The sequence below is a fragment of the Crassostrea angulata genome, chromosome 3, assembly GCF_025612915.1.
Source record: "Crassostrea angulata isolate pt1a10 chromosome 3, ASM2561291v2, whole genome shotgun sequence".
NCBI lineage: Eukaryota > Metazoa > Mollusca > Bivalvia > Ostreida > Ostreidae > Magallana > Magallana angulata.
In genome coordinates, this window is record NC_069113.1 from 21,753,432 (window position 1) to 21,962,496 (window position 209,065).

The 209,065-nt window shown below is 31.9% G+C and overlaps 9 protein-coding genes, 1 long non-coding RNA gene and 1 pseudogene across 18 annotated transcripts; 6 read left to right on the plus strand and 5 right to left on the minus strand.

The window, feature by feature from the left end:
• Window positions 1-824: 824 nt before the first annotated feature.
• Window positions 825-50,520, plus strand: LOC128175830 (uncharacterized). Its single transcript, XM_052841674.1, has 44 exons — window positions 825-987; window positions 1,419-1,463; window positions 1,925-1,969; window positions 2,146-2,190; window positions 2,599-2,643; window positions 3,113-3,157; window positions 3,467-3,511; window positions 4,508-4,552; window positions 5,550-5,594; window positions 6,427-6,471; window positions 10,328-10,372; window positions 11,360-11,404; window positions 12,257-12,301; window positions 15,151-15,195; window positions 22,628-22,669; window positions 24,359-24,403; window positions 24,908-24,952; window positions 25,059-25,103; window positions 26,647-26,691; window positions 27,312-27,688; window positions 29,803-32,267; window positions 32,427-32,585; window positions 32,719-32,882; window positions 33,140-33,325; window positions 34,193-34,324; window positions 34,452-34,576; window positions 34,679-34,852; window positions 35,092-35,184; window positions 35,604-35,756; window positions 35,849-35,966; window positions 37,287-37,534; window positions 38,375-38,593; window positions 38,864-39,320; window positions 39,481-39,665; window positions 43,314-43,535; window positions 44,412-44,582; window positions 44,732-44,892; window positions 45,006-45,690; window positions 46,141-46,273; window positions 46,416-46,663; window positions 46,760-46,937; window positions 47,384-48,646; window positions 48,753-48,853; window positions 49,832-50,520. The coding sequence occupies exons 1-44, from the start codon at window positions 912-914 to the stop codon at window positions 49,994-49,996; spliced, it is 9,465 nt and encodes a 3,154-aa protein (XP_052697634.1). The 5' UTR covers window positions 825-911; the 3' UTR covers window positions 49,997-50,520.
• A 2,654-nt stretch (window positions 50,521-53,174) lies between these two features.
• On the minus strand, window positions 53,175-59,607 carry LOC128175831 (uncharacterized). The gene is made up of 3 exons (XM_052841675.1): window positions 59,327-59,607; window positions 58,873-59,022; window positions 53,175-53,630 (listed from the first exon to the last, which is right to left on the minus strand). Exons 1-3 carry the CDS (start codon window positions 59,496-59,498, stop codon window positions 53,377-53,379), a joined length of 576 nt encoding a protein of 191 aa, XP_052697635.1. The 5' UTR covers window positions 59,499-59,607; the 3' UTR covers window positions 53,175-53,376.
• Window positions 59,608-60,634: 1,027 nt separating this feature from the next.
• Window positions 60,635-62,444, plus strand: LOC128175820 (sex peptide receptor-related protein 2-like). Its single transcript, XM_052841662.1, has 2 exons — window positions 60,635-60,720; window positions 61,307-62,444. The coding sequence occupies exons 1-2, from the start codon at window positions 60,689-60,691 to the stop codon at window positions 62,442-62,444; spliced, it is 1,170 nt and encodes a 389-aa protein (XP_052697622.1). The 5' UTR covers window positions 60,635-60,688.
• A 10,968-nt stretch (window positions 62,445-73,412) lies between these two features.
• Window positions 73,413-110,915, plus strand: LOC128175829 (uncharacterized). The gene is made up of 27 exons (XM_052841673.1): window positions 73,413-73,549; window positions 75,946-75,990; window positions 81,599-81,951; window positions 82,274-84,717; window positions 85,053-85,205; window positions 87,095-87,258; window positions 87,504-87,686; window positions 87,853-87,993; window positions 88,114-88,238; window positions 88,319-88,492; window positions 88,696-88,788; window positions 91,790-91,942; window positions 92,049-92,166; window positions 92,750-92,997; window positions 93,797-94,027; window positions 95,066-95,516; window positions 95,642-95,832; window positions 96,879-97,100; window positions 99,782-99,952; window positions 100,027-100,187; window positions 100,315-101,002; window positions 101,190-101,322; window positions 101,451-101,698; window positions 101,806-101,983; window positions 107,332-108,591; window positions 108,713-108,813; window positions 109,438-110,915. The coding sequence occupies exons 1-27, from the start codon at window positions 73,480-73,482 to the stop codon at window positions 109,597-109,599; spliced, it is 8,661 nt and encodes a 2,886-aa protein (XP_052697633.1). The 5' UTR covers window positions 73,413-73,479; the 3' UTR covers window positions 109,600-110,915.
• Window positions 110,916-121,848: 10,933 nt separating this feature from the next.
• LOC128175821 (sex peptide receptor-related protein 2-like) lies at window positions 121,849-123,298 on the minus strand. Its single transcript, XM_052841663.1, has 2 exons — window positions 123,276-123,298; window positions 121,849-123,053 (listed from the first exon to the last, which is right to left on the minus strand). The coding sequence occupies exons 1-2, from the start codon at window positions 123,296-123,298 to the stop codon at window positions 121,946-121,948; spliced, it is 1,131 nt and encodes a 376-aa protein (XP_052697623.1). The 3' UTR covers window positions 121,849-121,945.
• Window positions 123,299-150,887: 27,589 nt separating this feature from the next.
• On the minus strand, window positions 150,888-166,205 carry LOC128176443 (tyrosine-protein kinase CSK-like). Of its 7 annotated transcripts, none has more exons than XM_052842793.1 (12): window positions 166,104-166,205; window positions 163,834-163,901; window positions 163,396-163,515; window positions 162,750-162,850; window positions 162,143-162,368; window positions 157,596-157,764; window positions 155,498-155,600; window positions 154,936-155,094; window positions 154,201-154,300; window positions 153,358-153,453; window positions 152,983-153,069; window positions 150,888-152,735 (listed from the first exon to the last, which is right to left on the minus strand). In XM_052842793.1, exons 2-12 carry the CDS (start codon window positions 163,861-163,863, stop codon window positions 152,559-152,561), a joined length of 1,368 nt encoding a protein of 455 aa, XP_052698753.1. In that variant the 5' UTR covers window positions 163,864-163,901; window positions 166,104-166,205; the 3' UTR covers window positions 150,888-152,558. The 7 variants fall into 7 exon arrangements, with proteins under 7 accessions (XP_052698753.1, XP_052698756.1, XP_052698749.1 ...); XM_052842796.1 differs by lacking the exon at window positions 162,143-162,368 and adding an exon at window positions 159,215-159,434 and having other exon boundaries at window positions 163,396-163,518; XM_052842789.1 differs by having other exon boundaries at window positions 163,396-163,518.
• A 506-nt stretch (window positions 166,206-166,711) lies between these two features.
• Window positions 166,712-171,199, minus strand: LOC128176763 (uncharacterized). The gene is made up of 2 exons (XM_052843293.1): window positions 170,410-171,199; window positions 166,712-167,574 (listed from the first exon to the last, which is right to left on the minus strand). Exons 1-2 carry the CDS (start codon window positions 171,085-171,087, stop codon window positions 167,497-167,499), a joined length of 756 nt encoding a protein of 251 aa, XP_052699253.1. The 5' UTR covers window positions 171,088-171,199; the 3' UTR covers window positions 166,712-167,496.
• Window positions 171,200-171,409: 210 nt separating this feature from the next.
• LOC128178191 (transmembrane 6 superfamily member 2-like) lies at window positions 171,410-176,333 on the plus strand. Its single transcript, XM_052845238.1, has 8 exons — window positions 171,410-171,689; window positions 171,819-172,020; window positions 172,929-173,011; window positions 173,223-173,323; window positions 173,504-173,602; window positions 174,023-174,115; window positions 174,693-174,815; window positions 175,126-176,333. The coding sequence occupies exons 1-8, from the start codon at window positions 171,485-171,487 to the stop codon at window positions 175,423-175,425; spliced, it is 1,206 nt and encodes a 401-aa protein (XP_052701198.1). The 5' UTR covers window positions 171,410-171,484; the 3' UTR covers window positions 175,426-176,333.
• A 141-nt stretch (window positions 176,334-176,474) lies between these two features.
• Window positions 176,475-183,154, minus strand: LOC128178190 (photoreceptor-specific nuclear receptor-like). Of its 2 annotated transcripts, none has more exons than XM_052845236.1 (8): window positions 183,012-183,154; window positions 178,970-179,243; window positions 178,660-178,763; window positions 178,237-178,437; window positions 177,877-178,073; window positions 177,399-177,645; window positions 177,165-177,270; window positions 176,475-176,951 (listed from the first exon to the last, which is right to left on the minus strand). In XM_052845236.1, the coding sequence occupies exons 1-8, from the start codon at window positions 183,055-183,057 to the stop codon at window positions 176,819-176,821; spliced, it is 1,308 nt and encodes a 435-aa protein (XP_052701196.1). In that variant the 5' UTR covers window positions 183,058-183,154; the 3' UTR covers window positions 176,475-176,818. The 2 variants fall into 2 exon arrangements, with proteins under 2 accessions (XP_052701196.1, XP_052701195.1); XM_052845235.1 differs by having other exon boundaries at window positions 178,231-178,437.
• On the plus strand, window positions 180,214-183,212 carry LOC128178192 (uncharacterized). 2 transcript variants are annotated; one of them, XR_008242910.1, is made up of 4 exons: window positions 180,214-180,465; window positions 180,588-180,792; window positions 181,326-181,418; window positions 183,076-183,212. It is a non-coding gene; the product is annotated as an uncharacterized LOC128178192 (long non-coding RNA). The 2 variants fall into 2 exon arrangements; XR_008242909.1 differs by lacking the exon at window positions 180,214-180,465 and having other exon boundaries at window positions 180,539-180,792.
• Window positions 183,213-201,707: 18,495 nt separating this feature from the next.
• LOC128175826 (uncharacterized) lies at window positions 201,708-202,836 on the plus strand (annotated as a pseudogene).
• The last annotated feature ends 6,229 nt before the right edge of the window (window positions 202,837-209,065 follow it).

Below are 209,065 nucleotides of genomic sequence, written 5' to 3' on the forward strand. Positions count from 1 at the left end.
CATTATGTATAGAAATACATGAAAGGAAACAAAATTAACTCAAAACATATTTTTAAAAATCACGTTTCCACAAGAAATCAAAATGAGAAATGTTCATCGTCCTATGCTAGCTACCCCCTCAGTCGAAATATATATATAAAAATATAGCTCATTCTACGATTGAAATTTTTTCACCGATGAATATTGCTTATATCATTACAAAAATTATATCACTTCCATGATTATTGTTTTTTAGTTATCAAGTCTATTTTAATTATTTATTGTGTAAGAGTGGGCGTTTTTTTTCTTTTCTTTTGATAACGGAGTGATTATGTATTTCTGACTCCACTCGTGTGAACCGTGTGTGTAAAGTTTGCAAGTACTGCAAGACTGGTGTCGTATTTGCTACGGACATGACTAAGTACATGCATCAAATTCTTAACAAGTCCAGTGAGATATGCTAAGCACATTGAAATTTCAAGTAATTTAAAAGTAGAATATCTTGGATATGGGGTAACCCATATTTGTTCTTGTTATCTTAGAAGATTTATATTCATTAATTGATAAAAAAAAAAAACCGATCTCTCTTATCAATTTACCAAGAAACAAAATTCGAACTAAGCGTTGGTTTCTAATTTTAAGTATCTAGATGAACATTTCAGATTAAATCAATGAAATTATCTCAGCAGTCAAAAACTGGTCACACAAAACTATAAAATGTTGGAATTGTAATCTATATTATGCAAATTTCAGATGAATTAATCATTACTTCATGCTGAAATTTAAAGCGCATATAATTTCATCCTTTCAGCTACATACATTATAACCAAACTTGAGAAGTCGGTTGTCAGAGGTTGCATAATCGCTGAGGTACTGCAAACATGATTCATGATTCCATCAAGGCTACTATTCTAAGGAACACATGAAAACTCATGAAAACTAAGATGTTTTATTCACGTTTTAAGGAAATTCTCTTCATATGGAGTTTTTTAGTTTTGACAATTAAAGGTATAGTATAACTAAAGTGATAAAATAATATTCTGCAAGTCTTCACAAGTCTAAGTTTTGATAGCTCTTGCTGGTACGGGGACTTGTCCGTTACCAAGGTGCAAACTGAGACTTTAGCAGACATATATTTAATGCTCGGCAACACAATTAAAAGGCGTGGCATAATCTATTTTCCTCGCCAAATTATAAGTGAAATTTCTCGAAAACTTTGTACACCCGATGTCTTATTACAAAATTAAAAGATTAAACTCTTGATCCTAACTTGTTGTAGCTGAATCGGTATTCATGTAACCATGTTAGATATATACTTTGATCTAAAAATAATATGGTTTATGAGTTTAAAAAGGTTTTGTTTTGAAGAAATCGGATAAACACATTTATCACCTAGAAGTCATAAAAATGAGGATCTTTTTTCTGTTTTTTAATTTTAGGTGAAACTTCCACTGAAAGCCCATTGGATGGCGAGGTCACGACAGGTATGTTGAATTAAATTAGTGCCTTCCCTATCAAACCACAAACATATGGTTCTCTTATTAGTGTCTCTGATTTCGAACCGACGATATAAGTTCTTGTTTGTAACCTCAGGAGCCACCAGGGTTAAGAGTTTTGAATACATCTAATTGAATGATATTATTAAATTTGTGAAATTAATTTAAACCCTTATTTGATTTTCTTTATAACAGATATGTTTATTCCAAAATCGAAATATAAAACTCTTGATTCCTTAACTTGGTGTCGCTGAATCGGTACTTATGAGGCCTTATTTGATATATACATTGACTGCTGAAAATAACATGGTTTACGAGTTAAAAATTTTTTTCGAATAAAAGGGTAACATGTATACACTTTACATTTCAAGAAATTTGATAAACACATCTATAACCCAAAGTTTATAAAAAATAGGATGTGAATTATTTCTTTTGTTTTTGAAATTAAGATAAAACTTCCACTGAAAGACGAGCAGAAGACAACATTACAGCAGGTACATTTAATTTAAGAAATGCTGTCCCCAAAACACTTCGAAATATATCTTGTTAATAGTAAGACCCACTTGGTTGTCTTATTGGTGTCTCTGATGTTTGACCATTAAAGTTCTTGTCCAATTCATTAATGAAATATGTGATGTGAGTTACACTTTTTTTTGTTTTTGAATTAAAGATGAAACTTCCACTAAAAGACCAACAGTAGGCGACGTCACAACAGGTACATTCAATTTAATAAGTGCCGTCCCTAATAGATATCACAAAATATATTGTAAATGTTACCGGATACTTGTCCGGCGACCATTGTCGCTCTGATTTTAGACAGACGATCAAAGTTCTTGTCCGATTTTAAACTGACAATAAAAGTTCTTTTTTGTAACAGATAATCTTTAAGTTAACAGTGAACGATAGAACTCTGATTTTCTTTACTTGTTGTGGTTGTATCTGTATTCATGTAACACTATTAGATATCAACCTTAATTTAACTGCTGAAAATATGGTTTACGAATAAAAATAATTTTAAGAAAGAATAAGGTATAAATTTCAGTTTTTGCGTTTTTGCATATCTATAACGAAAAATTCATAAAAATGAGGATAAGATTTATTCTAATTGGTTTTTGAATTAAAGATGAAACTTCCTCTGCAAGCCTAACAAATGGTGACGTCACAACAGGTACGTTTACTTTTATAATTGCCGTCTAACAATTTTCAAAAAATATATTGTTTCTTGCATCAGGCATTGGTGGACTTATTTACTGTCCCTGATTTTAGATTGACAATAAAAGTTCATGACCGTTGCATAAAAAGCTACTAGAACTAAGACGTTTGATATGTTTTTAATTGAGACTGCAAATCCTAAGTAATATAACTTGGATTTAAAAAAAAAGAAATATTACATTTAGAAATTAAAAAATTAAACTCTTAATATTCTTACATGTTGTAGGTAAATCCTTATTCATGTAGCACTATTAAATATCAACGGTCACTTGCCTTTTAAAAATAATATTGTTTACAAGTTAAAGGGATTTTATATAAATATATTAATGTATAAATTGTACTTCTTTCTCTGAAAATAAAATAAGCAAATACATTACCCAAAATATTTGATGAATGCGGATTTAAGTTTTTTTTTTAAATTAAAGGTGAAACGTTCACTGAAAGCATAACAGATGGCGACGTCACAACAGGTACATTTATTTCTATCTCATAATATTCAAAGAATGATTCCTTATTACTTATATTTATATAATTTTAGGCCATCGTACGATTAAATATTTAAATATAAATAAACAAACCCCGCTGGAGCCTCCATTTGGCGTCATTTGTATTTTGGGTTATATAGTACAAAATCGATACGTAATGTTATCACAGGCAAAGACACTGGATAATGTAAATATATAGGATTAATGTATAGATTTCGCGTTCTTTGTTTTAAAGAAATTTGATTAAGACATGTTTTACCCAAAACATCATTTTTTTGGTTTTTTTAATTGAAGATGAAACTTTCACAGAGAGCCCAACAGATGGAGACGTCACAACAGGTACATTGAATTTAACAAGTGCCGTCCATAACACATGTTCTCTTATTTGTCTCTGATTTTGAAATCATAATAAAATTGTTTGTACGCTACCTAAGCCGCCATTAGGACGAAGACTTTTAAATACATAACGTTAAAATTCTTCAATATCAATTAATGGCGCTTTTAAAAAATGTAATTTGGGCACTAGATCCTTAGAGAAATATCCAAATATGTAAAAAAAAAAACCCCTCATCTTTTATTGTATTCATGTAACACCATAGATATCAACTTTAACTTAAATTTTGAAAATTATATATTTTACAAGTTAAGATAAATTTGTGTAAAAAAGATTAATGTATACATGTCAGGTTTTTTCTGGAAGAAATTTGATATACACATATATTACCAAAAAATTTATGATAAATGTGGATAAAATATATCCTTAATTGTTTTTACATTGAAGGTGTAATTTCAACCGAAAGCCCAAAAATGGCGACGTCACAACAGATACATTCAATTTAACTAGTGCCGTCCCTTACAAATAAAAAACTATTATTGTAAATGGTATTAAGCAATTGACTCTCTAATTTGTGTTACTGATTTTGAAGCGACAACAAAAGTACATATCCGCTATTAGAACTAAGAATTTTGAATTCATAAGAAAAAAATTCTTCGACACAGTTTCATGGCGTGATATCTGTTAAATTTAAAACATCAAATCTTAAGTGAAATATCTTGGAAAATTTTTAACAAATATTTTTTCTTAACACTTGAATGTTAAATCTCTTAATATTCTTACATGTTGCAGGTGAATCAATACTAATGTAACACTGTTAGATATTAACCTTAAGATGACGTCTGAAAATAATATGGTTTAATAATTAAAATAAATATTCGTTAAAAGATTAATGTTTGCATTTCTCTTTTTTGTCTGGAAGAATTTTGATAAACGCACGTATTACCCCTTCTTTATAAAAAGTGAAGATATTATTAATCCTTTATTCATTTAAATTCAAGGTGAAACTTCCACCTCAAACCCAACAGATGGCGAAGTCACAACAGGTAAATTTGATAAAATAATTGTTTACCCTAAGAACCCAAAGGAACAAAATTCTCTTAAGGTATCCGATCCATATTAGGACCTAATTTTTCTTGAGAATCCATCATGTATTTAATATTTTGTTATTAATTTAAAGCATTTTGGAGTAGAAAAAGATTTGCCGAGAGAAATTTTTAAAAACATTATTAACTAAGCAGTAATTAATAAATGAAGATTGCATTATGGTCTATGGGGAGAAGCACATTTTTAAAAATAAAAATAAATAAATAATAGGAATATTAATAAATGCCTGGGTGGAAAGGTCTTTTTTGTTCTTAGGAATACAAAAACTATTAAAAATAAATTTTATACCGCATAGAACGTTTTTAAAATTAATTCTTATAGAATTAAAGCAAAGTTGGACAACTCTTCGAAAGGAATATTTCATTAATAAGGACAGATTCCACTCTTACAGATTGATACTTAAACATGACAATAATGTCCAAATATATTGAGTATTAACCCCATAAACATCTTTACACATCTAGTATGCACCCAGATTCCTTGAATCTCAGGCTATTATGGAATTAGGCACTTGATTCTCATCTTCATGTCTTTGATTTTGAACCGACAATAAATTTTCTTGTCCGTTACGTAAGAAGCAACCAGGACTAAGAATTTTGAATCTATATATTTAGTATTCTTTAACATAATTTAATGGAATGATATTATTTAATTTGCGACAAAAAATTTTATTTAAAAAAATCTTGAAAACATTTTATAATACATATTTTTATTATAACTCGAATGTTGTTGTTACTAATTTGGTATTCATGTAATTATTAGATATATAATTTTTATCTATGAAAATATTATGGTTAACGAGTTTAAATATTTTAACGTAAAAAGACTTATGTATACATCATACCTTTTTTTTGAAGAAATTTATTTAAACACATGTATTACACAAAATTGATAAAGAATGCAGACATAAGTTATTTTTTGTTTTTGTTCTTTAAGGTGAAACTTCCTCTGAAGGCCCGACAGATGGCGACGTCACAACTGGTACATTTAATTTAACAAGTGTCGTCTCTTACAAATTCAAAACTATTATTGTTAATGGTATAAGGCACTTGGTTCTTTTGCTCGTGTCTCTGATATTGAACTTAAAATAATCGCTCTGTCTTCTACTTAAGAAGCCATTATGACGAAGACTTTTGAATAAATAAAGTTAAATTCATCAACACATTTTAAGGGTGTAATATTATTTAATTTGGGAGAATTGAAATATTTTGGAATATTCTTTAATTTTTTTTTTAGAAATTAAATGATAAAACTCTTGAAGTTTTTAGATGTTGTAGGCAAAACCATATTCATGTAACGCTAATAGATACCAACTTTAACTTGACCTCTGAAAATAATATTGTTTACAAATAAAAAATCAATATTTTCGTAAAAAGATTAATATATATATATTTCACTTTTTTGTCTTGAAAAAATTTTATAACCACATTTATCCTGCAACTACCCCTTGTATTGACCGAATAAAGGTAATTCAATAAACCAGGGCTATATTCGTTCAATGCCCAAATATAGCCTAGTGTATTTAACCGACGTTCAAATGCATTGTGTCGTCATCTTTCTTGCTTCGACTACGCCATGGCGTCATGGTTTCAACTGCATATATGCAGCGTTTGTTGAATAAAGCTCGTGCGAGGTGGAAAATGTGGTATTTGAGGATAAACGAAATAAATAATAACTCTCTTGAAATATAAGCTTTATTTCGGCACAGGTCGAAAACGTTTTCTTACCTTTGCTCAAATAAAGTCATGTATTATTATATGTATTACCAAAAATTTTATAAAATATTATTAATCCCTTTTTTTTAAAATTAAAGATGAAATTTCCACAGAAGGCCCAACAGATGGCGACGTCACAACAGGTATATTTAAGGTGTAATGGGACACCTCCATATTCTGACGTACTATGTATCGAAATAAAAGCAAGCGTTATTTCATAAATACTATCTTTCCAAATGCTGTCATCTCAAAGTGCGGTGCAGTGGGTTTGAGGTTTCTCTCATCTGTATGTCACTATTTCGAATCTTGCTAAGGATTTTAAATTTTTTACCTTTCCAAATTTTTTTAAAACGTATCTTTTGGATAAATATTATGAAATTTAAAAATTCTAAACCAGTGAAAGTATTTCAGATATAATGTACTTTAATCCACTAATATTGACATATGTTCTATACCACCTTAATACAATTAGTGTTTCCCTAACAAACCATGAAAACTCATGAAAACTAAGATGTTTTATTCACGTTTTAAGGAAATTCTCTTCATATGGAGTTTTTTAGTTTTGGCAATTAAAGGTATAGTATAACTAAAGTGATAAAATAATATTCTGCAAGTCTTCACAAGTCTAAGTTTTGATAGCTCTTGCTGGTACGGGGACTTGTCTGTTACCAAGGTGCAAACTAAGACTTTAGCATACATACATGTATATTTAATGCTCGGCAACGCAATTAAAAGGCGTGGCATTATCTATTTTCGTCGCCAAAGTCTAAGTGAAATTTCTCGAAAACTTTGTACAGCCGATGTCTTATTACAAATTAAAAGATTAAACTATAGATCCTAACTTGTTGTAGCTGAATCGGTATTCATGTAACCATGTTAGATATAAACTTTGATCTAAAAATAATATGGTTTATGAGTTTAAAAAGGTTTTGTCTTGGAGAAATCGGATAAACACATTTATCATCTAAAAAATATAAAAATGAGGATCTTTTCTCGTTTTTTTTAATTTAAGGTGAAACTTCCACTGAAAGCCCATTGGATGGCGAGGTCACGACAGGTATGTTGAATTAAATTAGTGCCTTCCCTATCAAACCACAAAAATATGGTTCTCTTATTAGTGTCTCTGATTTCGAACAGACGATAAAAGTTCTTGTTTGTTACATCAGGAGCCACCAGGATTAAGAGTTTTGAATACATCTAATTGCGTGATATTATTTGATTTGTGAAATTAATTTAAACCCTTATTTGATTTTCTTTATAACAGATATGTTTATTCCAAAATCGAAATATAAAACTCTTTGTTCCTTAACTTGGTGTCGCTGAATCGGTACTTATGAGGCCTTATTTCATATATACATTGACTGCTGAAAATAACATGGTTTACGAGTTATTTCTTTTGTTTTTTAAATTAAGATAAAACTTCCACTGAAAGACGAGCAGAAGACAACATTACAGCAGGTACATTTAATTTAATAAATGCTGTCCCTAAAAAAAAAACCTCAAAATGTATCTTGTTATTAGTAAGACGCACTTGGTTGTCTTATTGGTGTCTCTGATGTTTGACCGTTAAAGTTTTTGTCCAATTCATTAATGAAATATGTGATGTGAGTTACACTTTTTTTTGTTTTTGAATTAAAGATGAAACTTCCACTAAAAGACCAACAGTAGGCGACGTCACAACAGGTACATTCAATTTAATAAGTGCCGTCCCTAATAGATATCACAAAATATATTGTAAATGTTACCGGACACTTGTCTGGCGACCATTGTCGCTCTGATTTTAGACAGACGATCAAAGTTCTTATCCGATTTTAAACTGACAATAAAAGTTTTTTGTAACAGATATTTTTTAAGTAAACAGTGAACGATAGAACTCTATTTTTCTTTACTTGTTCTGGCTGTATCTGTATTCAAGTAACACTATTAGATATCAACCTTAATTTAACTGCTGAAAATATGGTTTACGAATAAAAATAATGTTGGGAAAGAATAATGTATAAATTTCAGTTTTTGCGTTTTTGCATATCTATAATGAAAAATTCATAAAAATGAGGATAAGATTTATTCTAATTGGTTTTTGAATTAAAGATGAAACTTCCTCTGCAAGCCTAACAAATGGTGACGTCACAACAGGTACGTTTAATTTTATAATTGCCGTCTAACAATTTTCAAAAAATATATTGTTTCTTGCATCAGGCATTGGTGGACTTATTTACTGTCCCTGATTTTAGATTGACAATAAAAGTTCATGACCGTTGCATAAAAAGCTACTAGAACTAAGACGTTTGATATGTTTTTAATTGAGACTGCAAATCCTAAGTAATATAACTTTAAAAAAAAAGAAATATTACATTTAGAAATTAAAATATTAAACTCTTAATATTCTTACATGTTGTAGGTAAATCCTTATTCATGTAGCACTATTAAATATCAACGGTCACTTGCCTTTTAAAAATAATATTGTTTACAAGTTAGAGGGATTTTATATAAATAAATTAATGTATAAATTTTACTTTTTTCTCTGAAAATAAAATAAGCAAATGCATTACCCAAAATATTTGATGAATGCGGATTTAAGTTGTTTTATTTTTAAATTAAAGGTGAAACGTTCACTGAAAGCATAACAGATGGCGACGTCACAACAGTTACATTTATTTTCATCTCATAATATTCAAAGAATGATTCCTTATTACTTATATTTATATAATTTTAGGCCATCGTACGATTAAATATTTCAATATAAATATAAATAAACAAACCCCGCTGGAGCCTCCATTTGGCGTCATTTGTATTTTGGGTTATATAGTACAAAATCGATACGTAATGTTATCACAGGCAAAGACACTGGATAATGTAAATATATAGGATTAATGTATAAATTTCGCGTTCTTTGTTTTAAAGAAATTTGATTAAGACATGTTTTACCCAAAAAATCATTTTTTTGTTTTTTTTTAATTGAAGATGAAACTTTCACAGAAAGCCCAACAGATGGAGACGTCACAACAGGTACATTGAATTTAACAAGTGCCGTCCATAACACATGTTCTCTTATTTGTGTCTCTGATTTTGAACTCATAATAAAATTGTTTGTACGCTACCTAAGCCGCCATTAGGACGAAGACTTTTAAATACATAACGTTAAAATTCTTCAATATAAATTAATGGCGCTTTTTAAAAATGTAATTTGGGCACAAGATCCATAGAGAAATATCCAAATATGTAAAAAAAAACCCCACATCTTTTATTGTATTCATGTAACACCATAGATATCAAATTTAACTTAAATTTTGAAAATTATATCTTTTACAAGTTAAGATAAATTTGTGTAAAAAAGATTAATGTATACATGTCAGGTTTTTTCTGGAAGAAATTTGATATACACATATATTACCAAAAAGTTATGATAAATGTGGATATAATATATCCTTAATTGTTTTTACATTGAAGGTGTAATTTCCACCGAAAGCCCAAAAATGGCGACGTCACAACAGATGCATTTAATTTCATTAGTGCCGTCCCTTACAAATAAAAAACTATTATTGTAAATGGTATTAAGCAATTGGCTCTCTAATTTGTGTTACTGATTTTGAAGCGACAACAAAAGTACATATCTGCTACACAATACGCCATTAGAACTAAGAATTTTGAATTCATAAGAAAAAAATTCTTCGACACAGTTTCATGGCGTGATATCTGTTAAATTTAAAACATCAAATCTTAAGTGAAATATCTTGGAAAATTTTTAACAAATATTTTTTCTTAACACTTGAATGATAAAACTCTTAATATTCTTACATGTTGCAGGTGAATCAATACTAATGTAACACTGTTAGATATTAACCTTAAGATGACGTCTGAAAATAATATGGTTTAATAATTAAAATAAATTTTCGTTAAAAGATTAATGTTTGCATTTCTCTTTTTTGTCTGGAAGAATTTTGATAAACGCAGGTATTACCCCTACTTTATGAAAAGTGAAGATATTCATTTAAATTGAAGGTGAAACTTCCACCTCAAACCCAACAGATGGCGAAGTCACAACAGGTAAATTTGATAAAATAATTGTTTACCCTAAGAACTCAAAGGAACACAATTCTCTTAAGGTATCCAATCCATATTAGGACCTAATTTTTCTTGAGAATCCATCATGTATTTAATATTTTGTTATTAATTTAAAGCATTTTGGAGTAGAAAAAGATTTGCCGAGAGAAATTTTTAAAAACATTATTAACTAAGCAGTAATTAATAAATGAAGATTGCATTATGGTCTATGGGGACAAGCACATTTTTCAAAATAAGAAAAAATAAATAATAGGAATATTAATAAATGCCTTGGTGGAAAGGTCTTTCTTTTCTTAGGAACACAAAAACTATTAAAAATAAATTTTATACCGCATAGACTTTTTTTTTAAATTAATTTTTATAGAATTAAAGTAAAGATGGAAAATTTCATTAATAAGGACAGATTCCACTCATACAGATTGATACTTAAACATGACAATAATGTCCAAATATATTGAGTATTAACCCCATACACATCTAGTATGCACCCAGATTCATTGAATCTCGGGCTATAATGGATCGGATACCTTAATGGAATTAGGCACTTGATTCTCATCTTCATGTCTTTGATTTTGAACCGACAATAAATATTCTTGTCCGTTACGTACGAAGCAACCAGGACTAAGAATTTTGAATCCATATATTTAGAATTCTTTAACATAATTTAATGGAGTGATATTATTTAATTTGTGACTAAAACTTTTATTTAAAAAATCTTGAAAACATTTTATAATACATATTTTTATTATAACTCGAATGTTGTTGTTACTAATTTGGTATTCATGTAATTATTAGATATATAATTTTTATCTATGAAAATATTATGGTTAACGAGTTTAAATATTTTAACGTAAAAAGACTTATGTATACATCATACCTTTTTTTTGAAGAAATTTATTTAAACACATGTATTACACAAAATTGATAAAGAATGCAGACATAAGTTATTTTTTGTTTTTGTTCTTTAAGGTGAAACTTCCTCTGAAGGCCCGACAGATGGCGACGTCACAACAGGTATATTTAATTTAACAAGTGTCGTCTCTTACAAATTCAAAACTATTATTGTTAATGGTATTAGGCAGTTGGTTCTTTTGCTCGTGTCTCTGATATTGAACTTAAAATAATTGCTCTGTCTTCTACTTAAGAAGCCATTATGACGAAGACTTTTGAATAAATAAAGTTAAATTCATCAACACATTTTAGGGGTGTAATATTATTTAATTTGGGAGAATTAAAATATTTTGGAATATTCTTTAATTTTTTTTTTTAGAAATTAAATGATAAAACTCTTGAAGTTTTTAGATGTTGTAGGCAAAACCATATTCATGTAACGCTAATAGATACCAACTTTAACTTGACCTCTGAAAATAATATTGTTTACAAATAAAAAATCAATATTTTCGTAAAAAGATTAATATATATATATTTCACTTTTTTGTCTTGAAAAATTTTTATAACCACATTTATCCTGCAACTACCCCTTGTATTGACCGAATAAAGGTAATTCAATAAACCAGGGCTATATTCGTTCAATGCCCAAATATAGCCTCGTGTATTTAACCGACGTTCAAATGCATTGTGACGTCATCTTTCTTGCTTCGTCTACGCCATGGCGTCATGGTTTCAACTGCATATATGCTATGTAGCGTTTGTTGAATAAAGCTCGTGCGAGGTGCAAAATGTGATATTTGAGGATATAAGAAATAAATAATAACTGTCTTGAAATATAAGCTTTATTTGGGCACGGGTCGAAAAAGTTTTCTTACCCTTGCTCAAATAAAGTCATGTATTATGATATGTATTACCAAAAATTTTATAAATGAAAAAAACCGAAAATTTGATTAATCCTTTTTTTTTAAATTAAAGATGAAATTTCCACAGAAGGCCCAACAGATGGCGACGTCACAACAGGTACATTTAAGGTGTAATGGGACACCTCCATATTCTGACGTACTATGTATCGAAATAAAAGCAAGCGTTATTTCATAAATACTATCTTTCCAAATGCTGTCATCTCAAAGTGCGGTGCAGTGGGTTTGAGGTTTCTCTCATCTGTATGTCACTATTTCGAATCTTGCTAAGGATTTTAAAATTTTTACCTTTCCAAATTTTTTTAAAACGTATCTTTTGGATAAATATTATGAAATTTAAAAATTCTAAACCAGTGAAAGTATTTCACATATAATGTACTTTAATCCACTAATATTGACATATGTTCTATACCACATTAATACAATTAGTGTTTCCCTAACAAACCAAAATGATATGCTGTTAATGGTTTGAGGCACTTGGTTCTCTTATTCATGTCTCTGATTGTGAATCTACAATCAAATCGTTTCGTTACGTACTGAGCAACCAGGACTAGAAATTTTGTAGTCTTTAACACAATTTAATGGCGGGATATTATCATACCCGCACTTTCTAAAGAAAGTTCGGGTATATTGTTGTTACCCTGTTCCGTCCGTCCGTCCGTCCGTCCGTCCATCCATCTGTCACGTTTTACTTTCTCAAACTGCTCTTACATCTTATAAACCAGCAAACTGAACTCTTAGAGTTTGATTAGGGGTGTCATGTTGTTTTGTAAAAAGGTTTAAAAAATTCTCTGGTAGTCCTGGGGGTCAAATAATTGGTAAAAAATGACGTTTTTTCACAAAAAACCTTCTTCCTCGAACTCCTCCTACATTATCAACAGTAGACAAATCATCTCTTGGAATATGTTTTAGGGTATCCTATAGATGCCTAATAAGGTTTCGGAATTTTTAATTTAGTTCTAGGGGTCATTTAATGGTTGAAAATGATTTTTTTTAACAAAAGAACTGGTTTCAAAAACTTCATTTTTTTTGGAAGTAGCCAAATGATCTTCTAGAATATGATTGGGGTGTCATATTGAAGTGTGATCAGGTTCCAGAATTTTTTTTTATTAAGGGGATCAGTGGGCAACAAAAAATGACGTTTTTCTTGCAAAAAAGTATGGTTCCAAGAACTCCTCTTACAACTTTTGGAGTAGCTACGTCATCTCTAGGGATTTAATTGGGGCTGTCCTGTAGATGTACAATAAGGTCTTAAAAATTTAAATTTCATCCAGGGAGTCAAATAGTAGCAGAAAATTGACGTTTATCATAAAAAAACCCCACAGATCCTAGAACTTCTCTTATGATTTAATGGATAGACACATCATATCCCAAGATATGATAGGGACTGTTCTAGAGATGTGCATTACGGTTTTGAAAAATTTAATTTAACCCAAGGCCCATTACCTTCATACCGTTTGATGCCATATACGGATCAAGAATATATATGGTTAAGGGGTGGGGATCTCAACCGTTTTCGAGATATTCGTGCACTTCCTGTTCGAGGGGGTCACGACCACCTCCAAGGCCCATGACCTACATACCGTGTAATGCCCCTTGACACAAGGAACAAGAATATATATGGTTTAAGGATGGGGATCTCAACTGTTTTGAAGATATATTAAGGGACTTGCTGTTCGGGGGGGGGGGGGGGGTCAGGACCACCCACAGGGCCCATAATCTATATAACATTTGATGCCCCTTGATATAAGGAACAAGAATATATATGGTTTAGGAGTCATGATTATAACAGTTTCTGAGATATATAGTAATTTCCAATTTCTGGGGGTGGGGATGACCCCAGGGGTCAGATCTAATAAACCCTATATATTGCCAGTAACAGTCAATATATGATTATGAAAACCCTATATGATTATCTTTGTCCGTTTTCAAGCTACCATTTACAATAGAGTCTACGATTCTTCCCATATGGTTCAATGTTAGACCCAACACCCTTTTGACCCACCCCCCTCCCAGAAAAGTGGTTGTCTAACACCAAATGAGAAAAATCAAACTAGAGTGCATAACTAGATATGCAGGCCTATTGAATCTTAGAGTTTTGTACAATTCTGTTCAGCCATCTCTGAGAAATAAGTTCAGAGCGGGAAAGAAGAAAAAGAAGTCTTAGAATAATAATACATGTAATAAGAACCGTATAAAAACAATGAGTCTCAAAATTTCATTTGGGAGACTTAATAATAAAGATTAAATAGAGATAGGATCATCAAACATCAATAATTTAAAGATAATTGACAATTTCTGATTCTAAGGGGGTCAATATGACCCCTTAGGGTCATAACTTACATACCATAATGATCTGATGCACCATGACCAAAGAAGGAATAATATCTATGGATTAAGGTGGGAATCTCTACGGTTTTAATGATATTTGATAATTTCAGGAAGAGCACTTGGGATCATGACCTGCATACCACCTGAAATGCCTTGAACAAAGAAACAATATAAATATTTGTACATGATATATGATTCAATTTAAGAACCCAGATATAGATCTATCATCTATGTTTTGTAATACTTCCTATGTACAAGTGTATATATATATATATATATATATATATATATATTAGTTTGTGTTATGTTCTATACTATGACTGTAGTATGGCTTAGTCTTATTTTAAATTACATCAAAAAAATGGTCAAATATATGACTGGGAACCCCCATTCCCAAACAAACTCATATATAAACAGCCCCCCCCTTCCCCCTGGAAAATTTCCAGGATAACATGACGTCTGAAAATAATATGGTTTAATAATTAGAATAAATTTTCGTTGAAAGATTAATGTTTGCATTTCTCTTTTTTGTCTGGAAGAATTTTGATAAACGCACGTATTACCCCTACTTTTTAAAAAGTGAAGATATTATTAATCCTTTATTCATTTAAATTCAAGGTGAAACGTCCACCTCAAACCCAACAGATGACGAAGTCACAACAGGTAAATTTGATAGATTAGTGTTTACCCTGAGAAACCAAAGAAAAAAAATTCTCTTAAGGCAGCCGATCCATATTAGGACCTAATTTTTCTTGAAAATCCATCATGTATTTTATATTTTGATATTAATTTAAAGCATTTTGGAGTAGAAAAAGATTTACCGAGAGAAATGTTTAAAAACATTATTAACTAAGCAGTAATTAATAAATGAAGATTGCATTATGATCTATAGGGACAAGCACATTTTTTAAAATAAAAATAAAAAAATTATAGGAATATTAATAAATGCCTTAGTGGAAAGGTCTTTTTTGTTTTTAGGAATACAAAAACTATTAAAAATGAATTTTATACCGCATAGATTTTTTTAAAATTAATTTTTATAGAATTAAAGCAAAGTTGGACAAATCTTCAAAAGAAAAATTTCATTAATGAGGACAGATTCCACTCTACCATATTGATACTTAAACATGACAATAATGTCCAAATATATTGAGTATTAACCCCATACACATCTGGTATGCACCAGATTCAATGAATCTCGGGCTATAATGGATCGGATACCTTAATGGAATTAGGCACTTGATTCTCATCTTCATGTCTTTGATTTTGAACCGACAATAAATATTCTTGTCCGTTACGTACGAAGCAACCAGGACTAAGAATTTTGAATCCATATATTTAGTATTCTTTAACATAATTTAATGGAGTGATATTATTTAATTTGTGACTAAAACTTTTATTTAAAAAATCTTGAAAACATTTTATAATACATATTTTTATTATAACTCGAATGTTATAATCTTGATTTCCTTACTTGTTGTTACTAATTTGGTATTCATGTAATTATTAGATATATAATTTTTATCTATGAAAATATTATGGTTTACGAGTTTAAATATTTTAACGTAAAAATACTAATGTATACATTACACCTTTTTTTCTTGAAGAAATTTATTTAAACACATGTATTACACAAAATTGATAAAGAATGCAGACATTAGTTATTTTTTTGTTTTTTAAGGTGAAACTTCCTCTGAAGGCCCGACAGATGGCGACGTCACAACAGGTATATTTAATTTAACAAGTGTCGTCTCTTACAAATTCAAAACTATTATTGTTAATGGTATTAGGCAGTTGGTTCTTTTGCTCGTCTCTGATAATGAACTTAAAATAATCGTTCTGTCTTCTACTTAAGAAGCCATTATGACGAAGACTTTTGAATAAATAAAGTTAAATTCATCAACACATTTTAAGGGTGTAATATTATTTAATTTGGGAGAATTGAAATATTTTGGAATATTCTTTAATTTTTTTTTTTTTAGAAATTAAATGATAAAACTCTTGAAGTTTTTAGATGTTGTAGGCAAAACCATATTCATGTAACGCTAATAGATACCAACATTAATTTGACCTCTGAAAATAATATTGTTTACAAATAAAAAATCAATATTTTCGTAAAAAGATAAATATATATATATTTCACTTTTTTGTCTTGAAAAAATTTTATAACCACATTTATCCTGCAACTACCCCTTGTATTGACCGAATAAAGGTAATTCAATAAACCAGGGCTATATTCGTTCAATGCCCAAATATAGCCTCGTGTATTTAACCGACGTTAAAATGCATTGTGACGTCATCTTTCTTGCTTCGTCTACGCCATGGCGTCATGGTTTCAACTGCATATATGCTATGTAGTGTTTGTTGAATAAAGCTCGTGCGAGGTGGAAAATGTGATATACGAGGATATACGAACTAAATAATAACTGTCTTGAAATATAAGCTTTATTTGGGCACGGGTCGAAAAAGTTTTCTTACCCTTGCTCAAATAAAGTCATGTATTATGATATGTATTACCAAAAATTTTATAAATGAAAAAAAACGAAAATTTGATTAATCCTTTTTTTTAAATTAAAGATGAAATTTCCACAGAAGGCCCAACAGATGGCGACGTCACAGCAGGTACATTTAAGGTGTAATGGGACACCTCCATATTCTGACGTACTATGTATCGAAATAAAAGCAAGCGTTATTTCATAAATACTATCTTTCCAAATGCTGTCATCTCAAAGAGCGGTGCAGTGGGTTTGAGGTTTCTCTCATCTGTATGTCACTATTTCGAATCTTGCTAAGGATTTTAAAATTTTTACCTTTCCAATTTTTTTTTAAACGTATCTTTTGGATAAATATTATGAAATTTAAAAATTCTAAACCAGTGAAAGTATTTCACATATAATGTACTTTAATCCACTAATATTGACATATGTTCTATACCACATTAATACAATTAGTGTTTCCCTAACAAACCAAAATGATATGCTGTTAATGGTTTGAGGCACTTGGTTCTCTTATTCATGTCTCTGATTGTGAATCTACAATCAAATCGTTTCGTTACGTACTGAGCAACCAGGACTAGAAATTTTGTAGTCTTTAACACAATTTAATGGCGGGATATTATCATACCCGCACTTTCTAAAGAAAGTTCGGGTATATTGTTGTTACCCTGTTCCGTCCGTCCGTCTGTCCGTCCGTCCATCCATCTGTCACGTTTTACTTTCTCAAACTGCTCTTACATCTTATAAACCAGCAAACTGAACTTTTGGAGTTTGATTAGGGGTGTCATGTTGTTTTGTAAAAAGGTTTAAACAATTCTCTGGTAGTCCTGGGGGTCAAATAATTGGTAAAAAATGACGTTTTTTCACAAAAAACCTTCTTCCTCGAACTCCTCCTACATTATCAACAGTAGACAAATCATCTCTTGGAATATGTTTTAGGGTATCCTATAGATGCCTAATAAGGTTTCGGAATTTTTAATTTAGTCCTAGGGGTCATTTAATGGTTGAAAATGATTTTTTTTTTTAACAAAAGAACTGGTTTCAAAAACTTCATTTTTTTTGGAAGTAGCCAAATGATCTTCTAGAATATGATTGGGGTGTCATATTGAAGTGTGATCAGGTTCCAGAATTTTTTTTTATTAAGGGGATCAGTGGGCAACAAAAAATGACGTTTTTTTTGCAAAAAAGTATGGTTCCAAGAACTCCTCTTACAACTTTTGGAGTAGCTACGTCATCTCTAGGGATTTAATTGGGGCTGTCCTGTAGATGTACAATAAGGTCTTAAAAATTTAAATTTCATACAGGGAGTCAAATAGTAGCAGAAAATTGACGTTTATCATTAAAAAAAACCCACATATCCTAGAACTTCTCTTATGATTTAATGGATAGACACATCATATCCCAAGATATGATAGGGACTGTTCTAGTGATGTGCATTACTGTTTTGAAAAATTTAATTTAACCCAAGGCCCATTACCTTCATACCGTTTGATGCCCTAAAAGGATCAAGAATATATATGGTTAAGGGGTGGGGATCTCAACCGTTTTCGAGATATTCGTGCACTTCCTGTTCGAGGGGGGTCACGACCACCCCCAAGGCCCATGACCTACATACCGTGTGATGCCCCTTGACACAAGGAACAAGAATATATATGGTTTAAGGGTGGGGATCTCAACTGTTTTGAAGATATATTAAGGGACTTGCTGTTCGGGGGGGGGGGGGGGGTCAGGACCACCCACAGGGCCCATAATCTATATAACATTTGATACCCCTTGATATAAGGAACAAGAATATATATGGTTTAGGAATCATGATTATAACAGTTTCTGAGATATATAGTAATTTCCAATTCCTGGGGGTGGGGATGACCCCAGGGGTCAGATCTAATAAACCCTATATATTGCCAGTAACAGTCTATGATTATGAAAACCCTATATGATTATCTTTGTCCGTTTTCAAGCTACCATTTACAATAGAGTCTACGATTCTTCCCATATGGTTCAATGTTAGACCCCACACCCTTTTGACCCCCCCTCCCTCCCAAAAAAGTGGTAGTCTAACACCAAATGAGAAAAATCAAACTAGAGTGCATAACTAGATATGCAGGCCTATTGTATCCTAGAGTTTTGTACAATTCTGTTCAGCCATCTCTGAGAAACAAGTTCAGAGCGGGAAAGAAGAAAAAGAAGTCTTAGAATAATAATGCATGTAATAAGAACCGTATAAAAACAATGAGTCTCAAAATTTCATTTGGGAGACTTAATAATAAAGATTAAATAGAGATAGGATCATCAAACATCAATAATTTAAAGATAATTGACAATTTCTGATTCTAAGGGGGTCAATATGACCCCTTAGGGTCATGACTTACATACCATAATTATCTGATGCACCATGACTAAAGAAGGAATAATATCTATGGATTAAGGTGGGAATCTCTACGGTTTTAATGATATTTGATAATTTCAGGAAGAGCACTTGGGATCATGACCTGCATACCATCTAAAATGCCTTGAACAAAGAAACAATATAAATATTTGTACATGATATATGATTCAATTTAAGCACTCAGATATAGATCTGTCATCTATGTTTTGTAATACTTCCTATGTACAAGTATATATATATGTATTAGTTTGTGTTATGTTCTATACTATTCATGTTCATGACTGTAGTATGGCTTAGTCTTATTTTAAATTACATTCAAAAAAATTGTCAAATATATGACCTGGAACCACCATTCCCAAAACAAACTCATATATAAACTGTCCTCCCCCTTCCCCCTGGAAAATTTCCTAGATCCATGTATTCCACTTCAAACTATAGATAAAATGAAATTTAAAAACTTGCATTTATTTATGCTTAAAATGAAAATTACCTTACATTTACACTTTTAAGGTGGGTTGCGTGTTTACACCATAAAAATCTCACGAGAAAACATACCCTGAAAATTTGTAAAATCGTTCTGTAGTACTTACAGTTCATTAAATAAAATATTCATCAAATTTGTCTACGCCATTTTTATGCAATACTGCCTTGAACTTGGTATTGTTGATGGTGCTGTTTTGACGCTTTTCTAATGATTACATAGGAAAATGAGCATTTTTTGAGATTGAGTTATTTTTAACAATGGCAAGTAACTTTTAAACAATTTAGACAAATTTATCAACTGTTTCTGTGCGTAAAGAAAAAGTGATTTAAAATAAATTAATGTAAAAAAAAATTATATCTGTTCTCGCTAGATTTTTTGCTATTTTATCGTTATTTTTGATAATTTTACCGAAAATAGCCGTATTTTCCGTATTTGACGTCCTGAGTACGACGTCATTTATTTTTAACCCGTTCCGCTTATTTAGTGATATAACAATCACTTAAAAATCAAATTTAGACTTCTAAAGCTAAAACTAGTAGTTTTATTTCTGAAAAAGCAATTTTGGAGAGTATGAAAATAAAACAATGATTAAAAAAAAACATATCTTTACTATGAATTCGAAGTTATAAGGCCTCCCGTGTACCCCCGGTTAGCATTGGCCTGTAAAAAACAATATTTCTCTATTTTGCTTTTGTATTATAAAGACATTCCTTTGTTTTAAATTATAAAGATTAGTTTAGTAATAAAGGTATTAATTAAAAGCCCACTTTTGCCCTCTTATTCTAAATCGGAGAATGCAGAGCATAATATTTTTATATCTAAAATTTAGAGAAAAGGGTGGTACAAATTTTTTAGTGAGTTCCCCATTTCCACTTTCTTTTGTCGAATGTCATATATGCAAATTTTATAGTCTTAAATCTAAAAAACAGATGATATTCTCAAGATAGGGACTTTAATTTTGGTTTTCAAAATCATCACAACTTATTTAGAAAATTTAATTCCCCGGCATTGCTCCTCCCTTTTTTCGGTCAAAATAGTTACGGTAAACTTACTGTTAATGCTTGTAAATTTTATTACCGACACAAACTAGTTTACAGACCTCTCTCTCTCTCTCTCTCTGTCTCTCAAACGTTCGAGACTACATGACTGTCATTACTTAGCTTTTATATACAGTTTCACATAGAGTTAAAAAGTAAAGCTCCAATTCTTGATAATAATCTACATAAATATGATGTATTGCTTCCAATCTGGATTTCTAACTTACGATTCTTAGTTGAAAACTAAGACTTGGTATGAATTACTTCGATAGTATATACACTAGAGACCTAAATCGAATTACTATATTATTACTAAGAGCATTTGACGTTAGAAAATGTGAAGCGGGAAACTTTGAGATGTCCTTGTTATGATGTCATAAACAAATGTGCACAAAACAGCCTCTCAAGTTGTCTAAATTGAGTACAAAATTTGATGACGAAAGCAAACCCGCGACCCACCTTAACATGACGTCTGAAAATAATATGGTTTGATAATTAAAACAAATTTTCGTTAAAAGATTAATGTTTGCATTTCTCTTTTTTGTCTGGAAGAATTTTGATAAACGCAGGTATTACCCCTACTTTATGAAAATTGAAGATATTCATTTAAACTCAAGGTGAAACTTAAACATCAAACCCAATAGATTGCGAAGTCACAACAGGTAAATTTGATAGGTTAAGTGTTTACCCTGAGAAGCCAAAGGAACAAAATTCTCTTAAGGTATCCGTTCCATATTAGGACCTAATATTTTTCTTGAGAATCCATCATGTATTTAATATTTTGTTATTAATTTAAAGCATTTTGAAGTAGAAAAAGATTTACCAAGAGAATTTTTTTTAAAACATTATTAACTAAGCAGTAATTAATAAATGAAGATTGCATTATGGTTTATGGGGACAAGCACATTTTTAAAAATGAAAATAAATAAATAATAGGAATATTAATAAATGCCTGGGTGGAAAGGTCTTTTTTGTTCTTAGGAATACAAAAACTATTAAAAATAAATTTTATACCGCATAGAATTTTTTTAAAATTAATTTTTATAGAATTAAAGCAAAGTTGGACAACTCTTCAAAAGGAAAAGGTCATTAATAAGGACAGATTCTACTCTTACATATTGATACTTAAACATGACAATTATGTCCAAATGTATTGAGTATTAACCCCATACACATCTAGTATGCACCCAGATTCATTGAATCTCGGGCTATTATGGATCGGATACCTTAATGGAATTAGACACTTGATTCTCATCTTCATGTCTTTGATTTTGAACCGACAATAAATATTCGTGTCCGTTACGTAAGAAGCAACCAGGACTAAGAATTTTGAATCCATATATTTAGTATTCTTAAACATAATTTAATGGATTGATATCTAATTTGTGACTAAAAATTTTATTTAAAAAAATCTTGAAAACATTTTATAATACATATTTTTATTATAACTCGAATGTTATAATCTTGATTTCCTTACTTGTTGTTACTAATTTGGTATTCATGTAATTATTAGATGTTTAATTTTTATCTATGAAAATAATATGGTTTACGAGTTTAAATATTTTAACGTAAAAATACTAATGTATACATTACACCTTTTTTTCTTGAAGAAATTTATTTAAACACATGTATTGCACAAAATTGATAAAGAATGCAGACATAAGTTATTTTTTTGTTTTTCTTTTTTAAGGTGAAACTTCTGAAGGCCCGACAGATGGCGACGTCACAACAGGTACATTTAATTTAACAAGTGTCGTCTCTTACAAATTAAAAACTATTATTGTTAATGGTATTAGGCAGTTGGTTCTTTTGCTCGTGTCTCTGATATTGAACTTAAAATAATCGCTCTGTCTTCTACTTAAGAAGCCATTATGACGAAGACTTTTGAATAAATATAGTTAAATTCTTCAACACATTTTAAGGGTGTAATATTAATAAAACAATTTGGGAGAATTGAAATATTTTGGAATATTCTTTAATTTTTTTTTTAGAATGTTGTAGGCAAAACCGTATTCATGTAACGCTTATAGATACCAACTTTAACTTGACCTCTGAAAATAATATTGTTAACAAATAAAAAATCAATATTTTCGTAAAACGATTAATATATATACAGTCAAGTATTTAACTTTTTTGTCTTGAAAAAAAATTTATAACCACATTTATCCTGGAACTACCCCTTGTATTGACCGAATAAAGGTAATTCAATAAACCAGAGCTATACTTGGTCAATACCCAAATATAGCCTCGTGTATGTAACCGACGTTAAAATGCATTGTGACGTCATCTTTCTTGCTTCGTCTACGCCATGGCGTCATGGTTTCAACTGCATATATGCTATGTAGCGTTTGTTGAATAAAGCTCGTGCGAGGTGCAAAATGTGATATTTGAGGATAAACGAAATAACTAATAACTGTCTTGAAGCTTTATTTGGGCACGGGTTGAAAAGTTTTCTTACCCTTACTCAAATAAAGTCATGTATTATGATATGTATTACCAAAAATTTTATGGAAAAACGAAAATTTGATTAATCCTTTTTTTAAAATTAAAGATGAAATTTTCACAGAAGGCCTAATAGATGGCGACGTCAGAACAGGTACATTTAAGGTGTAATGGGACACCTCCACATTCTGACGTACTATGTATCGAAATAAAAGCAAGCGTTATTTCATAAATTGTATCTTTCCAAATGCTGTCACCTCAAGGCGTGGCGCAGTGGGTATGAGGTTTCTCTCATCTGTATGTCACTATTTCGAATCTTGCTAAGGATTTTAAAATTTTTACCTTTCCACATTTTTAAAACGTATCTTTTGGATAAATATTATGGAATTTAAAAATTCTAAACCAATGAAAGTATTTCAGATATAATGTACTTTAATCCACTAATATTGACATAAGTTCTATACCACCTTAATACAATTAGTGTTTCCCTAACAAACCAAAATGATATGCTGTTAATGGTTTTAGGCACTTAGTTCTCTTATTCATGTCTCTGATTGTGAATCTACAATCAAATCGTTTCGTTACGTACTGAGCAACCAGGACTAGGAATTTTATATTCTTTAACATAATTTAATGGTGTGATATTATTTTTAAAATGTGTGACTTAAAATCCAATGTAAGGGATACTGAAAATCTTTTATAACAGAAGTGACATAACAGATCGAAAGTTAAAACACTCGATTTTCTTACTTTTTTACTTGTTGATGCTGAATCGGTATTCATGTAACCCTATAAGATATATATTTTTGATCTCTAAAAAGATGGCTTACTATCGAGTTCACATAATTTTAAATGAAAAAGACAAATATTTACATCTCGCATTTGTCTTGAAGAAATTTGATAAACACATCAATACCGATATCTCTCAAGTCATGAAAAATGTTGATATAATTTATCCTTAATTGTTTTTACACTGAAGGTGAAACTTACACAGAAAGCCCAACATATGGCGACGTCACAACAGGTATAGTTAATTAAACAAGTGTCATCCTTTACAAATCAAAAACTATTATGGTATTAGGCAATTCGTTCTGTATTCGTGTCTCTAATTTTGAACTCACAATAAACGTACTTGCCCGCTACCTAAGAACCCATTAGGACTACGACTTATGAATAAATAAAGTAAAAATTTCAACACACATTAAAGGCGTGATATTATTTGAATTGAGACACCAAATATGCGAAATAAGTGAAATATCTTGAATTTCTTTAAGCAAAGATTTTTATTCGAAATTGAAAGATAAAAAAATTGATATTCATACTTGTTTTAAATGTGTATTCATATAACACTATCAGATGTCAACCTTGACTTGAGTTCTAAAAATATCGTGATTAACGAAAACAAATAATTTTATGTAAAAAAGTATTAATGTATGTATTTCACTTTTTTGTCTTTAAAAAAATCATAAGCATAACTTTAAACCAAAATTTATGATGAATGTGGATTTAATTTTTTTTTAAAATAAAGATGAAACTTTCACAGAAAACCCAACAGATGGAAACGTCACAACAGGTACACTTAATTTACAAGTGTCGTTCATAACAAATCAAAAACTATAACTGTTATTGGCATAATACATGTATTACCCAAAATATCCTTTTTTGTTTTTTAATTTAAGGTGAAACATCTACAGAAAGCCCAACCAATAGTGACGTCACAACAGGTACAGTTAATTTAACAAGTGCAGTCCATAACAAATAAAAAACTATAGTTTTTAATTGTATTTATAATTTCGTTCTCAATTCTTGTCTCTGATTTTGAATTCTCCGCTATCTTAGAAGCCATAAGGGCTAAGAATTTCGGATAAATAAAGTTAAAATGCTTCAACACAATTTTACGGCGTGATATTATCTAATTTTGGAAACCCAATCCTAAGTGGAATGTCGGACATTTTTTAAGCAAATATTTTTATAAGTTTATTGATTTTCTTTCTTGCTGTAGCTGAATCCGTATTCATGTAACACTATAAGATACCAAACTTAACTTGAATTCTGAAAATAATTTTGTACACAAGTTAAAATGTGTACGTGAAAAATAATGTATACATTTCATTTTTTATCTAGGAGAAGTTTCATAAACACATGTATTACCCAAACTTTATGAAAAATGAGGATCTGATTATTCCTTTATTGTTTTTAAATTAAAGGTGACACTTTTACTGAAAACCTAACAGATGGCAACGTCAAAACTGGTACATTTAATACAATTAGTGCCTTCCCTAACATCCCACAAAAATGTACTTTTAATTTATTAGGCACGTTGTTCTTTTTTTTATGTCGTTGATTCTTATCGTGAATAAAAATTCTTATTCATTATGTAATGAGCAACCAAGACGAAAAATTTTAAAAACGTATATCTAGAATTCTTCAACAAAATTTCATGGAGTGGTGTTAATTAGTTTGTAACTTTAAATCTAAAGTAAGAGATCTTGAAAACTTTTTATAGCAGATTTAAAGTTTAAACTCTTGATTTTATTTTATAAACTTGTTGCTGCTGAATCGGTATTCATGTAACCCTACAATATATAATTGTTGATTTCTAAGAGTAATATGGTATACGAGTTTTACGTAAAAAGAGATTAATATATACATTTAACAATTTTGCCTCGATGAAATTTGATAAAAACCCGTAAAACCCAAAATTTATGAAAATAAGCATTTGAGTTATTTTTTGTTTGCTTATAAACTGAAGGTGAAGTTTCTACCCAAAGCCCAACAGACTGTGACGTTACAACAGGTACATTTAATTAAACAAGTGCCGTCCCTTACAGCTCAGAAAATATTTATGTTTGTGTCTTTTTTTTTTAACCGATAATAAAAATTCTTGCCCGTTACAGCCTCAGACGCCAAGATGGTTAAGGCTCTTGAATACATATTCAGTATTATTCAACACAATTTAACAGCGTGATATAATTAAATTTGCGACCCCATATTCTAATTGAAATATCTTGAAACTCTTTATAACAGATATTTTTATTACAAATTGAAAGATAAACCTCTCTATTCTTACATTTTATAACTGAATCCGTATTCATCTAACGTAATTAGAGAATAACCTTGACCTCTAAAAATAATAAGAATTGTACGTATAATGTTTAATGTATACAATCCTCAAAGTTTTTCCTTTATGAAATTTGATTATGAAATGAATATCCTTTAATTCATGAAAAATAAAATGGTGTATTTTTTTGTGTTTAAAAATTACAGGTGAAACTTCCACTGCAAGCCCAACAGATGCCGACGTCACGACAGGTACATTTAATTTAACAAATGTTGTCCGTAACAGTTTAGAAAATATTATTGTCAATGGTATCATGCACTTGGATCTATCATTTGTGCTTTGGATTAAGAAGTGACAATAAACGTTCTCTCTAAAACGATAGAGCAATTTTGTTAGTGGAAAGATGTTTAAATTTTTTATATTTTATTTTCTAAATTGAGAGTAAAAGACTTTGTAATCATTTCCATCCAGAATTGATTTATTATTGAAGCTCAAGTAAAATTGTTTATTTGGTTAACAATTTACACTGTATATACTTTTAAATGTAAACATATTTTACAAGTTAAAGTTCATACTTTATTTTGAGAAAATCGTAATTTTTGCCATTTCCAATAATATTTTCTCTCCGTTATTATATCCGTTATAAACGTTTCCATTTTCTGGCTAGGCAATATAAGGTATTGATTTAAATTTTCTGTGTGTAGCACATCGATGAAATCAACAAAGAACGTTTCTTTATTTAGTTTGATTCAAACAGACCCTAATGCTATAGAAACGATTTATCATTTTGCTTCTAATGAATATATGTACGTATTTGGGTTTTATTAATCAGCTAAGTATTTCATAAATGATGTATGTTGCATGTTTTCAGGCTATATTAATTCGTTTTTTATAACGAAGGAAGAAAATAAGCATATCAAACTGGTTAACAAGTCTGACGTCTCAGTCAATCTGACACTAGAAATACTTGGAAAAATTGGAAACGAATCGACATCCTTTGACATTTTGCTTAGAAACACCAACCCCAACAATGCATCGGCGACATTGTTTCAAAAACAATACATCGTTGAAGAAAAAGACATGTCAAAAGATGGTGTGATAACTGTACAGTTTCCTATCAAAGGAGACTATTTTGCAGTCTTTGGATTCTACAAAGTTTTCTTAGAAGCGGGCTTGCAAAACTCAAGCTCATTCAATGAATCGATACCTTTGTTTATATCTTATGACGAGGAAATTGGCCAGGTTTATGTAAGTATTTCTTTTTATATTTTATTATAGTATTTTTAATTCAATTTATATTTGTTTTTTTTTTTTGTTTTTAAGAATGCTAAAGATTATTTAAATCAGTTCTAAGATAAAAATTTCGTTTTGTAATTAGATTTCTTAAGCTTATACATGTAGTTCAAGTTATGGTGAACCTTTCTGATCTCCGTTTTTTCAAGCGTGTGTCTGTTTATCATTTGTCTGTAAACTGTTGACTTTTCCAACATCTTAAAAATCACTTGACTACATGATATACTGCTATACATGTATTACATTTAAGATTTTAAAAAACAATTTTTCGTTTATACGCTCTCTTGAACTTAAATGTCTAGTCATTCGAGATCTTTTCTGACCTCAATTTTCAAGCGTCTGTCTATTGTCTATAAACTGATTACATGTGAACATTTCTCAAAAATCGCCCGGTCAAATGATATACCGGTATATTATATATAAGATTAATCAAATTATTGCACAGGTTTTTAAATAAACAAGAGAAGGGACTTCTTAACCTTCAAAGCTTATCATAAAGAAAAAAAAAGTAAAAAAGGACCTTTTATATAGAAGAAAATTAATGCTATGATTTCTGAAATATATGTATAACAAAACTTGACATGAAGCAAAACCATTACGTTAGATTTGTTAGGTTTGAAGAATGTTACGTAAAAAGAATGGAATAAAACTTATTGATATCAAAATAGAAAAAAAAATCGTTCTTGACGGTTTTTGCAATTGCTTGTAATGTTAGGTTTTTTAAAGCATTAAAAGTTTATTTTTGGATGTGGTCGGTCTGATTGCACCCCAAGGCTGTGCAGACAAACTGCATCCTCTGTGTTAATATTGATAATTTACCTGTATAAAGTGTGTATGTATCGCCGCTTTAAAACCATTATATACGCATTTAGTCAGAGATTTGAAACGTACATGGAACAACCATATTGCCATGCAATTTAGTTCGCTTGCACGACTATAAATATTGTGTCAGAAACGTTGTCGACAAAAATAATTCTTATTACAAAGGATGGGATAATGGTAATTTTAAAATGAACTTTGGTGTATTTAATGTGAAAATGACCAAATTTGAAATTATTACATATAATTGTAATTTTATCAACTTCCAAATAGAATAGGGCCAATTAAATTCTATACTACTACTACTACTACTAATTATCAATGTGTCACATATTTATATATTTGTAAGGGACCAAATTATTATAACGGTACACTTCATCTCGTTTCCCTAAATTAATAATTTTATTTGAATAATTAATGTTTCTTACAATGATTGGGTTTGATAAAAATTCTTCGTTTCTTAAGTATGAATAAAATCAAAGTTATCTGAATTGTATAAAATATTAGGTCATACTTTTTAAAAGACTGTTTTACCTTGAGCGACAATGGCTTCAATTAGGTTTGAAAGTTTTTGTTGCCAGATCTGTACCAATGTGGATTCTTGAATTGACCAATAGACATAAAGTGTGAATTGTGATCTGATAACAATAATATATAGCAGTATATCATGTAGTCAAGAAGTGGCTTTTTTGGAAAAGTCAACAGTTTACAGACAACCTGTTGCGATATGGAATGATATTGATCATGATTCTGTTCACGATTGAGAAAGAAGATATCACGATTCAAGTTACGATTGAACCTTGACGCACGCACGCTCGCACACCCACCCACCCACACACACACACACACACACACACATATATATATATAATTAGCCCGACTGACAATATTAAAACATCGGATCTGAACGCGGTCGAGCTTTGTGTTTATACCCGGATCAACACAAAAAGGGAGGGAAAATGCAACACGTTCCGCTTAATAACGATGCAATGCGATCTGCTACGATGATTACTTATGATTACGATTGAAAATCAATCGTGTTGATTGTAGAAAAGTTTGCTAGTAAAGTGATTGCAGCGTCAAACCACAAGATCTAGTAGATTTGATACGATTGATAGAATTAATCCAATTACAAAAAAATTATTTATATGTTACCCCTTCTTCCCCCTTTTTAGAAATGAAAGATTATACCCCTGAGAAAATTCATTTACTTTAAAACATAAAAATCGATTTTCATTCATTTCTAATAGATCAATGGTCCACAACATATAAGGATCGGGAGTTTTGCAAACTTTACAGCAAATGTTGTTCAAGGACACAGTGTAGGCCTCACTTGGAATTGGGTCATAGATGATATCCATATCAACAAAACCATACAAACAAAAAACATAACTTCACAGAGCACACAGCTATTTAACATTTCGAAAGCAGGCAAAATTGAAATATTTGTCACTGTTAAAAATGGGATTTCAAGCTCCTCAAATTCATGCAGTATTTTATCATTATACCCAATAAACGGATTTGAACTATATTCAAGAAAAAATGTGTATAGCACAACGGAAGATGCATTGTTTGGAATTAATAACACTACAACAAATTATCCTGTAGGATTGGTAAATGTTTATTTCCCCTTGTTTCTTATGAATGCTCTTAGCATTCACGATTCAAATGTAAGCAAGTTTGAATTCACACATAAATTTGAAAAACAAGGTAAATATGAAGTGTTGATAGAATTAAGATCAGAGATTGATGCTACAAACATATCGATGCCTATTGACATTTGGGATAAATTGGCTGATCTGCAAATTAAGCCTTCCAAGATGTATGCAAGCGTTGGAGAAAAAATAAGTATTGATTTGGAAAACCCCCCGCCGTCAAATTTTCATTATAACCTATCGCTTGGAGATGGAAGCGAAGAAAACAAGATTTCAGGAACCCTAAATAAATCCTTCATATGGTCTAAGCATGAACAAATCTACAATGAATCTGGATTGTACATAATCACCATCTTTGCTTGGAATGGAAAATATGAGAAAAAACATTCTGTGACAGTTTCTATACAATATCCAATAGAACGTTTAAGCATCACCCCTGACACATATAATGTTCCTCTTCCCGATGGACTTGTCGATTTCGACATCAGACATGAAGGACAACAACTTCCAACTAATGTATCTTGTACGGTTCATTACGGGGACAGAATCGAATTGGAAACGAAAAATAACGTTTTCAAAAATACGAAAGTTTATTCGTTTAGACTTCAATTTTCAAACCATGGTCAATACAAACTTAATGTGTCTTGTAAAAATGATGTAAGTTCTTTTCATTTGGAGCCACATGTGAATGTCACAAAAATCAACACGAGTGACATTTCACTCGTCTACCAGAATCCCTCACCAATGAACATGTCAAGAAATGCAGCTTTTCCATATAATCCAACCCCAGTGCCTACAAATGTAACATTTAAGATTGTTCTGTTTAACTGTTCAAGATTACCATTTGATATGAATGAAACATGGAAAATTGTCAATTATGGTGAGACGAAATTTAATAACAAAACAGAATTTACTCGGACACTTTCATTTAAAGAAAGGAATACTTTCGATATACATGTAGAGTTTAAGTTGAAAGGCGACATTCGTACTCTAAAGAGAAGCATTACTTTAGGAAAAATGAAATTGAAGTGCAGTAAAACTATGATCAATTTCAAGGAGGAAACATTCAACGTAAACTTAATGGTACTAAATGAATTTGAACCTAACAAAAAAAGAAATGATGTAGGATTTACTTTGCAATCTGATTATGAAGTTCAAATAATTGAAGATAAACCAGCGCAATCATTCAATTTAAGCAAAAACTCACTTCTCAATGAAAAATTTTTTGAATTAAGATATGATAAATATGGCTTTTATATGCCTAAGTTTGCTGGATATGGAAATGATTTTATAGAAGAAATATACTTAGATGGTCCGTTGATTGCCGAATTTAATCTCGAAAACAAGCTCGAACTGCATACAACTGCAGAAAAAAATAATGATACAGTAAATCTTCCTCCCGGAGACATCAACTTTACAATTAGTTCAGATTTCGACGAAACATTGCCGTGGGTAAATTGTAGCCTTACATCTGGAGATGAAGTAAAACGATTCGAATACAACGTTAGTCATAACATCACACGTGACAGCCATATAGTAGTAAACCATACGTATGGCGATCTTGGAAACCAAACAATAAAAGTGACATGCATTAATTTTATATCATCAGTGAGTTTTACGGGAAAAGTAGACGTTATTAATTCTTGCTTTGGAGACGAAGGAATATTTGATCGCAAGTTTTCCATGCCGGAAGTCAGAATGAAGATAACTGATACCAGTGAAGTGTACATAGCAAACAGAATGAGTGTTTTCTGTTATAAAGATGATATCAATTTTGTTTGGAAAAGATGCAAGTCAATACCATTGAGAAAAGGAGTGTGTTTATTTAATGAAGCAAAAACACTGACAGCAAACAATTACAATGTTACATTGAATGTTTCAATTCCGCAATGGAAAACCTACATATTTGAACCAATGTTTATCGAAATAATCCCGTCTGTTCTTGTTGCTTACATATATGGCGGTGATTCAAGAATAGCGTTTGTAAATGACATTATAAACTTCAAGGCGCTGATTTTAAGGAATAATAAAGAAGTCCGTTTAAAATGGGATATAGACAGGTAAAGTAACATGTTCTGTGATTCAAAAATGGAAATGTACTTATCTTTTCAATTAGCAGAGCGTTAATATTTTAGACAAAATTTGATTTCCATACAAATATAGATTCTACAACCTATGGTTTTAGATTGATTTTGTCTTTTGAATATATTGATATATAGGGGCAGTGTACCTGAAACTAACTTTAGGCCAACATTTTCATACAAGTTCAACACCAGTGGTGACTTTAACGTTTCTCTAAGAGTAAATGGAACTGTCACATTTACCCAGAAAGTCAGCGTCTTGAACAGGACTGTCAACTATACTGTCACACATTTGAAGTACGATGAACATTAAGTTGAAAAAACCAGATTAATTGTTATCATCTTTGTGTATTTCTTGTACATAAACTTGACATAAGCTGAGGTAGACTCATTCAGATACTTTCTTTTTAATGAAAAATTATAATTTCAGATGTGTATTGAATTGTATCATGAACGCCATATCGCCACAAATGAAACTGGCAATTTCAAGTGAATGTACCAATTGTCTAGCTATAGATAATACATCAAACGTAGACTACAAATGGTCAGTGATCGGAGGAAATATTACTGATATAAACTACAAAACTCTAACTGGTACGATATTTGTGATGGAAAAGTGTAATTTTTATCAAATAAAAGAGAGAAAAAAGTGAAAAGGAAATATTACCAATTGGATCCTTTAGATATACCTAAAATTTTCACATCTAATGACAAATTGTACAATATTCAATATTCATTCCTGATTCAAAACTCTTACAAAATATCCCAAGTTTTAATTTAATTTCAGGGAAAATATGTACTTTAATGAATTTGTACGAAATGGTATACAGAATTGAATATTATTTTCATAGGTATATACGGAAAAGACATTTCTCTTAATGGGAATACTTTGATGCCAGACACAAACTACAAGATTGTATTGACTGTTGATATTACTAACAGTAGTATCGAACCATATAATTTAACAATGAATTTCAAAACCAGCTTGGGTGGAAAAGACATTATAAATATTGTGTGCGACGCTACTTTTATACCCGGTAAGAGATTCTATTCTATATTATATTCTATGTTCTATTTTATTAATAATTGGTTTATTAAATATTAAAGCAAAACTATTATTTATACCCCCATTGCAGGCAAAGTTATCTTTACCCAGTACAGCAAAAATAGAGTCTTATTTTTTAACAATTCATCAGATATAGACAAGGAAATATCCAGCCATCTTGTAGGCATATGAACCAAAAATGTAGACAGGTCTTGAACTGACTTGCTTATGTTAAAAAACCCCAACTAAAATTGTTGTTTAAAGTAAAGATAAAAAGCAATGAACATGAGGGTTTATGTGCTGTTTTGTATGCAAATTGCGTTCACAAGTGCAGAACACTGCAGAACAGAAACATACATGAAACAGAAGATTACAAAACTTTACAAAATAAACAAGGAGGTCATTGGTGTCCATTTTACGACCTCTTGTTGGGAAAATGTCTGAACCTTGCACATTTGAATTGTGGATTTACCTCAAAATAGAGTACTTAAAACGAGACATAGAACTCGCATATATTTTTTTTTAGTGTAAACAAGACCCATGCCATGTTTTACAAACGTTTATTCATATTTCCGGTAAAAATAACTCAGAACAAATTAATATGAGAAAAACACTTCTAATTGTCAAGTTGTTTTGCATATAATAGTAGACGTGTAAAAAGACAGACATGTGAATCAGATGTTTTGTTTTTAGCAATGCACAGTCTATCAAACCTATTAAAGTACCATATTAAAGCACAGTAACTTATACAATTGGAAAATCAAATATTAATAATTCGAATTCAAATCGTTACTAAGTCCTCTTAAAAAACAGCTAACATGATTTCAGTCTTCTGGTATATGCCATTAATATTTTACAGAAAAGACTGCAGTTAGTGCTATATGCAAAGGATCTTCAAGTATAGTTGTGAGCTATCTTTTTGAAACTATCACAAGAAGATTGAATGCTTATAACGAAACCGAAGACATCGTAAACTATCTATACCGGGGATGTAAGGATTTTATATACTATGATGTAAATTGTCTCTTGAAAGAAAAGACATCAATTCATGTTTCTAAGGTCAATATTTCATTATTGATGTGCACTATTCAATATTTAATATTTTGTTATTATCACAGATGAAGGCTCAATTAGAGAGATACCAATTCATACAGGAGACGACAGATTTCAAAGCAACGTCACATTGCGCATCAGAATATTTAATGAAAACGGAGATTATCGGACATTCAATACGACTTTTCAAGTAAATTTGAAACTAATGTAGTTCAAGTGTGGCAACTACTAAATACTTCTGATACATAAAATGTATATTAATGGAATAAAACTTTCACCCTTTTTTTTAAAGAATGTCACAACCCCTAAGCAATATTTTCCTCTTGGAGAAGATGATGAAAAGAAGCTTGGAAATCTTTTACGGGATTTTAATAAAACCGTCAGCTACATTCGAGCAGGAGGTGATACGATGAGAACTTTCCGATACGTAGGATCAGTAGCATCTATGTTTGCAAGACACAAAAGGGTACATTTCATGTCTTTTTACGTGTATATACTTGAATCATGATTATTTTATTGCATTAATATGTCTCTCAGAAATATTTCTAATGATTTTGTATATATTTTATACATTGATATCACATTCCTTAATAAAAACCAAATTATTGTTCTTATAAAAAAGTTGATAGCTTTTTTATAAGGTATACAAATAGTTACATAATGATTACATGGTCTTCTTTTCACCGAGTTTTACCAAATAACCAGAATGTTACTGTTACAACGGAGGAAGATATCCTCAGAGGAGAAACTGATGTTAAATTTTACGAGGACTCTCCAATAGAAAAGAAATATAAAGAAGTAAGAGTATAAGTACGAAGCAATATTTGAAGTCTATCCTTTAGAGTAAATTCTACGAGTGAATGATTATTTCGCGACTACAAGTAATCAATGCAATTAAGATAGTTACAGAAAACTTGATTTCATTGTTAAATGTCTCATTTAAAAAATCTTTTTTGATAATGCCAAAATTATGAAAACGGTTATTTTTTGTGTGTGTGGATAATATCGAAATAATGAAAATATAAATTCGGGGGTAAAATGTATATAACATATAATCCACATGTATATTTTCCTAAAAATGCAGCAGTATAGTGTCAATAGCGTCATTTTCTATGAAATTGTTGATTGCGTGTTTATATATATATATATATATATATATATATATATATATATATATATATATATATATATATATATATACATGCTGCTTCTTGCAGATAATTTACAAAATGATTGATGTCCTATCTGAGGAAGGAAAAAGCTGTACAGAGACAGACTACAGAAGATTTAGTTTGACTGATATACAACTCATTTTTAGTACAATATATGCTATGGTGAGAGAGCCATGTTATATATCTATAGATATGTTGGTAAGTATTCCACTCTTCCAAGAAGTAATAAGCAACATTAGTATCCGCATTAGAAGTGTTGTGCATTTTTTTTTGATTTTTGAAAATTGTAGGAAAATAAATTAATTGAAATATTGGAAAATGTGACCAAATGTTTTACAATTCGAATGGGTAAAACCATGGAGCCATTACCAAACGACTACATCGAGCTCATTGAAGAAATTATGAAACGTTAGTATGCATACGTTGATTTGAAAAAAGAAAACGAATAAATTCCGAATTTTCAAATGTTTGAAGAGATTGCATTGTTTGCATGTGTTAAAATTTTTGGTACAATTAACTAAAATTTTTGTCGTAACGTTGCAAATACATAGTAGTCGAAATGATTCGCTTTCTATTATTTATAAAAGTTCTTATCCTATATCAATGCTATTCTTTTAAGTCCCCTGAGACGCTCAGACTATTGCTATCGGTCTCCGTCCGTCGTCGTGCGTCATGCGTCGTTACTTCTTTTAACTTCTTATTGAAGACTAAAAGGCCAAATGTTACCATATTTTGTTAAAAGCATGTTTATGATAAGAGGAAATTTAAAATTTATGACCTTACCATCCTCAGGGCAGGACAAACTATGCAAAAAAGATAAATTTTGTAATATCTCATTCTCTACCCCAAACAAATGGAAAACAAATAACAACATACTTATGATGTCAATAAAGCACTCAAAGTTGTGAACTTCATGGACCTGGGTCAGGGCTTCAGGACCTAGAGGGCCAATAATGCTATTTAGTGAAAATGTATTAAATCTTACATAATCTTATTCTCTATTCCCATTTGTATCCATTTATAACAATGGGTCGGGGATTAAGGTGGGGCCAAAATGGGCATAAAGTGAAACTGTATCAAATCATCTTAAAAAAGTTTCTTTACATCCACAGCAGGGAGAGATAAAATGAATGCATAGTTATACTAAACATATCATAAAACCCTCTTCTTAAATTTTAAAATTCATGACAGCTTGATAAGGGATTCAGGCTGTTAAGTGGGCGGACATATATTGCCACTTAGTGTAAATGTATCAAATATTATCATATTTCCCCTGCACTTAAACAGTTGTAAGAGGTAAACTAAATGCATTGTTATTATGTCCATAATGTCCATAATGTCATCTTTTATGATAGATGTTCTATTTTAGGAAATCTTTAATTTCCTGTGCAATGAATACTTGTGTGCGTTATGAATGTTTCCCTTTACCACAGGTTAACAATTTGTGCTTCCATGAGCTATGCTTTAGATAATCCTAGATTCTTTACAATCTTACCCAACGGCACCCTTTATGAGTTGTTGTTTGAGTTGATGCAAACATCAAATAATAAAGGGGAAACATCAGAAGAGTCTTGGATTAGGGTTAAGACTAAAAAAAAAGCTTTAAATTGCAAAAATACAAACTTGAGACTCCATGAGAGGTTCATTTATGAGGTATGGTACTCAGGTGACTGTCAAGTTATGTGGGCCTCTTGTTTTTATATATCACTGCATTTGTTTTATGTGCAGAAATAGTGCGTATTGTAAGTGTCATTATTGATGTGATGCTACCAAGACAACTAAATGACTACAGTGACTTAAGTTTTGAGAGAATACAGGCTGACCTAACGATTAAACAACTTCGCAACGATCAACAAATAAAACTGATACACAGGAACTTAACAAACGAGGAACTTAGCGAAATCAAGAGAAAAAGTGTGCTCCTTTTGAACTTACATGAGCATGAAAAGTCAATTCAAGACAAACAAAAAGAAATAGTAAGTAGATATCTAAGACAGAGGTAGCTGTGGTAGTACTAAATTCAAGGTACACCGCCCAGTATTGGGGGACTAAATTGCAAAATTGGTCTGCATAAAAAAGGATGAACTTTTAAAAAGCGTTTGATTTTGCTGGGCAAAATTGCACGCAATAGCTCAGTTCAAAAAAGAAAAAAAAAGGATAGTTCTTAAAATCATGAAAATTCTAATCCTTCAGTTCCTTAGCAGTTCAGTGGTTTCTTTATTTTCACTTCCATTTATTACATGCTCCCAATCCCAAGGTTGGTTGGGGGTGGGCAACTCCATTTTTGTTGTATAATATGATAAGCAATTTTTTTAAAGCGCAAATTAAAAAAAATTTAAAGATTAATTTTTCTTAAAAGTGGAGGAGGCAACTCCATAATAAGTCGAATAATCGGATTTTCTTTGTGTAAATCAAAAATAAACAATTTTTTTAACATGGGGGGGGGGTGTTATGATAAGTCAATTTTTTGTATGTAAGCTCGAGAAAAATGTCTACTGCAAAAAAGGGGGATGAACTGACGTACGTTACAATCACTTAGAGTGCAATGAACATTTATATTTAAATCTTTATTATTCAACAACATTGTATCTGAGATTGAACTTTTGTTCTACTTATAAATAAATAAAAAAAAACAAATCTCATAAACAGTGAATAATGTAAATTTACTGAAAAAAATGGAATGTTTTATTTTATTTTGCAATCAAATTTATTTACGTTGTTATTTTATTTTTATTGATTTATCATAATTCATTGTTTGATCACATGCTGCGCTCGCCTCAACGGTCGCACCGTAAAAGATATTCATTCTTTTACAGGCAGAAAAATTCTTCGATCGACTACGAAAATTGATATTTGACGTTCAATCGATTGTGTTATCCACAATGGTATTAGGAGAACAAATGGAGTTTCAACAACGATTTCTTAATGTTTTAATGATGAAAACTACCATTAAGGATTTTAATACAGAGAAGTCAAAAAAATTTAATTTACAAAAGATTAATGGAACTTCACCTAATGCTAATATCGACGTTAAGGTATGCATTACCTAACAAATCGTGATTGATGTAGCAACCATGTACTGTAAACAAACTTTTATTGTGATTATACCTATACGGCAAGTGCATGTTTTTCGTTGAGAACATAACGAAAATTTCTTACACGCAAATAAAAGTTGGTTTACAATACTTTATTATTATTACTTTATTAGATGTTAAAAAAAAACGATTTATATTTTCTAAGACAATTAATTGACATAGTATTTATTTTTGCTTAATGTACACAAACTGTGGATATTCATATTTTAGATCTGTGTGTTTGGGAAAAATCCGTTCATATATGGTAACAATGCCAGTAGTCTGACCTCTGACGTATTTGTGTCTGATTTTGGAAACGAAACTATCGTAGATGTGACACTTAAAAACAAAGGAACAAGAATTCCTTACAAATTCAGTCCTTTATACAGCCAGTATGTTGACGAGAAGATAACACACTTTTATTTTGACGTCACAAACGATGATGATGCAATTTTGATTTATTTAAAACCTGAGGGTTTTGACGTGAACAGTATTGAAAACAGAACTATGTATTGGGTGTACGTATCGCCGAAACCTTTTCCAACAACATCTACTTCAGAAAATAGAGTTTATAAGAAGTTGGAAACCGCAATCAGAAACTGGGATTCTGAACTCGGATACAAGATGTTTGCTCCAGCTAATGTGTGCCCAAAAGGAATATGTTACCTAGGCATTAAGCCTATCGAATGTAAAAAAAAATAACCACATTTGTAAATTGATGAAATTGAAATTTTATATGATTTAATGCTAGTAACAGTATGAAAATGTTTACTAGTAATTTTAGACAATTTAGAACTCAATTTGCATTTTTAAAACGAAATAACAAAAAGTCCTACTGACTTTCATAGATTTGACGGACAGTACAGCAGGATCACCGCGAATGAAAAGAGATGTAGCAAGTATAGGTCAACTTAATGGCAGAAACAGCTCATATTTCAATCCAGCAGAGGCTAATTTCACATTGCAGATCGTAACGACCGCATGCAGAACATGGAAGAGGGAATCAAAAACATGGGAGTCGGACAATTGCCAAGTATGTTTTGAGTCGTTCTCGAAAACCCATTGTTTGGTTTTAAAAAAAATATGTGCTGGCCTTCCTTAATTTTAATACTTTCGATATTTTAAGAACTAGATACAATTTCAGACATATAATGCCTTGTTTTAGAGTAAATTTTAAAAATATCACAAAACATTGAAATGTAACGTTTATTTACACAAAAATACTCATAAATTAAGAATATATATATATAGTTACGTGATTTGACTTTCAAAAGGTTAATCGTGGCGTCATAAACAGTGCATTTTCCTGTAATTTTCATGAAGCTGAGCAGAAGACACAAGTTTTTTAGTATTTTTTCAAATAGAAAAATATGTCCGCAGCCGTTCCCTAAGATAAAACTCATAACTTTATCATGTGATATCACATAAAATATATCAATTTCGTTGTGGGCGACGGCTGCTGACACATTTTCTTCTTCAAAAAACTATGAGAAAATGTGCCATTTATTATCATTTTTGAATAAATCTTAGAAATATGGCAAAATGTCTAAGTCATTATTAGTTTTTTGAAACAAGATAAAAGTTTTAAACCTGGTACTTTATATACACACATGTTCAAGATGATATGTGTGTATTTTTAAGAGATTTAAGCAACTGTTGAATTTTAAGGCAAATATTGAAAAAAACTGTACCTTCTTCTTCCATAATACGCCGGGATGTATAACACCAGCATAAATTTTAGTGTAGCATATCGAGAGGTCCAGTTTTCTAAGGTTTGAATATACAAAAATACTTTATATAATTTTTCTTTCTAAAATGATGATTATGAGCTAATTATTTAACGGCAATATATAAATGTACAAACACGCCTTCTCCCTTATCTAGGGGAGGGTGGATTACAATTGTTTGTTGGCCTGAATTTCAACACACAATGTTCCGGGATGGACACTAGTTTACGCCTTATTTAAGCAGGCAGAATTCAATTTGCGGTATGCCCTGCCTTCACATTTAGATGGTCTGTCTTCAGCAGATTTAGCCACTGTCTAAATGCTTTATTCAGGGTTGACAGTTGACTACCTCTTCTAAAGACGTATACCTTTCCTAAAAGAGGGACAACTTCTACAAAACTCGACAATGTAATCGGCATACAAAACTAGGTTGGCTACAACTTTCAATGTGTTATATTTTCCCTCACTACGTTCGTCCAAATATATACCAATAAAGTGCTAAATAAATAAAACCATCTGTCAGCCCAAAATCAGCGCATTTTATATCATCTGCCATTTTACCTTACTTAAATCCCAACTAGCAAGCGAGCATAGAGTGCCACGCCACCGCATGGTCCTACTATTTATATTACCTAATCACGTGACCGAAACCTATTCGAGTACGTATGAAAACTCATATAATTATATAAACACACATAATTTTAATTTATTTCTCCCCCAATTCGTTCGACCGAATATAAAACAATGAAGTGCTAAATGAATAAAACCAACAAGTACTACATAGGTACGCTGTTCACTAGCGTTTAGAGATTCAATCATAACGTTTGGCTGACAGATATACAAACAATACAATTTTATAACCCAGTAAACAACAATGTACATGTATAAACATTGTTTTTTGTAACGTTTAATTGCTTTGAAACAGTATCATTTACATAATTGTCCCTTGAAAAATCCGATATTCATCGACAATGAATTTCGGCTTGCTAAGAATTCCCTTTCCTCCTTCCATAGCCACATGTAAAAGCTTACAATCACACGGACTATTGACACATACATTAAGATCATGATACCACTTGATACTGTAGAAATATGCTGATAACACTGATTCAGACACTAAATCCTGCACTAAAATTTCATTCGAGTTGTCACTCTTTCTTCTGATGAAAAAACGAATGTTCGAGGCTGCTGATGAATTTCCAAATCCTGATTTTCCGTCCAAATATTGCGTACCTACTATGTAATTTTTTTTAAAAAATCAATTTCAATTCAAAACCATATAAAACGATCAACAGAAATGTTTAAATTTCTTTCGTTTTGTTCATGGTGCTTTTTTAAAAACAGATGGTGTCACTATTGTGTAACTTTCGCACATGGTGCCTATATCCAACATTACAAAATACACATGGTGCTTAATTAAAATTTTTCATTTGTTCATGCAGTTTTTCAATCAATTTCAACACCTATAAAATCACTTTTAAAACCAACACGTTACTGTTAAATCTGTCTGTAGCAAAAATGCCTTTAATATCTGAACCAGTCAAAAAAACCTTTTTGATTTTTAAAACTATACTAGACTCTGACCCGTGCGTGCACGGGTTGACATTGCATATGGTATCGGGCATTTACGAAATAGATACATCAACACATCGTGGCCGTATTGTTGACATTTACGTAACAAAGCTTTATGCCTACAATAATGCAATTTATTTCACTACACTCTGCTTAGTTAGAATAATCTAACTGTGTCTCAGGACAGGCCATCGCCACAGTCAAAATGCCTCCCATATACTCGTAATGTAGCAAAAAATTAATGAAGCTGCATTGAAAATAACAGTTAAATTAATCATAACAAACCATTTTGAGGCTGTACATATCTTTCATCTAAAAAATTAATTCATATCAATAAAGAATTCAACACTTTTTTACCAACTTTTTTACTCGCTTCGAATTAACACAACATGTTGACATTCGAAACTCTCATAGTAAATGATTACGTATTAAACCCCATAACGCACATAATTTGAAACGATACAAAACAATCCACCTGCAAAACCATAAGAACAGCTTGACAAGCCATTATTGCACAGCAAAACATAGATCAGCAATCCATGCGCTTTATGTTTTTTTGAATTTTCCTTTTCAACCTCTGTTAGGAAAGAATTTGAACTTCGGAACTTCAATGCGCTCATATATGTACCCTTTTGTGGCACATGACGATTGAGGAGGAAAATGATGATTAAGATGATGATTATAGATAACATACAGAGTTCTAGAGACTCTTACACTGTGTTGCATTGTTCAAAAAGTGTTTCGCTTGACGTATAAACATGCATTGTTTTGCTAAGAATTTGATTCAAAAATTATCGCAAAAGGTATTCTTAAATCCTTGATAAAGAAATACGTGTTGAATTTATTTGCTGCCTAAACCTCTATGACTTTAACAGGGATTTTATCAGGGATTTAAAAAGACATATACACAACTGTCAAAAATATTTTCAAATAAGATATAAAATAGGTTTAAAGAATGATTTTAGTTAAAACTGTTTTCGACGTTTAACTACAGAATTAGCAATTCACAGTTCACTTATTGTCAAAAAATTTAATGTTTACGTTTAATTAACAGAAGATAAATCAGTTTTAAGATTAAATAATGCAACAAAGTTAACATCATCTAAAATGTTTGTGACATATGCATTTGGTTTTTTTGGTTTGAATTTCTGGGAAGAATTTTAGTATTGTTATAAGTCTAGAGAGGTAGAACTTTATCAGCAATACTATAAAAGATATTTTATCTAGGCACCTTGATTTGCTGGTTTTTATATACATTTTAAACCAGCCGGTTAACCTCTGCGTAGTTGGAATAATGAACAAGTTTCAGACAAATGCCGTTTTTGTTTAAATGCACACACAATGATTTTTTTTAACCAGACTAATGTGGATCTGTGTTTTAGGTTCTGCCAGACACTACAGTAGACGAGACAGTTTGTCGTTGCATAGGACATATTTTCTCAACAACATTTCACATCCCTCCAAATTTAATAGATTTATATAACGTCTGGGGAAAGTTTGATGTGAATAATGCCTCCGTTTATGGAACCATCATTGCGTTATTCGTTATTTACATTGTGTTAGCCGTGATCTTGCGCCGAGAAGATAGGAAAGATATCGACAGGGTAAAAACATAATTGCTAAAACAAAAGATGTAAACTTTCATTATTTACTGTAATACTAAAGAAACATATTTATATCGATATTTTCAGGGTACGTATTTTGAAAATCACTTTGAAAAAGATTATCCTTAACATTTTGATTTATCAAAATGAAAAAAATAAAGATGTTGCAGGTTTTTTTATTTTTCCTTTCAATTATATTTAAAACAAACTTCTTCGAAAATTCTCTTTAAAAAGGTATTTTTTGTTCATGCTAGTTTGTTATTCATTAATTTTATGAGAAAAATAAACCTCCACTATCTCTATTTACAGTTATAAAGTTTGATATAATCATGTACCTAGTGGGTTAACTCTTTAGCTCAGTCGGTAGAGCGTTGGTTTTATAGCTGAATGGTCCCAATTTCGAGCCAAGTTGTTCATTCCTCCTGTTCTATTACATTGGCCCCCAACAAAATACCAACGTGGATTAGTTTAGTGTCTCATGCGAGATTTCTTAGGGATAGAAATCTCAAAAGAAAAGGGGAAGAGTTTAATACTGTGTATATAAGGCTCAGTACTGACAGGCTTCTACTTGCCAAGGCCGTAACTAGACCTATATTTTTAGCGAGGTGAGGGGTCTGGGGACCGCCTAGGTCCGGGCCACAGCGGGTCCAGGGCAGCGTCCTGGTGGGGGGACCAAGGGAGCGAAGCCCCCCCCCCCCTATTGATAATTGATAATTCTTTTTAACTGTTTATAATGGATAATGGAGAAGTTTTCTCTTGAATTTTTTTTATATAAACCGTAATAAACACATCAAAAACAGAGAAAATAATTAAATGAGCTGTAGTTCGTCTTGAACAGATTTGTATCTTGTAAAATTTGCTATAATTATTTTGTAGTGGTCAATAGCTTTTCTGTGTGATCATGATCCAGATGACAGTTACTTTTATAAAATGACTGTTTTCACTGGGCTTAGACGAAATGCAGGAACAACTTCTAACATTTATTTTGTGCTGAATGGTTCAGACGATGATTCTAAAACACGCTCTTTGTATGGAGGAGCTCGAGAGGTAGGGCAAAACAAATGTTTAAAAAAGAATCAACAAATCCACAGTTAATTTTATTATATGAAAAAAAAGAGAATATATCTTGTGCAGTGTAGAGTATAAATTGAACTTCATGTTGTCCAATTCTACTAATTTGATGAATTTAACTCCAGGGCTTCCCGTCAGGCAGTGTTGTAGCGTTTGTGTTTGGTACAAAACATAGTCTAGGTGACCTTGAATACATTAGAATATGGCATGACAGTTCAGGAGAAAAATCACTACAAGACTGGTATCTCAATAAAATAGAAATTACTGACCTCCAATCAAACGAACGGTATGATGTTTATTAAACTGGGTTAGAACTATGCACGGTATTGAGATTTAAATGATGGCTTTTGTGCTGAAAGATATTATTATCTAATTGTACATTACATCGCATTTTTTCAGGATAGTTTTCCTGTGTGACAATTGGCTATCCCTTACCAAGGAAGATGGACAGACAGAACGCTTGATTCCTGTATCGACCGTTGAATCATTAACAACATTTAAAACTCGACTTGCCAGTCAAGCACAGATAAATGTCACCGAACATCATCTTTGGTTGTCTCTTTTCTTACGACCCCGGAAAAGTAGATTCTCGAGGGTACATCGATTGTCTTGCTTGATGGCCTTGCTCTTTTTAAGTATGATTTCCAATGCCATGTACTACAGATCCACAGAAGAGTCTGTTAATAATTTCGTACAAATTGGAGTGTTTAAACTTTCTCCTTCGGCATTGTTTATTTCTTTAGTCGGGATCGTCTTAACCACTGTTCCAGTGTCATGCATAACATTTCTATTTCGAAACAGAAAATTAAAGAAAGGTGGAAGTTTTAATAGCCAGTGTGATGAGAAAGTAAGAAATGATCAGGAACTATTTGTTATTCCAGAAACATTAATAAGGGAACATGAAGGTTTACTACCGTATTGGATTGTTTACGTGGCATGGATAATGTTAACGATAATGGTTGCTGTCTCTGCATTTTTCCTCTTGCTCTACAGCATGGAATGGGGGAGTACCAAGTCTGAAGAGTGGCTTGCCTCCTTTATTTTATCGTTTTTAGAGTCAGTTACACTTGTTGATCCAGTAAAGGTAGGATTTAAAGTATCAACTATTTATAAATTTTGATGTATTTTTTTTATTACAAAATGAGGAGTAATAAAGTTTTATTGTCTGTTATCACGTTACATTTGACAAGTCGATATCAAACTTTGTGAAGTATACATGTAATATAGGTTTTAAATAATTGAAAATGTGGATACTCGCACACTTTATATTATTGTCTACATATGGTATCCATCATTTTCTACCCCAACGCTATAAAGTTTGTAAGCCCCTTAAATCATATACAAATCATGTTAATAAAAGTAAATTATTTTAATTTACTCTTCAAAAGTGCCGTTTAATATACAAATATAAGAAGCTCAGAGACAACGTATTTTTTTTAGTTTTTGTTAGTGATCTTTTACGACTACTAGTAATATGTTTCACATGTTGTTCATTTAGACAATTTATAAAACAATTTATTACAAACATTGACAGGTTTTGTTCGTAGCAGTTCTGTATGCAACCGTGTTCAAATCCATTATTTTTGAAAAGACCGCTGAAATAGATGTGGAAGAGATAAAAGAATTTTCGCAGAAATTAAATCAGTCATCAAGAAAACAATTTGAAGGTATATACTTTTCTGATAAATATGTAAACAAAATTCAATCAAAATTTTAATTGCACATATTTATTGTTTTGCTATCTTTATGAATATAAAAAAATATTCACCTCTTATGAACGATTTGGTACATAAAGATATTTCATTACAGCATTTGCGAGCAGTATTCTTCGAAACCCCATTCAACTGACCCAGGAGGAAATAGAAAGAATGAGAGCAAAGAGGCAAGAGGAACACAAGGCAAAGAAGGCACTTACAAGATTAATAATATATGCTATATATCTCTCTACTCTTTTCATTATCAGCTATTTGGAGAGGGATGTCAATTCGTTCAACTATAAATCAAATATCGAGAACTATATGTATTCAGGTGGTAACGGAAAACAGGGATTTTCATCGGTATGTGCGTTTCAAATATAATATTTAATATTGAAATTAATAATAAGACTCTGATGGTGTAATATTTTGATTTGTTTTGAATTATTTTCATTTAAGATCAATAGAACTGAGGATTTTATTAATTGGCTGAACACGACCTTTATTTCTACAATGTATCCGGTAAAAAATTACGCAAACAAAAACCTAAAGGTTCAAGAAAAGCGCATGTTCAGAGACGATGCAAGTGTCAGAGTTGGACCAGCCCAACTTCGACAACTACGAACTGTTCCTGCAGGTGTGATTGCATAACGATTTTAACATTATCAACTCGAATTGAAGTTTGAGGGAAAAATAAGTCACATCCCTACTTATTTGATTCTTTTCAAAGATTTTATTATGTACATAGAAAACTCATGCAAAAGTGCTTCTCTATATAATGATACATATCATGCAACTACTTCTTACATTAACTAAATTTCTTGTAACAAATCCTTTAATTTAAAAGCGTTATCTTCTAAAATTAAAGAGCGCAACATAGTGAAGCCATATGAATTATGGAACTATTTATATATTCTTTCATCATGCTTAACTTTTCTGAAAATACCTCGTGTTTGTATTTAGTTGCAAAAAATGCATTGTACTCTATTACGTTTTTTAAACCCTTGCAATTTGATTATCTTACAAGACAATAACCATGAATCTTACTTTTTTAAAATTTTAAGTAAAAACATTTCTTTGTAGCCTATTGTTCTGTAAAGAAAATAACATGGCCATACCCATGCGTGCATGGATATGAAAAAGAATTTGCAGACGCAGCTGAATATTGTGCTAGTTGGAAACCCTTAGATTTAAACTGTGCAGCCTATACAAACCAGAAGAGCCGCTTTACTGCAGGTGCATGGAAATACACAGACGCAGAGAGCATATGGGGAACTCCGAAAACAGGAGAATATGGAACATATGATGGAGGAGGATACATTTTACGCTTCACAAAAGATAAAGACAAAGGACAACTACTTATCAAGGATATGATTGAACAAAATTGGATCGATCGCCAAACTCGTGCCATTTTTCTAGAATTCACTTTGTATAACGCGAACAGCAACCTTTTTGTTCATGCAATTTTTTTGACGGAGTTTTTGGAAACTGGTGGTTTGACAAAATGGACTGAGATACAGGCATTTCGACCAATTCTTATTTCAGACTCAATTGGAAATCTCAAGGCTTTCTGTTATATAACTTTCATAATTTACATACTTATAGCAACAACAAAAGTCGTTTTCAAAATAAAGATCAATGGCTGTTCTTTCTTAACGCATCCATGGAATTTGGTAACGATCTTTAGTATTTTTCTCGGTTACACGTCTGTTTCTGTGTATATCGTCCGAACAATATTTGCAAAGAAAGCAATGAAGTTGTTTTATGACAAATTATTGACCCAAGAGGACAAGTTTATCAATTTTAACCATATAATCATATGGGACAATATTTTCAATGCCGTGTTTGCAACTCTTGTTTTTCTCTCAACACTTCAACTTCTGAACATCCTGGGATATAATAAAAGATTCACCCAGATTATATCGGTCGTGGTCAATGCAGGAAGCGACATAGGCGGATTTGGGTTCATTTTTCTCATTATCTATGTAATGTTTGTAATACTTGGAACGCTTCTATTTGGAGTTCAACTTCGGGACTATCGAGATTTTTTCAGTACATGTGGAACATTGGCAAACAGTTTCATAGGAAAGAACAACCTTAAGTCGATGGTATCTGCAGTTCCTACTTTTGCCGAATTCTTTTATTTCATGTACATGTTTTGTGTGATCATGACATTAATAACAATATTTGCAGCCATATTAAATCAGAGCATTTCTAACGTCAATGCATCTCTAAATATTGAATACAATAAGCTTGGTATGAAATTTTATATCAGTAAAACGATAAAAGACATCTTGGGAATGGTGTTCAAGACTGGGACGGATCACAAACCAAATGTTACGAAAGGTAATACTGTGGTATAATTATGAAGTGTTTATGATGGTTTCCTTTTCACATTTATCTACTAATACGGGGCGTTTGTTACAAAATTGTTATTACTCTTTTTCTGCAGGGAACCTGTACAGAAATAATGCGTCTGCTGATAGTGAAACCTTTGATGTTTTACATCTCTTGAGTAGATCTTTACACCAAACCATTGATAGGACAGATGAGGTAAGGCATTTTCTGGCCTGATATTCAATTTCAATATTCAATGGCCTAAACATTGAAAATTAATGAGATAATTTGACACTTTGCAAAAATGTTAATTATAGTCAGTTTCTAATCGCCTAGTATTAAACACCTATCTTGGAGTTTTAAAGGGATGATAAGCTAGCCAACTTAGAAACTATTTCCTACGTGTCTCAATAAAAGATCACACTTGCAAATGCCATCAAAACCTGTAAATGGGTTTAATCATTTATTTCCTATGTAGCTTGTAAAACGAGATTTGATTGGCTAAGTATTCGGATGGACAAGGGAAACAGATTTATTTGTTTTACATAGGAAATAACTTCGTTATCCAGGTCAAATCAAGGGTGTTCGGGATTTACCCCGGTTTGCATGGGGAAGACCCTGGTATCTAAGTGTTTTCAAATACAGAAAACAAAGTATTTGATATATATATTTGAACACTTAACAGTATCTTGTTAAGTTAACAATTAAATTCTTCTTTGTTTCATATTGTAATACATTAAAATCTGTTTAAATAATTGAAAGAAGTCCGATTTTCCTCTTTAAAATGATTTTTTGTTTCATATTTTAGTACATTAAAATCTGTTACTAATTGAAAGAAGTCCGATTTTATTCTTTAAAAAATGATTTAACCGCCGCTGTTGTTAAAAGAAGTTTAAAGTTATAAACTTTTTGAAACTTATGTTAAATTAACAATCTTTTTCATTTTTTGCTTGTTAAAATCGGCTCAATAAATAAAATAAAATCCAGTTTGTAAAGGAGGGCTGTAGAACTTGATAGCAATAGCAAACTCTTGCAATACAAGAGACAATATCTCATCTTTTTGAGCAAACGCTATGCTTTACCACAATCGCCTTTTGGTCTGGTCGAAGAAAATAAAACATTGAGTATTTCACCAAGCCTTATTGTGCAGCATTCTAAAATTATTGAAAATGTTAATTTGTGTTATATTTTTAGAAAACTTATGAAAAATACATTGAATCGGGGAAACGAGAGTCCAATGGAGATGTTTTTGAAAGTTCAAAGGACGATTCAGAGAGGATGGCCACAGACACAGAAAGAAATGTGTATAAACACGACAAACGTGTCCATTTTGATGACATAATGTTTAATTTTTTATAAAGGTTTTTTTTTTCAAGTTTGATATATTCATTTAGTTTGAAATATTGATTACTACGTGTAGTATCTTTTTCAAGTGAAAACAACATATGATAACTATAATAATCTAATTTATCTATTTGAATGTGACATAAACCTAATGTGTAGAAAGGAATATTTATTATTGTTCAATTTGTTATTTTCAAAAACTTAACGGTTATAAAATATACCAAACGCATCTTATCAAGGTACATTATTTTGAGCAGATTTTAAAAGAAAACTGCAAACTCTGACTGTGAGTATTTTAATTTATAATTTAAATAATTTTCAGTAATTAGCAAGAAAATAGTCTAAACCTTTACATTATTATGAATGAAACTTCAAGTGTACGGAAATATAGCTCTATTGTATATTGACCCGAAGTTTTGGTAAAACTACAGTTTTTCGTTTGCAGATACATGTATGCTATTTATACATTTCTTGTAAACTATACTATTGTGTAATTTCATAAATAATAAAAAGACAACGATTTCTTAATAAATGCATACTAAAAAAAATGTGTGTACAATTTAATTTTCAAAGTAAGGTATTAATCTTTAAAAGAAAAAAATAATATCCCACAACTTAAAGGGAAGTGGTCACAATTTGAGCTGATAATTTTGAAATTTTAATTTTCCATTTTTAGCTCACCTGAGCTGAAAGCTCAAGTGAGCTTTTCTGATCACTTTTTGCCAGACGCCTGTCTGTCTGTCCGTCCGTCTGTAAACTTTTTACATTTGCGACTTCTTCTCCAGAACCACTGGGCCAATTTCAATTAAACTTGGCACAAAGCATCCTTAGAGGAAGGGGATTCAATTTTGTTAAATGAAAGGCCACGCCCTCTTTCAAAGGGAGATAATTAAGAGTTATTAAAAAATTGATGGTTTCTTTAAAAAATCTACTCTCAAAAACCAGAATGCTATAAAAGCTGTAACTTATGTAGAAGCATCTTCAGGTAGTGTAGATTCAAGTTTGTTTAAATCATGAAACGGTCGGGTTTTTTATAGGAGTATATAGAGAAAAATATTTTAAAATCTTTTTCTCAAGAACAAATGGGCCAGAAAAGCTGTAACTTGTTTGGAAGCATCCTCAGGCAGTGTAAATTTTAATTGTTTAAATCATAATCCCCAGGGGTACAGTGGTGCCACAATTGGAAGGGGAGGGGGTGATTTTAATATAGGAATAAATGTATATAGAGATAAAGCTTTAAAGATTTTCTTCTCTTGAACCAATTGGCCAGAAAAGCTGTAACTTGTATGGAAGCACCCTCAGGGTGTATATTCTAGTTTGTTCAAGTCATGATCTACGGTGGTTGGGTGGGCTTACCATGGGGGGATTTTTACTGAGGAATATATAGAGAGAAATATCTTCTTTTTGAAAATCAATTAAGCAGAAAAGCTGTTACTTGAATGGAAACATCTCCTAGTAGTGTAATATATATACAAAAAAGCCTTTAAAATCAAATTAAAGAGAATGAGACTATAATGGGAGGGGCTAGTTGATTTTTTACATGTGAAATTATTATTATATTGACATTTGTTGATTCTCAGATGTTTGGACTATGGACCTGAATAATTCTTGGGCCACAAAAGGGGTTCAAAATTCCATGTAGGTTTATATTTAAATGAACAGTTTTTAAAGAAAGGAAATGGTCAATATTATAGCTATGAAATCATCTAGTTACTAAGGGTGCCCAACATAAAAACATCTTTTTTTTAAATTTTTAAAAATATTTTAAAACATGACCAATTCTATCATTCTTTGTCCCAATATTTTGGATATGACTTCATAAAGCAAATTTTATTATGTCTAGTGTTGCTCAGGTGAGTGATATGGCCCATGGACCTCTTATTGGTGTTAAGGATACTTCGTTGATGTTGTTTTTAATATACAACTAAAACATGTGTCATTCGTCAAATTAAAGGCAACTGCATACGAAGCTCACAACTCTTTATCAAGAAAACATACTAAACAGGCATTTTTTTTGCTGGAATACTGAACACTTACCAGCAAATACAAGCTTTCAAATCTTTTTAATGTGATAAACACTAGATGCTGTGGATTAAAAAAAAACTAGTAAGAAGGAAAATATGTTTGGAACAGAATTTCACTATCATATTTATTAAACGTAATCAAAAACATGGCACGAGCCTTGTTTACATAACAAAAAATAGTTAACGCTGTTTTATATAAATGAACAACTTAAATTTAATGTTTGACTGTCTATCACCATCATACAACATATTAAACATTAGAAATAGAAAAACGATCTTCAGTTTAAATTGTGACCATGCCCTCAGTTTACAGCAATTTTACATGTAACGTATATCATATTTAATCGCAACTTCTCTGGTCAAATAGAGGGCAGAGCTCAGAAAAAAACCCACCTACTTAAAAAACATATTTATGTGAAAATATTGCAAGATATTAAAATAGGGTGCTGTCATAGACGACTGCGTAATTCAAGTGGTTCTATTTTGCTTGTCGGAAAAGAGTTGCAATTGCTTTCTACAAAGAAGGATAATTATTATGTGTGACTATTCTGCTTTTTGAACTCATATAAAATTAAAATTAACCAATATGAGCAATCATTCCGTCCGTTTTAGTGATAATTATTTTCTATTAATTATAATAAACTTCTTTATTGATGATATGATAACTATGTCAAATATGCGTTTTAATTTGTTTAGTTTATTTTTTAAGCTCTTTTTAAAAGCAGATTTTTTTTTCAAAAATCAAAAAGGCAAGGAAGTACTTAATAAAAAAAAGATGGGGAAAAACTTAAACTTGGAAGATCACACGCATAAATTGATTAAATTTCAAGCACATAAATAATGTAAGATTCCTCAAAAAGCAGGAAGTTAACTTTATACCAATTTACTCAAAAAACGTTCCTGTAATGTCGGAATTTTCATTTATAATTTCTTTTCTTCTGATTTTTATTTTGATACCATTAAATGTTAAGTATGGCTATTATGAAACAAGGAAATTGAGTCTCAATAAACTCAATTTTCGATATATAATGATAGGAATCATAGAAATTCTATATATTCAAATACTTAAAATTTAACTTTTAATGCGACGTTTTAAAGGAAATTAAACAGATGATTCGAAAAAACCGTAGACAATATATTCAGTTAGAAAAAAGCAATTTGAATTTATCGCAAAACATTTTATTATCATCAGCTGTGATTACAGAAAAAAATATAAAATTATAATACAGTTTGAGTCATGAAAAGAATTTCTTTTTTTAAATTGAAATCAAACAAACAAAGTATGAACGATGTGCAAACATTTTAAGTTAAAATTAATCAACTGTTAAATAAACTTTCGGTTTGTAAAATTAAAGGTACATGTAGATATTATTAAGTTGCATCGACTGATTTTTCGGTGTATAATGGTTCTCCTTGTTTTGAAACATCCATCATTTGAAACAAGATAATACCTGCTAACACTGTGAACTGTGCTCCAAAAACAGCTATAAAAAAGCTGTACGATATATCAGCCCTGTCAGTCTTTATAGCAGGTAACCCCATATATATGAGATCTTCATTAAACATGGCGTCGGATGACCGTCGTATCCATGACAACACAAACACAACGTAACCTGATATTTTCCCTCATTGAGCCTCCAGGCTTTACTCTGGTTTAAATGGAATATCGTGTGACACTAGTCCACGTGTACCTTGTTTAAAGAAATCAAAATAAAAGCTATTTATATCACTATTGAATACTGTTCACCCAGGGTATATAAGGCCTTACCTGGCCACACTTCGAGTCTTTCGTGTAAAAGGCCACGTGTACGTGGGTCATTCACGCAGTGTATGACAAAATTCTTTACTGCGCTGCAGTACCATTTCTTATACTGAGAGTTGGAGAAAATTCGGGTGTTCGTGAAAACTCCCTTTCATACCTGGTAAAATGCCAAATTTATCTGACTCCAGCTCTGAAAATGAAAATGTCGATAAGGACATTGTTCAGTTATTTGCGTCGGATTCGGAGGTTGATACGAACATACAAAATGAAAATGCCGACCGACCAAACACAAGAAGCGTGGCTTCTACTTCAACAACCGGGAAGGGTAAAGGAATAAGTTCCAACAAAAGGGGAAAGGCCCCAGCAAAAAAGGTAAACAATAAAAGAAAAAACGAAGAAAAAACAACAAAAAATAAAAAACAACAAGACTTTAATCCTTCCCAATTATTTTCGTTATTGAATGAATTTCTTAAGAGAACAGAACACGTCGATAATAACAACAATCCATGCACTTCCGGGACTACCGGCGAGAACCCAGAAGGGGTGATAGAATGTTTTCCGGATTCGGATTTTGATCATGTTCAAAATAACGAAACAGATATGTTCTCTATTGATAATGACCCAGAGGTGGTCTTTGATGATGATAATTCTGAAATTTCAATGCCAAAGATATTTGAGGATGAAACAAAATTTTCAGAGTCGATTTCGGAAAATATGGCTAAGTTTATTAAAATGGGTTGTACCCAAAAGGCTGATGTTTCAAAATATTTAGATGAAGTCAAAATTCCAGAAAACTGTAAAAATCTTGTGCCACCATTAATAAATTCTGAAATTTGGAATAATCTTTTTCCTAATGTCCAACAAAGAGACAAAACATTGCAAGATGCGCAAAGAATTCTCGGTCTATCTATAGTTCCCATGATTTCACTTGCTGAAATGTTCAAGACAAATAAATTTGAAATGAAAAAAGCCAAAAAATGTGTTTCGGATGCAATTACTCTGGCATGCAATGCGATGTACGAGTTGAATGTAAGACGCCGCTTTATTCTGAGGCCATTTGTACATAAGAGATTTCAACAATTGTGTGCTGCAACAACTCCAATTGAGGAGAAAACTCTTTTCCCCTCTGACATTACAAAACGTATGAAAGAAATTTCTGATGCGTCAAAAATAAACAAGCAATTAACACCTGGTTTTCCTCGTAATATTCAATCAAAAAACTTCAGAGGGAAAATGAACTTCCGAGGAAGGACAAGTCAGTACAATCCATACTCTCGAGGAGGCGGCAGGTCAAGCCGGTCAAGAGGCTCGGGTTACAACCGAGGACAAGGCAGAGCAGGGTACAACAGATACCAGCAGAATTACTAGATGTGAGTAACTTAAATTTTGTTGCTGGGGGTTTAGCAAACAATATAAGAGAATGGGAGAAGATAACTTCAGATTCATGGATCCTTGATACAATTTTAGGTTACAAAATTGAGTTTGATGAAATTCCTTTTCAAAACAAAATTCCTGTTCCTATTAAATTTAATGTAAAACAAACGGATATAATAGATCAAGAGGTTATAGACCTCCTGAATAAAAATGCAATCAGTGTAAGCAAGTTTGAAGCAAATCAATTTATTTCTAATATTTTTATAGTGGAAAAGAAAAATGGCAAATTTAGACCGGTGATAAATTTGATGAAATTGAATGAATTTATTACTTATCACCATTTTAAGATGGAAACTTTAGATGTGGTTTTATCTTCTATAAAAAGAAACTCATTTTTTGTCAGTATTGATTTGAAGGATGCTTATTTGTCAGTACCCATTTATAAAAATGACAGAAAGTATTTGAAATTTTTTTGGAAAGGAGTCCTTTATCAATGCAATGCACTAATGTTTGGTTTGGCATCAGCTCCGAGAGTTTTTACTAAATTAATGAAACCCATTTTTGCTTTTATACGACAGCAAGGAATATCTTCATTTTATTATATTGATGACTCATTAATTCAGGCTAATCATTTTGCTAAATGTGAACGGGATGCAAAATTTTTAGTTAATTTGTTAGAAAGCTTGGGATTTGTTGTTAACAGAGAAAAATCGGTTTTAATACCATCTCAAGAAATACATTATTTGGGTCATATTATAGACTCTGTCAAATTCAAGGTATATCTACCAGATGAAAAAGTTGAAAAAATTATTTCTTATTGTAACTTGATTTCAACCAAAAAAGTATGTTTTATTAGGGAGGTTGCAAGATTAATAGGATTATTTACTTCCTCCCTTCATGCCATAAATCTAGGAGCTCTATTTTGTAGATACTTAGACAGAGATAAAGTTCAAGCTTTGGCTAAAGAGAATAACGATTATGATGCACAAATGTTGTTGAGTGATATGTCTATTAACGAAATAGTTTGGTGGAAAGAAAATATAACACTTAGGAATGGGAAATGGATACGGGACCCAAAAGTAGATATTTATTTGGAAACAGATGCTTCAAAAGCTGGATGGGGTGCAAATTTAAATGGTAAAATCACTGGTGGCAGATGGTCAAAAACAGAATCAGTTTTGCATATAAATATTTTAGAAATTATGGCTATCAAATTTGCATTACAGAGTTTATGTCAGAATATGAAAAATATACATATTTGTATTAGATCAGACAATAGCGCTGCTGTCTCATACATTAATAATCAAGGTGGATCAGTATTATCATTATTTGAAGAGGCTAAAAATATTTGGCTTTGGTGTGATAATAAGAATATACTAATTTCTGCTGTTCATATTGCGGGAAAAAACAATGTTATTGCTGATTATATGTCTAGATCCTTCAGTGATTCAACAGAATGGAAATTGAATGAAAAGGTCTTTGATGAATTATGTAGAATATTTTTTTATCCAGACATGGATCTCTTTGCATCTAGACTAAATAGACAATTAGAAAATTATATTTCCTGGTTTCCTGATCCTTTTGCTTTTACTTCAGATGCATTTTCTATCAGTTGGTCAGATTTTAAACCTTATATTTTTCCTCCTTTCAGTTTGATTGGGAGAGTTTTACAGAAGTTGGAGGACGATCAGGTGAGCAAGGCAATTATAGTTGTACCAAAATGGGCAACACAACCCTGGTATCCAATGCTACTAAACATGTTAATAGGAATTCCAGTGCGTCTGCCAGTAATTCCAAATCTACTTCGGTTAGCTCACAACAATCAGTTACATCCTCTAAACAGAAGGAAAATGTTTCTATTCGCCTGTATGGTATCAGGAGAAATCTCAAAAGCAGAGGTCTTTCAGAGAAATCTATTGAGCTCATTTCAAATTCATGGAGACAAAGTACCAATAAAAAGTACAACTTTATTTGGGCAAAGTGGAATTTTTGGTGTAATCAAAGGGATATCAATCCCATGCAACCAGCTTGTAATCAGTTAATTAATTATTTATCAGAATTGGCCGAAAATAATTATTCATACAACACTATTAATGCATACAAAGCTGCAATAACTCAGACACTTTCAGTCACAGGAAATTTTTATTTTAATCAAAATCCTTTGCTGATACGATTTATGAAAGGAGTATTTTTGAAAAATAGACCTAAACCAAAGTATACCTCAACTTGGGATGTTGGTAAGGTTTTGACATATTTAAAATCTCTTTACCCATTGGAGAATTTAGATTTGAAAAGTTTGACTATGAAATTGGCATCACTGATAGCTTTGACTACAGCACAAAGGGTTCAGACATTAATATCATTGAATATCAAAAATATGTCTGACCATGGTGAATACGTGGTGTTCACCATTTCTGATTTACAGAAAACTTCTAGACCAGGTCATGATATGAAAAAAGTAAAAATAAATTCTTTCTCTGACAAAAGTTGTTGTGTGTTACACACATTGCGATATTATTTAGAAAAAACAAAGGATTTAAGAAAAACGAGCAAATTATTAGTTTCATTTAAAACTTATGATGAAATTTCAACTTGTACAGTTGCTCGATGGCTGAAAGAAATATTGAAAAAAGCTGGTATTGATGAGAAAGTTTTTTCGGCTCATTCTTACAGAAGTGCTTCTACCTCAGCAGCTTTTGCTAGAGGTGTGCAACTTAAAGACATTTTAGAAACTGCAAATTGGGCAAATGCAAAAACATTTTATACATTTTATAGAAGAGAATTGAGCAACACTTATTCTGATACTATTTTAAGCTCATCTAAGAATTGATTTTCTTATAGAAGTGGTTTGACTTTCATCGATGGACGGATTTACGAGTACCCGGATACAGTCTCAGGATTATTCTTAAAAATGATTGCACAGGAGGAACATGGTCACAGTGACATATTTTTGCGTGTTAGTGAACGATGAACTGTATAGACTGTGGTGTGTTCTTTATGACATGGATATATCGGACTTTGGAGTAATTATTGCGTATAATTCAACTTGATTAATAAATGTATTTTTCTTTTCAAAATGTTGTTATTTTATTTTCTCTTATTATGTTGATGTTTTAAATTTGCTGTCTTTATTGCTTTAAAGATTCCATTTAAACCAGAGTAAAGCCTGGAGGCTCAATGAGGGAAAATGGAACCCTTATCCAAGCATCCTTAAGGATGTGATGGATGAGGGTCATTTTCCGAATTAGCCGTAAGGCTACGAGGGTTTAAATACCCTCCCATATATTTCTTTTGATGCATTGGTGCAGAAACAATTATACTAAAAATCCCACCACTAGACAACAAATTTAAGAACATGAACCTGATAATATAATTATTAAGTTTGCTTTAAAACGACTCGAAGTGTGGCCAGGTAAGGCCTTATATACCCTGGGTGAACAGTATTCAATAGTGATATAAATAGCTTTTATTTTGATTTCTTTAAACAAGGTACACGTGGACTAGTGTCACACGATATTCCATTTAAACCCTCGTAGCCTTACGGCTAATTCGGAAAATGACCCTCATCCATCACATCCTTAAGGATGCTTGGATAAGGGTTCCATTTCTATAAGCCCTAAACAAATGAAACAAAAACGTCAATTTTAAATAAAGTACAATTTTACGTTGACAAAATTTTCTAGCCTGTTATTTCAAGAATACTTTGAAAGTAATATAACAATGACTTTTACATGTAATGATGCAGGTAACTGCTGTGAAACGGAGAATTGCAATATTCTTCTGGAAACGTTCAACGTAGTGACAAAGTCCCAAAAGACTACTGACAACAATGGTTCCAACAAGGCCTATACACGCTGTAGCTTGAACGAAACCGTACCAACCTGTCAAAAACAAAGAAACAGATTAAAACACTTCTCTAACATAATACTTCACAAAGTACTTCATTGTAATATAATTTCTTTTAAGAACAGAAACCGTACAGATTTTACCTATATATGTAGATAAAAATGATTGTACTGTTAAATGTAAAACAGTGTACATTGCTTCAAATTTTAAGATATTTCTGGTGAAATATTGGTAAAGAACTCGATCTTTTCGAAATAAAAAATGTGGTTTACCGTTAAAGTACATGAATTACTGCCTCTCCTCCTTCTAAAGTTATTAAGCTTATTTTTAAATTCTTACGTAATACTATGCCGTTAAGATCTGAGCAATTTGTTGAGCACATGCGCCACAATCCGATGTGAATTTTCAAACCATTGTGGGATAATTCCATCCAACTAGTTGTTGAGAACGCTAATATTGCACATAACGATCCAAGAAGAAGGAATACGAAGGCAATTTTACGATGGTTCATGTTGGTATCAGATGTTTTGCACCTAAAGATATTTATTATAGGTTAAACAGAAAAAAAATCGGATCCTATGAGGTTTTAGTGATCAGATGTTTTTTCGAATAAGGAAGAACATTTGTATTTGTTATTTAAATTTGTCAATTTTTTAAAGGACATGATATTATATTGAACATTTAGAAGGAAATAGAGTACAGGGAAGTAAATATGTCCATGATGTTATTGTATTATGAATGAAGAACCTGGTCCCACCAGGAATATGAGTGATCAACTGGTGTGTAACCCTTTTGTGTAAACTATCATTGTACTGAATCTGATACCATAAAGGATTTTAGAGGATATCACATGATAGAAATTACCGTTCGAATTATATTTGTGTTTCCTTTCTCGCCAATGTTCATTTCAGAGAGAAAATTTACCCCTCTTAAAACACACTAAGTAACCGCACAGATAGGGGAAGACTGTTCTATGACATTCATTTTTACCTCTTCTTGCTATTGTGTAAATAAATATACCATTTATACTGATGAGAACTTAATTTGAAATTAATCATCCTTTTAATCTATATATGAAAGGCAAATCTACTCTAATAATTTGAGCTATTCATGTTTCAAAATGACATTTTCAAAATGATAATTGATAAAGTATATATTTACATTATAAAAAAGTATTTTTCTTACAATGCGGTAATTCTTACAAACCTCTTCCTAAGAAAACAATAATCTGCTCTATAAGGGTGGCATTCATAAAATAGTAATAAAAATGAAATATATCCCATTAATACAATACCACTAGGTCAAATCGTTCTCACACGTTATGATAACTTACAGCCATTCCTAATTCTTGCATAACATTTCAATTAACAATGGCAACATTTCATCAACACGCTTAACTGAGAAAACTAGGTTCTAAAAATTTCATTTGAGGGTGCGATGGCGTTCCGACGTGTTAGAAATGTAAGGGTAATGATTTTAATACGACACAAGTATACACCTCGTGGAATCCAGTAATTGGAGAAAAGTAGGGCTTGCCCTGTTAATATAGATACTGTTAACACCATAGAGGCAATTATTCACCTTAAAATAACTCAAAAAAGAGATATATACAACTGGAAGGTTATTTTCCCATTCTTTTGCAAGAACCTAAGTCAACCGCAGCGATAACACAGTTAAATTCAAAGAGCTTTAGTCAGTAAGATGTCTTCTAGAAGTCTATTCAGAGGAGGAAGGTAACTTGTTTGAATATTTACAATATCTTTTAATGAAAATTTTTTTTCATTACGTTTCACTTTTATCATGATTCCAAATGCCTTATATTTATTATTTTGTTAATTTAATGATGCATCTTTTATTGTAAGATATTAAAATGGCATAATTATATGTATTGTCGATTGACTTTGTTTTCAAACATGCGTGTCAAGATAAAATATAAGCAAGAAAGAACTTTCTGTTATTTTTGTTGTTGTTTACTTTATGTATATACTATAGTTTATCGTATCAATTGTAGACAATGGTATTTTTTATGCAAATATTCTGTTTTAAAAGTTTTTTATTTATTATACGATAAAAAGCATAACACGATAGCTATTATAAGCAAAGATTTCAAGTTACTCTTGCACAAATGGATTCAAACTTGCATGCTTCATAAAAAAAACGCCGTTGTAATAATTTAAGGATAAAACACTTGTCACATGTACGTTACTTTGTTTTCAAGCTCTTTAAATCAATATTTGATGATACCTTAGACATAAAACTAATACATGTACATCATCAAACATAAATAATTATTTTTAAGTATGATTTTCGTTCTTGTAGTTTTGCTGCTGATAAACGGTCTTTGTTAAGGAGGGAAGGTGGATCAAGAAACATAAACGCATCGGGTCAACACGACAATACATCCAGTATTATGGCATTCCACCTCAGATTTAAGAATACTGAATTCTATGATACCAAAGTCATGTTTCATCTATACATATACCCTTTACTTGAAATGATTGCGATTCCAACTAACATTTTGTTTATAGTAGTATTCGTCAGGGGTAACTTTTGCTCACCAAGCCATGTTGTTTTGATAACTATTGCATTAGCAAATATCATACAAATGTTGTCAACAATGGCACCCTCTATCTATTTTTACGGTCTTGGCTTTGCTGATGAATTTGTACCTTATGCATGGTGTGCAATGCACAATCTTCTTGAGATACGTATCCCCAAGATTTGCACGACATTGGCGCGACTTTTAACAGCGCTACTTGGAATCCAGCGATACTTCATTATATCATTTCCAATCACTGCCAAGCTAAAACTCACAGTGAGAATCACATTATTCATTATTATTTCAATGATATTTGTTTCAATTTTAGCTGATATTAATTTCATGTTAAATCTTCAAACGATTGAAGAAGTATACGTTAATTCATCAGTTATTCCCGGTAAACTAGTCTCAGGTTGTGTTTGGAACGAGAGGCCACAGTTGGAAAACGCAAACATCATCGCGGAAATTTCCACTGTGTTTGTTCCTCTAGCATCGATGATTATTTTTGATGCAATGATAATTTCGATATTGCTTAAAGGCAGATATCTGCAACAACAGACTATGCTGAATAGAAATATCCGCAAAATGGTTTTAGTTACGTCATATATTGTGACGTCAGTTATCATAATCTCAGTACCAAACGTTACAATCAAATATTTTTCTCAACGTGCGCTATGTCAGTCTTGTACTGTAAACAAAGCACAGTACACTGCATTTATAAAATCTGTAACAATCTTGACATATGCAGCGAACTTTACAATCTACTCTTTGCTGTGCAAGAAATTTAGAACTGAATTAAAAAATTTCCTTTGTTGTAGAAAAGGTTCTCCAGTACCCCCGGTACAGTGTTTTACTTTGCATCAAACCAACATGTCATTAAAAGACAGTAGCCCTTTTCACAAAAAATCTTACGATTGATATTTATCGTAAGTGAAAACTTCAGTTTTTATTCATTTTCACAAAACATCTTATGAGATTCTTACGTGTAAAATTTGTCGTAACTTTACGATAGCACATACCCTCTCGTAAGTATTTCAAAACTGTAAATAATAATCGTATTACGTAAAATATTAAAGAAAAACAGCTAAATTGAATGTTTTATAGCGCATTATACCGTTATTTCGCATTGTATAGCAGTTATTGTTGAAAAATAATACACAAATATTGAAATAAATTCTCTGAAAATTTTTACGGCAAATTTTTCTCGTAAGATTTTCCTACGTCACACTAAACACACATTGTGATTGTGACGTCATATTTTCCAACATTCTCATAAAAAAAGATGCAAAACTGAAATTATATAATTTCATTTCAGTTTTGCATCTTTTTTTATGAGAATGTTGGTTAATTTAACTGTTTCTCCTGTTTTATAAGAATTATTAGGTGAATTCAAGTCGTTGCTAGGGAAAGGATAACTCGTAAGTAAATTCTTAAGTGAAACCTGTTACGAATGCGTTCGTGAAAAGCACTTAAGATTTCTCGTAAGATGTTCTTAAGTTGAAATCTTACGCAAAACCTTAAGATTTTTTGTGAAAAGGGCTACAGATCTCTTCCCGTTTCTTCTGTAGAAACAAAAAGAAATAAATAAAAACTAAGAAATACGACTGCCCGGAGAGTGTCAGTCTTAAATCTACTTTAATTTCAGAATAATTTCAGAATATATTCTTGCACATATTTACCTTAAAACAATATAATGCCAGGATAACAAAGTTAACTATTTTTGAAACCAGTTGTGTAACAGTGTACCATATTTTTATTCCTCTTGTTTTTATGTATAATTTACAATGTTAATTTTACATTGTTTTACATTTTCAAGCTAATACCGCGTATTCTTGTAGTAATAGTAGTTTAGCAGTTATATATGTTGACTTCCTTGATTTCATATCATTTGCTTACTTGTTACAAACTAAGTTATTAAATCATCGCAAATTATATGCATAGTATCTGTGTGTAAATTGTTGGTATGAACTTAAATTTTAAAACTGAAGAGTTACATGTATTCAACTTGTTGAATATGTTAAATGTTGAGTATTGAAGAGTCTGTTTGTCCTTATGTGGTAGTACAAAACAATACGGTGGTACCAAAACACACTTTATTATAGGCGCAAAGTATTACAATCAATACTTTCAACAGAACGTTAATACATGTACGTGTTAATATTTTTTTTCATATTCAATAAGATAGAATTACTGATTGATTGTTTATATGTACCGTATGTCAGGTTTGTTTCGGTGTCATGTGGTTTTTTTTTTACCACGACTCAGTATCTAGAACAGTATGTAAAATGTACGCGAATAAGATTTTCACTATTTCAAAGTCATAGTGAAAATATAATTCAGATTTATCTAAACCTGTGACGTAATGCACGAAAAAACATCGATGTTGCAAATCTTAATTATGAATGAACAATTCAGACAAATGAAACAACTTAAACAATTTCTCTAATGTAAAATTTACCGATAATTTTCAGAGATGCAAATAATCACAGATCAGTACACGTAGATCATGTACTGTTACAAATTCTAGTATCTTAATTATAATTATATAGACATCGGTTTACGCAAGGAAAGTGAACAATTTCACTAGCTTGTAGAATGATTATTTAATAGTGAAGCTTACATACCTCTTATCTGCCGCTTGTCCTTCGATCCTGCTATTCCTACAATCTAACTAAACTAACAAAACACATTTCGTCGTATATTTACTTACCTTTTTACTTTATAAGCAAACTCTATTCAAAGGAAAAAACTTTCTATCAGATTTATGCCGATTTATTTTATGCGATTATAAAATCGTCGCGGACAGAGCTAAAATTGGATACGCGTGGTAAAAAAAAAACCCTGATATACGGTAGAACTTTGTATGTGAATTTGACATTTTTTATGTGAAGATATCCAAACTTTGAATGTCTTATAGATTGAGAAAATTAATTTAATGGCATTATTCATTGGCATCATATTACCATTATTACGGATTTCATGTTTCAATTGTTGATTCTAAAATATGTATTCATTTTGATCAATGTCGTTTAAGTGTGTTGGGTCTATGTATGCTGTACAGTAAAATTTGCATTAAATGTATTTGTTCTTTCTTAAGTTATTTTTTATTAGTAGAATCAGATACATTTTTTGAGACATTAAACTTCATTCATTGTTCAATAGACTGGCATACATTTACTCGATATGTGACGGCGACAATATATTAGCGAATGTCTTTGACGATGATACAGAACGATGAGATAAGACTGTAAATCGTAACAACAAAACAGTATCATCAATTCAGACGTAAGAATTGTATATAGATCAGATAAGATAAAGATAAATAAATATCTATCACCCAGTGTTACAAAGTCACACAATATCGAAACTAGAAGTATTTTCGTATCCGTTAATTAAGAAATTAGAATACATCTTAATCCCCCATCACAATTGGCGCACGAACACTTAACAGCACTTTGCGATCGGAAATGTTGCACGAGCTCTCGCATTCGTTGTATGCGTTTTAGTGGTCGCATCAAGTCTCCTCAAAATAGTCGACATGCACACTATTCAGACGCGACCGAATGCGATCCAAATCATCACAGTGCAACGCTCAAACATGAGTAAGAACGTTTAACAACGTTTTTTGTACTCGCAAGAGTGATGCACGATTTTTAAAGGTCGTAAGATGAATCGCTGCTGTTTATATGTGTGTTTTGCGATCATGAGACTGTTGCTTAAATCCCCTTTCACAATTGGCGCACGGGCACTTTACAACACTTTGCGATCGAAATTTTTGAGCTTCGCAAGAGCTCTCGCATACGTTGCACGAGCCCTCGCTTACGTTGTATCAGCTCTCGCATTCGTTGGATACGTTTTACTGGTCGCATCAAGTCTCTTCTGAATAGTGGACATGCACACTATTCAGACGCGACTGAACGCGATCCAAATTATCGCAGTGCAACGCACGAACATTAGTACGAACGTTTTACAACGTTTTGTGTACTCGCAAGAGTGATGCACGATTTTTAAAGATCGCAAGATGAATCGCAGTTGTTTATACGCGTATTGTGCGACCATGAGACTGTTGCTCAACATGTCTCATGTTATCTTGCAAGATACATGTACAAGATACGTTGATTTCTAAAAATTGTTTGACTTTTCAAAGGCAATAACGTCGTGATTGTTTGATTTCCTCTGTTACTGTCTCTCTTTTCTTTCATAATTTGGAATCATAGATAGTTAAGTTGGTTTTGTGATATATAGAGAATCATAACCATTAAATATCTTTTATATAATCATACTTGTCTACATCATATGCTCATATCGGCTTTTTCATTCCTATGAAGTCGCCTTGTCACCTGACTTTCTAGACCAATTAAATATAATACAGAAATCATATTGAGGTATAATAATATATGCTGCTGCATCTCTGTATCTTCTTGGGTGGCATGTTCTCTCGCTTTCAACTGTGTCTACTAAAGCGTCGGAAATGGGCGGTATATATACCCCCTTCGACTCGCACGAGCATTCGTACCATGGAACGCATGATCGCAAGTCCAATCGCTTTGGCGCACGTGCAATCGTCCGATCACCTGGTCTCTCGCGCGATCCTATCGCATTATCTTTCCACAGTCGCTTTCATTGTACAACAGTCGTATATAGACGCAAGATATATCGCAAGATTTAATGCGTTTACATCGCACAACGCTCGCCTAGATCGTGCAAATTTCGTACGAATACTTTTTTTCAAATGCGATTATTTCGGCAACAGTTTACGATTCACATCTAATTTTATCGGTCGCACGAATATTCAGTCGCTTCTGCTCGTGCGTCAATTGTGAAAGGGGCTTTAGTTAGGACAATTTAACCTAGGCGGCCGGTAGAGGTAACTTAAGTATGTCTTAAGTATTGTTTTCATTCATTTAGAATTTTATTATTAATTACTTCAATTCAGCATTTGAATGCAGTGTATTACGTACATATTTACACAAAAACAATAGCTTAATATTCACCAATATAAAAGTGTTGATTTAATGGATATAAGGTCTAACAGTGGTTGTAATGAGCTATAACATTGCCGCATAGTATGCAACTGGGCTGCTGAATAGGTTGTAAACACGTAATGATCAGTTTACAAGAAGTAACTTCTAGTATATATGTAATTATAAACTTGAGAAATTGCAGAAAAATACGTTAAAAGACAGAAAACCCTCAGTGATTTCAAAGACGACGATTGCCTCATTTCATTACTGTAACAATATATATCGACTTTATGAAGGAATTATACTTAGAGTAAGTGAATGTGTTGGTGAGATAAGATGTAGAACAAAAGATAAACAAGAAATCTTATTCTATCACGTCATAACGGCCTTTCGATAATACGCCACATGCAGTAAACTTGTGAATATTCATCAAAACAACGAAGTAACAACAATAGACTGAATACATTGCCTAAGATTCATCGCTTTGAACTTTTTAAAAGTTTTAGGTACATATGTATATGTATACTTGTGTCCTCCTTGGATTTTGTGTCCTTACATTTACATCTACCGTACCCGCATCTAATATCAAAGATGTAAATAATTAACAAACTATTAACCTAAGACAATGATTTTTTATTATCAATGCATCTAAATTCGGCAAACGAAATGAAATAATCGTTTTTACTTTTTGACATAAGCATGGCTTAGCTAAGACATTGCTAAGTTTGCCTTATGTTACGGTATAAGACATACCTAAGCAGGACTTATGTAGGACCTAAGATTCCGACTAAGTCCTACTTATGACCCTACTTAAGGACGTTGGATCCTGCGATCAAAAGTCTCTAAGTTTTTTTCTAAAGTATTTTTTTAACATCTACACATGTATCTAAACCAAAATTCAAAACAAAATGTTGGGGTCTATATGCTCCTTTCGGAGCTACGGTGTATTTAATATGACCTTTCTACACTGAAAGTGCGAATTGCACATAAATTGCTTTTCCCTCTATAATTTTTTATAGAAATGAACCATGGTATCAAATACAAATTTACATTATTTAGAATTAATAAAATTAAAATTATCATAATGAAAAAGTTTGCAATTACTTCACCTAATGAATATTTTGACCCTTTTGCACTGAACAAATACTATTTTTATTCATAAACGATTCAACATGCAATTAAATAATTAAAAAGTCTCAAACTTTTTCTCAAATTCTGACAGACTTGTCAAAAGAAACTTAAATATTCAGAAAATAAAACCAAAAGTATGGGTCTATAATGTAAATTTTGAGATATGGCATGAAATAAGCTAATTTTAGGGGAAAATTGGAGTTGATGTTTTCTTTACTTTTATGAAATATCACTTATACATGCCAATATATGTCGATAGAAATATTGAAATATTGTTGAAATATGTTTTTTTGAAACAACGCGAAGATATCCCAATGCATAAACTATCTGATAATTTGGTCTGCACGGAAAATAAGAAAGCCAAAATGATGGTACTCTAAAACAACTGAGTTATGAAAAATGTTCATTTTCTTCATAAAAACCTTCCGCCAAAAAATATAGTCCCTTACTACACTCTCTAAATATGGAATTTTTCCTTCACTATTTTATTCAATATAGTTTATTTGGCATTGTAAAAAAGGAATTTACAAGTAGAACTCATATATGACACAGAATTTCCAGACTAGAGGTGACACAAAATGGCTACCCAAAATCAGAGGATCGAACCTCTTTAAGTCAAAATCTTAGCATGCTTTCTGTTACGAGCCCCATGTACCTTGTGACGGTACCTATTTACGAGCGCGATGTTCGGCTTTAAAGCTGAACACCACTCGTACATGTATATGGACACTGTCAACACCAAATTTTTCTTTCACCACTGCTGCCCCTACAACTCGTATATAAGACGCATACTGCTAACAGCTAAAAGTATTTTGCTGTAGAGTTCTCTCCTGTGTGGATGTACATTTTGCCTCGCCGTGATACTCTGTCGCGATGAAATTATCAAATTTAACGTACTTTTTCACGCCAGGAGAATGCGAACATGCATTATTTAAGAAATAAAGTACGAGTTTTCGTGAATGTTGCAGAATAACCTCGAGAAATGTTGCTTTGAAATATAAAAGCCGAGGCGTTAGCCGAGGCTTTTATATTTCAAACAACATTTCGAGACTGAGGAGGTTATCCTGCAACATTCACGATAACAAAAACTTTATATTTCTATTCTACTAACAGGCCAGTATTTCTACAGATCGATTCTCCTATAGAGAGATGATCTAGGTCATTTTGACAGCTGTTCAGTGTAACCCCAACGGTTTTGTTAGTAATGTTTACATGTGTATCGATCAAAGGAATCACTTGCAGACGACAGAATTTTTCTTTGGATTTTTAATACTCTTCACTTATTGATAAAATATCTTTGAATCATATTCCTAATATTTATAGGGCAATTTAATACGATTACGACTACTACACGTTATATATTTTATGTAAAAACACGCAGTGAAAAGGTGCTAGGGAGGTCCTAGGAACAGCCGCATTGATCTCTTAAAAATAAACATTTGTGGTAATACACATCGTTTTGACTGGATCCAACACGTGAAATCGACATGGTTTTAAAACTTTTTGAGGTTTGAAGTTGTATTTTCATGATCAGTGCGAGACAAATAGGTCTTTCTAAACTGATAATTTACTAATGACGTTCGTGGTATATTGGAGAATAATGTCCGCGGCATCTCTTTGATCTCGGCATTAACTGTAGTAGAATATCAAACAGAATATGCATACGTTATCAGAAATAGATGCATGAAATCCTAAGATCACAAAAGGAACTCTACACGTTGGTAACGAGTTTCAGGTATGCAGTCGGATGTAACGAAATCGAGGGGTTTATATACCAGGTACCGGTGCCTATTACGAGCGGGTTTCAACTTCAAATACTAAGCATTAAAGTCAAATTCTATGCGTGAATGAAAATCAGACAAGATGGTTTCATATTCTCTTATCAAAATGCAGTCTTGAATCAATGTAAGCCCTTCTGCAACCAAATTGTAGAGCGATTGTCTTACATCTGAAAATGATAAGCTTAGAAAAGTTTGAGGCGCTTGATAGGACAGGTTCTTTCGACTGAAATTTATTTCTTTTTATTCAAATGACAAAGAGAGACCTGGTTTTTCATCGCAAAACTGGTTTATATAGGTAATATTGGTCCTGTTTAATAATTATTATTTTTGATGTAAAGTACTGAAAATTCCTAATTAAACGCGAGGAATTAATATCCGCATAAAATCGCGAGAGGCAATGCATTCCTCATGGCTTTAAAATCTCGCTTTTATTTTTCAGACAGTTTTGAGCTACATGAAACGCGATTTTATATTTTCGCGATTTGAAGCAAAACAGCGGAATCGCAGAATGAAGTACTCGCGTAAAAAAAGAATTTTCAGTACTCATCAATCTTTATCATATAAAACATTTAATTGTATCAAGATTGTGTTAAGGTTATTGGATTTTGACACCCACACGTATTATCTTTAACAAAATTAGGAAAACGATAGTGTTGAAGAATTCCTACAATAATTTTGGTGGTATTATAATTCTACATATAAACTACAAAAAAATAAGAATTTTTTTTTTTCGAAAACATCTTTTGAATAATAACTTCGATTTGCTAATCCTTTCAAACAAATGATTTGGGAACTACAATAACCCCTCAATCCACTGTTGAAAGATTTGAACATTTACTTGCAACCGTAATGAACTTGTATCAATAACATACTATTTTAATTTTTAACAAAAAAGATATGGAATTTATAAACTGATTTTAATTTGCTTCTGATCAATAAAAGATCAATTCTGCCGTGTATTTTTGTCTTATTGGTTGTTATATTATCAGAAAATGGATGATGAAAAAATGTGTTCATCGCTAGTAATAAAATTGACAGGCTGGTTTTTTTTCGTTATTTGCACAGTCGATTTTTTTTACGCAAACAATGATGCATAAGTTTTTTAATCGAGTTTTTAAATGTGAGTTCTTTATTACCTAAAAAAATTTCAAATTCAAAATAAGTAAATTAATTTTGAAATATTTTAAGCTTTAAAATAATGGTTTTAATTATTTTAAATGAAGGGACTGACAATCTTTTTCCTTATTCCTGTTGGACCATTAGAATTTAAACGTATGTAGACTATTCGGATGTACTGACTGGTTGATATATCTTTTTTAAACTCTATACCAAAATATATTGTTAAAAGATACAATTGATAATCTTGAGCCCTCTTCGACTTTTTAACATATGAAATTAACATTCACTTCATGTCCTCAAAACTTTATTATCTCTAAGTTCTGTCCTAAGCGACATGGTGCTTCTTGTTATCAGTTATTCTCAGTGGGGATCTCATAAATATAATAGTGCCTGTTTAGAAGTGTAACAGATGATATTAACACCATTCTAAAACCTTTCTCAACATCCGCTTCGCTATTTATGTAAAATTCATTGATTGTTCGGAACAACGAGCGATAGTGCAGCAATTATCTAAGTACCATAATTAAGGGTGTTCACCGTAAAAGCATCACACATGTATCTTGCCCGATCGCACTTTGCGGATACAAAAGTACGGGGTAAACATTTTTCTTATTCACAGTATATTACAAATTAATAAAAAAGACATTTCACTGAGCACCTCAATCTTCTTTCGAAAAAATAGATATTCTATCGATCGTCACTACTCTCTTGTATATTCTTTTGTTTGATCAGGTGGCTACAGATAAAATATTTTGTCGTTGAATTTGCCTCAATCTTTAAACAGTACCTGGTTGGATCCTACACCCCTAGTCAGAGAGTAGGAAATAAAAGATGCATGGGTCACTAACCTGTATTGGTCTTCAAACCCACTTCAAAGATGAAGAGGTCTTGTCAATAAGATATTGAAAATCGTATATCGAAAAAGTCCGACTCTTAGAACTAATAGTATTTATCTTTTTTTGGCAACAATCTCACGCTGGTGATGATAAGTACATGTACTTAGTAATCATATAAGTCTTTTCAAGTTGTTCATGTGTTTTTGAGTTCAAGCTCATAATTTTTATCTACTTATAACTCATCAGGAAAGTTAATTTTTTGAAAAAGTGCTTTTTTCTGTAAACATTTTGTACTTCATATAATTCCTTTGCCAGTTTAACGAGCGTTGGTGACTGCTAGCTTCAAACTTAAATGACTAAAGTTTAAGACAGTTACATGTAGTTACTTAATAAAATACTTTATATGATCCTCAAGTGCAAATGTTACCAATATACGTACGATAAAAATCAATATTGGTCTATACATATATCAATGAACCATAACTACATTGTATTTAAACATTTCTGTACGATTTATTATTGCATGTATCATTAGCATTCTTTAAAACTTTAATGAAAGATGCGTATATATCTAAAGTTAATTGGTTGAAGCAATGTTACATGACATTATAGTTTTGATTGATAATGACCCCTATGTAACAGAAGAGCATAAACTTAAGAATAATACTTGTATTTTGTAAATTCCATAGTATTTGCTATTCGTCGAAACATACTTTAATTGTTATTTCATGAAAGATAGAACTATATACATGCATATAACATGTTTCTATATTTTTTGTACTGATCAAAGAATCGCAATATTGCTTTTTATTATTTTGTTTAAAACTTATTCTGTTAAAAGTTCCTATATTTAATAATGTATGAAAATACGTCAAAGTCCTGTTAACATTATTTAATACTCGCAACACCTTGTTCGTGCGTCACTACTCACATAAATTTTGCATTTATGCGTAATCTTGTTTATAATCTTGCAACTTTTAACTCCTCTTCACAATAAATAATGATTTCATCGATATCTTGTAATTTTTTGACATCATCTGTTTGTTACTTTCATATTATATTCAGAACTTCTGCGAAAATTGCTTAGTTCAATCTATTTTACAACCTGTGCTATTGATTTTTGTAAAGAGTTTTGTATTGGGTGATTTCTTGATTTTGAACAAACGTCCTATTGACGGAAAATAAATCTCAAAATGATACCTAAACCTTAAAAAGAAAATTCATTTGCAAAAATGTAGCACTGTTGTAAACAAGTATGATCAATCCTCAGAATAAGGTTGCAAATTCCATACCATTCTATAAGATCTGAAAAAAAAACCTGAAAAAAAAATGATCGATGATCTTGGTCATATTTAAACTATATCAATCTCACTAAAAATGAAGCTTACCGATTAAATGAAATATTTCGATTTTATTATAGCTAATACATGTGAATTTCCTCTTTACCAAATAGTAGTTCATACCTATTAAAGCAATTCCTAGATATTAAGGAAAATCTGAAGTTCAATTTGCTGTCCAATAAGGCTCTTTTATACCGTCTTCATACTTTTCATGTGAATTAAAACCAACATAAATGATAAAGTAATGTTTAACGAAGTAATAGTATAATTTTTGCTCAGTGAAAAAGTTTTAAAGAGTAAATATCTTTTTTAAAATTTTATAGCAAACCGGAGGGTCGATTCAACCCTGTCTTGAACTTTAAGTTTGTATTTTCTATTCATAAGCTATTGATGTTTGTTGCAACGTGGTATAACAAAGGCATCAATTACAAACTAAACAGGAAACCAAAATATCGTAGCATAGAAATAAATTATCGGATTTATGAAATATTGAACGGAATTTAAAAAAAAGCGATCAAAATTAACTTTAGATACATGCCCCTAAAATTCAACAACAATGTATTTCTAGAAGAAAATAACGTCCTGGTCGTCAAAAATATTAACTAGGTTTACTTTACATAAATAAATAACGAGGAAGTGGTGTTCTTGGAAAAGTCCATAATGATTAAGCTTTCACATGCAGATAAGATAAATCGAAATTAGTATTTAAACCGTAGAAGCAAGTCTTCGGTTTATCTTTATGATCCCATCAAAAGTTGTCAAAACATTTGTGAAAAGAGAAAATGTATTATCACCATCTAAAAAAGATTCTTCTTATATGGAGTTTTGCAGCTGTTGCATTTCTTTCGCAAGGTATGCTATTTGAATTTATGTTCAAAATTCATCGACAACTCATATCTAAAATGTGATATTGTTTTTAATGTTTCCTTTTTGTTCAAGTCGTGATTCCAAAGTCATATCTTAAACTGCACTGCTCTTATAATTGTCGCTCTGACATAGAGAAATGCGTATCAAGACATATCACACAAACATTTAAGACAACATTTACTGAACATGTCATTGTGTATTATTCCTAAAATAATTATATAAAAAGTTATAACTTTTAAATTTTATTTCATATCAATTTATAGTAATGTTGAACTCATAATGGAAGGTCAAATTTAACAGAAATAACAGCAAAGGATTTTAATGAAAAGAAAGATATTATGATTTAATAAAGTGATGAAAACATAGATTTAATGAAATAGTCTTTTACATGATAAGGCCACAGATGCGCTGATACATAACTTACGTTTTTATGATCGTGACCTTATATCATAATGAGACCTTTAGACAAACAATTAAAATAGTTTTAGTATGTTTAGTTTTATCAATGTGATCGACTTTTAACATGCATGCATGCAATGCTTATAACACACACGGCTAAATTTGTATTTTTGATTCCACGATACGCACACGATTCTTTTTAAAGATTATTTTTCAGGATTATAAGGGATTGTATATCTTGACTGGATTTATGTATTCTTTTAAAAGGTTTAAGATGAATTCGAGTAAAAAAAAAAGTCCTTACAGTGTCTCTTTAATTAAGGAATCATTCTTTGAGTATTATGAGGTGATAATTTTGGTCGGGGCGTGATCAAATCCAATAAAGCCCGAAGTGCTTTATGATAGATTTGATCACGCCCCGACCGAAAGTATCACCTCATAATATTCAAAGAATGATTCCTTATTACTTATATTTATATAATTTTCGTACGATTAAATATTTAAATATAAATAAACAAACCCCGCTGGCGCCTCAATTTGGCGTCATTAGTATTATGAGTTATATAGTACAAAATAGATACGTATTGGTATCACAGGCAAATACACTGGATAATGTAAATATATGATATTAAAGGCCTTTCTTATAACCATAGTAGACTTTTTACTTTCTCATAAAAAATACGTATAAATTGATTCAAACCATGCATCTTTCTTAAAACAACGAATTGTGTTTCGGAAAAGATCCGTATGATAAAATTTGATGTAGAATTCAGCTTTTGTTGCATTTCACTTTGAAAAAAATTCGCACATTATTTTTTTTAAAGTGCGTTGAATTTGGGACCAAAGCAACCCACTTTCAAAAAAACTTTAAAGTGCAGTAATATTGAGACCTAGTAAACGCACTATATTTGATATTTTTTCCAAGTGCGTTACAAAAGTACATCAACTGCTTTTTGTTATTAACAAGACTCTAAACGCACTTTGAAAAATTATATCACACACACATACACAAAATTTTCACATTTTGTTTTTCCATAAGCACATAAAATTTATCATTTAAAAAATAATTATTTTTTTTTGTTCTGGGCATTACCCAGTGTTTTATACAATTAAGCTTAGAATCTCTTGGGCTCTATTTTTAATGTATCCCATGAGTTAATCAAGGTTCATTTATTCATTTATTGTAGATAGAAGTAAATCTAAAAGTGCGTTAATATTCACGATGTCAAGGCACTTTGATATATTACTTTTCAAGGTGCGTTGACTTGGTTTCAAAATTACCAAGTTTTGAAAAAAAAAATCAAAGTGCGCAATTTTTTAAAGAGCTTTGTATCACACCTTAAAGAGCGGTAAACGTTAATTGTGTATGCACTGGCTGATATAAAAAGCCATTTGGTCGTCAGAAAAATTAACAAATGGACCAAGTTTAGATGAATAAATTACAAGGTCGTGATGTTATTGGAAACGCCCATATTCACATTTCGCATGCAGAAAAAATAAATTGAAATTAGTATATAAACCGTAAAAGCAAGTGCAATTATATGATCCATTCGAAAGAACAATTATAAAACACAATGTATTATCAGCATTTAAAAATATATCTTTTTATCTGGAGTGTTACCGCTGTTGTATTTCTATTGCAAGGTATCATATTTGATTTTATGATCCAATTCCATCGACAACTTGCAAATCAATTGCGATATTGATTTTAATATTTGAATATTGTTCTGGCCGTGATTCCATTGTAATTTCTTGAATTGCACTGCTTTTACAATTGCCAATGTGTTAAAGGTAAAATGTTAATCAAGAAATATTATACATAATTTTAATTGCCATTGTGTTATAGAAAAATGTCAATCAAGAAATGTCATACATTATGCTGAAAACAAAATTCACTGAGCTTACCATAGTGTATAATTGTTATGTTATCTAATAAACAGTCAAAGTTTTGCAATTTATTAATGAAGTAAATTTTTTGGAAGGTCAAATGACAACGGAAATGACAACAAGTGCCTATGATGAAAAAGGTAAGATATCATAAATAAATAATAATTCACAATTTGGTGTAGGAATAGATTTAATAAAAGATTTTTTACAATGGAAGTGAATCACACGATCAGGCCAGGGATGCTCTGATACATTATGATTACTAATAACTTCTTATGATTATGACTTTACTATAAGGAGTTCCCTTTGACGTACAATAAAGTTTTAGAATGTATAGTGAAATGTCTTTTTTTTCTCTCTATTTTTCCCTCAATACTGTCTTGTCTATTAACACGTATACTTAATAAGGACCCTGCATCATTTCCTTTTTTTAAAATCATGTAACGAAAACGATTTTCCTTTTTTAAACATCATGATGATAGGAACGTACTGTATATCTTAGGTTCATTTTCGTAATCTTTTAAAAAGTATTTAGATGAAGTTTAAGGAAAGTGTCCTCCGTGCCCCGAGACAATTTTTTTGGTTAATACAGATATTTAAATGCATTTGGAAAAGGTTTTTATCAACACATTTCTTGTTCTTGTTTGTGTAAATTCGCAGCGTATTTTAGTGTATAGCATTGTACTAATAACTACCAGATCCCAAGTTAGAATATGGGATTTACTAATTTGTTGACACAAATTGCAAACAAAAATAAACAAAAAAATTGCTTAAAAGTTTCCCATTAAATAGGTTGGTTAGGGTGTTTAATTAAATAAATATAAAATGCCATAAATTACACAAATACATTATGTACAGACGTTTCTTTCTCGATTGTACGACTTCTTAAGGTATCTGTACAGTTTTTATAATTCGAATGAGGATCGGTTTAATTTCGAAGATATGTTTTGATTTTGACAATTAGCATTATTTCACAAATTTTGCAATTTCGCTTCGATTTGTGAAATGATTGTGTAAGCATGTCTTTTCTATAACACACATCTTTTTTAATGATTGTACCTATGGCTTTGAAATAAGCAAACAATTTTTTTTGGTTTCCAGAAAAATAAAACGTCTTACTGACATTATTGGGCATGTTATTAGATATATATCATGTATTTATTCTCATCTTTTAAACTGAACTGGGTCTTTTTGCAACCAAAACAATTTTTTTCACTTTCTCATATAAAAAAAACCACTGTATAAATACTAAAAGGCACACATTTTCTTCTTTGAACAAAAATCATTTGATCAGAAAGGATCATATAAAGATCCATACGATAAAGTATTGGTGTAGAGATCTGCCATCGTTAATTTTTTTTTTTTGGAATGTGCTATAATAATTAGACAACGATGGATTTCTAAAAGCCATTTGGTCGTCAAAAAAAATTAAAAAGTAAACCAAGTTTACATTAATAAATTATGATGTCATGATTGTTTTGGAAACGTCCATAACCCTTAAAGATTTCACTTGCAGATAAGGTAAATCGAAATAAGTATTTAAACCGTAAAACAACCTTCGGATCATCTTTAAGCTCCAAAGAGAGATCGAAAAAACATTTGTGAAATCTAATGTATTTTTTTAAAAAGCATCTTTTTAAACAACATATATGGACATGATTTATAAAATATTGATACCATGTATTTATTCATAATCTATCTTAAACTGTACTTGACATCTTGTAATCAAAATATTGTTCATTTTCTTATAGAAAATACTGTATACAGTAAAATATTCACCCCGATTTATTTCGACCCTTTTGTCCTTGTGTCAGTATGTGAATTTAACACTGGGCGAATACCAATTTTTAAACAGAGCTATGTCTGAGCGAATTTTAGAAATAAAAAACGGCGAAAAAACTCGAAATACAGTAAACAAATATATAAAATCAAATATCCATTTTTGAACAACAAACTAATGTTTAAAAAACTAAGGATCATTCAAAGATCCATGCGATAAAGTTTGGTGTAGCATTTCACCTTCAAGAACAGTAAACGTTAATTTTAAGTACATGTACACAGGCTGTTATAGTTTAACAGCAATAGATTTTTACCAACAAAAAAAAGAACCAACAACAAACATTTGGTCGTAAAAAAATTAATATGAATAAATTACGAGGACGTTATCGGATTTAATTATCAGCTTTCATTTGCAGAGAATATAAATGAAAACTAGTTTATTAAAAAAAAACCCCAGTCTTTGGTTCATCTTTATGATTCATTAAAGATTAAAAGAACATTAATGAAATACAATTTAGCATTAACATTTTTAAAAAAATGTCTGGAGTTTAGCTTCTTTTGCATTTCTTATGCCCTGAATGATATTTAAGATTCTATGGTCAAAATTTATCTACAATTCATATAAAAAATGAAACATTGTTTGGAATATTTGCAGTTTTTTCAAATCATGATTTTGAAGTAGTACCGGTATCTCTTAAATTGCACTGATTTTAAAATCGGCGCTGTCATAGGAAAAATGATTGTATCAATAATTACCATACACATAATGAAGACAACATTTATTAAATATGACATAGTGTTTGATCCTGATGTTTTCACCGTATATGAATTTCTAATGATGATCAAATAATTCTTTGGAAGGTACAATAGCAACAGACGTGACAACAAATGACTATGGTGAAAATGGTACATTTGTAAGAGTATATAAATTAACAAAGTGGTGAAGAGATGAATTAAATAAAAGAATCTTTTACAGAAAAAGTAAATTACACGATCAATCTACAAGTGCTCTGATAAATAATATATTTCCCCACAAACTATTTTTTGTTTGAATGAATGAAAACTTTTGCTGATATATCTGGACATCATTTAATTTATTAGACATTTATTTTCAACACAAATTGAACTGTTCAATGTCTCTCTTGCAACTAAATCACATTCTTCACTTTCTCAAAAAATACATAAAAATTGATGAAAAAAAAGTTTAAAAAGGACATTTAAAGCTGTATGGTCAGATTCTATACCATTTTTTTATATACTTTTAATTGATGCTTTTGTTTAGCGTGTGTATATTAATAGGCATAAAAGGAGTTTACCACAAATCTTTAATGCAATTTAAATAAAGTTCTCCATAAAATTGCTAAAGGTTTGGACCACCCAAAATTAAATCCAGGGGAATAAATACAAAACTCTATACATAAAAACTTCCAAAATAAGAATCACAGAAAATTAATTTTGTCCATCCTTCATAACAGTGTTAATATGGCTGAAGTTGTTAAATTTGCAAGCATTGACTTAAGACTTCTGTGCTCCTCATCAATTAACTAAAGATAAATTGCTACTCAAATGCATATTCGTCAATAATTACTGAATATTAACCAAAGACGTCAAGCTGCTAGGATTTTAATTCATATGTAATAATACAAAATACAAAGTTCAGTTGAATGCTTAAAACAAGAGGCCCAGAGGCCACATCGCTCACCTGAGCAACAATTGCCTTAATTCTGATCAAATTAGCATAACAGTATCAAAATATCTTGACAACTGAGTACAGTAGATCTTGCTATAAAAAAAAGAAAATCTGCCAATTTTTATCCACCTCTTATTTTTTGGTAAATACCAAGTCCCTTTTGTTGTTGTACCTGTAAGAAGATTTTTCTCTTCTCCTATATAACCCCCCCCCCCCCCCCATTTCGTGGCCCCACTTTTCTCTAGGGAATCATGGTTTCATTTAACTTAAATCTGCATAACCTGTGCTTTCACACTAAGTACTGAGTTTTGGACCGAAACTTTCCCAGAATATTTTTAAAGATTTTCTCTATATATTCCTATGTAAAAATTCAAACCACTATCACGGTCCTGCCCTACCACAAGGGATTGTGGTTTTGCAAACTTGAATTTACACTACCCGAGGATGCCTCTACACAAGTTTAAGCTTTTCTGGCCAAATAGTCTTTAAAAAGAAGATTTTTAAAGATTTCTCTATATATTCCTAATTAAGTAAAAATTCATCCCCCATTGTGGCCTCACCCTATCCCTGGACTATTATTTAAACAAACTTGAATTTATATGATCTGGGGATGCTTCCACTCAAATTTGGGCTCTCCTGGCCTAATAGTTTTGAGAAGAAGACTTTTAAAGATTTTCTATATATATAAAAATTTATCCCCCATTGTAGCCCCGCTCTACCCCCAGGGACCATGATTTGAACAAACTTAAATCTACATTATATGAGGATGATTACACGCCAATTTGAGCTTTCTTGGCCAAATAGTTATTAAAAGAAATTTTTTAAAAGATTTTCTCTATATATTCCTATATAAAAATTTATCCCACAATTTTGGCCCCACCCTACCCCCGGGGACTATGATTTGAACAAACTTGAATCTACTCTTTCTGAGGATGCTTCCACTCAAATTTGAGCTTTCCTGGCCTAATAGTTTTTAAGAAGAAGATTTTTAAAGATTTTCTCTATATATTCCTATGTAAAACTTGATCCCCCAATTGTGGCCCAACCCTACCCACGGGGATTATGATTTGAACAAACTTGAATCTACACTACCTGGGGATGCTTCCATTTTAATTTGAGCTTATCTGGCCATATAGTTTTTAAGAAGAAGATTTGTAAAGATTTTCTCTATATATTCCTATGTAAAACTTGATCCCCCAATTGTTGCCCCACCCTACCCGCGGGGACCATGATTTGAACAAACTTGAATATACACTACCTGAGGATGCTTCCATTTTAATTTGAGCTTTTCTGGCCTAATAGTTTTTGAGAAGAGGATTTTAAAAGATTTTCTCTATATATTCCTATGTAAAACTTGATCCCCAATTGTGGCCTCACCCTATCCCCATGGACCATGATTTGAACAAACTTGAATCTACACTATCTGAAAATGCTTCTACTCAAAGTTGAGCTTTCCTGGCCTAATAGTTTTTGAGAAGAAGATTTTTAAAGATTTTCTCTATATATTCCTATGTAAAACTTGATCCCCCAATTGTGGCCCCAATCTACCTGCGGGGACCATGATTTGAACAAACTTGAATTTACACTACCTGAGGATGCTTCCATTTTAATTTGAGCTTTTCTGGCCTAATAGTTTTTGAGAAGAAGATTTTAAAGATTTTCTCTATATATTCCTATGTAAAACTTGATCCCAAATTGTGGCCCCACCCTACCCCCGGGGACCATGATTTGAACATACTTGAATCTACATTATCTGAGGATGGTTACACGCCAATTTGAGCTTTCTTGGCCAAATAGTTTTTGAAAAGAAGATTTTTAAAGATGTTCTCTATATATTCCTATGTTAAACTTGACCCCCTCTTGTGGCCCCTCCCTACCCCCGGGGACCATGATTTGAACAAACTTGAATTTACACTACCTGTTGATGCCTCATCACAAGTTTAAGCTTTTCATGCCGAATAGTTTTTGAGAAGAAGATTTTTGAAAAATACCAACAAATTTTCAATGATTCTCAATTATCTCCCCTTTAAAGAGGGCGTGGCACTTCATTTGAACAAACGTGAATCCCCTTCACCTAGTGGTGCTTTGTGCCAAATTTGGTTGAAATCTGCCCAGTGGTTCTTGAGAAGAAGATGAAAATGTGAAAAGTATACAACGACGACGACAACGACGACAGACAACGGACAAATTGTGATCAGAAAAGCTCACTTGAGCCTTTGGCTCAGGTGAGCTAAAAATTGTAAACATATAACATATCTATTTTTCCTTATTTTTTTCAGGCTTTATAAACTTTTCGATTGTAATAGAAGAACATGGGAACATCAAACTTGTAAACCAGTCTGTTATTCCAATTCAAATAGAAATATTTGGTGTGGTCGCGAACAAATCGACTACCTTTGAAATTTTTCTTATAAACGCAAAAAGCGAAAACGCAACTCAGATATTCTGGCAGGAAGAGTATAACATGTCTACAAATGGCAGAAAAACAGTTGAATTTCCGATAAAAGGAGAAAACTTCGGCGATTTTGGACGCTACGCTGTTAAATTTGTGGCCTGCTTGCAAAATTCAAGCAAAGAGAAGGAGTCTGTAGCATTTACAATATCTTATAACGAAATGATTAGCCAAGTAAATGTAAGTGGTTTTTAATTTTTCTTTTTTACGCAAGATAACTATCAATAATGATATTTAAATGGAATCAACAAAATTATTGATTTAAGATATACAACAATTTTGGTTATGAGCAATTATAAGATTCCTTGTTAAAAATATTAGCGTTAAGTCAAAATGATATATTTGCCTTCATATTCATAATATAAATTATTTACTTGGTACTCGATGTATTCAATTTACAAATCTTTCTATGATTTGAATCATTTTGTAGACTCATCTATAAGTATATAACAATTGAATGAGAATACTTTGCCCTTGAATTGATTATGTCTGTTTTACATAGATCACTTGTCCACATTATATAAGGATTGGCAGTCTTGCAAACTTCACAGCTAATGTCGAACAAAGACGACACCGTTTAGGGCTCTCTTGGAATTGGGTTATATATGATATGAATATCAACAAAACAATACAAACAAATGACACAACGTCGCAGAGTACACAACAATTTAACATCTCGAAAGCGGGAAATATTGAAATATTGATCACTGTTTCAAATGATGTTTCAAGCTCCTCAAACTCTTGTCGTATTTTATCGTTAAATCCAATAAACGGGTATGAACTGTATTCTAGTAAAGCGGTGTACAGCACAACAGAAACTGCTTTGTTTCGGATTAATACTACTACAACAAAACTCCCTGTAGGATTGGTAAATCTGAGTGTTTATTTACCTGTTTACTTACCGAGAGCACTTAACAATACCAATGTGAGCAGTTTTGAGTTTAAATACAATTTCACAAAACAAGGCAGATACACAGTTTTGATGGAACTTCGATCAGAAATCGATGCTAAAAACATATCAAAAGACGTCCAAATTTGGGATGAATTGGATCAACTTAAGGTAAAACCTTCTACAGAATATGCCAGAGTTGGAGAAAGGGTGAATATTTCTTTGCAAAATCCTCCGCCTTCAGCATTTCATTATATCTTCTCGTTTGGCGATGGAAGCAAAATAAACAAGACGTCAGGACCTTTTAATGAAACTTTTATGTCGTCATCGTTTGAAAAGAACTACAGCAATCCAGGAATGTACAAACTTTGCATCTCTGCATGGAATGAAAAATATAACAAAACACATTTGGTCAATGTTTATATTCAACATCCAATACTACACCTAAATATCACACCTGAAAAATTCAATGTCCCTCTTCCAGATGGAATTGTCGACTTTGTCGTTACACATTCAGAAAAACCACTTCCAACTAATGTAACATGTAAAATTGATTATTATGACGGTTCTCACACTGAAACTGAACTTCATGCTTTTAACTTTGGTTTTACCTTTCGCATTACATTTAGAACCCCTGGTCAATACACAGTAAATGTAACTTGTCAGAACGAAGTAAGTTCATACGGTTTGGAGGCATATGTGGATGTAACCGAAATCAAAATGAGTGACATTTCATATGTATACCAAAACCCATCTCCGATGAATATGTCAAGAAATTCAACATTTCCATTTGAACCATTCCCAGTTTCAACTAATGTGACATTCAAGCTTGTTCTCTTCAACTGTTCCAGATTACCGCATGATTTAAATGAAACATGGGAAATTATTAGTCAAAGTTATGTGACATTTTACAACAGGACGGACTTTACCCGGATACTTACCTTTAACAGCAGGCAAACTTTTGATCTAAAAGTCTTACTTGAAATGGGAAATGATAATCATCAGCACGAATTGAACATTACTATGGGAATAATTGAATTATTCTGCAATAAGACTATAATAAATCTTCAGAAAGAGTCATTCCATATCAAAGTCACGGTAGCGAATGATTTAAATGGAGAAACAAATACGTCCACCAATGATTTAACATTTGAGATATTAGAAGATAAACCAGGAGAAACACAAAGTAAATATCTTGATACGTCAACTTTTACATTAAACTATACAGACTTTGGGTTTTACATGCCAAGGTTTACTGCACGAGGAATTAATTTTATAGAGGAAATATACCTCGATTATCCGTTAATTGCCGATTACGATCTTCAGAACAAGATTGAGCTACACACAACTGCTGAAGCAAATAACGATATTATATACTTACCACCTGGAAACATTAACTACGTAATTCGTTCAGTTTTTGACAAACCATTGCCGTTCGTTAACTGTACATTTTGTTCTGGAGATGAGGTAAATCGCGTTGAATACTATGTTGAAAAAAACATCACAGATCATAGCCCTTTAGAACAAAACCATACGTATACCGATCTTGGAAATCAAACGATCGAAGTTAAATGCAAGAATTTCATATCGAGGGTCAGTCTACAAAAAAAGGTAGCCGTTATCAACACTTGCTTTGGAGACGAAGGGATATTTGAGCGAAGGTTTTCTATGAAAAACGTTAAAATGAAAATTACTGATGCAAGTGAAGTATACATTGTAAACAGAATGAGCGTTTTCAGTATCAATGAAAATATCTATTTTCATTGGAAAAACTGCGAGTCATTATCCACAAGGAAGGGCGTCTGTTTATTCAATGCAAAAGGAACTTTGGCAGGAGTGATTGAGGTAGTCTTAAATGTATCTGTTCCTACATGTATTATAGATGAGAGGAAATCCTACATATCTGAGCCAATGTTCATCGAAATCCTTCCCTCTATCCCTGTTGCTTACATTATTGGAGGCGAATTGAAATATGTACATTTAAATGATAACATTACCTTTCAAGGCATGATTACAAAGAACAACAGAAATTCAAACTACGAATGGGCAATAAACAGGTAGAGTTTATGAAACTTAATCATCACTATTTCTGTAAAATATCTCTTGCACTTTCATCAACATTCATCCTTAATATTGCAAAAATTATTAAAAGTTTATTTCATTGCATTAGTCAAACTGTAAATGAAGTATTATATACAGTATGATTTATATGAGGATTGCAATTTAGTTCCTCGACAATTAATTTCGGCCATCAAGCAATGCTTTAAAACACACAGGTCCTCGACAAAAATTTCCTTCTAGCAGAAGTCGATCGCAACTATAACTATTTATCGCAGCTATAATACTTGATTTACGGTATTCTAAGTATAATGTGTGTTAAAAAAATTTGCAGTAAACCGACAGGCGAAAACAATTCGATATTATCCTACCAGTTCAACACCATCGATGACTTTAATGTTACTCTAAAAGTAAATGGAAGTGCCACATTTATGCAGAGAGTCAGCGTTCTCAGCAAGACTGCCATCATTCCTGTGAAACACTTAAGGTAATAACCATACCTCACAATTGAAATAAGATATGTTCATATTTCTCAAACATGCAACTGATGATATGTCCTTATTAAATTTAACCCGCTTACTTATTGAGATAGTATGGGACATTTCCATGTTGTGACGTATTGTTTATCGAAATAAACAATAAAACCAAGTGTAATTATATAAGTAGTTTCTTAACCAGTACTATAACTAAACAGCGTAGTGCAGTTTGGGAGAGGGCATTCTACGATTCTGTAAGTCATATTTTCGAATCCCGCCGGGGTTTTTACAACTTTTGCCTCTCTAAATATTTCTAAAAGCTATATTTAGGTTGAACATTGTAAAATTTGAAAATTCTAAACCGGTAAAAATATTTTAATTGTAATGTTCTTTTAATCCACATTAATATCGACAAATGTCCCATACTACCTTAATCGGTTCTTAAAAATCAAGAATCATTATTAAAAATAGAACAGATTGTGGAGAATGATGCTTTTTTGTGCATTAAGAACATTAGCAAAAGCCTGAAATTTGACCTCCGGAAAAATCATATTTTGACTGATGATTTATGTCAAATTAACATATTTATTTAAGACTAATGGTTTCATGTTGCACTTTTTTTTATTGATTAATACATGTAAATTAATAATTTGGTTTTGCGTGAAATGAAATAAAATTACGAAAAACTCTTGGAATTTTAAGAATGTTTAGAATATTTACTAATTAAGGCTATACGAATTGAAAATAAAATAACACAAAGGTACGGCCTTTGCAGGATCACATAATTATTTGGCGAATTTTTGGTAAAAAAAATCATTAAAATGCACATTAAGGTTCGTGACATTAACGTTTTGCAGAACAAATCCTTTGGCTATATAGTGTAATTAATTTTGTATTGGATCTGTTTGTGAAAATTGGTTAGTATAATGTATGGATATCGGTGTTAACAGCATTGGAGCAACATGTCCGGAAAGCTAGCAAGGGACAGCAACGGATAAAGCTTTGTAAATTTAGAGTTGCTGTACTTAAATGATTATGACTTGTGTTGCTAAAATTCATGAATAGGTTTACTGATTATCATTAGTTAGAGGACTGTCTCGTGTTGAAATTGGTATGCAATATGTAGGCCCTTAAAGCTAATTACATGAATCAGAAGTAAAATACGAAACTTGGGATATGACTGTTATGTTACACAGTTAAATTCCAAGATTCAGACGAGAGGTAAAATAACATGAAAAGTAGGTGGATGTGACAATAAACTATACATCGGTTATTTTCTTACATGTGATCGAACAGTATGCATCATGGTGGGAGGTCTAAAAATCTATTAAAAAAAAAAGTCGAAATATAAAAAAAAACTACTATATGAAAAATTTTACAATTTCTGGCGTAAATTTCGATAGAAATTGGTGACTGGCCTTGATAGGATTTGTGCTGAAGAGAAACTTAAGAAATTCTGCACAGAGTTCCGAAGACACAAATCCCGTGGCTACAGTGAATTGTATATTTTTTTTAAAAACTGTCCCCTGTCACCAAAACACTAATTACCTGATAATGCTTTCAAAAAAAGGAAACATATTCAACGATTTATATTGATTCTAAAGACTGTTCTCGACTAATTGTTAATATCACTAGTAATCTTAGATTAATTATAAATCAATTTCTAAGGTACCATAGTTTTTTTTGTTAAACACACCGTGTTTAACTCAATTAGATAGAGCACACGAAGGACATAATAACGCGTGAATTACGCCAGACTTTGTTTTATGAAGGATGAATAATTTCGATAACCTTAAAGAATGACAAAATTACATCATATTTCAACTTTTATACAACTACTCAATGAGCTTAAAAAAAGAAAAAGAAAACATTGATTACGTCAATAAACTTATCATTTCAGGTGTATTGTGAATTGTGTCATCTTGAACAACATATCACCCCAAACAAAATTGGCCCTTGCCAGCGAATGCACAAATTGTTCAGAAAAAGCATTAACTGTAAATTATAGTTGGTCAGTGTTTGAGGAGAATCAACCTTTTAATCTAACCAACAAAACATTGACAGGTGAGTTTTAGGAAGTGATATTTAATAGATATTCAGATATTTAAAAGATAATTTACATATGATTGTTAAAGTTTGATGGATTATATGGGAGTTTTTGTAAATGACCAAAGTGCATTTAATATCAGACAATATTTCGTAAAAATATGCATTTTGATACAATAGAATTTTTATTGTAGAAACTAAGTGAGTAATCTGATTGCCAATTCTGTATTCATGGCTTGTCTCTAAAATATGCTATATCATAGGTATAAGTGGACCAGATTTCTCCCTAAAGGAGGGTACTCTAAACCCAGAAAAGGACTACAAAATAGTACTGACCGTTGGTAAAGAAAACTATATCACACCGTACAATTTAACGATGGTTTTAAAAACCAGCAAGACAGGACAGGATATTTTCAATGGATTTTGTAATGCTACATTTATACCTGGTAAACCAAATAATCTCAACTTTTTGCTTTGTGACATTGTGATATTCATTTAAAACAAACTACATGAGCTTTCATATGATGAAACTTCTTTAGCGATTTTAATCTGTGTTGACGAATCCCTTCTCCATTACATATTTTTTTCTTGAATGTTTAAATCATATTACAGAAAAAACTGCAGTCAGTGCTATGTGTACAGAATCGCTGACAAACAGTCGTGTGGTTTTTAGCTATCTTTTTGAAACAATCACAAGGCGGTGGACAGCATATGGGGAAGCAGAAGACGTCATAAACTATCTATATAAAGGATGTAAGAATTTTCATTGTCAATAAAGTAAGAAGTCTTTTTCTGGTTAAAACTCATCTCAACCTGCATACTTCCAGAATATGGTTAAAAGTACAGTATTTCAATCCAAATATTATTTTGTAGACGAGGGTTCTATCTACGAGGTCCCCATTCAAGTAGGAGATGATAAGTTCGAAAATAATGTGACATTACGCATCAGAATATTCAATGAAAATGGCGATTTTTGGACATTCATGACGGTTTTTCAGGTACGTTTTAAACATAAGCCAAAAAAAACTTTAGAAAAAACATATTCACTTTAAATGCGAGACTTTTTTTTAAATTCCAGAATGTTAGAATCCCTTCTCAATATTTTCCCACTGGAATTGAGGATGTAAAGAGGCTTGAAAATCTTTTCCGGGATTTCAATAAAACCGTCAGCTACATTCGAGCAGGAGGTGATACGATGAGAACTTTCCGATACGTAGGATCTGTAGCATCAATGTTTGCTAAACACAAACGGGTAACTGTTTTGTCTTCTCTTTTCATCTTTGTACATATCATATGAGCAGTTTTAAAGTAAAACGATTCCTTTAAATACATCATCTAATGCCAATGTTTCACCATCAAAAAAAGAAGCATCGATAACATATGTAAAGAAAAAACTAATGTTAAATTAAATCTGTTGTCTCCTCACAAGAACTTTTTATTCCTTAAAACATATAGAATGAATCCGTTACAACAGAGGAAGATATTTTAAAAGGAGCAAAATATGTCAAATTTTACAAAGAGTCGCCAACAGAAAAGAAGTATAAGGAGGTAAGACACAAAGTTAAAAAAAGATTGCCGTTTAAAATTTGCAGGATTTTTTTTATCAGCAACACATCAATACTTCAATTGAGGCTTAGAGCGTGTGAGCAGCAAAGGGCAATGATATCTCGTGCCACTGTTATCTAACACCTAATGTTAAGGTAATTAGAAAAGACATTAAACAACAACAATAAATAAAAAAGACTTTCTTTAGAGTATCAAATACAATATATCTCTACAATAACAACCAATTATATTTCAGAAGTAAATGAAAAGCTGTCAATGTGACAGCAAACTGAGTTTTCGTTTATGTAAACTGTATCTATAACCATTTGTCAACCCTGAATTGATAAACAAAATCTATCCAGAGAAATGGTGAACGCTATATGCAATATTTTGCGAGAAAACAGCTGGTATTTTTTCATAAATTATCAAAGTATCAAGGTTCAAGTAATATTCAATCTCTAATATATTTCAAATGGATCTGCAAAACAATAATTTCCTTTCTTGAAAACTGTAGGAGGATAACCTACAATAGGGGCACCCTTTATGCAATACTGTGGTTTCATTATTTTCCAGGTATCCATTTTCGTGGATATAGTGAAAACACAGTTTCAAGGATACGTACATTCGTGGCCAATAACCCCAACAATACAAATTGTTAGTAGAAATTGTACGTCAATGAACACATAATGTCATGGATAACCTTAACAACAAAATGCATGAAAATTGGTATTCAACAAATATTGATAAAACAACAGTGTTCGGCGAGGAAATTACTAACTTCAACAGCTGGTATTTTTTTCATGAATTGTTAAAAATCAAAATCCAAATAATATGCAAATCTCTGTTACAGGTATAATTGATCAACAACACATTAATTGCTTATCTTGAAAATTATAGGAAGAAATATCAGTACAATAGGGATACCCTTTTGGCAGCCGCCCACCATTTCCCCTTTTGAATAGCGGAATTTTTCCTTTGAAAAAACCTGGTTAAAAACTGCAGTACGATATGCACTGCAATATTTGAACAAACTTAAATAAACATAACCTGGGGGTGTTTCTACAAAAGTTAAAGCTTTCTGAGGGTTTTTTTTAGAAAAAATTCTCTATACATGTTTACTCCTGTGTTAAAATTTGATCCCTTCCCCAATTCAGTTCGTCTCTGCTGCTTGGGAACATGCTTTATACAATTATTTACAGCTTTTCTGGTCAATTCGTTTTTTGAAGAAAAAAAATTATAATCAGAACTAGAGCAAAGCTCGTTGCAAAGCAACGAGTGGGTCTTCCGTTAATGTCAGAAGAAAAGCCGGAAGTTCCTGGAAGAAGCAGAGCTCTTTAACCAACAACGAGAGTAACTTAAATAAAAAAGATGAAAAAATCGAATTATTCCTGGAACGACTTAACAAAATCCGAATGACTTTAAGTACGAATTAACAAAAACCTTTCTAATTTCAAGAACGACTTGACAAAAAAAAATCCGAATGTGTTCAAGCACGACTTAACAATTATTTTTGGTACGAATTAATTTTACTTCGAACATTACGCTATTTTTTAAGCCGAGAACGTGGAAACAAAATTTCCGGAAAAATCAATTTTTAAACCCCAATATCTCTGTAATGCATCGTCCGATTTTCAAACGGATTTCAGATTTAAATTCACCATGGCCAGTTCTATAAGACTGTAGTATTGTCTTATTTTGTTCAAAAAAATGAAAATTTCCAAAAATTGGAACTGCTTCCGGTTTTGAGCAAAATTAATGAACAAAATTTTAAACCCCCCAGTACATTATAGAATTGATACATCTATCATCAGTAAAAATTTCAAAGCAATATCTTTTAAGTTTACGGAGATTTCTTCCGGACAAAATCACTTTTTTTAAATTTAAAAATGGCCGCCAAATTTGAACGGAAGTGACGTAAATGCTGAAACTTTAACATCTTTGAGGCACGGTAACTTTACAAAAGCTCTGAAAATTTCATTGAAATCGGATGAAAAGTTTTTGAGATATAAAGCCGCGAAGGAGTCAGAAAAAAAATAAAAAATAAAATAATAATAAAAAGAAACCGAAGAAAAACAAAAGGGTCTTCCGTTGGAAACGGAAGACCCTAACAAACTCATATCTACTCGATCTAAAGATGCTTCCACACTAGATTCAGCTTTTCTGACCATTTGGTTTTTGACAAGCTTTTTAACAGATGTATCCATGTAATATTCTTACATAAAAATTAGCCCCTAGGGGTGATGATTTTTTTTAAAAACTTCAAACTGAATAATCTGAGGATTTATTCACACAATATTCAGGATTTTTATTGACCAAATGGGTTATAGGAAGATGATTTTAACGATGTTTCTCTATCTAAAGCTATATTTAATATAATATAATAATTGGACCCTATCGTAACCTCAACCTTCCTCTGAGGATAATAATACCATACAAGATATAGTTTTTTCTGGCCCAATGGTTTTAGAAAAGATACATTTGAAAAATACCAGCAACTATTCAAATATTTAAAATCATCTCCCATTTATGGCTAACGTAATATGCAAAGCGGTGCTAATACGTTACTAAAGCACTTAAAGGCGCATGGTCACGATTTTGGTCAAAAAATATTTTCCTGATTTTAATGTTCACAATGCTTTAGTGAGGCATTTTAATAGGCAACCAAAATTTGAGTGTCAGTCGTTGAGTTCTAAGCCAGTTACAGAACTCGCAATTCCAAACTTTGTAAACAAAGCTTTTGTTAACATCTTGAATGTGGAAGTAAAAAATCCAGTTAGAAACAAAAAATGAATGTGTTTAACGTTATGAACTGCTTAAAATAAATGAGAAAATAGACAAATCAGCTTAACAAAGATTTTTTACGTGTATATTGAACTATGTCAACAAAAACAAGGTACGATCCTTGTTTACATGACAAAGAATTGTGAGCCCTGTATCTTGCTTATCACTGTACGACTGACTCTCAAATTTCATATGATCCTTTTTACATTGTTTTATTATGTAGATAATTTCACATATGATTGAAGTCTTAACTGAGGATAGTGGAAGTTGTACGAAGGAAAACTACATCAAATTTAGTCTGATAGATATACAACAGATATTTAGTTCCATCGGTGCACTGGTTAGAGAGCCATCCTATATTTCCCTAGATATGTTGGTGAGTATCTCGTCATTTCAGGTACATGTGAAATGATTTTATGCATATTTAAACCGCTTATTGTGTACCGTGACCTGATAGTTAATGACAATGCTTGAAATTCAAGGAAAACAATTTGATAGAACTTGTTGAAAATATGACCGAGTGCTTTACAATGCGAGTGGATGAAACCATGAAGCCATTACCAAACGACTACATCGAGCCCATTATAGAAATTATGAAACGTAAGGATAAACGTATTGATTAATAATTATTTTATTTTTTTGCGAAATTTCATTTGAAACCTGTTAAGGCCATCAATAAATTCATGTATATGCTATTAATGTTTCACGTCAAGGAAGTACTCTTACAATATCACTGAAATATATTCACTTTGCATCTAAAAACAAAAGCAACACAAAAACCTATATTAACTTGATGTAATATCTATTCAGTAAGCTGTATGTTGTACGATATCTGTCAATATTTTAACATTTATAGTTTAAAGGGGATGACGTCCAAAATAATTTTTTTTATGAATTATGTATTTTAACTAACAGGGTAGACAACTTTTAACTCCACTTATTACATTTATAAAACCATCAATCTGCTAATTGTTACAAGTTTTTTAAAGGGTAGGTTTATTTTTGTCGAAAAGGAAAGTGCCCCAGTAAGAAATTAAGTAACATTAAACATACTTATAATTTACCATAGCCCACTGTATATTAGATACTTTTTTTACTTGTCAATGCAACACATACACACAGGTATTAATAGATTTGTAATTTACTCATTTCATTACATTTAAATGCAATTTTTTTCATGCAGATATTGTGCGAATTGTAAATGTTATTGTTGATGTGATGCTTCCAACAAAACCGAAGGATTATAGTATTATAAGTTTGGAGACAATAGAGACTGGACTTAGAACTAAAAAACTTAGATCCGAACAACAGCATATTTTGATACAAAGGAATTTAACAGACCGGGACCTCACCGAAATAAAAGAAAAAAGTCAACTTCTCATGAAATTGTATGAGCATGAGAATAAAACACAAGAAATACAGAAGAAAATTGTAAGTTATAGTGCTACCGTATTTATAATAAAAGTTGAAATTGTGTTAAAACGTTCAATCAATCAGCTTTACTGTAATGCTATCATATCAATGATGAAGAATGTAATTGTTTAAAAATGTTCAATCAGCTTTACTGTAAAGTTGTGACGCTTAGAGTGAAAACCAAGGACTAAAACACACAGATGCGGGCCTTTTTCTAAGAATACTCAAACTACGTTGGCTTAACCCTATGTGGAAAACTAATTCAATGCACAGAAAATTCGATTATCTATACAAATAAGAATCCAGTTGGAACAACAGTAAGAAGCAAAACAAATTTTCCAAAAATGATCAAGAATTTATCATCCCACAAAAAAGCAAAAGAAAGAGGGGAAAACAAAAACTGATTAGAAGAAATTAAAAACAGACAATAATCAATAAGCTTAAGACCCCAGGAAAAGCTTATTGTAGTTTCTTTTATTCTCCTTTACCATATTTTACTACAGTGTATAGTTATATCATTTAGAAGTCAGTGCAACCTGAATTCCTCCATCAAAAAGCAAAAGGCAGTAATTTTTCTCTGTATATAAACCCCCAGCTACTTTACTTGTAGTTAAGTTATGAGAAGAAATAAGTTATCAAAAACAGATAATATTTGATACACTTACTATTATCCCCATATTTCTTTGCATTTTAAAGTATCAAATTAGTATGTTCATTGAGTTTTGTCGATATTTTGTGAAAAAGTAAGCATACGAAAGAAATGTTAAAAAGGGAAAAAAATTCAATCTGTTTACAATTCATGTTTTCGATTTCACAGGCAGAAATATACTTCCATAGGCTGCAGGACGTGATAATGAGTGTTCAGTCTGTTGTAATGTCCACGATGGTATTAGGAGAACAAATGGAGTTTCATCAGCAATATCTCAAAGTCTTAATGAAAAAGATTACAATCGATGTTTTCAAGGCAGAGAAGGCGGCAAATTTGAATTATCAACAATTTGTTGTAGACATTAATAACACTTCTCCTCACTCTGTTATCGAAGTCAAGGTATTGTTCACCTAAAAAGGAATGTTTTAAACAACCGTACACATTTCTTTATCTAATTAAACGTTAACATCGAAGATTGAATTTAAAGTCAAGATCTAGTAAAAGAAAGGTGCCTACAGGTTTGTGAAATTCAGGATATAAATTATTTTAATGATGCCTCATAACAATATATTTGTTTCATAGGGTGTACCGGGGCTTAAATTTTTAATTTTTGGTAGACACAATAAAAAATCATGTTTTAAACAACCATTTTCTATAAAAAATGAAGGATAAAAGTAACATCTCGGAGTTTTGTCTATTTTGTACTATTATAATATATCTAGATTGCATACAGTTTCTCAAAAAATGGCATAAAACAAGCTCTTGACCTCCTCTGTCAAATGATGTCCAATTGTATATTGGTACCGGGATGACCTTTTCCGTGATTAAATATAGAATATCAAGATATTGTTTTAATTTCTATATAATTCCTTTCAAACCGTAAAATACGAGAACATTGAAATCAATTATGACGCCATAATGGTTTTAGCACCAAAAAATCTGGAATCATTTACTAGATCTTGACCTTAATCAAACGTTATTTTGATTGGCTTAATTTCACTGGATTGAATTAAACCTCATACTATTGCTGTCGTGTACATATAGATTTACTTACATCTGCCGATGGAAAATTGCATTGATAAATTTTTGACAAACGGAATTAATTGAAAATTTTAAAATACATCTGAATTACTCAAAAGTGAAAAGATTTGCACGTTGAAAATTAAAAGCCTATTCCAAATATTCGTAAAATTTCACGGTATTAAAAGTAATGCATTAAAGGTTAAAGGTTACAAATGTTTGAAAGTGGATTGATAGCAAAATTAAATTTGTATGAGTAGTGTATGGTTATTCTTAAGTTATGCAAATCAAATCATTTCATGAAACGTAAAATGGTTAAAAAGCAAATTAAGAAAATTAAATTATCATTGATTTTTACATTGTTGCTAAAAAATGCATAAACTGCTCATTTATAGTAACGTTAAATGAATGTTTCAGATCTGTGTGTTTGGGAAGAATCCGTTAATATACAGTTATAATGCTAGTAGCCTGACCTCTGACGTACTCGTGTCTAATTTTGGAAACGGAACTGTTGTAGATGTGAAATTGGAAAACAAAGGAATAAGAAAACCATATAAATTCACTCCTTTATATAGTGATAATTTAGACGAAAAGATAACGCACTTTTATTTTGACGTCGAAAACGACGATGACGCAATTCTAATTTATTTAAAGCCAGAGGATTTCGACATCAATGATATTGAAAACAGGACAATGTATATGGTATACGTATCGCAAGAATCTTTTCCAACAACATCATCTGTAATGAACAAAGGTCATTTTAGATCCTCCGTCAGAAACTGGGACTCTGAACTCGGATACAAAATATTTGTTCCGGCTAAAGTGTGCCCCAGTGGAATATGTTACCTTGGCATCAAACCCATCGAAGGTATCAGTCGTGCATGATCTACGTTATGTTTTGATTACATTCAGATTATATGGTTCAAAACGGTATTTCAAAATAATTTTGAAAATTTGTTAACAATTCTTTTACTATCATTAAATATTGTAAAGTTGACTGGACGAAAAAGACGTCATTCATGCCTCTGAATAACGATCGATACAACAAATCTCAACGTGCATCTGACAACAAAAATACATCATATTTTGACCCAGAGGAAGCCAATTTCACACTACAGATCATAACCACAGCATGTAGATCATGGAATAAGGACTCAAACACGTGGGATTCAGAAAACTGTCAAGTAAGATTTGCTTAAAAACCCGATATGTAAGTTTTGAAACTTGTTAGTTTTGTTTCTTTCTTAGGGAGAGGAGAGGAGAAGAAACTTTTTTTCGTTCAAGATCAAAACAATTACGAATAATTATTTAACGCACATAACCTGAACGATGTGCTTACCGATTGTGTAAAAAAAAAACCCGTACATCCATTTGTAAATAAATTCCTTAATGGTTTAATATTTTACTGTTAAATGTAGTAAAAAAAACCACGTAAAATTATCTTAACATTATGTTTCATTTGTGGTATACTTATTAATATTTCCATGTGTCTTAGAGATAAACTGAGCAGTTATTCAACAAAACATGATAAGGATGATATCTGACAGCTACATGTGTTTGTTACTTTTGTTGCTTTGTGTTCGAATTCCCTGCTTCTGGGCAGCCGCTAATATGAAGTATATAGCTGACATAGTGAGGCAGCCATTGTTAATTGAGCTATAGTTGTAGAAATATTTCATAAGCATTCCATTACTTTAACAATATAGGGCCATGGTCACGGTTTTGGTAAACATTTATTTTTTATTTTTTATGTTTTTGATGTTTACGATGCTTCAGTAAGGTATTTTTTATAGTCAACCAAAATTTAAGAGTTGGTCTTTGAAGAATAAGCGAAAAACAAAGCTTTCAATTCTTTGTTATATAAACAAAGCTCGTATTAGTTTTTGTTAACATTTTGAATGCTAAACTAAATTGAATGTAACAAACGCTAGAAACTGTTCATTTATGTTTAAAATGAATAGCAATTGACCAAAATTGTGAACATGTTCCTTTCAACAGTCAAGAAATGAGAAATAGGTCACTTGTTTATCGAATCGATAAGTATTACTAATTATGATTTGTTGACTACTATTTTTCATATTACGGGTGTTACTGAGATCCGAAAAGAAATAATAATTTAAAAAAAACTCAAATTTTAAACATTTAAGAACGATAAATAAAAATAATGAAGTCAAGCTGTGGCATTGATACATTGCATATCTTAATTTAACTGTTTTGATTCATGTTTTAGGTCTTACCAATGACCACAATTGATGAAACATTCTGTCGTTGTGCAGGACATATTTTTTCAACAACTTTTAACATCCCGCTAAATTTGATAGATCTGTATCATGTTTGGGACAAATTTGATGCGAAAAATGCCACCGTGTATGGAACCATCATTGCTTTATTCGTCATTTACATTGTGTTAGCTGTGATCTTGCGTCGAGAAGATATGAAAGATATAGACAGGGTAAGATGAGAAATATATATATTAAAAACAGCTTACTATGATTTCATCAATATTCGTTGAATACCAATTTTCGTTGATTTCGTTGTTTAGTTTATTTTTGAAATTAAATATTCATTGAACTGCAATTTGTACTAATATTTTGTATTGATAGGGTCATTGGCCACGAACTTACGTACATGTATCCTTAAAACTGGGATTTTTCACTTTATCCACGAAAATTGATACCCTTGAATATTAATGAAACCACAGTATATTACAATCATAAATCTTTTTTTATTTTAATATGTTTATAATTCTTGAAAATGATAATCGTTTTAATAATAACATAAATTACTAACTCTTATGCACAGGTAAAAAAAACAATTCTTTTATTACTAATAACTATTATTACGCCAGATTTAACAAAAACAAAGAATACAACTTTTTTTATTAATGCATTATTTTAACGAGAATAAAACTTCTATTGCTTGTTCCATATTATTGTTTCTATTACTTTTTGTTAATTCTTTTTATAAGCATGCATACATGTCAGTGTGTCAGTGAAAACATTGAAATCAATATATGGCAAAAATTCACAGATTTCTTCCTTAATATGTTCACCCATCTATACTACTATATCAAAATAATAGATTTGAATTTTTTTACTTTAATACCGATATATCGGAAGAATACTGCCTTTTGTTTTATATATTTTAAACATCATTGGTACTTGAAGATTACCGATTTGTTTTTATTTTTTTTTCAATTAAGCTTCGTTAATTAATAATCAGAGAAAATTTCTCAAAAAATCCCGGAAATCATCTGGATTTTTTGGAATTTACAATCTAGCGCGTGCGTATTACATTCACGTTAACGGGATCTTTAGTTTATGTTTCCACAATATCATATTGCATTGATAAACTCAGAAACGATAATACAAATACGTGTAAATTTTCATTTGAAATTTAATTGCTATATATTCTGTTCATATATAATATCTACTTAGTACTTACTTTTGTCTTCGTGATGGCAAAAACATATTTGAATTCATGCATAAAATTCACAATTTATTTCTTAGGAGAGTGAAAATATAATATATAGAATGTTTTATCGTTAAGGTAACTCCATACTCGTAAAATTCTCTGATGAAAGTTGAAAAACCAAACTAATTTCAACTTAATAGACTTAAATTTCATCAATTGTTAGAAAAAATAAACATGTCATCACACTTTTTGAGATGCCAGATAAACATAAACTAAAGCATATTTTAGCATCAGAAAACCGTATGTTTTTGTTAAAAGTAAAAATTTTGTAGGCAGAAATTTGTTTATCTTGTTTAGATTTATTGTAAACTTTATCAGAAAACTAAAACTACAAAAATATTTTAAAATTAATCGCTGGGATAAGAAAAACTATGGCATTTAGACATACAACAGAAAGAAAAGTCAGAAAAACAGTTATTTCCCCTAAGTATAGATAAAATGTATTTAAAAAATTGGAAACTTAGGATAAAATTAAGCTGCGAAAATACCCTGAACTTTACAGTTTTTCTAATTACATCCATGTGATTATATTCACATAAAATATATAAAACTATCTTGCACAAATTTTAAAGAAATCAATGTTTCACAAAAAAAAGTATGACATCATAGAACACTGGATCTACTTTAAAATGATAAAAAAAATATTTATGTCCTGCGGACCCGGTTTTACGATAGAATGCGTTCCATGTATTGTCTCTGTAGCAAAGAAAATACGTGTACGTTGTTGAAAAAGTTTTGAATTTTTACATTATATGGATTAAATTTTTAGATGAAAGGTATTTACAGTCAGTCTCAAAACGGTTTATTATGATTAATTTGACTGTTATTTTCAATGCAACTTCATTACATTTTTCCAAAATCGTTATGGGGCGATTCTGCAATTTTTGTTACATTTCGAGAATATGGGAGGCATTCTAACTGTCCGTGGTGAGGACCTTCTCTAAGATACAGTTAGATTAGATCTATTCTTACTAAGGAAAGTGTAGTGAAATTAATAGCATTGCTTTGTTATGTCAATGTCAACAATACGGTGTGTCGATGCATCTATTTCGTAAATGTCCGATATGCAATGTGAACCCGTGCACGCACGGGTCAAAGTCTAGTTGTACCTGAAGAAATTCATAGAAAAAAATATTTTTTAGAGGGATTCATGATGAAAAAAAACTGACATTTTTTAATACGTTCGGAAATTCTCTGAACTTCTTCAGATTTATTTAACATTATCATCAGGGTACTTATCACTACAAAATCACCATATACTTTTTAAAACAAAAAAGCCGACTTTTCTCGTTTAAGTGAATAATCGTAGTTTGGGTACAAACATTTTGATGATTATCTAAATACTGAGGAAAACGTAGTTGAAACAGAAACTTTTGAGGTAGTATATTTATTAACTGCATGGAGTAATTTTCAGAGCTCATGCAAATGGTGATTTATCTTTTTTATCTTATTATATTTATCTTTGTTTCTGCCAATCATTGAAAAATTAATTCATATTTTTTCTTACTTTTCTCCATTCCTCACTTTGAAATGATAGATTTAATATAAGACAAGATTGTTTTGAAACGATGTAACATTGTGAAACCACAAAAACAGAAAATGTATGTTGAAGTATTTCATATAATTTCACAGGTTAACAATTCATCAACTATTTTGTAGTGGTCAGTCTCTTTTCTGTCCGATCATGACGCAGATGACAGTTATTTTTATAAGATAACCGTTTTCACGGGGCTTCGAAGACACGCAGGAACTACCTCTAACATTTTTTTTGTACTGAGTGGTTCACAGGATGATTCTAGGACGCGCTCTTTGCATGGGGGTGTTCGAAAGGTAGGACAAGAACAATTAGAATTTGAATCGAATCCTAACTATCCAAATAACTGATTTGTTTTATACAATTCCAGGGGTTATCTTCTGGCAGCATAGTTACATTTGTGTTCGGCACCCGACATAATTTAGGTGACCTTGAGTACATCAGAATATGGCATGACAGTTCAGGAGAAGGATCTTTACAAGACTGGTATCTCAATAAAATAGAAATAACTGACATTCAAACAGATGAACGGTATGATATATTAAATCTCATTATAATATATCAATGTTGATTGTTGTAAACGATGAAAAAAATTACTATTGTTATGATATTCCATATTTTTAAATGATATTTCTTGAACTGGAACTACCTTTACTAGGGTTGTGTTTCTGTGTGAGACTTGGCTATCCTTAACCCAAGAGGATGGACAGATAGAACGCCTACTCCCAGTTTCGACAATTGAATCGTTGACAACGTTTAAAACGCTTCTTGCCCAACAAGCACAGATAAATGTTACTGAGCACCACCTTTGGTTATCTCTCCTTTTACGACCACAGAGAAGTAGATTTACGAGGGTACAACGACTGTCATGTTTGATGGCCTTACTCTTTTTGAGCATGATTTCCAATGCTATGTTCTACAAATCAAACGAAGAGGCTGCTAACACTTTCGCTCAAATTGGAGTATTTAGAATATCTCCCACAACGTTATTTGTTTCCTTGATTGGAATCGTAATAACTACTTTTCCAATATTATTTATCACAGTTCTTTTTCGAAACAGACAATTAAGGCAAGGATCTCTGAACATCAAAGGTCAACTTGATAAAAAAGAGAAAAATGATGAAGATGTGTTTGCTATTCCTGAAACATATATCAAGGAACAACAAAGATTATTGCCGTATTGGATTGTTTACGTGGCATGGATAATGTTAACGATAATTGTTGCTGTATCTGCGTTTTTCCTATTGCTATACAGCATGGAATGGGGAAGCTCCAAGTCTGAAGAGTGGCTTTCTTCCTTTATTTTATCGTTTTTAGAGTCAATTACACTTATTGATCCAATAAAGGTAAGGAAATATCAATAGATCATTAAATCTAGGGTGAAGTAATTTATCTTACCTGATTTTAATCGAAAGTTTCAAAGTATATATTAACTAACACCTCAACAATTTTTTGATTCAGTTTCCATTCATTCTTGTTCAAAAAAGTGGAAAGTGTAAAAAGTTTTACAGTACTTATGATTTAATTTGACAGGTTTGTTTTGTGGCAGTTTTGTTTGCAACAGTGTTCAAAACCATTATATACGACATGTCTGCAGATATTGATTTAGATCATTTAAAAGAACTTTCTCAAAACTTTAAACAGTCATCGACAAAACAATTTGCAGGTAAATATTTACAACAAATCTTCTTAATTAAATTAGTTGTTAAAGTTTATAAACTAATTGCATTTTTATTTTGAAGAAGGCTCAAGTATTTTTTTAAATGCTTCATAGAAGTATATTTTATGTTTTAGCATTTGCAAGCAGCATTCTTAAAAATCCAATTCAATTGACTCAAGAGGATATCGACATGAAGAGAGCAAAGAGGCAACAAGAAAAGAGAGCTAAGAAGGCATTAACTAAATTAGTCATATCTGCTGTATATCTTTCTGCGCTGTACTCTATAAGTTATCTGGAGAGAGATGATAGATCGTTCGACTACAAATCCAATATCGAGAACTACCTGGATTCTAATGGACATGGAAAAGGAGGGTTTTCATCGGTAAAGGTCTTTTCAAAAAAACTTTTTTTTTGATGGTGAAAATAAGAATTCTACGTAGACTCTAACATGAATTGTAAAACTTTTCGGCAAAAAAATTTCCTTTACAGATAAAGAAAATTGAGGATTTCATCAACTGGCTAAACAAAACTTTTGTTCCTACAATGTACCCGGAAACAAACTATGCAAACAGAACGTTAAGCGAAAAAGATAAGCAGATGTTTAAAGACGATGCGAGTGTCCGAGTTGGGCCTGCTCAGCTACGGCAATTACGAACTGTACCTGCAGGTATGCATATCTTATTGTCACCGGGTTAACAGGTGTGTGACTGTTAGTCAATATATCTTGTCTCAGTACCTCAGTGGTTAAGCCAAAAGCCTGCGTTCGAGTCCCGGTAGACTTGATTTTTCACCTCCTGTTACATTTGGCGTCTAACGTAATAATCCCACAATCACTTACTTGGAACATGTTTCACAACATTTCCTTAATTCTTAGAACAGTTCTCGTAAATTCGAGGGCGAATTTTTACCAAGAGGTGGGAGTATCTCTGGGTTATCAGGTATGTGACTATCAGTCATTATATCGGTCTCAAAAGCTCAGTGGTTAGTGTGCTGGCACGGTAGTCAGAGCCTATATTAGATATACTAGTATAGTTGTAAATGGGAGGACAAATTTCTACCAAGAGGGGGAAGTATGTCTCCGAGTTAACAATGTGTGACTGTCAGTCAATATATTGGTCCCAAAAGCTCAGTGGTTAGAGTGCTGGCACGGTAGCAAGAGGCCTTGGGTTTAAGTCCCGGTTTACACTTGAATGTTCACCATCTGTCACATCATAAAGACTAAAATTCAAAGAAATTGAATAAGATGAATGAGATTAACATTTAATTATGCAAGTGTAATTTGCATATAATTATAGGTCATTTCTGTAAAAGGTGTAAAATACGTTTGTTACCGTCTTCCTTGGAAGACGGTATAAAGAGTTGAAATAATTTACAGTCTCCGGGTTTTGTACTTCCTCTCCTTTGTGATTGGTAGAAAATACATGATGTGAAAATTTACATTTGTTTCATTGGTTGAAATACTGTTCGGCGCAAGGGAGATAATTTTCAGATGGTCTTTTTGACGTACGATTTTACAAATTTCGTAGTTTTTAAATCTTAAAAAGTGAGAAAATGAAAAAGCAATACAAATTGCTTTGAATGAAATTCAGCCTTTGGTTTTCATGTCTAACTAGTTGAAGTAATAATCTATGATATCTATTGAAATTATTTTGGTATTTTAGTATTGTTAATTCAAATATTAATACAACTAGACATAAACTCGTTGCCAGCAACGATGATATCTTCCATCCGATTTTAAGAAGGAATTATGACATCATCGACTTTGATTTTTGACAACAAAACATGATATGGAAAAAGGAGTGAAGTACTAATACTTTTTGGTATCGCTTTTTATAAGTTCTCATTAGTTCTCTTACATTTTTTTTTAAATACTTGAATTTCTTCAATTAAGTTAGAAAAGATTAAACTTGTTTACCTCTAGTCCCTAAAAACCCCAATTAGGTAACGCAAGAAAAAAAATTATTTTTTTGCTAGAATTTAAACGTATTATACCAAAATTAACTTTTATAACTTTCAAAAATAGCTCTCAGTAAACGGCTATAGATAAAAGACTTTAGAGCCCTTTGGTCCCTGAATTTAAGGGACCAGCCCTTTTTTCTTGACGGTCATGTAATTCTGAACACATTTTGTCAGTGTTTAGAAATTCGTTACCGTTCTTGAGATATGTGGGAAAGAACGTTTAAAGGACCGATCCCTTACTTCCTCTAAGGGGGCGTTTAACGAAATTTGAAAGTTGCATATTATTTAGTACATCATTTTGAACAACTTTTCTTCTGTACTGAATTTCAAAATCTTTTTCCATCTGAGACATGGGTGATCGAAATTTTGGACTTTTGGCCCCTAAAACCTCCTAATTACGTAACACATGATAAAATCATCACATTGTTTGGATACATAACTGTAAGATAAACATATTTGCTTCTATAACATTTCAGAAAATATCTCTCAGTAAAGGGCTACAGATAAAAGACTTTAGAGCCCTTTAATCTCCTAATTTAAGAGGCCAGCCCCTTTTTTTGATATCAAATGAAAGGTCATTTAATTCTAAACAAATTTTGTTCAAAAAGTGTTTAGAAATCTGTTACTGTTCTGGAGATATATGAGAAAGAAGGTTTGAGGGGCCGATCCTTTTTCTCCTTTAAGGGGCTGTTAAACGAAATTTTGAAAGTAGCATATTATTTAGTACATCATTTTGAACAACTTTCCTTCTGTACTGCATTTCCATCTGAGACATGGGTGATCGAAATTTTAGATGTTTGGCCCCTAAAACCTTTTATACATAACACATTACATTGTTTGGATATATAGCTGTATGATAAACATATTTGCTTCTATAACATTTCACAAAATATCTCTCAGCAAAGGGCTACAAATGAAAGACTTTAAGGCCTTTTGGTCCCATAATTTTAGGGGCCAGCCCCCTTTTCTTAAAATCAAATGAAAGATTTTGCAAATAGAATTTTTTTTACATTTCATGTTTTAACAAAATATTTTTCAGACAAGAGATAAAGAAAGAAAACCATAAAAATACGACTTTTTTGTCTTAATTTTTGGGTCCTGGCGAGCTTTAACACCATTTGAGCATGGCAAATATGAATTCCAAATCGCACATCTACAATCGCTTGTCTACAATCCCTGAAAGTTTGAACTAAATATCTTTTACCGTTTAGGAGAAGATCCATGGACAAGCCGACCCTCTGAATATCGCTAAAACGTCACTATTTTAAGAACAGAAATGACGACATAAAAAAAAATGCATATTAAGTTTAGATCAATATCTATAAGATCTGAAAGTTTCATGAAAATCGGCAAAGCCATTTTTTAGAAATCGCGGCACAAAATTTGTACGAAAAAAAAAAAGAAATAAAACAAGACACGATCTCGTTGCTAGCAACGAGGAGGTCTTCCGTGCGATTTTTGAAGGTAATATGACCTTGACTTTGATATTTGACCCTTTATCTCCTTATCAGGGCAACATAACAAAATTTTGATTATTGTTAGATTATCATTCTCAGCATTTTTTATTCTATATTGATTTTCAAAATAATGCTTTTTAAAATACTTGTTCTGTTTGAGATATAAGTTATCAAAGTTTTGGACTTCTGGCCCCTTACATATGTAAAATCCCTAATTACGGAACGCACGATAAAATAATTATAATCTATTGTAAAATAAATGTGGTGAACATTTTTGCTTACTAAATATATATTAAAATATTTTTCAATAAAATGCTATAAATGAAAAACTTCAGAGCCTTTATGGCCCCTAAATTTTCTTGATATCAAAAGAAAGGTCTTTTGATATTGAACATATTTTATTTAACAGGTGTTTAAAAATTTGGTACCGTTCTTGAGCTAATTTGTAAAGACCGTTTTAGGGACTGACCCCTTGTCTCCTTATTGGGGCCATATGACAAAATTTCGATGGTTGAATATTGACTAGAGCATCATTCTAAGCATTCATTTTTCCATATTGCTTTTCAAAATATTTGTCCTTTTTGAGATATAATTGATCGAGATTTTGGACTTCTGGACCGTTAAAACCCCCAATTACGTAACGCATGATAAAAGTTTTACAATGTACAGTTCCATATGTGTATGATGAACAGTTTTGCTTCTTAAACATATTACAAAATATTTCTGGGAAAAGTTCTATGGAATATATCCTTTAGAGCCCTTTTGGCCTCTAATTTGAGGAACCAGCCCCTTTTTTGATATCAAATGAAAGGTCTTTTGATGATAAACATATTTTATTCAACAAGTGTTTAAAAATGTGTTACCATTCTTGAGCTATTTGGTAGAGACCGTTTTAGGGGCTGACCCCTTATCTCCTTATTGGGGTCATATGACAAAATTTTGATGGTTGAATATTGACTAGAGCAACATTCTAAGCATTTAATATTCCATATTGCTTTTCAAAATATTTGTCCTTTTTGAGATATGAGATCGAGGTTTTGGACTTCTGGTCCCTTAAAACCCCTAATTACGTAACGCATGATAAAGTTTTAATAATGTATAGTTTTATAATTGTAAGATAAACATTTTTGCTCCTTAAACATATTACAAAATGTTTCTCAGTAAAGTGCTATAGGATTAAGATTTAGAGCCCTTCTTGTCCCTAAATTGAAGGACCAACCCCTTTTCTTGACATCATATGAAAGGTCTTTTGATATTAAACATATTTTGTTCAACAAGTGTTTAGAAATTCGTCACCGTTTTAAGCTATCTGGGATAGGACGTTTTAGGGGCCGACTACTTATCTCGTTTTTGGGGTCAGATAACGAAACTTTTGTCCCTTTTTAGATATAATTGATCGTAGTTTTGGACGTCTGGCCCCTTAAAACCCCTAATTACGTAACACATGATACAAGTTTTATAATGTATAGTTTTGTAAGTGAAAGATGAACATTTTTGCTTCTTAAACATATTACAAATTATTTCTCAGTAAAGTGCTATGGGAGAAGGAATTTGTAGCCCTTTTGGCCCCTAATTTGAGGAAACGGCCCCTTAATCTTGATATCAAATGAAATCTCTTGTAAATATAAATTTTATTTGCTATGTATGTTATGTTAAAATATTTGCAAGAAAGGAGATAAAGAACGAAAACCATTCAAAATCACGTCGTTTTTTCAAACCCGATTTTCGGGTCCAGGCGAGCTTTGACACCTTTGAAGCTAGACAATCATAAATGCCTTTAGACACATCTACAATATCTCGTCTACAATCCCTGAAAATTAAAATTCAATATCTCTTTTCATTTAGGAGGAGATAACATGACAAGCAGACCCTCTAAAAATCGCTAAAACTTCAATATCTCCCGAACGGAAAAGACGTCATTAAAATAAAAAAATGTATATAAGGTTTTTATCAATATCTACAATATCTGAAATTTTCACAAAAATCGATGAAGTCGTTTTCAAGAAATCGCTTGTACAAAAAAGCGTAAGAAAAAATAAAGAGAAAATAATAAAAGGGAAAAAGAAACAAAGCAATAACAATAAGGTCTTTCGTTGGAAACGGAAGTCCTTAATAATAATAGGGAAATAGAAACCGTACGAAAACAATAAGGTCTTTCGTTGGAAACGGAAGACCTTAAGAATGATAAAAAAAAAAAAAGATTAATGCAGTTTGCCTAATATCGGTAATATCGGTAAAGTTATTTACATCTTAGATAGGTAAAACTAATATTAGTTAAACAAGATGGTGAATGCTGTGGTATAACTTTGATTTTATCAAAATAATACGAGTCTACATCTCTTTTACCCTATAGTCGATCACAATTTACAAGCTCGGGTACGCATTTCTCAATTTTAGACACACAGGCTTAAAAGACATGACATAAAAATGTTCCACTCGCCATGTTATGTAGAAGAAGGTGACATTTATATAAAAAAGACTGTCTTTGATAACTAATTGCTGTTAGGGTTTACTCTAAAGACGGTGACCTTTTTTTTAAAAAAGCTAATTAAAACTTGTTGTGTTTATACACTTTTAAACAAAAGTATTTCTATTGTAGAATACTGTTCTGTAAAGAAAATAACGTGGCCATACCCATGTATACATGGATATGAAAATGAATATGCAGACACGGCTAAATATTGTGAAAAATGGAAACCCTATGAACCAAAATGTGCAGTTTTCACAAACCTAGAGAACCGATTTACCGCAGGCGCTTGGAAATACACAAATGCAGAGAGCATATGGGGAACTCCAAAAACAGGAGAATATGGAACATATGATGGGGGAGGGTACATTTTGCGCTTCACAAAGGATAAAGACAAAGGACAACTACTTATCAAGGATATGATTGAACAAAATTGGATCGATCGGCACACACGCGCCATTTTTGTAGAATTCACCTTATATAATGCAAATAGTAATCTGTTTGTTCATGCCATTTATTTAACGGAGTTTTTGGAGACAGGTGGTATAGCAAAATGGACAGAAATACAAGCATTTCGGCCAATTCTTAACTCAGATATGGTTGGTAACTTTACTATTCTTTGCTATACGACTTCCATTTTATTCATTCTGATAACAACTGTACAAGTTATTTTCAATATTAAGCTCCACGGTGGTTCTTTCTTTTTGCATCCATGGAGTTGGGTAATTATTTTGACCATTTTCCTAGGCTACGTATGTGTAGCTGTGTACATTGTCAGAACAACGTTTACAAAGGAAGCGATGCAATTATTTTACGATAAATTATCAACACAAGAAGATAAGTTTATCAATTTCAACCACATTATAATATGGGACAACATTTTCAATGCTGTGTTTGCAACTCTTGTTTTTCTCTCAACACTCCAGCTTTTGAACATCCTTGGATACAATAAAAGATTTACCCAGATTATATCGGTCGTAGTCAATGCAGGAAGCGACATAGGCGGATTTGGGTTCATTTTTCTCATTATCTATGTAATGTTTGTTGTACTTGGAACGCTTTTATTTGGAGTTCAACTTCGGGACTATCGAGATCTTCTCACTACATGTGGAACATTGGCAAACAGTTTCATAGGAAAGAACAACGTTAGGTCGATGGTCTCTGCAGTTCCGACTTTTGCCGAATTCTTTTATGTTATGTACATGTTTTGTGTGATCATGACTTTGATCACAATATTTGCAGCAATCTTGAATAACAGCATTTCTCACGTCAAGGCAACTCTCAGTGATGAATTCGACAAAATTGGTATAAAGTTTTACATCAGTAAAACGATCAAAGACATTTTTGGGATGGTATTAAGAACAAAGGCGGAAAAGCCTAACTTAACCAAAGGTATTGTAAAAATTTTCACAACTTCTATTATCTTGTTATAAAGTGTTGTTGTAGTTAATTATTCAATTTTTACTATCATAAGAGTTAGTCAAAACGCAATCCAGAACCTCCTTTTTTGTAGGAAACAAGCACAATAATTTAATGTCCACTGACGATGAAGTATTTAACATTATACATCTATTGAGCAGAACTTTACATGGCGCCATGGGTATAACTGGTGAGGTAAGATATATATAGGGGTGGATCATGTCTAGCATTTCGTTTGGAATGATGATCTGAGCATGGCAACGTGGCGTGATTCGGCTCTTGGGATCGATAAACTATTATGATACAATTGTTATATACCCTTCTTTTGAAAGGTTTATATAAAAAAAAACCAGTTGTACTACATGTACGTTCTTCTTAAATAAAATATCTTTTTAAGAAATCTTTTTAAATTACGCTAAATAACAAACCTTATTTATTGTGTACTTCCTCGCTGGTTTTAATGGGGAATAATATGGATTCGGAAATCAACAATGTGATGCGGAAAATCGGATCATACTCTGTAAAATTAACAATATCAAGAAAGGGAATATGATGGGTATATAATAAATCATGCATGATACCACTATGTATTCATTACATATACAACAGTTACTACGTTCTCTTATTTCGATGGACGTTTCATTTGAGAGTAATTTTAATGTATCAACAAACTTCTAAATAACTGATCATTGTTTTTAATAAAAAAGAGCATTAATATCTCGGTTGCATTTTTCTTACTTTTAAGGCAACAATTTGACAGTTTTTCCACGTAACTTTATTTTTAGATAAATTCAAATACGTATACTTTCATAATTGTAGAAAAATGGTAATAAATACATGGAAACGAAAAAATGTGAATCCAATGAAACAAGTGGAAGAAGATTACAAGATAAGGATAAATGGAAAACAAACACTGAAAACGATCGGTACAAGCGAGATAAATATGATCATATTGATGAAATTGCATTGAAGTTTTTTTAAGATAAATATTTTAAATACGGTTTTTTTTAGTTTTATTGTTAGCTTTTAGAAGTATTTTTTTTACTGGAAGTATTATCCTAAAATGACAGGATGGTGCACAAATGCCAACTTGCTATCTGAATTATTTGTTTGGAATTTAATAGATATTGCTATTACAAAGCGACACAAATTTTCATTTAAACATTCAATAGATATTGCTACTGCAAAGCAACACAAATTTTCATTTAGACGCTTACTTTCTTGGAATGCTGGATACATATATCTACAGCCAACTTTTGTTTTCTTTCATTGTCACCTTTTATAATAGCAATGCATTGCTAACTGAAGCAAATTATTTCTTACACTGGTTTGCAAAAAAATCCTTATTCCGTTACATCTATGAAAACACTGGTACACTGACGTTTAGCTAGGGTTATGTCTCAAAAGAAGTATAACAATTTATTTTGATTAAGGTAAACACATACCGTTTAAAATTGTGTTTATTATTAAACAGGGGACTCTTATTTTCAAATTTACGATGTCTAATTGTTTTGATGGGTTAAATCAAATAAAATTATTAATAGTGTTATTTAAATTGTAGTCATGTAAATATCAATATCGTATTTGAACGTCTATGAAAATTAACGTGAAATGAAAGCAACCGACCACGAATATTCCTGCACCCAATTACTTTGATGTCTTTGATAAAGACTTTGTATAGTCAACAAATTATCTATCAGATATACCTAAAATTTTAAAGTATTATTTGTGTAACTATAAATTATTATTTAGTCAAGAAATTTTCCAATATTTAAATATTTTATAAAGAGCTCTTCTTCTAAAGTAGATCTAAAAATGGCTACGACCATCAAACCCTCTTAATGACATTACATACAAGTGTACGTTGTTTGCATATGGTGATTGACATTTGTTTCTGACTTGTAAATTGTTGATTATTAATTCTATTGTATTTGACGCTCTAGATTTAGAATGAAGAACGTTTTACATTTTTATCTGATATAAAATATATTTATGTTACATGAATAAATTACAAATCTTTAAGCTGAAAACCAGTATAATGACAATTGATAAAAATTGGCTTATTTCAGAAAATTTTATCAACCTTGGACAAATTCAACAACAAGCACGGGTATTACTAAATGAATTTTCGATATTCAGCACTCCTATTTTTATAGATATATTCGGCTGTATTTTATCTGGATTTGCTATGTTTTCTCATAAAACCGTAAATTTTTTATAGCATACTTAATGCCTAGGAAAAGAGATTTTGTGTTTTCGTTTCGATTATTGGTGAAACTTCAACCCGGTGAAAACACTGCTAAACACAAAATATTTTTCACTTTAATATAATTGTTTTATTGAAGAAAAAGATGTAAATATTTTGTACATTAATATTGCTTATTTACAAATTGTTTTATGAAATTAAAAAAATCAAAATGTATTCATGTTTTTTTTTTTTCAATGACCTTATATAATTAATTTCACATTTACTAAATATCAATTATCATTCAAGTTCACGCGCTATAGTGTTCGATCCAAGTTTGTGTCATTTCTATTCCTTACAAGCAGTGGCTTTTCGTTCCTGTACAATGGCAAACATTTTTTTAAATTGTTGAACATTTCTGCACCAGTGTTTAACGACATCCATGCATCCTTTCCATGCTGTGAAGTAGCTGAAACAAAGGAAAATGCATACATGATCAATATACATTAAAGTTAAACATTCACTGCAACAATCGCATTGTTGCACATCTTGATAAATAGCATAATGCATGCAAATTACTTAAATCAAGTTGCATCTTATAAATTGTACAAAACTTACATGCAATGATCTCCAGCAAAATCTAAGTATTTGGGGGCGCAGATGGTCAGACTGGAACAATCTTTTAAAAACAAACCAAAATGCAACCGCAGGCATTTGAAATAGTTGAACCATAATCACATAATATTTTTAGGTCACCTAAGTAAACTCAGGTGACATATTGCTATCCGTTTTCGTCCGTCGTCGTACGTTAACAATTTTACATTTGTAACTTCTTCTTAAAAACTACAAGTCCAATTGTTACCATATTGGATGTGAGGCATCTCTATGGTAAGATGAATCTAAATTGTGAAGTTCATGGCTCTACCAATCCCGGGGCACCACAGGTGGGGCCAAAATGCAAAAAAAAGCCAAATTCTCAAAAATCTTCTTTTCTTCTCCCCCACATGTGAGGAAAAAACTGGTTGCATGGCTATGATGTCCATGAAGCCCTCTACCATATTTATGAAATTCATGGACCCTGGGTCAGGGGTTCTGGCTCTGGGGTGGGGAAAATAAAGCCATATAGTATAAATGTATTGAATCTTAGAAAGTCTTCTTCTCTACTCCCATATATATATATCTGTTAAAATTTAAATGCATGATTATGATGTCCATGAACCCCTCAACCAAAATTGTGAAATGCATGACCCCTGTATCAGGGGTTCAGGCTCTAGGGTGGGGCCTATATGGCAAAATAGTTAAAATATATTATATCTACGAAAATCTTCTTCTCTACTCCCATATATATTTGTAAAAACCTAAATGCATGATTATGATGTCTATGAAGCCTTAAATCAAAATTGTGAAATTCATGGCCCTTAAGTCAGGGGTTCAGGCCTTAGGATGGGGCCAATATGGCCATATAGTTAAATGTATTGAATCTTAGAAAATCTTCTTCTCTACTCCCATTAAATTTGTTAAAAACAAAATGCATGATTATGATGTTCATGAAGCCCTCTGCCAAAAATATGAAATTCATTACCCCTGTGTCAGGGGTTCGGGCTCTAGGTTAGGGCCAATATGGCCATATAGTAAAAATGTATTAAATCTTTAAAAATCTACTTCTTTACTCCCACACATATGGGCAAAACTGAATACATGGTTATGATGTCCACTATCTCCTCTACCAAAATTGTGAAATACATGGCCCCTGGGTCAGGGGTTCAGGACATGGGGGGGGGGGGGGTCAATATAGTGTTAAAGCATATAATGTTTAAAATCTTCTTCTCTGTTCTCACACATCTGTATGAAAAACTGACTTCATAATTATGTTTACCAGGGAGTCCTCTACTAAAAATTTTTATTTCATGTCCCCTGGAGTACGGGTTTTGACTCTAGGGCAGGGCAAAATGGATGTATAGGTGTTAGTGCACATAGTGTTTAAAAATGATCTTCTTTACTCCCACACACCTGAAAGGAAAACTGAATTCATGATTTTGTTGACCAGATCTATAAGTTATTCACTAAAATTATAGGTTTCATGCTTCTTTTTGAAATATTTCAGGCAGGGAGGTGGTCGTCATTACAAATTAATAATTTTTTTACTCCAGAATTAAACCTAATTAAATGCATAAATATGAGACTCCTTTTGTTTGTGTATGGGTTATACACTCAGGTGACCGTTAAGGCCAATTGGCCTCTTGTTATATAATAATGACTATTTATTCAGAGTATCAAAGATCTTTAATGCCTAATTAAAGTAAAGAAATGCTTAAAACATTTTCTTCTCCATCGTCATTTAGCACTGCTCTAGAATAGGCATGAGAATGTATATTTTGTAATTAGATGGTTAAAGCTACATGTAATAGCTACATGTATTTATAACAGCAGCCTGTATACGCTACGCTACCTTAGCATCCTACTATAACAATCGTATAGTCCCCAGGAACAATTGACTAATTCGGAGATTGTTAAAGTACGGAAGTACTTGAATGAAAAATTAATGAATATTTCATGATTTTTGCAAAGAGTCCAAAGACAGGACAAATTATAACCAGCAGGATGATTGAAGTTTTCGAGATCAGTAAATGTCTCATGGATACGAATATGTATGATTTTGGAAAGCAATCAAAGTACGAAAATATTATTTACAAATAATATCGTCTGATCTTCCAATTTGAATTTAGAGCGGTTATCTTTTACCTTATAACAACCAGCTTGTAAAAGGGCACTTGATAGGGGGGGTCCATTCAACTTAAATTTATTGCTTTTTCAAATGACGTAGTGATATCTAGTTTATATAGGGAATGTTAATATGTTTCTTTACTTTAATTAATTTCTTTTTATTAAAGTAGTTATTAATCTTTATCAAATAGAATATGTTATTGCATAAATATTGTGGTAAGGTTATTGCATCTTTGACAGTTATCTTTAACAAAATTAAAAAAAGATATGCTGAAGAACTCCTACAGTACTTTTTATGACGTGGTGTTCTACCTATAAACTATGAAAAAAAGAAATTCTTCCGGAAAAATGTTTTGAACAATTTCTTCGATTTCATTAATCCTTTGAACATTTACATCAAGGATTTACAACAACCTTTCCATCCACTGTTGAAAGATTTATCAAACGTTTACTTGCAACCGTAATGAACTTGTATCTATAAGATACTATTCTAATTTTACACAAAAAAGATATGGAATTTAGATAGTGATTTTAATTTGCCTTTGATCCATAAAACATCAGGTATGACATGTACCTTCGTCTATTTGATTGTTATATTCTAAAAAGATGGATTATGAAAAAATGTGTTCATCGTTAAGTACCCTCACAGTCTGTTTTTTTTTTTTGTTTTGTTATTTGCACAGTTGATTTTTCAATGCAAACAATGATGTATAAGATTTTATTCCAAGTTTTGAATTGTGAATTCATTATTACCTAAAAAAAATATTTCAAATTCAATATAAGTAATGTCATTATCGAACATTTTAAACTGTAAACAATGGTGTTGAAGTATTTTAAAATGAAGGGGATGACAATTAACCTTTACCCTCATTCCTGTGTGACTATTCGAATTAAAGGGACTTAAAGGGACACATTTTGACTTAAAATTTTCAAATTTTTTTTTTCCATTTTCAATGTTTATACTGATAAATATAGAAGTTTTTAATGCTTTGTCAAAATTTGAAAGTAAAATATAAAGTTATATGCAAGATAAAGAGTTCATAATTCTTTGTTTTGTAAACAAAGCTCCAATATTGTAATTTTTTCATATATGCTGTATTGGTGTAAATTTCAATCAAATGCATCTTCCTTTTGTTGAAGCTAGTTTTTATGAAGATATTGAGTTAGTTTAAATTGATTTTTTCATGTAATTTTGTCAAAGAAATGGTATTTCTCTACATTACATTTTTTGTAAACAACTATAAGACTCGAGCTTTGTTTACATAACAACCAAATCTTATCTCTGTATCTCGCCTGTAACTTGGCTTTAACATTCAATATATTGGTCAATCATTTAAAATGCACCAGTAAACCATTTTATACATAAAAAATAAAAATAAAATGTTTGATCTCGAGTCCTGCCCAAGTCCCTTTAAAACGCATGTAGACTTTTCGGATGTACTGACTGGTTGATATATTTTTTTAATCTCTGTACCAAAATATATTGTTAAGAGATACGATTTATATTTTTGAGCCCTCTTCTTGTGAGAGTAGGAAATAAAAGATGCATGGGTCAATAACCTGTATTGGTAACCAAACCCACTTTTTCTTCTGCAAACTTTTAGTACTTCATATAATTTCGTTGCTAGTTTAACGAGCGCTGGTTACTGCTAGCTTCAATCTTAAGAGACAAAAGTTTAAGACAGTAATATAACTAAATACTTACCATGATCCTCAAGTGCAAATGTTCCCAATCCGAGTATGATTAAAATCAATATTGGTCTGTACATATATTTCTGACCCATTGTATATTGCAAGTGCTCTCTGCGATGCTTTTACCACATCTGTATGTTACATTGTGAACTTTGATATTCTATAACCTATCATTGCTCATTATTATAAAATACGTATTACAGTCGTAATTTAGCGATGTTGACAATGTTGGAAGGCTATTTGACATTTTCGAACTCCATTTAACCAGTCCTAAAAACGTTTAATGACTTTATAGAGTAATATTTGAACATGATGAAGGTCGAAACACCTATTATAAACATCTGTTCTTATAAATTAAGGCATTTTGCAAATAAACTACAAAATGCCTGCACTTGCTTACACCTTTGGTATTTCAACACATGCGTGATGCGTTATCATTGTGAAATTAGGTGGCAGGGGACAGTTTTTTTGATACAATTCATTGTAGCCAAGGGATGCATGTCTTCGGAACTCTGTAACTAGAATTTCCTCAGTTCCCATTCAGCACAAATACCTTTAATTCACTCTTTATAAGGCCAATCACCAATTTCTGAAGAAAATAGTAGTCAAAACCTGTAAAATTCTCTACATACTGGTTTTTATGAGATTTTGACCCTTTCATATTTTGCTATTTTTTCATGATTTTTCAGCTTTTTAGACCTCCCCCAGCTAATTCCCTGCAGAGGGTTGACCTTCCGTACCGCGTGCATGTTGCACTAGCACATGTCAGAAACTTACCGGTGTATAGTTTACAATGTCCCATCCACCTACTTTTCGTGTTATTTTACCTCCCGTCTGTAACTTGCAATTTCACTGTGTAAAGTCAGCACAACAGTCATAGCCGCAGGTTTCGCATTTTACTTCTGATTCTTATGTACCTAACATAAGAGGCCTACATATTGCATATCAATTTCAACAAGAGACATCCCTCTAACTAATGATAATCATTAAAAATCATTTCATGAATTTTAGCAACACTCATAAGCCTTCAAGTACAGCAACTCTCAATTTTACAAAAATATTGACGGGTACTTTGTTCGAAACTGTCCCTTGCTACCTTAATCAAAAACTTACTTTCTTAATCAAAAACTTACTTTCATTTTCGATAAACAAGCCCGAAATAGCAAAAATGAGAGTAAGGTAGTGGACACGCGTTGGCGGATCCAAGACAGGGATCGTTTGCATCAAAATATATGTTTGCAATGAAATAATATTGAATGATTACGTATAAACAGTGAATATATTTACTACTGTAGGAACTTACCTGGATTACACATAGAAGTTAACAAATGGCAAATGTTGAATAAATGAAAAAGGCAATTCGTTTCTTGAATGAGCGATTTTAGTTTTAATAGATAGATGCAAGCGAAGTGCGACCTCTAGCAAAAGAATGGAATATAACTTTCCAGAACGGGGTAACTAAGAACGCGGTTTGAATAATTAACGTCTTGGCGAAAAGTGTAGGACGGGTTCATCATGCATCACGGGTAGATATTTACACCTTGAATGGGAAATTTTTGGTTAATACAAAAAAAAGTTAATAAATGAAATGAGAAAATTTGATGCGATTTTAGTTTTGATCGGAATAATTTTTTTTCAGAACGGGGTGCCCAGAAACGCGGAAAGTGAAGAGCGAGATACTTTGAAAATGACAACTTTGGTTTTAAAAAAAATGCAAATAAATATGCATACACTAGCGGTTTTTTTTTAGTTTCATACATTTTAATACCACGACAAATTGGTAGTGAACTTTATACATTAATTGTGTTATCAAATGCATAGGGAAGTAAAAGGGGGGGGGGGGTTACGCTTCCCAATTTTTTTTCAAAACAGTCTTTTATCTGAACTTCACATTTGGGAGGTGGATAAAAATATTAGTGAAATAAAAGTTTAGATATATGACGTCCTAAATACCCACTCAATGGTTTAAAAAAAAAACATTGTAATCAGTTTTCACTCAGCTGCAACAAAAAGAATGAGCTATGCATTTTTTTAATTTCAATTTTAAAGAATAGGTTAAGAAAATTATAAAGAAAAAATTCGGACACAATATATACGGAAAAAATATGATTCAACATTATTGCGTTAATATTCATTTGTTAATTGTTTATTTCCGCGATCGCATGGGTTATCATCTAGTAAAATAGAAAATTTTCTGAGACATGGTTTTCAATTATAACACTGTGCCGGATGATAATGCCAGATTTCTATGGGATTTTCAATTTTTCATAGAGGAAAAATTATTTCTCCTATGAGAATTATTATTTTTCAATGGGAAAATATATTTTAAAGGTGAACATATCACTTCCGAGTGAGACAAACTTCAAACAAAAGTGGTTACATACTTTCTTGGCAATGGCCGATTATTTGGTATATATAGATTTTTACGAAAATGAACCTTAGGCGGGTGCAAAACTGCCACATTGGCACTGGCATAACTATCCGGCACAGTGTTTAATTATTTTTAGCCGGGCTCGTTGTGTAAACAAAGTTCAGGCAATAGATACGATGCGCGGTATACCGGATGTTGACTGAACAACAGTTGAAATTGTTCTTCGCACTGAAATGTAGATTGCATAACATGTCAGCTTGTCCTTGTAAGTTTCCAAAAAATATATTTAAACACCACATGATGATCTTGTTCTTTGTAACATTTCATTTAACCTACAGGTAGGTCTTTCTAAAATCAGAGATTCCGTTATTAAACTTAAAAGTACAAATCATTGCGGGAATTATTTAAAGAGCTTAAACAATAGTTTTAAAAAATGCCAGTTCATGTAAACGCTTAAATACACATCAAATGTACTTCAAATACTTTGATTATCATTAGTATTATCAATGATTAAATTTAGTTTTGTTTATCATCATTTAATTTTAGAAAGTGGTTTAATTTATATAATATTTTTAATCATATTCGCATTTGAAAGAATGACTTATAACAAAATACCTTAGCCCAAGGGAGAAAAATAAACCTAAAATGATATACATGTAGTTTTTTAATTAATTACATGTCTTCATTACATGTATTTATTTTCTTAAAATGCACCAATGCAAATACCTGTTTTATTAACAAAATTATCTTAATAAGTCAAGAGAGAAAACTATACCTAAAACGGTAAAGCGTTTAATTCATTATTTTTTTTTAAATACTCGTTATCATTTATATTCTCAATAAATATTAATGCAAATACCTTTCTAACTTATAAACACTGCATTTTTAACACTGCAAACGCAAATTTCTTAATTTCACAAGTTTTTCACGAAAAATAACAAAGAAATTTTGTTATGACATTTTATTTGACTTTATTTTTTACAGCAAAACGAAACACAAATGTATAAGGAAGTTCCATATAGGTCACAATTGGAATTACAAAAATAGACACTGCTGAAGATTCCTTATTTTCCGCGAGAACTTAATTCCGCAATTCAACCGTTTTCCATTAAATTACATGAAAATAAAATCGCGAATACAGAATTTGTATCAGATTTTACGCAGATATTTATTCCTCGCGTTTAATTAGGAATCTGCAGTACATACAACGAATTTAAAACTCATTATAAACACAATAATTACACAGCAAAATGGAGTACTGTGGTTTCATCAATAATCGTTGAATACCAATTTTCGTGGATTTCGATGTTAAATTGATCCTTGAAATTAAATGTACATTGAAGTGCAATTTCTATTAACAGTTTGTGTTGATAGGGTCATTGGCCACGAATTTATGTAACCTTGAAACTGTGATTTTCACTTTATCCACGAAAATTGATACCCTTGAATATTAATGAAACCACAGTAATTCGCAGAAATTACTGGCTCGTAGAAATTAGGGAGGGGACGCTTATAAGTTTTGACCCTTAGTCTTTTTTCGAAGGTATTACTGTATACAGAATAACTACACAAATTACCACTTATACTAGGACAGCCAAAATGATATTAAAACAGAAATATCCAACAATAACTATGAATAGAGATTAAACTTCCTCCTTTTTACATTAGAAATTCGGGGTTTTGCGACGCTAAAACTGTAGTGACTAGGATACAGACAGACAGACATTCTTTATTTCCTCTATAAGTTGGAGATTAAATCCATCAAACAAGTGTTTGGTGCAATGTGTTTACAATAAATAGTGCTGAAATTTCAAGCATAAAATTATCACGAACACATATATACAATTACTTATATACAGAACACAATCAATGTTCAAATATCATGGAGTTTTCATTTGAATCGCACATATTTTAAACAAAATAACATTACAAGAGTGCTCGCATGTCCTTTATCATCACTGTAATGCCTTCCGAAACTGAAAGCATGCCCACTCCTCCTATGGAATGACGTCGTCGTCCTTCGATCCGAGAATAGTACCAACTATTACGCTGTCCGAGTTGTATGTCAACTTGACATATGTATTTACAGTCAACGAATTTACTATAAGATGCATATGATACTCGCGACTTTTATATAGGACAGGACAGTCTAGAATAAAATGCTGTACTATATCGTTTACTTTTCTTTTACAGAGCTTACACGACACTTCCTCTGTTTCATATGTAAAAGAAAAAGTTGATTAATTTAAATAATTTCCAGGTGTATTCCGGATGCTGAAGGCTCAATGACCAGAGTGGATGAGGTTTATGCACTTCGGCAAAGCGGCTAAGTTCTGGTCGACTTTTCAAAGATTCTCTCCATTCGTCCTGAGAAGAATTACGAATGAGAGTGTCGATGTATTGGTTCCACCTTGACTTTGAAGGTGTTTCCCTGTTGCGGAGATAATCATTAAAGAAGTAATCAATTTTATAGTTTTTCATGGTTCTATAGATACAATTAACGAACCCACGTTTCTTTTGGGGCGTGCCTACCGAGTATGTACACAATCTTGCAATGAACAATTTTTTAAAAAACAACGAGTAGTTAGATCTGCAGAGCCGATTCCAGAAGAGTAGTTGAAGTTTTTGAACCATCTTTTCCATTTCAATAAGACCTAGTGAGTAATTAGTGCACGCAGAGGGAGATTGCTGATCAAAACCTTGAATCCTGCGTGCAGCAAATCTTTGTAAGATTTCAAGGTTTTCGAAAGATTTTTAGATATATCTGTCCATAATTCACAGCCATAAAGGACTGATGGTGCAACAACAGTATTCCACATTTTGCAGCTCAGGATTGGGTTCATGCCATGCTTGTGCACTCCTATGTTTATAAGAGAGTTCATTATTTTTCGCCCTTTAAAGCATGTACGCGAAATGGCACTTGCACATGAAAGTTTGTTAGTAATTATCACCCCGGCGTAGATGTTTTCGTCTGTGATATCGATAGGCGAGTTTTTGTTCCCTAAGAGGAATATGTTTTCAGTGGCAGGTTTTCTACGGTTGCGTTTGGACGTAAAGTATATAATGCAACTTTTCGAAGGGTTATATTTCAACCGCCATTTTGACGCATAATCAACTACGACAATTAGTTGCTTCTGCATTGTAGTTTGAGTATTTGAGATAAGTGATGTGTCATCGGCGAGAATAACACAAGGAACATGTAGATCACAAATATGAGGACCAATGTTGAGACGATCTAGCTCAAGAATGAGGCCATCTATCATTAAGAGAAAGAATCAAGAGGAAAGAACCCTGCCTTGTCCAACACCTTGTCTCATGGTATAATTGCTTGACATTTTCCCCTCGTAAAAATACAGGAAGTCATATTCTAAAATGAGTAAACAAGCAAGCGCCATCCTTTTCCATTTATCCCAATATGAAACAGTTTGTAGAATAAGCCGGCGTGCCACACACTGTTAAAAGCTTTTTTCGTTATCTAGAAAAAGTTAATTGAGTCTCTTTCTAGATAATGATTAACAGTTTCAGATAAGACAAACGCTGCCGTTATACTGCCACACCCTGGTCTAAACCCTTGCTGTAGAGGGTGCGGAAATGCTATTTCATTGCTGTAATTCTGCAATCTAGTGTACAATATATTTTTCAAAGAGTTTCAGCAGGATGGACATAAGAATTGTGTCGTGATAGCTGTTCATATCTAGTTTGTCTTTATTGCCTCCTTTGAAGAGTGTTATGGTAACTTCTCTTTTGAATTGTTGTGGATAACATTCTGCATCCATAATTGCATTAAACAATTTAACTAGATGGATAAGTAAGAGATCTTGAGTGATCTTGATGTGTTCTGTTACAGTTCCATCGAAGCCTGGCGCTTTTCCATTCTTCATTTGTTGTAGAGCAGCTACAACTTCATTTTCGTTAATGTGTGTTTTACTGATTTCATCACATTTCCCATTGAGAGCGAGTGCATTTTGGAGACTTCATGACAAATTGCATTCTCAAATTCTACATCAAATGAGGGGTCTTGCTTTATTTGGGCAGAATTATCCAACAATAACAATGAATAGAGATTAAACTTCCTCCTTTTTACATTAGAAATTCTGGGTTTATTAAAGTCAAATTAAGTTTACTTATACTTACTTACGTCATCGCAATACAGACATTGACATGTATGAAAATAATCTTTTACCTTTTAAGTAGTCCTAATCTTTAAAAAGCTATCATGAAATGAGGATTTTATTTCAAAAATAATAGTTAATGGCTAAAGAAATGTAAGGAAGATATGATGGTTAATCTGTTGTCCATCAAGCTTTAATGTTTCCACATGCATTTTACATTTTAAAAAAAAACATGCATTCGTGTTATTTTTTAACCTGCGATGAACACTGGGTTTTGCTTTGATCGTTGTTTTGACAACAAAGTAAACATTTCAAAGCTTCTCTGAACTGCTTACTTAACAACGAGTAAACCATAAAATTTGCAGCAAACGTTAAAAACCGAATACATTTCATATATCCTTGAAAATAATTGTTTCTATTGTCACAAAAGGGACATAGTGGCGTTTCCGTACTAAAAGAAGAATATTTAAAGAGAGCCTCAAGTAATGAATCAACAATCACCACCAGTACGATGATGTTAGTTATAACAATCATTTTCCGTATTCGCTGATCCATTGTCTTTTGTCGCGAAATTCTGTTTTTGATCAGCGAGTAGTTAACAAGGAGAGTAGAACCTAACATGACAATAGCAGGAATATACACCTGGTACACCTGGACAATATGGAGAGCAAGTCCACCATTGTCTTTAAAATCGGTAGTTCTTTGCCAAATACAGCCCGAGACTTCTTTTCCAGCTGTCACGGTTGAATTTAAGTACACTTTTTTTATATTTTTATATCCGAAAAGAGGCCTTAAATTAAATAAAACGGAAATACACAATAATACAGCTATTATCACAACTGTGCGTTTGACCTTTAGAATTGACCTTGCCATGATTGGAAACCAAACGATGATGTAACGTTGTATGCTGAGAATTGTTGTTAGTAGGCGAGCCCATACTGTGCAAATTTTCGGAATAGATGTTAGAAGAAGGTTTCGCAAAGCACACCATTCGTAGGGAACATATTCTTCAGCAAATCCGAGGTCGTAGAAATAAATTGAGGGGATGATTATTGAAATAACCTGTATGATATTAGCTGCTGCTAAACCTATTAATACAACATGAGTTGCGGAACGAAAATTTCCTCTAGCGAAAACGGCTATCATTAAGATATTCACTGTAATGACGATAAAAGCAATTGATGGCAGTATGTACCCATATATGGTAACGTTAAAGTCGTACACTTCTGGACTCTCTGATTTCAGATGCAAAGCCAAATTCAAACTAGATGAACGGTTGCTTGTTTCTGTCACATTCAGATTCTGTGCTCCTTTTCTTTCATCGTGGGACCTGCCATTGGCTCCATGATTTCTGTAAAAGAGTTAAATGGGGGAAATGATTTGTTGAATCTAAAAAGAGTTTAAATCAAGTTTGTATATATTTTCCGCAAGGTGAACTTAAATTCACAAATGGCATAATCCAAATATCATCACAGGTATAACTCGCAAACACGTTATCTACCTTTTTTTTACAAACATACAATCAGCCTCCACACAAATTATCATATATACCCGGTATAGCAAAAAGAGGTACCTTTCTCCTTTAAATCTATCCATTACTTTCCAAATGAAAGCTGAATACTATGATACTAGTTAATAACAACACAATGTGTGGAATTAGTTACGACACGCTGCAGCTATTTAATATTTGGCATATTAAATGTACAAATACATTATTATGGCATAAAGTTGGATTACATGATTTATTTATTTTAATAAAACAATTCTGAAAATTTAAACTTTCCGCTGTACGTGTCGTCCTAAACTGGTATTTAACAACTGAGCAATTTTTAATATAGCCTTGCTAATAAACCAGTTCTTAAGAACCAGGTGACACAAACATGTATCCTAATGAAAACGTTATATTTCCGGATAATTAATTCATTATTATACCAAGTAGAAATTGATCTCTGTCTAATACGTCCCTCAAACGAAAGAAATCATATTTATCTTAAGGTGGCTCACTACACATTGAAATATTTTCTTAAATCAGCAGAAAATTACTTGATTGTGATAGATATCATAATGAATAAGAAGTATTTAAGTCAAATAGGCAGAAAAATGTGCAACAAAATGTTCAATTTTGGATGAAAAATTACATTTCCGAAAATTTAATTCAGTAAACATGAACAAAAGCTACAAGCAGATTCGAACTCATGATCTGCGGTTCAGAAGCCCAATACTTTTTTTTTTTAAATCTTTTAAGAAGCCCAATACTTTAACCACTTAGCTACGACGACATACAACCGAAACGAAAGATATAAAAAATTTAACAAAACATTTAAATCGCTATCTTGTGACGTAGTGTCTTTAAAAGTATAAGTCTGGGTGTAGCGAGGTACCTTAACGAAACGCATTATGTGCAAATTAAAATATGAGATTTGCTATCGCTATTAAAAGTTATAAGTTACCAACTGCGACAACCAAAGCTGATCCATTGTAAGGATGACGTTTACTCAGAATGAAAAAAAATTCCACTGATGATAATGAAAAACCAACTATTTTGTGTTAAAGACCTAACATGGTAGTGTTATTCTTTACTTTCAAAAAAGTAGGTCAATGACCTACTTTTTGAGTTAATGGCCATTGAATATTTTTTGAAAATTTACGAAAAATCCATAAAAATTTTACACTATGATTGAGATTTTCTTAATTGTGAAAATAATACAAATTGCTTAACTCTTTAACAAATGAAATACAGTTTATGAATGGTAGTGACATTAAATAGATACAAAGCATTAAGTTTTCATTCACAATTTTCATAGATATTCTAGTCCATTTCCTCTATCAATTTTCAAATTCTACCCATTTTTGATTCAATGTAACAAAAAACTGAATGATGATAATGCCAAAACATTTATAGTATTAAACTAAGTATATTGACCTTTCTCTGCTGGAATAAAATTTATATGGGGTCAATGATCAAAATTTTGAGATATGGTGTCTTTTATAATTTTTAAGCATTTTTCAATATTTTTGAAGTGTGTACCATACGATTATCTAAACGAAAAAGCAAAAGAAAACCAACAGAAAATATGCAAAATTATGTTGAATAACAAATACAATCTTAACTTTAAATATTATAATACTACCATAAATATTTCAGTGGAAAACAAATTTGAAAAATTTAGTCCAAATTTCCTCTGTTTTGCTAAAAGTCAAACTTTGTCAGAGTCTAATTCCATAATTTAGTACAAATATCAATTGGTATGCCAATAATAATTCATTTCATAAATACATTTAGTATTTAAAACAAATTTTACTCATGAAATTGAACTATTTGACAATCCGAAAATGAGAACTCAAACCCTGAGTAAACGACGTCCTTAATTTTTTAGATGTAAAATTGGAACCACTAATCCTCTTAGAATTGTGCCCCCCCCCCCCCCCCCAAGGTAGCGATCGTTGCAGAAAAAAATTGTAAAGCCTGCCAAGGCGGGTTATGTATTTTTTTCTGCAATGCTAACCAGAGTATGAATTACCAACAGAAGCATTTGATTGTTTAAATAAGTGCCAAATCTACAACAAAATGAGACCCTTTTCTCTAAACTTTTCTGAATAAGTAAAAATTGAACTATAAATATCATAAAACTAGATTGGTTTATATTACTTATACAATCTACAACCTCCATTCCTTGGGAAGATTTTCCCATGTATTTCTAGGTAAAGTTGTTGCTAACGTCCTGCAGCGGTAGATTACGATAAATATGTATATATTTGATTTTTAAACCTGCTTTTCTGCACCACTTCGGGGCCTTTTCCTGCTCTCCGGTGTCTGGTTAAAAAAAAATTGTGTCTATTATCTATTGGACAGCTTACTTTGAAGTTTTGTTGTCTGCTTTTTTACTACCTTACCTTATTTTAATTATTTTCTAATCATCCTTCTTTAAAAGAGGTCCAGGTCCAACACTAGCCAACGGACAAATTTTGATCAGAAAAAAAAATCACTTGAGCTTTGGGCTCCATTGAGCTATAAATTGAAACAAAAATCTACTCGAGTTACAACTCGACAAGAAACTCCGCGAGTTTGCAATGATTTTTTATGACAGGAACATCTGTTCAATTTCTGCTTATATTCCCCTCCACACTAACACGAGATTTCCTTCGAGAATGTACGAATTTTAACTTGCCACAACTCGTAGCTCCAAACCGTGGCAGTGCGATCGGGAACAGGTGATATATAAAATTGAATTAGTCTCTTGCTAATACATGTATCTGCAAATATTCTCATTTCATGTTTCTGAATCTGCAGCTCTATCGGGACACATAATTATATACTACGAAAACAAAAAGACTCTCAAATTAATCTTAGCTATAAAGGTTTTATCTTTCAAAGTATCGATGTTGTGTAAGGTAACTCAGCAAGTCTAAATGTTTGCGTTAATGTCCCATCTTACCAGTGTACATGTATATTTGTATCCTTACATGCACGTATTTTTTTCCCACACTGTTTTATCCGATTTTAAAATTCATAACAAAAACTGACAATAGAATTTAAACAAAATAATGCTCTCTCTTGTGTATTATTCAGAGGCTCAAAGTGTTTAATAAAAAATTGATAAGTTTTATCTGTTTATTTGTCAACAATGCCACTCTCAGGAAAATTTGTAACTGACATTTTGAAAAAATAGTAACTCAAATTAAGTTCGAAAATATGTCATTTGACTTATTTGCATGTACATGCATAGCGAACTCATATTCCCTCATATTATGCGACAAGAGACCATATTGTCACTAAGAGATTAGCGCATTGATAAATAAATGATATGCTACCATCTTTAAAAATAATGGGATAGTTGATTGCATTTAACTTTCGTTATAAAATTAGCAATTATGGATATATGCTTATTAATGAACCAAACACTGAATAATATATTAGGACATTTACGTTTTTAAATTCAGATGATTAATTGCTTTAAGTTAAGCAATCCCAAGTGTGATTTTTTAAAAACTCTAAAAATATGTGCGGTTTAAAAGTTTAATATTACAAAATACTATTAGGTCTTACTGAATATCTCTTTTAGTTTTGGTGCAGTTTCAAAATGACTTTTCCAATGCAAAATGCAATTTTTCGACATCTTTTGATGTTAGGTTTCTTTGCAAGGAAAAACTGTGTAAAAACATGATTGCAAAGTACTTTTCCTCGTAAATTTCATTTCATCATGTTGATTTTAACTTTTCGTTTTTGACATTAAATTTATGATTTAACATTCTTTTATTTCACTTATTTAATCTCAAACAATATTTAATTTTAAAACATAATTTAAATGCAAATTACTTTAACCCTTGGTGGCACAAGTTTTATCTTTCTGTGTCTTCGATTAACTGAATAACGCCACTTGTCTACGCTATTTAGGGACAACCCTCGTATATGTTAATAAAGAGAATAGGCCAAAATGGATTGAAGGTAAAGAAAAGGGGTTTTTAACTTTTGAAGTTAACATGAAAGCGGATTACCAATCAAAAACAGTATTAACATGCTTTGTCAAAAACGTAGTGGAAAACATAATAACTATATCTGGTATTCAGTTTCACCTAAATGTTGATAATCTGAGAACGAAAAAAATGCAATTTTCGTACAAATGTTTGCAAAACCTAGGCCTGATTTACGGAAAAAATTAATATCCACGACTTCTAGTAATCGAAAAATATAAAATATGTTTCTAAAATATTACTAATCCAAACTTAAATAAATGAAAAAAAAGAATTTTTTGATTTAATATTTGATGATTTATAACCGCAGAAGTATGCTACATGTAATATCGATTTCAATTAACTGATCCTACACAGGAAATATAAATTGCAAAAGGATAAAATAGTAGTGTTCAGGTAAAAATAGCATGATATTTAATAGGTTTTTGTAAAATGAAAAATAAGCTTGCTAACATTACGTAATTATGGTCTCTTTTTCATTGAAGGTTTATCGGATATATAAAAATTTATTTTTACAAATTGATTTAACAATTGCACAAGTTCTGGAAAAAATACGGAGTACATTGAATTACAGACAACTTATGCAGAAAATCTTAAGAACCTCTTGGCATTATAACAAATTAAAAAAGGGGTGCGGGTAGTTTTGATGTTCGAAATACGTTTTGAAATTCGTATTTGTCCGCCCAGGAAATCGAGATGGTAAATAGATGGTTTTGAAATCTTTAAAAAATTGATATACTAGTAAGAAATTTATTCAAAATATCTTTCGTGGAAATCATTAAACTCGGTCTTGTTAAAATCAAATGTTCTATGAATTTTTGTATAAGAAGTTCAAACAAATTAAGAAAACCACAATCATTAATAGAATTATTGATAATAAACAAAATGAATTCAGTTTTTTTGTTGCAACTGAAATATGACTCCATTATTTTTATTAGTAGTCTTTATATTTAAACCTGGTATAGACAGTAAATAATAACGTTACCTTTCTCTTGGCATCTTAAAGCTGGTCCTGTCAATGCCGTCTATGGTTACTGGATAACAAAAAAAATCAGAAAGCAGGCTTCAGGCAAGGTTTTCTTGGTTTTGTCGTGAGCCTCGTTTGTGTACACAAACTAAGAAGATGAACTGTATAGCATCATTTATACGATAAACAACGGAACGATTTCATAATCAATACACATTAAGAAGTAATGGCTCGTCTCGGAGCTCTACTAATTATTAAGTTTTTAAAGACCTCACACCATAATTATGAATATTAAAGATTTTTTTTCATTAGAGATGCAAATTTATGGCTATCCATTTTCTAAAAAAAAAAAAAGTTGCAATCAAGCGGTAATTGTTTTTTTTCTTTTTTCGTTGGCCGTCCACAGCTATCGCTGGTTATGTATTTTTACTGAAATACTTGCTACCTTAATACTCGCAAGAATCACCAAAGAAAGACTTTTATTGTTTTAACGATGCAATCAAATTAGACATCAATTGATTATCGTGTTCTTTTACATTTTAACTATTGATGGTATCATCTGTTTTTCTCTCTTAGATCATTGCTCTAGTAATACTTCTAAGAGGGTGATCAAAAGTTACAGATCATTTCAATTCCTTAATTCTAACTTAGCAAAATTATGTATTCTAAAAAAAAAACCATTCAATCTGTCTTTGAAAATGGGAATATATGTATAGAAATGTAGAAAATTACAATAAAGAAAATTGGTGTTGTTTTTTTCGTTGTTCAACCGAAAGTAAATGTAAGAATACCTACTCAGATAGTGTTTGAGTTTGTTCTTATCAACAATAATATTATAATATACTAGTATGGTTCTGATTTATCATCGTTTGATCTCTTCTCATCTATTTCAATGATTATTCAAGGTACATAAGGGTAGCATTAAGGTTTCAATAGATTTTGTAAATTGTTTTATATAAACATTTTAGAAAAAGGGGTTTCAATAGACGCGCTTCTTGATACTATATATGGTGTTGGAAAACGATAGGTTATGAACTTTCAGCATTCAGGGATACTTTTTCAAACGATTTGTCTATTTCTTTTAACTTTATGCCCATGTTATTAGTAAACAGCTTGAATAATTTGGTTCTTTTTACTGCATGAATGAATGCTTTCATGTTTCTTGTTTTTTCAATCAGGAACAACTGGCTCTCATGAAAAATATATCAGCTTTTTCTTTGATTTAAAAAATGCATATTGTGTTAGATTAATGACTTGAGCTTGGTAAGCAATTTTTCTTTACTTGAATTAGTCAATTAATCGTCCGTTCAAATTAATTATTCTGTAGAATAATGATTATTTGGAATAATACCTAGAAAAAATACAAAACATTTTTATGCACTAGTGCTACGGTGATGATGTTGATTTTGATTTCATTCAAAAGCATTTATTTGTCACGTGTCGCAATTATTTTAATATAAAAATCATTATATGAATGCATGAATATCCCTCCATTCTAAGAATTGGTAGGACAAAGTAGTGCCTTTAAGCAAAATAGTACCTATACTTGCAGAGTGTATATACATTTAAAATCAGAATGCTTGAAACATGTCTATCAGAAAAGAGGACTTGCAATTTTAAAAGCAAGTGTCAAAGTTGAATAATCGTTTGAAGGAAAGAATTGAAATTAATATCGTTTGATGTGCACTCTTTCCCTACTTTTACTTTCATTTCAGAGTTTTCAATACAGACGCGTGTTGCCGAAAAAATGACATAACACCACGAAATTTTAACAGTACAGAAACTTTGATGAGCTTTCTTTCAAAGGGCCCCTCGTTGCTGAAGAAAGCTATGAACCCTAGTGTTATCATAAACGTCTATGGACAATTATTTATTGGATTTGATCACGCCCCGACCAAAATTATCACCTCATAATACTCAAAGAATGATTCCTCATTCCTTATATAAAACCAATAAAAATATTACTATTCTGTTTAAATAGCATTTCAGTTTATTTGTTATCTGACGAACACAGCAACAATATCTTTTCAACTACAAAATGAACAATATATTAAGTTTCTTAATATGGGGTACTACAGTATTATTTCAAATGCAATAAAACTCTAAACGAGGTGCTAAATAAGTCATATCGCTCACCTGAGGAACAATAGGTATAATAAAAACAGCTTAATTGAGTCGTAATTTAAATTATCTGGACAATAAAGTATAATACATGTAGATCCTGTATAAATACAAATCCATCCCCCCCCCCCCTGGATATTCTTACGTTTATTATCATTAGTCCCTTTTTTATAGTCTTTTATAGTCAGATCATTTGTTTAGCATTGCAGTTCTCAAAAAGAACCTACATAATTGTTTATATATGGTATATTAACCTTCATGAAACTCTGAATCCCTTGTTAAGCCCTAGTACCATCCAGGGGCTAAACGTCCAAACAATTTTAAAGAGTCAGCAATATGTCAAAATGTTTGCATATAAGCAAAAATATCTATTAAATATTTCATTTTTGTGAATAATAAAAAGGTTTTTCTTTGTAAAATTGGATCCCCCAAAGAGACCCAACCCTACTCCACAAGATTTGATTTGAACAAATTTGAATCAACAAAATGTGAACAGACGGACAACCAGACGAATGGACAGACGACAGAAAAATGTGATTTGAAATGCTCAATTGAGTTTTCAGCTCAGGTGAGCTAAAAAATAAAACAACATTCTTTTTACACTTTAGATCAAACCTTTTTTCGTCTGACATGAACGTTTTCAAATTACATGCCTATGTAGCTGACAAGCGGTAAAATCCAATAATATGAAATCCCAAAATCATGATGAAATGAGCGAACTTGATTGAAATGTGCTGACGGAATTGCTAGGTTTGGCCAAAAATCCTGTTGAATATAATATGCTTTACTTTTTTTTAACAAGTGGCCCATGGCGACATCGCTCACCTGTGAACAATGGGCGTTCAAAGATATTATGCCATATGGCCCCTCGGTAGAACAACAAAAAATAAATATTGTAAAGTATTCGAATTTTACACTTATGTTTGCATACACGTAATCTTTGACATTGTTCCTTCATGGATTGGAATACTATTTTTACCCAGAATAAGAAAATCCTACGCAAGATATACAACTAAACATTTGGTAGGGGTACACTGTTTTTTGTTCTGCCCCCCCCCCCCCAACTTTATAAAGCGATCACAATATATGAGCATATAGATACATTTTTCTCCTCAACTACTTACTAGTTATAATTGTATTTTTTTTTTAAATATAATGTAATAGGTTATTGTTTTTTTAATCCTATAGATCTGAAGAAGAAAATTGTACCTCAATGCGCTCAATTCCTCAAATAAAAAACATTCAAAAACTTAATTTGTCTTCTCAATTATAATTAAATGACTTGTTTACCTCGCGTAAACTCGTGTGACTATTATAACTTTACACACACTTGATTGATGAATACACTGGAATGAAAAATATTGTCATGTGGCATGTTAAAGAGGTATAAACGTCAATGTTATAGTATTGACAGGTACAGCACTCTAATTTACTAACGCCCACCCTTTATTTTCATCTTTATTCAAAAATAACAAATGGCTACAAACCAAAATAATTTTCCGCTGTAATATTTTCTTAGGAATAGCAATAATTCCTTTATCCCCGCAACAGAAATGTGTCAGAACTATGGCGACTGTTTTAACGGTGTCGTTTTTATTTAGTCATGTCTGAAAAACTATCAAAATTGATGTAGATTTCACATTATTCATTGTATAAAGAGAGGACGCCCAGAGAGTATTTATAAACAGCATATCATCCTTTATTTTTTTTACAAGGATATAATATACCTAATTCATATAGAATTTCTAATGATCAACCAAAATTTCAGCGTCAATCGTAGAATTAAAAGCAAGATACAGAGCTCACAATTCCGCTAGGTTTGAGTCATATTTTGTTCACATGAATTTATTACATTCAGCTTAAGATTTTTAATTGGTATTTCCTTTTCAGCATTTAAAATGGAAAAATAGAATGGCCTCAGATCAGTGTACAAACATAGAATTGTGAGCCCGGGTTTGCCTACCTATTTTACCAAGACTTATGGATACCGAACCCGAAGCTATAAACTGTTTGAAACACGCCTTTCTTTTATTATTATTTTCGTAATAACTCAGATTTGAAACAAAATTAGCCCATAATTTTTGCAATTTATATTTTCCTTTCCATAAGGATTATTCATGCTAAATTACATTGAATTTGACTTAGTAGTTCTTGAGAAGAAGATTTTTAAAAATGCACCCCCTTTTTCTACAGTTTCGAGGTTTTCTCCACTTTGAATAAAGATGGGTCTTTCATTTTTGCAATTTATATTTGCCCTCCCATAAGAATGCTTTGTGCCAGATTTTGTTGAAATTGGCCAAGCGGTTTTATAGAAGAAGTTCAAAATGTAAAAAGTTTACAGACGGACGGACGGACATACAGACGGACGACGGACAACATGCGATCAGAATAGCTCACTTGAGCTTTCAGCTCAGGTTAGCTAATAACACAAAACAAAAAACTTATCTGTTATGCATGTTTCATTTTATTTATTTATTTGTTAAAAAACTGTGACCATTAATTGCAGACTAAACCGCCTGTGTTATACAATAATCCTAATAAAAGCTATAAAAATTGATGCAGATTTTAATTTTTTTTTTTCAAACGGTAAACTTTATCTCATTGTTCCAAATAGTTTCCTTTGACTGTTGAGAGTGTCAAGGGAAATTTTAGCAATGTTATTATACATTTTTATCCATCTTTTTCATTGTATATTTCTGTGCTAGAATGAGCTAACATTCAACTGTCATTAAAATGCGATCAAAAATAGCATTAAGTGCATAGTATATTTATATCAATTAGATTTGAAGAAACATACTAGTATGTAACTTATAAAACTTAATTGGATGTGTTTTTGAACCGTCAATGTACATGTGAAATTATTTATCAACGTTAGAATTTTTGTCAATTCGAAGTTTTATAATCAAAAATTGGAATTATGGAAAATCTTTACCATACAATTGCGGGTTTATATTGCAGTTGAAAAATTCAAACTTTCAATACCTGCATAGCTTCTGTTATTTTATAGAACTGTGTTTAATAATAAAACACAACAGTTTTAGTGTCTTTAATTATATCAGTAGTCCAAGGTATTTGTTATATCTCTTTATCTCTCCTGAATTTTGTTTAAGAACGTCGACTGGTGTATTTATAAGCCGTAATTTTATATCAAAACACAACCTTGCATTCCTGCGCTTTACAATTTACTACTTTATTACTGCCTTTTGTTAAGCAGTGGAATAGACCATCTCATGCACATCAAAGAAATGGGTTAATCATGAGTTTACCCTATGAGAAATGAGGGTATGCGGAAAGAAAGTTCATATATTTCAAATTAACAATAAACAGTTGAATATAAAGATGAAAGCTGGCATCCAGTCCCTTCGGAAAAGTTGATCGAAGTCTAGTTCGTTTATAGAGTTTACTGAATGGTCAATTCGCTTTGTAAAGAAGTTTTGCCTTTGAATCTGGAAACTATATACAGAGGTTTTGAGACAGAGAATCTTTGCTTTGAACAGAGCTCAGTAATATTTAATCCCCTCTCCATTGTGGCCCCACCCTAACCCCGGTGGCCATGATTTGAACATAATAAAATCTACTCTACCTGAGGAACTTCCACACAAGTGTCAGAGGGTGTTTTTGGTCAACTAGTCGTTGAAAAGATTTTTTGCAAAATCCCTACAAATGTTCTATACTTTTAAAATAGACCCCTTTATAAAGGGATGTGCCCTTTATTGGAAGAAACTTGACGACATTTGCCCACAGATGTTATGTGCCAAGTTTGGTTAAAATTGACCCAGTGGTTTTGGAAAATATGATGAACATGTAGAAAGTTTACAAAAACAACGACGGCGGATTTTGTTCAGTAAAGCTCACTTGAGCTCTCTGCTCAAATAAGCTAAAAATTGTTTTATAAATACCTGCAAATTATTCTGTTCATGTACTTCCAAAGATTTGTCTTTTTTTTCAAATGGTTAACATTATCCTCTGTGGATTCCTCGTATATTTTGGTTGCAAATAACTTCTACAAACAAAACCTCAGAAGATAACTTACAATGATTGTTTAAATATCCAACTGAAGTTTCTTTTACATCAAGATTAGGATAAAAATATATAATTTGCCATGCGAAAATATAAATTAAATGTAAATTCTTGTATTTGCTTTTTTCAGTGTCTTTGTTTGTGTCTACGATTACATTTTGTAATTTACGTTCAATTAATTAATTTACATGTAAATGGCGTGCTGTTGAGGCGCAAGCGGGGATTTCATAATTAAAAGAAATAAAAATCACATAAATATGTCAGTATTCTAATACCTATTCGTACAATTGCAGAAAATAACATAAATATTAGTAAAAAAAGAACTATTCTTTGAATATTATGAGGTGATAATTTTGGTTGAGGCGTGATCAAATTTATCGTAAATCCCTTCGATTTGACCTCGTCCGACCAAATTTATTACCTCTTGATACTCAAAAAAATAAGTCTACCTCATATAATGTTCTTACCTTTATGGATAACCTAGTTTAATTGACCTAAACAACATCAAAATGAAATGAAAGACCATTCTTTTGACTTATACATTCCATGTTCGTGTAAATGATGAATAACTACACACAAAGGACTATAATTAACGCTGATGATACCCTACGGTAAGAATCATCCAGAGCCTGCGTGTTCCCACAGTGTCAGAAATAGCCAATATTTCTTGATTGTTCTTCAAATCTGTGCTAAACAACCCATTCCTTAGTGATCTGTTTCAAAGAGAAAATGTTAAAAACTGTTGAAACTGTGATAAAATCTGTGATAAATCCTTACTAAGAAACAAATTATCCCGAGGGAGATGATTTATTAACTCCAGTGTGAACGTAATTATTACCAGCCTCTTCTATGGGTTTCAAAAACAAGGCGATATTGAAATCAAACTTTAAAAAGGAAAAAAAAAGAAGAAACAAACAAACAAAGCCATTAAGCAGGGCAAATAATCTACTTTTTCAAGATCGTAAGAAAGAAACAACCAAAGATGATGCTAGATGACGTATGCTAGATGACGTATATCTGTAACAGAGAGGCAAGTAGGGTTTTAAATTGATGTTGTATGGATTTTAATGGTTGATACAAAGAGCACGGTGTTTTTCCGTCAATTTTCTTGAGTTCAAGATACCAAGAGACATCACAGAAAAACAGCTCTTATAAAATAAGTCCCAATTACCATGAAAGTATATATATATATATATATATATATATATATATATATATATATATATATATATATACGAGGGTTGTTCGGAAATTATTGAGACATTTTCTCTTATTCTTTTAGTAAAAAAGATAAACTCTTTAAATTTTACCAAAACCTACATCAGGATAGAGTTTATCAATGTAAAAAGTTTCTTGTTCATGGCATGTATAGATCATTCCTAGTAAGCTGACCAACGTGCCTTCGTCATGTAACCCGGCGCAACCGCAAACTTTTCGCAACGTCATTTTAACGCTTCTTATTGCTCCCGTGTTTTAAACACCTTACAAACGAACTGAAATAAGAATTATTCTTTATTTCTCATCTTTTGTTTTAATATCAAGATGTCATCATTTACATTTTCTCTCATTCTTGATTTTTTTAAGAGAAAAAATCGAGTTACTTTTACCCGAAAGTCTAATTACTGTGAATGTCACCTGCAGTCATTTTTTACATATTTTAGAACTGTTGACAACAGTTAGTGTGTCAAAAGTTATTAATTAATCCCTTTGGCCTAATTCTAGTTAAACAATCAGTGAAAAAAATATGATGAACTGAAATTCTATACCTTGTCTTGTCATCGTAGAGTTTTTTACGCAATTGCGTGGCTTTAAAAGGTCTTCTTCTGAGATTTCCACCAGTTTAATGGTTTTCGTTGCGCCGCCTTGACGTCAAAATTCAATGTAAAGTCGTTGTCAGATTTTTATTGTTTGGTTAATATATGTGTACCATATCCGTATTTCAACTCGAACATCAGTGAAACTTAATCAACAGTTAGTCGCAAAGAATAGCAAAATGAACATATTTAATTTGATTTCTTTTATCATTAACTGTAATTCTACGGACACTTATAAAGTAGATGTTTAAGTTGTTTGATCTCCGAGTTCATGGCTGCGCCGGGTACCCCGACCACCGACTTGTTTATCTACTGTCGTAAACAAAATATTAAATATTCTTTTAATATTATTTTGTTTTATTATTTGTTGGTGTTTCTTCAGTGTCTATGCCAATTTTCACCAAAATTCGTCACTTAGAAAAGAAAATAATCGATTTGTCTCAATAATTTCCGAACAACCCTCGTATATATATATATATATTAAAAAGAACTGAACTGAATAGGAAATGAACAAATGCCATTTTATAGAAACAAAACTTTTTTAGAGACAAAAAGTTAAAAAATCATCAGGGGGGTCGACATGGATTAGTATAAAACAACTCATATTTAAAAATAAATTATATATTTTTTAGTGTCTTTGCCTGTCATAACACTACGTATCGATTTTGTACTATACAGTCCAATAAATTCAAATGATGTATAATTGGAGCACAAGAGAGGTTTGCTTATCTAATCGCAAAATGGCTGAACATTTATTGGATTTCATCATGCTCCGACCAAAATCATCACCTCATAATACTCAAAGATTGATTCCTTATTCCTAGGTTAAGTCTAAGGCAACATGTAATTCATTGCTCATGTATTGAAATCAGGTTTTGTTGTATTGCGTACTGAAATTAATCCTGTTATACTTTCACACTATTGTCGGAACTATTCAGTTAAAATCAAAAGCTTTTTATTAAGTCCGTGAAAAATTGTAAAGTTGGCCTCTTCAAAATGGTTATCATTGATAAAAGAAGTTTTATCAAAGTTCTATTTGAAAAAATCAACATACCTGAAAAAAAATTACGGAGAAAAACTTTCAACAAAACTTTAGACAAATTTTGCGAGAAATGTTTTTAAAAACTCTTCCTTTTATGCTTCATTTTCATAAATGTAGTTCATTTTAGATATGGAGGACATTCAATTGTTTAATGTGGTTAGATAAGGAAGTTATTTCACAAGTGAGACAGGATTTTTTTTTCAAAGTGCGAAACAGTCAATATTGCCTCAATGTGTAACTTATCAATGATAGCCATTTTTAACTACTGTTTATTACATTTTCCCCGGCCAATTCATGATAAAGAAATGATAGCAGAATGTTTCTACGATATTATGATTTTCTAATTTCTTTTTTATGTAATTATTTATTATGCATAAAATGGACACAGTATATAAGCGGAAACTTCACTCAGTATAACGAAAAATCTTCAAAATGAGAATTCATCTGAAACTTTCTTTTTCATCCACAGGAATCGAGACGTTTTGTAAAAGTAATCTCCTACTCCTTTGGAAAAAGGCCATTAAATCTCAAGTCTTCAAAAGGATTAGAAAATGCTCTCTCTCTCTCTCTTTCTCTCTCTCTCTCTCTCTCTCTCTCTTAATGCTAAAATTTTATACACAAGTAAACATTAGTAAAAAAAAAATACATTGATTGTATAATTTGTGACTTTAAAGAATCAATTATTAAAACTGTAATTACTCTTAATTGAGAGAGAGAGTAGTATTTTCTTATTTTTATCAATGAATAAACCATTAATAAACCAATAACAATGTTTTCGAGAAATTTACAGAGGTGTAAAAAAAATTCTTTTCAATTTGAATTCATAATTTTAGTTTCATCAGATGGCCTGTTAAAATTAATATTCACGACGACCAATTACCATACATACCATGCTTCCTGAATATTACCTGATACCTGAATATTAAACCAAACCAATTCTTATTAAAAATAGATTAATATGCACTTTACAATTTAATCTACGTTGTTTACATCGCTCAGCTAAACGATTAATGTTTGATGTTTGCGCGCTGGTTTTCATTACCTATAGGAAAGTCTAATCACGTGTTATAGAGGCCCAGGGACTCATTATATCCTGTCTTTTCAGACACTTGTTCATTTCAGTAAGTAAAATATTAACTGGCAGAAAGAAATACGCTATCGCCTATATCGGTTGGTTAGGGTTTTACTGTTGAATGACTTTATATGCTACTTTAATAATGAAAACATTCCATGATTATATGTTCTATATAGCATGATTATTTGTTATTACAGAATTGCATGTACTTAAATCAAGTTCATCACTGGTTATCCTGCAGCCAAAATCCTAAAATTACTTGAGTTGTTGTTTTTTTTCAGTAAAGTTCATGGCTGTACATACGGTTTTCTGCATAGATTGACGGTCCACGGTGTTTCGCAAATAGAGAAGCATTGCGGATCGTCAACGTTGGCTAGCAAAGATGATTAATTTTGAAAGATACTAAATCTGCCATGGGTGAATAGAGAAACACAGTGGATCGTCACCCTTTGATAGCGGCGAACATGAGTTGGCTTTTGGTTTGCGTCACCGCGGGCGTTTGCTTCTGTAAAAAAAATCCCTATAGTATAATAATGACTGGCAAGCACACGTTGCAAGATGGCAAATATTTACAAATTTGAGAAGGCACGAGTGCATGTTTTCCAGAATTCCTTCGTGATTCTAAGCATGCAAAAATAAGGGTTCGATAACACCAAGCCCTTTTATAAAAGCGCCCCTGGTTTGGGAGGGTTGGGAAAAAAATAAAGCAATGAAAGTATAAATTAGATTATAAATGTGACATGGATAATTTAAAGAAAAAACTAAGTAAAGTCCCGGGGGTCTAGATACTTGATGGTGGGGAGTGGTCGGTCCTGTCCTTAAGCACCTGTGAGGCATTCTAGAGGTTTTTTGTAATTAAAAAATTTGGATGCAGTGGTTCACGTATAATTGTAAGGAATACAAGGAGTATACTTCAACTTAAAATATGGTGTAATACAAGACTGGACCTTTTTGTGGTTGGGGATATCGCTTGTATTTACTGCCGCCTAAATGCCTTAATTACATACTGAAATTCAAAGAACAAATGTAGTTGTTGAACAGTTTCTTCTTCACGTGGCGGTTTAAAGGGGCATGGTCACAATTTTGGTCAAATTCAATTTTTTACAATGCTTTAGGAATGTATTTCTTATGATCAAGTGAAATTTGAGAGTCGGTCGTAGAGTTATGGGCAAGATTCAAGGCTCACAACTCTTTGTCATGTAAACAAGGCTCCTGCCCTGTTTTTGTTAACATAGGTTCAATATACCTGTAAAAAATATTTTTCAAGCTAATTAAGGTCTTCCGTTTCCAACGGAAGACCTTATTGTTTTCGTACGATTTCTTTTTCCTTTTTTTTTCTTACAATTTTTGTGCACGCGATTTCTCCAAAACGGCTTGGCTGATTTTCATGAAACTTTTAGATCTGTTAGAAAATGATCTAATCCTAATGGTTTTTTTATTATATTGATGACGTCACTTCCGTTTTTGAGAAATTGACGTTTTAGCGATTTTTAGGGGGGTTGCTTGTCCGTGGAACTTCTCATAAACGATAAAAGATATCGAGTTCAAACTTTCAGGGATGGTAGACAAAAGATTGTAGATTTGTAATTTTATTTTCATTTTGATCTGGCTTGAAAGGCACGGAAGCTCGCCTGGACCCGAAAATTGAGATGAAAAAAAAGTCGTAATTTTTTGTGGTTTTCTTTCATTATCTCTTTTCTGAAAAATATTTTGTTAAGACATGTAATGTAAAAAAAGTTTCTATTTTACAAGACCTTTTCTTTGAAATCAAGAAAAAGGAGTTGGCCCCTCAAATAAGGGGACCAAAGGGCTCTAAAGTCTCTAATATGTAGCCCTTTACTGAGAGATATTTTCTGAAAGGTTATAGAAGCAAATATGTTTAACTCACTGTTATGTATGCAAGCAATGTAATAATTTTATTATGTGTAACGTAATTAAGGGTTTTTAGGGGCCAAAAGTCCAAAAGTTTGATCACCCATATCTCAGAAAGGAAAAATATTTTGTAATGCAATACAGAGGAAAAGTTGTTCAAATTAATGTTATTTACAATATGCAACCTTCAAAATTTCGTTAAACGGCCCCTATAAGGAGATAAGGGATCGGCCCCTAAAACCTTTTTTCTCATACCGGTATATCTCCAAAACGGTAACGATTTTCTAAACACTTGTTGAACAAAATTTGTTAAGAAATAAATGACCTTTCATTAAATATCATGAAAAAGGGGCTTGCCCCTCAAATAAGGGGACCAAAGGGCTCTAAAATCTTTAATCTGTAGCCCTTAACTGAGAGATATTTTGTGAAATGTTTTAGAAGCAAATATGTTTATCTCACAGTTATGTATCCAGGCAATGTATTGATTTTATTATATGTTACGTAATTAAGAGGTTTTAGGGGCCAAAAGTCCAAAAGTTCGATCCCCCATATCTCAGAAAGGAAAAATATATTGTAATGCAATGCAGAAGAAAAGTTGTTTAAAATGATGTTCTTAACAATGTGCAAACTTCAAAATTACGATAAACTGCCCCTTTAAAGGGATAAGGGATCGGCCCCTAAAACCTTCTTTCTCATATATCTCCAGAATATCTCATTCATATGTCAGAAAGGTAAAATATTTTAAAATGCAGTAAAGAAGAAAAGTTGTTCAAAATGATGTTCTTAACAATATGCAACCTTCAAATGTTTGTTAAACGGCCACTATAAGGAGAAAAGGGATCGGCCCCTAAAACCTTCTTTCTCATATATCTCCAGAACGGTAACGAATTTTTAAACACTTGATGACAAAATGTGTTTAGAATTAAATGTCCTTTCATTTGATTCCAAGAAAAAGGGGCTGGCCTCTTAAATTAGGGGATCAAAGGGCTCTAAATTCTTTAATCTATAGCGTTTTACTAAGAGCTATTTTGTGAAAGGTTATTTAAGCTGAATTAGGTATAATACGTTTATATTTTGTAACAATATAATGATTTTCTCTTGCGTTACGTAATAAGGGTTCTTTAGGAACCAGAGATAAACAAGTTTAATCTTTCCTATCTTAATTTGAAGAAATGCAAGTATTTAAAAAAGCAATATAAGAGAAGTTATAAAATGTGATACAAAAAAGCATTAGTTCTCCACTCTTTTTTCCATACCATGTTTTTATGTCGAAAATCAAAGTCGATGATGTCAAATTTCCTTCTAAAAATCGGACGGAAGACCTCCTCCTTGCTCGCAACGAGATCGTGTCTAGTTTGTAATTATTTTTATTAATTTTAAGCAAAATAAACGGTTTCTAACGTTCAACACATTCATTTTAGGTTTAAAACTGGAATTCTTACTTCAACATTCAAAATGTAAACAAAAGTTTTGTTTACATACAGCAAAGAATTGTAAGCTCTGTAACTCGCTTATAACTCAACAAATGACACTCAAATTTTGATTGCCTATTAGAAAAGACTTACTGAAGGATCGTAAACATTAAAATAGGAAAATTGATCTTTGACCAAAATTGTGACAATGCCCCTTTAAAAAGCGTTAGCAATTTACTTTTTCCAAGCATATCATTTAAGAGTTTCAAAGGACAGATCGAGTAAAGTTTGGTTCGAATGTGATGGAGACCTAACTTTTAATTTACATAAGGTAAAAGTGAATCAAAAGAGACATCGTGTATAATGGGTTAATTGTAAGACCGATGTCAATGGCTACGCTAACGTCTCTGAGTATTGTTAAAGGGGCATGGTCACGATTTTGGTCAAATTCTATTTTTCGGTTTTAGCTCACCTGAGCTGAAAGCTCAACTGAGCTTTTCTGATCAAAATCTGTCCGTTGTCTGTCGTTGGCGTTGGTGGTGGTGTTGGGGTTGGCGTTGTCGTTGTAAACTTCTCACATTTTCATCTTCTTCTTCAGAACCACTCGGCAGATTTCAACTTGACACAGAGCATCACTGAGTAAAGGGAATTCAAGTTTGTTCAAATGAAGGGCCACAGCTTTTTTAAAAGGGAGATAATTTAGAATTATTGAAAATTTGTTGGTATTTTTCAAAAATCTTCTTCTTAAAAACTATCAGGCCAGAAACTTGTGTGGAGGTACCCTCAGGCAGTGTAGATTCAAGTTTGTACAAATCATAGTCCCCGGGAGTAGGGTGGGGCCACAATTAGGGGATGGATTTTTACATAGGAATTGTAGAGAAAATCTTTAAAAATCTTCTTCTCAAAAACTATTAGGCCAGGAAAGCTCAAATTGGAGTGGAAGCATCCTCAGATAGTGTAGATTCTGATTTGTATAAATCACGGTCTCCGGGGGGTAAGGCGGGGCCACAATGGGGGGATGAATTTTTACATAGGAATATGTAGAGAAGAATATTCTGGGAAACTTTGCAGTCCAAAAAGCAGTAACTTGTGTGAAAGCACGGGTTGTGTGCAGATTAAATTTCGATCAAAACATGATTCCCTAGAGAAAAGTAGGGCCACAAAGCGGGTGGGGGGGGGGCGTATAGTGGGATATATATAGGAATATATAAAAATCTTCGTATAAGTTCAAGAACAAAAAGGGTTTGGTATTTACCATATAAATATATGGACAAACATCGGCAGATTTTTTTTTATTTGAGCAAGATCTACTGTATTTAGTTGTCAAGATATTTTGGTTTTGGTAATGTAATGCTTATTTGATCAGAGTTAAGACTATTATTGCTCAGGTGAGCGATTGGGCCCTGGGTCTCTTGTTATTATTTACAATGCTTTAGGAATGCACTTCTAATGATCATACGAAATTTCAGAATTAGTCGTTGAGTTATAAGCAATTCTTTGTCATGTAAACAAGGATCGTGCCCTGTTTTTGTTTACATAGGTTCAATATACCAGTAAAAGTCTTTTTTCAAGCTGATTTGTCTATTTTTTTTAACCATTTTAAGCAAAAATAATCAGTTCTTAACGTTTAACACATTTATTTTAGGTCTAAAACTGGAACTTCAACATTCAACATGTAAACAAAAGCTTTGTTTACATAGCAACGAACTGTAAGCTCTGTAACTATATTCGTTTATTAAAAGAACCTTTTGTTTCACCAACATAAATAAACCCACATAAAGTACGTTCTATTCCGTAAACAACATTAGACGACTTGCAATTAAGATTTTCTCAAGTTTTGGTATAGTAGGTCTGTTCAGTAAGATTGCTGGTACGAAAAGCCCTTGTAATTAATTAACCACCGCTTTTACAGTTTTAAACAGCACATTTAGAAAAAGCAAATGCACATGGGATCGCAAAAGGAACCGTCAAAATATATCTCTAAACATAAAAAACTTTACATTCCTTCAATTTTGTGAATAAACAGCTATTTTGATACCAAAACTGTGAATTTGATGTCTGTACATATGACATATTTTAATATCCGTAAGGATAATCCGAGGGACATCAACTAATCTCTTAGAATACTAGACTTTGACCCGTGCATGCACGGGTTGACGTTGCATATGATATCGAAAATTTACGAAATAGATACAATATCATCGACACACCGTATTGTTGACATTAACATAACTAAGTTTTAAACCTAAATAATGCTTTAATTCCACTACACTCTGCTTAGTTAGAATAATCTGTGTTTTGAGACAGGCCTTCAACACACCCGTTATGTATCAAAGAATTGCAGAATCGTTCGGAAACGATTTTGGAGAAAATTAATGAAGCTGCATTGAAAATAACAGTTAAATTATTCATAATTTCAAAAACCATTTTGAGGCTGTAAAAACCCTTCATCTAAAAATTTAATTCATATTAATAAAGAATTCAACACATTTTTACCACCGTTTTTTACTCCTCTCAATATTTACGCACCATGTTGACATTCAGAACACTCGGGATTTTCATATTAAAGCTGAACACCGCTCGTAAATAGGCACCGTCACACAGATACCTGGTATATAAACCCTTCGATTTCGTTACACCCGATTGCACACCTGAACCTCGTGGCCGACATGTAGTATTCCTTTCGTGGTCTTTAGATTTTATGCATTTTTTCTTATCTTATGTTCATTTTCTGTTCGTAAATAATGCATTGACCACTTTATTTGGTGTTAGTTTTCTCCTGGCTTCAAAAAGGTGCGTAAATTTTGATAATTTCATCGCGACCGAGTAACACGGCGAGACAAAATGTACGTCCACACAGGTGAGACCTCTACAGCGAAGTACTTTGAACTGTTTAGAGGTCTGTCCCTTATATAAGGGTTGTAGGGACAGCAGTGATTAAAGAGAAATATGGCGGACAGTGCCTATTTACGAGCGGTGTTCAGCTTTAACTGCACTGAGTTAGAGTTATCTCCCGTATTTTCTTTGTTGACAGAATGCGGTATATAGCAAAGCAAATGTGATATTGTGGAAACATAAACTAAAGAGTCTCCCGTAATTTAGCGTGAATGTAATGCGCATGCGCAAGATTGTAAAATCCAAAAAATCCACATTATTTCCGGATTTTTGTTCGGAATTTTCGTTGATTATTAATTAGCGAAGCTTGATTGCGAAAAAATAAAAACAAATTGGTAATCTTCAGGTACCATTGATGTTTGAAATATATAAAACAAAACACAGTACTCTTCCGATTTCTCGGTATTAAAGCTAAAAAATTCGAGTCTATTATTTTAATATAGTAGCATTGGCGGATCCAGAGGGGGGGTTCCGGGGGTCGGAACCCCCCCTTTCTCTGGGACATATGATTTTTTTTGAAAGCGTATAGTGCCTATTTAAAGACAATTTTCCCATTTATAATAGAAATACTGTAATTATCTCAAATAAATGTTTTAAAAATTGCTTATTTAAAGAATTTTGTACTGCGTCCCATAATTTTGTTCTTATGACGACAATTGCTTTTACCATTGTATTACACACGTACCATCTATTCAGCACATAAATTATCCCCATTTTTTGTCATATCCTATCATTTAGACCTTTATTTAAGAAGGCAATCGATAGGACTCAAAATCGATAAATAGTTCAGAATTTAAAAACATCAAAGACATAAAAAAAATACCTAAATATCCATTTTTATAATAGTTTGTCGTAATTAGTCTGAGTTATTTTTTGCTTCTTAGTGTTTCTTTTCAGTCAAGCATAGACGAACTTTCTCATTGCTGAAGACTTGGGTTTCTTGTGGCTAGATAGTATGCAAATCTTCCTTACCTAAACCAAAACGGCAAAACGCTCAATAATGCAGTGCACTCTGCTGTTGAAATAGATGTGAAATAGATAGTGATGAGATAAATGTTTATAAAATACAGTTGTATACGCACGGAAAACGTTCAAAAAGTCCTTGTTTATTGACAAATGACGAATTTTGCACATTTTGGTTTTCATCAAATGGAACCCCCCCTTTTCCAAATTGCTGGATCCGCCTCTGAGTAGTATAGATAGTATAGATGTTTGAAATATATAAAACAAAACACAGTACTCTTCCGATTTCTCGGTATTAAAGCTAAAAAATTCGAGTCTATTATTTTAATATAGTAGTATAGATGTGTCCCTATTTGAATCTGAAGAGTGACGCCTTTTTATACTGGGCGACGGGTCTGCAACACAAGTGATTTTTGACTGGAACCCCCCCCCCCCCTCCCCCTCTGCACATATAAAAGAGAAAGGTATGCCACTCCGCTCTATTTACATCAACACCCCTAAGTCACTTTCCATCCCAAGCTTAAGTAAATATGTCGGACCTTTTTGTGTAACTATAAACGACTAATATTGACGACGTAGATGAGTCTCTTCCTTTCTCTTTTTTATGTGCAGAGGGGGGAGGGGGTGCTTTTAAAAAAATGTTTTTGGTGGGTTTTTTTTATTTATTCAATTGAATATATTTTGTAACAGTTTCTAAAGATAGCAATATGGGAGTAAATAAAATGGGTTATTCATAAAAATTTGATCGCGGCGGGGGGGGGGGGGGGGGGGGGGGGGGGCAGTCAACAAGCACCTGTGGTCTGCCAATGTTGTTTCGTTACTGTTTATACTACTCATGAATGGAAAAGTACCGAACGACAAGTATCCTCGCGGATAGTTTTTCCGCCAGTAGTCTTCTTTAAGACATATTTATTTTATTACAGTATTGGTAACCAAAGGCATGCTTTGAGCTTACCTACATAACAAAGACATTTTAAGCTCTGCATTTCGTTTATAACTTGACTTTTGACTTTCAAAGTTTGGCCAAGCATAAAAAGCATCAGTTTACCATTCTAAACATAAAAAGGTGTTCAATATTTAAGTTTTGCAGAAATCAAGAATGAATAAACTAAAGGCTTGATTGTTCGTTATCCAAGTCTTCATTATATCTACTATTCTTCGAATCAGTCTTTACTGTAAAACCTTGAACATATCCGCAAAAATTCTTTTGCAATTTAACAGTAATAAACTGCAAAATTCGCGATAAATACTTTTTGCAAATAATTACTGTAAATTTATGTCTATTATTTTTACAGAATAGAAAATACATAGAAAACGGATTCAAGGCGAGATTTATTTGCAACAGTGAGGTTTTTGCGAAACTCGTACGCGAATAAAATTTGGTCCAGGGTTAAGACGCGCGGACTGATGTAATAATGATTGTAGCGACTTCTTTGTATATGCAAGTAACCTTTGTATTTAGGCAATAATTGAAAGTGCGTGGTAAAACGCTGCGATGCTAGTTTGTTAGTATTGGGTTGTTTTAAAACATGAAAATGTATCTCAGAACATATTCTGTACACGTTTTGATTGACTTACTACAAAATCTGCTTACATGGGTTACGCATTTTTTTTCTGCAATGCTCTTTACCTTCATGCCCGAATAAAAAAAACCAAAGAACAGTTGTTTATGAGGGAAAAAATTGAAATGCCGTAAAACTGACATCATTGGTCACGTGCCGATTTTCACTCGGCTGCAGAAAGTCAAATACATAATTTAAAACCCAACAACCGGTGATCATAGGGGTCACGCAATCAAAAATTCAAGTTGTCAGAAGAAATTGTTAAAACAATACAATTGTTCAGACTTTACGGGAAAAGTGGCAGACCTCGTTTTCTTACTGATAAAGGAAACACGTGTCTTATTCTCCCAAACAAAAAACAATAATATACTCGTAGGCACACTTGACTAAATCCACCAATTTAATTAATATATTACAACTGTTATCCCAAGAACGCCGCGGTTGCTATTTCATGTTATATATTACAAACGAAGGAAGTATAAACCGAATACATGTATAATCATTAGTAGAAATAATTCACTATAGATAATTACACATCATTTCTTATGGCAAAGCCGCATGAGGTTAGATTTTAATTTTTGTTATTATCGGAATATAGTAAATTATACAAAATTCACAACATGCCATTTGCTAGAGAATTACTTTTTTTCATATTTGCTGCATGACAAAGCTAAAACTTAACATTAAAGAGAATAAAAAATGAGAAAAACGTCAAAATTTTTCTAAAGAGTCAAGGTTTTATTGCAGTTTTCACTCCGCGATCCGAGCAATTAGAGCCAAAATTGAAAATCAAAAAGATCAATAGGAAAATTAAATTCAGGTTTTTTAATTAATAATAATACCTAATATCTTTTAAATCGATTTCTAGAAAAACGTAATGAATTTCAAAAAATTAACGTTATGAAAAGAATTGCGTTCAAATGATTTATAGGTTTGAAAGGATTTACACATTTCAAAATACAATTTAAATTTCTCAGTTTCACAATAATGATGATTTCTATTTTTTAATCTTTTCTAAACGTTAAATAATCAAAGGGCTGAACCCAGCTACGATGGTGTTCCTTTTATAACAAATGATTTATACGTTTATCATTACTAATTTTCCTGACTGAATTTGTCATTAATATTTGCATAAAGGGAAGGGGGTATATTGTTGAGATATGAACTGAACAAGTACATTTGCACCAGCTTTTATCCGGCAAGTAGCATCGATTTTATGGATGAGCCAGTCAAACATCGGTAATCACAGATTACAGAGCTCACAGGGACGAGGTATTACCTTTATGTAACCACTTTGATCACTTTACATGTATATGAAAATCATAGTTAATGGCCTCATATATCAAAATATAAGCGTGTTTTATTTAACACTACAATACAATAAAATAATGTATCATATCTAACTATATAGGGCGTCCAAGTACCGTAGTGTCCATTCCACTCGCTTCTAACGGCTGCGACCCGAGTTCAGAACCCGTGATCGACAGTGGTCGTAAGTGATAGAGTATGGCGGTCGCCCGCTTGGACACGTGGGTTCTCCCCGGGTACTCCGGCTTCTTCCCACACCAATGACCCCCTCGCGATAACATCCGTGCCAACGACAGATATTAATATAAGTTGTAGAACTTGTTTATCAATCGTTGTAAAATAAATGAAGTTCAGGTTTTTTTTTAACTATATAGTATTCTGTCATTTGACATTGTTATACTTTCATGTTAAATACTGAAATCTGATTGGTTAAGACGCAGTTAATAATATTTACTATTACCCTCAGCGCTAGCAACGCACTTGGCAACGGGTAACATTAAAAAATGTTACATGCACGAAAATTATGCGCGTACGGTTCGCTGTAGAATTCACGTTATTCCTCTATAAAAGCAGTAAAATTTTCTTAAAAATTTTAAAAAAGACATTCAGTATAACAAAATAAATAGTGCCTGTTTGGGAGGATAACAGTTGAAATTGACACCCCTCGAAAACCATTGTCAACCTCCGCTTCGCGTCGGTTGACAATGGTTTTCTCGGGGTGTCAATTTCAACTGTTACCCTCCCAAACAGGCACTATTTATATAATATCATATGATACAATATCATATCATATCAAACAAGATTATATGAAACAATATCATATCATATGTTATAATATGGGGGGGGGCTAGGGCCTATGACTCCAACTCCTCATTATTTCAATCTTTCATGGTAAATTTAGGAACAATTATATTTCCTGCGAGAAAAAGTGGGGGGCTGAACCCTCTATGATGCTATGTGCCTAATGGTTAGGTCTAACTTTGCAAAAAAAGTGGGGGGGGGGGGGGCTAACCCCCAACCCCCTAGCCTCCCCCACCCCGGTTTCGACGCCTATGAGATCACTCTTCGTATCTAAAGTTATCTCTGTGACTCATTTACATAGTTAAATCAACCATGCAAGTGTGAATAAGTATTATTATACTTTCATGTTAAATACTGAAATCCGATTGGTTTAAAAGTAGTTTATAATCCGCTCTATTACCCTCAGCGTTAGCAACACACTATGCAGCGGGTAACACAGCGAATTCTTACGTACATGCACGCAAATTATGCGCGAACAGTTCGCCTTGTAGAATTCGCGTCGTTTCTAAAGAACTTAAAAACTTAAAAATCAGTAACGTTTTCTTTCAAAGTAAGACATTCAGTATAACCCCTAGAAAACCAATCAACAAAAGCAAAGCGGTGGTTGATAATGGTTTTCTCGGGGATGTCAATTTCAACTGTAACCCTCCAAAACAGGCACTATTTATATACTAACATTTAAATAAAATGTGACCAGATCCAAAATCCTCAACCACCTCCAGCACCCAAAACTCATGGTTTAGATTAAGCATCAAGGTCATTGGAGTGCATCAGTATCACAAGATGCATCATCTATCCAAATAAGGTAAAGACTGAACCAATAATAACTAACATTTGTTTAAAAAGGGGCACCTGCTCTAAAAACTTAAACCAACTCCTAAAACATTAACCTCCTCCAGCATCCAAAACCTATGGCTCAGATTCCGCATCCAAGGCTTGTGCATCAGTATCACAAGATGCACTAGCCATTCAAGTTTGGTAAACTTAGGACCATTAATAATTTTGATACAGTCATCAAAGGGCATGCGAACCTGCTCTAAAAACTTAAACCAACTCCCAAAACCTTAAAACCTCCGCCAGCAATCCAAAACCTGTGGCTCATATTCAGCATTCAAATCCGTCAAGTGCGTAAGAATCTTAAGACACATCATCCATGCAAGGTTGGTGAAAGGGTCCGGATGCCAACGGTATAGCATAAGCTCCCCGACTTCTTCTTAGTGAGCTAAAAAGTGGGAACTCATGCGTTGATATTCTAACGAAATCCCCCTCCCCTCCTCCCCGGTTGCCACCTACCTGCTTGCTATAATATTAAGTTTAAAATTCTCCTATTCTATGCAAGAGTTGGTTTAGCCATATCATTGCATCTTCATTTGTAGTACAAGTGGGCAAGGCACTTGACATGAAAATATAGGCAAGATAAACTTCACCTTTGAGTAAAACCCCGAGTTTATCACCAACATACTATAAATCACTTAGCATATTGAAGTTTTGAGGTATATAAAATACTTGACGTATAGCTAATAAAAACTACAGAATCGAAAAGATTTGAGTCATGTTATATTGTGTTTCTTTTTTTTCAAGATGGGGAAGCGGCTCCAAATATCTTTAAAAAATCCCCTTAATTTACCCATTACATTAAGGGACACATTAGGGGTTTTTATTTAAATCCTGTGAATTTAAATCGCGCTTTACTAGTAAGACATGCACATGTGATATGTTTTCAAGGTTCAGGCAAACGCAATGTACATATCGATATACAAAATTTATTCTTGAGTTAACAAAATAGTATTTTTAAATGCATGTGAAACAGTACATATAAAAATTGGGAAGTCTTGACAAATTTCACAATTGACAACAAGTATAATAGTTCGTCAATTTATTCATAGTTCTATGACATCCATGTTGTGCATGCATTTGCTAAATCATACAAAATGAATTACAGATGGAAACTTCTTTATGACTGATTGAAATTCATTACAGAATGAAAGCATCATGATAATTGGTATCGAAAAATACCACGAAAGACTGTCTTTCACTTATTCTTACATTACCGTCAAGGTATTTATATAAATACTGGTGAAAGAAACAAACATTTTTAACTCAAATCTACATGTAGCACATCATTCACACCAAACAAAAAGAAGAGAGCAAAAACTTATGAATGGAATATGAATGATTAATATATTAATTAATTCTTGCTGGTTTACTATTAGTTTAAAATTAAATACCTCTTGTGTTACAGATGTTTTAAGTAAATTAAGAAAAGTCTCAGTTTCAAAACTGGTTTCATTTCATTCTGAAACAAATTAGTTTATTCAAATAGATCAATATGTATCAATACTATGTTATTTTTTTCTATCACTTTTGGCATTGAATTCCTTCCTTTCATTAATGATTTCTTCAGCAGCACTAGACAAATTTATCAAATTTGTCAAGGTAAGCCAAAAACAGGAAACAAAGGAAAGAGAGAAATAATAAATACACCAATGGACACTGATGAAAAAGAGAAGGAGAAAACTTTGAATTCATTAATATTAAACTTGACTTGTTTCATAATAGAATTGCCAAGTTCTATAGTAATACAGTAACATATAATGTGTATTTTCTGGGGTTTCATAGTCAGGTTCATATTGACGAGACAATTTTTTTATAATATCATATAAATAAGGTTCGTATACTAAGTCCAAAATCTAGATAACCATTTATGTTAAACAGATGTTTTATTACATACTGTATGAAAAAAAATTTCTGTATTAAAATTTACAATGATAATTTGAATTCTGGATAACTTTAAAACAGATAATGGTTTCTTTCCAAAATTATTCAAATATTCTTCCAAAAATGATCAAGTTACAAAAGTTTTAATGTTGTCTATCACCTCAAACCCTGATCTAAATGTATATGTATAGCATGGAATTCAAAGCTAAGAGATATCAAATCATTATAATGCAAACAAAAAAAATTAAAATCTTACAAGCTGAGACTTTGAAGTACTAATGAAAAATAAAGGGGGAAAAATTGGCGGGTTGACATAATTAGGGCAAAATATAAACACATAATAAAAAAAATATACAAAACTTGAACAAAATTGAAGATCAACTTCAAAACTAAAAAACTTTTTTTTTCAATAAAAAAGGATACCAAATACATGTACTAGCTGACACTTTATATTGTCCAATCTCATCAACACTTGTTCTACTAACAAATCAGAAATTTAAATACACTACCATTAAAACAGCAATTCAATATCTTCAAAACATACAGACATAAATCTCCTGGAAGAGTTATGAAGAAATTAAAAAGTCCTTAACAATGAAAATCATCTTGCAGCTTTTTTAAATTGAATGAATTAAAAACTACTTCCAAATATCTTTTATAAAAAGTATATTTTTTATAATGCCAAATCACATATATATCTATTAACTGAAAAAAATAATTAAACTTCAAAAGGTTGAATTTAAGGTTTCAGCACTTATTATTAAGATGTAGGAATTGTCAATATATATATATACACTGTACATGGAGAGAAACACTAAACAGTCGTCGATCTCAAGTTCTGTAACTCTTGTAAGGCCTCTTTAAAGGTGGGGCGCTCTGCGGGGTTCAAATTCCAGGCTCTCAACATCAAGCTGTAAATCTGTTTTGGGCACCCTTCAGGGGCCTCCATTCGGTAACCTTTCTCAACATGCATCACAACATCAGCAAGAGGCTGCAAAAGAAATTGTTTAAAACTAGCATGTTTATCAAACATATGTCTTAAACTTGCATTCGATATAATATATGTATCATACAAAGAAAACCCTTAAAACCAACATCAATAGCCACTGTTCATAAATTTTAACAAATGAATCTTTGATAAAATTAATAATGAGATTTTAAAATTTTCTCCTCATTTTATAATCAAGTTTTGAAATGTTTACTTGCACAGTTTTTGTACATGAAAATAATATACATACAATTCTTGGATATGGAACCCTTCCAAATGAATACAGCTCCCACAGTAGTATGCCATAACTCCACATATCTGATTTATTACTAAAGTTCTGTGGAAAAAAATACATGAATTAATTAAATACACTGACAGTTTACATCTCTATGAGATGGGGGTACAAAGAGAGATAATTCATTACTAAATCTGAAAAATACTTGCAACTTTTCAAATCAAATGTTTCATACAGATTTTAGAGGTAAGTAACAAATGCATTGTGCAATTTTCACACATCCTGATTAACTATTGAAAGAGAAGGAAAGGTCTTTCAATTCATTGAATCTGTTCCTCTACTGTGAGGATCAGATGGGTTTTTTTTAAAAAAATATTATTTAATACATACATTGTTTTTGAGGGCCTCTGGAGCCGTCCACTTGATGGGAAACTTTCCACCCTCTGTGCTGTAATCTCCATACTTGGCTAAACCAAAATCTGACACCTGCAGAAATAAACAGAAAAGAACTAGATCTTTTTCACTCCACAATATAAATGTAAAAGGTGTTTCTATCAATTGATCTAAAATTTAAAAAGATTAACATGCAATAATCCATTTTATCTCTACACTGCAATTATCTATTCTATACATGTTACAAACTGGTGTGTATTGAATGATGAAATAATCCTTGCTGTTGCAATACTTCCTCCAGCTTGCTATGAGTTCAAGGGGAAATACTTTTGACTTGGTAAGTACTATATATGGAGCAAATAAACATTAAGGATGCTTTACAAAGTATCCATCAGATCCATCTTTAATCTTTAAATATGATTTTTTATCTATTGGTTATCCTTTAGTATTTTTAAAAAATTCCAAAAATTGTATAATTTCCCTAATCGTACATCATACAGAGCTCTGGGTCTTTTAAAGAAGATTAAATGGTCTAAAAATAAATGCAACCCTTCAGCCCACTTAAGAAGGCTCGATGGTCATGACCATTTTTTTAGGACTGTATTAACCTCCAGTAAAAGAAGAGTTCTATATAAAAATATAGGAAAATGCCTAATTTTAAATGTAAAATATACGGCTTTTATCATTACTTAATAATAGTTCATAGCTAAAGACATCATATCTCAAAATTTAACGAAGATATTACGCCTATTAAATTTGTTGATCACCCAGCTTCCTTAAATGAGATTCCTACTTGTAGGAGAAATGTAATTCTCCTATGCAGTATTTCTGAAAGCTTACCTTGGCTGTGTTATTCTCATTAATGAGTATATTTCTGGCTGCTAAATCTCGATGAACTAATTTTTTACTCTCTAAATATTCCATGGCAGCACATGTATCTCTGTGAATGATATTTTAAAAACACTTTAAAATATGCATAACAAATGTACAGTAAATGCATGTACCAAGTTGATATCCATACTCAACATGCATGAATATTCACAGAAAACCTTTGGGATTTTTATATACATGTACAAATTAATCTATGACATCTACACTTTCAGACAGTGCAGTAAATTAGGGGCCTTAACATCTTGACATTTTGCTTTTTGTGATACTGTGGTTTCATTAATATTTGAGGGCATCAATTTTCCTGGATTTTTTCACAGTGTCATGGTTTCATTAATTTGTGGTCAATGGCTTGACCTTATGCTTTATTTTTCTTGAAGAACTGACTAAACAACAATATCCACAAAAAGTAGTGCTCATAGAATAATGTTCATCCAACAATATCACATCACAAATTATGTAATTAATACACTTGTATAAAAATCATTAGATAGAAATCTAAAAACAGTATCAGTATTTACACAAGCCTCGATTGTCTGTAACTAATTTAATATAGAAGAGTAGTGGCACTTATTTCAATGAATCTGCACATTCCTATATTCTAAATCCATTATTATTTTCTTGTATATCATTTACTGCACAATAATCCATCGACTTTACTTGAACACAGTCTTTCCTGTAACTTACGTAGCGAAATCAATCTGGTCTTTTTTCTGTATGACGCTACGCCCCCTCGACCTGAGGTATTCCACGAGGTTTCCTTTCCCCATGAACTCCGTCACCAGCCGTATCGTGTCGCCCAGGACCACGCCTATCAGCTGGACCAGGTTAGGATGCCGTAATGACCTACAATATAAATTATTTTTTTTTTTAAACAGCATAAAACAAAAACTGATGTGTGGCATACATATTTGACAAGATCAGTGTAAAAAGTTCTTTAAAAATATTCAAAACTTTTTTTTTTTACATACAAGTACCGTATATTTATGAACCAGTAGTTACAAATAAAATATAAGAGACATATTTTGAAAATTTCTTCTCTTTTAAGCACCTCCTTTCCTTCCTTAAAAATGTAGATTTTTACATATAGTTTCATTTTTCCTCATCAAATACATGTACTTCACACAATAAATTTCATCAAAATAGCATGGAGATAAATTAGAGATAACTTTAAGAAAACTGTAAGAAGATCATAAAGTAACTCATTTCTCTCACTCTCTTTCTTTCTCAAGTAAGACTATATTCTTACGTCATTACTGAAGCTTCTTTAAGAAAGGCCTGAGCTGCTCGATCTTGGTCTTTCAACTGTTTTACAGCTACAAACTGATTTTTATATAGACCTTTATATACATCTGCAAATGAATAAAAAACAATAATTAATTTACATGTTAGTTATCATCGAAATTGCATAAATAAATTAAAACCAGTCCTTTTGGAACAGTGAAATGTCAAACGGATTCAATGATAGTTAAACCACATCACTACAAATCACATATTCAAAAATGATGTAACTGTAATACTCTGAACTTTCACTGCTTATCTACAATCATTTCTTTCACATGTTCAAAATTTGAAAATTATTCCCTTTGTGGCCTCCTTCTGGGACATGAAGTAATTAAACAAACATTTAAAACATTAAAATAAAATAAAATCACAACAAGTACATTATTTCATATATTATCTTCTGCTTTCGAGTGTCTCCCAAATGTATTTTATACCATTATTATACAAAGATGTGCATACTGTATACATGGTATATGGGAAAATATTTGCCCCCATTAAAGTTTTTGCCCTTTTCATCCTCCTTTTCAACAGGCAAATTTAAGACTGAGTGAATTCTAATGGCTCAAATTATCTCCCTTAAACACAACTTTGCCTGGGCGAATTCAAGATGGGGGCAAAACCGTTTGCAAGTGAAAAAAGGCAAAAATACCACTTGGCAAAATAACCCTGTATACTTGCTATAACTGTTGTTCTTTTTTTATGATCCAATTCAGCATGCAGACCTAACTCTGTAGCTTAGATTTTCTTGGAAAATATCAACAGGAACAAAATGCTGCAAGGTCACTTTAAGTATATAGGGTACTTTGTAAAACATGGCCTTCTTCCTAGTAAAGGATATTTTCATAAAACTTATTCAATAAGTAAATGTTCCGTGTACTAAATGACACACACATATCTTTCAAAATTTGACTCTTAAATATATCTATCCACGTAAAAATTGTGACTGAAGGTACATGTAACTAACGGAAAATGCAAGAAATTCTTAATATTAAAGCTCTTGCTTGAATTAACTTTAATGTGTATCTAAACTATAAAAAGTCATATGTCTCATTTTTCAATTCTGGAGGTTGAATTACACTTCCCTGTCAGGACCATTCAATACCAATTATTTCTTAAAGACTTCCTCTTCAAAAGGAAAAAGAATTGACCCATCATTTTTTTTCCTCACATAATATTCTATTGTATAATGGGTACTTTGTACATTTTCTTTCATATTTGTTTAATTAAAAACACTGAATTACGTAACTGAGACGGGCATTTAAAAAAAATTAACAGAAAAGATGAAATAACATAAAAGCTGACTACTGAAAAGGATTTTTCAATGAAATCAAAAAAAAAAAAAAATACAGTACTGAAAAGAATTGCACTCCCTTGCAAATAAACGTACCAGTAATTTTTTTTTAATTAAATGCATTATGTCTATGACGGACATTTATTTATTGTGTGAGGTAATATAAATTATTTTCTATTAGAAGCTGTTCTTGAAACAGTTGAAAAAAGACAATTAATGTTGAGCGGCAGGGAACTGACAGAAATATGGCAGAGATTGACTGATATTAGATAAGCACATGATAACGTTGATCTTCAGTGTCTCCATTAGGATATTTCCAAGCCAGCTGGAAGTCCCAACCACCTCTAATTCATTCATAATCAAAAATAATTTTAAAATTCCAAGATATCTTATAGTAGTTTAATATTTGGTCCCATCAACTTCATAATACATGAAACTAAGTTTTACAATTTGCAATCTTGGAACAGCAATTCATAGTCGTAGCCTCATTAAACTAACTCATATTTAATACTAACAAAAAACTGATAAAAACATGATACACAGACAAATGATCAATCTGCAGTTGTATATATCTATTGGTAAATGCTGTGAATAAAATCAGGACTTCATTGATGATAGAATCAAGTAGCCAGTATTTTAATCCAAGCCAGCCCTGAACCAGCTGATACTTGTAACGAGCCCCCATGTAAACTATCTATCAAGTGTATCTCCTCTAATCTTATTAGACCTGTATATCTATTGGCAGCTAATCTGCTTCCCAATTTTTTATCACCTCCAAATTCTCCTCTGCCAATTAATTCGATTTCCTGCAGATCTTTCTTCTGTATCACCCAGCCACCGGCCTCGAAGTCCTGGATCCGAACCGCTCCGAAACTGTCTCCTTTCTTGGGTAATGCACGTATTAATTTTGTACATAGTCCATCGGCATCATTCTGATAGTGCTATTGATAACAAAGAAGAGAGGTTAAAGCCCGATAAAAAGGCATAGAAATATCAACATTTCTTATCAACTTGATATGCTTACTGATGCTGAGAGCTATTTAAAAATTAGAAGGAAAAAATTCAAGTTCTTTACAAAAAAAATTTTCTCAGCTCAATTTCAAATTTCCTCTTTAAATCAAAAATACATCTCCTGTTCCTAGAATTCTATAATTGTGTTAATCCTTCAGGATTTCACTTACTAAAATACATTTACAGAAAATGGTTAAAAAAATATAGAGTTAAAAAATATGTACACAGCCAGCAGAGAGGAAGAAAAAAGCTGTAGTTATAATATGCTGTTTGTTTGAAGAGAGAGATAGCATTGATGAACAGTTCTGGTTTATCTGTGAATACTTATCAGGACAACAACACCCTAATGTGTTGCATAAGATTATATTTTTCCTCTAGCTACCACGATCAGACTCTTTCCTACACAGTTTCTGTGTGATCTGTCTACATTTTTTTACCCTAAAGTTAACAGAAGTTTTTGATGAAAGCCATTGTTTTGCTTTCCTGCTCCCCCCCTCCCCCACCTCTCTCTCTCTCTCTCTCTCTCTCTCTCTCTCTCTCTCTCTCTCTCTCTCTCTCTCTCTCTCTCTCTCATTATGCTTTTCCAAAGTATGATAAAAATAGAGAAAACAAACTTATCAAACAAAATTCTCAATAATGCATAAGTTGAAAATCTCCACAAGTTCTGTGTTTGTCTATCATCACCTTGTTTGATTAACTGACATTCCATGCAGAGAAGTTCCAAGCAAATAGTGAAATACATAATGCATTCACAAATATACTTCAAAATCATGCAATAAGACTACTGTTATTTTCAATACAGCAATACAAATATGCACTTAAAGAAGGATGAATGGTGTGAAGATCGAGGGTTGAATTGATTAATGCAATGCATGTGTGCAGAAAATACTTCTGTGTTATTAGTTAAGCAGAATGCACTTGCAGCATTCACATTCAAAATGGCCTTCAATCTTCTCTCACTTGTCCAAAGCATTAAAATCAAAGTCTTTAGAAAGTGTTTCCATGTTTCAATATAAAAGCAATTTGTTGAAGCTTTTTCAGGTCCATTTGAACTAAGGCAACATCAAGCTTAATTTTTGTGTGTGTAGGAGCACTTGCTTGCCACAAGTTGAGCATAATAATTGGAAGATGTGCCATATGCTCAGACCTTTCAGGAAATGAGGGAATATTTACAATTCGCTCCTACCAGTTAAACAAAGGTATTTCTCTTACAACTTGCCCACTGACAAACTCCAGGGCCATAAAATTGCAACAAAGTTTCTCTCAGGTGTAAATACTTTGCTTATATCTTAAAGCACAAGAGCAAAGAGGGTGAAAAAGATCCAATTCCATGAGATATAGCACTTTTGAAGTTTTCAAGAAAATTAAGAAGAAAAATACCTCTACTAGTTGATTAAGGTTATCAAAATAAGTTTCTTCATCAATAGTCATCTGGTTTTTATGATAAATAATCCGATAATGCTCCACTTTTCTCTGGTAGCACACACTCAGCGTATAATCTCCCGGGTAGTTAACACTTTCTCGTATAAGAAAAAGTCCATCTTCGCGTGGATGGAGCAAGTCTTCCGCCATCTTCCTCTCGATTTTGCCATGGTACCATCTACAATGTAACCAAACATATGCAGTGTCATGCAACATGCAAGTCAAATATCACTAAAGGCGGAGTAAACACAAAACACCACTGAAGACAATGCCAATGAACTGCTATATAAATGTTGATGGCTGTGTATATAATTAGGACACGGTCCAACATTGACGATTCCCGTTAATGGCGACTGGTTTGTTAGTGGATGGTGAGTGACTGACGTGAAATAGTTTTTTTAGAGCACACACAAGTCTAAAATCAACACTACTAAGAAGCCCATTCTACAAAATTACCTTAACACTCAATCTAGAACAAGTATGAGTATACTTATAAATATCACTTAATTAACATACATGCACCTTTCTTTTTCATTTTTGATATTTGGACTATAATGCTATAATGTGAATACCAAATTTTCTCAACACCAAGGATTACACATTTCCATCTTCTTAATATATTTCTTTTATCTATCATAAACATTGTAATCATTTTTAGTAAGTATTTTGCTCCCACAACCATACAATGCACTTATATTTTGTGATCATTGTTGTATTATGAGATATACAATAGATGCATATTATGTACTTGACGCTTGTTATGGGGATTTTTTTCCCAGTACCACACTAAAAGCCCTTAGATTTTAATAAAGAGACCCCTTGCTCGCCCATGTATACTTGGAGCACAAGTACCTATAAACTAATAAAATACTTTTGTGGGAGAACACAAAAAATCTATTTTATACTTCTTGAACTTTTGAGTAGGTCCTTGCACCTCCAACACTTTGACAACAGATACGAGCATCTTTTTCTGTACCTTAATTTCACACAAATTTCTATTTCAAGAGAAAATTTTAAAAAGCATGTGGAACAAATTTATTTTGTGTTTGTTTCTTGTATATTTGACTGTGATCTTGTACATTTTGTGTCGAGGAATATTGTAACATTTTAAAGTCTAGACACTAGTACATGTACTGGATTTGACATGTACCAGGTACTGAATTAAATATTTTCTAAAGCTGTGGGATGATGATTGATATTTCACACAGAGAAAAAAAAAACATAATACATAATATTCAAGACCTGTCAAATTAATTTCATTGTCAGAAAATCTTTTTCACTCTGATACCTATACTGAACACAAGGATATCATACCTGTTTCATCAAGCTTTAATAAGGCAAATTAAATTTAAAACAAAAACTTAATAAAAAATCATAAATCACAGGGAAGGTTTGGGGAAAACAACATTAAAATCACAACAATGTGTCTTGGAGTGACTTGGACTAATGATCTAACTATGTGTATAGAAAGCAAGTGCTCTGGCTAAAAGACAACAACACAGAAAGCTTATGGTAGGTATTACACCACAGCCTGAGTCATCTCATTAAGTATGTACTAGCTGTACTGTAAACGACTACCTCAATACTACATACATGTACACAACCTGACGGTCTCTTACACAAGCCCATGCCTAATGGGCAATCACTTCATGTCCATCCCCCAGGGACTAGCAATTTCCGTATCTCTATAATCTCTTCCTTGTCCTTACATGTATCCCACTATCATACACTTTATTGATATCAATCAATACATAAACATACGTCCTCAAGTGTCTTTTAAATTAAACCTTGTCATATATTTAACATCTACACATTCTTGAAATGACATTTTTCTTACACTAAGGATACGACCGTGATCATTTTCTATTCTTGTGTGTAATTAAGTTCCGGAGTTTAAAGTGCAATTAATTTATAAAATGATAGTGATTTCGTGGAAGATTAAATCTTATGGGCATGGTTTAATGGTTTGGTCAAATTTGTACAAATGAGATGGACAGGTAGCAACCTATATCCTCATACATACGCACACACGAACACACACACACACAGAGTACCTAATACATGTTTTACATGACTTGTCTGCCTACTGGTATACATGTATAAGCTTTTTTGGGTAATCAACTTTGATAAAGAAAGTGAAATTATCCCTACAACGCCCTCAAGATCCTGTCTGTATAAGTCACTTATTACTAATTAAAAAAGACTGAATTCACAAATTCAATTCAATTAATTTGGTTTGTACTGGATTAAAGGTTAAATTGCATTGTATCTCTAAATGTCATATTTGAAATATAGCTTATTTTTTAATTTTTGGAGCGAAAAGAGCGCAAACACACACACTTTGTGTGAAATATGTAAATCGTGAGTATCAAGGATATATGTTAGCAATTACCACATACTCCTGGTTAACATAATAAATGCTCAGCTAACATAACCCAGTCTGTACAGTAAGGTTGCCAGCCCATATTGAGTCATTTTTTGTAAAACAGGAAACTTAAAACCAACATATAACATGTATGTATGATCCATGTGTATCGTCTTTAAAACTGGGTGCATGCATGTGTGACAGAAACTCAAAATCAAGACAGAACTATTGTTCTTTAAGGTTGGGTGGTTGAGGAGCATTCAAAAGTAACAATCCCAGAAATTTTTCAGGGGTAGAAAAAATAAAAAATTGTTTTGATTTTACAATAGAGGGTTATCTTCTTATCACGGTGACATAATAATTATTGCATTTTTCCGTTTAAAACTGGAACTGAACCCTAGCAATTGTACACATGCCAAACAGATTATCAGACACAAAAAAAAAAAATGGGACTTCCTATTTCCTTCCTCTCTACTGATCTGTGCCAGCTAGCGAAGTAACACAAGACTTAGCTGCGGTACCTCAACGAGCTGAATTAGGTTATCAAACAGACAGTCACCACCATCCACTTCTAACTTGTTGTGTTTAGCGATAATTCTATAGTGATCCACCATGCCCTCGAAATAAATGGACAGAGTGTAGTCCCCCTGGAAGTGGACACTGTCTCTGACCAGGAAGTCGCCCTCCTCGCGGAAATCATTTAACAGGGCCTCCGCCTCCTCCCGGGAAATTTTACCATGATACCAACTGAAAACAACAGCAGCATGACGGGTTTTTTTTTAACAGACAAAATATTATATATCCTGTCAGTGTGCAACTGACATCCCAACAAAACTTCTTTAAGACAAATATTCCTCTCTTCAGTTGCCTCCCCCCCCCCACCTGAAATTTCTTTTCAAAAAACATCTTATTTATCTTATTTATTATGTTTTTGTTGATGCATTGTAGCTTTTTTTTCGACTTGATTCCGCCAGAAGAAACACTGCAACATTAGAGACTGAATTATCCAAAAATATATATGAGGACCTGTAACATAAATATCAAATTTTTTTCAATTTGTTATCCTGTTAATATTCTATGACTATACAGATACAAAATACAAACAGTCACACAGACGAATGTACTTACGGCATGGCCTGTAAATGAACCTCTTTCCTTTTCTGTACATATGTGGCAGGTACCATTCCTTCCTTTCCACTTTCATTTTTACCTTTATACCAGTTTGGGTCCTTAACAAAGTAAATTACAGATATCATCTTTAAAGTTACTCAAATTACAAGTAATTGATATTCTTCCAAAAACTAATTTTACCTAAACTTCCTTGCTGTTCTCTTTTTTAAAAATGTATTCGTAATTTGTAAGATTTATTTTTCACACGGTCAGTAGGCATGGAAACTCAATTTCATTACACAGAAAAAATATCAAGCCTCTAGTAGCAAAGAGTTTTTCAACTCAATTTTTTTCTTCAACCATGCAAAGCAAACTCTCAAAGCTATCTTTATGTAACATTTGACAATAAAATTTCTCGATCAATGGCTAAACGCTAACTGTACACAAGACAGACTAACAGCTAAAACATTTCTTAAAAATTTAAATAACACAAAAAAAAAGGTTGATCGTAAAAAAAATAGTTGTTTTTAACTTGTTCCTTTTCCCTGTTTACAAGCATTTCTAATTTATCTTGGATGACTAATATTTTGACAGGCAATTTTTAAACGTCTTTCTTTAACCTGTTTAGGTAAAAAATCACACAAAACAAGCCGACTGAACCGACCTTAGTGGGCTGTACTATGGTGAGAACATCGCCTTTCTTGAAAGGTAAATCATCTGGTGAGGATCCTTCAAAGTTATAATTAGCCACAACCTGGGTACCTCTTGACCATGCTTCTTGATGCTGCTGAGTGAGAAAAAAAAAACAAGAATAAATTTACACTTCCTAAATGTTCACACAACATTATTTCTGAAATGGACTGTTTCAACATTTTTTTATCATTTTATCATCTTAATATTGTCATTAACTGTTTCTCTCTCTCTCTCTTTTGATATGTCAATCTTCTACAGAAATTTAACCACAAATTTACAATAACCACCACAAAGTACATAATCAAGCCAGTAAAAGCCTTTTCATATTTTATGCTCTTTTGGGTCCTGCCTATTTTATATCATCATTTTACTGGAGTTATTTATGTTATAGTAAATATGTAAACCATACCTGATGATTCTGATCCATGGGCATTGTCATCTGTTGATCACGGCTTTATGATGCATTCCATACACAACCTACAGTGTCATTAAAACATGACTTAACACTTAATGGAAAACAATAATTAAAATGATGAACAATACGTTAATCATCTTATCTACCATAAGTGTTGACTTAAACTCTAGGCTTGTAAGGCAATGGAAAAGGAAATATTTTTTTGATACATGTAACTGTAGCACAACAAAAATACAAAAATCAACTGCTAAATCATTTAGTAAATGCTTCTTACATAGACAACAAATCAGCAGACTCTGATCCTCTCCTCCAACACCCCCCCCCCCCCAATGTCCCTACTTTAGAAATTATATAGAACACAGTGAGCATTTCACATAATTTCTTATTGCAATACCACAGACATGCTAAATAAGCACTTACCAAGAAGACAATATATTCCATGTTACTATATTTAAATATTTTTCGTGACTACATACTTTAGAATCTCAGCACAAGCTATCAAAAACCAGGCTCATGTCTAGTAGTACAACATGAACACTACTTAGTGCACTGAGACACAGTGGAATAAAAATTTGGCAGTTTCATTCATTTTAAAAGCAAGGTTTTCCCCCCTTTATGCATGAAAAAGAAAAAAAGAAGAAATAACCAGGTTGTATACCAGGAAGTCCTACAGGAAACAATTGTACATCAGGTGTAAATCCTCTTAAAAAAACCTAATAATACTTCCTTGTCTGATCTCCAAGAGATAACAGATGTACTAACATGGGTAATTTTTGACCACTTGACAATCTTTAATCAGATAAACAACCTAGCTAGTCCAGAGCATATCTCAAAGATATCCATCATAAACTTATGTCCTGTTTCATTTTAAAAGATTCCGGATAATAACCTTGTCAATGTAACACAAAATGAAAAGTCAATATTCCATAACTATGCAGTTTTTTTGACAGATTTTCTTATAAGCATTATACAGAATTTCAACAATGCATCACTGAATGAAATATTAGTAGCAACAGTTTACACTGTAAATACTTGTTGTTAACCTTAAAATGTCTATGAAGACATGAATTTTTACAAATGTCAAGAGACAAGTCACAACTTCTAATTTTAAACATGCTTGCATTATATACAGCTAGCATGTGTATCCTCTTTAGAATACCTGGTTTATTGTGGTCGGTACATTAAATGAAATGTGCAAATGGTTGAATGAAAATACTGTAACAGTGCATAATGATAGATCTATGTACACAAAAGCATACAAAATCATGATTGTAATAACTTCATACCCAAAGACAACTTTCAACTTTTAACTTTCTGAAAGCCATCTTAATTGGGATATATAATATATGTGTAAGCTTTCAATACATGATGATGTATATTTTGATGATGTTCATGAAATACCACATAGTTTAATCATTTGTTGGTGCATTTTTTTTTCTATGTAATAAAAACAAATAATCAATTCATCTATACATGATCAGATGTTTGTAAAGGGTAGATAGATTCAGAAATACCAATGCATACCTATTGACTAAACATGACATATTATGATTGTGACTAATGATGCTACCAAGCCTTAAAGTATATACATTTTACCTACATGTACATGTAAGGGATTAACAGGATGAGATGCATAGCAATTCAATGAGGTAAAATCGCTACCTGTATACCAAATGTTCTTGAATAGACAATTTCTATAAACAAGAACATGTGCATTGATCTTTTCACTCAAACCTACCATAATGTACAATATGCACCATAAATGAATACACTTTTATGTATAATGTAAGTTATATGTTATTAATAATTTGAGCACATAACAAATAGAAAAAAAACAACAATTCAAAGATCGGTGGAGATGAACGACCATAAGACTTTGAAGGCGAAAATATACACATCAAATGTGTCTTGTAGTGATGTCGAAAGGAAGAGAAACTAAAACAAAACCTACTCTTGACTGACTTGTAAATTGTGTCTTCCACATCTCCAACCAATCAGTTAAAATCTTGAACAAAGTTTTACACTGATATATGATAAATATTTTCATTCATGCTCAATATCAATACAAATACTTGTGAATTTTTCTTCCTGGAATATGAGGCCATAATAATCCTCAAGTTTCACTGAACCTGTTGCTTACCGTTGCGATTTAAATGACAAAAAACCCTCCGTATCAATAGCACTATCATCCACATGAAAAAATATCAAAACTTTCACCAATATCCCGTGAATACCGACACATATGGAAATGTGCTAACACTTACTTTCTCTCTGTTTCATTGTAATAGCAGATCACAAACAGGAAGAGAGTCCGATGTCGGCCATGTAATTTGGCGACGCTGCTGCCATCTAGCAAGAGAGATAACTCCCCTTCCTTTATACGGACAACGAGGAAGGGAAGGGGGGGAGCAGAAATCTTTCACGGAATATAACCATTTTCATTTTGTGTTTATTGATGTTGTTATTAATCAACCTTTTTTTAAATTCATCTACATGTTTAAATGTATTTCAGAGAAAAATTAAATGAATAGGATTTCCAGAGACATAAATAACATTATTTATGTCTCTGGGATTTCAAAGAGTCAAATATTAAAAAAAAAGGAAAGTTAAAATCTTAAAGAAATAACTGTTACTTCATCGGATTGAATTTCTATTATCCTTGTCACATGTTCTTTATTTTTTTTTTTTGGGGGGGGGGGGGTTAAGCAAATTGCAAAATATTTTGCATGTTCTTAAAATATTGTTTAACGTCTATTTCAACGTGGGAAAGTGTATATTCATGCACTTATTATTGATCTAAGCAAAAGTACAACTTTAAATATTATAATGAATCAGACATATGTAATGAAAATAAAAAGTATTTAACAATACTTTATTTGTTGATATAATGCAGATATTGATGATTGTTCATGGTAGCGTATAACTTTTACATTTTAGGTAAATATATAATGACGTTCGGGGGTTATCGGGGAAAAAAAACCCCAGAAAACAATAAAATATAAAATCACAATTAATCTACATGTATTATTCATTCAAACTTTATCACTTATTTTTTCGTGCGTTTTCTATTATTCCAAAGTTCGGGGGTAACAAAAACATACCATTTAATAATCCTTGTTACAATTCATGAAAAATGATATCTGATTATGTTGTAGACATTTATCTTAAAACAAAAACGTAATGAGAGAGAGAGAGAGAGAGAGAGAGAGAGAGAGAGAGAGAGAGAGAGAGAGAGACGTTTCATGTTAACATTTTTTATTCAGTTAATTTCATTCTCCACATTGAAGTATTAAAATGCAATACACTTGTGTGACATTGTATAAATATTTGTTACAATACACATTACGACCAAAAAACAAATTATTGATAAAATGTTCGTTGCATAAAAATGTGGCTTGCATAAAAAATAAAAATCAAATATATAAATAAATTCAAGCACGAATTGTAAATGCATTGATGTGAATAATCAATATTTAATCATTAACTTTTAAATTAATACATGCAATTGTATACTTTTTAATGATATCACATTATGATACATTGTATTTCAAAATGTATTACGAATATGGAATATGGTGATAACAACATTATGAGCAACAAATTTAAATAAGAAAATTATTATTTACAAAGTATTTTAGTAAGACATATGACATATTCTTATAGTCTGTCATTCCAAGGAGGCCGCTCCGCTATTGGGACAGGTGGCTTCTCACGTTTGACTCCAGAGGCACCTTTCTGAAATATTGAAGTTGTACATTGAATTTGAATTTCATTTTCCCCATATATATACGTGTGCATTTTCTATTTCATGGTAATGTCAAAACGTCGAAAGTTATTAGTACATTAGGCGTGACAGCAGAAAGTAATGCGAACTTGACGAAATTGACATTAAAACATTTCTTTCAAAATTTAAGTAGAGAATTCTCTGATTTTGATATGATGGGGACCTATAAGAAGGAGAAACGACGTACTTAGGGGAAATAAATGAAGATGTAGAGGTATACGCACTTGTATTATATACTGTGATAAAATGAATGAAGATATATAATTAATATCTATATTTAACGTTTTTGGACAAAGCATTGGCTTTTTAGAATAACGTCGAATTTTCTCAAAATTTATAGTTTCCCTCCATAGATTTACAAATAGCTGATTAAGGTGCCAGGAAACCATAGGCACGTGACGTTATTATTTTTTTATTGTAATGGAAAAATATACCCACTATGATTGATAAATATTTTTTCCTTCTGTGTAATAAAAAATGATTACACAGAGGAAAGGCCAATTTTTCCATGTATGTGAAGGTTACCAAAGATACAATATATAATACTTGAAAGTCGGAGGTACAAGTTCATGAAGTCCGAGCTCTAATTGTAGATGTAGTTTTGATTGATTAAATAATTGATTTTATTGCTTCTTTTTGGGTGAATAGAGAATAATAAATATTCATGAAAACGAGAAAAGTACAATGAGTGGTGAACCCAATGAGCTGACCCACGGTCAGTAACCGTATGCGGCACTGACCGTGGGTTTCCGACCATGACGCAAAAGCAGCATCAAAAGTACATAAAGATATAAATGAACAATGTAAACATTATTTTAAATCATAGCTTTATTATATCTGAATGAACGCGGACATTTATAATAATGTGACCGTAACATATGATCGCAGTTTTTTTTCAAAGTTACAGAAATGCATATATACGGACAGGTTGTAATTGGATAGGGTAGATTTCAGTCTTGTTAGTTTCTATATAAATTACGATCGATTTCCTTAAGAAATAAAAGAAGAAAACAAAAACGAACTACATTGTATATTTGAATACGAACCAATAAAAACGGTGCGTTCCATGCTTTCATTAAATTTAAATATTACTGTGATATATACGAAGAAATGCATGGTCTCCTTCCCGGAAATTTTTACATGCACGTGTTCAAGATAGTGGATGTGCAGTAAAAGGCTCTAGTGAAATAAACAATAACGTCAAAATATCCATATTAAACCAACCAAGTTGAACTCCTTATACAGCTACAGATATAGTAATAACCGAATGATTCCTATCATGTTTTTGACCTTATTGCATTTACCTTTCTGTTATCCGAAATAACACCGGTAAAATAAATTACTATTTAATTATGCCAAAGCATGCGTAAGGATCACGGTAATATACATGTATGGTAATTGATTTAGCAATCACACAGAACTACTCAGTATAGGATGTTTAGTGTTGTACATTGTAAAACATTTTCTTCGCAATGTATTAAACATATAAAGATTGAGAGCGATATGAATACGATGCATTGTCAAAAAATTAAAATGTCCCGTCAACACATGCAGCTATCAAGTAGTTATCGATATCACTCTCCGGTACAAATTTTATATTATTTTTGATAGAACATTTGTACCTGAGCTTGTGCAGCGCAAAACATTTACAATCACTGCATTAAATCAACTGTTATAGAAAACACATTCAGGATCTTTTAAGAGCATTGTCCCTTTTAAATTCGATTAAAATAACACATGGAATTGTTAGTGAACTGTATATGTCATAGTAAAAAAAATGAAATTAATACACCCGTCTCAAGACTTTTATGTTTGATCTACACAATATTTTTCTCCGTTCGAATTCGGGAGTAATTAATTGTAATTTTAGTAAGGTAAATCACTGTCATTGATTTGGCTGAGATATTTTGAAGGTAAAAACGGGATTTGTGTACTCATTCTGCGCGTGTGCTGATAATGTGAGATTGGCTATGATATCGCAGTCATGTCGTGTCCTATCATCGCAAGCCCTGTCCCGCACAGACCAGATTACAGAAGTCAGAGAGAAACAGTCGTAAATCTTTAAACGCTATATGTTATCTAACCCAATCTTTCCAAAATATTCATTCCTTGATAACAAACGATTTCTTGATAAAGATGTATCGCCAGATAAAGGAATAGAATTGAATCTTACAATTATAAAGCGACGACTGTTAAAATTTATTGCTGAGTGCTTTTGTAAATGAAACATGTGTCTCTAAAATATTTGTTTAAGGGCTCGTGGAAAGAGGGATTTAAATATTTGTCTTAGCGCTTGTACTGAATTAACTTTGAAAACTTATTAGGTGTAGTATTTACTTTGATATTCACTTAATCCGCTAACAAAATGGAAAAATAAGCTCCTGTGATCTAAATGATTCATTTACATTCGGTTTGTTTTTATTGTTTCCAAGAACTGTTAATATAAGTATTTGCCAGTCGAAATCAATTCCCACCCAAAGCGCAAAGAAACCGTTTTTCAATTAACTTGCTACTCTGTTATTTATTTTATACCATCATTTCATTTTGTATATAACTTAGTACAACTTTAAAGAAGTGCACAATCCATCCCCTTTTCTCTATGTGAGAAAATACAGAACACTGTACATGTACATCAAATAATTGCGACACAAGAACAACTACAGATGTTCCTAACTTTTTTTTCTATTTCAATAAAGATTTTGTTGAGGAATAATTAAACTACAAAACATTTAAAAATAAAATAAGAATATTACCATTTCACAAATTATTATGAAATTACAATATACCTTGACTGAAGATCCCGGTTTCTGAACACTCTTCCGGGAAACTCCGGATCCTATTCGGCTATCTTTCCTCCCGTATACATTCCCTGACATTGTCCCCCCTGGGATTCTCATACCTGGACGACCAGATGAAGGCACCTGAGGTGCTCTTCTATTCAACTTAGCACTGTATATTGCAGAAGCTACACGTGGATTTTGTTCACTGTCTGTTTTTATCGGGGGCAAGGGTTCCTTCCTGGGCATGTCCAACGTATCGCCTGTTGATGGCTGAGTCTCCTCGGCTGTAGCGGCACGACCATCTTTGTTTGATCCTGGTACCACTACGATCATTTGATTAAGAATTGCTTGATCTGCTGCACTCAGCACATGTCCCTCTTCGCGTCTCCGTAAAATTTCCTTCAGCTTTCGGTTGATGTTGTATGCTTCCTGCAACAAAACATCGGTGTCCTCATCAGTTAAGTCAACATTTTCAAGCATCGATGTTATTTCCTCTGGATTAGCTAAGTTAAAATTATACAGATGACTAGGTGGGAGACCATTGCTTCTTGCAGACTCCTGCGCTGCCAATTCCTCCAGCGTTTTCTCAGTTGCGTTTGAATTTACCGAACATTCTGTCCCCTCCAGAACAATCCCAGATTCCGGAGACAGACTTCTCAAATCGCCTGGTGGTGTTTCACTCATTCTGAATCTATTAAAACGCGTCCATTATTGTTGTCAGACTTAAAAGCATTCGCATGAATATTTAAATCGCTAGTACTGTGCCAAATGCCAAGAGCGTCATTCGAAACGGAAGTTGACATTAAAATCAGAGACACCTCAAGCATATTTGATTCGTGCAGAAGAGATTGAAAAGAATTTGACAATGTGATAATATATTAAAATATACATTTAAAACCTTATTTTTTACATGTATTTTTTATATTTATATGCTCATCTTGAATGAATAAAGTGGTTTAATAGTATGTCCGAATATATTAAGTATCACATGTCTAATTTCTTACAATAAATAGAGGAAATTCGAAACTATTTTAGCGTGGGTAGGAGGAGGATCCGCTGGTGTATCGTTATAGAAGCCAAAATGGAGTTAAAAGGGACAATTGTCGTGTTGTTTGCATCCATATTGAGTGTTCCAATTGCATATGCCGTTAACTTAATACCCGGAATCACAGAGAAACCGGTGGCAATATTTATAAATGGCCTGGCGTGTTTACTGCTAGCATTCCTTGTACCAGCTTTAGCTAAATATTTCAAGTTGGTACAGAATGACGATCCTCTGTACTATGGTAAGATAAAGGAATAAATAAGTGCCTTATGTGATTAACTATTTATATTATGATTTGACCATATTTAATTTTTATTTATTTTTTTCTATTTCTACATAATGTATTTCTTTTATTTTTTTTTTTTTTTAGCTATGAGCATACTAACATTTGCCGCTGTTATTGATTTGACCATTGCCCTGGAGAATGATGGCTTTGTGCACAGTGTTATGGCATTTTATTTTGTAAGCGGTGAACCATACCTGAAGAGTGGCCATGGTTCGGGCATCAACTATCATGACGGAATCATTCATTTTGCTTGCTACATCATCATTTTGCTTGCCATAGATAATAGGTTTGTTAAATTTGCCTGATACTGCTATTAATTTATCAACTGCTTGAAAAATCACAGGAATAATTTTATTTTCAGCTGCTTCAAGATGTAAAAATGCATTGCACCGGTTGGGACCAAAGTCACCAATCTCTCAAATCGATTATAATATAGCCAATTTAGGATATCGTATCAGTGCAAAAATTAGGACTTTTTTATTCTGCATAAAATATTGTAAGTCCAAACACAACACATGAAAACTCTTGGTTTTAAAGTTTTTCTGAAACCTTCCTGTTTGGGAGATTGATCACTTTATGTCTTATCAATCTAAAAAATTGAAGGTGTACAGAAAAATATACCTCCCAAAATTTTTTTGTGAAATGTTTCATTATTCAGATTTATAACAAATATCACTCAATATTCTTTTTTTTTTTTTGCACTGTAAATTTAAATCCCATTTCGAAATGCAATATTATATCCCAAATTGATTAAAATAAATGATTTGGGGGAGTTTGATCCTAACCAGTTGCACTGGCTTGATAGCAATACATGTTTTTATAATTGTGATAGTGTATTACTTTGGCTTTTTTTAGATAAGAACATGTAAAAGGAAAAACTGATCATCTGAAACATAAGTTCTTTTGATAAAAGATAAATGTACATGTACAAAAGAATTTTTACCTTTGAAATGATTTTTTTTCTTCAAATCTTTAAAATTCTTGTTTTGAGATCTAATACTATTGATACCAAGTATTCTGTTCCCACATGAAAAATCTTAATGAATTATTTTTTTGAGAAGTTTAATTACTATTTGTTATCCAATTTTCTATTCGGAAGAGGGGTTGTCACTTAGGAATCCCATTCAAATACGTACAGTATATCTCTCTTTCTGACACAAGAAAAATTATATTACAATGAATTTTCATTCGTAGGAAGGACTACCGAGAGGTTGGCTTGTTCTGGGGTGGTTCCATCATTAACAGTCTCATTGTGCTAATGGTGGGCGGAGCTGTAGGTAAGATCAAGTTCAGTCAACCGATTTCTTTTCCCCAGTTTATTAAAACATTGATGAAAGAAGGAAATGGTGTTGGTGAGCGAATGCATCTTGATGAAAATATACATGTATATGAATACAGTATTTCATTTTGTTTATACAGTATTTCATTTGGTATCCTCTAGAAAAAACATGTTATAGATATAAAAAAAACATTTTTCAAATGTTTCAGGTAAACATGGAGCAAATTGGTCAATGCTGTTAAATGTGATATACATGGTGGTCCCTCTTTGGATAACAAAGAAAGTACTGGATAAACCATCCAACTTGAAGGTAAATTTAAGTTTAACCTACTCGGCTTTCTTCATGATTCAACAATTGATTTTTCTTTTAAATAATCACTAAATTTCAGCAGAAATGACTTGATTTTGAAATATTGAGTTCTATGATTTGCAGCTTTGCAAGATTTATCTATCTTTCTTATGAAGTGGAATTATTTTTTTTTCTATACAGGGAAACTCTGGAAATGAAAGCATACTGAAAAGACCATTTGATATTGTCACCATTTTATTACTGCTGTCAACAATGTTCATCTATATCTTTAAAGGATTAGTAAGTATAACAGAATGGTTTCACATTTAATGCAGTGCAGTGATTTTATTTACAAATACAAATATTTTGTTGGCTCAAACACATTTATAATAATTGGCAAAAGGCCCAATATATGCATAAACAGGTATTGTTTTTATTACATATCAGTATATTTCACATTCACGAGAGGAAAATAGTTCTGACAGTTTAGCTAGTGCACTTTTTCTGTAACAATATGATTTACGTTTATTGATAAATGAGAGAGTTATTTTCAACGCTGAAATTATTATTGAAACAGAACTTAGCCTTAAGGATATCTGACATTTTTGAAATAGCAAGTACCTTGTTGCAGTCTTGTTGATAATCATATGCGACATGAAAGATTATTATAGCATTTACCAACTTATATGTGTTTAACTGTTATACAACATATATTTACAGGCAGCGCTTGGATGTAACTCAACTGTCACACTGAAATTAGTGAACAAATCTGAGCCATATCTTTCAGATCCGATAGCCTTTCCAAAAATTCAGGTTGGTTTATTCATCTTTGTTTTGAAAGATCTATCAGAGTAACAAATGGTTCTTAAATTGTATATGATAACATCTGAAACTTTAATGCATCAAAATAAGTGTGAGGCATATTTGTAATGCTACCTACCTACCAAACTGATTACTGTAGATTTCTAAATTTACACGAATACTTAATTCTGCGATTCAGCTGTTTTCCACCAAATCATGAGAACGTAAAATCGCAGATGCCTGATTTTTATCATAGTTTCATGTAGTTTCTTGTATGTCTGTAAAATGAGGGCGAGATTTTAAAATTGAGATGTACTTTTCGCAATTTTATGTGGATATAAATATCTTGCGTTTAATTAGGAATCTACAGTACCCAAAAAATTGTTCACTCATTATTGACTGTCATGCTTACCGATTACCGTAAGTCAAGTAGTCCAACAAACTCATTTTATGTTGTGAATGTGGAAGTATATACTTACTGTTAGTTTTTTATTTTCAATATTTTTTTTTAATGGATTGTAACAAAAAAAGACATTTTATGCTCTACCCAACATATTCCTGTAGTAAAAAGAGATTTTTTGTCTTGTAGATGGTGACATATTTATTCTACTTCGTGCCTTTTTGTGCCTTTGCCAGCTATTCTTTGTTTAATGGGCCTGCTAAACAATGGTTTCTTGACTGGCTTATTATCTACGCAGGAGCAACATTGAATGTAAGTTTTACTAAAAGTTTTTAAAAAATTAATGTTCAATTTTAAGTCATTTGATTTTGATCATTACTGTATATGGAGAGTATTAAAATTTAAAGTTTTTACCTGAAAATATAATGTAAAGTATATGGTTTACTAATTACTATGGTATTTTTTATGTGTCTGAATATTTATCTGTAAATGTTGTAATAAAAACAGAAGGTAATGTACAAAGTCTTCTGAATATTAAAATCTGTATTTGTAGTACTTGAGTTCCCAAGTCATAAATCTAGTGTTAATATTTTGGTAAAGATTTGTTAATTCTTTAACTTAGGGCCAGATTCCATACATATTTGCTTCCCTCCATCACTTAACGGAAAAGAAGTACCGTCTTCCAAACACTGCAGATGCAAAATGGTCGTTTTGGACTCAGAACCTCTACCTCCTCATTGTCCCCCAGCTGCTGCTCGTCTACTACTGCTGGACCAATTTAAAGGCCAGGAAGAAAGGCAGCAGTGGTAACAGCATCAACAGCCCCCTTAAGACACCGAGCAGAAAACCAAACAGCGGGGTTGCAAATTCTGCTGGCCGCTACAACTTAAGGAACCGAAACGTACCCAAAGATCTAGATTAGTTATGGCTAGAATCAAAATAACAGACAATGGATATATATTTTTAAAATGGCATATGTTTTGTATTTGCTGAAAGCTTTTTTATTTGAAAACCAATAAGCTGTTGATTTCATTTTTAGAATTTTCCGATGATTAGATTTTGATAAATTTTATAGTAAATTTTAAATTTGGGTCATATATGATGTCTTTTTTGGGGTGTTTTTTTTTTTACACGTTCATTTCATTAGTATGAAAGCAAATGATTGACTTTGGAAAAAAACGTTCCACCTTGTTTGCTCAATTTTACACAGAAATTTTATTATTGATCATTCATAGACAATGTGATTGTGGATATTGTATTACATGTACTAAGTACATGTACATTTCACAGAATTGGCTTTTTATAAATGATAAATTTACATCTAGTAACATGTATATTTTATCTTCTTGGAGTACAGTTTTTACACCCTAGTCCCATTGTCAGCTAACTGTAGTTGTATAACCTTATAATCACAGGCTTTGTTTTTAGTTTATGTAGTCAGTATAAAAGTAACAAAATAGTACTTTATAACCAAATTTGGTGTAAAGTTTTAAGAAATATATTATATCTATAAATGTATTTACAAGTTTGCTTTTACAAGTTAGGGAACACAATAGCACAATTCATTTTGTAAATTCAAATTTTTAGTGATTTTTTTTTTTCATGAAGTGGTGTTTAATATGAATATAAGAATTTTAAACATGAAACAGAAATGTACCAGGGTATTATTTTGTGACATTGTATCTTCATTTGAAGCAAAGTATGGGTGAATATTATAGTTGTGTTTACTTATAGTGTTCATTACAATATGTAATGTAGCTTTACCTCACAAATTTGTACATATATTATTTCATTAGAGCTTATATTAAAGGTAAAAATCGTACGAATACAGATCTAGTGATTTTTTTTTTGGGGGGGGGGGGTCTCAAGAAATATTCTAAAATTTCTATGTAGAAATAACAAATATAATACACTTTAATACAACTAATTAAACAAACTGTGTCATGTAGAGGTTAAGAACAACAAAAATTACATTACATGTGATTGTATTTTGTAGTCTCAATGATAAATAACATTGAAAAAGACATTTTCCATACAGATGTTTATTAAGGTTTCAGTGATTTCTGAATTACATGTATAGTATACCAGTCAAAAGATGAATTGAAACAAAGAAAAACAAACTTCCTAGGCTTATTAAGATAGAAGTCACTTATGCATGAAGATGGCTGAAAAGGACTATTTTTCCTTTCAAATATACAGATATAAATGTCAAATGATCCGTTAGTACAGATACATGTAATGAGTTTGTATCCAGCTCTGACTGATCGTGGAACAGTGGATGAGATTTTGAGGTTAGATGGATAACTTAAAATTATTCAGCCTTTGAACATGTCACACAATAGTTTTTCCATGGGTACACTTCCAATGGTTCTGCCAAAGAATATCTTCTCCACTCGGTCTGATGGAACAAACTTCAGAGATGGAATCATTAAAAGAAGGCGACCAAACCTGAAAGAAATTGATATGGTCTATAACCTTTGCCGTATTTTTAAAAAAAATACAATCCTAGTCTGTTTAAACGACAAAATATTGAAGCTACGCTTATGCATTGGAATTGCTCGTTTTGTTCAGCCGCAACGGATTTGATATATACATATGTATGCTTGCTACAAGCAGAGATGAGATATTTAAAATACATTTGACAATGTATATTTTGTTAACCTAATGTGCTGTGTAGGATAATTCGATCGCATGTGCTGTGACATCATCATCTGGGCTTGGTCTTGGAAGTTTTCAACTTGAAGAGGGTCTTTCAAGCCTCTGGTCTCTGGCAAAATGTTATAAGAGAGAATGCATATAACAAAACTTCAAGTTGAAAATACATGTGCAAGATGTTAAATACTTTATATTTTGTATGACAAAAACAATTTGTTTTTTCTAGGCGTAAGGATATACCTGGCTTAAAAAGAGCAATAGCTTTCAAGCAAGCAAACTCGGCTGGGTCCACTTGAGTGTGCTTAAATCTTCGGAATATTTCCTGAAGCAGACGATTGTCTGGGTATTCACTTCCTGTTTTGATGTTGGACATCTGCGGCTGCGCAGCTTCGTGCGTCATAAGAAGCGGTGACGTCTCCATTGGCATCGACCACTGTATGGCACATAGCAGAAACAGTTCGCTCCAAGCTTCCTCCAACAGTATTACCTAGTACGTTGATTAATGGACGTATGTTACATGTTCTTTAGAAACCAAGCAAAATTTTAAGCTTTGTGCACTACTTTTAAGGAAGATGGATGCTCAACAAATTAGCAATCAGATCTATCTTAAAACTTCAACATATTTCGCCATATTTCTTATTATATCTTTATACAGCGGAGGTTGATATTGTCAATGACCATGTATCTAGACCTCTTAACTGTCAAAAAGCTGTTATACCTGATCTCTAAACGGCAAATTTGCGAAGGATGGCAAATTCTTGGCCCATCGAATAGCAACAAACAACAACCTAGCCGAGCACTCGTACATCGTTTCTTGACCAGGTGAGTACAAGAAGGTGTCGTTATAGGCATGTGGATGTACTACAATATTCCTCTCAGGCTCAATGTTTGTGACGTCAATAGTTTCATCTCGACCTACGTTAAAGAAAACCAACATAAATATAATAAAATATGAAGGATATAAAATAATTTTGTTCACTTTATAACTTACAATAGAATAAATTCATCCGAACGATCATGACTAATTATTGGTAAAAGTTCTTATAATGGCAAATCAGAAGGTAGTGCGTACGCTTACTGGTTTCCTCTTGTTCCAACTTGGAATGGGGTTCCGGGTGAGACATTCCCTGAAACATCCGACTGTTGTTTGGGGGACTGAAGGCTGGGTGAGTGGCGGAAATGGTCACGTGAGACTGAATGAAGGGATTGTCGAGCTCCGCTGGAATTTGATCGTGTCTGACCTGTGCCGTGTTTCTGGGCTGTCGTTCATTCTGAACAGCTAACACACCAGTAAATATGAAAAAATAAGAGTTTTATCTATAGCCTGCATTTCTTTAAGTGATGTTTTAATTCAAAGAAAAGCTAACTACTTTTTCCTATTTAATGTGTTGTAATTTTACAACAAAAACCATTCCAAAAACACTAGCCAACGCTTTCCAGAAATCCCAGGTTCAATGAATTTATTTTTTTCTTTTTCAAAAATCATATTACAAGCATTTACCATCTTTGTTCATGCCCATTTGCAGACACTTCTTCAGCCTGCACGCTTGACATTGGTTTCTGTGGGCCTTGTCCACCAAACACATGCCTGTCCCGGCCTGACATCTGAATTTTTTTTAAATCACAACTGGTACAATATTTCAACAGTTTCAAGCAACACAAATATTCAAAAAACCTTTTCCTATGACTGTACACCTTGTCTACATATTTCATTTTTATAAAAGCTCCTTGGTATCATGAGGTTTTCGTTATAAAAAAAAAGTTGTAGATATGACATTATTTGAAAAAAATAAAGTCATTATAGCTCTTACCTATAAATAAGTTTTCTTCGAACGCTCCGTTTAAAGAATCCGCTACATCCGTTGCAGGCTAGAATCCCGTAGTGTTTTCCACTTGAGGTATCCCCGCACACAACACACGTCAGTCCGGGGGACCCCCGCTTCATGGGCCCACAGTGACTGACTGAAGGGTGAGGATGCATCATGTTCGGAGGGGACGACGATACCGGAAGTTGAGGAACGGAGGGGCTTGCCGAGGAGAGAGAAGAGGGGGAAGGAACATCCGAAGTATGGTGGTGATGAACGTCTGAAATTTTACGCTAAATCATGCACTCAATTTCTTTAGGGATAAAATGTTTAAAGTCCTCAAAAGTGAGGTATATTCTCATTTATATACAGTAAATACCATTTTTAAAAAGTTGTTTTATAGCAGAACAATTAAATCTACGCAAACAAAATTCATTTATAATTCACTATTGTATATTTCACTATCGTATCTATATTAACTATTTACCCTACCATGACAATATTTTATACTAGTATCTACGAGTTCTACAAATATTTCTATGGATTCGGAGTATATTTTGCGTAATTTTACATTAAATATATTCTATGACAAATAAATTATTGATTAAACTTCTATAATTGATTCACCATATCCATGGGTTTTTTTGTCAAACATTGTAATGTTGATTAATTATGCAATCATAAACAAGAAACAAATAGGGAAATACAATTCACTTTCATTAATAAAACCTAATTTAATCAACAATCCTTTTTGCGCAAAAAAATGATCAAGAAAGAAAAAAATATTGTTAATATTTCCTCAAGCATATTCAAATTATGTTATTTTTTTTAACATAATGCAATGTCTACTAAAGAAACAGTGTTTGCATATATAAACGTCTTTAATTATTGATGGAAACAATCATAAATAATAAAAATGTTTACATTTGCGCTGTTGCAAAAGGTATGCAATCTATTACATATTTTATAAATGCAAAACGTAAATAAGAAAATACAAGTTATTGCTAAGTTGTCAATATTATACACGTATCGGTATGGATAAAAATATTAACAAATACTGCCTTATACAAAATTAACGTTTTTATTGCACGATGAAAAGTCAGCTTGAATCTTAATTTAAAAGGCCTAGGTCTGTTTACCTGTAGATTTTAGGTATATATAATACAGTACAACAATTACTAATTTTTCCAACAATAAAAAATTATACTATGAAGGACCATGCCCTTTTTAGCAATTGTTATCTTGAACATGTATACTGTCGACGTAACGTTTAGTCATAAAATTAAATACTAGTAGTTTAATCTTTAATTTTAATAAAGGTACATGTTTTATTTTGTAAAGCATCAAAAATATAAGCATATATATGATGTGATCATGTTTTTACTTAATGTATGTTAAGAGCAGGTTTATAGAACGAAAGAGGGGCGCAGTGGTTGACCCATGAAAGAACCGATACAGATTTCGACGTACGCCCTCGAACCACAACATTTGGTGTTTTTAATGTATGTACAATAAAGAGCTAATGAAATTGTGGCCAGTTTTGATGCCTGGACACGTCTCTATCCAGAAGAACGCAGATCTCATTATCTCAAGAAAGACCCCTCAACTGCTTTTATTTGGCTAGGTAAACTAGAGAGCTTACAAATGAAGCAAAAAGATGATAAATACTCGAGGATCACAACAAAGAGGAGAGAGATATCAGGTTTCTGAACTAAATCAGATTCCATAGATCACAATTACAGAAGAACAATATTCTAAAAAGATGAAGCACAGGTGGGAGAAATCAAACAACAATTGGACACAGGTGGTGATGTCGACTACCCGACAAGGTAATTTTAAGTGGGGATTAACCTTTTAACAGATAATTTTATGCTGTTTACTGGACGTGTGGGTGAAAAGGAGTAGGAAAATGGGGGATCATCGAGTTCATTACCAGTTTATTGTGTACAACGAAGCCCATTTAAAATCACCATTAAAAGTTTGAATTGTCCAAGCCAATATTGAAGAATACTAGAAGCGAATTACTTTGTCTTAATTAATTTTTCAACAGTAGTTCTTCGCTCTTCGAATAAATTTACTAAGTTCTTTTAAACATATCTTTTATATAATCTCATTTACCGTATCAAGAGTTGGCAAACAATATTTATACAAGATGTAATACATATCTTAAGATTCGTAAATAAACAAAAATCCACATTTCTTCTACCCACCGAGAAACTATAATTATAGACAGGGCCGTAGTTATAACAAGTTGTAGTTAAGTGCTGGATGTAAATAAAGTAACAATTTATGTAACATATTGTGGGTTTTTTTAAACATAAGTGTGCTGTTATTCTCTCCTAATTTTTTTTTATTTTCACAGAAAGCAAGAATTGACATTTTGACCGTACTAGAGTATCATTGGAATTTTCCTTTCACAGCTGTGGTTTTGGCAATTAATAATGATGCTACAAAGGTTGGCAAATTAATTAATGTGCACGTGCTTGTTAAATCGACCACTTCACAATGTTTACAAGTACCAGTTTCATGGAACTTGTCATAAAGTTTTGATGATAATGCTATATTTTTTATTCCAAGGAAACGGAAAAAAAATGACAAAACATTTTAAAAAGATAATTAGTTATCGATTGAAGAATAGGTTTTAAGACTTAAAATCATATACTATAATTTCCAATTTTATTCACGAATTAAAATTGAATTAATTGAACATAATTCAAAGGTATATTGCTGATGCCGATAATTAGGATGAAAATTTTCGTTCATTGAAAGTGATATTAGTTTACATATATGCCTACAATTGCATAAAGAACTGGGTAACAAAATAATTTGACCGGAGCTAGAACTTTGATCTTAATTTAATTTCTCAACCCCGCGCCTCTATGGCCAATTTTTCACACTGATCTCTAACTTAGCCTCCTCATCATCCGTCAGACCGAAGTGGGAATGGCAAGGAGTTTTTCCCGATCTTCATAATAAGATTTTTATTCAATGCTTCCTTCATTATTTCCACTTAATTCAATGAAAAAAATCACCAGTTTGGTTTGATTCAATAATGTCTGATAGAAAGAAGTTTTGGGCTATCATGCTTTGATTGCTTGCCGTTAGTCATTGTCCCTTCATCTCCTGACGAAACGTGACGGTGAGTGGGTTATCTAGTGGGGTAGTTAATGTCAATTTCTAACCTTTAATTTGCTATCTTAATTTGCATTCATAATTTTTCCAAAGTGGGGGGGGGGATAAATTTTACAATGAAGTTTGCTCAAATATTGTTAATAAAAGAAAATATTCTAAACAAACCAAGCTTCAAAAATCAAAACATAGATACTTACAAAAAAGCAACAACAACAACAAAAAATAGATTTTAAAAAATCACTATCGCAACATTATGGATTCATTTAAATAATATTCTAATAAATAATTTATCCCCAAAAATATGTGCTTGAACAATGCATGTAATATACATTTTATCTGCGGCTATAAATAATTTTGTAATATCGCGACCTTTCAATAAAAATACAAAAATAAACTTGTCATCATAACTTCTTTTTTTTATATAATCGATATTTAAACCTGAAGAAGATAACATGAAGGTTATAACCGAAATCTACCAATTAGAAAATTGATTAAAGAAAAATGTATATAATGTAAAGCAAAATATTGGAAAAATTAACATTTAAGGTAATATAATAATGACTTTCTTACTATGATATTGAATTATATTTGATGATATTATAACATTTAAATTGCTTGAAGATTTAAATTTAAATTGACCATATATTTCAGTTTTATGGTCAAGTCTGCTCATTTTTTAAATAATTTTGTTAGCAATAAAAGTAATAAATTAATCACAGTTTCTGTATACATATGGTTTGTAAAGTTCTGTATATCAAAAATTCGCTGACATTAATTAAATTATATTGCAAAAATAATTATAAGTTTCATGTCACCCATTTTTTTTCATGCATTTTGATTAACTAATTTGCATCATTTGTCATTGGTTTGTAATGCTATTAATTCATTCATTTGTTAAATATATGTATTAACTTACCAACACGAGAAATTGGCGAGCTGTCATCAATTCTGTGAAGTTCCATTTTTTTTCTTTGCTTCAGAGGTGCATTGAAGAAACGTCACTGAACTTTTGGGGGAAAGTGTTGTCTGCAATCAGTCTGTGCAAGAAATCTTTTGAAAACACCGACGATTCTGTTTTTATTTCATGTTTTATTTGGTGATATCTTGGCATGATGTCCATTACGGATGATCCCGGATCCCATTGGCTAGAAGAGATATTAGGCCAGCCTCTACTGTTAAGGAAGAAGCTGAAGAAAATAAATTAATATGTTAAACAATTTTGTACCAGCGCGGTCCGAATGCTTGCTGAACTGTAACGATTAAACTTATCATCAAAAGTACACTTATCAGTACATAGTAAATTAAGGTACTGTAAATACAAAGTACCGTATTTTTAGTTTTATTAAAATTATTTATTATAGTCTACGTTTTTCTCTTCATGGTGTTTACATTTATTCATTGATAATTAAAACTACACAGGTGTTACTGTACAATTAAAATCATAAAACATGAATTTAGTTGCACTTGTTATTTAACAATCTTTTAATTTATTTTTTAATTAGTATTTTTACGTAGAATGACTAATAAATGATGCTGATTGATATGAATTATTCCTTATAACATTTTTAAGTGCGCCTTTACAAATAGTGAAGCTGACTTAAATTTCAGGACAGGTAATTAAATACTGCAAATAAAAGGAGATCTCAAACAACATAATTTTATTTTGTTATTTTTTCATTAGCTATTGGTTTAACATTCAAAGTAATCCGACACTTCAAGTGTCGGAGCACAAACAGACTTGTAAAACAAAATGGCAGCAATGATGGGAAATGAATTTCCGACACACGTGACCAATGGGTTGCGCAGCTGTCGAGGTGCAATGAATGGCTCTTGAGGATATAGAGATCAGTTACCGTCGCACGCTCTGCTTCATTTGACTTTATCCTGGCGCGTGTCTTTACTTTCTTTTACGAGCTTCACCTGTCAAAGAGTCAACAAGTTGGATGAATAGGAATGCTGAGCCTAATAAGATATAATATTGAAATATTATGTCACGTGTATAATAGCAAATTTTACAGATTTACACGATGAAAATTAAAAAAAACACAACCTTATTAGGTTAAACACTTGGCAGATATAGAAACAATATTAAGTATGCTTTGAATGCGTATTACTTAAATATATTTCTTTGATTTGAATGTTTTTAATACAACGGGATATGCACAACGCCACAAGTTTTAAAAAAAACTTAATTCGCATTTGAACTTTTAAATAAGTATCTGAAAATTCACATAAAGATGAAAACTCGCATACAAGGGTTGATATACATGTACTATATTTCTTTTTCTTTACGGTCGTCTGCCAAGATGAATATACGCATGTTTATGTTTAGCAGTTTAACCATGTGAACTTTATTTTATTTCAATTCAATGTTAAAACGTTTATATCAAAAATATATTTACTCCTGAATTATGTGTCAAAAAACTATTTGAGCATTTTAGATATATAAAAAAATGTATGAAAACAGGCCGCATGAAGTTTTTTAAGCATAACATCTTCAATGAGTCACATAAAACAATTTTGGAAAAATTAATCCAGAATTCGAACTTAAAATGTTTTCTGTTTCATGCCAAATTTATTTTTAAAACCCCACTAATAATCATAAAGATTTCAAATATTTGTTCCATTTACATGTATATCGGATATCCAAAATTATTGAAGCCTTGGAAATGAATATCTATAATACAATATAATTGTTTTCCCATTATTATTAGACCCATTATAAGCCCTCCTTTGAAATCACACAGTCATTACTATACAGCGTTTTTTCTGGTCTTTACATACTACAGTACTTACAATATTACTTATTAGGTTTGTTACTGACTGTTTAAAGAAATTTGTGGGGTCGGTAAAGTCCATAGAAGGCGAGGCTCCGCCTCGCCTTCTATGGACTTTACCGACCCCACAAATTTCTTTAAACAGTCAGTAACAAACCTAATAAGTGTTTTGTTTTGTCGAGGACCTAAAGTTTGATATGTAAACAAACGTTTGTGTAGAAAATCAGTTCAAATAACGTTACGTCCGCCATGTTGCGCTATAAATTTTGACGCTTGCCTTTTAAAGAAATTTGTAAGGCAGCCACGTGACGCGTTTTATCCAATGACGTCGCGACATTCTAGTCCGAGGCAAAACAAATTATATTTTTGACCATGCAGTTTAAATTCATATAGGTTACCCAAGTCTAGAAACGCTGAAAATATAATGGTTAGTTGTCGTTTGTACAGTACGTACTAGTGTTACTGTCTAAACTGTGTATTTGGCTACACCAATTAACAAGTATCTCGATATTGAGGCAATATCTACATAATGTTTCATGTATTTAAGATATAGTTTGGGATTTTTTTTTATTTTCTCGAAAAAATTGTGTTAATTTGTTCAAAAAGCAGAATTCAACCTACATATAAACTGTGCATTGAAAACATACCAAATAAGGTCTTCTTGAAAAAAAGAAATTACAGACTGAGATCCCTTGGTGTCAAACATTGTCTGATTTTCTTTTTTCATACAGAAATGTATTTTGGTATACAGTATACTTAAAACTGGTTAGTAGTTTCATTTGTTATTCACAAGTACTTGTAGTTTAATTTTGAGTGATATTACCGAACAACAACAGTCTTTTATTACACTAAATATATTTTGAGTGATTAACTGAACAGCAACAGTCTTTTATAACACTGAATATCAGATTTTGTAGTACTAATATCAATCTGTGAGACTATTTGCTAATATTGGACTGCTAAATGCCCTACATTAAGACTGTACGTACAATCTTAAGGAAATATTATGTACAGAAAATATCAATCCAAATAAATAATTTTCAAAATAAATAACTGTTTAGTTTAGTTTGCAATTTAGTAAGTTTACTGTTACTCTTTGTAATTTTGTTGAAACAGGGGCCGTTCGTGTTTATAATGCTTGCCAATCTAGCAAATTCGCAATCAAAAAGAAGACAAGTGACAAAAATACAAATCAGTAGTGCGCGTGTTTATCATTTAATATGCATGACGCGAATTTGCCTTTTAGCAAAACGAAAGGCGGTTGCATTAACAGGATAATAACAAGAGTTTAATAGTAATGTGTTCAACAGGAAACTTAATAAAATGAGGGATGCTCCCGACATCAATCATATCAGGAAAATTGATACTCCTTATAACGACTTGTAATCACCGGTACTTCTCACAAATTTCACTTGGCCATTGTTCGAGTTCCCGTTCATTGTTAAAATGATCTGCGGGTTCCCTCGATATTCGAAAATCTTTTTCTATTAACCGTGATGAATCGAGCAAATAGCTCGTTAAAGTCTGTCATTTTTTCTACAGATGTATCAAAATATGGCGACACACAATACCGTTTGATATGTCAGAACTAGGGGGTAATATTTTCCGTTGCTTGACAGTCGATAACTCTATTTGTCGGTAGACCTATTACCTTTGCGGATTAATATCAACCTGTTTTGTGTGCTTTTATATTCACTGATCTCCGTTTGTTTAGGAACGCTATAAGGAGAAGCAACGTTGTAACACAAATCTGGAATATTTTCCATGAACTTTTGAAAGAAATGTTCCGCAAAAAAGAAAACAAAAAAGCTGAAATTAGTTTGTTTTGCAGCTATTTACTAGCTAGTAACCGACGGAATAAAAAGTAAATTTCAATAAACCTTTCATTATCTTTTAAATGGAATAAACTTGACCTTTGCAAGGGTTGTTAAATCAAAAGTTAAAATAACGCCGAACATCGTTGTCAACGGTATTAGCATTTTGACTGTAAACACTTAACATGGTGTCGTCCAAGGCAATATCAATCAGTAAGCGACCATGCATCATCCATACTAAAACAAAGAAATTCGTCCCTAAGGGTAGGTCTGGGGATTTCGGTAGTTTCAACTGTCACCACAATAACATCTACATGTGCTGGGGGAACGAGACTGTCAATGAGATAGAATTGAAATACTTGTAAGCAATAATCAATGTTTTTCATGCCGTTATGATATGCAATCAATTGTTTATGATGACCCAAGTCTTGTTGGTAATATTTTAACTTTAAAACTTAAACTAACTTTCACCTATTTTTGGCGAGCTAGGTGGGTTGAGGGCAATTGCAACTGTATTTTATATAATGGCCCCGGGGTCATAAAACTTAGAGGAACTCACTTTTGATGAAATGTGGTGATAACGAACAGCGTTCATGCAAAATCAAAAGTCCAAAGGAAAAATACAAAACAGGAGCAGAACAAACACAGACCGCTACAAAAAATTAGGATCAGGTGCCATGGAGGAGTGAGCATCCTCTGCTGACCGTCACACCCGCCGTGTGCTTTTTGTCGTAATCGGAAAAACGGAAAAATCCGTAGACAATTTGGTGATTAATAATGGCCTTACAATAAGTATGAAATACGTCAATCAGCATTCGACCCAGCGGAAAATTGTATTTGCTGACATGGTCGTTGTATTTACCATAGAACTTACAAAAAGGTGACTGTTGATAATCTTTTTATGTCAGTCAAACTTTAAGAAAAAAATTGTGTTTTAGTTAAGATCAAAATTGAGCTCGGCTAAGTTTTATGATCCCAAGGCCCAATGATTGCAAGGTAAGTAAAGAGTTGGTTCAATAACTAACTTTACCTGATTAGTTATTCTGCGAATTAAAGAGTTATGAAAATTTGATATACATACATTGAACGAGGTTTTTTTGAAAATAATTATAGAAATGATAATAATTTTGGTTTTTTTAAAACACGATGCTTTTAAGTACAATTTCATGTACTAGAAAAACAATGTAAAACAAGCATAAGAGTAAACTTTGTTCAACAAAATTTTAGCTATTTTTTATCGTAATTCATAAACTCAAACGCAAACAAGTTACTTTCAACAAAAACATTTCTAATAAAATGAATTTCAGCGTTAGATAATAAATGAACTAAATGTCTTTAAGCAACATCAAAATCCCAAATTAATTTCTAATTCTTTAAAGATTATGGTATCAATTTGCTTTCTTACGTTTGATGTCAGGATTAGGATATATACACAGGGACGAACCACAAAGAACAAACACACAAGAATTCTTTGCAACACAGAGTTCGTATTTAATCGACAGATTTCATGTAAAAGAGCAACTCTATTGTTCAACATGGCCATTGTACGAGAACAACGAGAGACAGTTTTCTGGGAACATCAATTATTTACAATCACTGCCACACGGAAAGATCGCATGTTAACCAAAAAATATCTACATTCCAAAGCAGGGGACACTGGGCTTGCAGTATCTTTAATGGAATTAAACTTCATCACCATATGACAGATTCAATAGTTTTGACCTCGTATTAAATGCACGCGGCGGAAATGGGGAACGTTTCAATCTTCACTGATGTTCTAAGATCAAGCAGGAGACACATAAGGTATTGAAAAAGAAATCGCTCTGTTGCAGAATCGGAAATAAGATAGAATAGGGAATCAATAAGATGTAAAATTAATTGCCGGCAGTTCAAAGTGCTGCATACTACGTTGAATTTCCGATCGGAAAGCGTTTCGTCTACTGGTCTTTATAAATTAATAATCTTCTGTCGACTTCCGTGTCGAAACGCCAATCCCAGACCCTAGACGTTATATTGTATAAAATTCAAATTATTCTATTCTTTTTAACAATTATTGTACAAATCTTTCATGTACATATCTATATACATATACATTGTTTATATATATTTGTTTTATAAATATACAAGTAACTTTTAAGTTATTGTGCCAAAAGCAGCCCAGAAGAAAGTTGATAGTTGGACTGCCTTTAATACTCTTGCATGTTGCCGATGAAGATCTTTGAATTTGTGTTATGAATTGCACCGATGAAAAAATTTATTTACCAAAGAATGATAATTACATATCTAGCTGTGAAGTTTATATCATATGTACAATCATATGTCAATTATCATTTACGTAGGTTTCTAGTAGCAAACTTCAAATTCAACAAAGCTAATGACACGATGATTCTGCCAATGTCCACCAAAAACTTTCTCTTTTTTAATGCAGCATGCAATGAAATTTTTAAAATTTTTAAATCACTAAAGTAAGATCTGATCCAATTTAAATCTGAATTTCAAAGAAATCGCTAACATTTTGGCAACCGAAATCAGTAACTTCTGGTACCGATCGTGAATGAAGAATCCAATCTGTCTGCGATTTGTGACCCAGAGGCGTGAAACCAACCGTTTAAGACACATTAGTCTTTTCTCTCCCAACCTATTTTCCGACACAGTGGCGTGAAAAATTGGAACCCAGAGAACACGAACGGTAATCTTTAATAAAACTAATTTCTTATAGATAATGCCCGCAAACGCGACTAGCAATACATGGAAAGAAACAGACATGCATCCATAATCTCTACAAATCTTTTGTCACTATCTATCGAAGTTGGTTAGATTACATCTGATTCAGGTCTGGTGTCGCTAGGGAATTCAATTAGGAACCTTAACGAGTTAAGGTGGATGTTCGCAATGAAAGATTGCTTTTTTGCCTCTTTTTTTATTCAATGCAAATCCGTCTAGAAGAAGATCTAATTAGAAAAGGCTTGGGACAGAAAAAAACCCAAAAACAAGTACTTTCTTTCATTTACTTGAAGGATTTTTTTTTCTGCGCTGGAGATTTCTTGAAATTAAATTCAATTGATTTTTAGTGTTTCTATTTGAAACAGGTTCTCTTATCAAAAGGCACTATCCTTTGCGGTAAGGGTAAAGAAACTGTTAATGCACGTTGATCAGATAAAAGTTAAGATAAACTTTTATAAAAGCACGATATTACCTTGCCAGGTTTTTATTTTTAACATCAAAATTCTTAATAGTTATTACCAAACTACTATTGACAAAAACATAACAAATATTGCAAAATAATTAATCAATACTTAATATGTAGTGATATATTTTTTAAATATAGTCAATTTAATTATTTAAAAGACAGAATTTTTTCTTTTGTAAATAAGACTTTGTTGCACTCGTAAGTGTATAAATACTGGTCTACATGAATCGAAATAGATACATATAATTTCCTTTCATACCAAAACTTAAAATTATATATTCAGATTAGAAGTAAAAGATAAAGTATTATTTCAGATACATTGTACGATAGTTTATAATGCAGCCTGCATTAATATTGTATTTTTTTATCATTAAATTCTAGCGATCTAACGTGCAGATTCGATATAATTTTGCCATTGAAATTCGCGGATAATGACATTTTATTTCCCCGTTCTGATTATTATATTGGAAGGGATTTTGTCGTTTGCTTCTGAGGGACGGGAGGTCAGAGTTTTCGCGTCTTCAGGTGGTCTTTTGCCAGCATCGGTCCTAATTACCAATCAGTTACGATATCCCCATTTACTAAATATAATTATTTTCTAATGGAATTTCTCCAGAGCAGTATTATCCCTCTTATTAATTCCGACTTCATTGAAACTCGGCAGATAATATCATTTATTAGTTTAAATCAAACACTCGTCACATGAATCAAGAATAAAGACCGGATTTGGAAAGATTGCTGTAGACGCCGGACTTTATTAATTGGAAAATAGCATTATAACAAAAATGTGTTAGTGTAAAGCGAGTCTCTCTTTCCAGAAAAAAAACCGGAAAGTTTTCGAGTCTTCCTTTGCCTTACAATATACGTGTATTTCATGTTGTATTGATGTGAAAATGGAAAATATTTCTTTTTTAAAAGGGCTTGAGCAACTTTTCATATTAAATGCAAGAGAGATGTAGGGTATGATGTAAAATAACAATTCTCTGCGACTTAATTGAACAAAATACAAATTTTTCTTTTCTCATAATCAAAATTGTGTCATCAATACTATATTTTACCTCTTTCCAACTGAAATACAGATTTTGTCATTTTATTATATTTTTTCTTTACACAATGCTCAACAGAAAATTTTCGCGCGATACTTGCAGACGAATATTCACTCCCTTGAAATGCCCTTCTTTAAAGACCACTCTTGGGATTTACCTTTTTTAATCAAATCCCCCCAAAGTTTGTCCCCACTATTTATCAAAATGTCACCATTTTGGAGTCGTGATTACGCTGTTTTGCTGATGTATAGAGTCTGAAGATTAAAAGACGACGCCATTTTACGGCGATGATCTCAAAAGACACACACTTGTCGAAGATGAAGTATTATTAGCAGCCCAGGTCCCGTTGTATAATTACTTTGAGTATTGATTTCCACTCCAAATATTTCGTGACTAAAATACCACATTTCCTATAATAGGGATTTTTGGTCTCCTTACTCTGAACGGTATTGCACATCGAAAAACAACTTTCTTTAAAATATTAAGATTTTGAGTTTGTGGCGCACAAGCACGTAAAGGGGATGGGGTATCAAGCAGTCTAAATGTAGACTTGTTGATAGTCCTTTTATTCTTAGGAAAAAAAATTGGTGGCATATCTCTGCCACTTTCATTTGAGGGTGAGTTTAGTTAGAAATGAATTGGATCTTTGGGCCTTGGGAATTTTTGAGCCACATTCCTTAAATGTTGATAACGGAAGGTATAAAAACCTACCTATAAGTGACCGTAAAATTACATCGTGTAATTCTCAAGAGATGTAAGACGACTTTCAGTTTGTTCTGCATGGTTTGCCCTGCATTTTCGAATATTCGAGAAATGTACCGAAAGTTTTCCACCACAAAAACCATTTTCATGATTTATACTGTTTTTAAGTTCCGATAACTTCAATTTTTGTTCAGAAACTTTGTCAATATTTACTGAAAGCTTCAAAGTTGAGATAATTTGATCTGTTAAGTTGTTCTCTGTCTTATGTATATACACATACATGTATATATTCTCTATACATCCATACAGAAAGCTCATCTGATATAAAGTAGAACCCCCTCGCCATTTTCCTTTTCATTGCATGCATTATGTACAAATGTACCTATTTTATGGCTCCTTTGGAGGTTAATAAAGAATACACATTATGTTGAAATGCAAGATAAAACAAGAAACAAAAAATGCTTCATGAACTATTCTTATATACATATAATCATATATACATATCGCTAACAACATGCATCACATCCAAATTATTCATGTTGACATGCGACGTAATAAGTATGTATGCAACTCTTTTTTGCAAAGATATTTCAAGTCCTCTGATAAAAATTACATTACCTCTGGCAAATTGTCAGCATAAATTACTTACATGTTCACAATATTTACAAGTTTAATGTTATATATTTGACAAGTAACGACGTAGCGTTTTCATCATTTACCATATATAGTTAGATAGAATAATCTACGAGCCTGTCTTACTTTAATCACGATACACTTAGACAACACAAACTCGTAGAACATTCTATCGAACAATTTATGGAACATATAGTTAGAAATAATGCTCTACAAGCCTATCATAATTTAACCAGGCTACACTTAGATAACAAAGGCTCGTAGAGTTAACATTCTATCTAACTGTATATGGCATTAACAGTTAGAGAAAATGTTCTACTAGCTGTCATACTTTAACCAGGCAACACTTAGATAACACAGGCTCGTAGAACATTCTATCGAACTATATATGATATTTACAGTTAGAGAAAATGTTCTACTAGCTGCCATACTTTAACCAGGCAACACTTAGATAACACATGCTCGTAGAACATTCTATCGAACTATATATGGTATTTACAGTTAGATAAAATGTTCTACTATCTGTCATACTTTAACCAGGCTACACTTAGATAACACAGGCTCGTAGAACATTCTATCGAACTATATATGATAAATGGTGAAAAAGGTCATCGCATGCTGGCATACTGCATGGTTATTATTATTATTCAGACTGTTGATGAAATCTGAAGAAAAGTTACTAGAATGCTTGGTATAGAAATATACAAAAAAGATTTATGCTACAATAAAAGAGCAAAACAGGTAACACAAAATTAATCACGAAAATAACATCAGATCCGTTTTACATGATTTTGAATGTCACATTTTTGATTTCACATTCATAAACGAGTAATATGATATTCATTTTCAAAGAAGCAAATATCCATAAACTGTTTATCTATTGGTATTTACATAGTTGTTATTTTTTAATTTGTCGTGTTGTTTTCAAAATCTTTAAAAAATATTGCAGACAAAAAATACGAAAATTGATTTTTAAAAATGTACTATCTGCTATAATTCAATATTTACAACCAATCTCGTCATTCTTATGAAATTGCATCAATGGAAGAATTTTCGCGAGGGAAGACACTATTTTGTATATTATGCTGATACTTACGTAAATTTACTTTACTACTTAAATTATTCATGGAAAAAGTGTACATTATTGATTTATTTCTTATTACAAGCATTGTAATCAAAGAGAGACAAATCAACAGTAACTGACATATCACAAACAAGCTTGATATTGAGCAAAATCTATTTAACGGGATGTACGGTCAACTTGTATAAATTTGAGAATAAAAATATAGACATTTCTTAAACTGGCTTGATTTTGCCAAAAACTGACTAAAACTGTTGTCAAAAGATAAAAATGCAATAAATATGACAATCTACATATTATTTTGAATGCGAATAACGACGAAGACAAAACTCTGTATAAAGATATATAGGAAGATGAAAATTTTTTAAAGCTGAAGTACTAGTATTTGGAACAGTGGCGTGGGAAGCAAATTCAAAGTGGGGGGGGGGGGGGGGTAGGGGGAAGGGGAGGGGGGCTAGACTAATCCTAAAAAATCTTTACAAAGAAAAAAAACCTTGAAAAAAAAACTAATTCCCCAAAAATTATTACCTACAACAAAATTTTCTTCCCAAATTCTGAAATTCCTAATCTTTTTAAGGTTTTTGGAACAATTATGTTTGCTGCGAGAAATGGGGGGGGGGGGGGGGGGGGCTGAACCCTCTGTGATGCTATGTGATTAATGGTTAGGTCTAACTTTGCAAAAAAGTCATTTTGACAGTAGAGCGATGTGTTTTAGTAGACCATATGGGATTTACAAGAAGGTAGCAGTGATATCAGAATATGTTGTAATAAATATCTTGTGTTCTATTTATCATCGAGAGATTAGATGAGTCTGCAGAAGTTTTCAGGAGTTTTGCAGTGGAAAATGTTTAAGGAATAATAATTTATTCTTTGAGTATTATAAGGTGGTAATTTTGTTCGGGGCTTGGCAAAATCCAATAAAGCCCGAAGGGTTTTATAAAAGAATGATTCCTTATTACTTATATTTATATAATTTCCAATTTCTACACATAATAAAAACATTTTTAAACAGACTTTTTCATGTAGCACATGCCATGTTTTACTACATCGTGCAGCAAATACCGTTTTAGCTCACCTGAACTGAAAGCTCATGTGAGCTTTTTTTGTTCACAGTTTGTCTGTCGTCCGTCTGCCCGTCCGTCTGTCCGTAAACTTTTAACATTTTCAACATCGTCTCCAGAACCACTTTGTCAATTTCAAGAAAACTTGATACAAAGCACTCTTAGGCAAAGGGGATTCAAAGTTGTGAAAATTAAGGACCACGCCTTTTTACAAGGGGAGATAATTTAAAATTAGAGAAAATAATTGAGAATTTTTCAAAAATCATCTTCTCAAAAACCGGTTGTGAAAAACATGACCCCCAGGGATAGAGCGGGGCCACTTTGGGGGGTCGTCGAATTTTTACATAAGTATGTACAGAGAAAACTTTTTAAAACTTCTTCTCAGAAACCAATCAGCCAGGAAAGCTAAAACTGATGTGGAAGCGTTCTCAGGTAGTGTAGATTCAAAATTGATTGTGAAAAACATGACCTCCGGGGATAGGGTAAGGCCACTGGGAGGGGGGGGGGGGGTCGAATTTTTACAAAGAAATATACAGAGTTAATCTTTAAAAAATCTTATTCTCAGAAACCAATCAGCTAGGAAATCTGAAACTTATGTGGAAGTATTCTCATGTAGTGTAGAGTTAGAGTTGTAAAAATCATGACCGCTGGGGGTAGGGTAGGGCCACAACGGGGGGGGGGGGGGGGTGGGGGGGGTGGTCGAATTTTTACAAATGAATATACTAGTGTTGTTACAATAGTCGGCGACTATCGAAAAATCGTCGCTGAAGGCAGCAGGTCGACGACAGTCGATAGTAAGTCTTAACCATCGATAGTCGCTAAAATTCAGTCACGTGACAGATAACCTTTTATTGCGTAGCAATATCCATAAAACAACTAAAATATTATTATACAGTGACCAACCTAGGGGCGACTTGCTTTGTGATCGGTAACTTCGCCGGAATTTCCTCAAACAGAGAAGTTGAAGTCGCCCTGTATGCTGAGTTAACAACCGTGTTTATTAAACCCAAAGGCAATAAAATGATAATTATCAAATTCATAAGACGTTTTCACAAGCTCAGTTAACTCCTTTTGTGATTATGAAATTGCGACTGTCTTATCTTCATGGGTTATAAAAACGGGTGATACTGTGCATTGAAAATTACAACCGAAGTTTATTACTTTTCAAGCTGATATTACACTTACAGTTTGAAACTTGTAATTAGTTAATAATACTGCCAAATTATTGCTAAAATAATCATAAAACCGTTTGTTTACAGATGTCTTCAAAATTAAACAGAACAGCTATATAACGGTTGTAATTGGGTTCAAGGGTTGCACTAATGCCTCCAAAATACACAGAAGTACAAGGACTGATTTTACTTGTCATTTAACTCACAGAATCACAAATCTTTTAATGTATAAAATGAGTGAATGTCTCATATCAATTCAGTTTAATAAACTTGATAAGCTTTTTTACAAGTTTTAGAGAAGTGGTGTTATTTTTATTGACATGCATCTAATCCAATTTCAATTAACGTTTTGCCCTAGGTTGGTCCCTAAGTATGATATTTAATTCATTTGAAGATAACTTCATAAAAAAACTATAAATATGAATTATAAATAAAAAAAGGGCATTTTCTTTGATGCTGGTATCTTTCACTCATTGACAGGATGAACAAAAAATAATCTTTGTTGGAATTTAAAAGTTAACAAAATCGATTTTATAATCGATTGTGAGCTGCCGATTCAATTCGATTATCGATAGTAAAATTGGTCTGATTGGTCAACACTAGAATATACATAGTTAATCTATCAAAATCTTCTCCTCAGAAACCAATCAGCTAGGAAAGCTGACACTTGTGTAGAAGCATCTTTATGTAGATTCAAGTTTGCACAACCATGATCCCTGGGAATAGGATGGTTTCACAAAGGGGGAGGGGTATTTTACATAGGAATATGTAGAGAAAAAAATCAAAAATCATCCTCTAAAAACACCATTTGCCTAGAAAAGCCGTAAATTTAGTGAAAGCAACCTCAGATATTGTAGATTCAAATTTCTTAAAATCAAAATCTTGAGGAAAAATCTTGGATGTAAATATAACTTAATTAAGTCTCCTTTGACATTCAAGCACAATCTGGATCGCTATGAGAAGAGTTTAAAGGACAGTCTGCATATAGTCTGCATACTTATAAAATTGCACTCACATCCACATCTGCGGATAAAGGGGATTTTTGCGGTGGTTTTTTTCTGCGATAGTCGATTAAAGAAAACATCTAATTGTTTTTAGTCATGTTGACATCAATCTTTAAATAATACAATTAAGGTCAGTTGTTTACGTAATTGAATTATTACAGTTCATTGTTATACAGATGAGAGAACACATTCATCTTGGCTTAAGGCATTGTGTAAGCAAAAAGATTAGTCCACGTGGATTGAAATCATGACATTTGTTTTTTTACATTGATGGCATAGTTATAAAATAATGTCAACCAATTTCGATAATACCGGTATAACACTACCTGTGAAAATTTATCAAAATAGTTGCAATGCAGATATATACACATAAAACCATTCTTTATAAAAGTAAAACAGTGGCTTATCAAATGTTTCTTAGTTTGAATTAAAATAAAGTTACGAATGATGAATTTTCTAGAAGGCAAGTAACTCATGGAAGTAAATTCAAAAATATATTTTTGAAAATTATTTGAAACTTATGTCTCACGATTTGGAGTTGTTTAAAAAACCAAATTTACCATACATCTATAATAGTATTCTAGACATTCTTAAACAATCTGAAGTAAATAAAGGTTAGCATCGATAAAAAATGAAAGTTTGCCTTTATTTGTTCTACATATATACATATTAAAACATTGTGACAAACAGAAGAACAAACTACATAAAACGTACAGTATTACATTTTCAGGGGCAAACAATCCGAATGATAAATGACCATATGACAAAATTCATCAAAGCAATATCTGTATCATGAACGCATTAGACACACAATGGTAATCGTAATTCACTATTATATAAATTGTGACTTTTTGGGAAGGCAACAGTTGACACCCGCGAGAAAACATTGTCGACCGCCGCGAAGGCAGTGGCTTTCGAGGGGTATCAATTTCAACTGTTACCCTCCCAAACAGGCACGTAACCTTTTACGAATACACAAATCAGAAGTGATTAATTGAAATATATTACTAGTATATTATGCTGGGTGAACCTTCACAAATAATTACAACCATCGTGTGAAATAGTTGCCAGAACATATTATATGAACCTTTTGTACAATTAGCAATAGAACTGCGGAGTCACCTACATGTATATGAATATAATGAACTAATTCACTTATATATATATATATATATATATATATATATATATATATATATATATATATATATATATATATATATATATATATATATATATATATTCCAATAAAACAAAAACAAAAAACCGGTACAGTTTTAAAATAATTTGAATGAAAGTAATGTAAGTATATATATATATATATATATATATATATATATATATATATATATATATATATATATATATATATATATATATATATATATATATATATATATATATATATATGAGAATGAAAAAGCTATCATAGATAAGCATTTTATCTTCTGTCTGTTTTATAATCTGTTTATTATATAACTTAGTTAATGATTAAAAGAACATTACGTGTATGTGAAACATAGCATCCTGAGATAAAAAGTTCATTGTAGGCCTTTCGATACATTTTATCAACGATTACCTTCAATATAATCTGGCTAAACCTGGCTAAAAGGAGATCATTATCTAACTATAGATATGGTCATCCATAGTCAGACGGCTCCGCAGACGAAACTCAAATAACTTTCAAGTGAATGGAAAAATTTTTTTAACTCAGCACTGAAACTGCCTTAAACAATCAAACTGTTACGGCATTATTTTTGGATGTGTGGTCAGCTTTCAAACTACAACATGAATCAGTAATTTGTCATTTTTCTTTTACTGTAAAAGTCAAATTAATTTGATTCTACAAAGGACTATATGATATGGGCCTAAAATGGCCCCCTTAATTGAACATCATCATTTTACTCTAATTACTTGTTTTCTTTATACAGATATATATGTGATGTTTTTACATTATGTTCATTTTGATTCAAGTGCCCACAATTTAGAAATATGATATCATAAAGACAACCTTTTCCCTCCATTTTTGCAATTTTAGCATAAAACGGCTTGTTTTCAAGCAGTTTTTCTTTCAGAAAACATATAGCGCATGCTTAAACAAACAAAATATTTTAATCAGAGGGGTAACTACCCAAGACTAATTACTGACAAAAAAATTTTCCTTGTTCAAGCATGCGCTCTATATTTCCCATTCGTTAAAAAATGGGAAAAATGTCAATTTTTGACTGATTTTGGTTGAATTATAGAAATAGAGATATTATAGATATAGCGTCACTTCTGATGTCATATACTGCAAGTGAGTGCAAATAAATCAAACAAATAGGCGAAAAATATATTTCATATCAACTCTTCTAAAAATTAACATAACATTTTATAGTTCCCGAAACACTTTAAAAAATGGCGAATTATGGGGGCCAAATTCCCAAATTCAACTCATATCATATTTAGATCTTTCTATATATTTAAAGAATATTTCCCCTTTTTGATGATAGTTGCTTATAACTATAAACGTTGACGTTCTACTTAATACTATAGTATATAGTCTCTGTGTTCGTACGCTGTTTTCCGAAGAAAACAAAATACCAAATGTAGCCCTTTCATTTGGTCAATCCATGGACATAATCCAACCATGAATGGACATTGTTTATTTAATAGTCTTGGATCCTACATGCGTTTAAGATAAGACAGCTGTTGACAGGTTCAGACTACTGGATGGCTTGTGTACCATTTGATTTTGGAACAGCGATGTGTTCAATGTGTTCTCAAACAATTTTGATACGCATAAAAAGGTAAGGTCATGCTTTTCATAAATAATTCAAAAAATATTTTTGCAGGTCACAGCATATAAAAACAATACTTTTAAACTCTTACAATTCAGAACAATATTTAAAAAGCTTTGCCGCAAAAAATGTGGTTTATATTTCATTGTTAGCGTGAATCAAAACTAATTGTTACATTTTAAATTTCTTAACTGGTAAATAAACAGGTATTAAAGAAGACATGGGATACACTAACAAACACAAAGTCTTCGAAATGGGTACATTTTAGAGACATCAGCAAGAAAGCCGGACTTGAATAATTTGCTTAATACGGTTGGATAAATTAACACTGAACAAAAAACGTTTTGAAAGATAGATACAAGAATGATGAACAATCATTTCAATTTTTGAACAATTATCTTTGAAAAACTTTTGCATATCAATCAATCTTTTTTTTTCAAAGCCCTGAGATGTCCAAGACATCATCCATGGAACTAGAAACATCCAGGGAGGGAATAACCTCACGAAGGAAGTATTTGATCGGTCCAATTGTTTTTCTACATTTGTTAACTTTTTCCATGTTCAATACCGTTATTAACCTTTACTATCCTTACCACGCTGGAAAGGAACTATTCCCAAACAAATCGTCGACCAGCGAAGAAAGTTCCCCATCTCAAAGCAATGAAAATTCAAGCTCGACAAACGAACAAATCGTTCAATCAGTGGTAGCTGAGTACTTTTTATACGCATCTGTATGTATGGGAATTCCATGTCTAATATCAAACATTTTCATTGGAAGCATTAGCAATCGCTATGGAAGAAAAAAGTTGCTATTCGTACCAACCTTTGGTTTACTGGTTGCCCAGATAATCGTTGTTGTATTCATGTACGTTAAATTAAGTCTTTACTACTTTCTGATACCGTCGATATTCCTTTCAATTATGGGGGATATTTTTGGGGTCTTTCAGATAGCGTTAAGTTATGTCTCCGATATCACAGAAGGTACAAAGAGGAGAACTGTTGGGATAGCTTTCGTTGAACTCTTTGTTGGCATGGGGACCCTTCTAGGCGGAGTAATTGCGGGATATTTGATTCAGTCTGTTGGATATATATGGACCTTGAGCATTGCCACCATTGTAAAATGTGCTAATCTTGTTAACATACTTCTCCTTCCATCAACTATCCCTCCTACGAAAACTCCATGGAGCATTAAGGAAACTATCGGATCTCTGAAGGAATCATTCCAGTTTTATTACTCTCGCCAGTTTGCCGGAACAAGATGGAAATACAACCTGTCCCTTGCTACCTTTATCATTGTGAATATGGCAACAATTGGAAGAGACGGTGTGGAGACATTATACATTTTAAGTCCCCCATTCTGCTTTACCCCGGTTTTGGTTGGATGGTTTCATGCTACTAATTCAGTGATGCAACAAGCAATTGCTATGCTCCTTATAAGGATTTTCTTGAAGTTTTTCAGCAATGAATTTTTAGCGATGTTTGGAGCATTATCAGGAATAACATATTTTGTTACTGAGACTGCAGCACATTCAACATTAATGCTGTTTTTAGATAAAACGTTCTACTATATAGTATTTTGTATGATGATCACTTGATACATAATGGGTTATTACCAGCAAGAAGTGTCGTATAAGAGCATAAGATTGCCGTTGAATGTTAGGATTTCATCGGAATAACTAGAATTTGGTCAATATAGTGGATAGAAGCAATTTTAAAGTTTCAATGATAAACTATCATTCAACAAATATTTTACCTTCTTTGTGTAAGATTTTCATAAATATCTTAAAACAAAGATTATTTCAGTGGTTATAAATAGTATCCTTGACCAATTTTCAATCTAAAGTTAAAAATTATCACGTAACAAATCATAATTTGCCATGTAATAACTTTTAACTTTAGATTGAAAATTGGTTAAAGGCCATTGTCTAGAAATAACCATAAGCATTCATTCCATTTAAACAGAGGGGCGTATAAACTTTAGTTGGTTAAAAAAGTGTCGGGTTGTTTAGCTTTTAATTTTGTACGTAGATACGTCGTACGATTTTTTAATGCGATGATCCAGATTAGTTAAAGGAAATTTAACTCTTAGAGAGAATGTCAGAAATACTCGTAATTACATTGTACAAAACAAATTGTTGCAATATGAATATCATCTTTAAAACGTTATTCCTTGAGGTTGTTACATTTTAAGCATAATTATACATTTTACACTAATTATTTACGATTTATCTTAAAGTATTGCGAATATGTTAATTTACAAAGAAATTATTGTAGAAAGCGAATCTATCTGTCAGGAGTACTAGTATATATATCGAACATAAGTAACTTATCATTGTTTTAATTTAAAATTCCATGCCCGAGTTGTCCTTATGGTGTATCATGCTTACAGCTCCTGTGTTTGGGTTTGGGTTGTTTCTCGGTCCTGTCACCGTCAGAGCTATAATGTCTGTGGAGACACCCTCAAACAAACAAGGTAGATATGCTAATTAGTTATTCTAAACAACTTACAGGGTTTTGTTAAATGTATATGATCACAACTGCATTGTTATTTTATTTAAACATTTAATTTATCTTTTCTGTAGGCGCACTTTACGGAGGTTTGGCGGCAATACAGACCGTTTTTTACTTATTTCGGAGCCATGGTTTTCAATGCAATTTACAAGAATACTGTCCATGCAGACCAATAAAAGAATATATCTGATGATCATCATCGCATTACTTATTATCGCTTTGATATTGTCAATGTAAGTATGATTAAATAGTACTATTGTACCAAAACCAGCTGATAAAAATGTTTATTGCTAGGACTACTGGTAATCACTTTACGTTTTTTAAATAAAAAAAAGTGAATTCTACATGTACCTGATTTACTTACATGCATATACAAATTTCTATTTTTTGTGTAGTGTCATGTACATGAAATCAAGGAGTCGGAGCAAGAAATACGCCATCACATCGAAGGAAATATACATCAAATCCACTGAAAACACTAAAGGATATTAACAATCAAGAAAGTGTATCCTGATTCAACTGTAAATCAAACAAAAAATTGTTCTTAAAGTTCTTAAAGTTAAGTCCCCTTCTCCCCCACCGTTATTTCAAACTATCTAACCCATAAATAAGTAAAAAATTAAGGCGTATGTTTAAAAAACTGTAGAAATTTAGAATAAGAGATCGTAAAAAGCTGTTACTTACACGTGCACGTATTCTGTATAATGATATTGCCTTCACGTTTTATATTGAATATTTTAGTTTACCTGGTTTTTTTCCCAGGTGTGTAAAAAATGCATCTCCCCGTTCTCACTTTCCTTTCTTTCTCTCAAAAGAACTTGTATATCGTATTTAATTTTGCTTTATGTACATGTACTTATTGCACAAGTATTTTCTGTACTTTTTTGCCTTTTCACCGCATAAATGTCTCAGTGTGAATTGAAATAAAAGTAGTTAGTTCACCAATTACAATATACATGTATAACTGAAATAAAAGTGTTCATCATGTGTGCCAAAAAAAAAAGAAAAAAGAAAAAAGATCATCGAAATTAAAATGTACAAAGTAAATGTTCATTATTTTTATGTTTAAACAAACAAACACAAAATACGTGTGCCATAAATTTGGTATGTTTAAATTATTTATGATTACATTAAATGTCTGAAGAAATGTCTAAAGAACCATGCTCTCCTTCTCTCTCTCTCTCTCTCTCTCTCTCTCTCTCTCTCTCTCTCTCTCTCTCTCTCTGAGATATATCTTATGTCAACACCTTTCTGATAATTGCAATCAATCAGAGCAAAGATGCACGACATCTCTTTTCGCATGTCCGGCCTGCGTTACCTATTATTCAAAAAGAAAATATTTAAACCCCATTTTCCAAGAAATAGCGCCCAACTGACCTAAAATGTATGGTATACCGTTACTTTTGTATCAACCCTTGAGTTGATTCATTTGGAGAAATATCAAAATTCCTAGAAAATAACTTGATGTTCAGTATCTATGAAAAGCCAAAGGGTTCAATATTCTATCTATGTAATTATGTATTTGTGTTTTCTAAATGTGTTAATCGTTGAATATAAACGGAAAAATGTTAATTTTTGGGAGTTGATTTTAATCAACTCTCCTATGCAGTTACTCTGGCAAACCGAAAGTGAAAGTGTGTGGACCTAAGCACAAATCATCACCGCTGACAAGACTTAGATCTTTAAAATAACAGATAAATTCGGTGTACTGTATGCTGAACCATTAATTTTCAATGAAACGTATTTATAAATACCTTGAAAATAGTCAGATTTTAAATAGTACGAATAATTTAGATATTTTTTGTAGTCGTATATATTCCTACGCCAGAGTTCAATTTAGTCTCGTTTAACCAGACGCTCGGCTGTATCCGTAAATCTCAGACGAACAGAGAGTCTCTCTTGGTAGTCGGAGATATACGGAGACAGCCGAGCGTCTGGTTGAACGAGACTAGAGTTCAATATTGCTTGGATCCAGACATGTGTACAATTTTTAGAAATATTTCGATACTGATACATAGTTTGATGAAGTTAATTCTATCTAAATATTACACAACATGATTCATCTGGGGTTTTCTCGAAATTCTTGTCGGAAAAGTTCGAGAATTCATATTATAAAAATGCGCGTAATTCTAATACAGATTAGAAACTACTTGCCATGCAAAATAACATATTGTTGATTTTAAAATTAATAATAATCGATAAAATCAACTCCCGTCAGTACTTCAGTACTTTGATTTAACTTTGTTATTGAGTCTTCGAACATTGTTTATAACCATTTGTAAATCGTCATTTGTAATTCGGGGTTCGGTAAATTGTTAATTCATAAACAGTTCGATGCAACTTTGACCTTTGTACTTGCGCCATTCGTAATTTTTATTTCTAGATTTTTAATGTATTACACCATTATGACGACAGGGCGAGCGCGCTTCGTCGCAACTTATTGGAAAATGATTAAAGAATCAAGGTATCATATCATCGTCTACAGGTCTACGATAACTCATACCCGGTAGAATTAATTCTATGCACATGCCTACATAGGTTTTTTTAGTAGTAAAGCACATCAATGAAAGAAAAAAAAGAAATCATGCATGTTCAGAAGATTTCAGCCAGCACCATAACAATGATGTTCTATTATGTGCGGATCAAGAAAACTTTTCCGGTTGAAGGAGGCCTGAGGGATAGCTAAGTTTCCCGTGGGAGGGGATTTGAAATTTTAAGAACCTCCTCTATATCCTTTCTTAACGAAAAAAAAATTTAAACCCGTAAAAAGTGTTTATACTCGTGCCTTTTCAGATATTTTATATTGTTAAGTCATGCATATATTAATGATATTGTTTTATCTTTGGAAACCAAAAAAGTAGCTTTTACTGTCTTTGAAATTGAACTTCCCCTATTATAACAGGCCATGTTTATGAACATCATTCCATAGAATTTTCAAGAAAAATTGTGTCATACAAAGATATTTACATGCATGAAAGAATTACACCTAAAATAATCAAAAGTTTTTATTTTTTATTTTTCGCTTAATATCGTCGCTACCCAGTTGAGACTGGCACATGATTCTCAATTATGAATTTGAAACTCAGAACTACATTACCAACCAGGTGTGCTGCATTATCAATAATTTAACAGAAATATCTCCAAAGTAATGACGTGGCGATGTCACGTAACAATTGTAAAACGTTTTTAATATCACTTTAATTATTCAACGATATTTAGCCTAATTGATGACATTTTCAATTCGAGTCAAAATTATTCCTATGAAAATGCATGTTGACACCCCTTTTCCATGAAACAGTGCGCATTTTAATGAATGGGTAGTGTGCCCCTATACTTATTTATCAACCCTTGAACTCATTCATAAGGAGAACTATCAACATTCCTAGAAAATAACTTGTGCGTAATCAGTATCAGGTATTTATTAATTATTCAAATAGCCTGACATTTTCCTTATGCCGATCGGTGAATAAAATGTATCAGATTTAAATTAACTCATCATTAAATTTATCTAAACAACTTGATTTTTAGAAAATAGTTTGTAATGCGCATATGCATCGTTGGACACTATCAAGCCTCTCTCTCTCTCTCTCTCTCTCTCTCTCTCTCTCTCTCTCTCTCTCTCTCTCTCTCTCTCTGATTTCCAAAGACGAAGGGTGAGGTCTCCTCATGTTTAAATATCTTTCTGCATATTTTTTTTCATAACGGTACATTTGCCAGTTATTTTATGCGCTTTTAATAACTTTTAAAATCTTTACATATGAAAAAAAATCTTTCCGCTAAACAGTACTAGTGTCACACATGTAATTTCCTTTGTGACATATAAATTGCGAAATTATTATACGTCATCAAGAGTATAGAATAACCTTATTTACAAGCGGCGATTGAATCAGTTTAACAAGGTGATGGCCGATCAAGTTCTTTATTCCAAGAGACTAATGTCTCATAGGTTACATATACATATTAAATAAACAATAAGAAAAACAAAGTGTACATAATCAATTAGGATAATTCACATGAAGAGTTCGTTGCTTGTTTGCATAATATAAATATTTACCTAAATTACACAGTTCTTTAGTATTAGAGGTAGATAATAACTGTACATAACTTTATAGACACTTGGTTTTCGGGAGTAGTATTTTTTAATATACGTATCTTTTAAACTACGAAGTGATGGAAAAATAAGTAAAAAATGGAACTCATCTTCAATTACATTTAAGTTGCAATATTCACATTTCCGACAATCACATGTTAAATTATCATACCTGCCTATTTCAATCTTCAAGTCATGTGAGGACAACCGTAAGCGTGTAATTAATTTACGATATTTTACATGAATTGGTTTCTTTAGGTAAGCTTGTAAACAAAAATGACCAACAACATGTTTATATACATGTAATTTTCATTTTGATGCATTGCTTATATCGTTAACAACTTTTTGTTTAAAGAATATCTAATATAACGGATTCTTTCATAGTACTTCGATATAAATCGGCTAAGCCTAAGGTGGACAATTCTTTCCTAATATTTGAAATCCATATGTCATTATTGTTTCACCATGTCTTCGTAGCATGCTTTTAATATACAATTTTTACTGTTTCTTAATTTAAACCAGTACTGAAAAATTTTTTGTTTCCTGAAAATCTCTAGTGGGAATCTACCTACTTCATAATAAACTGCACTGTTGCAAGTATTTTTTTTTATTTTTATGCACTTTTTCTACACCTTGACCTTTATTGAATCCCCAAGTTTCAGCACCATAACTAAGTACACTTTTTACATAAGTATCAAAAACATTTAATTGAGTTTCAGCATAAAAATTCAAATCTTTCATTTTACTTGATATGCTGAACATTGCTTTATTTCCTTGTGCTGAACAGTGAGTGCTTTTGTGTAGATAAAAATGTACCATTGCAGTTAAACAACATACCAAGATAGTTAAATTGATTCACTACTTCTACGTATTTGCTATTGTATTCCCATTTTTCATTATCTTTAACACATTTTCCGTTTCTAAAAATTACAATTTTGGTTTTTTGTATATTAACAGATAAGTTCCATTCATCAGTATATTTGTGCAATGTGTTCAGCATATCATGTAGACCCTCGGGCGAGTCTGCCAAAAGCACAGTATCATCAGCATACATAATTAAAATCATATTAATCATTTGTAATTCAATTGATGTACAATTACTATTTATAAAATATCTTTCAAAATCATTAAGGTGCATTGAAAATAATAATGGAGACAGTATATCGCCTTGTAGTACTCCAGCTGAGATTCTAAATGTTTCTGTAAATATACCTTTATGTTTAACACATGCTCTTACATTCTTAGAGAGAATAAACCCCTCCATTTGCAATTTATACCATAGTTTTGATCTATCAATTAAGTCAAAGACCTTTGTATAATCTACAAAACAACAGTACAATCAGTCAGTCATCGATCGAACTTGTCTTGACGAGCATATTCAGCACATGGTTTAAGACAGCAATCTAGTTATACCTCACACATTTTTTTTTGATGTGTTTTTTTTTTCTGTGTGTGTGTTTTTTAGTATATATGCGCATTATTGATAAATATCATTAAATTGTGAATGTCTGGGTTGACTTTAATATCATGCAGTAAAGATTTGGTATGAAAGTGATATGTTTGTATTAGAATATGTCTAATGAAATTCACGTCTGGTACATGTATGTAAAAATATTACACTGTTAAGCAAAGATTTTTTTCCAGATCGAAAAATGAAACTAATTACGATGTAATAAAAAAAAATAACATAATATAATAATATATGACAAATTTATAATTACAATGTACATCATTTAAGGTAGTACGGAACACCCGTGAAATTCATTATTTCAAATATTTTCTCAAAAAACACAAAATGATGGCTTAATATTATGTAAAAGTTAATTTTAATCCATTATCTTAAGAAAATAATATAAATCATACCTATTATAAATTAATCAAGGCAGAAATTATGAGGTACATCGTACTGTGATAACTTCGAAACCTACATTTGATTGGTGTTCGTTTGATTTTTGTGCAATTTATCCTTGTATGATTTAAAATTGTGTAACTTTTCGTTCATAGCAAAGACCTGAACTTTAAAAAAAACCATCACAATTGTTTGGATTTATGCCTATCAAATTCCAAGGTCATATCAAAAAGTGAAAGGTAAAATAATTTTGATATGATGACGTCATTCAGAATTTTTTATCAATTTTCACACCCGTCAAATATACTTAAATCTCAATTAATTTAAAACCCACGGTCAAATTTTCATTATTTTGATATATTTTAATTGTGGGGTCATGACAATCATAATGCTAAATTTTCTTTGAACAATACAATTTCTTTTCAGAGACTTTTAGCAGCAAATTTTCGTCTAAAAATGATTTACATGTGCTATTTTTAGCATTGTATTATATCAGAAATTATCTAAGTTACCTCTTAGAATTTATCTCAGCGACTGTAAGTAACAACAAAGGACCCTTTGTACAAACAGTAAACACATTTGTAATATCTTAAAAAGTAACTTATTCGCATCGCAATTTCTAACAATGGCTATTTCATTTTGCACTCCACTGAAAGGAGATTCAACAGGTAGGTACATGTACAGTGTGCAAAAATTGTTAGGTCGGATTTTTTTTTTAACTGAATTTACATACAGAATGTGATTGTCCCAGTATAGCTGATACGATTTGAAATTCATATTTATAAACTAAATAATATTTGGTCAACACTTATAATACGGACTCAGATAAACAGTAAAATAGTTTAATTTTTTCCACATAAATATTTCTATGAGAAAACCATGCCTTTCATCGTGTTCATTGAATTATGAATTTTTTTTATGATGAAAAAATTACATCATATATCTTTGGTTGAATTGAATTTTATTTAAAATGACTGAATAGGACGAGAGAGTAGGCATCATCCGTTTAAAAACTGCTTTGTAATCTAAACGTCATAAACATAATAGTATTGAGTGTAGATTGACCTGGTGCGAGTTGGTCAAGTAACGAATTGACTAAAAATTTCCTGACAACCTTAAACCCATCAAAAACGTAAAAAGTATTTGCTATTTACATTGAAATTGTTATTTTTCGAGATAAACTGTAAGGTAAAACTAAAATCAGTAAAAATCCAAAATTATTCTAAACAATAACCTTTTCTGCAAAACCGCAGATGAATG

Bases quoted from the DNA above. Each gene is read 5' to 3' on its own strand.
- LOC128175830 (XM_052841674.1), top strand. From the start codon at position 912: ATGAAAACTAAGATGTTTTATTCACGTTTTAAGGAAATTCTCTTCATA. The intron at 12,302-15,150 runs GTACATTTAAGG...TTTAAATTCAAG, and splicing joins AGATGGCGACGTCACAACAG to GTGAAACGTCCACCTCAAAC. The intron at 34,853-35,091 runs GTACATTTCATG...CCAAATAACCAG, and splicing joins TGTTTGCAAGACACAAAAGG to AATGTTACTGTTACAACGGA.
- LOC128175831 (XM_052841675.1), bottom strand. From the start codon at position 59,498: ATGAACCATCGTAAAATTGCCTTCGTATTCCTTCTTCTTGGATCGTTA. The intron at 59,023-59,326 runs GTAAGAATTTAA...TGTTTTTGACAG, and splicing joins TCTTAACGGCATAGTATTAC to GTTGGTACGGTTTCGTTCAA. The intron at 53,631-58,872 runs GTAAAAGTCATT...AGGCTCAATGAG, and splicing joins AGTTACCTGCATCATTACAT to GGAAAATATCAGGTTACGTT.
- LOC128175820 (XM_052841662.1), top strand. From the start codon at position 60,689: ATGTCTTCTAGAAGTCTATTCAGAGGAGGAAG. The intron at 60,721-61,306 runs GTAACTTGTTTG...TCGTTCTTGTAG, and splicing joins AGTCTATTCAGAGGAGGAAG to TTTTGCTGCTGATAAACGGT.
- LOC128175829 (XM_052841673.1), top strand. From the start codon at position 73,480: ATGTATTATCACCATCTAAAAAAGATTCTTCTTATATGGAGTTTTGCA. The intron at 85,206-87,094 runs GTAATAACCATA...TTATCATTTCAG, and splicing joins ATTCCTGTGAAACACTTAAG to GTGTATTGTGAATTGTGTCA. The intron at 95,833-96,878 runs GTAAGATTTGCT...TTCATGTTTTAG, and splicing joins GGGATTCAGAAAACTGTCAA to GTCTTACCAATGACCACAAT.
- LOC128175821 (XM_052841663.1), bottom strand. From the start codon at position 123,298: ATGGATAGATTTAAAGGAGAAAG. The intron at 123,054-123,275 runs GTACCTCTTTTT...ACTCTTTTACAG, and splicing joins GATAGATTTAAAGGAGAAAG to AAATCATGGAGCCAATGGCA.
- LOC128176443 (XM_052842789.1), bottom strand. From the start codon at position 163,863: ATGACAATGCCCATGGATCAGAATCATCAG. The intron at 163,519-163,833 runs GTATGGTTTACA...TTTCTCACTCAG, and splicing joins CCATGGATCAGAATCATCAG to CAGCATCAAGAAGCATGGTC. The intron at 162,369-162,749 runs GTAAGTACATTC...TGTTGTTTTCAG, and splicing joins GTTCATTTACAGGCCATGCC to TTGGTATCATGGTAAAATTT.
- LOC128176763 (XM_052843293.1), bottom strand. From the start codon at position 171,087: ATGAGTGAAACACCACCAGGCGATTTGAGAAGTCTGTCTCCGGAATCT. The intron at 167,575-170,409 runs GTATATTGTAAT...TCAATATTTCAG, and splicing joins AACCGGGATCTTCAGTCAAG to AAAGGTGCCTCTGGAGTCAA.
- LOC128178191 (XM_052845238.1), top strand. From the start codon at position 171,485: ATGGAGTTAAAAGGGACAATTGTCGTGTTGTTTGCATCCATATTGAGT. The intron at 172,021-172,928 runs GTTTGTTAAATT...TTTCATTCGTAG, and splicing joins TTGCTTGCCATAGATAATAG to GAAGGACTACCGAGAGGTTG. The intron at 174,816-175,125 runs GTAAGTTTTACT...TCTTTAACTTAG, and splicing joins ACGCAGGAGCAACATTGAAT to GGCCAGATTCCATACATATT.
- LOC128178190 (XM_052845235.1), bottom strand. From the start codon at position 183,057: ATGGAACTTCACAGAATTGATGACAGCTCGCCAATTTCTCGTGTTG. The intron at 178,764-178,969 runs GTAAGAGCTATA...AAAAAAATTCAG, and splicing joins CGAAGAAAACTTATTTATAG to ATGTCAGGCCGGGACAGGCA. The intron at 178,438-178,659 runs GTAAATGCTTGT...CTGGTGTGTTAG, and splicing joins AATGGGCATGAACAAAGATG to CTGTTCAGAATGAACGACAG.